Source organism: Ranitomeya variabilis, chromosome 4 (assembly GCF_051348905.1).
Source record: "Ranitomeya variabilis isolate aRanVar5 chromosome 4, aRanVar5.hap1, whole genome shotgun sequence".
NCBI classification, from domain to species: Eukaryota; Metazoa; Chordata; class Amphibia; order Anura; family Dendrobatidae; genus Ranitomeya; species Ranitomeya variabilis.
In genome coordinates, this window is record NC_135235.1 from 407,109,506 (window position 1) to 407,397,863 (window position 288,358).

Consider the following 288,358-nt stretch of genomic DNA (forward strand, 5'->3'; position numbering starts at 1 on the left):
TAAAAAAATCAAACCTACACATATTTGGTATCGCTGCGTTCTAAACGGCGTAGCGAGAAAAACTAAAAATGCTAGAATTACATTTTTTTGGTCGCTGCGACATTGCATTAAAATGCAATAATGGGCGATTAAAAGAATGTATCTGCACCAAAATGGCATCATTAAAAACTTCAGCTCAGCACGCAAAAAATAAGCCCTCACCAGACCAGAGATCACGAAAATGGAGCTACTACGAGTATCGGAAAATGATGGAATTTTTTTAAAAAGTTTGGAATTTTTTTTCACCACTTAGATAAAAAAAGAACCTAGACATGTTTGGTGTCTATGAACTCGTAATGACATGGAGAATCATAATGGCAGGTCAATGTTAGCATTTAGTGAACCTAGCAAAAAAGCCAAACAAAAAAACCAACAACTGTGGGATTGCACTTTTTTTGCAATTTCATCGCGTTTGGAATTTTTTTTTCCCGTTTTCCAGTACACAAAATGTTGAAACCAATGATGCCGTTCAAAAGTACAACTTGTCCCGCAAAAAAAACAAGCCCTCACATGGCCATATTGACAGGAAATAAAAAAAAAGTTATGGCTCTGGGAAGAAGGGGAGCAAAAAACGAAGATGCAAAACCTAAAATACCTCCAGACATGAAGGGGTTAAAGTGGAATTGCTAAGGAAAAAAAATAATCTCTGGAGTGATGCAAAGCATTCTTTTTACCATATCAATGCAAAAAAAAACAACCTGTCACTAATATAATTATCAACACTCTTGGCCTCTTTATACATTCTTCTGGAGTTTCAGTCTCTTGACTTCTGGTAGGCGACCTTTATCTCACATCCATCATTACCCCATAACCATCCACCCATCTCTACCCCACAGCTACTGGATATAATGTACCGTAGTTTTTATCTCATTCTCACATGGTTTCGGAATCTCCCTGTCAAACATCATCCACAATTGAAATTGCACTCCAGCTACAAGAGAACTGCATTTCTGAAGAACAGTATGAGAGTGATTTGGTGGCCAAGTAGGTCTCCTGATCTGACCCCAACTGAAACACTGAAAAGTTGAGCATCACTCTCCATCCAGCATCCAGGCCCTAAAAGAGGTAATTCTAGAAGCATGTTGAAAGATAGATTTTGCAATAGGTCGCCAATTTGTTAATTATATGCCTGGAAGACTTTGTGCTGTCCTTCAAAAACAACTACATCAAGTATTTCGTATGACCTCCATGTTTTTCATGTGAGGTGTATTCATTTTTGCACCAACTAATTTGAGTGAAACTGAAGATTTTGTAATGAAAGTTACCGTATATTAACCTTATTATCTTATACAACATTTTTTTTAACCCATAAAACTCAGCCTAGTCAAAATTTTGGACCCTTTTCTTGAATCCCGTGAGATACTGATCAGAATGAGTACAGGGTGTACTCATTTATGCTGAGCAAAGACTTATTTTCCCACACCCTATTGAGTTTTTAACAATACGTCTCTTCTCTAAGGAGACTTGTCTGTGTTCTGGTATCGAACCAATAAATGTAGCCCACAGGCCTGAAAATCTAGTTTGATTCTCCCTGAAGGAAGAAACCGGATTCTGGAACCTGATGGCCAACCTACAATAAGGGCACAACATCTTGAAAGATCTTTGTGACAAACAAATGTGCAAACAAAGAAATCCTAATTCAACATTGACGACAAACTACAAAGCTATGCCGCCTAAAGAGAGGCTAGTAGAGTTTCATTCCTTCCTTCTGGGGAGAGATATGTTGGATATTTTCCCAAGGAAACATACCCCCAAAGACTGCCAGCCAGATCTGCAAGAGTACAATAAAAGGATTCGAGAAAGATAAGCAAGAAACAGAAGAAGCAATGGAATGAAACTGAAAGGAAGAAGTTACACATTAGATATTAGAAAAAACTTTTTGACAGTGAAGGTGATCAATGAGTGGAACAGTCTACCACGAGAGGTGGAGAGTTCTCCTTTAGTGGAAGTCTTCAAACAGACACTGGACAGAGATTTGTCTGAGGTTGTTTAGTGAATCCAGCATTGAGCAGGGGGTTGGACACAATGACCCAGGAGGTCCCTTCCAACTCCAACATTCTAGGTTCTATGAAAGTATGGACTTGGAAGTCTAAAGAATAATAAGGCCGGGTTTCCCTTATCCATGAAACATAGATGGTGTGGGCTTCAGAAGACTTTGCCTGACTGCTGTTGGTTAAGACGGGAGACCCAGTGTCTTCCGATCCTAGGACAATCTCTATTTCGTGGGTGTGTGAAACCAGCCTAAGGGTTCACTCAGCCATCATTTTTTTCTTGTCTGAGCTTCATTAGTGTTTTTTGCAACAGATTTTCAGCAGACTTTGGTTACTAGTCAGTTTTTACCATCAGAGTTTGGCCATCAGTTTTTCTCAGCCGCCAATGAATATCAGACCACACTTGGATGGCACCCAAGCGCTGTCCGATATTATTTCACGGATTAATAGATTTACATTGCAGATTAAGAACGGACCCTTGGAGCCATATTGGACTTGTCTATGCCATTTTGCACAGACCACTTGGTCCATTAAGAACCCCAGACATGTGAACGGCCTCATTCACTACTATAGGTACGAGTGCCATCGGTAAAAAACACAGCTAGTATTCGTAAGCAAAAAACAGACATCTGAGCCAAAAAAAATTTGAAAAAAAAGGATTGTTGGGAGGGGAGTAAAATGAGCAAATGTTCTGGAAAGCACATAAATAAATGGAGCAAAGGTGAAATACATCATAAAACATATATTAAGTAATCGGCTGTCACATCCATGATACATGTCTCAACAATTTGGTCTTTGTTTTATTTATTTTTAAATGAAATCATAAAAATGAAGGCACCCTCCCTCATTTCTCCCTTGTGTGGAGGTGGAGGGGTATTTATTGCCTGCTCCCCAGCTGTAAAATAATATCATATATTCATCTGTATTTATAAACTTGTGCAGATCACGTTCCTTCTCAGATACAGGAAAATAAAAAAAATATATAAAATATTTAAAAAAAAGAAATGCACCCCAACTTCCACGCCTAAGAAAGAGAAGGACCTTTGACCTGAAAGCAAAAATCACCAGGTGTAACCGTAAGCATCATCTCAGAGAACACATGACGGCAGCCGGCACTCTCTGGTGTCAGCAGAAGAGTCAACATGGATACGGAGTAAGGAATAACTGTTTTATCATTAAAAGACAGGTGGAGCTCAGTAAAAACGCATCGGTGACACACTGCCCATCTTCTGTCCCCAGAAAACTCAGAATAAAGTGAATTGGAAATTTTTTGTTTTAAAGTTTAAAAAGAAACAAGATCCCACAAGCGACTCCACGGAAATGAGGGGGGCACACACAGCGGGGTCCATTGGCCATTTTTGATTCTCACACTGATAACGTGGTCACTTTGACCGTCTGTGTGTCTGGAAGTTCTCATACGGATATCTCATACGTAGTCCCCCCCACGCCCGACACAGTCTTTACACCCCCTGGGCGAGAAGGGCTCACTGGAGGCGAGACAGTAGCTTGGCCGTTGCTTCGAGAGTGCACCGACTTCCCAGGAGACTCATCCCTACAAGAAAGACAAGACATGCAGGTTAGAGAAAGGGAGATTCCTAATGAAAGACTGCTAATGCTGAAAATAGTCAAAAAGCGCTGTCTGAGACATGGGCAACAAGCGAAGCAAAAGTGTCATGTATAAAGCAATATCTCCATACGAAGCCTAGATAATAAGCCCATACAGTATCCAAATCATACTACCATATAGTTCGGATATAATACCACCAACTAAAACTACCATTCACTGTCCAATTAATACCTCCATACAGTGCCCGAATAATACTCCCATCCACTGTCCACATTAGACTACCACATGATGTAATATCTGTGTGGAGACAGGACTGTGGCCATGTACTAACAGCAGAACAGCTCTCGTCTGGCGCATCACAAGGTTTCTCAGGTTGCTCCTAGGATTCCATTCTTGGTGGGCACTTAAAAACAACGTCCCTCCAAAACTGGCCCTTATACGCTGGCTCAACGCGCCACGTCTCTGCATTTAGAAGTAGCGACACTGAGAAATTCAGGGAGAAACTATTATAGACCAGAAGACGTTACACCACATTCCCAAGATGAGTATTTGGTGAGATTTTCTGCAGAATTTATGAACCCATTATGTAAATTAGGTTACTTCTTTTATTTCATTGCGTTTTTAGTGATTCGTTTATTTTGGCTTTTTTGGAACTGTAATATGCTGCGTTTGTTGTGCGGTGAAAATACGCAGAGTGAAAAATGCACCAAAAACTCATGGTGAGAACATAATCTACAACTGTCCAGACTCAAGAGGACATGAACATGGAAGGTATGAGCAGAACACTTACTTTAACGTCAACAACGGCAGAGCTGCGGCATCGGTATCTACGGGACGATGGTGAGTGATTCGTGGCTTGCCGTACCGAGGGGCAATTGGAGGAGGACAAGCTGGTCGAAGGCGTTCTCGAGCCGAGAGATATGGTGAAGAGTATCCAGCAGTTTCAGGCTCGGTCTCATCAGATGGGCTCAATAGGCTCTGGTAGGATAGGCTGCCATTCTGTGTCTGATTTAGACTCTTGTATGAGGTGGATGTTGTTCCTTCTGAAGGAAGAGATGGAAGTGGTGCAGAAGTCCCTGTGGCAGAGCGCAGACTGGAGGACCGGGCTGGCGGTGCATGGCATGAGTCTGCTTCTAGACTGGGTTCTGAGCGAGAACTTGGAGGACGAGACAGATCTGAGTTTGGCATATTGGAGTCCTGAAGGCTGTCTACACGGGGAAGCTGAAACAGGCAAAGACAAATATCAGGATACTAACTCCATGATGACCAGTGTGTGCCTGCCCTAAACATTCAGGCTTTCGTGGACTAGGTTATACCGCACATTGTGTAAAAGATGCGTGGCTTGTTTTCCAAGCTTAACATCAGTAACGGTCTTGATGCTAGGTAGGGGGTGGGGACATACCTACAAGAAGTCAGACTTGTTTTGTCAGGTCATAATTCAGAGTGATTTTCCCATCATGTTTGGAATGCCCACAAAAGCGAACGAATAAAGCCATTCACAATGGTACGGGCAAGGGGCACTTTCCCAAGATAAATGCAGGTCCCAGACATTAGTCTCAGAGCAAAGCAATCAGACCTTTACGCCATGGCCTGAAAGTCTCTACACTTTCTGGGCGAGAAGGGCTCAACGAGCGACTTCACTGGAGATTCATCCCTACAGAGAAATATCTAAGATGGGAATCTACAGGATTAGAAGAACATGGCTGCTGCAGCAGTATCAAACCTGTCCATGGGTTGTGCCAAGAACTGCAGCTCAGCTCCCTTAAAACCAGAGCTCATTCAGACATCGCTTTTTCTCGTTCAAGTCCTGCCCGTGAATTTCAAGGATAGAACTTGCACCTATTACAGTCTATGGAGCCATTCACATGTCAGTGTATTATTGCAACCTAGGTGGTCTGCACAAAATCACGGAGACATGTCCGATTTTGATCCAAGTCTCAGATCAAACTTGCCAATGCATGAAAAAAAAAAAAAAAAATCAGACAGTACTTGGATGGCGTCAGTGTGTTGTCTGTTTTTAAAGAACGGTTTGATATCAGAAGCTTCAGAAACCTTTATCTGTTTTTTTTTCATCCACAAAAAACTGACGATAAAAATGGTCATAGACCAAACTCTGATGACACTGTAAAAACTGGGCTGAGATTCATCAGTGTTTTTGATCAAACGATAAAAGTCACTGACGTGTGAATGAGCCCTAAATGTGACTTTGATGCATTACCACATATATCCTGTGGACAGGAGTGGTGCTGTTTCTGGAAGAGTAGCAGTCATATTTTGCAGATCCTTTCCTATGCCTTTAACATGAAATAACACTCATCTATGTGTATGACCATGGCCTGATAGCCAGACGTTTGGCAACAGTCTTAAAGGACTACGGAGTTTTACAAAAGTGCAAGTTCAGGAATCTTGGAGAAGGCAATTGTCTAGGTTGTCCGTCGTGCTATTAAAGGACGTTAGAATCAGAAGCCTTCAGCCTGAAATGGCTGATAACAGGGCATAGAATATATTACACTCAACTCTACAGCAAATAATAAACTGAAAGAAAGGACTCGAGGACTAGCTTCTCTAACCAGGAAGATGTAGATGACTTAGAACATATCCAAATGGTATCTCACCTTTGAAATGGGTGCTGGTCCACCACTTCCACTGCTGAAGCCCGGCCGAAATCTATACATTGTAGGAGTAGGTGGGCTCTCTGTGTTCAAAAGGAAACAGTCTGGTTAAAAGTTATACAAGTTGCCAAAATGAACACCACACACATACAACCCAAATAACACCCTGCACACTGCCATGGGAGAAGTTACGCAATACACAATTCCTATAGGAATTTAAAGAGCATCCAAACTTTTATTTTTTAATACATTATCCTCCAGGCATAGCAAAGTTGTGAATTTTTGTAATATAATTCATCACCTTATATTTCTTTTACACTTCATTACCTTCTTTTGCATCTTTGTCCCCCAAATACTATTCTACATTCCTATATCAATGCCCAATTTATGCTCCTTTAGAGGCTGCTTTCAACCGCTGCTGGCAAGATCCCTACAGTGCCTTCAAACAATATGTGAATACAACTTTCCTTGTCTGAGACTTTCTGGATCTGACCCTGTATTCAAGACAGGAGGATTCCCATACAAAAAAAATTGTCTGAGTACAGTGTACGGATTCTTTTTGAAGCAGGGGGAGAGAAGGAAACAAAACAAGGTAATAAAGTATATTACAAAAATTCGTAACTATAAAAACAAAAAAAGTGTTGTTAATCTTTATAGAGACCTTTTGGTAGGTCAAAATGGCAATTTTTGCTTATATTTTACTGTCCACTGTAAATCATTATTCTTTTTTAAATCAGCCATACGGCTCCAGAGATTTAGGCCATTTTATCCAGTGTTGATGTACATGGTCTTTACCAAGGGGGCGGTGCTCATAGGTAATTATGCAGAGCAGCCTAGAGACACACCCTGTGACTCCTGTGAGATATACCCCCTTCTACAGACCATACAAATTTGCACTAAATAAAAAAACAAAACTTATCTCTGGAACCATATAGCAGATTAAAAAAAAAAAACCAAAAAAAAAAAACGACATACTCCGGGGGAATAAAATTATTGCAAAAATTATTGGCCAATTTTCGCCTGGTTACAGGTAATCTTTAAGAAGCATTTCATATCTAATCACTGCACTTCAGTACTGTTTGGTGCAGAGCCCAGGAAATAATGGAACGCTTCAATGGATCCCGGTGATTCCGAGACTGTTTTCTCGAGACATATTCTACTTCATGTTAGTGGTAACATTCCTTTGATATGACTTGCGCTTATTTTCATTTTAATTTGTAGGTCTTTAAATCAGAGCGACTTGTCGCACAAAATGGTTAATAAATAACATTTACCACATGTCTACTTTACATCAGCACAATTTTTGAAACATAACTTCCTAACTAAAAAATTGACCATTCGGAAAGGAAGGAGCGCCATTTCACTTTTTGAATGTAAAATTTGCTGGCATAATTAGTGGACGCCATATCATGTTTGGAGAGCCCCTGATGTGCCTAAACAGTGGAAACCCCCAACAAGTAACCCCATTTTGGAAACTAGACCCCTTTGGGAAACTTCTCTAGATGTGTATTGAGCACCTGGAACCCACAGGTGCTTTACAGAAGCTTATAATGTAGAGCCGTGGAAGGAAAAAAAAAAAAAAAAAAAAAGATCAAATTTTTCCCCCCACAAAAAAAAATCTCTCTTAGCTCTACATTTTTTATTTTCACAAGGGTAACAGGAGAGAATGGACTAAAAAAATTTGTTTTGCAATTTCTCCCGAGTTCACCGATACCCCATATGTGGTCGAAATCTCAAGAAGGGAAGTAGCACCATATTACAGTGCAGATTTTGCTGCACTTGTTTGAGGGTGCCATGTCACATTGGCAGGGCCCCTGAGGTGTCCACACAGGAGAACCCCCCATAAGTGACCCCATTTTACAAACTAAACCTCTCAATGAAGTCATCTAGGGGTGCAGGGATTATATTGACACCACAGGTGTGTCACAGACTTTTAACCATTGGGCAGTGATGAAAAAATTATTTACATGTTTACCACCAAGATTGTGCGTTAGGCTTCTTTCACACTAGCGTCGGGCTCGGTCCGTCGCAGTGCGTCGGGCAGAGGTTACCGACGCTAGCGTTGTCTCCGCCGCACAACGGGGGCAGCGGATGCATTTTTCCAGCGCATCTGTTGCCCCATTGTGAGGTGCGGGGAAGTGCGGGGAGGTGGGGGCGGAGTTCCGGCCGCGCATGCGCGGTCGGAAAAAGCGGACCGTCGGGAGCAAAAACGTTACATGTAACGTTTTTTGGTCCTGACGGCCCGCCACAACACGGCGCAACCGTTGCGCGACGGTTGCGACGTGTGGCAATGCGTCGCTAATGTAAGTCAATGCAAAAAAAAACGCATCCTGCAAGCACTTTTGCAGGATGTGTTTTTTCGGCAAAACGACGCATTGCGACGTATTGCAGTAAACGCCAGTGTGAAAGTAGCCTTAGCCAAGTTTTACATTTTCACACTGGGAAATAGGTAAAAATGGCACCAAAATTTGTCCCACAATTTCTACTGAACATGGCAATACCCCATATGTGGCTGTACAGTACTACTTAGCCATACGGAGAGGCTTGGGAGGAACGGAGCACTATTTGCGTCCTGCAGCACAGATTTTCCCAGAACAGTTTGTGGACTTCATATACAGAGGCCCTAAGTGCAAGAAGAGCAGAATCCCCCCTCAAGTGACTCCGTTTTGGAAATTATACCCCTTTGGCAATTTATCTACAGGTGTAGTGATGATTTTGATTCCATAGGTGTTTTCCAGAAACAAGCAGCAATGGATGGTGCCGAGTGAAAATTGCAAACTGCCGTTGTAGTAACCAGTACGTTGTAGTAACCAGTACATTGCAGTCACCAGTACATTATGCCCAGCCTGTGCTTCTCGAGACACCCATCTGTAAATTAGGCGGGCTCTCATCACTACAGAAATGTCAAACATGTGGACGCTAAATGTGGTTTAGGCATATTGTGGGGCTCAGAAGGGAGGGGGCATTTGGATTTGGGAGCACATAATTTGCTGAATTACTTTTGGCGGGTGAGGAGCCATTTTGCTTGTCCAGAGCCTTTGTACTACCAGTAACGTGGAAGCCTCCTACATTTCCATTAACAGATGACAGACCTGAGTGAGGGCTTGCTTTTTTGTGGATTGAGTTGAAGCTTTTATTGGGAACATTTTACATAACGTTTTGGATCACATTTATGTGGCGCTCTACGCTGACCACTTACTTTGGGGTTTCCATCTAAATCTCTAAGTGACATGACAGATTAAACCCCCTATGGATCCATTCACTATAATGAGGCAGCAAATTTACTCTGGACTCCGTCTGGCCTCTTATCAGGAGTGTTCTTTTCAAAAGTGCACAAAACTGTGGCAGACGGCACTTTTATGCAATCCTAAAAAGACGGACACCCCCGGATCACAGGTCAGACGGCATCCATAGTGCCTCCATCCGCCTCATTATAGAGAATCTTCTGCCAGAGGCATTGTCCGAATCACATATTTCAGAGATTTATACAGAAATCACGTTGTAAGCACTCGGCGCAGAGCGCAGGATAAATATGCACAGAGCCTTACTGCGATCTTTGGGAGGCAGAATGAACAAAACAGCAGCAGGTGAAGAATTGGTTTTATGTTATACGCCGTTCCTGGTGCGGTATAAGTCATTAGTCAACTTTATTCTTCTGGTTGGCGCGATTACAGAGATACCAGATTTGTAGCGGGTTTTTATGTTTGGCAGCTGTCACACTAAAAGACGCTTTTATTGCAAAATAATAGTTTTCGCATCCCCATATTTTGAGAGCTATATTTCATACTAGCTGTACTACCCGGCTTCGCCCGGGTTAATGACTGCTGTTAGCAAAATAGAATGTGTTAACAAAAATTTATTCTGCACACAAAAACCACAAAACAAATAGATAGAAATGTAATTATTAAAAGGCAAAAACTAAGCAAATAGAAGCATTTCACAACATATATTAGCTTTGTTATACTGAGAATGTCTTTGTTGCCTATATTAACCAATCAGAGCTCAGGTTAATTAACTGTAGCAAAATAGAAGCTGAGCTGTGATTGGTTGCTATTGGCAGCCTGATAAATCCCCAGCCAACAGGAAGCCCTCCCCCCTGGCAGTATATATTAGCTCACACATACACATAATAGACAGGTCATGTGACTGACAGCTGCCGTATTTCCTATATTGCTCTTGTAGTTTGCTTATTAATCAGATTTTTATTTTTGAAGGACAATACCAGACTTGTGTGTGTTTTAGGGCGAGTTTTATGTGTCAAGTTGTGTGTGTTGAGTTGCGTGTGGCGACATGCATGTAGCGACTTTTGTGAGATGAGTTTTGTGTGGCGACATGCGTGTAGCAACATTTTGTGTGTTGAGTTGCATGTGACAGGTTAGTGTAGCAAGTTGTGTGCAGCAAGATTTGTGCATGGCGAGTTTTGCGCGTGGCGAGTTTTATGTGTGGTGCATTTTGAGTATGTGCAAGTTTTGTGTGAGGCAACTTTTGCATGTGGTGCAACTTTTGTACATGTGGCAATTTTTCTGTGTGTGCAAGTTTTGCATGAGGTGAGTTTTCCATGAGGTGAGTTTTGCACGTGTGGCGAGTTTTGCGTGAGCCTAGTTTTGCATATGGCGAGTTTTGCATGTAGCGAGTTTTGAGTGGTGACTTTTGTGTTTCGACTTTTATGTGGCGAGGTTGGTGTGTGTGTGTGGTGAAATGTGTGCTGAGGGTGGTATATGTGTTCAAGCACGTGGTAGTGTGTGGCGCATTTTGTGTTTGTGTTCATATCCCCGTGTGTGGTGAGTATCCCATGTCGGGGCCCCACCTTAGCAACTGTACGGTATATACTCTTTGTCGCCATCGCTCTCATTCTTTAAGTCCTCATTGTTCACATCTGGCAGCTGTCAATTTTCCTCCAACACTTTTCCCTTCACTTTTTCCCCATTATGTAGATAGGAGCAAAATTGTTTGGTGAATTGGAACGCGCGGGGTTAAAATTTCACCTCACAACATAGCCTATGACGCTCTCGGGGTCCAGACGTGTGACTGTGCAAAATTTTGTGGCTGTAGCTGCGACGGTACAGATGCCAATCCCGGACATACACACATACATACATACACACATTCAGCTTTATATATTAGATATACCTGTATGTAATCTCCTGTATATAGTATATACCTGTGTGTCATCTCACCTATATATAGTATATATCTGTGTGTCATCTCCTGTATATAGTATATACCTGTATGTCATCTCCTCCTATACATAGCATATACCTGTGTCATCTCCTCCTGTATATACTATATACCTGTAGGTAATCTGCTCCTGTATATAGTATATACCTGTGTGTCATCTCCTCCTGTATATAGTATATACCTGTATGTCATCTCCTCCTGTATGTAGTATGTACCTGTATGTCATCTCCTCCTCTATATAGTATATACCTGTGTGTCATCTCTCCTGTATATAGTATATATCTGTGTGTCATCTCCTCCTGTATATAGTATATACCTGTGTGTCATCTCCCCTGTAAATAGTATATACCTGTGTGTCATCTCCTGTATATAGTATATAGCTGTATGTCATCTCCTCCTGTATTAGCCCTCGTTCACACGTTATTTGGTCAGTATTTTTACCTCAGTATTTGTAAGCTAAAATGGCAGCCTGATAAATCCCCAGCCAACAGTAAGCCCACCCCCTGGCAGTATATATTAGCTCACACATACACATAATAGACTGGTCATGTGACTGACAGCTGCCGGATTCCTATATGGTACATTTGTTGCTCTTGTAGTTTGTCTGCTTATTAATCAGATTTTTATTTTTGAAGGATACCAGACTTGTGTGTGTTTTAGGGCGAGTTTCGTGTGTCAAGTTGTGTGTGTTGAGTTGCGTGTGGCGACATGCATGTAGGGACTTTTGTGAGATGAGTTTTGTGTGGCGACATGCGTGTAGCAACTTTTTGTGTGTCGAGTTGCATGTGACAGGTTAGTGTAGCAAGTTGTGTGCAGCAAGTTTTGCGCATGGCGAGTTTTGCGCGTGGCGAGTTTTATGTGTGGTGCCTTTTGAGTATGTGCAAGTTTTGTGTGAGGCAACTTTTGCATGTGTTGCAACTTTTGTGCATGTGGCAATTTTTCTGCGTGTGGCAATTTTTCTGCGTGTGCAAGTTTTGCGTGTGGCGAGTTTTGCACGTGTGGCGAGTTTTTCATGTGGAGAGTTTTGCGCGTGGCGAGTTTTGAGCGGCGACTTTTGTGTTTCTACTTTTATGTGGCGAGGTTGGTGTATGTGTGGTGAAATGTGCACTGAGAGTGGTATATGTGTTCGAGCACGTGGTAGTGTGTGGCGCATTTTGTGTGTGTGTTCATATCCCCGTGGTGGTGTGGTGATTATCCCATGTTGGGGCCCCACCTTAGCAACTGTACAGTATATACTCTTTGGTGCCATCGCTGTCATTCTTTAAGTCCCCCTTGTTCACATCTGGCAGCTGTTAATTTGCCTCCAACACTTTTCCTTTCATTTTTTCCCCATTATGTAGATAGGGGCAAAATTGTTTGGTGAATTGGAAAGCGCGGGGTTAAAATTTCACCTCACAATATAGCTTTGACGCTCTCAGGGTCCAGACGTGTGACTGTGCAAAATTTTGTGCCTGTAGCTGCGACGCCTCCAACACTTTTCCTTTCACTTTTTCCCCATTATGTAGATAGGGGCAAAATTGTTTGGTGAATTGGAAAGCGCGGGGTTAAAATTTCACCTCACAACATAGCCTATGACGCTCTCGGGGTCCAGACGTGTGACTGTGCAAAATTTTGTGGCTGTAGCTGCTACGGTTCAGATGCCAATCCCGGACATACATACATACATACATACATACACACACACACACATTCAGCTTTATATATTAGATTTTGGCCCGCAGAATCATGTGACGGCTTGTTTTTTGCGGGACGAGCTGACATTTCTATTGGTACCATTTTTGGGCATTTTTTGATCATTTTCTTTTCTGATTTTTGAGAGGCAGAATAAACAAAAACCAGCAATTTAGGAATCGTGTTTTTTTATGTCATTCCGTGTGTGGTAAAATTGGTAAAGCGGTTTTATTCTTCGGGTCAGTACGATTACAGCAATACCCCATTTATGTAGTTATTTTATGTTTTGGCGCTTTTACACAATAAAAACTATTTTATAGAAAAAAATAATTATTTTTCCATCGTTTTATTTTGAGAGCTATAACATTTTTATTTTTCTGTTGAAAAGCTGCCTTACAGCTGTTTTTTGTGGGACAAGATGACGTTTTCAGCGGTACCATTATTATTTACATTTGTCTTTTTGATTGTGTTTTATTGCACTTTTTGTTCAGCGGTATGATAAAGCATTGTTTTTTGCCTCGTTTTTGATTTATTTTTTTACAGTATTCACTGTAGGGGTTAAGAAGTGGGACAGTTTTATAGAATGGGTTGTTATGAATGCAGCGATACCAAATATGTGTTTTTTCTGTTTATTTTTTTACATAAATTAATGTATTTATTGGAAAAATATATTTTTTTTTAATCTTTAGTTGGGGATTTTTAAAAAACATTGTTACGCTTTTTATTTTACATTGTAATAGGATGGGACATCACTGTACAGTAGCAGATCGCTGATCTGATACTCTGCAATGCTTCAGCACTCCAGAGCACCGTCTGACAGGGAGGGAAGGAGGCATGTCAGAGAGCAGGCGCTCACAAGCCACCTTACCTGCAGGACCCTGTGGACATCTTGGGGCCAGGGATCTCCATGGAGACCATCAGAACAATGCGATCGCATTGCGTTGCTCTGATGGAAGCACTCAGGGAGCCCCCTCCCTGCATGCAAACTCCTCGATGTCACTATTGACAGCGGCATCAGAGGGGTTAAACGCCTGCGATTGGTGCTAGCACTGGGAATTGCTGAAGAGTGTCAGCTCTCACACAGAGCGGACACCGGCACCCGACTGCGGCGGCACTCAGCGCGAGGCCGCGCCATACATATACTGCTGTTTGTGGGAACGCAGCTCCAGCAGAGCAGTATATGTACGGTGAATGTCGGGAAGGGGCTAATGGTAAGACTAATACTTGGGATTTATCCTAACTGTGGCATCACTACGTACTCAAACCACAGGGAGCACTAATAAGACGGTGGCGTGCTCAGTGTGACCATACTAAGTAACACACCTTCTCTGTCTCCCAGGCTTAACTGGCCTCGCAGTCCTGTGTAGCGACTCAAGTCAGGTTTTGGTGGTGGTGGAGGTTCAGCATCGGCTGACTGAGATTCTGTCAACTCCAGACTGCTCCGGGACTGTGAAATGGTAAAAAAGCGGAATAATGTTAGAAACCGTCTTATTAAAAGGAGTGTCTCATTGTAGACGCAGGTTACATAATACCACAATACTGGCTGTGCACTGAAGACCACCGTCACCGCCTCAATCACTCTGGTTATGCCGGTGACGAGACAACCTTTATAAAAAGAACCAACTACTTAGTAATTACGTGTCAGAACAATTACGTAGTCAGCACTGTCACGTTATGTCACAATATCAAACTGAACAATCTCAAATCTTTCTATGGAGTTAAAAACCAAAAACTTTCAGCTTCAGATCTCCAGGTATTGACAAGGTTAATGGAGGACGCAGATCCCATACTTGGTAATGGATGTCGTGTTTCTCCAAAAAGAAGAGAAGGTCTTATATTATTTTTTTACTCTGAAAGATGCGCCAGGGCTTATTTTCTGGGGATGCCTTATTTTTCTCTTTTCCATAAACATTCCACATTTATTCTTGAACAAAAAAAATAAAAAATCTAAATTTATTCAAATATAATCATGTCATCATATTCTGGAACATCGTAACTTTCCAAACCTTGAATTCCATCATTAATTTCTTGAGATCCTACGTTATTTCCTTTTCTCATGTACAACAATCTACATTAAACGGTATTCATGAACAAAAATCCACATTTACCCAAACACAGTCATGTAGTCATCTTCTGGAACATCAGCACATCTCTCCAAACCTTGAATTCCATCACGAATTTCTTGAGATCCCACGTTATTTCCTTTTCTCATGTACAACAATCTACATTAAACGGTATTTATGAACAAAAATCCACATTTATCCAAACATAGTCATGTAGTCATCTTCTGGAACTTCAGCACATCTCTCCAAACCTTGAATTCCATCATGAATTTCTTAAGAACAAAAATCCAGTCATGTCATCATCTTCTGGAACATCATCATAACTTTTTGGGATTTGGGTAGCATTGTGAATTTCTTGCAACTCTGTTGCCTTTAGAATCATTGGCCCCAATTTCTCATGTCTAGCAATTGTCCATGTAGCCTTCATGTGATTCTCTCCAGTGAATTCTTCACCCAAGTTACAACCTCTTGCAGTCTAGGCTTCACAAAGTTGGCAAGCTAATTTTTCTCCATTCCATTTTCAATGTAGTGATTAATTTTCTTACGAAGAGTTGGGAGATGGGTAGTCATTCCTGCGGGAATCATTATTTCATCTATTTTCTACTGATGAAGGAAATTCTTCATGTCTTTAGGGCAGTATGCAGTGGCTGAATCCCAGACTAGCAGGCCTCTTTGGCCACCTCGCGAAACACGTGCCACGATTTCCTTATAACTGCTTATGTGAATCAGGCTTTTTCGGTTTCGAGAATATAAATACCTGAAGCACGTTCAATCTTCTCCTCCTTGCCCTTACTATTGATTAGTATTATCCAGATGAATTGCCAAAATACAGGTAACATGAACTTTCATAATCAGTGGAGGGAACGTAGACAGAGGAGGCACTTCGCTGATCAATTGTCGTCTGTGATCCTTGACCCATAAATTCTGCAGTTTCATCCATAGAAAACATGTTGGAAAGTTGGTATTGAGAAAAGTAGATGCCATCAAGAAAGGACTTGAAAGAAAGTGCACGTTTAATAACTTAAAACATCTTCCAGCTTAAATAGTGTTCTAGATCTTCTTGGAGACCGTTCACCTTTTTGAAGGAAGCCGTCCACCCCCTGATGTGATACTTTGAAATCTTCTGGGGATATTTCTAATTGTGGTGCCATTGTAAGGGCAAGTTCTTGAATATGAGTCCTGCGCACAACCAAAGCCTTTGCGCTCGTTTCAGCAACCCATTCACAGATGGTCTTCTAGCTCAGGAAATAATGGATGCCGACCTGATCCACACTTGCCCTTCTTACCCATTCCCTTGCACACTTGTTGCCTGAAGTGATCGTCCTCTGCTCGCCATTTTCGGACATCTAAAATCTCTTTGTAGAAAGCGGTTTTGCCCAGGGAGTCCTCCACGATTCATTTGTTATACTCGACAGAATAGCTCTTTCCTTTTTCAATTAATGAAGTCCGTGGGTCAAAATGTACCGTACCGATACGGTATATTCCTTGTTCCTCCGTTTATTGATACATACTGTAGTGTGCCGCAGTGGATGTTGGATGTCTATATGCCAAGAAAAGCAAAATCAGTATAAAAAAAAAAAAAAAAGTGTCCAGGCAGTTACTGTGCCGGAATACATGTAAAAAAAAAAAGTTGTACAGATCTGTGGTATTCACAAATGAGGTATAGCCATGAATAAATTAGAAAGTTCTCCTCGCTTTTAACCCTTTGTGATATTTGATCCAAGTAACAGAGCTATAGTTTTATCATTTATTCATGGCTACACATATGTGAATAGGTCTTTTTCAATGGTACAGTATTTATAGCCACATTTATAGTAAAACGTTTTTCCAAGGTGCCATCACTGATACTACGATACACTACCCATACTGGAATTACATAGCGCTTTTAAACCTTCTATAAAAAGACTTCTTGTCTCCCTAAAGCTCCTCTCTGCTGGATGAACTTTTGTTATGCTCAATGTAAAAGAGTAAATATGGTAGAACACATCAGGACCCTTCATCAAGAAAAGCGGACACCCCCAAAAGAATCACACACTCACCAGACCCCACACAATTACAGACGTCAAGTGCCGATAGTGGATGGGCATCACTGTCCGGTTCCACAGAGTTTGGCTCCCCCACCCGTGACCGGAAGCAGCCGCGATACTTGGGACTCAGGAGCGGAGTGATACCGGTACCCGATCTGTGTATCCAGAACGGTGGGGACCTCAGTGACGCACATCTCCGTGTGACAGAGCCCATCCACCATCGGCACTTGCCAACTCTAATGGTTTGGGGTCCAGTGAGTGTAATTCTATTGGGGGTGTCTGCTTTCCTTGATGACGGGTTCTGCTGTATTCTTACTTTTATTGAATTGTAACTGGGGCTTATTTTTGGACTTATATTTAAAGCATACTCCAAAAATCCTGAAAAAAATCGTGCTAGGGCTTACTTTTGGGGTAGGCCATATTTTTGGGGAAACAGGGTAGTAGACCCATAAAGCAGATCTCTAAAATGGTGGTGGCTTGATAACATTAAAAAGTAGCTCCATATAATGCAATAGGTGTGGCTTCCCCATCTCCTTACATGCATAGTTGCTCTGGGGTTGCCATGGTAACTAACAGACTTTGCAAGAATATTCATCATGTGACCTCATCTCTCCTAAATGTAAAGGTCACATGGCAGGATGTTCATCCAGAGCTAGCGGGATACTGTTACCATGACAACTCCACAGCCGGCAGATATAAGCAATGCTGCCCACGTTAGGTTACAAACGGATTCCTTGGAGACATCATACCTGGTAGTGTTGAAGAGGGCTCTGTATACCATTATCCAGTATTTTAAGGCCAATCTGACTCTCGGACACTTCGGGTCGTAGAAATGGCGGTGATACAGACGGAACTGACTGATTATCACTGCGCTTTATATATCTGAGAAATAGACAACATATCGGCATATTACACAAAGGCATACATTCGTTGGGTGCATAGTGAGGGTCTCCTACAACAGACATATTGCCTATATTTTCCCTAATGTTGGATCACTGGAAATCTCCTGGGAAATCCAATGGTGGAGATGGAAAACAAAACATTTAACACAAAAACTTGATTTAAACAATGGGGCATTTTCTAAACAAAGCTTCTCTGTTACCTAAACATGAGGGGCCAGTTTTGCTCAGGCTTTTGTGCCTCCCCCCACCTCCGTTTTTTTTTTCCCCCTTTTGTAAATGCGCCATACGATTCCAAAAACATGGGCCTTTGTATCAAGTGTTAATTTTTTTTTTAATTTTTTTTTTTACAAGGGGCATAGCTCACAATATTCTCACAGGCGGGGCAAGTAACAGTAATTTGGATTGGCAGCGGCTGTTTTTTATTATTAATTCTGCTATTTATCTAGCATTTGTTTCACTCTTTGTGCCCCCATAAGGTCATAAAACACATTTGGGGAGGGGCATTTCAACATTTACCTTTTTTTTTTTTTCTTTTAGCCGATTTTCCCTGTAACTGTGACCGACATATTAGCCCTGTTACAGGAGAAATTCAGCCTGCTGGCTACATAGCAGACTGGACGTCCTGAGGCCTGGCAGCGCTTGCTCCCTCCCTATGCCCCACAATCACTGATTTGCTGGGTCTGGAGGAGGAAGCACTGTGAGTGATTCCTATATTGTATACACAACACTTCTTTTGTGCTGATGGCCCAGACATTTATAGTCTATTGGCATTTTAATTAGTATTAAGAGTCTCCTGGAGTGTTCCCTTCAGTTTGAAATGTAGTGTCCCATGTCTAAAGTGACAGAAACCAGGAGTAAACACCTACCTGGGTGGTGAAGAGCTACAAAGTACATGGCTCACATTTCGACAACATCCATTACTAAAAGGATTGACTCCTCCTCTGAACTTTCCAGTGACCTTTAGGAAATGGGAAAAAAAAATAAAAAAATCAAGGATCCCATGCCGTATAACACATACATTAAAACTATAGTATAATTATACATTAGTACATTATAAAAGGGTTCTGACCTGCTCGTTTGTCGTACGACCTCGGGAAACCAGAACAATATGAAATCCTGTGAGACCAGCCACGGGAAAGAAAAATAGGCCAGCGACGCACATGACCGAAATACTGAGACCGAGTTAAGAGAAAAGGGCTATCAACATTGTTGGAATAATAAACCAGGTACAGTAGGGATTGGAGGAATAAATCAGGTATAGTAGGGAGTAAAGGAAATAAGCTACAGTAGGGGTTGAAAATACCAGATATGACAGGGACTGGAAAAATAAACCCGGTACAGCAGGGACTGAAGGGATTCACAAGGTGAAGCAGGGACTGACGGGATTCACAAGGTGCAGCAGGGAATGAAGGGATTCACAAGGTGCAGCAGGGACTGAAGGGATTCACAAGGTGCAGCAGGGACTGAAGGGATTCACAAGGTACAGCAGGGACTGAAGGGATTCACAAGGTGAAGCAGGGACTGACGGGATTCACAAGGTGCAGCAGGGACTGAAGGGATTCACAAGGTGCAGCAGGGACTGAAGGGATTCACAAGGTGCAGCAGGGACTGAAGGGATTCACAAGGTGAAGCAGGGACTGAAGGGATTCACAAGGTGCAGCAGGGACTGACGGGATTCACAAGGTGCAGCAGGGACTGACGGGATACACAAGGTGCAGCAGGGACTGACGGGATTCACAAGGTGCAGCAGGGACTGACGGGATTCACAAGGTGCAGCAGGGACTGAAGGGATTCACAAGGTGCAGCAGGGACTGAAGGGATTCACAACGTACAGCAGGGACTGAAGGGATTCACAAGGTGAAGCAGGGACTGACGGGATTCACAAGGTGCAGCAGGGACTGAAGGGATTCACAAGGTGCAGCAGGGACTGAAGGGATTCACAAGGTGCAGCAGGGACTGAAGGGATTCACAAGGTGCAGCAGGGACTGAAGGGATTCACAAGGTGAAGCAGGGACTGAAGGGATTCACAAGGTGCAGCAGGGACTGACGGGATTCACAAGGTGCAGCAGGGACTGACGGGATACACAAGGTGCAGCAGGGACTGACGGGATTCACAAGGTGCAGCAGGGACTGACGGGATTCACAAGGTGCAGCAGGGACTGAAGGGATTCACAAGGTGCAGCAGGGACTGAAGGGATTCACAACGTACAGCAGGGACTGAAGGGATTCACAAGGTGAAGCAGGGACTGACGGGATTCACAAGGTGCAGCAGGGACTGACGGGATTCACAAGGTGAAGCAGGGACTGAAGGGATTCACAAGGTGAAGCAGGGACTGACGGGATTCACAAGGTACAGCAGGGACTGACGGGATTCACAAGGTGAAGCAGGGACTGAAGGGATACACAAGGTACAGCAGGGACTGACAAGGTACAGCAGGGACTGAAGGGATTCACAAGGTGCAGCAGTGACTGAAGGGATTCACAAGGTGCAGCAGGGACTGAAGGGATTCACAAGGTGCAGCAGGGACTGAAGGGATTCACAAGGTGCAGCAGGGACTGAAGGGATTCACAAGGTGCAGCAGGGACTGAAGGGATTCACAAGGTGCAGCAGGTACTGAAGGGATTCACAAGGTGCAGCAGGGACTGAAGGGGTACAGCAGGGACTGAAGGGATTCACAAGGTGAAGCAGGGACTGACGGGATTCACAAGGTGCAGCAGGGACTGACGGGATTCACAAGGTGCAGCAGGGACTGACGGGATACACAAGGTGCAGCAGGGACTGAAGGGATTCACAAGGTACAGCAGGGACTGAAGGGATTCACAAGGTGCAGCAGGGACTGAAGAGATACACAAGGTGCAGCAGGGACTGAAGGGATTGACAAGGTGCAGTAGGGACTGAAGGGATACACATGGTGCAGCAGGGACTGAAGGGATACACAAGGTGCAGCAGGGACTGAAGGGATACACAAGGTGCAGCAGGGACTGACGGGATTCACAAGGTGAAGCAGGGACTGACGGGATTCACAAGGTGAAGCAGGGACTGAAGGGATACACAAGGTGCAGCAGGGACTGACGGGATTCACAAGGTGCAGCAGGGACTGAAGGGATACACAAGGTGCAGCAGGGACTGAAGGGAAACAAGGTGCAGCAGGGACTGAAGGGATACACAAGGTGCAGCAGGGACTGAAGAAATATCAGGAGAGTTTCAATCAGGATGAGATTTAGAATAGGGATTATAGGACTAAATCAGTTATAGTAGGGACTGGAGGAATAAACCATGTAGAGAAGGGATTGAAGGGAAATACAAGATATTACAGTATACTGTAGATTAGAGGACCAGTATATTATACAAGTACAGTAGGGACTGAAGGAATAAACTTGGTACAGTAGGGATTGTAGGATTAAATCAGGTATAGTGGGGATTTGAGAAATTATGTAATTCTATACTTGCTGTACATTATATGAGAAAAATCTACAAGGTACAACAGGGAGTGGAGAAATCTACAAGGTACAACAGGGAGTGGAGAAATCTACAAGGTACAACGGAGAGTGGAGAAATACACAAGGTACAAAGGGGAGTGGAAAAATCTACAAGGTACAACGGGGAGTGGAGAAATATACAAGATACAATGGGGAGTGGAGAAATCTACAAGGTACAACAGGGAGTGGAGAAATACACAAGGTACAACGGAGAGTGGAGAAATACACTAGGTACATCGGAGAGTGGAGAAATACACTAGGTACAACAGGGAGTGGAGAAATACACTAGGTACATCGGAGAGTGGAGAAATACACTAGGTACAACGGGGAGTGGAGAAATACACTAGGTACAACGGGGAGTGGAGAAATACACAAGGTACAACAGGGAGTGGAGAAATACACTAGGTACATCGGAGAGTGGAGAAATACACTAGGTACATCGGAGAGTGGAGAAATACACTAGGTACAACAGGGAGTGGAGAAATACACTAGGTACAACAGGGAGTGGAGAAATACACTAGGTACATCGGAGAGTGGAGAAATACACTAGGTACAACGGGGAGTGGAGAAATACACAAGGTACAACAGGAAGTGGAGAAATATACAAGGTACCGCGGGGAGTGCAGAAATACACAAGGTACCGCGGGGAGTAGAGAAATAAATGACAGGCCAGGAGTCACAAGGGCACAGAAGAGCACCACAGGGTCATGTGTAGCAATACATCTACACAGACACTTATATGGACACCACTTTGGTAGGGTCTTATCTTCCAAGTGAAAACGTAACAGCTAAAAGGATACGTAACAGCTGCTGGGATGTCTCGGAGCTGGTTTGGATGTCCTAATGTATAGAAAAGGCCACAGATGAAGACGCTCATTATGTGCAATGTCAGAGACACCAGGAAAAGGAAGAAGTAACGGTAGTTCCGACGTCCAATACAGTTGTTTACCCACGGACAATGATGATCGAACTCCTGCAAGGAGAAAAAATACACATCAGCGGTAGTCTACCATCCAAATCATGGCAGGAGCAAAAGTGGTTTTATCAGGGCATATAGAGGTCATACAGGGAAGTCCCCCACTCAGGAACCAGAGAAACACTGACAAGAAGTGGTTCTCAATCTGGCGTTTTCTAGGGGTCTGCAGCCCCTCATACACAGACTAATATCAGCTGAACCCATTGATATTGATGGGTTTGACTGACAATATAGTATGTATGGTGGCCCTGGACAATTGTCGGGGCAGATAAAGGGGGTTCTTTGGCCTTAGGGTACAAGCTTGCAGTCACTATATTTGAATTCACTGGTGCCGGGAGCTGCAGACACGTGGTCGCAAGATTTGATTTGTATACATGTGGTCACATGCCAACTAGACGTGCGTGGCCTAGATCAAAGCAAATGTTTTGAGCGAGACCCAACACATCTAGTCGGAATGTGGCCCAAAGTATGCAAATTGCATACTTGCCATGACATGACCTCCTGCTCTTGGCGCTAGCACAGGAGATTATTTATAGCGCGTGCATGGCGCACTTCGCACAAGTCAGCAGTCACGTAGAGTGACTGCAGACTTGTATCACAAGGTGGCTGGACAACTATTTTTAAAGATTTAGATTGTCCAATTTCAGACTGTTGATCCTTTTGTTCTCCTGAAGGGAAGCCACCGTCAGACATGTGTCGTCAGGTATTGACTCTCTCATGGAGAACACAGGTGTGTTCAGCTGAAGGAGTGCCCCTGTGTATTGGAGAGACTGCCAAGATGGCTGTAGAAGGAACGACCAGCCGAAGCCTCGTTAGTAGGACAGCCAGCTCGTGTAAAATGGGCTTAAGAATCCTACCCAGCTCATCACAGTGGCGACTCTCACATTATAAGGTTGTAGGATAAGGGATACATGTACCACGTGAATATAACATACGCATTGTTAGAAGCCAGCATTGCCATGTCTTTACAACCTGTGATTGGCAGGATGAATATCATCAGGACCCTTTGCTGCAAAGAAAAACCTGAGTATCTAGGAAAGGTCTCCGGACATTTGCATATCACAGAAACCCTGTGTCTCCTGAGGAATGAAGTGTCTCTAAGGGTACCGTCACACAGTGCCATTTTCATCGCTACGACGGCACGATTCGTGACGTTGCAGCGTCGTATAAGTATCGCTCCAGCGTCATATACTGCGGTCACACGTTGCAATACACGGCGCTGGAGCGATAATTTCATGACGTATTTGCGATGTAGAAGCCGTTGGTTACTGTGCGCACATCGTATACAACCTGTGTCACACAATGCAATCATGCCGCCACAGCGGGACACTAGACGACGAAAGAAAGTTTCAAACGATCTGCTACGACGTACGATTCTCAGCGGGGATCCGGATCGCAGTAGCGTGTCAGACACAGCGATATCGTAAATGCATCGCTGGAACGTCACGAATCGTGCCGTTGTAGCGATCAAAATTGCACTGTGTGACGGTACCCTAATAAGAACAAAGCTGGTCTCCAGGGTCAACTGGCTGGGATTGCTGGACAATGCCATGGCCTTGGGCATGCATAATCAGAAAGGGGAGCTGTGATATGACCCTTTAATCTCTATCCATTTTGGAAGGTGTGGACATCAGCAGCCATGTGATCCTTTCTGGAGAACTCCTGGAAGACCGTGCCCTGATTGGATGGTACTATAGGATGGAAGTGTTAAAGGGATGGGAATAATATGGGCTATATAAAAAGGTAACAGTAAGAGCTAATTAGGCACTTCCCATCTTCCATTACCCTGTCCTGTAACATATTTTTCCTTGTACCCTTGCCCTTTAAAGTCCATGATTATCTTGAACAAGTGTTCCTAGGAGAGCTTGTTTCACCATAATTGTGCTCTCTAAACAGGCTGCAAAATGCTTGTCCATAAGGTGAAATGACCTTGAGTGCAGCACAAAAGGTCACTGCTAATGGCAGCTGATTACCCTGTGTGAACAGGACCTGTGCTGTAGAGAACAATGGCAGCCTATTTGTTTGGCTTATCTATTACTGGCCATTCAGTGGGCATCTGAAGTGGCTTCTGAAGTGGGGGTTGGCCTGTGTCCACAGAGTATTAAATGGTGGCTGATCAGCAGTCATTTAGTAAAGGTACCTTCACACGAAGCGACGCTGCAGCGATAGCGACAACGATGCCGATCGCTGCAGCGTCGCTGTTTGATCGCTGGAGAGCTGTCACACAGACCGCTCTCCAGCGACCAACGATGCCGAGGCCCCCGGGTAACCAGGGTAAACATCGGGTTGCTAAGCGCAGGGCCGCGCTTAGTAACCCGATGTTTACCCAGGTTACCAGCGTAAAAGTAAAAAAAACAAACAGTACATGCTCACCTGCGCGTCCCCCAGCCTCCGCTTCCTGACACTGACGGAGCTCCGGCCCTAACAGCACAGCGGTGACGTCACCGCTGTGCTTTCACTTTCACTTTAGGGCCGGCGCTCAGTAAGGGTCAGGAAGCAGACGCTGGGGGACGCGCAGGTGAGCATGTACTGTTTGTTTTTTTTAACTTTTACGCTGGTAACCAGGGTAAACATCGGGTTACTAAGCGCGGCCCTGCGCTTGGTAACCCGATGTTTACCCTGGTTACCAGTGTAAAACATCGCTGGTATCGTTGCTTTTGCTTTCAAACACAACGATACACAGCGATCGGACGACCAAATAAAGTTCTGGACTTTATTCAGCGACCAGCGACATCACAGCAGGATCCTGATCGCTGCTGCGTGTCAAACTAAATGATATCGCTAGCCAGGACGCTGCAACGTCACGGATCGCTAGCGATGTCATTTCGTGTGAAGGTACCTTTAGTTGTTAGTGTAATCAGGCCCTTAGTTAAGGTCCTCTATGTTTGTACTTGTAAATGCCTTGTTCTTTGAAGGGTACCTGGACATTTAGATAGTAAAGGCCCCGTCTCACATAGCGAGATCGCTAGCGAGATCGCTGCTGAGTCACAAGTTTTGTGACGCAACAGCGACCTCAGTAGCGATCTCGCTATGTGTGACACGTACCAGCGATCAGGCCCCTGCTGCGAGATCGCTGGTCGTGTCGGAATGGCCTGGACCTTTTTTTGGTCGTTGAGGCCCCGCTGACATCGCTGAATCGGTGTGTGTGACACCGATCCAGCGATGTCTTCACTGGTAACCAGGGTAAACATCGGGTTACTAAGCGCAGGGCCGCGCTTAGTAACCCGATGTTTACCCTGGTTACCAAAAAAAACAAACAGTACATACTCGCCTTTCGGTGTCCAGGTCCCTTGCCGTCTGCTTCCTGCTCTGAGTGCCGCCGTACAGTGAGAAGTGAGAGCACAGCAGTGACGTCACCGCTGCGCTCTGCTCTCACTGTACGGCCGGATCTCAGTCAGAGCAGGAAGCAGACGGCAAGGGACCTGGACACCGAAAGGCGAGTATGTACTGTTTTTTTTTTTTTTGGTAACCAGGGTAAACATCGGGTTACTAAGCGCGGCCCTGCGCTTAGTAACCCGATGTTTACCCTGGTTACCCGGGTGCTGCAGGGGACTTCGGCATCGTTGAAGACAGTTTCAACGATGCCGAAGTCGTTCCCCTGATCGTTGGTCGCTGGAGAGAGCGGTCTGTGTGACAGCTCCCCAGCGACCACACAGCGACTTACCAACGATCACGGCCAGGTCGTATCGCTGGTCGTGATCGTTGGTAAATCGCTTAGTGAGACGGGGCCTTAAAGAAACCCTTTGTCTCCTGAGGAGGCTGGGAATGCTGGACAATGCAATGGCCTAGTGTGATAGTGACCAGTCCAGGGGAGCCGTGATAGGACCCTCTAAATGACCCTGGTATCTCTAGTCCAATTTGGAAGGTATGGACATCGTCAACCATGACTGTGTATGTTCCTGGAAAATAGTGACCTGATTGGATAACACTATTGTATGAAGGTGTTAAGCAGATGGGAACAACATGGGCTATGTTGGAGTGATATTAGTGGAAGAGCTGGTGAGGCACTGCCCATCTTCCACCATACTCTCCTACTACATTTTTCCCTTTCCTTGTCCCTTAAAGTGTGTTTATGCTGCAAAATTATCATCAACAAGCGCTCCTAGGATCAATAATCGCGTATTGTTAACAGACTGCCGATCACCCAATAGGGGTGAGAAACACTTGCTCGTTCGGGGAAACGATTTTTAAGCAGGCTTAAAATTCATCTTTCTTGACAGCACATCATCCTATGTATACAGGACTCGTGCTGCCGAGAACAACAGCAGCCTGTGTGTCCTGAGCGATCTATTATGGATCATACAGTGCACACATGAAGGGAACCTGTGTATACAGGCTACTCAATGATCACCAATCAGCAGTCATCAAATGGTGCACATCGACTCATGGAAACAGACCCTTAGTTATGTTCCCCCGTGTACGTACTTGTAAATAACCTGCTTACCAAATCATTAAAAGGAGACAACTTATTTTTAAGGAATGAACAAGTCACAGTGCCTGTACTTACCCCTTCTTAAAAGTGCCAATCAAAGTGCCTACATGTAACCTCAGCGAAAATCACAGTGCCTGTAAGTAACCTCAGTGCCAGACACATTGCCTATATGTAACCTCACTGCCAGCCACATTGCCTATATGTAACCTCACTGCCAGCCACATTGTCTATATGTTACCTCAGTGCCAGTCACAGTGCCTATATGTAACCTCAGTGCCAGCCACATTGCCTATATGTAACCTCACTGCCAGACACATTGCCTATATGTAACCTCACTGCCAGCCACATTGTCTATATGTTACCTCAGTGCCAGTCACAGTGCCTATATGTAACCTCAGTGCCAGCCACATTGTCTACATGTAACCTCAGTGCCAGCCACATTGCCTATATGTAACCTCACTGCCAGACACATTGCCTATATGTAACCTCACTGCCAGCCACATTGTCTATATGTTACCTCAGTGCCAGTCACAGTGCCTATATGTAACCTCAGTGCCAGCCACATTGCCTATATGTAACCTCACTGCCAGCCACATTGCCTATATGTAACCTCACTGCCAGCCACATTGCCTATATGTAACCTCACTGCCAGCCACATTGTCTATATGTAACCTCAGTGCCAGCCACATTGTCTATATGTTACCTCAGTGCCAGTCACAGTGCCTATATGTAACCTCAGTGCCAGCCACATTGCCTATATGTAACCTCACTGCCAGACACATTGCCTATATGTAACCTCACTGCCAGCCACATTGTCTATATGTTACCTCAGTGCCAGTCACAGTGCCTATATGTAACCTCAGTGCCAGCCACATTGTCTACATGTAACCTCAGTGCCAGCCACATTGCCTATATGTAACCTCACTGCCAGCCACATTGTCTACATGTAACCTCAGTGCCAGTCACAGTGCCTATATGTAACCTCAGTGCCAGCCACATTGCCTATATGTAACCTCACTGCCAGCCACATTGCCTATATGTAACCTCACTGCCAGACACATTGCCTATATGTAACCTCACTGCCAGCCACATTGTCTATATGTTACCTCAGTGCCAGTCACAGTGCCTATATGTAACCTCAGTGCCAGCCACATTGCCTATATGTAACCTCACTGCCAGCCACATTGCCTATATGTAACCTCACTGCCAGCCACATTGCCTATATGTAACCTCACTGCCAGCCACATTGTCTATATGTAACCTCAGTGCCAGCCACATTGCCTATATGTAACCTCACTGCCAGCCACATTGTCTACATGTAACCTCAGTGCCAGCCACATTGCCTATATGTAACCTCACTGCCAGCCACATTGTCTACATGTAACCTCAGTGACAATCACAGTGCCTGTAAGTAAGCTCAGTGCCAATCACAGTGCCTATATGTAACCTCAGTGCCAATCACAGCACCTATATGTAATCTCAGTGCCACAGTGCCTACATGTAACCTCAATGCCAATCACAGCACCTATATGTAACCTCAGTGCCAATCACAGTGCCTACATGTAACCTCAGTGCCAATCACAGCACCTATATGTAACCTCAGTGCCAATCACAGTGCCTATATGTAACCTCAGTGCCAGTCACAGTGCCTATATGTAACCTCAGTGCCAATCACAGTGCCTACATGTAACCTGTGCCAATCACAGCACCTATATGTAACCTCAGTGCCAGTCACAGTGCCTATATGTAACCTCAGTGCCAGTCACAGTGCCTACATGTAACCTGTGCCAATCACAGCACCTATATGTAACCTCAGTGCCAATCAGTGCCTATATGTAATCTCAGTGCCAGTCACAGTGCCTATATGTAACCTCAGTGCCAATCACAGTGCCTACATGTAACCTGTGCCAATCACAGCACCTATATGTAACCTCAGTGCCAGTCAGTGTGCCTATATGTAACCTCAGTGCCAATCACAGTGCCTACATGTAACCTCAGTGCCAATCACAGTACCAGTAAGATTCCTCCTTACTAGTGCTGGTCACAGTGCCTTGTCATCGCCTTCATCCAAGTGCCAGTGACAATCACATTACCTCCTTTTATCCTTTAACAGTTTTCAGTCCTTTCCTACCAGAAAATTATTGAACAGCAACCACTTACAGCAGAGTTCCCCAACTCCAGTCTTCACAGGCTCTCTTATGGATCAAGATTTCCTCAGTATTGCAGAATATTCCACTTCTTTGCCTTAAACTCCTGGGTTGCCTCTGCAGTTTGTTTGGGTTATTGTCCATCTTTACTATGAAGCACCGTCCAATCAACACACATCTGGTACAATCGGAGCAGAAAGTATCGCCCTGTACACTTCATAATTCCTCCGGCTGCTTCTGTCTTCAGTCACATCATCAATAATCACTAGTGACCCAGTGCTGTTGGAGGCCATACATGCCCATCCATCACACTGCCTCAACCCTGGTGTACAGATGTGGTGTTCTTTGGATCATGAGCTGTTCCAAGCCTTTTCCATATTTAATTCTTCCCATCATTGTGGTATGGGTTGATCTTAGTTTCCTCTGTCCAAAGAATGCTTTTCCAGAACTGGGCTGGCTTCTTTAAGGTACCTTCACACTAAGCGACTTTACAACGATAACGATAGCGATCCGTGACGTTGCAGCGTCCTGGATAGCGATATCGTTGTGTTTGACACGCAGCAGCGATCAGGATCCCGCTGTGAGATCGCTGGTCGTTGCTGAAAGTCCAGAACTTTATTTCGTCGCTGGATCTCCCGCTGACATCGCTGAATCGGTGTGTGTGACACCGATCCAGCGATGTCTTCACTGGTAACCAGGGTAAACATCGGGTTACTAAGCGCAGGTCTGCGCTTAGTAACCCGATGTTTACCCTGGTTACCATTGTAAAAGTAAAAAAAAAAAAAAAAAACATACTTACATTCCGGTGCCCGGTGTCCGCTTCCCTGCACTCCTCCTGCATCCTGTGTAAGTGCCGGCCGTAAAGCAGAGCGGTGACGTCACCGCTCTGCTCTGTGGGAGATGCCGGAGATGTTCGGCGCTGACACAGGATGCAGGAGGAGTGCAGGGAAGCGGACGCCGGGCACCGGAATGTGAGTATGTGTTTTTTTTTTACTTTTACAATGGTAACCAGGGTAAACATCGGGTTACTAAGCGCGGCCCTGCGCTTAGTAACCCGATGTTTACCCTGGTTACCAGGGGACTTCGGCATCGTTGGTCGCTGGAGAGCTGTCTGTGTGACAGCTCTCCAGCGACCACACAACGACGAAACAGAGACGCTGCAGCGATCGGCATCGTTGTCTGTATCGCTGCAGCGTCGCTTAGTGTGAAGGTACCTTAAGAGGTTTTTTTTGGGCAAAGTCTAATCAGGCATTTCAATTGTAAAGCTGATTAATGGTTTGCAGCTTGTGGTGAACCTTCTGTATTTGAACTCATGAATTATTCTCATTATGGTAGACTCAGATACTGAAACACCTGCTTCCTAGAGAGTATTCTTCAATTAGGTGGATGTTGTGAAGGGGATTTTCTTCACCGTGGAAAGGATTCTGCAATAATCCACCACTGTTGTCTCCCATGGACGTCCAGGACTTTCTGAGTTCCAACTAACAATAGCGCTTTTTTTTGCAGAACGTACCAAACTGTTGATTTGGCTACTCCTAACATTTCTGATATCACTGATGGATTTGTTCTTTTTTTTTCTAACCTAATGATGGTCGGTTTCTCTTCCACTGAGAGATCCTTTGACCGCATGTTGTGGGTGCACAGTAACAGCTTCCAAATACAAATACTACACCTGGAATCAGCTCCAGACCTTTTACCCGCCTGATTGATGATGGATGTCTATTAAAGCGCTGTTGAGATATCTGCCCAATTACTTTTGGTCCCTATAAAAAGAGCCAGCTACATAATAAAAAGCTGTAATACTTAAACCCTAACTCCAATTAGGATGTGAATACACTGAAATGAAAAACAGCTAAAATGCCTAAACTTGTGTCCCTGTCCAAATATTTCTGTCTGCCCACAGCTGCCCCTAGAGGGAGTTACCGGAAGACACATTTATACAAATATTCATTGGAAGTTGAAACAGCTCATAGCCCAGTGAAACTGAGAAAACTACACATTATGGACATTAACGTATTTTACAGAGTAACTCCAGAGATGTTCAGACACAACTCACCTCAACACAGTTGTCACAAACACTGCAGTGGGAACATCGCGGTGGCCTGTAAAACCGGCACGTCGAGCACCACTTCATGCGAACCTGTACTCCTCTTACTTCCACTGTCTTATACAAGGGAGCTCGGAAATCATCGTCCTTATCTTCATCCTCTTCCGCTAGAGAAAAGTGAGCAAATTAATCCAAGGTTTAAACAATAGCATCCAAGCTGCCTTCAGCCACCACTAGTGGGAGCTCGCTGCATACAGTCTTATTATTAAGCTCAACTTATGAACAGCATGCATTGAGCTCTTACATCGTCCCCTAGTGGTAGCTGTAGCCTGGCACAATTTTGTCATTTAACCCCTTCCCGACCTGTGACAGCGTATGAGTCATGAAAGTCGGTGCCTATCCGACCTGTGACGCATATGCTGTGTCACAGAATGATAGTGTTCCTGCGGGTTGGGTGACAGGGGTCAATGAAAGGTCACCCGACCCGCAGGTACAGGGGGACTTGTACTTGACCCCATGGGGGGTGACTTTGCCCCCCCGTGGCTACGATCCCTCTGATTGGCTGCTGAAAGTGAAACAATCAGAGCAACTGTAATATTTCACCAATGAAACTTGGTGAAATATTACAATCCAGCCATGGCCGATGCTGCAATATTATCGGCCACGGCTGGAGGACGCGATCTGCCCCTGCCACCGACTGTCAACCACAGTCTTTCCTCCCCTCCGTCCTGTCCTCCGCTGCCCTCCTCTACCCTCTGTCCTGCCCTCCGCTCCCCCTGCGGTCCGATCCCACCCCCCGCACCCTCTGGCCTCCTGAGTCCCGGTGTCCGTCAGTCTTCCTCCATGGGCACCACCATCTTCCAAAATGGCGGGCACATGCGCAGTGCGCCCGCCGAATCTGCCGGCCAATTCATTCATTCATTCATTCATTCATTCCAGGTACATTTTGATCACTGTGATAGACCCTATCACAGTGATCAAAATTAAAAAAAAAAAATACTAAATACTATTATCACCCCCATAGGTAGGGAAAATAATGAAATAAAGAAAATATATCTATTTTTATTTTTCCACTAGGGTTAGGGTTGGAATTAGGGTTAGGGTTGGGATTAGGGGTGTGTTGAGGTTAGGGTTGTGGTTAGGGGTGTGTTGGGGTTAGTGTTGGAGTTAGAATTGAGGGGTATCCACTATTTAGGCACATCAGGGGTCTCCAAACGCGACATGGCGACACCATTGATTCCAGCCAATCTTGCATTCAAAAAGCCAAATGTGCTCCCTCCCTTCCAAGCCCTGACGTGCGCCCAAACAGTGGTTTACCCAAACATATGGAGCATAAGCGTACTCAGGAAAAATTGCACAACAACTTTGGGGGTCTAATTTCTCCTGTTACCCTTGGGAAAATAAAAAATTGGGGGCTAAGAAAATTATTTTTGTGGAAAAAAATATATTTTTTATTTTCACAGCTCTGCGTTATAAACTTCAGTGAAGCACTTGGGGGTTTAAAGCGCTCACCACACATCTAGATAAGTTCATTGGGGGGTCTAGCTTCCAAAATGGGGTCACTTGTGGGGGGTTTCTACTGTTTAGGCACATCAGGGGCTCTGCAAACGCAACATGACACCTGCAGACCATTCCATCAAAGTCTGCATTTCAAAACGTCACTACTTCCCTTCTGAGCCCCGAAGTGTGCCCAAACAGTGGTTCCCCCCCCCCCCACATATGCGGTATCTGCGTACTCAGGACAAACTGGACAACAACTTTTGGGGTCCACTTTCTCCTGTTACTCTTGTGAAAATAAAAAACTGAAGGCTAAAAAAATCATTTTTTGAGGAAAAAAAATGATTTTTTTATTTTCACGGCTCTGCGTTATAAACTTCTGTGAAGCACTTGGGGGTTCAAAGCGCTCACCACACATCTAGATAAGTTCCTTGGGGGGTGTAGTTTCCAAAATGGGGTCCCTTGTGGGGGGTTTCTACTGTTTAGGCACACAGGTGCTCTCCATACGCGACATGGTGTCCGCTAATGATTGGAGCTAATTTTCAATTCAAAAAGTCAAATGGCGCTCCTTCCCTTCCGAGCCCTGTCGTGCGCCCAAACAGTGGTTTACCCCCACTTATGAGGTATCGGTGTACTCAGGAGAAATTGGCCAACAAATTTCAGGATCCATTTTATCCTGTTGCCCATGTGAAAATGAAAAAAAATTGAGGCTAAAAGAAAATTTTTGTGAAAAAAAAAATGTACTTTTTCATTTTTATGGATCAATTTGTGAAGCACCTGGGGGTTCAAAGTGCTCACTATGCATCTAGATAAGTTCCTTGGGGGGTCTTGTTTCCAAAATTGAGTCAAGTGTGGGGTAGCTCCAAAGTTTAGGCACGCAGGGGATCTCCAAACGCAACATGGTGTCCGCTAATGATTGGATCTAATTTTCCATTCAAAAAGTCAAATGGCACTCCTTCCCTTCCAAGCCCTGCCGTGCGTCCAAACAGTGGTTCCCCCCCCCCCCCCCACATATGAGGTATCTGCGTACTCAGGACAAACTGGACAACAACTTTTGGGTTCCAGTTTCTCCTTTTACCCTTGGGAAAATAAAAAAATTGTTGCTAAAAGATCATTTTTTGTGACTAAAAAGTTAAATGTTCATTTTTTCCTTCCATGTTGCCTCTGCTGCTGTGAAACACCTGAAGGGTTAAACTTCTTGAATGTGGTTTTGATCAGCTTGAGGGGTGCAGTTTTTAGAATGGTGTCACTTTTGGGTATTTTCAGCCATATAGACCCCTCAAAGGGACTTCAAATGTGAGGTGGTCCCTAAAAAATGTTTTTTAGTAAATTTTGTTGTAAAAATGAAAAATTGCTGGTCAACTTTTAACCCTTATAACTTCCTAACAAAAAAAAAATTTTGTTTCCAAAATTGTGCTGATGTAAAGTAGACATGTGGGAAATGTTATTTATAAACTATTTTGTGTCACATAACTCTCTGGTTTAACAGAATAAAAATTCAAAATTTGAAAATAGCAAAATTTTCTAAATTTTCGCCAAATTTCTGGTTTTTTTTTCACAAATAAACGCAAACATTATCAACCTAAATTTACCACTAACATGAAGTCCAATATGTCACGAAAAAATAATCTCAGAATCGCTAAGATCCGTTGAAGCATTCGAGAGTCATTACCTCATAAAGGGACACTGGTCAGAATTGCAAAAAATGGCCAGGTCATTAAGGTCAAAATAGGCTGGGTCATGAAGGGGTTAAAGACTATGGACACCTTTTTGGAGGCATGTTTTTACTGAAATAAAATGTTAGAAAAAAATTTATCTGATTGGGTTTTGTGAAAACATGGAACTTGTGTTTTGTATTATGCATGTTTTGCATGTTAGTCCTGCTCAATGTGAAATTCATCAAAGAAGCAGTCTGAAAACGTCATCTATAAACCCTCTGTTTGCTTTCCTGAAATGGTTTTCGGTTAAAAGAAACAAGTATTTTAGAGAAAAAAAAAAACTTAGGGGAAACCTGTCACCTTGGAAACCAGTATTTTACCTGCAGATATAGGGTTAAATAAGGCTGAAATGGTGTGCAGCTGCTGGGAGAAAATTGACATATATCTTCCCAGGAGCAATCGATTTTCTGCCATGGTGGGCATGACAGGCAGCAGTGACGTGCCCGATAGTCTATACTGTGAGTGTCAGCCGTAAGAGCCCCAGTGCTTTGATTGACAGCTCGATGTGCATAGAGGAGCTGCAGAATCAGCTGCTAATTGAAGTGCCAGAGCGTGCTTACAGCTGCCACTCACTACAGTGCACGGTGCTGGGAGCCTCTATGGCAAAGCGCCGGCGACTCCCGGGAACAAATAGGTTCATCTCAGCAGCTGCATTTAGGCTACCAAGGCTAGGAGGCCAGGCTACCAAGGCTAGGAGGCCAGGCTACCAAGGCTAGGAGGCCAGGCTACCAAGGCTAGGAGGCCAGGCTACCAAGGCTAGGAGGCCAGGCTACCAAGGCTAGGAGGCCAGGCTACCAAGGCTAGGAGGCCAGGCTACTAAGGCTAGGAGGCCAGGCTACTAAGGCTAGGAGGCCAGGCTACTAAGGCTAGGAGGCCAGGCTACTAAGGCTAGGAGGCCAGGCTACTAAGGCAAGGCGGCCAGGATACCAAGGCAAGGCGGCCAGGCTACTAAGGCAAGGTGGCCAGGCAGCATTGTGATCCTGTTCACCTGCAGATTAACCCTATATCTGCAGGTAAATAGGAGGAGTCAGGTTACCTTTAAATCAAGGTTTATGCAGAGGATTTTAACACAAATAAATCCCTTCTTGATATCAGGTCTCCATGTTCTGAGCAGGCTCAAGAGGTGAGCAGCACCACACAAGACAGGTGCTGGCAGTGTGAAACAGCCGGCATCTGCCTGTAACATTAACCTCTGGCTGGCCTTCAAAAAAGAACATCACTTTCTTTATAAACTACAAGAACGTATTACCACAGTAAATGAAAAAAGGTTCAGGTTACCTAAGGGGACTAGAAATAAGTAAAAAAAAAAAAAAAAAAAAAATAAAAAATTACTACAACTATAAAAAAAAGTGTAAAAATATGAAACGCCCCTCCCCAGTTAGAAATGAATAAAAAAGAAAATCATGTTTGGCATCACTGCGACCTTAAAAGTCCAGTGGAAAATTAATTAACCTGTACATTTTGTGCCATAAAGACAAATTAGAAGAGCCAGAATTGTGAGCATGTAGTTCTTACCTCGAGGGAATATTCCAGGGTCCATAAAAGTGGCCATGCTGAAATTGGCCAAAACAAATAAGAACATAATGGCATTATACGCAGGAAGAGCAGGGGACACCTCCACGTTGAGCCACGGGCACCTAAGAAGACAAGTTAGAGAAGTCAGCAAACCAGGAGGATGAATATTACGGGACAGCTCAACACCAACCATGAAGGCTAGTTTCTCATTTTTACATCTTATACCTCATAAGAACAGAACACCAAAAATGATGGTCTGTGAGGAAGGCCTTCAGCCAACGTAGCCTTCTACAAAAATATACTCTCCTGCCACCAGTCACGATCCAGATTTTTGAAAAGAGTCAGCTTGGAATAAAACCAATTCTAACAATGCTCCTTGAAGGGGGTTTCCATTTTCAAGCTTCTTCAGATCATAGGCTTGAGCTAGCTACAAGTAATAAAATTAGCGTTCCTCACCTTCCACCGCTGTTTCCACCGATTGTCAACAGGCTGCAGTGCGGTGATGTCATGACTACACCCCTTTTATATGTGAGCCAATCACTGGGCTCAATGACTCATGTTATCTCTGCATTACCGCTGAGTCCAGTGTTTGGCTGCAGCGGTAAACATGAACTGTAGTCATGATGTCACCTATGATGCAAGTAAACACCCACGGATTTTATGAGTATTTTAGCTAATGTACGCCTAAGGGTCAGGGACATTTGGCAACAGAGAAGCTCTGAAAATATCAATTTATGGGTGCAACGCCATCTGTTAACCCCTTGAGATGGCGAGGGCTGTATAGACATGGGTACTTTAAGTTGATTGACCCAGTGACACATTGACTTAGGTTTTACAATGTTGTAATAAAGGGATCCGACATGTATTTTACACCCTGTGAGTCATTTACCATGCCCACGACTTGCTTTGGTGAAGCTAAACAGAGATGCAAGCTAGTAACAAGCTCATAAATCTGTGGGAACGACGTACAGTAGGAGAACCAGAGAAGGTTCAAAGGCAACTGGAGAGCGAAAAAGAATAAGAGAGACACCATGGAAAATACACAAAGTCAATATACAATCCACTAAGGGATCATTCATGTGTGGGGAAAAGCTAGTTCATTACCAAGACAGGAAAGGGTTATTTTCAGTTACAGCAGTGAAACTATGATGCGCATAGCATACAGTGCAGGCAGATATGAGCCGAGTCTATCCAACATATTTTGGGGTCTTTTCCAACCCGCTGTGTCTTTTGATAAAGGTAGCTATATTCCGCCTGTCTAAAGAGTGGACAGGCTCCTCGTGGTGTGGTGTCAGAATTGTGTTGTGTGGGCTCTAAGCCAATCACGTCTCCCCTGATGGTCCTCTAAGCCAGAGGTCCCCAACCGCTGGTCCGTGGACCAGGACCGGGCCGTTGGGGTTTTTCAGCCGGTCCGCGGCGCCGCTGACAGCTACCGTATATACTCGAGTATAAGCCGAGATTTTCAGCCCAAATTTTTGGGCTGAAAGTGCCCCCTCGGCTTATACTCGAGTCACAGTCGGCGGTGGGGTCGGCGGGTGAGGGGGAGAGGGCGCTGAGGCATACTTACCTAGTCCCGGCGTTCCTGTCGCTCCCCCTGCCCGTCCCACGGTCTCCGGGTGCAGCAGCTCTTCCCCTGTACAGCGGTCACGTGGGACCGCTCATTAGAGAAATGAATAGGCTGCTCCACCTCCCATAGGGGCGGAGCCGCATAATTCATTTCTCTAATCAGGGGTAACGGTGACCGCTGATAGAGAAAGAGGCTGCGGCACCGAAGACCAGCTGTCCGGGGGAAGGAGCGGGACGCCGGGAGCAGGTAAGTATTACATAGTCACCTGTCCTCGTTCCACACGCCGGGCGCTGTCTCCATCTTCCCGGCGTCTCTCCTCACTGACTGTGCAGGTCAGAGGGCGCGATGACGCATATAGTGTGCGCGCCTCCCTCTGCCAGTCAGTGCAGAGAGACGCCGGGACGGGACGCTGAGGAGCTGCAAGCAAGAGAGGTGAGTATGTCATTTATTATTTTTATTGCAGCAGCAGCAGCACAGCTATGGGGCAATAATGGACGGTGCAGAGCACTATATGGCACAGCTATGGGGCAATAATGGTGCAGAGCACTATATGGCACAGCTATGGGGCAATAATGGTGCAGAGCACTATATGGCACAGCTATGGGGCAATAATGGACGGTGCAGAGCACTATATGGCACAGCTATGGGGCAATAATGGTGCAAAGCACTATATGGCACAGCTATGGGGCAATAATAAACGGTGCAGAGCACTGTATGGCACAGCTATGGGGCAATAATGGTGCAGAGCACTGTATGGCACAGCTATGGGGCAATAATGGTGCAGAGCACTATATGGCACAGCTATGGGGCAATAATGGTGCAGAGCACTGTATGGCACAGCTATGGGGCAATAATGGTGCAGAGCACTGTATGGCACAGCTATGGGGCAATAATGGTGCAGAGCACTGTATGGCACAGCTATGGGGCAATAATGGTGCAGAGCACTATATGGCACAGTTATGGGGCAATAATGGTGCAGAGCACTGTATGGCACAGCTATGGGGCAATAATGGTGCAGAGCACTGTATGGCACAGCTATGGGGCAATAATGGTGCAGAGCACTATAAGGCACAGCTATGGGGCAATAATGGTGCAGAGCACTGTATGGCACAGCTATGGGACAATAATGGTGCAGAGCACTATATGGCACAGCTATGGGGCAATAATGGTGCAGAGCACTGTATGGCACAGCTATGGGGCAATAATGGTGCAGAGCACTGTATGGCACAGCTATGGGGCAATAATGGTGCAGAGCACTGTATGGCACAGCTATGGGGCAATAATGGTGCAGAGCACTGTATGGCACAGCTATGGGGCAATAATGGTGCAGAGCACTATATGGCACAGCTATGGGGCAATAATGGTGCAGAACACTGTATGGCACAGCTATGGGGCAATAATGGTGCAGAGCACTATATGGCACAGCTATGGGGCAATAATGGTGCAGAGCACTGTATGGCACAGCTATGGGGCAATAATGGTGCAGAGCACTGTATGGCACAGCTATGGGGCAATAATGGTGCAGAGCACTGTATGGCACAGCTATGGGGCAATAATGGTGCAGAGCACTATATGGCACAGCTATGGGGCAATAATGGTGCAGAGCACTGTATGGCACAGCTATGGGGCAATAATGGTGCAGAGCACTATATGGCACAGCTATGGGGCAATTATGAACGGTGCAGAGCACTGTATGGCACAGCTATGGGGCAATAATGGTGCAGAGCACCAGGGAAACAAGCATGGTGCTCCCACTCATTCTGAACCTATGGTAAGTTGAATCACATTCTCATTATAAATGTCATAATTATATGATAAGTATGCACTAAGCTCCATCCCTCCATAACCCCACCCCCATATGACCAAAGCCCGGCCCCTGCCCCACCCCCACCGGGCCATGGAAAACTGGTCTTGCTTAAAGCCGGTCCCTGGTGCAAAAAAGGTTGGGGACCTCTGCTCTAAGCCAATCACGTCTCCTCTGATGCGCCTCCTCCCTCTACCCTATGATACTTTTTTATTACATAACTTGTGCATTTTTTGGCATATTTAGTAATCAGTACTTCTACATATTTAGCTTCATTTTACTTTTTTTCACATATCTCGGCATTCCTAAATTTTATACTTAGTGATACCGTTTATTTAAAATATTTAGTACTAGAACCTATATTTTTGTTCTAATTTGAGCAGTTATTAGTATATTACATTTTAAAATTTTTTTAGTGCATTATAAGTGTCGTATTATTTGAGTTTTAAATATTTACATCGTCATACTTTGTACTATATAAAAAAATTTAAACATATTTCTTACCATTTCTTTTTACATATTTAGAGAAAAAAACAAAAACCCCTGACAAAGCATTAGTGAAACGCGAGTCAGGTGTGTTAAATTGGAGATTTGTGGGCACTCCAATGTGAATTGTTTATTACGTGTACTTAACTCACTCTTACTACTCCATCACTCCTTTTGCGTTGTACACGAGGCTCACTTTGCCAACTGTGCGATTTATCCTCTTCATGGGGGATCTTCTCTTCGTTCAACCATCATGTCTATTTTGTAGCATACTTTTAAGTTTTTAACTTTATATTTAATAAAAGCTAAATATTATTCACTCATGTGACTACCTTAGTCTTGAACGCTGTGTAAGGTTGTTGTTTCGTTTGGATATTTAGTACATTACATGCATAGTACTATTTTTGTGTTTATTAGAATACTAGATTTTTATATATTTAGTATTATATTAATATTTTTGGAAACACTTAATGCCATTTAACTGATTTTCATATTTGTTATTATATTCTATTTATTTAGTACTATTTTACTACGAGACTTTTCTTGATATATTACTATTTTGCACATATTTATTACCATACACCAATCTCTTTACATTAGGAACTATTCTTTTTTTTCTTGACAGTGTTAGCATCTATCAGACGGATAAATCGTGCTTGGCCCTTTTTTTCGGTCATCACGTGATTAAATGATTAAAAGGGAGGTCACAGCGTTGCTTTTTTATTTTGAAGTAGTCAGGCGCTGATGGATATATCATGAGGTTCAGACTGGTGTAATCTCTTTAGATGGTTTGCATATACTAAGTAATCCCCAAATCTGGGACAGAATTAAAGGGACAGATGGGGTGCCAGACAGACAAATAAACGGGAGATAAATGAAGAGACACAGAAAGAAGCAGGTAGGAAACAAAGGGTCAATAAATAGATGTAGAAAATAAATCTAATAGTAAATGTGTCCCGTGCACAGACTGTCAGATGGGGCCAGGTGATAGAGGGTGCACCAACAGTGTCCGGACACTGGTACTGCACTCAGGTCTTAGCCTAAACGATAAGATTACTGAAGGCAATCATGCATTCTGCATACACAGTTTTTTTATTGTCTTGCAGGACTTACGTGAAAGCGAAGAAAAGCGTTGTGGATCCCACTAGAAACACGGTTGCTGCTGACACAGGGATGTACTTGCTGGGTTTGAATGACTTGACAGTTCCTGCAGGCATCGTGAAGATGGGAGGATGGGACTAGGGGGTACAGCATATCCCCACACAGCACTAGTAGGCAATGTGAGAAATATATACAAAAAGCTATGGAAAGGGGGCAGTATACAAAGGCTACTAAATATGTCCCAACATGATCAAACAAATCAGCGACTAATAATTCGGGGGTCGTTAATAGTGAAAGCCTCCCCTCCTCTAAATCTCCAGAGTGAGGGGAGCATACAATGTCTTGCAGCCCTTTGCCCCCTCCCCTTATTAGTCCGTCTCCCTCTTTGCAGTAATCCCTTGGTAATCCATGTGGCTGATGACACTGGGGGCGGGGGTTCGGTCCGTATTGGTGCTGCACTCCTGGATTAATTCACAACCTGCCAAGAGAGAACAGAGATATAGTAAACCAGGCTACACACAGACATAAACTGTGAAAAACAGCAGGCAACCCACAAACAGCCATGGAGAAGAGAGAGCAGTGATCTAGTAAGCCATGCTACAGAGGCAGAAACAGCACGCAACACACAAACCAGCCAGAGAGAAGAAAGAACAGTGATATAGTAAACCAGGCTACACACAGACAGAAATAACACACAACACACAAACCAGCAGGAGAGAAGAGGGAACAGTGATATATTAAGCCATGCTACACACAGGCAGAAACAGCACCAACACACAAACCAGCCGGAGAGAAGAGGAAACCGTGAAATAGTAAGCCATGCAACATACAGGCAGAAACAGCACGCAACACACAAACCAGCCGGAAAGAAGAGAGTACAGTGATATAGTAAGCCATGCTACACACAGGCAGAAACAGCAAACAACATACAAACCAGCCGGAGAGAAGAGGGAACAGTGATATAGTAAACCATGCTACACACAGGTAGAAACAGCACGCAACACACAAACAAGCCGGAGAGAAGAGGAAACAGTGATATAGTAAACCATGCTACACACAGGCAGAAACAGCACGCAACACACAAACCAGCCATGGAGAAGATGGAACAGTGATATAGTAAACCATGCTACATACAGGCAGAAACAGCAAACAACACACAAACCAGCCGGAGAGAAGAGGGAACAGTGATATAGTAAGCCATGCTACACACAGGCAGAAACAGCACGCAACACACAAACCAGCCAGAGAGAAGAGGAAACAGTGATATAGTAAGCCAGGCTACACACAGGCAGAAACAGTACACAACACACAAACCAGCCGGAGAGAAGAGGAAACAGTGATATAGTAAGCCATGCTACACACAGGCAGAAACAGCACGCAACACACAAACCAGCCGGGGATAGAAAGCTACAAGTGTGGAAATTGCACTGTATCATCTGATTTATGACTTTTAGCCTGAAGTAGGTGTTTTTTTTTTCATTAGTACTCGCAGTGCAAGTTTGAGTAAAACAAGTAAAGCAAGTACCTTCATGGTCTGATGGAAGAAAGCCAAAAACTCCAACTCAGAGCTTTTCACAGTGTGATGTCCAGGCTTGTTTGACAGCTAGCTGGATCTTCCTGCTGGCACTTAGCCCAGCACTTATTATACTACCTATAGCAGTGCCAATGTAAATGTGTAATCTATATAATCTATGCAAGTATCCTTACCCATATCAGTCATTCACATACAGCAAAGGGAAAGTGCAAGAAGAGGCCTGGCACTGTGCAAGCTGTGTGTGCAGATACAGTGCCTAAAAGTAGTATTCAACCCCCTGCAGATTATGGCCACGTTCACACGCTGCGGGTTCCTCTGCGGGTTAATCCCGCAGCGGAATTGAAAATCTGCAGGGCAAAACCGCTGCGGTTATCCCTGCAGATTTATCGCGGTTTGTTCCGCGGTTTCCGCTGCGGGATTACTGCTGTACTATTGATGCTGCATATGCAGCAATATGCAGCATCAATAGTAATGTAAAAAATAATAAAAATTGGCTATACTCACCCTCTGACGTCGCGATCTCCCCGGCGCTGCAAGCGGCTGTGCCGACAAGGACCTTCGTGACGTCACGGTCATGTGACCGCGGCGTCATCACGGTCATGTGACCGCGACGTCACCACAGGTCCTGTTCGGCACAGCAACTGAGACCGGACGGCGCGGGCAGCGCTGAGAGGTGAGTATAGCATTATTTTTTATTTTAATTCTTTTTTTTACACCCAAATATGGTTCCCAGGGCCTGGAGGAGAGTCTCCTCTCCTCCACCCCGGGTACCATCGGCACATTATCCGCTTAACTTCCCGCAACGTGGGCACAGCCCCATGCGGGAAGTTAGCAGTTCAATGCATTCCTATGGGTGCAGAATCGCTGCGATTCTGCACCAAGTAGTGACATGGTCCTTCTTTTTTTCTGCAGAAAATCCGCGCGGATTTTCCACAGAAAAAAAGGATCGTCGGCACAGCGGGTTTTGTTTTCCATTAGGTTACATTGTACTGTAACCTACATGGAAAAAGGATGCGGACCCGCAGCTGCAAAACAGCTGCGGGTCCGCAGCAAAACCCGCAGCGTGTGAACATAGCCTTAATAGGTTTAATAAGATGCAAATAAGTTAGAGCCTTCAAACTTCAAACAAGAGCAGGATTTATTAACAGATGCATAAATCTTACAAACCAAAAAGTTTTGTTGCTCAGTTAAATTTTTATAAATTTTAAACATAAAAGTGTGGGTCAATTATTATTCAACCCCTAGGTTTAATATTTTGTGGAATAACCTTTGTTTGCAATTACAGCTAATAATCGTCTTTTATAAGACCTGATCAGGCCGGCACAGGTCTCTGGAGTTATCTTGGCCCACTCCTCCATGCAGATCTTCTCCAAGTTATCTAGGTTCTTTGGGTGTCTCATGTGGACTTTAATCTTGAGCTCCTTCCACAAGTTTTCAATTGGGTTAAGGTCAGGAGACTGACTAGGCCACTGCAACACCTTGATTTTTTGCCTCTTGAACCAGGCCTTGGTTTTCTTGGCTGTGTGCTTTGGGTCGTTGTCTTGTTGGAAGATGAAATGACGACCCATCTTAAGATCCTTGATGGAGGAGCGGAGGTTCTTGGCCAAAATCTCCAGGTAGGCCGTGCTATCCATCTTCCCATGGATGCGGACCAGATGGCCAGGCCCCTTGGCTGAGAAACAGCCCCACAGCATGATGCTGCCACCACCATGCTTGACTGTAGGGATGGTATTCTTGGGGTCGTATGCAGTGCCATCCAGTCTCCAAACGTCACGTGTGTGGTTGGCACCAAAGATCTCGATCTTGGTCTCATCAGACCAGAGAACCTTGAACCAGTCAGTCTCAGAGTCCTCCAAGTGATCATGAGCAAACTGTAGACGAGCCTTGACATGACGCTTTGAAAGTAAAGGTACCTTACGGGCTCGTCTGGAACGGAGACCATTGCGGTGGAGTACGTTACTTATGGTGTTGACTGAAACCAATGTCCCCACTGCCATGAGATCTTCCCGGAGCTCCTTCCTTGTTGTCCTTGGGTTAGCCTTGACTCTTCGGACAAGCCTGGCCTCGGCACGGGAGGAAACTTTCAAAGGCTGTCCAGGCCATGGAAGGCTAACAGTAGTTCCATGAGCCTTCCACTTCCGGATGATGCTCCCAACAAACAGTGGAGACAGGTAGGCCCAACTCCTTGGAAAGGGTTTTGTACCCCTTGCCAGCCTTGTGACCCTCCACGATCTTGTATCTGATGGCCTTGGAATGCTCCTTTGTCTTTCCCATGTTGACCATGTATGAGTGCTGTTCACAAGTTTGGGGAGGGTCTTAAATAGTCAGAAAAGGCTGGAAAAAGAGATAATTAATCCAAACATGTGAAGCTCATTGTTCTTTGTGCCTGAACTACTTCTTAATACTTTAGGGGTACCAAACAGAATTCTGGTGGGTTGAGGGGTTGAATAATAAATGACCCTCTGAAAAGACTTTTCACAATTTAAAAAAAAAAAAATAAACAAAGAAATAACATTCTTTTTTGCTGCAGTGCATTTCACACTTCCAGGCTGATCTACAGTCCAAATGTCGCAATGCCAAGTTAATTCCAAATGTGTAAACCTGCTAAATCTGCAGGGGGTTGAATACTACTTGTAGGCACTGTAGGTGTCCTGCAATTGCTCTATAAAGGGGCTAAACCCCCTTAAAATTCATTTTACATGGTTCCAATTCCCCCTCCTTCACTGGAGAATATGTGGATGTTTTTGTGCCAGTAGCTTCTACATTCTTTTTAGGTTTTAGCCTAGGACCCTCCAGTTACAGATCCCACAGAGAAACCTATACCACTTATAAATTTAAGTCCAAAGCAATCTTAGAGAAGGCATATGAAAGATAATGAGCAGCATAAATGGTTCTGGGCGATTCTACAGCTCCAGATGGAAAAATCGTCACCAGATCGCAGAACAGGTTAATGGCTAAATCCTCCACCAAGGACCTATACCCTCCTAGGTGCTGCGCCCCACCTTCCCCACTTTTATAGCAGCTGCAATAGAGACGGGAAACACAAGTCCATGGATTAAATGCGAGCTGGAGTTCCTGAAGTGCTGAATCGCTAGTCATCCATCCATGCATGTGGTTTCTCCAAAGTCCACCCAAAATGACATTTTACTGATAACTGCATTCTCAAAATGGATCACTCCTCCATGACAAGCGTTTTTAGTACTCAGGCTGTTATAACCTGCCACAAATGGCTGTTGTAACAGACGGCAGTAATCAGTAATGGTGGCACTACGCGCAGAATTTGGAGAAACCACTCGTTATATTAGTTCTGCTCAGCTATTTCAATTGTTCTTGTTTCATTGGCTTATTGCAAAAGCAATAGAAAGTGTGTAAATGTTACTAATGAACCTAATTTGCAGTTGGAGTTCAGTAATATTTATTGCAATTGTATATAGAGGATGTGTCTATTCTCCACAAGATGCTGGAATTTTGGCTCATTCTTCTGACATAACTGGTGTAGCCGAGCCAGATTTTCAGCCTCCACGCTAACACTCGCTTGCAGTTCTGCCCATACGGGATTGAGGTGAGGGCTTTGTGATGACCACTCCATTACCATCACTTTGTTATATGTACATTATCTCTTCAGAAAGAAAGAGGACTAGAGTTCTAGCGCCACCTATTGGAAGCAGCCATCCTAAAAGTCAGTACTGACCCTTTAACGACCCTTGCCATGTGACTTAGGATAAAAGCCAAACCAGAATCTCAATTTGCTGACACGTGTTTCAGGGTGTTACCCCTCCTCAGTGCAACGCATGAGATCAGATTTGTCTGTATGAGAGGCCTCTGACTGGTGTGTTATGTTAGCCACAACTTTGAAAGTCTACCTGGTCTAAACTTTCATTTGTAAGACCTATTTGCACCCAAGCTTTAACTCCTTGACTGATGTCTTGAGATATTGCTTACATATCCATCTATCTATCTATATATCTAACTGTATATCTATATAATTGCCTAAGGGGTACTTCCGTCTGTCTGTCGCGGAAATCCCGGGCTGCTGATTTGTCCCGGCCGGCTGGCCACGACCAATCAACGACAGGCACAGTCCTGCCGCAAATTGGCCTCCTCCATACTCCCCCCTCCAGTCAGCGGCCACATAGGGTTTTAGCAAGGCGTTAATGCTGCTATTAACCCTGTGTGACCAACTTTTGACTATTGATGCTGCCTATGCAGCATCAATAGTAAAAACATATAATGCTAAACATAATTAAAAAAAAAATAAAATAAAAAACATTCTCACCTTCCGGCACCTTTCCCGCTCCTCGCGACGCTCCAGTCCCAAGAATGCATTTCAGCAATGACTGGAGATGACGTAGCGGTCTTGCGAGACCGCTACATCATCACGTGGTATTGCCGCAATGCACTCGTGGGACCGAAGTATCGCGAGGAGCATCGCTAAACGCCTGGCATGGATCTGGGGGCCACCTGAAGGTGAGTATATAACTATTTTTTATTTTAATTATTATTAATTTTTTTATTTTTTTTTAACAGGGATATGGTGCCCACATTGCTATATACTGCGTGGCCTGTGCTATATACTACTATACATATTCTAGAATACCCGATGCGTTAGAATCGGGCCACCATCTAGTCTTAACATAATGGTCCTTCCACATAATACCATCTACTTTATGAAGTGCCCCCACGTTTTGCTGTCACCCTGTGTCCCACGGTTTGGATGAGCTTTAGTTTACAAGCTTTCCTTTTCTGTTTAAAAAAAAGGAGTTATAAATACAGATAGAAAGGACAAAAAAAAAAATCAATCAATAATAGAAAAAGAAAAAAAAATATCGCACTTAAGTTGCTGGAGAAAGAAAAAGCAAGATGAATAGTTGCATTTTTGTTTCCGACCAGAAGCCTTCTCTCCCCACATGCAATTAAAAACCGTAACCTGTTTTTTGTTTTGTTTTTTTACGCAGTTTTCGAGCCGCGGCTTCTTCCGTGTTGAGCCGTCTTACTGCCGACATGGATATTCTTGAACCTTTTGTCCCAGTTAGAATGGAGTGACAATGTGCATGCTCGGCCACTGGTCCGCTCCCTTACTATGGGGCTGCTGAGTGCTTTGCTCAGCCTTTTCCCGCAGCCCCAAAGAGAAGGAATGGAGTGGCGGTCACACCATATTGTAACTGGGGTGACATTTCCCCGATCTGACGATCAGTGCGTGTCCCAAGTGAAAATTTTAATTTTACTCCAGGTTGTGGTGATCTGACTCCTGAAACCCCCGGCAAAACAGTGGTTTAATGGGGTCTTAAAGGGAGTCTGTACCAGGTTTTTGCTACCCCATCTGAGCACAGAATAATGTAGGGGCAGAGACCCTTATTCCAATGATATGTAACTTACTGGTTTGCATGTATTAGTTTTGATAAAATCACAGTTTTATATGCCTCAGATCTGCCAGTTCTCTGATTGATGAGCTCTGTATAACCCCGCCCACACCACTGGTTGGCAGCTGTGTACATTGTGCATAGGTAGAAAGCTGCCAATCAGTGGGTGGGACGTGGTTTGACTACCTGGCAGAAGGCCAAGTAGTCCTCTAGTGAATCTCCTGCTGATAAAATACTGATTTTATATAAACTACAGCAAGCAGCCCTATAAATGACACATCGCTGGATGCGGGGCCTCTTTCTCTAAATTATGCTGTTTCCAGATTAGGTAGCATAATCCTGGTAACAGATTTCCTTTAAGGGTGGGTCCCCAGAAAAAATAGCAAAAGCAAACCCAGCAGATCCACCAGAGTAAATGGGAGAGCTTATTAATGACTCTTTGCTGTTTCACCAAAAACATCTACAGTATATGCCCTGCTGGATCCTGTGTGAACCCAGCCTAGAGCAGTACAATGATGGGACTGACTGTATCATCCTGCCCCGAGAAGGTTGACAAAACAGAATGAGTGATACTGGAGTGTAATGAGTAATGATGCAACACATGTAAAGTTACATCCCTCAATGTAACAACCATGTTTTATATTTTTATAGAATCAAAGTTCGAAATCCAAGGCTGAAATTGGAACCCATGACCAGGGCTATGGGGTGGGTAAGCCAAACGTTATACTCCTCAGTTTCCCCGACCCCACAGCACTGCCTCACTACTGAGCATGTACATACCCAGACTCCACAGCACTGCCTCACTACTGAGCATGTACATACCCCGACCCCACAGCACCACCTCACTACTGAGCATGTACATACCCCGACCCCACAGCACTGCCTCACTACTGAGCATGTACATACCCCGACTCCACAGCATTGCCTCACTACAGAGCATGTACATACCCCGACCCCACAGCACTGCCTCACTACTGAGCATGTACATACCCCGACTCCACAGCACTGCCTCACTACTGAGCATGTACATACCCCGACTCCACAGCACTGCCTCACTACTGAGCATGTACATACCCCGACTCCACAGCACTGCCTCACTACTGAGCATGTACATACCCCGACTCCACAGCACTGCCTCACTACTGAGCATGTACATACCCCGACTCCACAGCACTGCCTCACTACTGAGCATGTACATACCCCGACTCCACAGCATTGCCTCACTACAGAGCATGTACATACCCCGACCCCACAGCACTGCCTCACTACTGAGCATGTACATACCCCGACTCCACAGCACTGCCTCACTACTGAGCATGTACATACCCCGACTCCACAGCACTGCCTCACTACTGAGCATGTACATAAAGTGCAGCACAGATTCATCTCAACTAAAAAACGAGATTCTTAGATCAGGAACAGAACAAACATTTATAGGATATTTCATAACTTTCCCAAATTTGTATGAAACCATTTACAGCACATCCTGCACTGGACTACTGAACCCAATGTATTATACATTTCCGGAGTCAGTCCCTTTTATACAGACTGATCCATCAAAAAGGACACCGACCGACTGACCCAACAGCGCCTGCAGAACCCCATGTCGATTAGCCTTACTAAATTGAGTAGTGCTAATCCGTGGCTTTTTGGAGCAGAATGCAGACAAATACTGGACATGCTGTGGATTGTAAAACACACAGCTAGCACATTACTCCCAACAGTGTTCCAGCTACATAAAATACACTGTCTCTTGCATGGACTGCACAATATCGGTCCTGGAATCCATTCACTTCTTAGCAAAGTTTTGAAGAAAAAAAAATGTATAAAAATGAATGAATGTGGCTAAAATTCTTCACCAAGCAAAGCTTGAGATGTACAACACCTCCTAGTAATTAGAGGGCTTGTCTGAGACTACACATAGCTTCCTATGTGTATATTAGGAGAGAGCGGTCACGCACAGGGAGCAGAGTATTGAGAAGCCGTTAGGACTAGTCTCCCGTGCGGCTTAATCCATACGTGCCTTTTAAAAGTATTTTTTCCTTGAAACACAGCAGCTTTCCATAGTGAAACATACCTGGCTGAAATGACAAAACCAATGACTGATACATGCTGCGTGTGGATCGGGCACCATGAATCAACCACCAGGTTCATAAGAAGCATGTTTGCACTTCACAGTGCTTTTATTCAGGCACTTTCCATGTGTCACTTTCTTTCCTACAGTCAGATTTCTCATCTTCACCGTGCTGGATAGTCCATGGGTTGTTTCTCTAACGATTCGTAGGTTCACTTTGTAGCTGCTAGTCCACTCTGGCTAATAGGCTACAGTCCAGACCAGGGCGCCTGATCTGCTGGTTGTGCTGCCGGCACAGGAGAACGCCGAGGCTCGGCTTATTCAGGCTGCACTAAAGGTTCCCGGTACTCTGTATGCAGCAGCTTCAGCCATGGGACTTTTATGGCAATATGTGGCTCTACTAACCACGTCACCCCAGTATTTCATTAGGCATAGCGTGGCTCCCAGTAATACACTGGAGTGCCAGCTGCCAGACAAGGAGTGTTTCCCTGCAATCCTACCTTACAATATATACTCAGATTTAGCTTCTTAAAAAGACTCAGTCAGCAGGTTTCTGCTATGTGATCTAAGAACAGCATGATGTAGAGGCAGATACCCTGATGCCAACGATGTATCACTTACTGGGACTTGGTGTTGTTGATTCAATTACATCAGTGTTTTATCAGCAGGAGACTATCACTATAGGACTAGGTGTCTCGTGCCATGTAGTCCTCCTGCTCAATGTAACCCCGCCCCCCCACCACCGATTGGCAGCTTTCTACCAATGCACAATATACACAGAAAGCTGCCAATCAGTGGTGTGGGCGGGGTTATACAGGGATCAGCATTCTGAGCACTGCAGCAAATAATATATTGATTTTTATCAAAACTGCAGCAGCCAGCCCAGAAAGTGACACATAATGATCTCTCTGTCCCTACATCATGCTACTTAACATCATGCGGCTCTCAGATTATATTGCAAAAACCTGGTGACAGATTTCCTTTAATACCCTGGAAAACAGGAGAGGGAATCCAGAGCTAACAATGTAATCACTTCCATGCAAGGTGACATCTGTAGGTAATCAGTGCATATGGGTGCAAGCCTTGGAGTGCACCCAGATTATCGCACGTCACAGCCATGACACCTGGGAATGGCAACACAATACTCCTCTCTATAAGCCAGCGTGGAGAGCCACTATAAAGAGCAGACTACGAGTATACTGTAATGCCACATTTCTCCAGCAGTGGCCGCTGCTACCTGCAGCTTTCCAGAGTTTCAGCTGTTGGAAAGGATTTAGAAAAAAGGTGGTCCTGAGGGTACTCCCCCAAACCCATTGTGGCTGTCTCCCATGGTTGGGATAAGACTTCTCAAATAAAATTCATTTTCAAAAGAGAACGCATCTCCACACTGCTATCCCCCAAAGCCCCTGTGGTTCCAGTATGTTTGTACGTGGTTGTCCAAGGTTCCAGTGATCCCAGGTCAAGCTTGGGTGGTAGCACCCTCTTCAGGGCACGCGGTGGACAAGCACACACTGCACTAGAGGCCCTGTGATAGGACCAGAGGAGCGTGCACACAACTATCACCCATTGGCCATCAATCGTATATATGGTGCAGCGAGCCCTGGGGTAGCACAATTTGCAGCCCTAATGAACCAGTATGACATGGTTTGTTGCAGGAGCTATCGCCTCCAGTCTTCTGGGTGTCCCCGGACCGGATCTTCTCCTCCCCAAGTGTCTGCTAATCGCTCAGCTCCGCTCTCCTCTTTGATCTCCCGGGAGCTTACTAAACTGCTGCTGGGAAAACCGGAGGAGACTCAACGTGCTGGTGGGAAATCTACCGTCAAGAGCAATAGTATAGGACACCCCAGAAGTTGCAAGAGTACAACCCCGGTGTGCAACTTTGGGAAATATTGTACACAAGATTCTCAGAGAGAATAAAAGGGAAGAGTCGAGAAGGTATCAGCAGATTTTTAGGCAGTGACTACTACCTCCAGGCCAAATGACAGCTTAGGTCATCATTGACCGTTTGGGGTCTGATCGCCAATAACCCCACTGATCAGACACCATTTTTGTTCATACAGGCAAAACAATGAGTCCCCTTCTCCCTTCTGATCTGTGGGGTTCCCAGAGGTCTCAAACCCACCAATCATTTATGGTCTATCCTATGGGTGTTGGTATTGGCTCAGCCAACACTCTGCCAACCCTGGCGGCATAATATTGTTTCACGGTCATGTGGCCCTTGGAAAGCAGGAGGTGGGCAGTTTCAGCTGCCCCCTTAGGATAAGCTATAAAAGGTAAGGTCTTGGAGAACCACTCTATCCAGTTACGTAGAAGATTCATGATGTAAATAATGTCCTAATAAATACATACAGGACATGAGACACCGACATGCCGGCAGACCGACATTAAAGCCAATTACTGCTAAAAGAGATTTCCTACTAACAAGATCATATGTCTGAAGAACGGCTCCAGAGATAAAAATACTGTTCTCATGTGCCACCCTGGCATCTCCAAGTGGGAGTCACATCGGCATCTCCCATCATAAACTACACCCCATAATACAGCACATGCACAGCGCAGGCCTCATTCCTAAATGACCAATTCAATGGAGATGGTAGAAAGACCCACAGCAACCAGAGCCTGGAGGTAACACATACTCACTGCTCTAAGGCTAGGTTCCCATTGCGTTTTAGTGTGAGCGCTAACGGACAGCGTTGCACGGCGAAATTAACGCCGTGCAACGCGTCCGTTAGCGCTCCCATTGCCGGCAATGTTTAAGCGCATTGCTAGCGCGTGTCATTTTCGGCACGTGCTAGCGATGTGCCGTTCTTTTGTAGCGTGCCTCGGACGCTGCTTGCAGCGTCCGCGGCGCGCCCGAGGTCCGTTCCCCGCTCTCACAGATCAGGGATCTGCGCTAGCGGGGACGTTTAACGCGACCCCTTAAAAGACATTGCGTTAGCGCAATCCGCTAGCGCTTAGCGCTAAACGGATTGCCCTAACGCAATGGGAACCTAGCCTAAGGCTGCCGCTGGTCTGTCCATAATTCAGTATACAAAGCTGCCACCGGTCAGTCCGCAGGCCAGAGTAGGAAGGTGCCACCGGTCAGCAAACAGTCCAGAGTAGAAAAGCCGCCGCCACTCAGCCAACAGTCCAGAGTAGAAAAGCCGCCGCCACTCAGCCCACAGGCCAGAGTAGGAAGCCGCCGCCACTCAGCCCACAGGCCAGAGTAGGAAGCCGCCGCCACTCAGCCCACAGGCCAGAGTAGGAAGCCGCCGCCACTCAGCCCACAGGCCAGAGTAGGAAGCCGCCGCCACTCAGCCCACAGGCCAGAGTAGGAAGCCGCCGCCACTCAGCCCACAGGCCAGAGTAGGAAGCCGCCGCCACTCAGCCCACAGGCCAGAGTAGGAAGCCGCCGCCACTCAGCCCACAGGCCAGAGTAGGAAGCCGCCGCCACTCAGCCCACAGGCCAGAGTAGGAAGCCGCCGCCACTCAGCCCACAGGCCAGAGTAGGAAGCCGCCGCCACTCAGCCCACAGGCCAGAGTAGGAAGCCGCCGCCACTCAGCCCACAGGCCAGAGTAGGAAGCCGCCGCCACTCAGCCCACAGGCCAGAGTAGGAAGCCGCCGCCACTCAGCCCACAGGCCAGAGTAGGAAGCCGCCGCCACTCAGCCCACAGGCCAGAGTAGGAAGCCGCCGCCACTCAGCCCACAGGCCAGAGTAGGAAGCCGCCGCCACTCAGCCCACAGGCCAGAGTAGGAAGCCGCCGCCACTCAGCCCACAGGCCAGAGTAGGAAGCCGCCGCCACTCAGCCCACAGGCCAGAGTAGGAAGCTGCCGCCACTCAGCCCACAGGCCAGAGTAGGAAGCTGCCGCCACTCAGCCCACAGGCCAGAGTAGGAAGCTGCCGCCACTCAGCCCACAGGCCAGAGTAGGAAGCTGCCGCCACTCAGCCCACAGGCCAGAGTAGGAAGCTGCCACCGTCAGCCCACAGGCCAGAGTAGGAAGCTGCCACCGTCAGCCCACAGGCCAGCGTAGGAAGCTGTCACCAGTCAGTCCACAAGCCAGTGTGTAAAAACCGCAGCCGATCAGTAAACAGTCCAGAGTAGAAAGGCCGCCGCCACTCAGACCACAGGTCAGTGTAAAGGCTGCCGCCACTCAGACCACAGGTCAGTGTAAAGGCTGCCGCTACTCAGACCACAGGTCAGTGTAAAGGCTGCCGCCAGTTAGTCCACAGGCCAGAGTACAAAGGCTGCCGCTGCCCAGTCCACAGGTCAGTTTAAAGGCTGCCGCTGGTCAGTCCACAGGTCAGTCTAAAAAGGCTTCCGCCAGACAGACCACAGTCTAGTGTAAGCGCTGACACTATTCAGTCCGCAGTGTAGTGTTGGCACAGTCACGGGTCAGTTACACCCATATTAGCACAGTTTCAATACCACCCTCAATAGTATCAGAGAGGTCAGCAGTGTGAGAGGACGTGTCATGTATCCTCAGAAGACTGATTGCATGACTATTTTCTATTGACCAAAGGGGGACCCCATCACATACATGCAAGGGACCGAATGAATGGCAGCAAGTAGAGATCTTGAGACCTGACGTACAGGTGGTGTTCTTTAGACCATCCCTGCCCATATCCTAACAGGGGGTATATATACAGAGTTGGAAAATTCCCCTGCGTTGCTCATTTCTACTTTTTTAGGCAAACAGTTATGCAGCCTGAGCCGGCCCTGTGATAGCTCCCATTATAAGGATTATAAACTACTAATGAAGGACAAGCATAGCCTTCAGCACAACAATGACACATACATGAGTCACAGCCTAGCATTAGATAGCTTCAGTGGTAGCCTCCACTGGTGTTAAAATAGGAGAAAGATTTTAACCCAGCAGCCGCCAATAATCCAGAGACTCTGATAATCCATTGGTGCATTCAGATGGGTAGATAATCGGTGAATGAGCCTTCCTTGAGACATTCTTCCTCCCATTATCAGCCCCTGTAAACAGACCAGCGATAACCCAAAGAACTAAGAAAACAATAGTCCATTGGGTGATAAGATTGTTGTCGTCAGCAGGTCACCTCCGAGGTTACAGGAGATACACTGCCGACAACTTGATATTGCAGGACAGAACAATCCTATTATCAATTGATCTGCCCCCGTCGGTGCTAATTCTGTGTAATCTAGCCCTCACTAAGGTGCATAGGCAGCCGAAATTATAGAATGTTGAAGAAGAATTGGAAGGGACCTCCAGGGTCATCTGGTCCAACCCCCTGCTCAATGCAGGAGTCACTAAACCTTCTCAGACAGATGTCTGTCCTGCCTCTGTTTGAAGACTTCCATTGAAGGAGAACTCACCACCTCTCCTGTCAGCCTGTTCCACTCATTGATCACCCTCACTGTCAAAAAGTGTTTTTTTTTTTTCTAATATCTAATCTGCATCTTGTCCCTTTCCGTTTTATTCCATTGCTTCTTGCATTTCCATGTGAAAATGAGAATAAGGATGATCCCTCTACACTGTGACATCCCTTCAGATATTTGTACACCGCTATTAAGTCTCCTCTTGGCTTTCTTTTTTGCAAGCTAAACATTCCCAGATCCTCCAACCGTTCCGCATAGGACATGGTTTGCAGACCAGACACCATTCTGGTCACTCTTCTCTGAATTTGCACCGCTTTTTCAATGTCTTTCTTAAAACGTGGTGCCCAGAACTGGACACAGTATTCCAGATGAGGCCTGACCAAGGAGGAGTAGAGGGCAATAATGACTTCATCACCTATAAATCCACCAATGCTACATTATGTTTAATCTCAGAAAACCAGACCCAGGAGACCGAGCAGAAGGAACCGGAGTGGAGATACCGCCGATTACCAACCACTTTTTCACCCCCCCTCCCATGATAACTAGTGACCGTGATATGATTCTTGGTGGGGTTCCAGGGGTCGGACCACCATGCTCGATGACTTATCACCCATTAGGCCTTATTCACATGTCAGTGTTTTTCATACGCGTTTTGTTCGTTTTCCCACTGGCCAAACATGTTCACATCATATTCCACACGTCCGGAGACATGTCCTCTTCTGGGCTGTTTTATAGACATACGGTAACTCGTCCAAATGAAGGAAATGGTTTAAAAAAATTAAAAAAAATGGACGTTCTTGTTCATGGCCCAGTTGCAAGGAGATTTTTGGGCCCATGAAAATCCACTTTGAAGGAGCAGCCGGGAGTGACATGTTGGATTACCAGGCCTTTTATATTTGCAGAACAATTACTGCTCCGGTGACAACCAGTGACTGGCTGTGACACTCATGCGGGTACACTACGTCATCAACAGCAGTCTGTAAACCAAGACCACATGGCACGCGACCAACCCAATAAATTATGTGGGCACCGCCGTGACCCGCTGCTCGTGACCAACACACTCCTCCTAAATGGGCAAGATTGAGACACCTCTGATCCTGGCCAACTCCTCCTGGGGGAGGCTTGGGAACACCTAATACCTGGTGGCCATGGACGACCCCTCCGCTCTTCCCCTACATTGTTACTTTTCCTAAGGCCTCTGTCTCTGCTGTCTGGGAGAGGTAGTAAGCGAACACTGTACAGTAGACAGCCTTAAAGGGGTTGCCTGGTCACAAGATATTTAGAATAGGTGACTAATATGAAATATGTGGGGGTCCGACTCCAAGAACCCCACCCACAACTAGATTTAATCATCAAGCTGCACTGCACAGCTCCACGCACTGCGCAGCTGCCAGGTCCTGCAGAACAGCGGCTATTCTCCTGAATCACCACACATGGGGCAGCTCCGTTCAAGGGTTACATGTTGTAGCAGCTGTATATCAGAATATTGCAGAACATTACATGATACAGTAAGTATAGGGGTTGTACCCAGCTGGCACCATGCCCTGTGAGACCAGGGAACACCAATAAGTATTGACCACAAACCTGACAATCCGGTCCGACAACCCAATCACAAATAAATAGATCTGTGAGCAATGCGACCACATAGGTTTTGATGTGTAGAGCAAGCAGCACGTGTATGGGGGAGGTGCAGCGGGAAGATAGGGAGCACTGACACGTTCTCTCCATGTAAGGAGCCTCATGGAGGGGGATATTGGGGAGGGAGGGGGACCATGGTGATGCATGGGGTGGGGAGCTGGGGGAAGAGAAATGGAAAATGGGTACAGGTCAATACCAGGAGGAGAGCATTGGCAACCTACCCCAATACCTCATCCAGGCCATACACTGGTACTGCCAGGGAAATAAACCAGGCTCAGGTAGTGGGTCATCAGGGCATAGTGGTACCACCAGGGTAATGGGTCTAATATCCATGTAGCTAAGCGCATGTCACTGGTCATCAGAGGGGGCGGCTTATCTGTAGCCATCAGGTGCAGGGTCATCGGGGCACGGGCGCTGGGTGATAGGGGCACGAACGATCGGGGCACGGGCGCTCGTGCCACGGGTGCAGGGCGTTCGTGCCACGGGAGCTGGGCGATCGGGGCACGGGCGCTGGGCGATCGGGGCACGGGCGCTGGGCGATCGGGGCACGGGTGCAGGGCGATCGGGGCACGGGCGCTGGGCGCTCGTGCCACGGGTGCAGGGCGTTCGTGCCACGGGAGCTGGGCGATCGGGGCACGGGCGCTGGGCGATCGGGGCACGGGCGCAGGGCGATCGGGGCACGGGCGCAGGGCGATCGGGGCACGGGCGCTGGGCGATCGGGGCACGGGTGCAGAGCGTTCGGGGCACGGGCGCCGGGCGATCGGGGCACGGGCGCCGGGCAATCGGGGCACGGGCGATCGGGGCACGGGGGCAGGGCGATCGGGGCACGGGCGCTGGACGATCGGGGCACGGGCGCTGGACGATCGGGGCACGGGCGCTGGACGATCGGGGCACGGGCGCTGGACGATCGGGGCACGGGCGCTGGACGATCGGGGCACGGGCGCTGGACGATCGGGGCACGGGCGCTGGACGATCGGGGCACGGGCGCTGGACGATCGGGGCACGGGCGCTGGACGATCGGGGCACGGGCGCTGGGCGATCGGGGCACGGGCGCTGGGCGATCGGGGCACGGGCGCTGGGCGATCGGGGCACGGGCGCTGGGCGATCGGGGCACGGGCGCTGGGCGATCGGGGCACGGGCGCTGGGCGATCGGGGCACGGGCGCTGGGCGATCGGGGCACGGGCGCTGGGCGATCGGGGCACGGGCGCTGGGCGATCGGGGCACGGGCGCTGGGCGATCGGGGCACGGGCGCTGGGCGATGTATAGGTAAGATGGGCAGGACACACAGACAGGAAATCACACACGTCCACTCCAGCCTCCACAGACCGCACGCAGCCCATCGCGACACCAGGCGACACAGTCACAGTACAGGTAACACAATCACACAGGGAGCAGCCGAGCTCGTGATATTTGCACCAAATCCGGGTCGAAATGACAACCGGGAGCTGAACGCCCGGAACACCATTTTGTTATTCTCACCTGGCAATTAAAGGGTGGAGATGTTGTTTCCAGGCCCCACCCACATATAATCCGGGAGTCTATCGCGACGTGTTGCGGTTAGTCCTCTCCGCTGTAGCCTCCGGTCGTTCGCGTTCCCCTGGACTTCACTCAACTAGCTCTCGGGCCTAGTCACCTCCTATTGGACGTTACCGAGAGTGACGTCAATAGCAGCGGCGTTCCTCCTCGCTTCTGATTTGCGTCTAGCGTCATCCCCGCCCCCTTCGGTGGTTTTCGAGCTCTGCTTGGTTCCTTACGAGAAGCGAGGCTGTGATTGGTGGACGCGGGGAATGGCATTTACGAGAGGGGAAAGGTTAGCTGGCTCTATAGCGAGCACTTACAGGCTCTGACAAAATGGCCGCTGCCAGTCACAGCATAGGAGACAGTATATAGGAGAGGCACTGCACTTCCTGAGGTGACCGCAAGCTGAACACTGCTAGGGGTTTGTCTTCACTACTGGTCTATCTGTGAACACTATCTCCACATTAATGAGGTGTTCCCATCTTCTAGTCAGGTCATATGCCCAGGATACTCCATCAGTGTGTAGTAGGTGCAGGTCCCACCAGGAGGACCCCCTGTATCTGCTGCTGTCAGTGAGGAGGGGGTCAGCGCTCCCATACCAATGAATGCCCACCTTTTCCCTGATAATGGGCTAGGGGTCCCATTGCGGGGGTCTGCACCGGTCGTGCACCGATGGCGTGTCCTGTGCCTACAGCATAAAGGTACGAGATGGTTAGTAGCCTTATACGAGAATCAGGAGCTTTCTGGCAAAACATCATTTTATTATTTAGAAAAAAGGTATCGTACAGCGACACAAATAACAATATCCAATATACTCTGCACCCTGGTGACACTTGATCAATGGATCCTACCCTAGACAGACAAGGATGCTGAGCAAGCATATGGTAAGGGGAGTCTGGGCTGTTTGGAAGGCTATGCAACAATAATAATTACCAAAATCACCCAATTATTAAACCATTGTAACCAAAGTGCTCGTGCATAGCTACATGATAAATATAAATAATGCACCTATTCCCATAGTAGTAGCAAAAGTGTCACCAGGGAGAAAGCAGGAACCACCACGCGTTTCGCATGCACAGTGTTGCTTCCTCAGGGGGGATACAGAGTAGGACCCTCCACAGGCTTTTTGACCACTAGGACATGTGATCACATGGCATCGCTGAATAATTAACAGCCGGGTATGTTGGCGCATGCGCACAGCCCGCCGCAATCAAGGGAGGCCGCGCATGGCTGGGGAAAGCTAGGCAGATAGCCTGGATCCTGGGCATGCACAGATGCCCGGGAGCTGTGCCGGGGTACGCCCAAATAAAATTAGGCATGTATATTCATTGAAAAGGTTTGGCTTTAGAACCCACACACACACACACAAAGTTATGCAGGTGGATTTATTTTCCTATATGCAAATTCAAGAGGTGCTAATTTGCATATGATACCTGTTCATTACAGGAAACCGTGGATAACCATGTGTTGATTTCATGCCTGCAGGATTTTAAAGAGACACTGCCGAGTAAATATACCCCTGCTGGCACTTCATTTGCCTACAGGAAATAGTGGCCTCCCACGTGTTGATCTGATGCACACAGTATTCTGAGGGGTATTGTTGAGCAAATACACCCCTGCTGGTTGTGTATTGTCTGCTACTGATTGTTTTTCCTGGGGAATGCTACTAAACCTCAAGCATGATTTTGTGGCCCTTTCATATGCAGATTAGCACCTCTTGAATTTGCATATAGGAAAATATATCCACCTGCATTGGAATTCTAGCTTTGTGCGTGCTCTAAAACCCAACATTTTCAATATACACATGCCTAATTTTATTCTTGTATGATGGCACTATAAGGCTACTAACCTATTCTGTGCACACTATCACTGTAGTGGCGTCTATACCTATTACTCTAGTATCTCTATCAGAGGGAGCACTTCGATAATCCCAATCCCTTCTCCTAAGCGCAGGTTCACAATTTCATATTTTTTTTCAATCTACGAGACAAGTGGATTGGTCAGATTATCTGCCGCTGGGTTAAGAGACCAGTCAGGAGCGCCATTGTGGCCATTCATACTCACTTCCACATGATAGCTATAAAACCCAGGCCCCAGATCGAGTCAAGCAGCGTTAGATCACAAAGCAACTTCCATTGTGGCACATTCGTGACGAAATATCTTACTACTAATATCTTATGGGCCTTCAGATCGTTTGATTACCTGGAGGGTTCTTGAACATCTACGGTTTGGTTATGGACATAAAAACAAAGCTTTCTCCTAAAACTCATGGTTGTGTTGTTCTAAGAGGTAAAAGCTACACCCAAAAAACAAGGACAGAAAGAGACGTGCAAAGCTGTGAAGTGGGGTTGGAGAAAAATGCCTCCTTGGTAACTAGGAGCAGCTATTTCTCAGAAATCACCGGTCCCACCATCAACAATGAAGGGATGACTCTGGGATACGATCGTGGGAACAAGCCCTGATATGAATAATTTGACTGCACTGACATTAGTAAGGGCGATTTCACATTGCGTTTCGTGTCCCTGTTGGGGCAAACGTCCAAAATCCTCCTCAAAACGGGGTCCGGACACATGCGCCAACAGGGCCATAGATTGTAATGGTGACGACAGAGCGACTGTGCGCTCTGCTGTGCATCATTTTCAGAATTGTACGCCTCCTGTAGGTGGACACTCACATGTAGTAGACTGGGTATGAGTGTCCGCCTCCTGTAGGCCGTCACCATTAAGTCTATGGCCCTGTGTGCACATGTGTCCGAACCCCGTTTTGAGGAGGAATTCAGATGTTTGCCCCAATGGGGACACAGTACACAATGTGAAAGCACCCTTACAGATGATAGGGAAGTCAAATTATTCATATCAGGTCTTGTACACACAATCATATTTTAAGCCCAAGTACTATCCATGAAAACAATGGAGTGGGTCGTGGCCTATATACAGTATATTCAGAAACCAATGGGTTTCTGTGTTTCCCAAATGACTCCAACAAGAAAAGCATGTAAAATGTACATTAAGTACAAAAGATCTAGTTGTCATTTCTTTTTTTGGGGACACAACACTGTTGGACATCTTTAAAGAGCCACACAGTCTTGGGAGCAGAAATTTATCACGTGTTTGCATAGCAAGTCGCCTGTGGATCCTGGACCCCCATTCTGAATGATGAGGTAGCCACTGGTTGTGAAGGAAGTGACGGCAATGCAATTTATTTCTAAGCTTAGCTGTTTCCATGTTTAAAAAAAAAAAAAAAATAGACTAAAGATGAATACGCGCCTCTCAGTGAGATGGCCCCTAGAGAAAGAACTAAGAGGGATAGAGTTCAGGAGACTCCGTTTCTAGTAATAGGTGCAGTGGAAGAAAGTGGATTTAAAGCCATAGACCCATTGGGGACCTTAAACAAAGAGTAATTTTTCAGAAAGTAACCTAGGTGCACACACATAGGCTTTCTGATACCAAGCCACTAAAGAGAGCAATCAAGCAGATTAGAGAGTGCAAGGCTAGTCCTTATGAATTGGAACACTCAACTTTGCCAGTTCCAAAAAATTGCCAGATGGTGGTAATGGTAAGAGGAAAAAAAAAAAACACTTTTCAGGAGAGAAACCTATGAGATATTTCGTGTAGTTATTCAAAGTCTGGTTCATAAAATTCAGGACAAAGCTGAGACCCCTAGAAATAACTTTATGTTGGGAATATCGGTAGGGTGCAATCAGTGCACAATGAAAAGAAGCCTTTAGAGGTTCTCTAGTAGATGGGAAATGCTATAAATGACAAAAGAGCAGAAAACTCTGTTGAGGAATGCTGTGGAGTCAGAGTTGGTAAAAAATGGACCGACTAACTTCTAAAATGTATAAATTGCTTTCATAAATTGAGAAAATTATTAAATGTCCTATAAATGTCTGATGTGTTCCTGACCTAAGGATCGCGGCGGCTTTTAGTTGAGATAAAGTGCAGCACAGATTCATGCACATTCAAAACTGGTCCTTAACATACAATCCTCTGCCTCCAAACACAGACAGCCCCCTCATGCCCTCTCCTGCTCCCACCTGCTAACACCTTCTCTGCTCCTTCTCACTGCTGGTGATATCTCTCCAAATCCTGGTCCTCCTCACCACATTCCCACAGTCATTTCTACCTCCCATCCACACTCTATCACAAACTTCCGTAACCTCTCTAACCTTATACCCATTCACCCAGCCCCCGCTTCCCCAGTCCCACTAACAGGAGCTCTGTAGAACGCTCACTCTGTCTGCAACAAGCTTTCCAACATCTATGATCTTTTTGTTACTACCAAACTTTCCTTCCTCGCCATCACCGAAACCTGGCTCACCCCTTCTGACACAGCCTCCCCTGCTGCACTCTCTTACGGTGGCTTCCACCTTTCTCACACACCCAGCCACAGCAGCAAACATGGCGGAGGAGTTGGTTTTCTCCTGTCAGATAACTGCTCCTTCACCCCAATCCCACTGCCACCCTCTGTTACCCTCCCTTTCTTTGAGGTGCCCTCTGTGCGCATCTACTCCCCCTCCAACCTCCAACGGGCTGTCATTTACCGCCGTCCAGGGCCAGCCACCACCTTCTTTGACCACTTCACCACCTGGCTACTTCATTTCCTTTCTGCAGACATCCCCACTATCATCATGGGCGACTTCAACATCCCCATTGACACTTCCCTCTCAGCTGCCACTAAACTTCTATCTCTCACTTCCTCCTTCGGCCTCACTCAATGGTCTTCTACAGCCACCCACAAAGATGGTCACACACTGGACCTCATCTTCACCCGCCTCTGCTCCCTATCTAACCTCTCTAACTCACCTCTTCCTCTCTCTGACCACAACCTTCTCACATTCTCTTCCCTCTCCACTCCATGTCTACAATCCCCACCCCACAAACTTTCAAACCCTCGCAGAAATCTTAAACATCTTGACCTACATTCATTCTCTGAATCCCTCCTCTCTCTCACAGATATAAATTCCTTACACAATGCGGATGACGCTGCCGCTCTATATAACACCACAATAGCTGTAGCTTTGGAATCTGCTGCCCCACTTACACATACCAAAGCTCGCAAAATCAACAGACAGCCCTGGCACAGCAGCCTGACCAAAGAACTGAGGCGAGCTTCCAGGGCTGCTGAGCGCAGATGGAAAAGATCCCACTCCAACGAGCACTTCATCGCATTCAAACAGTCCCTCACTACTTTCAAGACCACACTCACCACAGCTAAAGAAACCTACTTCTCATCTCTCATATCTTCCCTGTCTCACAACCCTAAACAGTTATTCAACACCTTCAATTCTCTCCTCCGTCCCCCAGCACCTCCTCCCTCCCCACTTATCTCAGCTGAAGACTTTGCCTCATTTTTCAAGCAGAAGATTGATAGCATCAGAGACAGTTTTGGTCAACAACCCCCAGAGCCCTTCCTCCCGACTTCCCAGCCCTCCACCTCCAAAACCAACTTCTCCACCATTACAGAAGATCAACTCTCCACTCTACTCTCAAGATCGCATCTCACCACCTGTGCACTTGACCCGCTCCCATCCCACTTCATCCCAAACCTCACCACAGTCTTCATCCCAACCCTAACCCATCTTTTCAACCTATCACTAACAACTGGTGTTTTCCCCTCAACCTTTAAACATGCCTCCATCACACCTATCCTCAAAAAGCCTTCTCTTGACCCATCCTCTGTATCTAGCTATCGCCCTATATCACTTCTCCCCTATGCCTCCAAACTACTGGAACAACACGTCTACCTTGAACTGTCCTCCCATCTCTCTTCTTGCTCCCTCTTTGACCGCTTACAATCTGGCTTCCAGTCACACCATTCCACTGAAACTGCCCTAAGTAAGGTCACCAATGACCTCTTAACCGCCAAGAGCAAGCGACACTACTCGGTCCTCCTCCTCCTCGACCTGTCGGCTGCCTTTGACAGCACAGTAGACCATTCCCTATTATTACAGACCCTCTCATCCCTTGGCATCACAGACTTGGCCCTATCCTGGATCTCATCATACCTAACAGACCGGACATTCAGCGTCTCCCACTCACACACCACCTCCTCACCTCGCCCTCTATCTGTCGGAGTCCCACAAGGCTCAGTTATAGGGCCCCTGCTCTTCTCCATTTACACCTTTGGCCTGGGACAGCTCATAGAATCTCATGGCTTTCAGTATCACCTCTATGCTGATGACACACAGATCTACATCTCTGGACCAGATATCACCTCCCTACTAACCAGAATCCCTCAATGTCTGTCTACTGTTTCATCCTTCTTCTCCGCTCGATTTCTAAAACTTAACATGGACAAAACAGAATTCATTATCTTTCCCCCATCTCACGCGACCCCCCCAAAGAACCTATCCATTACAGTAAATGGCTGCCCACTCTCCCCAGTCCCACAAGCTCGCTGCCTCGGGGTAATCCTTGACGCTGATCTTTCCTTCAAACCACATATCCAAGCCCTTTCCACTTCCTGCCGACTTTAACTCAAAAATATTTCACGAATCCGTACATTCCTCAACCAAGAATCTGCAAAAACCCTAGTCCATGCCCTCATCATCTCTCGCATTGACTACTGCAGCCTCCTGCCCTGTGGCCTCCCCTCTAACACTCTCGCACCCCTCCAATCTATTCTAAACTCTGCTGCCCGACTAATCCACCTGTCCCCCCGCTATTCCCCGGCCTCTCCCCTCTGCCAATCCCTTCCCTGGCTCCCCATTGCTCAGAGACTCCAGTACAAAACCCTAACCATGACGTATAAAGCCATCCACACCCTGTCTCCTCCATACATCTGTGACCTCATCTCCCGATACTTACCTACACGCAACCTCCGATCTTCACAAGATCTCCTTCTCTACTCCCCTCTTATCTCCTCTTCCCACAATCGTATACAAGATTTCTCTCGCGTATCACCCCTACTCTGGAACCCTCTACCACAACACATCAGACTCTCGCCTACCATCGAAACCTTCAAAAAGAGCCTGAAGACCCACCTCTTCCAACAAGCCTACAACCTGCAGTAACCACCGATCGACCAAACCGCTGCATGACCAGCTCTATCCTCACCTACTGTATTCTCACCCATCCCTTGTAGATTGTGAGCCTTCGCTGGTAGGGTCCTTTCTCCTCCTGTACCAGTTATGACTTGTATTGTTTAAGATTATTGTACTTGTTTTTATTATTATGTATACCCCTCCTTACATGTAAAGCACCATGGAATAAATGGCGCTATAATAATAAATAATAATAATAATGTACATGCTCAGTAGTGAGGCAGTGCTGTGGAGTCGGGGTATGTACATGCTCAGTAGCGAGGCAGTACTGTGGAGTCTGGGTATGTACATGCTCAGTAGCGAGGCAGTGCTGCGGAGTCGGGGTATGTACATGCTCAGTAGTGAGGCAGTTGTGTGGAGTCGGGGTATGTACATGCTCAGTAGTGAGGCAGTGCTGTGGAGTCAGGGTATGTACATGCTCAGTAGTGAGGCAGTGCTGTGGAGTTGGGGTATGTACATGCTCAGTAGTGAGGCAGTTCTGTGGAGTCGGGGTATGTACATGCTCAGTAGTGAGGCAGTGCTGTGGAGTCGGAGTCAGAAGTCAGGGAAACTGAGGAAGTAGAGTCGGAGTCGGTGGTTTGGTTTACAGATTCCACAGGCCTGGCTGAAGCAAGACCTTGTTCTTCTGACACATGTAACTGTCTTTTCTTCTGAGAACGTTCGTTTGTTGAAGAGCATTCCCAAGAACTGCATATATTGACTATGGCAGAAAAATTAGTTCTTGATGATCCATCCAAACTTACACAGTGTGTTCACTTAATGATCTCCCAAGGAAGGCTAACAGGTGACTAGCAGAGAGTTGCCCCGATTGCTGCAGTTACTTGGTAAATAGTCTGGGCACAAATGTAAGTGAAAAGAGAAGGGCAACATACGTTTGTGACTAAATAGCCAAGTGCACAATATGCTGTGAAGCCTGGACAAAAAGGGATGTGAAGGTCTGTAGTACAGATGTTGCCCAAGAAGAAGAAATACCCATGATCTGTAGACACAAGAACCTATCCCTGAGAATTTGATAAGAAACCTGCAATGTGATTTATGGTAATTCAGCAGAAAAAATGCCTTAATAACCGGTTTCTTTTTCGGGGCAATCATGTGTGAGGGGAAGGGAGATCGGCTTCTGAATCATGGCGCGATCTCCTTAATACATCCTTGCGACTACGCAACATATTAGCTACCGTTACGATAGTAACTCCCTTTAGCGCTGACTATCAGGCTATTCTATTTTCAGTAAGAACTTACCCATTCTATTACAAGATGACAAACTGCAAACAAAGAGAAGATGATACTAGGTCAAAATAAAGTATCAAACTGTTACAACTTTATTGTTAAAATCATCAGACAACAGGTGAAAAGGAGATGACATACAGAGCAATATCTAAAAAAACTATTGTAAATAACAGCAGGAGGCGTGTGCCCAGGAAATCCAATACAAAATACCTTAGATCCCTAGTATCCCTAGAATATTTCAATATAAAATCTTACTTTGAATATATATAATAGTTTCTAATGAATGTCCCAATCATACAAATAATTGTAGAGACCAAGTAATCCTCAAATTTATTCCTGCAAATTGCGGGTGACCGACATCGCCTAAATATTGGTGCTAACAAAGTTCCTGCACCCATCAGATTCCGGACCACGCCATCATAGCGATCATGGCTAAATGATTAAAAAAAAAAAGTGCAATACAAGATCGCTATTTACCCACCGCAATGCAGACCGGATCTCCTGGGACATGCCTCCGCCCCAACGCACGTTTCGGAAAACAACCTTCGTCAGGGGGCATTGAAAACACAATAACAGGTGAATTAAGAAGGTTTGACTCCGGAAATGTGTCATATCTCCACCCTGGAAACTGTAGCGCGTTGTCATGCCCACCGCTACGCCGGTGAGCATCAGAGTACAACGGCAGGAGGAGTGAGACCACGGGGGGGCCCCACGTGATCTCAAACCGCCCAACCAAGATGGAAGCATGCAGGCTCAGAAGGGCAGGAGAACGCACACAGCTCCGTGTGGAATCTAACATAAACACATAGACTGTACTATTCTACAAAACGTGACCAACATTTTACCAGCATTATACAGAATATTAAACTGACGTTTAATACATCCTAATAGATATGTATACCAGATAACTTGCTATATAGGATCACAGATAATGTGTACGGTATCCACCCTAGGACCATAGTGGAGCAGACATGTGAGGCCAGTAATGTACTACAATCACTTTAGTTTCAATAGTAAATATTGGATATGAAAATCATATACATATAGGATTATATATTACAAAGATAATTAATATGCCACCGGAATGCGCCACATGGATACCCAAGGTAAGGGCCCATACCCACAATATGACAGCATAGATATTAATATATCATGGTATATCAACGCAAAATACATAAGAATACAACTTTACGTCATATCAATGCTACAAACAGATAATTTAAATAATTACCAGTCTATGGCAATATGCGTAAGTTATTACATGGCAGTAACCGTCATGCTGTCTTGGTACCAGGTGATAGAATTCTTCAATATCAGAGAGTCCATTTCAGGTCCCAACAGTTCCAAATTAGAAGTTCTTGATAGAAGAGAGAATACAAATCAAGTTGCATGAAGATGACCTCAACCGTATACCACTCAACCGGAGTCAATCGAAATATGAACCAGACTAAGACAATAAAAAATATATACAATTAAAAAACTATACAACATCCCAGATAAAGCCCCGATGCTCAGCAAAAAAACAGTGATCACAGAAACAGGGGCGTAACTTATACTATCGTTAAGTCTTTTTCAGGGAAGGGAGATCGGCTTCTGAATCATGGCGCAATCTCCTTAATACATCCTTGCGACTACGCAACATATCAGCTACCGTTACGATAGTAACTTCCTTTAGCGCTATCAGGCTACTCTTTTTTCAATAAGAACTTACCCATTCTATTACCAGATGACAAACTGACCAACAAATTAATGCACGGCCTAAGACATTCTGCACGCTGGGCCAGATCAATTGGAGACAGGCTCTCCCCCAGCCTATGTTGCGAACCGGTTCACGCTCATAATACTTGGCTGTCTGTCACCCGGTAATTTTAAATGACACTTATCCAAATATAATGTATGCGGATATATGTCCAAAACTTCAACCATAGTATCTTACAGCTCTCTGACACAATACCAAATAAATACGTTCATAAACTGTAACACAACCCATATTGTTTTTAGCTGAATGTAAACCGTGCTAAACAATATGTAGGCTGCAGTACCCGTAAATTAGTGAGGAGAGCGGAGCACGTATATGATGCCGCCTAGAATCCCCTTAAAACCAAACGCTCAATGTCAGGCAGGGCCAGACTGGCCATCTGGCAATTTTGGCAAATGCCAGAAGGGCCTGTCTGGTCATGGGCTGCCTTGTCTGCTATGTTATTAACAGAATTGGTGTTCTCAAAATACCCATACTGTTAAGAGTTGTGATGGAGCACAAAGTCGCCAACTCCATCACTTATCCCAGCAGGCCAAGAGAATGATTAGAAATATTGGTCATGTAGTAAATCTCCATCCAGGGTAATATTAGTAATATATTTCATCTGGTGCTTGGGGACGGGGACAACATGGGCCTGTGTGATTTCAAATGCCAGGGCTGAATTTCAGTCCCAGTCCGTACCTGATGTCAGGCATCTCCAGGCATTTACTAGACGTAAATCAGGGCAGTACTGCTTCTCTCAGGGCTACTAGTATTGAGAGGGTTAATCGGACCCGTAGAGGGGGCAACTGGGAAAAAAACGCTCTTAAAAAGTGTGAGGCGCATTGGATCTTGAAACTGGACACAAGATACCCTAGGGGACTTAGCTATAAAACGGACTTACTATACTTACATTAGCCCCTTATACATAGTATGTGTTTGATATATTTGGATATATTCTGTGTTTTCTAATTATTGTGTATACTGTAGATTGCTTTTTTGGTATGCAATCACACTGCAGTGAGTTTTTTTGCCTTGTGCCAAGTGATTAGGTCTCTTTTGTGCGAACTGTATCTACTTACAGTATATGTGATAACTTTGGAGATATTCCGTGAATATTATTTATCACGCAATTGTTATCGTAGAATGTTCAATGTTCTTCTGACATGTATCCACATCATAGTTTCCTTTAATGAGCTCTGTAATTATGTCTCTCCTGTGCAATCTGTTTCTTCATTTTCATTAATTGTAATTATTCATGGTCTGTGTTTAATGATGCCTGACATCTCATTTGTCAGTTCCCCTCTTTCCTATAAATCTTTCTAACCTGGACACCCACATTGTCAGAACTAAGGGCTTGAGAGCCTGAAATGCGTAGACCTGTGTCCCCTCTTCCCCCCTTTTTAGTTTAGTTTTGATGTTTTTTGATCTTAGATATTATTCACGGTTTAATATCTTTACCTTTTGCGGATGCTGGAATTTCTTTCCTCATCCCTTTTTCAGGGCCATCAAGGTTAGAGATGCACCTAGAAGCCTTCAGTAGTGATGAATCTGTAGCCCTAGCTTAAAGTTATCCAAAATCTTCCAATAGTATTTTTTTTTTAAAGTGAAAACAAACCCAGGAGAACGACGACTGAGACCAGATGAGTAAGGGTTGGTATTAATTAGGCAACAAGGCATTCCAACTCCTTAGACATGAAGTATTCAATGTCTTCTGCAAATGCCATATCAGACACTAGGGCAAAAATCAATGTAGCATCTCGGGCAGAGCTGAAGCCCAGTTGGCCGTGTCAGAGATAGCTCTGGGTGACAATAGTTTGTATTAGCTAGAGATACTTACCATTCTAACCTCATATGGCACATCTTTATTCTTAAGACTCGGGAGGTCCTTTTTGTGATTTTTCAGCGAGCCTGGCTGCAAAAGAATGTTAACCACCAACAATTTAGGTTCCTGACTTCTGCCACGTCTATTGGTTGCTCTAGGTTCTGGCTCATCTATTTTCACAGGTCTAGATCTTTTCAGAATTTTTTGTTGGCTTTTTTAATTTATCTGTCTTAAAGGGCTATATTTTCTCTTTGACAGCCGCTGTACAACGTTTTCTTCTATGGTAAGATACATGCATCTCCCACTTCACAGGTGCCACACACCTAAAACTAAGACACACACATATTGGCTGTAGTGTTCTGATTATACCAGCTATCTTGCTGTAGGATATGTATAATTTAAAGGAAGGGCTAATACTTCTTTCTGTTGGGTCACTTCTGGGTTAGGCTAAAAAAAAAACTATTAAAAATTACAGCAGCATTTTCCACCAGGTTTAAAAGCACAAATATTTAACTTTAATTATATTTTCAATTTTAACGTATTTAACATTCAATCCCTTTATAAAACTTTTATTTACATATTTGTATTTTGTTACCTAATGAAAAATCCCTCTTTCGTTAAAAACATTGGCAGACACAGGGCCGTAGGTGTATGCCTGCCACTAGACAGCTTGACAGCTGAAAAAAAACGTTGGCACCATCTGGTTGGATATACCTTCTCAGACACTAGGCAGCTAAGTTTAACTATATGACCTGAACCTGGGGATGAGAAAAAAAATAATAATTAGCCACAGGCAACAGAAATGACTTCCAGGAACTGGAAATAGTGGGAGGTGTGCCCCCAAGATTTTCATAGAGAAAGAGATTTTATAGCAATGACAAAGATACAACTTTCTCATTAATAGCATTGCAGCACACAGAGCAATGGGACTTTCCTTAGGGGTAGCAATGGGTGGGGGGAAAAGAAACAGCGGAACATATGGACTGCATAGCAGCCTACAATACATTTCATCCCAAGCTGTGGCATAGGCGGAAGTCAGAGTGGATCTTGCACAATTTGATAAACGTGTGAACAGAGGCCCAGGTGACAGCCTTGCAGACCTGACAAAACTGGGGACTGATCCCCGACTGCTCGGAGGACACCACCCGCCCCTGTGGAATGAACAGTTTATTCAAAAGGATTAAAGTTTGTCATTGGGAGTTGTAGTGTTCCACAGTAGCCAACCTGGTCCATGTAGAAATAATCATCGTGTAGGCCGCTAAGCCCTTGCGTGTCCCATCAGGGATCACAAGAAGAGACATTGTAACGCTGAAATGCTTTCGTAACTGAAAGATGGGCTCTACTGGCAGATTGCAGCCTACAAGCCTTGAGAAAGGGCTTTACAACGGAGTCAGACACTTGGATCTTAGAAGCTTTGCTTCTACAATGCCATTAAATGTAGCTGAATTAAAAGTGGAGTGTAATAAAAGACCCTGTGAAAGAAGATCAAGAAAAGAAGGGAAGATCCATAGAGCATTAGTGACCAGCTATATAAAGGTCAGAATACCATGCCCAGCGAGGCCAGTCTAGAGCCATCAGGATCACTGTAATGCACTTTGCCTTAAGCCAGTGGAGAACATGGAAAAGCAGTTGAAAAATAAAAAAGGGAAAAGATAGAGCAAAGAGAACTCTGTACAAGTAGTTACCAGAGCATATATAGCACAAAGGCTCTCATGGCTTTGGACCTCAGAAGACCTTTCAGAGTAAAGTAAACTCTAACGAATCCAGAGTTTCTCAGTTACCAAAGTCTACAGACCAGTTTTCCAGGTCAGGGAATGTGAACTATGGGGTGAGCTGAAAACTAGAGTTATTCCCAAAAAGAATTCTGGCAGTGTCCCTCATGGATGAAGGGCTCTTAGTGCTCCCGATGGTATAAGTAGGTCACCGCATTCGAATTGCAGGTCCAGAAAGATGACCCTCAGTTCCAGTAATTTGATCTGGATGTGTGAGTGGCATGATGCTTGAACACCACTTCTCAGCCATAGAGACTGGTGTCAGTCATCACCACTTGTCATTGAAAGGAAAGAAATGATCTTCCAAAAAGCAGAAAAGGTGTGTCAGCCAAAGAAGTTCTCTGTGAACTCAAATGGGGAGACAGAGACTAGGATCTAAGGATTCCACTGACTTGTTCCAGAGATACAGAACAGACTGTTGAAGCAGAAGCAGGCGAGTGTGAAATTGTGCGAAGGGTACGGCTTTGAAAAACAGAACATCCTGCCCAGAACTAATACAAAAAAAAAGCGGATTCCATTCCACCGGGGAGTGTCATCAGGTTAGCAAGCATTTTGGTGAAAACTCTGGCAGCTGTAAGCAGTTCGAATGGGAGTGTGACAAACTGGAAGTGAAGAGAACCAACAGCGAAATAAAGAAAGTGCTTGGCAATGGGTAGGTTAAGATACATGATGCGCATGTCTATTGAAGTAAGGAATGATCCAGAGAACTGATCACAGATTGCATGGATTCCATGTAAAGTTTTTTTACCCATACAAATCTGTGCAGTCTTTTCAAACCCAGGATATGTCTGACCAAGCCATCCCTTTTGTGAACAGGTTGAAGTAGTATTCCAGGAAATGTTGCATGTATGGAACAGGAACAATAACTCATTGTAGCTGAAGGTCATGGATGGCTCAGAAAAATGCAAGCATGCATTGGTGAACCATCGGAGGGTATGAAGGAAAGGACCTGTTTTGGAGGCAGATAGGCAGATTCGACCTTGTAGCCCGGAGACACCAGTTCTGACCCAGGCACTGTGCATGTGAGCCATCCAGATCTCCCTGATGGATAAGTTAAGTCACAAAAACAGCACGGAAGCCCCAGGAGATGGAATGCCAGCATGGGAGGAGAGTATAGGCTTTATTATTTTATGGGGGCCAAGCGAGGGGTATGAAAAGAAGTTGTCCAAGTAGTGGTCAACTTTGTTAACTTGAGAGTGTTCCTCATGCCCGAATACGGTCCTGATTAGGCAAAGACTATTTCAAATTCTGCTCTGACTCAGGGGGTTTCCTGGGAAATTGAACTGGGTAGGGGGAGAAGCGATGACATCTGCTGTGGGTCTGTGCCAGGAATGATCAGGAGGCGCCAAAAGAGGATCTGTGAGAAGACGTTCTATGTTTCCTGGGACAGTGTCTGTGGAAAGCATTGGGAGTGTCCGCAAGCTGTGTCAGCTGCAGGATGCATTTGGGCAAGCAAACACTGACAGGCAACCTGGGCAAACACTCCAATGAATCGACCATAGCTTGGGAGAGAATGACCAGGTTATCTAAGGCATGGGTCATGGATTGGGCCCATTCAGGGTAGCTCTGTTCCTGAAGAGGATTCGAAGGGTCTTAGCCAGGCAGTGAGAAGGGATGTTAAGGTATTGGGTGCAGAGGGAGGCCAACCACCTGCATGGCAAACGTTTGTCGCAGCACAAACTAAATAAGAATCCAAGGTGACATGGGGTTGCCTTTGGGGTGACTGTGGGTAAGTGGGTAGTCCTTCTGGGAAGAAGACATGAAAATAAACCCAGAAAGGGGCCTACTGATACCAAGAGGTACAGGCACTGTACCACCACATATCTGTATTCGCCAAATGGTGCTGGCGACGAATTGCAGTTGGGCCTGAATTCTTACTGAAGCGTGTGCAAAGACAAGAAAAAGAGAGGCAGAAATAGGGTGTCTGCAGAACTGTGTACACCGTCTGGAGCACAGGAAAAAAATAGCTTGAAAACCATATGAGGGAATTATACTCAACCATCCGACGTCTTCTGATGCCCATACGGTCATCCTTTTGGTGGTCTCGCACAGATCATAGGGACATGACTCTACTATAAAAACTTTATTCCAGCTCACCCAGTTGCTCTATGCTCATCCATCTGGGACTCAGACATCGGCCTCGCCCTGGCCTCACATCAAGGAAAACAGAAAAAATTGGAGTCCGGCTCAACAGGACTGGATTTTCATTTTATTTTTATTTTTCAAAAGAAAATATAGTGCATACAAAAAGTAGAATTTACATGGTTGACTGCCTAGTGCAGTTGAAACGCGTCGACTGGGTCATGTCGACCATGTAAATTTTTCTTTTGTATGCATTATATTTTCTTTTGAAAATGAAAAGGAAAATCCAGTCCTGTTGAGCCAGGGAGATCTGGATGGCTCACATGCACAGTGCCTGGGTCAGAGAACTGGTGTCTCCAGGCTACAAGGTTCCAATTTTTTCTAACACTCTACTATGTCTGAAGTGATGGAGGATGTGTGACTTTCGCAGGGAGGTACAATACTGTTGGAGTGCACAGTGTGTCCTCCCTGGGATGGTGAACACAAGGTGGAGGACATCCGCAACACCTGTGAAAATAAGAAAAGTTAAAAATGTAAAGAAAACCATGCAGAAGACCTGATACAGGTCATGTCTGGTACCTACAGACACGAAGATAACACAGTTGCCTGGTGTCCAAGGAGAGGGTATAGCCCGGAGAGAACGCTTTTCTTCTTCATAGTGTCAAGTCTCCGAATGGCAAGGTGCATACCCATGATCCTGTATGATAGCCTCTCGGTATTGGGAAAGCCTGTAGGCAGATTTTTCCCTGATAATTTTCATAATAAAAGATTAGTCCAGTGGGGAGAAAGAAGCAAATTCATCTTAATCCCTTCAGGCCGCAGCCAATTACAGTTTTTGCGTTTCCGTTTTTTCCTCCTCTTCTTCCCAGAGCCATAAATCTTATTTTTCTGTCCACAGACATATGAGGGCTTGTTTTTGCGGGACGAGTTGTACTTTTGAATGATGTCATTTATTTTACCCCATAGTGTACTCAAAAACAGGAAATAAATTCCAAGTGCGGTAAAATTGTGGAAAAAAAAAACAAAGAAAAAACACCACAATTCTGACATTTTTGGAGAGTTGTTTTCACGGTGTACATTGTGGTAAAAATGACTTTGAGATATGATTCTCCACATTAATACGTTTACAGCGATAACAAACATGTCCATTTTTTTTTATTTTAGGGGTAAAAAAAAAAGTTTGCAACAAAAATTTTTGGGTGTTCTGTCCCCTTTTTCTGAGATCAGTAATATTTTTATTTTTTGGCTGATGGAGCTGTTGTGGCTTATTGTTTAAGGGGGGAGACAACGTTTTTAATAGTACTATTTTGGGATAAATTTGACTTTTCCTCTTGTTACAGCATTTTTTGGGGAACTGTGGCGATAAAAAAAAAATAAAATTGGCGTTCTTGATTTTTTTCTGTTTACGGTGTTTACCGATTGCGTTAATGGTCTTTATATTTTGATAGATCAGACTTTTCTGAACACAGAGATATCACATATGCGTATTGTTTTAATATCGTTATTTTCAGTGGGGAAAAAGGAGGGTGAATTGAACTTTTATTTTTTTATTTTTTTTTTTGTCATTTGTTAAACACTTTTTTTCTTCCTGATCTTGTTATCCCCTTAGAGGACTTGAAGCAATCGTACAATCACTTGTGCTATATGCGACAATGCCACACACTATAATATATATATATATATATATTTTTTTTTTCTTTAGTTTTGAAAGTTTGCCCACTGACAAAGATATGAACAGTCATTAATTTTAAGGGCAGGTTAATTTTAACATTGAGAGATAGGATATCAAAAATAAAATCCAGAATATCACATTGTATAAATTATATGAATTTATTTGCATTTTGCAGTGAGAAACAAGTATTTGATCCCACTGACAAACAAGACTTAATACTTGGTGGCAAAACCCTTGTTGGCAAGCACAGCAGTCAGACGTTGTTTGTAGTTGATGATGAGGTTTGCGCACGTCAGGAGGAATTTTGGTCCACTCCTTTTGCAGATCATCTCTAAATCATTAAGATTTTAAGGCTGTCTCTTGGCAACTCGGAGCTTTAACTCCCTCCATAAGTTTTCTATGGGATTAAGGTCTGGAGACTGGCTAGGCCACTCCATGGCCTTAGTGTGCTTCTTTTTGGGACACTCCTTTGTTGCCTTGGCTGTATGTTTTGGGTCATTGTCTTGCTGGAAGACCCATCCACGACCCATTTTTAATGTTCTGGCGGAGGGAACGAGGTTGTCACTCAGGATTTTACAGTACATGGCTCCATCCATTCTCTCATTGATGCGGTGAAGTAGTCCTGTGCCCTTCGCAGAGAAACATCCCCAAAACAATGTTTCCACCTCCATGCTTGACAGTGGGGACAGTGATATTTTGGTCATAGGCAGCATTTCTCTTCCTCCAAACGCAGTGAGTTGAGTTAATGCCAAAGATTTCAATTTTTATCTCATCTGACCACAGCACCTTCTCCAAATCACTCACAGAATTGTAGCAACAGTTGTCTCCTTCTCACCCAGCTGTTGTGAAATTGCTTTTTGCTCCCTCTAGTGGTTACTAGTTTTTTGACTCTGGTTTTTCTGTCATTCCTTTTATCCGCACCTGGGTCGTTAGTTAGGGGTGTTGCTATATAAGCTCCCTGGACCTTCAGTTCAATGCCTGGCAACGTAGTTATCAGAGCTAGTCTGCTGTGCTCTTGTCTACTGATCCTGGTTCCAGTTATATCAGCTAAGTCTGCCTTTTGCTTTTTGCTATTTGTTTTGGTTTTGTATTTTTGTCCAGCTTGTTCCAAATCTACATCCTGACCTTTGCTGGAAACTCTAGGGGGCTGGTGTTCTCCCCCCGGACCGTTAGACGGTTCGGGGGTTCTTGAATTTCCAGTGTGGATTTTGATAGGGTTTTTGTTGACCATATAAGTTACCTTTCTTTATTCTGCTATCAGTAAGCGGGCCTCTCTGTGCTAAACCTGGTTCATTTCTGTGTTTGTCATTTCCTCTTACCTCACCGTCATTATTTGTGGGGGGCTTCTATCCAGCTTTGGGGTCCCCTTCTCTGGAGGCAAGAAAGGTCTTTGTTTTCCTCTACTAGGGGTAGCTAGATTCTCCGGCTGGCGCGTGTCATCTAGAATCAACGTAGGAATGATCCCCGGCTACTTCTAGTGTTGGCGTTAGGAGTAGATATATGGTCAACCCAGTTACCACTGCCCTATGAGCTGGATTTTTGTATTCTGCAGACTTCCACGTTCCTCTGAGACCCTCGCCATTGGGGTCATAACAGTTTGCCAGGCCAGTATTAAATGTTTAATGCATTGCAGAAGAGGGATTATAAGAAAGAAGATTCTGAGTTTGTTTTTTTTTTTTTTTCTTTTTCCCCTTTACCTCAGAGTGGCTATGCTTGCTGCAGACATGAATGTCCAGACCTTGATTACAAGTGTGGACCAGCTGGCTACTCGTGTGCAGGGCATACAAGACTATGTTATCAGAAATCCTATGTCAGAACCTAAAATACCGATTCCTGAACTGTTTTCCGGAGACAGGTTTAAGTTTAGGAATTTCGTGAATAATTGTAAATTGTTTTTGTCCCTGAGACCCTGTTCATCTGGAGATTCTGCTCAGCAAGTAAAAATTGTTATTTCGTTCTTACGGGGCGACCCTCAGGATTGGGCTTTTTCGCTGGCACCAGGAGATCCGGCATTGGCTGATCTTGATGCGTTTTTTCTGGCGCTCGGTTTACTTTATGAGGAACCCAATCTTGAGATTCAGGCAGAAAAGGCCTTGCTGGCTATGTCTCAGGGGCAGGACGAGGCTGAAGTGTATTGCCAAAAATTTCGGAAATGGTCCGTGCTGACACATTGGAACGAGTGTGCACTGGCCGCTAATTTTAGAAATGGCCTTTCTGAAGCCATTAAGAATGTTATGGTGGGTTTTCCCATTCCCACAGGTCTGAATGATACTATGGCACTGGCTATTCAAATTGACCGGCGGTTGCGGGAGCGCAAAACCGCAAATTCCCTCATGGTGTTGTCTGAACAGACACCTGATTTAATGCAATGTGATAGAATCCTGACTAGAAATGAGCGGAAAATTCATAGACGCCGGAATGGCTTGTGCTACTACTGTGGTGATTCTACACATGTTATCTCAGCATGCTCTAAACGTATAGCTAAGGTTGTTAGTCCTGTCACCGTTGGTAATTTGCAACCTAAATTTATTCTGTCTGTAACTTTGATTTGCTCACTGTCATCTTATCCTGTCATGGCGTTTGTAGATTCAGGTGCTGCCCTGAGTCTCATGGATCTCTCATTTGCTAAACGCTGTGGTTTTACTCTTGAACCATTAGAAAATCCTATTCCTCTTAGGGGTATTGATGCTACACCATTGGCAGCAAATAAACCGCAGTATTGGACACAGGTTACCATGTGCATGACTCCTGAACACCGCGAGGTGATACGTTTCCTGGTTTTACATAAAATGCATGATTTGGTTGTTTTAGGGCTGCCATGGTTACAGACCCATAATCCAGTCCTGGACTGGAAGGCTATGTCAGTCTCAAGTTGGGGCTGTCGTGGTATTCATGGGGATTCCCTGCCTGTGTCTATTGCTTCTTCTACGCCTTCGGAAGTTCCGGAGTATTTGTCTGATTATCAGGATGTCTTCAGTGAGTCTGAGTCCAGTGCACTGCCTCCTCATAGGGACTGTGACTGTGCTATAGATTTGATCCCAGGCAGTAAATTTCCTAAGGGAAGACTGTTTAATCTGTCGGTACCTGAACATACCGCTATGCGTTCATATATCAAGGAGTCTCTGGAGAAAGGACATATTCGTCCGTCTTCTTCCCCTCTTGGTGCGGGATTCTTTTTTGTGGCAAAAAAGGACGGATCTTTGAGACCTTGTATTGATTATCGGCTTTTAAATAAGATCACTGTCAAATTTCAGTATCCTTTACCGCTGTTGTCTGACTTGTTTGCCCGGATTAAGGGTGCCAAGTGGTTCACCAAGATAGACCTTCGTGGTGCGTACAACCTTGTGCGCATTAAGCAAGGTGATGAATGGAAAACCGCATTCAATACGCCCGAAGGTCATTTTGAGTACTTGGTGATGCCTTTTGGGCTCTCCAATGCGCCTTCAGTTTTTCAGTCCTTTATGCATGACATTTTCCGGAAGTATCTGGATAAATTTTTGATTGTTTATCTGGATGATATTTTGGTTTTTTCTGATAATTGGGATTCGCATGTGGAGCAGGTCAGGTTGGTCTTTAAAATTTTGCGTGAAAATTCTTTGTTTGTCAAGGGCTCAAAGTGTCTCTTTGGTGTACAGAAGGTTCCCTTTTTGGGGTTCATTTTTTCCCCTTCTGCTGTGGAGATGGACCCAGTCAAGGTCCGAGCTATTCTTGATTGGACTCAGCCCTCGTCAGTTAAGAGTCTTCAGAAGTTCTTGGGCTTCGCTAACTTCTACCGTCGTTTTATCGCTAATTTTTCTAGCATTGTGAAACCTTTGACGGATATGACCAAGAAGGGCTCCGATGTAGCTAACTGGGCTCCTGCTGCCGTGGAGGCTTTCCAGGAGTTGAAACGCCGGTTTACTTCGGCGCCTGTTTTATGCCAGCCTGACGTCTCACTTCCCTTTCAGGTTGAGGTGGATGCTTCGGAGATTGGGGCAGGGGCCGTTTTGTCGCAGAGAGGCCCTGGTTGCTCTGTTATGAAACCTTGTGCCTTTTTCTCTAGGAAGTTTTCGCCTGCCGAGCGAAATTATGATGTGGGCAATCGGGAGTTGTTGGCCATGAAATGGGCATTTGAGGAGTGGCGTCATTGGCTTGAGGGTGCTAAGCATCGTGTGGTGGTCTTGACTGATCACAAAAATCTGATGTATCTCGAGTCTGCTAAACGCCTTAATCCGAGACAGGCCCGCTGGTCATTGTTTTTCTCCCGCTTTGATTTTGTTGTCTCGTATTTACCAGGTTCAAAGAATGTGAAGGCCGATGCTCTTTCTAGGAGCTTTGTGCCTGATGCTCCTGGAGTCGCTGATCCTGTTGGTATTCTTAAAGATGGAGTTATCTTGTCAGCTATTTCTCCGGATCTGCGACGTGTGTTGCAGAGATTTCAGGCTGATAGGCCTGAGTCTTGTCCACCTGACAGACTGTTTGTCCCGGATAAGTGGACCAGCAGAGTCATTTCCGAGGTTCATTCCTCGGTGTTGGCAGGTCACCCGGGAATTTTTGGCACCAGAGATCTGGTGGCCAGGTCCTTTTGGTGGCCTTCCTTGTCAAGGGATGTGCGGTCTTTTGTGCAGTCCTGTGGGACTTGTGCTCGAGCTAAGCCTTGCTGTTCTCGTGCCAGCGGTTTGCTCTTGCCCTTGCCTGTCCCGAAGAGACCTTGGACACATATCTCCATGGATTTCATTTCTGATCTTCCGCTATCTCAGGGCATGTCCGTTATCTGGGTGATATGTGATCGCTTCTCCAAGATGGTCCATTTGGTTCCTTTGCCTAAACTGCCTTCCTCTTCCGATCTGGTTCCTGTGTTTTTCCAGAACGTGGTTCGTTTGCACGGCATCCCTGAGAATATTGTGTCAGACAGAGGATCCCAGTTCGTTTCCAGGTTCTGGCGATCCTTTTGTAGTAGGATGGGCATTGATTTGTCGTTTTCGTCTGCTTTCCATCCTCAGACTAATGGACAGACGGAGCGAACCAATCAGACTTTGGAGGCTTATTTGAGGTGTTTTGTCTCTGCTGATCAGGACGATTGGGTGACATTCTTGCCGTTGGCTGAGTTTGCCCTTAATAATCGGGCTAGTTCCGCCACCTTGGTTTCGCCTTTTTTCTGCAACTCTGGTTTCCATCCTCGCTTTTCTTCGGGTCATGTGGAGCCTTCTGACTGTCCTGGGGTGGATTCTGTGGTGGATAGGTTGCAGCAGATCTGGAATCATGTGGTGGACAACTTGAAGTTGTCACAGGAGAAGGCTCAGCGCTTTGCCAACCGCCGCCGCGGTGTGGGTCCCCGACTACGCGTTGGGGATTTGGTATGGCTTTCTTCCCGCTTTGTTCCTATGAAGGTCTCCTCTCCCAAATTTAAACCTCGTTTTATTGGGCCTTACAAGATATTGGAAATCCTTAATCCTGTATCTTTTCGTCTGGATCTTCCTGTGTCGTTTGCTATTCACAATGTATTTCATAGGTCCTTGTTGCGGCGGTACAATGTGCCTGTAGTTCCTTCTGCTGAGCCTCCTGCTCCGGTGTTGGTTGAGGGCGAGTTGGAGTACGTGGTGGAGAAGATCTTGGATTCTCGCCTCTCCAGGCGGAGGCTTCAGTACCTGGTCAAGTGGAAGGGCTATGGTCAGGAGGATAATTCCTGGGTGGTCGCCTCTGATGTTCATGCGGCCGATTTAGTTCGTGCCTTTCATGCCGCTCATCCTGATCGCCCTGGTGGTCGTGGTGAGGGTTCGGTGACCCCTCACTAAGGGGGGGGTACTGTTGTGAAATTGCTTTTTGCTCCCTCTAGTGGTTACTAGTTTTTTGACTCTGGTTTTTCTGTCATTCCTTTTATCCGCACCTGGGTCGTTAGTTAGGGGTGTTGCTATATAAGCTCCCTGGACCTTCAGTTCAATGCCTGGCAACGTAGTTATCAGAGCTAGTCTGCTGTGCTCTTGTCTACTGATCCTGGTTCCAGTTATATCAGCTAAGTCTGCCTTTTGCTTTTTGCTATTTGTTTTGGTTTTGTATTTTTGTCCAGCTTGTTCCAAATCTACATCCTGACCTTTGCTGGAAACTCTAGGGGGCTGGTGTTCTCCCCCCGGACCGTTAGACGGTTCGGGGGTTCTTGAATTTCCAGTGTGGATTTTGATAGGGTTTTTGTTGACCATATAAGTTACCTTTCTTTATTCTGCTATCAGTAAGCGGGCCTCTCTGTGCTAAACCTGGTTCATTTCTGTGTTTGTCATTTCCTCTTACCTCACCGTCATTATTTGTGGGGGGCTTCTATCCAGCTTTGGGGTCCCCTTCTCTGGAGGCAAGAAAGGTCTTTGTTTTCCTCTACTAGGGGTAGCTAGATTCTCCGGCTGGCGCGTGTCATCTAGAATCAACGTAGGAATGATCCCCGGCTACTTCTAGTGTTGGCGTTAGGAGTAGATATATGGTCAACCCAGTTACCACTGCCCTATGAGCTGGATTTTTGTATTCTGCAGACTTCCACGTTCCTCTGAGACCCTCGCCATTGGGGTCATAACACCCAGCGTCTTACTCATGGTTTTGTAGCATATTCCAGCTTTGTGCAGGTCTATGATCTTGTCCCTGACATCCTTATAAAGCTCTTTGGTCTTGCCAATATTGTAGAAGTTAGAGTCTGACTGATTGAGTCTGTGGACAGGAGTCTTTTATAAAGGTGACTATGTAAGACAGCAGTCTATAATGCAGGTAATGAGTTGATTAGGAGTTGTAGGAGCCAGAACTCTTAATGGCAGGTAGAAGTTCAAATACTTATTTCTCACTGCAAAATGCAAATAAATTTATATAGTTTATACAATGTGATTTTCTGGATTTTATTTTTAATATTCCCCCTTTCAATGTTAAAATTAACCTACCCTTAAAATTATAGACTGTTCATGTCTTTGTCAGTGGGCAAACTTACAAAATCAGCAAGGAATCAAATAATTATTTCCCCCAGTGTGTATGTGTATACACTATATATATATATATATATATATATATATATATATATATATATATATATATATATATATATACACACACACACACACACACACACAGGTACACGTATAAAATACACACACAGTGGGTACAGAAAGTATTCAGACCCCTTGAAATTTGTAACTCTTTGTTTCATTGCAGCCATTAGGTAAATTCAAAAAAGTTCATTTTTTTTCTCATTAATGTACAATCTGCACCCCATCTTGACTGAAAAAAAAATGTAGTAATTTTTGCAAATTTATTAAAAAAGAAAAACTGAAGTATCACATGGTCATAAGTATTCAGGCCCTTTGCTCAGAATTGAGTAGAAGCACCCTTTTGAGCTAGTACAGCCATGAGTCTTCTTGGGAATGATGCAACAAGTTTTTCACACCTGGATTTGAGGATCATCTGCCATTTTTCCTTGAAGATGCTCTCCAGTTCCATCAGGTTGGATGGTGAACGTTGGTGGACAGTCATTTTCAGGTGTCTCCAGAGATGCTCAATTCGGTTTAGGTTAGGGCTCTGGCTGGGCCAGTCAAGAATAGTAGCAGAGTTGATCTGAAGCCACTCCTTTGTAATTTTAGCTGTGTGCTTAGAGTCATTGTGTTGTTGGAAGGTGAACCTTTGGCCAAGTCTGAGGTCCAGAGCACTCTGGAAGAGGTTTTCATCCAGGATATCTCTGCACTTGGCCGCATTCATGTTTCCTTCAATGACAACCAGTCATCCTGTCCCTGTAGCTGAAAAACACCCCCATAGCATGATGCTGCCACCACGTTTCACTGTTGGGATTGTATTGAGCAGGTGATGAGCAGTGCCTGGTTTTCTCCACTTTCTCCACACAAACCACTTAGAATTATTACCATAAAAGGTCTATCTTCGTCTCATCAGACCAGAGAATCTTATTTCTCAGTCTGGGAGTCCTTCATGTGTTGTTTGTTTTTGTTTAAGCAAACTCTATGCTGGCTTTCATGTCATGCACTGAGGAGAGGCTTCCGTCGGGCCACTGTGCCATAAAGGCCAGACTCGTGGAGGGCTGCAGAGATAGTTGACTTTGTGGAACTTTTTCCCATCTCCCTACTGCATCTCTGGAGCTCAGCTAGAGTGATCTTGGGGTTCTTCTTTACCTCACTCACCAAGGCTCTTCTCCCACAACTGCTCAGTTTGGCTGGATGGCCAGGTCTAGGAAGACTTCTGGTGGTCCCAAACGTCTTCCATTTAGGCTATGTGCACACGTCCGTAATTGCCGTGGAAATTTCCGCTGCAATTCTGGAACTCCCTGCCGCAGGAAAAACGCATGCGGAATTGGCTTGCGTTTTCCTGCTAAACACTAGCGTTTTGCAAGCGTAATTAGCTTGCAGAATACTAGCATTTTCCAAGCGATCTGTAGCATCGCTTGGAAAACTGATTGACAAGTTGGTCACACTTGTCAAACAGTGTTTGACAAGTGTGACCAACTTTTTACTATTGATGCTGCCTATGCAGCATCAATAGTAAAAAAATCTAATGTTAAAAATAATAAAAACATAAAAAATCGTGAAATTCTCACTTTCCGGCGTCCCCAGCAGCCTTTCCCCCTCCTCGCGATGCTCTGGTCCCAGTAATGCTTTGCGGCAATGACTCCAGATGACGTATGGTCTTGCGAGACAGCAGGTCATTCTCGCAATGCATCATTGGGAACGGGAGCATCGCGAGGAGCGGGAACGCTGCGAGGGACGCCGGAAGGTGAGAATATCACGATTTATTATTTTAATTCTTTTTTTTAACATTTATATGGTTCCCAGGGCCTGGAGGAGAGTCTCCTCTCCACCACCCTGGGTACTAACCGCATATGATGCGCTTACTTCCCGAATGGTGGGCATAGCACATGCGGAAAGTAAGCGGATCAATGCATTCCTATGTGTGCGGAATCCCCACGATTCCGCACAAAGAATGAACATGCTGCGTTTTTTTCCGGAATGCGATTCCACCGCGGAACAAAACACAACGTGTGCACCAAAAATGCGGATTGCTTTCTAATAAATAGGATGCTTAATGTATGCGTTTGTTTCGCGGTATAATCCCGTTTTTATAGCGAAAAAAACACAAAAAATCCTGAACGTGTGCACATAGCCTTAAGGATTATGGAGGCCACTGTGCTCTTAGGAACCTTGAGTACTGCAGAAATTCTGTTGTAACCTTGGCCAGATCTGTGCCTTGACACAATTCTGTCTCTGAGCTCCTTGGCCAGTTCCTTTGACCTCATGATTCTCATTTGGTTTGACATGCACTTTGAACTGTGAGGTCTTATACAGACAGGTGCCTTTCCAAATCAAGTCAGTTTAATTAAACACAGCTGGGCTCCAAAGAAGGAGTAGAACCATCAAGGAAAATCACAAGCAAATTGAGAGCATGGGACTTAAATATGAGTGTCTGAGCAAAGGGTCTGCATACTTATGACCATGTGATATTTTTGTTTTTTTATTAAATTTTAAAAAAAATTCTACATTTCTGGGGTTTTTTTTCAGTCAAAATGGGGTGCAGAATGTACATTAATGTGAAAAAATGAACTTTTTCAAATTTACCAAATGGCTGCAATAAAACAGTAAAAAATTACACGTACATATATATACAGTGGGAAAAAAAAAGTATTTAGTCAGCCACCAATTGTGCAAGTTCTCCCATTGAAGGGTATGTGCACACGTATTTTGTATTTCTGCGGATTTTTCCGCAGCGGATTTGAGAAATCCGCAGGTAAAAGGCACTGCGTTTTACCTGTGGATTTACCGTTGTTTTTATGCAGATTCCTATTGTGGAGCACGTGTAAACAACAGCGGAATCCGCACAAAGAATTGACATGCTGCGGAATGTAACCCGCAGCGTTTCCGTGCGTTTTTTTCTGCAGCATGGGCACTGCGGATTGCGGTTTCCATAGGTTTACATTGTACTGTAAACGCATGGAAAGTTGCTGCAGATCCGCAGCAAAATCCGCAACGTGTGCACATAGCGTAAAAAAATGAGAGGCCTGTAATTGATATCATAGGTAGACCACAACTATGTGGCTATGTGCACATGTTGCGGATTTTGCAGCGGATCCGCAACGGATCTGCAGCTGTGGGTTTGCAGCAACTTTCCATGCGTCTACAGTACAATGTAAACCTATGGAAACCTCAATCCGCAGTGCCCATGCTGCAGAAAAAACACACGGAAACGCTGCGGGTTACATTCCGTAGCACGTCAATTCTTTGTGCGGATTTCACTGCAGTTTACACCTGCTCCACAATAGGAATCCGCAGGTGAAATCTGCACAAAATCCACATAAAAACCGAGAAAAATCCGTGGTAAATACGCAGGTAAAACGCAGTGCCTTTTACCTGCGGATTTCTCAAATCCACTGCGGAAAAATCCGCAGAGCTCCAAAATAATTTTTTCCATGTACACAGATCAGTCATCCTGGTCCCTTTGCAGAGAAACAGCCCCAAAGAATGATGTTGCCACCCCCATGCTTCACAGTAGGTATGGTGTTCTTTGGATGCAGCTCAGCATTCTGTCTCCTCTAAACACGACAAGTTTTGTTTCTACTGAACAGTTTTACTTAGGATTCATCAGACCATATGACATTCTCCCAATACTCTTCTGGATAATCCAAATGCTCTCTAGCAAACTTCAGACGGGCCTGGACATGTACTGGCTTAAGCAGGGGGACACATCTGGCACTGCAGGATCTGAGTCCCTGGCGGCGTAGTGTGTAACTGATGGTAGCCTGTGTTATGGTGGTCCCAGCTCTATTCAGGTCATTTCACCAAGACCCCCCGTGTGGTTGTGGGATTTTTGCTCACCGTTCTTGTGATCATTTTGACCCCATGGGGTGAGATCTTGCGTGAAACCCCAAATCAAGGGAGATTATCAGTGGTCTTGTCTGTCTTTCATTTTCTTATTATTGCTCCCACAGTTGATTTCATCATACCAAGTTGCTTGCCTATTGCAGATTTAGTTTTCCCAGCCTCGTGCAGGGCTACAATTTTGTTTCTGGTGTCCTTTAACAGCTCTTTGGTGTTCACCATAGTGGAGTTTGGAGTATGACTGTTTGAGGTTGTGGACACTTGTCTCCTAGGGTATGTAGGTATTTCAAAGACATACTGATCGTGATTGTCATCGCTGTCCCCAATGGGGCTCACAATCTACAATGTGTGCAAACTGTAAAGTGCTGCGGAATGTTAGCGCTATATAAAAATACAGATTATTATTTCTTATGTGCACACGTTGCAGATTTCCTGCGGATCCGCAGCAGTTTTTCCCGCGCAGAAACACTGCAGATCCGCAAGTGATTTACAGTACAATGTAAATCAATGGGAAAAAATGCTGTGCTAATGGTGCGGAAAATTACGCACTGAAAATGCAGCAGATTAAAAAAAAAGGACATTGTCAATTCTTTTTGCGGCGCTGCAGCGTTTTGCACCCATTGACTGCCATTGATTCAATCAAATCTGCAGCAAAACGGCAGGATTTGCGGTTTTGCTGCGGAGTTGCGTGCAAGAAACGCTGCAGATCAGGAGAGGGAGGAGTGTGTGGGCAGAGACTATGTGTGGGCGGGTGTTTGTGCGGTGGTCTGCGGGGCTGTGTCTGTGGGCAGGGGCCTGCGGAGCTGTGCGGGGATCTCCAGGGCTGTGTGTGGTGGTGTGCCGGGATGTATGTAGGCAGGCATCCTCCGATGGGACTACAGTCCCATCCGGCTATGCCTGCTAGTGAGATCTAGCCGGATGATGGAACAGTATAGCCCCATCATCTGGCTACTGTGTTCAAGTGTAGTAAAAAAAAAAAAAAACACACATATACAGTACATACTCACCAATAACCTGGTCCCTGAAGCCATCGATCACCTGTAAAAAATATTAAAATAATAAACCAAAAGTATACTCCCTGATCCGCAGTAAGCCATGTAATAACGAGTATCCCACAACGATCTCCCGTGGAGAGCTGTCACATCAGCAGATGCGACCGCTCTCCAGGGGCTCCGGGATACAATGATGGAAGGTATCCTTCTGCACTGTATCCCTCCGCCGCTGTCAGTACAGTATACTTCATACTGTCACTTGCGGCACAAGTGCGTGGAAAAATTCTCACGCAGCAGTGCCGTAAAGCGAGTGCAATGAACTCACTGAACCCTCAGTGATAACACTGCAGGAGTCATTGTCCCGTCAGTGTATCACTGAAGGCCTATAGAGCGGTCACATTTCCTGATGTCACTGTTCTATAGGGGAGATCGTCGTGGGACACTTGTTAATTGGACTGTGTTGGACATGGGAGAATACGGTTGGTTTATTATTTTTTGCAGGTGATCGATGGCTTCAGGGAATTAGGCGTGGTTGTAAGTATTGTGAAATTAAGAATATTAAAATACTTTTTTCTAGCCTTTTTTTTATTTTAACTCTTTCACTATTATAGGTTTAGTAATGGATAGGTATCTTATTGACACCTCTCCATTGCTAACCGGGCTTGATGTCACCTTACAATACAAAGGTGATATTAACCTCTTATTACCCCATATGCCACCGCTACAGGGCAGTGGGAAGAGAGAGGCTAAGCGCCGGAATTGGCGCATCTTACAGATGTGCCATTTCTGGGGCGGCTGGGTGCTGGTATTTGTAGCCGGGGGAGCCAATATCCATGGCCCCTCTTTAGGCTATGAATATCAGCCCACAGCTGTCTGCGTAGCCTTTTTGGCTATAAATTATAGGGGAACCCCATGTCATTTTTTTTGGGGGGTCCCCCATTTTAATAGCCAGTAAAGGCTACGCAGACAGCTGTGCACTGATATTCATAGCCTGGGAAGATCCATGAATATTACCAGCTTCCCAGGCTATAAACACTGCCCCCCAGTCGCCGGCTTTCCCACTCTGGACTTGAAAATTGTGCGGGAGCCCAAGCAATTAATTTTCTTAATTAAACCGATATTGTGTTTAAGGCCAGGGTCACACTTGCGAGAAACTCGCACGAATCTCGCACCTCAATACCCAGCACTGCCACCGGCACTCGGGACTGGAGCGTGCGGCTGCATTTATTTCTATGCAGCTGAACGCTCCGGTCCAAATGCTGGCGACAGTGCCAGGTATTGAGGTGCAAGACTCGTGCGAGTTTCTCGTAAAGTGTGATCCCGGCCTTACACAGACATTTTTTCTATCGACAGATATAGATTGATCGACAGATCTATAGACAGATACATATATCTATAGATAGATGTCTATCTATAGATGTAGATATATGTATCTGTATATCTCATTCCTTCTATCTATCTGTGTGTGTAATGGAGTGTGGGTTGGACAAATGTTAAAGAGGAGGTTGGACCAGAAATGACATCACAATTCTTCTCTACAACCCACACAAGTGGCTCAGGTAGTGCAGCTCATCCAGGATGGCACATCAATGCGAGCTGTGGCAAGGTTTGCTGTATCCGTCAGCGTAGTGTCCAGAGGCTGGGGGTGCTGCCAGGAGACAGGCCAGTACACTAGGAGACGTGGAGGGGGCCATAGGAGGGCAACAACGCCCTGCTAAATGAACTCCAGCAGGCCACAAATGTGCATGTGTTTGCACAAACGGTTAGAAAACGACTCCATGAGTGTGGTCTAAGTGCCCGACGTCCACCGATGGGGGTTGTGCTCACAGCCCAACACCGTGCAGGATGCTTAGTATTTGCCACAGAACACCAGGATTGGCAAATTAGCCACTGGCGCCCTGTTCTCTTCACAGATGAAAGCAGGTTCACACTGAGCACTTGTGACAGACGTGGCAGAGTCTGCAGACGCCGTGGAGAGCGATCTGGTGCCTGCAACATCCTTCAGCATGACAGGTTTGGCAGTGAGTCAGTAATGGTGTGGGGTGGCATTTCTTTGGAGGCTCTCCATGTGCTCACCAGAGGTAGCCTGACTGCCATTAGGTACCAAGATGAGATCCTCAGACCCCTTGTGAGACCATATGCTGGTGCAGTTGGCCCTGGGTTCCTCCTAATGCAGGATAATGCCAGGCCTCATGCGGCTGGAGCTTGTCAGCAGTTTCTGCAAGATGAAGGCATTGAAGCTATGGACTGGCCCACCCGTTCCCCAGACCTGAATCCGATTGAACACATCTGGGACATCATGTCTCGCACCATCCACCAATCTCACGTTGCACTACAGACTGTCCAGGAGTTGGCGGATGCTTTAGTCCAGGTCTGGGAGGAGATCCCTCAGGAGACCATCCGCCGCCTCATCAGAAGCATGCCCAGGCATTGGCGCACACACACTACTGGGCGTCATTTCCTTGTCTTGAGGCATTTCCACTGAAGTTAGATCAGCCTGTAACTTCATTTTCTACTTTGATTTTAATTTCAACTCCAGACCTTCTGTGGGATATTAATTGTGATGTACGTTAATAATTTTTAGGTTTTATTGCTCTCAACACATTCCACTATGTAATGAATAATGATGTGGGATTTTAGTGTTCCCTTTATTTTTTTGAGGTGTGTGTGTGTGTAAATATACTGTATATATACATTTTTATGAGTGATGAGCGAGTATACGAGTATTTGTAAGTGCTCAGAGATTTAGTTTTTATTGACGCAGCTGCATGATTTACAGCTACTATCCATGCTGAGTACATGTGGGGGGTTGCCTGATTGCTAGGGAATCCCTAAAAACTCATTTGTTCAGATTGGCCTACCGCCTCAACGCATTAACCTAATTATCCCTGTGTGGCCTATTAATAAAAAAACAACAACATAATCACGTTCCTCCATCATGTTCTCATACACTTTATGCAGTTAATAGCCTCTGTGTCTGTACTGTTACATACTTAGGTAGTTAACTGGTTCATGCAGCTTTACATGAACACCCGAGCCTTACACTATGGCTGGTCCAAATAACTAAAGCAATTGTTACCATCCACCTCTCGTGTCTCCCCTTTTCCTCATAGATTGTAAGCTTGCGAGCAGGGCCCTCATTCCTACTGGTATCTGTTTTGAACTGTGATTTCTGTTATGCTGTAATGTCTATTGTCTGTATAAGTCCCCTCTATAAGTTGTAAAGCGCTGCGGAATATGTTGGCGCTATATAAATAAAATTATTATTATTATTATTATTACATGTAATCAAGCTGGCTAACAGATGTAAATCATTCAGCTGCGGTGATGACAACTAAATCTCCAAGCACTAAAAAATACTCGGAGGACACCCGAAAAATATACACACACACACACACACACACACACACACACACACATATATACATAGAGATATCTATAGATAGAACAGACCAAAAGTTTGGACACACCTTCTCATTTAAAGATTTTTCTGTATTTTCATGACTATGAAAATTGTACATTCACACTGAAGGCATCAAAACTATGAATTAACACGTGATATATACTTAAAAAAGTGTGAAACAACTGAAAATATGTCTTATATTCTAGGTTCTTCAAAGTAGCCACCTTTTGCTTTGATGACTGCTTTGCACACTCTTGGCATTCTCTTGATGAGCTTCAAGAGGTAGTCACCGGGAATGGTTTTCACTTCACAGGTGTGCCCTGTCAGGTTTAATAAGTGGGATTTCTTGCCTTATAAATGGGGTTGGGACCATCAGTTTTGTTGTGCAGAAGTCTGGTGGATACACAGCTGATAGTCCTATTGAATAGACTGTTAGAATTTGTATTATGGCAAGAAAAAAGCAGCTAAGTAAAGAAAAACGAGTGGCCATCATTACTTTAGGAAATGAAGGTCAGTCAGTCCAAAAAATTGGGAAAACTTTGAAAGTGTCCCCAAGTGCAGTGGCAAAAACCATCAAGCACTACAAAGAAACTGGCTCACATAAGGACCGCCCCAGGAAAGGAAGACCAAGAGTCACCTCTGCTTCTGAGGATAAGTTTATCCGAGTCACCAGCCTCAAAAATCGCAGGTTAACAGCAGCTCAGATTAGAGTCCAGGTCAATGCCACACAGAGTTCTAGCAGCAGACACATCTCTACAACAACTGTTAAGAGGAGACTTTGTGCAACAGGCCTTCATGGTAAAATAGCTGCTAGGAAACCACTGCTAAGGACAGGCAACAAGCAGAAGAGACTTTTTTGGGCTAAAGAACACAAGGAATGGACACAAGGAATGGACATTAGACCAGTGGAAATCTGTGCTTTGTGAGTCCAAATTTGAGATCTTTGGTTCCAACCACCGTGTCTTTGTGCGACGCAGAAAAGGTGAACGGATGGACTCTACATGCCTGGTTCCCACCACTGTTGGGGATTTATTCAAAATTGGCATACTGAACCAGCATGGCTACCACAGCATCTTTCAGCGGCATGCGTTTAGTTGGACCATTATTTATTTTTCAACAGGATAATGACCCCAAACACACCTCCAGGCTGTGTAAGGGCTATTTGGCCAAGAAGTAGATTGATGGGGTGCTACGCCAGATGACCTGGCCTCCACAGTCACCAGACCTGAACCCAATCGAGATGGTTTGCGGTGAACTGGACCGCAGAGTGAAGGCAAAAGGGCCAACAAGTGCTAAGCATCTCTGGGAACTCCTTCAAGATTGTTGGAAGACCATTCACGGTGACTACCTCTTGAAGCTCATCAAGAGAATGCCAAGAGTGTGCAAAGCAGTCATCAAAGCAAAAGGTGGCTACTTTGAAGAACCTAGAATATAAGACATATTTTCAGTTGTTTCACATGTAATACAAAGCCATCAACTGCTGGATATGGGGTGTGCTTGCTGTGCGAGCACGCTCCATACACCTGCTTCCGACGTGCGACGCATATATACGGCGGATGTCTTGAAGGTGTTAATAAGATATAAGAATGTTTCTAATTTTCACGTGTGCTATTAATTTATTAAAATAAAACTAAAATGCCGGTTACCCTTTAATAAAAGCGACACAATTAAGCCATGCATTCTAACACATAATAACAAAACAGGCAGACAATTTTCCCCAACATTGATCTTTTATTATGAGCCGGTGATCATACAAATGGCTGTGCTGCTCTGGGCACCTGTGGGTTCCGGGAGCTGTCACCAGCATTGGTAGCGCACACACTTGGCTGAATGATTGATCTGCACTACTAACGTAAACAGAAGAGGAATTAACAAGCAGTGATATGGTGTATGTAGACGAAAAAACAGGGTGAAGATTGCTTCTCCATGACAGGCCAGCCCCGGGAAATGTGAACTGTGTCCTATTCATACGGAGGTGTGAAATGGGAGGCATCTATGGTGCATTCATTCTCACAGCTCAACCCAGTCCTCATCTGTACTGCACAGTACAGATCCGGTGTAACACGATAAGCCCCTCCCTGGATAAAAAAATAAATAACTTGCATTTCCACACGCAACATGGCTGCCACCATCTAACTAATTGTTCCGTTTCCTGAGAGGAATACAAAAAGATTTTACATTAGCCCATTTTCAACCAAAATGTTGCCACCAAAGACTGTAGTAAGCTGATGAACCGCTGAGTACCACAGGGAGCATATATATCTAATGTCATGGTCAAGTACGCCACAGACACCCCATCTTGTTCATTCTGTGTCTGCACCAAACATACGGGGGGGGGGGGGGGGGGGGTGGATTAAGGATTTTTTTTTGTTTAAAAGGGAGATCCTGCCCCTTCACAGAGGAAAGCATTGGTAATGTTGAAAGTGTTTGCTCACGTGCACATTAGATGTTACCAGGCAGGACCTTACTGACTGCAGTGACAGAATGCAGTTTCAATGTGGATGGCCTCAGTGTATGCACCTCACCTAATGCTCCCCCAAAAAAAGGGGCTCTACAATCACCCCTAGAAAAAAAATCTCAGTTTTCCTGACTTTGCAAGAGTGGATGCACCAACACCTCAACAGCACAGACAAGAACACAAAATTAAAAGGTGGGTAAAAGCAGTGCCTCCCTTTGGTTTACTGCCAAAAAGAGGCAGAAACATCTTTAAGTGTGAATAAAAGTCAAAGTTTAAAAAAAAAAATGTCACTTTAAATTATTACAATACGGAAAAGATCTGTAAAATTCTAGAAGATAAAAGACAAAAAAAAAAAAAAACGGACATGAGCAGCACCAGCAAAGAAACAGAAAAACAAAAAACAAATAAAAAGTAAAAATTTCAAGACATTCAGGACCAAAATGACCTTTTCTGAAAAAGTCGGAGCGCTAAGCCCCACTAACCCTATCCCTTCCTCACGCTATGGAAATAAAAATACAATACATTTTATGGCAGCTTTTCAAACCCTCCAGCACTTAAGTGTTCAAATTACAGCACGAAAAAAAAAAAAAAATCAAATAAAAAAGTAAAAATGAAACTACACTTTTTTTTGTTAACCATCATAGGCCTGGCAGGGAGTGCATTGTATTTTGTGGCTCCTCTCCAGGTCAACTCGTAGACCTTGCCCACCCCCTCCTCCCAAGACCGCAGTGCAACCGAGGGCTGTCCGGTAGCTAAAAGGGTTAATAATATTTACTCTACAATAATAGACATCGCATCTTGTTGCCATCATTGTGTGCTACCCTAGAGGTCCCTCTACACCTCCTCCTTTCCCTGCCATCATTCCCATAGGGTACCCCGCTGAATCATCGACAGCAGCCCAGGGCCCCTGCTGAGGTTTCAAGGCTGCTGTCCGTGTCCGAGGGCAGCGTTGGGTCTGTGGACATGGAGGAAGCATCAGCCGATGAGGAGGAGGTTTGAGGCTGGGAGCCTTCAGTCACTGCTGCACCTGTGCTATGAGAAAACAGACAAGGGAGTTAGCTGCAGTAAATGTCCTCTAACTACACGATATTCCAAAAACATCCTACGGACCACTACTAGGTACAAAGGCAGCACTACACAAACTATGGAAAGAAAGCAAGATGTTCCCTGTGATAGAAAGAGGGACTACCCATTTATTCCCTTTCTGGTAGAGCAGCTCATTCTTATTCAAGCGGATCAGTCATGGCTGCAATACGACACAAAGACCATGGGCAACTGTGGCACTCTTTCGGAGCAAAAGAACAGGCAGTCCTTTTAAAGCCAAACAGCCCGAACTGCAAGCCACACATTGATCATCATGTATTCTTCAGCACCATAGCCAAGGCATAGTAGAACTTGAGCACAATTAAAGGTCATCAGCCAATGGAACTAATGGACCGCAGAAAGGTGGCCTAATAACTGTGTATATCGAAGGCCAAACCAGGGATCTTCTAAAAAGAAGGCAAATTCTGGTCGAGAGGAAAGGTTTCTGCATAGATGAGGGTTCTTCTGTAAAGGCCCCGTCACACATAGCGAGATCGCTAGCGAGATCGCTGCTGAGTCACAAGTTTTGTGACGCAACAGCGACCTCAGTAGCGATCTCGCTATGTGTGACACGTACCAGCGACCAGGCCCCTGCTGCGAGATCGCTGGTCGTGTCGGAATGGCCTGGACCTTTTTTTGGTCGTTGAGGTCCCGCTGACATCGCTGAATCGGTGTGTGTGACACGGATTCAGCAATGTCTTCACTGGTAACCAGGGTAAACATCGGGTTACTAAGCGCAGGGCCGCGCTTAGTAACCCGATGTTTACCCTGGTTACCAGCGTAAAAGTAAAAAAAAAAACACTACATACTCACATTCCGGTGTCTGTCCCCCGGCGTTCTGCTTCTCTGCACTTTGAGCGCCGGCCAGCCGGAAAACACAGCACAGCGGTGATGTCACCGCTCTGCTTTCCGGCCGCTGTGCTTACACAGTGCGCAGAAGCAGAACGCCGGGGGACAGACACCGGAATGTGAGTATGTAGTGTTTGTTTTTTTTTTTACTTTTACGCTGGTAACCAGGGTAAACATCGGGTTACTAAGCGCGGCCCTGCGCTTAGTAACCCGATGTTTACCCTGGTTACCCGGGGACCTCGGCATCGTTGGTCGCTGGAGAGCCGTCTGTGTGACAGCTCCCCAGCGACCACACAACGACGAAACAGCGACGCTGCAGTGATCAGCATCGTTGTCTGTATCGCTGCAGCGTCGCTGTGTGTGACGGGGCCTTAAGAGCAGGAACCCATTGAAGATGGAAAGATGCCGTTATGCCTTCCTTCCATGGAATATTACAATTTTGAGTACTAATAGGTAGTTCATCCAGAGATTCAGTCTGATGGCCATCTTTGGAGCCAGGAAGAAATTATTCTTCTAAAAATCACGAAAAATGGGTAGTTTTTACCTTTCACTAAAACATTGTATCAGATTCGTCTTTATGTCTATTTTCAACCCTACATCATTACATGATGATCCTTATTTATGGCAAGACATACAACCTAACTTTTCGTAAATCAATACGTATATGATGAAAATATGTTATTCACCATTACTTCTGCTACTCTAAACGATATTGTAAATTCCCATCTCTAATTTTCAATAAATTGCCAATTTTGTGCAAATGAAACCAACCTAAAGGGGCTGGTTGCCCCCGGATGACACCATTCCTTGCTCGGTCCTCCCAATCCAGAACTTCCTTGTATATTAACTCTGTAAAGCAAGATATACAAAACGGTGATTAGATGAGTGACGATGCATCAATGTACCAGGAGCGTCCAGCTAGGAGGGCTTCTCAATGAAAATCATCATCTCAGAGCAAAGAACTAGCCTGAGGTCATCAATACCATCTACACGGTGCCAAAAAGGTTGAGGGATTATGGACTAGTGTTAAAACTCCTAAGGGTAGAATAGAAGTATACGTGTGGCAAGTCACATGAAAACAGGGAATGTGTCATAACTTTGGTATACGAATAAATCACATCTTACAGGTCTTTTCAATTAAATTACAGAAGCAAAGATATATTCTACAAAGTTGAAATTTGATGCAACTTTTTGTGAAAAGCAAAGTTACATTTAACGGAGTACATAAAGCTTTTAAAGGGAATCTGTAACAAGGTTTATGCCATCTAACATGATAGTGGCATACGGTAAAGACAGAGACCCCGATTCCAGCGATGTGTCACTTAATGGGCTTCTTGATGCAGTTTTGATAAGTCACTGTTTTATTGGCAGGAGATTATTATTAGAGGACCAGTAAGCCTGCTGCCCATTAGTCCTCCTCCATATTCATGAGCTCTGTATACCCCAACTCCCACCACTGATTGACAGCTTTGTATAAACTTTACATGGGCAGAAAGCTGGCAATCAGTGATGTTGGTGGCATTATACAGAATTCAGCATTTAGAGAACCGATAAATCTGCAGCAGATGATAAAGGGGATTTTTGGTACTAATCCTAAAATTTCTCTCTCATAGTCCTCATTGGGGACACAGGGGACTCATGGTTTCCTGTACCCCCCAATGAAGGGTCCAAGAAAGCAATTTCATAAAAACTTCAGGACAGTTCTTGAACCAGCTCAGCCCTGCTTATGTAGCTCCAGTCTAGAGGTGATGCGCTCTATAGAATAGCACATTTTTCTTGTATTTTTAATAGAACTATAATAAAGATTATTTTTAATTAAATACATACTTGATTTGAATTCTAACCATTAGAACTATGTGCAGAAAGCAGCCCAGTAAGTGATACATTGATGGATGATGGAGTAACAGTTTATGTCCCTACATTATGCCGCTTTCAGATAGAATCGTAAAATCCTGGTCAGCTTTTGGAAAAATATTGATGACACAATTGCCTTTGGTTTTAAAGTCTTCATAGCATAGATGACACATTATAGTTTAGTAGAAATCCAGACACAGATTGCCCCACTAAATCACCGTTTGACCATTTTAATTAACACCATAAACTTGGAAAATAGGGGGCAAGGTGTATGCTTGACCACTGCTCTATTCACATTCCCCCTGGCTGCAGTCTTGTGGATGGGGAAAATGAGGTCTCCAGTTGTAGAGATTAATGTGGGAGTCTTTGAATGCCATATTATTGAAGATCTGACTGCTATCAACTATCCAATAGTTTCAGGTTGGAATACCCCTTTTATAGTTGGGGCTGAAACAACTCTGTGAACTCAGTGATGCCCTTCAATCAGGGGGGGAAAAAAGCTCCTAGAAAGAGCATACATGCATTATAGTATCTATTACTTTAATAGAAAGAAGCTCATATTCACGACCAGCCTATTTATGAGGCATCTCGCACTTCTGTACAATGAAGGCAACAGTCTGCAAAACCCCAATTAAACCTTTAACATATTCTGTGTTCATAAAAGAAAGGGAGACCTAGAATTTGTTTGCCACAATGGTTACCTTTCCATTCCTCTATTGTGTGTTCTCTCTCATCCAGCTGTTTATCTGGTATCTTTGGTGGAGGCTATTTAAGAAAATTGAAAATCAATATGGATCAAAATAGAGACAAGCACTCGTGCCACACATAAGACACTAAATGCACAACAGTGGGGAATTCAGCTATAAAAAAAACACATTAAAAGACACTTGAGTGTCACGGCTTTCACAGTAGTATATACCAGAACTGGTGCTATAAAATGTAGTAGTCCTCCTGCAGAAGACATTAAAATGATCTATAACGATCTGGTGCTAATAGATAGATGTTCTATATACTAATTTATAGAGATCCACTATCTATGTACACCTTCAAAGTACGGTTCTTAGGCCTCTTTCACACTTCAGTATTTTGGCGGCAGTTTGAAACCGCCATTTTCCTCAAATAGCGGATCCGCCATTTTTTTTTGGCGGATCCGCTATTTTCCCATAGACATGCATTAGTGACGGATTGTGGCGGATGGTCGTCCGTTCCATCCCCCATGCGACGGATCCATCGAAATTTGGCGGACGTTGTCTAGACATTGACGGACATTATAACGGTTTTTGTCTGCGCCGAAATGGCAGTTCGCGACGCATCCGTCGCGTCCACCATTCCATAGAATGGCCGCCTATTGGCGACGGATCCGTCGCGACCGTCATTTCGGCGGATCCGTCGCCCCAATCCGCTTTTTCAATTGCGCATGCTCCAAAAAGTAGATACTTTTCCCAGACAACCCCCAAGTAACTGATCCGTCAAAAAAACGGATGCGTTAGAACCGTTTTCTCAACAATTGTGACGGATCCGTCACTATGTCGGAGCAGACTGACGCCAAACAACTGAAGTGTGAAAGAAGCCTTAGCAGCTATTTAAGAGGTCTTCTGTAAAAAGCTCCTATTGCATTGAGGCTACAGCTCCAATGCAGCTTTTTGGGTTTCCATGATAAAGGACTACCAACTCTGTAGTCTGATCCTGCAGACATATTCCCTTCCATCTCCCCCAGCAGAGGTGTGATGGAAGTATACATGCAGGACCAGACTACACAGTTTACTTGTTTGTAGTCTGCTACCATGGAGATGCATAAAAGATGTAGAAGAATAGAATTTTGAGTTGCAATGGTGGATGTAGTGATTGCTCTTGTATAGACATTTGTAAGATATGCCACCAATATCTAAAAAGGCAGAGGAGTCAAACCTTAGTGACTCCACCAATGGCTAGACTGAAATGGCAGTAGTAATTGATTTTTTTTAGGGGCTGGCAAATACTTTGACAAAGCAATCCCAACAAAACACATCTTACACCATTCTCCTACTATGGCTTACGTAACACTTTAAGGCAAGATTACACATCATCTTCTGGCCCTCAACATATCAGCACTATATACATGCTTGCCTTAGCGATAGCGTGCAGGAGAGGTTCCCTGACAGCACGCTACATCCTTGCTGTATACAGCAGGCCTCAAAATAGTCCGATTCCTATTCAATCGGCATTCGCTAAATTCTGAGATCAGACAAAGTAATGAAACCACTTACAGCTTCCGCCTCTAGAGAGTCGTACCAAACATTGATGTAAGGGTGGAGCAGAGCCTCATCCACGGAGATTCTCTTGGAAGCATCAATTACTAGCATTTTGGACAGCAGGTCTCTGGCTTGGCTGGCTGTAAGGGGACACAAAGGGTATACTATAAAGGTTTGTCAAGGTGAAATAGCCAGCTCACCACAGATACTTGGAGGCTCGGGACCTTGCCACTGTTCCTTGTAAATCTACAGACAGAATGTATATTCAAATATATTCCAAAATGTTTAAACCCAGGTATAAATCTATACTACAAACACCTTTCTGGTATCCAGGGCCCTTACCACCACGAGTAAAGGCATCTGATGCCAGAAACGCGTTGAAGATATGGACTTTTTATGAATTTTCTGCACCTGTTTTAAACACTTTTGGACTAAAGCTTTGTAGTAATTTTAATATACATAGGTTCCCCCGGAACATGCCTACTTTGGAATTCCTCAGCACCTAGCTTAGAGCTAGGGTACGTGTGCTGCATTTTTAACATCAGTCTTGGTGCCGTTTTCTACTGGAAGTAAGTGTTTAGGTTTGTTTTTCGAGCCATTACTATCCAGATCATGGTGCTGTATTAAAGAGGGCATCATATGGGACTGTGGGGACTATCAGTCTCCTTGGCAGCGGAGCACCATGTGGTCATAGCAGTGACTTCTTTTCATGCGCAAATGTCCCGGCTACCAATCAGGCCATAAATACTATACAATACTAGCGGCTGTTACTGGCACAATTTACGTGCCGACTCTGAATATCATTTATTTTTTACTTCCAGAAAGAAATAAGGCAGCCATTCAATGTTAAAGGGAACTTGTCAAAAAATCCTGGCTGCACCACTGGTGGCCCAGAGATAAATATATCTCGCTGTGATCGTGCAGCCTGGCTCCTAGTTTGGGCAGCATGAATCAGTAAATCCTGTAAAAACCTAAAAACGACCCCCGCTTTCCTAGACCACTTTAGTATGGGGTAGTGAAGTTAAAGGAATGGTTTCAGATTACCAAAACAACACTTTGGTATTTTTGTCAGAACCACAACTCTGGTCTATGGCTGGGTCTGGTATTAAGTAAAAGGGGCTGAGCTGCAATGGCTTTATAAAAAGTGTGACACTGTTTAACCCAACTTACACTTTTTGGCTAATTGGTGCCAGGCTGGAACAATGCTGAATATGAAATGAAGACGAGACTAAATTTTTTGGGGGTTTCAATGTTCCCATTCGATTGATATGCATGTTTTATAGAAAATGGATACTCACCTTTTAACTTGTTGTGCTCAGAGTCTGCTGGAAACAGGACATCAGGGAAAAGCTTCTCAAAGCTGTAACCTGCGTACTTGGGTCGGTTTTCCACATAGGTCCTAACTGTAGGCTGCAGCTTCTTCATGAATTCTGGGCAGGGGGTTCCAAGCTGCTCGATAACTTTGTTCCACTGATCAATATCTGGGATTGGAGCTCAAGAAAACTTGGAAATAATTGGAAAAGACCTGAGCAGAACATTTCCATGCAGGGCAGCTAAAACACAACAGCAGCACAGAACATGTATGAGCATCAATTGGGCTTTAAAACCAGGCCTACACCCTGTATATAACCAACAATGCATCATAGGAGGACAAAAAGGCAGAGACTACTAAATGTCCACACTGAGGGTGTGTGTCATTCTATAATACAGGCCATGAGCAGTGGAAATACAATGAGCAATGACAAGAGAGGGACAGCATTTCCCCACTGCAGCATAACCATAGAGTAGTGGTAACCGGCTACACGTATATGCTCTAGAACTAAACTCATCCAAGTAGCAACGGAAAAGGGTCACAGGCATATTGCTATTGATGGACACTGGTTTCCCGTCATGACTACACTATGACATTTTCAGATCTCATGAACTGAAGAGCTTATGGTTGTTGTGCAGAGTCTCTTATTGGTCTGATGGAGAGACGCTGCACTGCACCAGATGGGGCAGATGACAATGCAACCAGCCAAAGCCAAATAGGCATCATGCACATGCCCTATTTAAAACAAGACACATGCAAAATATCTGCTGGGTGATGGCCACTTTGGCAATGGTCTCCTGCCCACATGTGCAACAGCGTCTCTACATGTCCAATGTGCTATAGAGAGGTGTGCTGCCTACCTTCATAGGGCTAGGTGTTAAAGGACAGAAGTGTTAGTGAGATTAGAAAGAATGATATAAAGTGCATAATCTTTTCATCTTAAAGTGAATCAGCTTTCATAAAATGTTAGAGTTGGAAGTGACCTCCAGGGTCCTCGTGTCCAACCCCCTGCTCAATGCAGGATTCACTAAACCATCTCAGACCGATGTCTGTCCAGCCTCTGAAGACTTCCATTGAAGGAGAACTCACCACCTCTCCTGACAGCCTGTTCCACTCATTGATCACCCTCACTGTCAAAAAGTTATTTCTGATATCTAATCTGTGTCTCATCCCATTGCTTCTAGTCTTTCCTTGTGCAAATTAGAATAAAGATGATCCTTCTACAATGTGACAGCCCGTAAGATATTTGTAGACAGCTATTAAGTCTACTCTTAGCCTTCTTTTTTGCAAGCTAAACATTCCCAGATCCTTTAATCATTCCTCGTAGGACATACTTTGCAGTCCACTTACCATCCTGGTAGCTCTTCTCTGAACTTGCTCCAGTTTTAATGTCTTTATTTAACATGTGGTGCCCAGAACTAGACACAGTTAAGATAAGGATTGACCAAGGAGGAGTAGAGGGAGATCATTACTGCACGTAATCTAGACTATGCTTCTCTTAATACATCCCAGAACTGTGTTTGCCTTTTATGCTGCTGCATCACACTGTTGACTCACGTGCAGTCTGTGATCTATTCGTATACCCAAGTCTTTTTCACACATGCTGTTGCTTAGTTCTATTCCTCCCATTCTATAGAATGTTCGTTTTTCTTGCCCAGAAATAGAATATTGCATTTCTTCCTGTTAAATACCATTCTAATAATCACTGCCCATTGTGCAAGCTTATCTAGATCATTCTTCATAAAAAGGAAAAAAAGGAGCATTCATCCAAAAATAGTTTGGAAACATTTTTGGCAATTTTTTTCCAATCTGTATTAAAGGGGTATTCTGAAGTTGGGTGTTGAGCAGCTCACAGCTATGAGGTCTCCTCTCCCTTCCTGGCTCCCTTTAAAAGGAAACTCTGGTGAGCAGCAGAGCTGTAGTATTGGTAGAACTATGCAGCTCAGAGCCAGCTCTGGTGTAACACATACAGCTATCAGTGGTTAGTTCCAAGCCTACACTATCACTATATTTGCTCAGAGATAACAGGGCATTTAAACAAGCACACAACTTGTGAGCTCCAAAAGTGTCTGGGATATTGAGAGTTGACCCCTTTCCTGGAATGTAGCTACTGAGCACTCTCAGCCATGGTCTGGCCAGGCACTGGTGGCAAGGCTTCATGGAAACCAGTTATACACTAAGGGAGCTGTCACACAGACAGCTCTCTCCAGCGACCAACGATCAGGGGAACGACTTCGGCATCGTTGAAACTGTCTTCAACTATGCCGAAGTCCCCCTGCAGCACCCGGGTAACCATCGGGTTACTAAGTGCAGGGCCACGCTTAGGGTACTGTCTCACAGTGGCACTTTGGTCGCTACGACGGCACGATCCGTGACGCTCCAGCGTCGCTCCATTATCGCTCCAGCGTCGTAGACTGCGGTCACACTTTGCAATGCACGGCGCTGGAGCGATAATTTCATGACGTATTTGCGATGTAGAAGTCGTACGGGACAGTCGTACGGGCACGTCACACAGGAGGTGCTCTCACAATTCAGAGCACATTTTGCATAATCTATCCGTGACGTTGTTCATGAGGGGCGTGTTGTGCTGCTAGCTAACTACCTACACCTGTAATGTGCTGATTGTGCTCCAGCGGTAAACAGGACGTAACATCCTCGTTGAAGGGCACTATCTGCTACGCTGTAGCGTTGTACATACCTCTTGCGGTTAAAGTCTGTAGTTTAAAGTCCAGGGAATTTAGGAGTTCTGGTTCAAGAACGTGCTCCAGAGAGAAAAGAATATAGCGCTCGAGAGCCGCGGTTTTATATCCTCCACCCATTACATCGTATACAATATCGTGCACACCTTTGTTACACGATGCGATCATGCCGCCACAGCGGGACACTTGACGACGAAAGAAAGTTTCAAACGATCTGCTACGACGTACGATTGTCAGCGGGGTGATCGCAGTAGCGTGTCAGACACAGCGAGATCGTAAGTACATCGCTGGAGCGTCACGGATCGTGCCGTTGTAGCGACCAAAGTGCCACTGTGAGACGGTACCCTTAGTAACCCGATATTTATATTTACCCTGGATACCACTGTAAAAGTAAAAAAAAAAAAAAAAAAAAAACCACTACGTACTCACATTCTGATGTCTGTCACGTCCCCCGCCGGCGTCCATAGGGTTAAAACTGCTTTCGGCAAGAGCGCTGCTAATGCACGCGCTGCTGCCGAGAGCTTCCCTGCACTGAATGTGTCCGCGCCGGCAGTAACAGCGGTGACGTCACCGCTGTGCTCTGCTTTACGGCCGGCACTGACACAGTCAGTGCAGGGAAGCTCTCGGCCGCAGCGTGTGCATTAGCAGCGCTCCTGCCGAAAGCAGTTTTAACTCTGTGGACGCCAGGGGACGTGACAGACATCAGAATGTGAGTGAGTATGTACTGTTTTTTTTTTAAACTTTTACAATGGTAACCAGGGTAAATATCGGGTTACTAAGCGCGGCCCTGCTCTTAGTAACCCGATATTTACCCTGGTTACAAGTGAACACATCGCTGGATCGGCATCACACACGCCGATCCAGCGATGACAGCGGGTGATCAGCGACCAAAAAATGGTCCTGATCATTCCCCAATGACCAACGATCTCCCAGCAGGGGCCTGATCGTTGGTCGCTGTCACACATAACGAGATCGTTAGCGGGATCGTTGCTACCTCACCAAAAGCGTGACGTTGAAAAGATATCGTTAACGATATCGTTATGTGTGACTCAGCCTTAAGAGATAAAAGCACTGGTAGTAAGAGAATGAAAGGAGATAAAAAATGCAAGTCAACTGCAAACTTGCTTATTTTCTTGCTGTATAACTAATTAAAGCCATTTAACTTAAGAATACCCTTTAAAAAAATAAATAAAAACTAGTGCAATTTTCACTTTGGCCACAGAGACTTTTTTTTTTTCCTTTTTTATAGACTAACTTCTTGTTTCAAGAAACATCACATGTACATTTGGTCTGAGTCTGACCTTAGTGGCTATCTTTTGCATTGCGGCATCTAATGAGCCTGTGCAAAGGTCTCTGTGAAGGGAGCGGGGGCAGGGTCAGATGTGAGATCACCTATTGTGATTGGTGGATCCTGTGTTATGACTTCTTTAGAGAGGTGTTACCTGTCATATTAGAGTTGAGCGAATTTTTCAAAATTCAGTCTCGATTAGGATAGGAGGCGAATATTGTTTTTGCAATATTCACTGAAAGTCACTGGAGTCAATGGGAGTAGAAGTGAACGAATATGTTCGGAACCGATCAAACAAATTCGGCACGAATAGAGTACCAATATGGCAAATTCAGATTCGGCGACCAATTCCGAACATATTCGCTCAACTCTAATTATAATTCTACCACTGATTGTATGGAGCCTTGCTGAAAACTCTTCCTGAAAAGACAGGAAGTAGAAGTTAAAAAAGCCCCAAGTGGCCACTGTGAAAATTGCAAGATTACCAATTTGGTTTACTTTTTTGTTTATAAAGATTGTGATATTACACAAAAAATGCCAGAAATAAAATAAAAATACATTTAACACAAAAACCTAATTTAATCTATAGGACATCTTCCGATGATGGCTTCCTTTTAAACCATTTTTATGTCCTACATTCTGTGTAGATTTCTTCCTATGTTGTTAGCAGTCCGTGCTCAGTTCCTCTGATCCAGAGCTCCGAAATACCTATATAAAACACATCATCTAATACAATTCTGGCTGCCAACAGTCACCACTAAATGGAGCAGACAATACTGCAACCTATGTTATAGGAACAAGCTTGTCATTGCCCATAGGTGTGAGTGCAGACCGCAAGAACGTTATCACTGTCTACACAAGAGAGGTCCAGCTAGCACCAACACATTCACATTACCCCAGCTCCAGGAGAAATCTAATATCTAATCTAATAAAAGCTTCTTACTTCAGTAGGAGTGGTCGAAAGAGCCCGTATATTTCAGAGGAGTTGGCAATGGTCTTGGACATCCATATACCTAATAGAATATAAGGACAGGAGTTGCCTAATTGGAACACCCTGTAAAACATTGCCAAACAGAAACCGCTTTCTGATTTAGGGAATTGAAAAAGCACTATATAGTTGAATACATTCGCAAAAAAAAGAGCACTCTGTGCACAACTAGTACATTGCAGGGCCCAAATACATGTGTTCTGAATCCCTTGCTCATTGGCTTTTCCACGCAGCAAAAAGTTTGTACACTCCTGATCTAAACAAAATGAAAAACAGAAACAAATTATCGCTTTGTGACAGAAGCTGTGCAATTATCATCAGTAACTGTGATAGGTGATTCTGGCATACCCTTCCTCCTGTGGAAAAGTTTTGTGGTACACCCATCACACATTAATCATACAGGAGATACTGGGGGTCTAGGTTGGTGAGCCCCCTTGAGAGAACATAAAAAGGCATGAAGTTCTCACTGTCACTGAGATCACAAACTAAGAAAAGGATTGCCTTTTTATTGGATATATATATATATATAAAAAAAAGAGGTTCTTGAAATGTGAACCCTCCAGAATTTACAATGATTTTGCATAAATTTGACCTAAAAGTACAAAAGCAAATAAGAGATAAATGAAGGCAAAAATATAAGACAGTCATTTTTAAATGCAGGAAAATGATTCAACATCATTGCAAGTCTGAGTGGCAAAAGTACGTGAACCTTTATGATTAGTACAAAATTTCATAGTGAAGTAAATCTGGTATTTTCAATCAATGCGAAGACTATCAGGTGCGAGCGGGCAACCTACTGCATTTAAAGAACATCGATCAAAATCTGTCCTTTACAACACGTTTGTGAAAGTGTATCATGGCATGAACAAAGGAGATTTCTGAGGACCTCAGAAGAAAAAAGTTTTTGATGCGCATCAAACTGAAAAACTTTAGAAAATCATCTTTAAAGAGTTTGGACCCCACTAACTCAGTAACAGTGTACAAATCAAAGAAATTCATGTTCATTATTACCCTCCGCATGAGTGGTTGACCAACAAAAATCACTACAAGAGAAAGGCATATAATAGTTACTTCGAGGTTACCTCGCGGACTAATGTCCTCTGTCACATTGGCCAATGTGGCTCTCCCACTCAAAAAAAAACAAAAAACACTCATCACTGCCCATTTGTAGGTTGCTAAAAGTCACATAAGTAAGCTGTTAGAATAATGTTTTGTGGATGGATAACCCCAAAATGGAGCTTTTAGGTTTAAAGGGAACCGGTCAGCACCAAAATCCAAGATGAGCTAAGCCCACCGGCATCAGGGCTTATCTACGGCATTCTGTAATACTGTAAATAAGCCCCCGATGTATCCTGAAAGATAAGAAAAAGAGGTTAGATTATACTCACCCGGGCGGGCGGTCCAGCGCCCCCCATCTTCATCAGATGACGTCCTCTTCTGGTCTTCACGCTGCGGCTCCGGCGCAGGGGTACTTTTGTCAGCCCTGTTGAGGGCAGAGCAAAGTACTGCAGTGCGCAGGCGGCGGGAAAGGTCAGAGAGGCCCTGCAGTACTTTGCTCTGCCCTCAACAGGACAGACAGTACGCCGGAGCCGCAGCGTGAAGACAAGAAGAGGACGTCATCTGATGAAGATAGGAGGACCCGGACCAGACGCCCATCGGACCCGCAGCGGGACCGCCCCTGGGTGAGTACAGGTCCTTCTCAAAAAATTAGCATATAGTGTTAAATTTCATTATTTACCATAATGTAATGATTACAATTAAACTTTCATATATTATAGATTCATTATCCACCAACTAAAATTTGTCAGGTCTTTTATTGTTTTAATACTGATGATTTTGGCATACAACTCCTGATAACCCAAAAAACCTGTCTCAATAAATTAGCATATTTCACCCGTCCAATCAAATAAAAGTGTTTTTTAATAACAAACAAAAAAACCATCAAATAATAATGTTCAGTTATGCACTCAATACTTGGTCGGGAATCCTTTGGCAGAAATGACTGCTTCAATGCGGCGTGGCATGGAGGCAATCAGCCTGTGACACTGCTGAGATGTTATGGAGGCCCAGGATGCTTCAATAGCGGCCTTAAGCTCATCCAGAGTGTTGGGTCTTGCGTCTCTCAACTTTCTCTTCACAATATCCCACAGATTCTCTATGGGGTTCAGGTCAGGAGAGTTGGCAGGCCAATTGAGCACAGTAATACCATGGTCAGTAAACCATTTACCAGTGGTTTTGGCACTGTAAGCAGGTGCCAGGTCGTGCTGAAAAATGAAATCTTCATCTCCATAAAGCATTTCAGCCGATGGAAGCATGAAGTGCTCCAAAATCTCCTGATAGCTAGCTGCATTGACCCTGCCCTTGATGAAACACAGTGGACCAACACCAGCAGCTGACATGGCACCCCACACCATCACTGACTGTGGGTACTTGACACTGGACTTCAGGCATTTTGGCATTTCCTTCTCCCCAGTCTTCCTCCAGACTCTGGCACCTTGATTTCCGAATGACATGCAAAATTTGCTTTCATCAGAAAAAAGTACTTGGGACCACTTAGCAACAGTCCAGTGCTGCTTCTCTGTAGCCCAGGTCAGGCGCTTCTGCCGCTGTTTATGGTTCAAAAGTGGCTTTACCTGGGGAATGCGGCACCTGTAGCCCATTTCCTGCACACGCCTGTGCACGGTGGCTCTGGATGTTTCCACACCAGACTCAGTCCACTGCTTCCTCAGGTTCCCCAAGGTCTGGAATCGGTCCTTCACCACAATCTTCCTCAGGGTCCGGTCACCTCTTCTCGTTGTACAGCGTTTTCTGCCACATTGTTTCCTTCCAACAGACTTACCATTGAGGTGCCTTGATACAGCACTCTGGGAACAGCCTATTTGTTGAGAAATTTCTTTCTGGGTCTTACCCTCTTGCTTGAGGGTGTCAATGATGGCCTTCTTGACATCTGTCAGGTCGCTAGTCTTACCCATGATGGGGGTTTTGAGTAATGAACCAGGCAGGGAGTTTTTAAAAGCCTCAGGTATCTTTTGCATGTGTTTAGAGTTAATTAGTTGATTCAGAAGATTAGGGTAATAGGTCATTTAGAGAACCTTTTCTTGATATGCTAATTTATTGAGACAGGTTTTTTGGGTTATCAGGAGTTGTATGCCAAAATCATCAGTATTAAAACAATAAAAGACCTGACAAATTTCAGTTGGTGGATAATGAATCTATAATATATGAAAGTTTAATTGTAATCATTACATTATGGTAAATAATGAAATTTAACACTATATGCTAATTTTTTGAGAAGGACCTGTATAATCTAACCTCTTTTTCTCATCTTTCAGGATACATTGGGGGCTTATCTACAGCATTACAGAATGCTGTAGATAAGCCCCTGATGATGGTGGGGCTACCTCACCCTCGATTTTGGGGGTGACAGGTTCCCTTTAAATGAAAAGTTTTATAGAAAAGAAGGAAAAACACTACATTACAGCACAAAGCCTCATACCACCTGTGAAACATGATGGTGGTAATATCAGGTTTTACAACATCTGTGACAGGGATAGAGCAATGAATTCTGAATTATATCAGAAAATTTTAAAAGGAAAATGTCAGTACATCTGTCTATGAGCTGAATCTCAAGAGATTGTGGAGCATGCAGAAATACAACGACCCAAAGCAACAAGTTGTTCCACAACAGAATGGTTAAAAAAAGAATAAAAGTTAAAGATTTGGAACGGCCAAGTCAAAGTCCTGACCTTCATCAGATAGAAATGTTGTTATGGAAGGACCCAAAGCAAGCATTTCATGGGAGAAACCCCACCAACAAGAGTTCAAGCTGTTTTATAGGAAGGTATTGGCTAAAATTCCTGCAAGCCAATGTGCAGGATTGATCAGCAATTACTAGAAACATTTAGATAAAGGAATCACACCTGATACCAAAAGCAAAGGTTCACATAATTTTACCATTCACAGACGTGATATTGGATCATTTTCCTTCATAAAAAAAATCTCTCGTAATTTTAGGTCAAATTAATACAGAAATAGGGACAATTCTGAATGACATGTATTGGGGAACTAGTGACAGGAAGAATTAAAAATTAAAAAAAAAGGAACCCTGAAATGTAACCTTAATGTTGGCTGTACCCATTGCCTTTCTAAAGCAAAAAGTGGCTGCAATGCCGTTATAGGTGTTCGCTCTCAAAAGAGGGCAGGAGTTTGAGTAATCAATATTTTCCCATGTTATCCATCACCACCCTCCCTGTCCTACGCATATGGCATCTATGTTACTGTGGTACTGGGAGTAATGGTGATCTCCTGACAAGTGTCTGGTGTAGAGAAGGAAGGTCTCACCTTTGACATTCCTAAACCGGTGGCAGTATTATTTTAGTTGGGAAGGTTTACGCGAACACACAACACGCCCCATTCTAGATTAGTTCAGATTAAGGAGTTAATAACAGGCTACTTATCCATCAAGTCTCGTATAGGGTCCGCATTAGATGAAGTGTGTTACCAAATTGAAAACAAAAGAACAGAAATAGCAGTGAAGCTAAGGACTAAGACATCACACTAGTTTTCGGTTTACGATCTATTAAAATCACCCCAACACTACAAGGAGATTATGAGTCTCCACCTATACAGAAACATTCTGAAATGCCCCCAGCTGGAACATGGAAATGTCCTACAGGTTTGGGGAGTGAATGGTGAGTTGTCAGAGCCAATGGGAAGGATACGGTCTGAGCCGGGGAACAACACACCACCTTTGATCATCTCTCCCAAGATGCAACCCACTGACCAAATGTCAACTGAAAACAGAATGCAAGGCAATTAATAGAGAATGGCCTTCAATGGAGGGCTAGTATAGAAAGACAGGGGAGCGTGACCAGAGAAAATGCAAAGTTCACATTGAAAACCCATGTTATTTGACTGCAGATATCAACAGTGCGAGGTTCGGATTAACTAGCAAGCTATCAGATTTTCTATAAAAAAAAAAAAAAAAAAAAAAGTACAAAACAGGCATTATGTGGCTTCCTAATATCCTTAAAGAAAAGGCTGATGACTGCATTTCATCCTGCATGCAAGGTTATCCTGAAGACCATAGGAGGGTCCAGACCACCATAAATAGAATGTCTATTGTCCATGTGCTGCAGACAATAGCCAATGTGTATGCTTATTGATTCCAATCCGCACAACCTCTCAATGATAATAAGCCACATACAAGTCAAAAGAACTTAATTGTTTAGAAGGCACAGTAGATTCAAAAGGCATGGCCACTAACAGGACCCATAAACAATGAAGGAGATGTGATGGTGGTGATCCATGGGGAAGCTGGCCATACACAACAATTATTCTATAGGCCATTGGCAGATCCAGCTAAATGTGGGGGTAAGTTGTGGAAATCAGAGGTTTCTGATGGTCTGATTAACAGCAAATGCTACAAAATTACACTGAATCTGCCAGAGGACTCCAGATTAATATCTCATGTATATGGAGAAACACTTAATAAGCGGTCAGCTCAGTATAGCCAAGCATGCACATGTTCTGAAAGGGGAAAGAAGAGAAAGCCCCCGCACACCTCTGGTGACTGCTCATCTCCCTAGAGAACAAAATTAATTATTTTTATTATTCTATAAAATTCAAAGGGTCCAATCCCCCCAGCTGAACATGAGCCAAACACCCAATACACATGGAATCAGGTCCCATCATCATAACTGGCAGGTTCAGCCAACTAATAAGCATGACCACTTTTAAGCTAAGCTATACTTAAGATTATGGAGCTTCCGTGATAAATATAATCTCCACAATTCTTAGCATTAAACGACCCTCCAGGAATAAAAATCATGTAGTCTATAACCCAATGTTTTATCCACACGTTTAAAACAAGTAATAGTAGTGGAAGTCATTTGTGGCGTTAGATCCTACATTTCCTTGCGTCGCGATCTGCAGTGGTTGTGCTGTTCCATAGCACAAAGCTACGAGAATCTGACCGGTAAGAACACAAAAAAAAAAACCCAAAAAACACAGGAGCGCATCGCCCCTGGGTAAAGAATGCATGGGAAGACTATCGATAGCAAGACATCTTCCGGCTGCATGCACTGCACACACAGACAAAAAAAAAAAAAAAAAATTATATATTATATATATATATATATATATATATATATATATATATATATATATATATATATATATATATATATATATATATATATATATATATATATATATATATATATATATATATATATATATATATATATATATATATATATATATATATATATATATAAATCCAAGTCACTGATTGGTCTCGCCAGCTGCCTGTCATGGCTGCTGCGACCAATCAGCGACGGCCACAGTCTGATTAGTCCCTCCCTACTCCCCTGCAGTCAGTGCCCGGCGCCCGCTCCATACTCCCCGCAGTCAGTGCCCGCTCCATACTCCCCTCCAGTCACTGCTTACACAGGGTTAATGCTAGCGGTAACGGACCGCGTTATGCCACGGGTAACTCACTCGGTTACTGCCGCTATTAACCCTGTGTGACCAAGTTTTTATTATTAATGCTACCTATGCAGCATCAATAGTAAAAAGATCTAATGTTAAAAATAATAATAAAAAAATTATATACTTACCTTCCGCCGCCTTTCCCGCTCCTCGCGACGCTCCGGTGACCGCTCCATGCAAGCGGCAAGTTCCGGTAGCAAGGATAGTATGCAAGAAGGACCTGCCATGATGTCACGGTCATGTGACCGCGACGTCATCACAGGTCCTGCGCTCATACCAACCCTGGGACCGGAAGCTGCCGCGTGCACCACACACAGGGCCAAGACTTCGTCGCTGTGCAATATACTACGTGGACATGCATATTCTAGAATACCCGCGATGCGTTAGAATCGGGCCACCATCGTGTGTGTGTGTATATATATATATATATATGTGTGTGTGTGTGTGTGTGTGTGTGTGTGTGTGTGTGTGTGTGTGTGTGTGTGTGTGTGTGTGTGTGTGTGTGTGTGTGTGTGTGTGTGTGTGTGTGTGTGTGTGTGTGTGTGTGTATATATATATATATATATATATATATATATATATTATATAATTTTTCCCTTCTTAAGAAAAAAAAAAAAAAAAAAGTGCGCCCAAAAAGGTTTTCAGATTTAAGAAAACCCATGTTCCCCAGCCGCAGCTTGGACTGCATTAGTTACCATTCGCAGGTCTCCACCACTACCTCTGATGTCTGTTATGGTCTACGCCGACAGCACTGCAGACAAAACTAGGATCGACGGCTGCACGAGCTGCTGGGCTCTGATTGGCCGCAGTGCGGTCAATGTGATGTCAGCGCTGCATACAATAACAGACACCGAGACTCCACATTGGAACATGGCAGGGCGAGTAAAGCGGAGATTTTTTTTTTTTTTTTTTTTTTTTTTTTTTTTTTTTATATAAAATACAGTTGTCACCTTTGCAGAATGTATATGGGAGGTAAGAAACGGCCCCTCATGTACCTCTATCTATTCATATAGCCATGTTTATTATGCCAACTTGAGAAAGGCTCCTGTCATACCAGTGTATGTGACGTTCCGTTAGATTACGACACACCCCGTATTCCTGCACTGTATGTAGGAATGGAGCCTATGTCGTATTATGTAGCCATTGCTCCACCACCACAGCTGAGATATGCAGTCATATAACCAGGGAAGCTCCATGCAGTCTCAGGGCAGTGCCACATCTTATAAAGAGGAAAGAAAACATTACACTTGTGGATTTCCCAAAAAACGTTCATTCTGTTATCGAAAAAAAAAAGCTTAAATCTTGGAAACACGATCCCTGTTCACTGCTCTCACTCTCTTGCCGATATGGCTGGGCGATTAAAAAAAAAAAAAAACTGTATGAAAAATGGACAATTAAAAGTTTCTAACTTTTTTCACCACAGGTAAACTGCTTCAGGGAGCACAGGGATCATTATCGAAGTCAATGTAGCTCAGCTAAACATTGGCGAACCCTCCAACCCTCTGCCACATCCCCAATAAAACAGTGATGGCCCAACCTAAGGGCACAGATAGATGGTTGGATAATTTAGACCGAGATTGGAATGAAGTGCCTGGACTGTCCGGTGGCTTTCCTCACCCAAGCTTCATGTATTCAGGTGTCACGCTTGGGTCAGAAAAGCCGCTGGCCAGTCCAGGCATTGCTACTGATCTCAATGATCTCTTCTGGGATAGACCATGCCATCATTTTTCCACTGGACCGGTAATACATTTTCAACTAGGGGGGGCCAACTAAAGCTAGGAGTCATGAATACAGCTCAGGTTTTCAGGGAAAGTAGGGAAGGTACACATTAAAAAACTAATAGTTTTGGTTTTTCTACAAAAATGAGAGCTGGTATCTGATTGGCTGCCATATGCAATATCTCCTCAGTTTAATAATGGCAGGCAGTAAAAATAAAGAGATCATGGAAAACAGATGTATCTGTGGACAGTCAGGGCAGCAAATCTTACCTAAGGTTTACAAGACGTAAGAAAACAGAAGTGGCACTCACCCGAGATGCTGTACAAAAAATGTCCTTTATTCAGAGCTTATACTCGCAGACATAAAATGGAGAGGCGGCTGGTGAGGAGAGGAGTGCAAGAGGAGGCAAGAGGACGACGGCCGTTTCGCGCCTGCGCGCTTCCACGGGTCCAGGACCTGGACCCGTGGAAGCGCGCAGGCGCGAAACGGCCGTCGTCCTCTTGCACTCCTCTCCTCACCAGCCGCCTCTCCATTTTATGTCTGCGAGTATAAGCTCTGAATAAAGGACATTTTTTGTACAGCATCTCGGGTGAGTGCCACTTCTGTTTTCTTACGTCTTGGATGCCTTATTGCTTTTTATGTTGTGCACCACCCCAACGCTATTACCTTTTGCTTGCCGTAGAGGTTCTAAATTGAATCATATGTATCCATATTCCAACAATTTGGAAATCTGAGACTTTGGCATAAGTTAAATTTTTGCTTTGTGTATGAAGAAGACGCCTGGTGCCATTCCACTCCTATTTTTGCACATTACCTAAGGTTTATATTGCTAGAAAACAACGAGAAAAAAACCGATTACACCCAAAAACACTGTAATGGAGAGGAAACCCAAGATTCCTTCAGACACAATGGCATAGCTCCAAGAGCAGTTTACATGTGGTGAATGAAGTCCATGGCTACTATATGATAAAAGAAGCAGAAAAGTGTGTGGATCTATCACATATAAGGGTCGGGATACACAAAGTCCAAGAATTTAGGAGAAAAATAAAGCGTGTTCGCAATACAGACCCCAGCATAGCAATGGATATACATATAGAAAAGCTTGTAATGTGGGTAAGAAGGGATCACACTGCTACTACTACAGAGGTAAAAGGGGCACAAACTGCACCGGTCACATTTTACAGCTAGAAAAAAAAAAAAAGACACATTTCCTCTCCTGGGATTAACGTGAAAAAGAAAGGCAATGGCTACGTATACAGACACACAGCAACGTGTGCGCATGTATACAGAGAGCACACAGGCATGCATTACTAGGGGACAACGGTGTACAATCCAGTCTCATCAGGAAAGAAGAGGGCCCTGTTCACACAGCACAGATCTGTCTGGGGCAATCAGGGGAATAATGAACATGCTGTGGAGTTCAAAACTAGGAAGAGAATCCTTATTTTGGGCACGTTATCTCTTATTAAGGTGCATTGCTGAAGTTGGGAACACAACCTTTAGTGAACAATGGGCACATGCAGCACTAACTGCAGATTCGACACCAGAAATCTGCAAATAAAAAGTACAATACTATGAAAATGGAATTCCATCAACTGTGGGGAAAAAAAAAATCCACGTAGATTTGAGGCCATGCATAAAACACATGCCAATGTCAGCGTTATTTTCAGGCCACTCCATAGCGGATGAACAAGGCCTTACACATATATATCTCCTGACCCCACCATAAACATGAACGCTTGACCTATGGCAGCAGATTATCTTCTGTGGGAGTAAGGGTTTGGGCATGATGGAATCTAGCACTGATCCATTATGCCTGTTGTGCTGAGGAGTAGAGAAGTGAGAAACCCCATATATCTAAGATAATAGTCATGACCCTCGGAAATAAGGGGATTTAAAAAAAAACAAAAACACAAACAGTCATGTCTGATAACGCTATTAACCTGCAGATGCAGGGATATCAGCAGGTTACTAGTGTTATGCACCAGGGACAAAATTAACTTTATTCCTCCTGAAAGCCGACAGCTTTCAGTCATGCCAGCACAGCTACAGTCACCACTCTGTACAAAGTGAGTGGCAGCTGTAACCACGTACGGGCGATGACTGACAGCCAACTCTGCACTGATGAACTGCAGAGCTGACAGTCAGTGTTGGAGTGTATTACAGCTACCGCTTACTATGCATTGAGCAGTGACTGAAGAGACGCCGGCATGCATGCATGACTGAAAGCTGTCGGCTCCTGGGAGAAATAAAGCTCATGTTTTTCCCTGATGCCGCACTTTCAGGACTGAGTCTGGGCACCTTCAGAATGCTATTAACATGCAAATAAAACGCTGTATCTGAAGGTCAACAGCATTATCTGACCTGGCAGGTTCCCTTTATACCTACATATACACTTTTTGTGTAGCACCATTTAGAAAGAACACCTTGTAGTTCCTCTCAGTTAATCGGCTAATGAAAACCAGGGCTATGGAGTCAGAGTCGTGGAGTCGTAGCCCATTTTGGGGGAGTCGGAGTCATGGAAATTGAGGAGTCTAAGTCGGAGGTTTGGCTTACCGACTCCACAGCCCTGATGAAAACTGACGCTTCTTCCGATTCCCCACATAACAGACATTTCTGCTTCTGAGTAAAGAAAATGTTTTCCTATAAGTGCTGTTAAAAGAAAACTGTACTTTACTTATTCTTCCTGAGTCCAGCACAGAGTCTCCACCGCTGCTCCTGGTGTCTGACTAACTACAGCGCTGCAGGCAATCAGTGAGCTCCGCAGCTCTGAGCCGACTGCTGTTGCCAATATCTTAGCGCTGGATGTGCGAATGGTGAGGAAACCACAGTTTGTTTTTTATATTAATGGAGCTTATGGGAAAAACTTTTCTGAAAAGGGACAACCCCTTTCAGATCACCATTAGGGTGCGACTGTTGCCATCTGAGACATACTAGTTCTTAGGGTCAGCCTATGTATGAGGGTATGCTCAATCCTTCGCTCCACAGTGAGATAATCTGCTACCGTGAAGAAGACTGGGCCATTACATGTGCAGAGTCTAGCAATCTGCATGTTTATGGGGGAAATCAGTGACTTCATTCTGCAGATATTAAGCAGCTCTGGTAATTTCCGCAACAGGATGATCTTGTTCTATAACGAGAACATATTAGACAATAGCAGTAAATAGTTCCCTAATAGTCAGTGCAAAGAGTAGTCTGAATGTGGACGTACACGAGTCCCAGGAGAGAAAACTGCATGAAAACATTAGTACACACCAGTGGATAAAGTAACTGTGCTCGGTGTCAACCATTGTTTAAGTGTGCAAGGATACAGTCCCTTCCAGGGAAGAGAATCTTGTGGCATATCATTTCTCCCATTATGCACCCCACGGACCACAAGTCCACTATCATTGGTGACAGCGCAAGAGGGGGAAAAACAGATGGTGGAAGAAAAAAAAAAAAAAAAGCAGAAGCAAGAGAGAAAGAGGTGTCAGTGAAAACAAGTGAACAGCCAAGTGCAGGCAGAACCTGAAAAAGGTGAGAAGTCAGCATGAAAAAGACAGGAGCACAGTGCAATGCAGAGTGGGTTAGCACGTCATTAACCTTTCAGATGCCGGTCAATGTGTGTGGACATCACCGGGGTTAATGGAGAGATCAGTGCTGTGCTTCAGGTGGGCCATCTTGCTGGAGGACTCATCAAATGCATAGCAGCCATGTTTGCCATTCAAGGCTTACGGTTAATAATTCACCTGCTGCCACTTCATGGAAAGTCAAGACAGAACATTTGCCATTAGAAAGCAAGCAAGCTGAAACGGTGCCAGTAAGAAGAAGGTAGCCATGGTGCGGGCTCCTTCTGGTTGGCAGAACTGGACTAGAGGACTAGGGGCTGCCAATTGTCAGAGATGCCTCCACTGATGAAACAACCTGCTCACAAGCGTGAACTCTGTCATGACGGAATATGCGTGAACGAGGGGAGGGAGGCGGCGCACTAACCATTTTCTTTGTAGCCCATTCCCAGGATCACTTCTGGAGCTCTGTAGTAACGGGTCACAACATAAGGGGTCATCATGAAGCTTGTGCCTGCTGTCCTGGCGAGACCAAAGTCAAGGATCTTTAGGGTGCAGTCCGATTTCACTACAATGTTACTTGGTTTTAAATCCTGGAAAAGAATAAAAAAAGAAAAATCTGTAAATACTCATTAAGGCCATGTTCACATGCAGCTCTCTTCATTTAAAACGCCCCCTTTCTGCAGTGTGTTTTTGGGTGTGGATCACATGTGTGCTTTGCCTACAGTACATGTATAATAAAGTGATTTTTATTCACCAAAAATGCTGGAAAAAAAACATTTTTTGCAGCGTTTTTTTCACTTTCTCATTGCTTTTTATGAGTAAAAGATGATGCAAAATGCTGAAAGAATTGACATGAGCATATTTAAAAAAAGCTGCAGTCCTCAAATTCAGCCAGCAATGTGTACACATAGCCGTACACTGCAGAACCGGACACTAAACAGGGTTTGTCACCCAATCAAAAGTGACCAGTGTTTGCTTTTATTTTATTCCTGTTGCCACCCTGAATATTCAGGGTGGTTTTTTCCACATCTGCCATACTGTTCCAGAGATAAGGACATTTTCATTAAGGGTGCTTTTATCAGGACATACGTCTGGATCACCTGCAAAAAGGGATCTGGACGTATGTGCCGACAGCGCCATAGACTTTAAATGAACGTCTGCTCCCAAGTGCATCATTTTCAGGAGTGTACGCCTACATGAGACAGGCATTCAGATGTAGTAGACTGAGTCAGAGTGTCTGCCTCCTGTAGGCGCACGCTCCCGAAATTGATGCACGGCAGAGCGCATGGTCACTCTGCTGGCACCATTACAGTCTATAGCCACGTCAGCACGCATGTCCAAACCCAGTTTGGACGCATTCCCCGACGGGGCCACCGAACGCAATGTGAAAGTGCCCTATGTGCTAATTTGTATGGTCTTCATCGAGGGTTGTGGCTCACGGGATTCACTGGGGATGTGCATTTAGGCGCTCTGCATAATTACCAAGTATGTCACATTCCTGTAAAAGACCATAAAAATTAGCACTAGATGAAAAATAAAAAAAAGGCCATGTTTCTGGAAACATATGGAAGATTTAAAAGAAAAAAAAAACCCTGCATACTCAGGTGCAGCAGGAATAAAAAAAGAATAAACGCTGGATATTATTGATCTGGCGACTGGTCCTTTTTAAAAGGGATTGTGCAACTTTTAGATTGAAGACCCACTCTATTCATCACATGTAGCTACACAGCTAGATGCAATGGTTCCCACTACTGGGAATTGTGAGATAGGGAAGGATAGACACCATTCAGGCCCAACTCACCCGGTGGATGATGCCGGCAGAATGTAAGTGCTTAATACCACATAGCATCTGGTAGAGAAGATAGGACATGCGCTCATGATCCAACTCCATCTGTATAACTTGGCATAAATTGGCATCCATAAGTTCCATCACAATATATCTAAGGAAGAATATTCCATGAATGTTGAGAAAACCTTGTAATAGAGCTAAAAGACATCGTCAGACACCAATCATCATAAAGCTTTAGCATTAAAAAGGACATCAACCCATAACCAACTATCCGTGACATAAAAGTCAGACAACTTACAAGTCTTGAAATTCCTCCAAAGACTTTTGTGGTGTGAAGACATTTAATAGTCCAATTATCTGGTGGGAAAAGAAAAAAAAAAAAATGAAACTATATGAAATCTAGGACATAAATGATCATATAAGACACATCCAAACAACCAAAACTAAGGAAAGGATTTCTAATCAATTTGTACTATGATCCAAGGTAGTAATGGGAATAATACCAGCAGCGCTGGTGATCTGGGTAGTGATAGGTAAAGGTTTCATTCCTCGTCAGCCTCGGGTGAAGCCTCCTTCCATGGCGGTTGGTTTAGGGCAGAAAATAGGATTCATTTTTCATTTCATGGCAATCTAGAGTAATCCCCCATGTACACCAACATGTCATGAATTTAGGAAATTTTACATGACAGACAATTATTTAGGCGGTTATTAGACTTAGACCAAGTGCCCTTTACTTTAAAGGGGTTGTCCAGGCTTGGCATTCAAGTCTGTAGTCACAATATAGCATCAAGATCACAGCACACTGTCATGTGCTGACTAAATGTGCGCAACCTTGCTCAATAAATGGGGTTTGAGCAAGGGCATACAAAAAAATAAAATAAATCATGGGCCCTATAGCAAAAATTTAAATTGGGCCCTCCTTCCCCTCATTCTGATGGCCCACATAGTATAATTTCCCACACAGTATCATTGCCCCCATAAAAAATGATGGCCCCTCAGTACGATGCTTTCACAGCCCCTCCCATTCAGTAAGATGGCCCCCAAAGCCACCCCCTATAGTAAGTATGGTGGCCCCCAGAGCCACCCCCTATAGTAAGTATGGTGGCCCCCAGAGCCACCCCCTATAGTAAGTATGGTGGCCCCCAGAGCCAATCCCCCCCCCCCCAGTCAGTATGATGGTCCTTATTGCCAACTCCCAAACCTCCTCACCACTCAGTATGATGGCAGTCAATGCCAACTCTCCTTCACTCAGCGTGATGGCTCCCAATGCCAGGGCACCAGAGCTATTGGCATTTGGAAAAATAAAATTAACACTACTCCCCTCACCCGGTTCCCTCTGCATGCTGCTCCAGTCTGTTTCTAGCTGGCCAGAAGTATGCAAATCACATACCTGCGGTCCCATGACCGCTCACGTCTGGGGCCAGAGAATCCTGACAGTGCACACTATGCAAGCTGTGAAGATTAACAAGTCTGTAGTGACAGACAGCAGACTTGAACCACAAGACTGGACAACTCCTTTAAGTTCCTCAAATTAGTATCTGATGAGGCTTTATGCTGACATTAACCCCTAACCTAGACTTACATTCTTGTGATTGACGCATTTCATGAGGACAAGCTCTCGGTAGGCCCTCTTAGCATGCGTTTGGTTCTGGAAGGGCCGGCTCAGCTTTTTGATGGCAACATGACGCTCAAGAACAGTATCATAAGCAGCACTATAGAAAAAAAAGCATAAAACAAGTCAATTACTCATAACAATAGAGGTGGCTGAGGACTTTATAAAGTGAAGGAAATAAGTTATACACTGATCAAAATACTAACTCCTGTAAAATACCGGGAAGATTACACTTGGAACACTGGTACATTAGCCCCAAGTACAATGGAAATGTGCACCACTCCCCCCTGACTACACAGCTCCTGCTCCCTACCTATGCAGGATCACTATTTTTTCATGAATTTTTTGGGGGTCTTTTTGGCACTGGGGGCTGCAATTTTTATTTGCTCGTGTGCAATGTGTCACAGAATGACACTTGCACATAGCAAAAATGGCAGACACAGGACATAGAAGAGTACCATGCATCAGCTGTGATATTTGCCCGTCTCCTGTCATGCACAGTTCTCAACAACAGGTAGAACCAGGCACCATTTTAATTTAGCCCAGTGCTAGGATTATCCACAGGATACGACATAAATGTACTACAGTAGGAATATGCTTGTAAATCGATAGCTACATCCTCCTCTCATTAATGATCTAGCATAGAAGAGTTCTCAAGATAAAAGGGAGGGTTAAGTGTTAACAGCTTTAATACATAAGCTTTATTGCACAGATAGCACTGACTCATTGATTTCTATAGATATGTTGTGGTACTTTACCGAAAATCATTGACCAGGGAGAGAGAAAGGGCGACTTGTAAAATCACCTATTGTAAATGGTGGCCTCTCTATTATCTATATATAAAGTGTTGGACACCATTTAATCCTACTGTGATTAGAAGGACTGCCAGGAAAAAGAAAAAACGTCTTCCACTTTTTGGACATCTTCTTGTCATACTCCTTGCTCAGCCCCCATAAATAGTAAAGCTTATACTCCCCTCCCGTTCTCGCGGTGTCTGCACTCCGCCTGTTGTGCTGTTGTTGTGACACGCAACGCTGACGCCTAAACAGTGCTGGCGTCACTGTCCCGACTTGTCGAGTTCAGCAGGAAAAGGAAGTCAGAGAGCAGCTATGGCGCAGATTTCCTCCTGATGTTCGATTTGTCCAAAGGCAGGACAGTGACACCAGAGCCAATTGGGCGCCGGCGTTACAAGAACTGCACAAGAGCCCCGGGACTGCGAGTACTGACACCGCGGGAACGGCGCCGACACCGGAAGGGAGTGCTTTACTATTTCATCGGCGCAGAACATTTTGATCAAGAATGGGTTGTTCTAGTAGTGGAAAACCCCTGTATGCTAGGTCGACCACTTCATGTACAGTATGTAGAGGATTTAGCACAGATTGTAGGGATTTAGTTGTCAGGGGAAAAGAAAACAATTTATTTAGTATGCAAATGAGGGCTTTGGTATACTGTTGGCATAGCTAAGGGCTCAGAGCACCATTCAGTTTGCATACTGAGCCCCTCGTCATAGCTTGATGGCAAGCGCTCACCTGAACTCAACCAACGGTTCTGCACCTCCACATGGACACTGCAGGAATCCAGCCATGCTCAGTGTCAGGGCTCAAGACAACCAAACCGTTTATGGGGACGCAGAGGCCAACAAACAGTGCAGGGAGCAAAGGTCACAGAAAGACAAAAATTCATAAGAGACCCACAGGTTCAAACCCGAGCTCTGGTAAGGAACAGAATTTGTGGGTGAACATCTCTTTCCACATATTGACACCGATCGAACTTAATGGGTTACAAAAGGGTTTAACTTTCTGTCCTACTCCAAATTTAAACTTGTTTCAGCCGGAACAAGAGCTACACAGATTTTATCGCCCCATGAGACTTAAAACTCATTCTGGCCTATCTACTGCTCCATTCAACACACACACTGCATCAAGGGTCACTATGATAAAACCTGATCTCATAGAAACTCAGGCAACCTAGTGGTTTGATGCCCCCCAAAACTTATCATACAACAGAAATGGCCATTGCCCTTCTGAACAGGGATGTTAACAAGATATTGGATCAATACTGCCAAGGTTAGTTTCCCATACAATAGATCTGCAGTTAAATCATAGTAAAACCAGCTGCTAAAGGGGGTGCAAATGTGGTGATGGCATTGAAAGACCATATAGAAGAGATAACCATCAATTACCTAACACTACCACTACTACATGTTAAACTTACAATGGACCCATGCCACTTATTACACAGAAAGTAAGTGTTGTGTAAAAATATCTGGATTTCATTATCATAATTAACAAGACATCAGAGTTCCTTACCAACCTTCATCCAGTAACAGATGTTTTATATGCTTCAGAAAATTCAGAAATCCCTACATAAACACATTTCAATGTCAACATCCTTCACACATCAAAAGTACACAATAAAAAGCTATTGAAGCAACACGTAGCATCTTATCCAGATCTACATATTCACTTGTTGCTATACTATTCTGTCTTGATATACTACATTTTATCTTACATGAAAGTTATTTTTTTTATTTGGGGCTAAATTCTTCGACCAGATTTGTAGTACCGCCATGGGCTCCAAAGTACCACCACCATATACAAATGAGTACATGGCATGCTTTAAAGAAGGCCATGTATGCACCAACCCATTATTTTCCCCAACATTCAAAAGGTTGGTGCAGATTTAAATAAATTTATAGATGACATTTTATGTATTTGGAATAGCCTACTGGATTGCCTTACTCATCTAAATGGGTTATGACCAGAACTTAAAATTCACACTGAACCATGATCAGAAACAAAACTGTAAGACAAAAAGAGGACATGAACTAACTACAGATCATCTTTATAAAAAGCTCAGTATCAATAACGCAATACAAGGGGTAACATTTCTTCTTGTGAAGAGTGATATGCCAAGCCTAGTATGTCAATGTGATTAGATTTTTAACCCCTTCCCGACATGACGTATATATACACATCATGTCTCCCCATTTAACACGGGCTCCAGCGCGGAGACCGTATCTTTTCCAGCACATGACAGCTGATTTCATCATTTGGTCATTGTTCTGAACCAGGAGTGAAACCTGCCATATCTGGCCCAATGACCTGAATAGGTATATTTCGGCCCTTATCAATAGATGATTACTATATTACTGTTATTGTTTTTTCATTTTTTCTGCCCCTTAAGATGGAGATTAGGTCTAGTTACCCCATCCCCAAAAGTATAAATACATTAATAGAGATTAAAAGTAGGATGTCCAACAAAGAGATGGATCTGGCCATTATAGAGGATCTTCTCTGGGCTAAATGATGGGACAAAAATATATGCTGGGTGTTATATATTTGGGACATGTCGAGATTAATAAGAATACTTCGGTATTGACTCCTGGCGCATGCACAAAGAGGACCGAACCTGTGTTCCATGGAGGCAGGAAACGGATGTGGATGCGATGCAGTTTGCGTTCCACATACACAGGAAATAGAGACCGGGATTACCGGGAAGTAGTACATCGCGATTCCTAAAATGGAGGGGATGTGATGAGAAAACTAGCATGGTGGACACCGACTCCTGTTTTGTGGTGGGCGGGCATCACTCCCACGCTGATCTTTACATCTATGGTAAGATAAGTCCCTATTTGATGTAGGGCTATAGCAGTATGTTCTCCTGAGGAACCAAACAATGGGGAAACGCGTCGAGATAATACATGCTGGATCTATTTACATATGGTAAACGTTGCATGGGGCATGTGAATCCTAAAAAACTTGGGTGTCTTTCTTTTGGGGGATATGAGCAATAGAAATCTGGTCACAAGTGAGAATTGGCCACTACTGGAATATAATCCCATTTAGGGTGCGTACATGTGAAGCATTGTTTATGTACCAGGTTGGCTCACAGTGGGAATATGTGCAGTACAGATGCAGGAAAATGCCTGATGTTATCTATTATCTTAAGTTAAAGCAATTTTGATTTGTTGATACCAAAAAACCCTCCCGTTGATATCTGGGATTATGTGCAATATCTCTTTTCTAAATTTGTCTGTTTTTCCTGGCTCTGATATATTTCACGTACCATATGGTATATCAGGAGTAGGGTATCACGTTGACCTGATTACATATGGTAATTTACTGAAAACCTTTGCACCCCATTTATCTTGATAGGGGCATTTAGGAAGAGGGAGGAACAGCCGCCGATGAGTGGGGGATTGAGGGTACCAACCTCCGCTGGCAGGTAGGGAGACAATAGTAATACAATAGGGATTGCTCTCTCCTGTTTCCTTCACTCATATTATTTAATACAGACTTTGTATTGGGGTGAAATTTTTGTGGTGTTATTATGCAGATTTCATTAGAGTGTTAAAAGTTAAGTTACATAAGTGGTATTAATAATTTGGTGCTATTCGGTGAATTTTTCTTTGGTACTTATTAGTTGATTACTGTGATTTAGTAAACATGGTAAAAAAAAAAAAAAATGTGGAATTGCACTTTTATTTTTGCAATCTCACCACATTTGGAATTTTTCTCCCATTTTCCAGCACACGCTGCAGTAAAATCAATGGTGTTATTCAAAAGTACAACTCGTCCCTATTGATGGAAAAAAAAAAAAAAAAAAAAAAAAAGCTATGGCTCTGGGAAGAAGGAGTGAAAAATTAAAATGCTAAAAATGGAAATTAAAATGCAAATTGGGTCTTCAGAAAGGCAACATGACTTAAAAGCCAAACCAGAATCTCAAATGGCAGATATGGTGTTTCAGGGTACTGCCCCTCATCAGTGCATAGTGTGAGATCTGGTTTGGCTAGATGGGAGGATTCTGACTGGAATTACATCAAAAGAATTCACTTTCATTTTTTAAATTCCTACTTTGCAAACATCCCAAGGGATTTAATAGGGAATATGACTTATTTATTTGAATATTAGAACTGGCATGATGTGGCTCTGTATGGATGGGGATCAATGCTCAGTATAAATGATGGTGTCTGTTAAAACCACTTACATTCTATTTTATTTTCATCCAGTCAGTAGCAATTAAGTAGTAGCCCCATTTCTCCACTGAACTGTATATCAATAATTTTGAGTACATACATTTCATACTGGGATTCCCCTGTTACCATACAGCCTGGATAACAAGTCTGATATGGTGTTATTGATCTCTTGTTGCTCTAGATCACATGTCAAACTTTAGCCCACAGGGTAAATATATTTGGCCCGCTCCCTTCACCATCATGCTCCCTCTGCATCTGATGTCGCGGCACAGCAGGCAAGATGAAGTAGTTACAATGCACCCACTGTGCTGAGCGGTGTAGAGGATCAGAAGATGCACTGCAAAGAGCGGAGCAGCAGAGGAAGGAGGAGAGGTGAGGATTTATTTTACATGGGGGCCATTATACTGTCTGGAGCACTATGTGGGGGCCATTATACTGTCAGCAGGGCTATGTGGGGGATTAAAGTTATGGAATCATACTGTGTTGGGTCAGAATACAGTGCCAGAGGAGTTGTGGAGGGGGGGTACAGGAGAGTCATCATACTTTGCATGTGGAGGATTGCTCGTGGGACAACCCCTTTAAGTTTGCTTACATATCAAAAGGTTCATTGCTATGAAAAAAGTCTACAATTGAGAGTTTTTCCTTAATAAATATCAAGGTTGGCCCACGACTTTGTCCAAGCTTTTAATTTTGGCCCTCTGTATTTGAGTTTGTCCTCCCTGCGGTAGATCATTACCCTATCCTAATTCTATGCTCTGCTATATGCTCCCATTTAGAGGATTATATTTTAGTGATCATACATGATTTACAATTATGGTATTTATGCATTATATCTTTCCTTTTCCAGTTTATTTTTACTTCTATACATATACGTTTTAGCGACAGTGAGATCAAGGCTCGGGAGGAGCTAAAATGTCACAAATTATTTATGGTCTTGCCAATAAAATCCTCTTCATCAGGGCGTATGCAGACATGACACTTGGGTCAGGAGAGCCACTGCCAGTTTATGCACCGTGGTCCGAGATCAGACTAAGGATCTACCGATAATTAAAACAGCGATATCCGCTGATAATATTGTTGGCACTTCTTAAACTTTGACAAACACTACAAATTCAAACCATGGGTGTAAAGGATCCAATGGAGAAGAGATCCATAATTCAATTTATTTTTTATTAAATCTCAAATATTAAAAAATTAACAATAAAAAATATAAAGATAAGCAGAGATGACAAATGGGGGACGCTGATGGATGGCAAAAAATAAGACTAGGATAGAGATAATTGCTAAATATTTAACTAGTACTATGACGTCATATAATCCTATATCCTTGTGGTACAACAGATTGCGGGTATAAGCCACAAGCCGGTATATCATAAATAATAAGTAGTATATAATGTGTTGCATAGTATTAGAAAAAGTATGCGGCACTCACCATTGCGTGTGTTGTAAAAGTCCTTTACTCCATTTGAAGGTTACAGGACGTAACAGTGACATGCAGGATACAGAGGCATGTGGGGATAGAGAAGGGAGAGATGGCCGTTTCGCGTATCAACGCTTCAACAGGTCCTGCACATCACTGTTATATCCAACACATTATATACTTTTTATTTATTATATACCGGCTTGTGTAATTGTCGGTGGATATTAGTCTGATTTCGGACCACAGTGCACAAACTGGCAGTGGCTCTCCTGATCCAAGCATAAGGGCTTGTTCACACTATCCTTTTTTTGCTGCGGATTTTTCAGCTGCGGATTTGGAAAAACCGCAGTGCAAAACCGCGGTGGTTTTCCCTGCGGTTTCTACTGCGGATTCCACTGCGGGTTTCCAACTGCACTTTCCTATTGGTGCAGGTGGAAAACCGCTGCGGAATCCGCAGAAAGAATTGACATGCTACTTCTTTTTTTCCGCAGAAAATCCGCGCTGATTTTCAAGCGGAAAAACGCAAAGTGGGCACAGCGGTTTTTGTTTTCCATAGGGTTACATTGTACTGTACCCTGCATGGAAAACGGCTGCGGATCCGCAGCTGCAAATCCGCTGCGGAAGCGCAGCAAAAAACGCAAAGTGTGAACATAGCCTAACAGCTTCATGCATTTCTATGAGACAGTCACGCTTGACTCGAGAGAGGCCCAGTCCATCCATGCACATGTTCTTTATCTAGCAGTCAGTGAAAAGCAGACAGCACCCAGATGGCATAGGAGTACTGTTCAATTTATTTTTTTTCACAGACCCGTAGACTTGCATTGACAATTTTGATCAACAACAGACAAGTTTCCATGATTTTGCTGCACGGAGCACAAGGATAGCACTTAGATGGAAACACTGCCGTGTGAATGAGCCCTCAGAGCACAATCTAATCTCTGGTTCACGTCTGCAGTCCAATACGAGTCCGAGCAGCAGCTGAAGGCACAAGCCAGTTATGAGAGTCTGGCACGGCTGGGCTCTTGCAATGTCCATGTTAAGACATTGAGTTCAGGTGAGTGCTGGCAACCAATATATGACAGTGATCGGTATGGAAACTGATGTGGCTTAAGGGTGCACCGAAGCCCATGACCAAGCCAAAGGTGCACTGAAGCCCCTTATTTGCATAGAAGAAATTTTTTTTTTTATGGCAGCTAAACTACTAAAATCTATACTATATGTATTTAAGGGGCTAAATCCTCTATATACTTATATAAGGGGTTTAACTAAAGTTTGAGGGCGATAGACGCCATTTAACATTTTCAATGCTATGTATGGTATGGGAAAACACAAAGGTAGAGTAGGGACAGATCATCAAATATCGTAGCTGAAGAAGGGTCATCAACAATATATCAGTTTTCAACTTGCTCAAAGTCGTGGCTGTACCACAAGTCTGTTCAAAACTTTTTACCATAAAACAAGAAGTCATTTTCTGATCACCTAGTCCCTAAAAAGTTAAAAAGTACATAACAGTGATTAGGTTCCTTACCACACTATTCCTTGTGCTCCAGACCCAATAGGCTTCAGATTTTGGTAGCGCTTCAGAACTGTGAATGTGGAGTCTCCTATTTCAAAGACTGAGAAGTTGCTGTCACGCTTGCCTCGGCTCATGGTTGCACAAGCTTCTACCTCTGTGGCTTCATCCACACAGTGTTATTATTGGTTAAAATCTATCAGGAAAAAAAAAACAAAATATGGTGATAAGCATTACATGGCATTACCTAGGAGTTGTATTTCATTCTGCCTAACACCTAACCCACCATTAATGTAAGATTTTTATCCACAGGCTATATATACACATCATCCATGATGCTTGTAAGAAAAATGCCTGCTGGACTACTGCCATTTACTAATTCCCTCCCTGCGTACGTGTATAGGGTGAGACCTGCCAGTCATTGGTAGTGGGCAGGGACTGAGCCGCACGGGACACTAGTCTGACAGGTGGGTCCCTGGCGACTCCCCCCCCCCCCCCCACACACACCTGGTGCCTGCTTTTAACATATGTTCTGAAATCATACAGCCATGTCTGACACATGGTGCTCGTGGATCTGGCAGAATTTATCCGCTGTCAGGTTCCCTTTAAGAAACCTTAGTAAGGGTTGACTATAGACAGGTCAGTGATTAGCAAAATGAGACTGGTCAAGAGATGGCATTTGTTTTTTTACCAATAGACTTAAAGAAGTCATCCCATCAAAGTTTTCATCCTCTTAATATACTGCCACCATATTATATAGCACATGCACTTACAATTGCTCATTTTGCCTTTCTACACAGCCAACTCTTCAGCTTTCCATTAGGTCTTTGACATCAAGGAGAGAGGGAGAATTTTTTTCCCCATTCCAGGTTCAGGTAACCTTTATTTTCAATGGGGTTCTGGCTCTGGTTGAAGTTTAGGTACCGCTCTGGTACATGAAGCGAGCTTTCAAATAAACTATTGCATTATATTAAGAGGGTAAACCCTTTGATGGGAGTGCTTCTTTAAGATGGTATGTTTAACAGAAGTAAAGAACGCAAGGTTAAATATTTTAGGTGGATAGTGATGACCGGTCAACGGGACTGAATTCAGTGTGAGGGAGTAGGATCACTAGTGGAGGTTGTAGGGCAAGAGGCGCCAGTGAACTTCTGTTGGGGGAATAGGGACTATTTCCCGTTTATATAAATTTGCTCTTTGGCACTGAAGATCTGGCACATTCAAGCTGTGAGAGGGGAACGTTATGGACAAGGAAGAATTGAAAAGTGTCAAATGTTTTGGATTGATGGATAGTGAAAAGATGAGGGTGAAGTAGGCTTTAGTGGCAAGCACTGTTACTCCAGTTTGCACCGAGTGTCGTGGGTGCTAGAGCGAGATGTTCGAGTCCCCGCGGCCGTATATTTTGCGGCTGTTAGAAAGCCACAAAACACGTGGGGCTTGCCTGACAATCATGGGCAATCCCTGTATGTTTTGTGGCTATCTAACCGCCGCAAAATATACGGCCGCGGGGACTCGAACATCTCACTCCAGCACCCGCGGCTAACTCGAATAACGAGCATTTGCGCTCATCACTAGTGGGCTTGTTTGATGGACAGTTATAGGCTTTAGATGTCCATAAACCAAGGTACGTGTACAGATCTTGATGTAAGGAATGGCGGCGTTTATCCCGACTAACAAGTGCCTCCTACAAGCCTATGATGAATACACTGAGGCAGAGAATAACTATGCGGACAAGAAGCCAGCGGAGTGAGAGCGTACTGCACATGATCCATCAAGAGCACTGGAACTACAGCAGGATGGTTTAAAGGGCAACTGAAGAGTACATAAAGCCTGGAGGGGCATCCTTTAAGGGGGTGATATGTGCAAAGCAGGGTGGATTTAGAAATCCGCTTTATTGTAACAAATTAATAAAGGTGTGCATTATTATAATACCACATTTCGATTTTGGGAAGAACACTTTATGATGCTCCTCCAAGTGCGGCAGTACCCTTCATGTGGTCATACACTATTTTGGGCACCCAGCAGGGCTGGAAAGGGGAGAAGTACTATTTGTCTGATAGTTCGCGATCACAATTTGCAGACATATCAGATGCCAGAATAGCAGAAATCCTAAAAGTGACCCTATTTGGCAAATTACATTTTTATTTTAACCCCACCGGTGTTTTCCAAAAATAACCCCACAGTTGATCATGCAGAGAGAAAGTTGCAAATAATCCATTTTAATTCCCAATAAACTGTCCCTATCTTGCCCTTTGGGGACACTCGCCCCATAAAATGGATGTCCAGAACGTATCATTGCTTAATATCCATTATAGAGTATCATCTGCAGCCCATGCTACAAAGCTCATTGACTTCATTGCTGTTGATGTACAGTAATGTCAGCACTGCAGACAAACACAAAAAAGATTGTGGCAGAAGCAGAGAGCCAATGCTAGTCTGAGGCAGGGTAAGTAATAATCAATTAGGGTTTGTTTGTTTCCTGCAGATTAGAGCAAAAAAAAATAAATAAAAATAATACGGAAATCTGACAACCCCTTTAAAGAGGACTGGATGTGACCCCTAGTAGAAGCCATAAAAGATAGAACCAAATAAAAGGTGAAACTGTATAGTGGATTTAACACAATAGTGTGTGGAATAAGAGCACTATGGCCGCCGCTGACCCTACGACAGGTCCGCTTTATATACGGACACTTTTATAGCCAGGGTCATTACGGAAGCAGCAATACTATATAGGTTTTTACACAGTGTTTTTGGTGTCAAACACTTTTCCATCAATTTCTTTTGCTTTTATAAATATTACTGGCTGAAAGTTTGATGGTGGTTCTTTTATCCAGACAACGCGTTTGATCACTATACTGGGGTCTGACAGTTCTGCAGCGAGAGTTGGTGGTTTTTCTCCATCCGCGCAGCCTATATTCAAAGTGCTTTTATGTGATGACCTTTATCTGGAGGCTCGCCACGGGGCAGCAGCAGGGGGAACTTCTAACGTGGGCATCACACAATCCTCTAGGTAAGAATTACCTGTTTACTTTTTTTCCCCTCCTCCCAAAACAGGGTCACCCTATTGTGTGCACTTTCTTTTTTTCAATAAAACCCAGTTCATGATTTTCTATTATTACACCAATGCACTTTGAGTTTTGTTTCATCCAATTCACTTCAATATCAAATCTTTTGTTTGCTGTTAATATTAGATTTGTTTTCACCGATTTGGAAAACACCCGGTGTCATGTCCTTTAAAGGGAACCTGTCACCCCCAAAATCGAAGGTGAGCTAAAGGCTGAGTCACACATAACGATATCGTTAACGATATCGTTGCAACGTCACGCTTTTGGCGACGTAGCAACGATCCCGCTAACGATCTCGTTATGTGTGACAGCGACCAACGATCAGGCCCCTGCTGGGAGATCGTTGATCGATGGGAATGATCAGGACCTTTTTTTGGTCGCTGATCACCCACTGGATCGGCGTGTGTGACGCCGATCCAGCGATGTGTTCACTTGTAACCAGGGTAAATATCGGGTTACTAAGCGCAGGGCCGCGCTTAGTAACCCGATATTTACCCTGGTTACCATTGTAAAGTTGTTTACCCTGGTTACCATTGTAAGTTGTTTATTGTAACGGTACCTTTAGCCCACCGGCATCAGGGGCTTATCTACAGCATTCTGTATTGCTGTAGATAAGACCCCGATGTATCCTGAAAGATGAGAAAAAGAGGTTAGATTATACTCACCCAGGGGCCGTCCTGCTGCGGTCTGGTCCGAGGCCTCCCATCTTCTTATGATCACGTCCTCTCTTCTTGTCTTCACGCTGCGGCTCTGGTGCAGTTTGTCAGCCCTGTTGAGGGCAGAGTAAAGTACTGCAGTGCACCGGGCCTCTCTGACCTTTCCCGGCGCACTGAGTTCTTTGCGCTGCCCTCAACAGGGCTGACAAACTGCGCCGGAGCCGCAGCGTGAAGACCAGAAGAGGACGTCATCCTATGAAGATAGGGGGTGCTGGACCAGGACTGCGACGCCCATCGGACCAGTACTGGACCGGGACCGCCCCTGGGTGAGTATAATCTAACCTCTTTTTCTCCTCTTTCAGGATACATCGGGGGCTTATCTACAGCATTCCAGAATGCTGTAGATAAGCCCCTGATGCTGGTGGGCTTAGCTCATCTTCGATTTTGGGGGTGACAGGTTCCCTTTAACCCTCTCAAAACTAGGAACGGTCCAATATATGCAAGATATATATAGATATATATATATTCCAAACTGCTTTGAGACAAGTCTAACTCTTCCAAAAAACAATCCTGAAGAAGTTTTCATTGGCCAAAAAAATCATCCCTCTGCGCCTGCGTGCGCCTAGCAGGATCACTGCGACCGATCCCATCCCTGGTGTCCAGCAGTAATCGCCTCTACAGGATCGGCAGCCGCTAACTGCCCCCATAGAAGGACCCGGAGGCGGAAGCCATAAACCTACTGCATGTCTTAAACTCTGTATATAAGATCTGCGCTCGCAGTGACACGCGCGGGGTAAAGGCTCAGCCACCTCTGACACCCGGCCACCTCTGACACCCGGCCACCTCTGACACCCGGCCACCTCTGACACCCGGCCACCTCTGACACCCGGCCACCTCTGACACCCGGCCACCTCCTGCAGCGGGTGTAAACAATGGCGGCCTCCACATGGGCTCTGCTCACACTGCGCGGTAGGGGACAGATGGCTGGTGGGGACATTCTCCAGGTGACAACAAGGTCGTGACATACAGGAGGCGATGACGGCCATGATGGGACCATTCCTTGGGGGGCTTCTGTGAACGGATTAACCCCAGGGGGTCTGCCCTGCACCTTCTCTGACTCCCCAGCCCCTGGAGGTGCCCACTGCCAGCCTCCCCCACAACGGCAGCGCTCCGTGGGCTCCACTCTGACATCTGTCACGTCCCGTCCATCCAGCAGCGCAGCCCATTGTGCCGGATCCTCAGTGACATGTCCTCCCTCCGCTCACCTGCCTGTGGCGCCCCTCAGGGCGGCTCCTCCACGGTCGGTCTGTCCTCACAGCGGCCTCACTGTCGTCTTCGTGCTCCGGGCCCTGTCACTCGTGCTGGCCCGTCATCTCCGCTCGGTCTCTCCGGTTCATAGCGTTCCCGGTGTCTCGGTCTTGGAGGAGAATTCGTGACGTAACCGGAAGTCTGCGCACACGCCCAGTGCGCCTGCTGCGTCCTCGTTACGTCACTGGTCACGTGCAGCGCTTTGTGTCGCCCCGGCAACCGAGGCCTACATGTTCGTTTTGAAGCCTTTGTTTCCTTTCCTGTGTGTCAGAGGGGTCTCAGCCTGAGCTGCTGCTGCTTCTCTAGTAGGGCAGCCTGGAAATCACAAGAACTGCACTGTGCTCAGTCAGATTAAAGGGGTGGTCTACACTTGAACATGCCTGTTTATCTGTGGCCTCAGGTGCTGGGTACAGTATAGAAAAAAAGGCATATGGCTACCTACCAGACTGGTGAAGCTGCTCCGCTCTCAGCCATGTGTCCCCCGCCGGTCTCCTGATATAAACAGCATACATGACCAGTGCAACCAATCAGCAGCAGCCTTCACGTCACATGACATTGTATATGGAGACCGGCGGCGGGGGGCACAGGTTGGAGATCAGTGCTGGTCTGGGCGGTAAGTATGGGGTTCTATAATGTTCAGCACCCAGGGGTTATTGGTACGGTATAGACCGGCGGGGGGCACAGGTTGGAGATCAGTGCTGGTCTGGGCGGTAAGTATGGGGTTCTATAATGTTCAGCACCCAGGGGTTATTGATATGGTGTAGACCGGCGGGGGGCACAGGTTGGAGATCAGTGCTGGTCTGGGCGGTAAGTATGGGGTTCTATAATGTTCTGCACCCAGGGGTCATTGGTACGGTGTAGACCGGCGGGGGGCACAGGTTGGAGATCAGTGCTGGTCTGGGCGGTAAGTATGGGGTTCTATAATGTTCAGCACCCAGGGGTTATTGATATGGTGTAGACCGGCGGGGGGCACAGGTTGGAGATCAGTGCTGGTCTGGGCGGTAAGTATGGGGTTCTATAATGTTCTGCACCCAGGGGTCATTGGTACGGTGTAGACCGGCGGGGGGCACAGGTTGGAGATCAGTGCTGGTCTGGGCGGTAAGTATAGGGTTCTATAATGTTCAGCACCCAGGGGTCATTGGTACGGTGTAGACCGGCGGGGGGCACAGGTTGGAGATCAGTGCTGGTCTGGGCGGTAAGTATGGGGTTCTATAATGTTCAGCACCCAGGGGTCATTGGTACGGTGTAGACCGGCGGGGGGCACAGGTTGGAGATCAGTGCTGGTCTGGTCAGTAAGTATAGGGTTCTATAATGTTCAGCACCCAGGGGTCATTGGTACGGTGTAGACCGGCGGGGGGCACAGGTTGGAGATCAGTGCTGGTCTGGGCGGTAAGTATGGGGTTCTATAATGTTCAGCACCCAGGGGTCATTGGTACGGTGTAGACCGGCGGGGGGCACAGGTTGGAGATCAGTGCTGGTCTGGGCGGTAAGTATAGGGTTCTATAATGTTCAGCACCCAGGGGTCATTGGTACGGTGTAGACCGGCGGGGGGCACAGGATGGAGATCAGTGCTGGTCTGGGCGGTAAGTATGGGGTTCTATAATGTTCAGCACCCAGGGGTCATTGGTACGGTGTAGACCGGCGGGGGGCACAGGTTGGAGATCAGTGCTGGTCTGGTCAGTAAGTATGGGGTTCTATAATGTACAGCACCCAGGGGTCATTGGTACGGTGTAGACCGGCGGGGGGCACAGGTTGGAGATCAGTGCTGGTCTGGGCGGTAAGTATGGGGTTCTATAATGTTCTGCACCCAGGGGTCATTGGTACGGTGTAGACCGGCAGGGGGCACAGGTTGGAGATCAGTGCTGGTCTGGTCAGTAAGTATGGGGTTCTATAATGTACAGCACCCAGGGGTCATTGGTACGGTATAGACCGGCGGGGGGCACAGGTTGGAGATCAGTGCTGGTTTGGGCGGTAAGTATAGGGTTCTATAATGTTCAGCACCCAGGGGTTATTGATATGGTGTAGACCGGCGGGGGGCACAGGTTGGAGATCAGTGCTGGTCTGGGCGGTAAGTATGGGGTTCTATAATGTTCAGCACCCAGGGGTTATTGGTATGGTGTAGACCGGCGGGGGGCACAGGTTGGAGATCAGTGCTGGTCTGGGCGGTAAGTATGGAGTTCTATAATGTACAGCACCCAGGGGTCATTGGTACGGTATAGACCGGCGGGGGGCACAGGTTGGAGATCAGTGCTGGTTTGGGCGGTAAGTATGGGGTTCTATAATGTTCAGCACCCAGGGGTCATTGGTACGGTATAGACCGGCGGGGGGCACAGGTTGGAGATCAGTGCTGGTCTGGGTGGTAAGTATAGGGTTCTATAATGTTCAGCACCCAGGGGGTCATTGTTCATTTGTTTTTTTCCACGTACAAGCATGTAGCGAAAGAAAAAGCACCAAAACCGCACAGTTCAGCGGCGTCTTTACAGGCACGGGGGTGGCGCAGTTTTCATATAATCACATCTTCTTTGCTTGGACAGGTAAACGCAGCAGAATTCCTGTGCAGAAAATAAGCAAGATTTGCGACCTAAATATCCACGCAAACTGGATGTTAATTTTATAAAACAGCAAATTGAAAATTACATTATTGAAAGTGTTATTCATTATATTTTTTTAGTAATTTTAGAGGAAGAAAAATCTTTTATTCTCCCTTTAGAATACAAATACAAAGAAATACACTGATTTGTATGGCTGGGGTCACAGCCTGCAATACAGCTCAAGATGAAAAATTCAACCTATATTATTGTGGTCTGTGGGCGGCTCATGGCTAGAGCTGCTGTCTGCAAACATGGAGTCGTGAGTTTGAGACTCAGAGAGACTTGAGAAAGAGGGAATAATTTAATTTATGTAGCAGAGATGTGGCCCCGCTCCCTGAGGAGGAGCTGCAATAAAAACAGCAGAGAAGTATTAGAAGTATAGAAAAAGCTCTTACATTATGCTGCTCTCAGATGGGGTAGCAAAAACCTGGAGACAGATTTCCTTTAAAGAATATCTGGCGGGACCAGTTTTGGGTCATATGGGCGGGGTTTTCGGGTGTTTGATTCACCCTTTCCTTACCCTCTGGCTGCATGCTGGCCGCAATATTGGATTGAAGTTCATTCTCTGTCCTCCGGAGTACAAACCAGCACCGCTGTGCTGTGCTTTATGGCCGGCACTGACACAGTCAGTACGGGAAGCAGACGGCGAGGGACGTGACAGGCACCGGAATGTGAGTATGTAGTGTTTTTTTTTTTTTACATTTACAATGGTAACCAGGGTAAACATCGGGTTACTAAGCGCGGCCCTGCGCTTAGTAACCCGATGTTTACCCTGGTTACCCGGGGCCTTCGGCATCGTTGGTCGCTGGAGAGTGGTCTGTGTGACAGCTCCCCAGCGACCACACAATGACTTACCAACGATCATGGCCAGGTCGTATCGCTGGTCGTGATCGTTGGTTAATCGTTTAGTGTAACGTTACCCTTAGTAACTGATGCAGGTCTAGCTAAAATCTGTACCTTCACTGCTCCCCACGCCCATGCTGAGAAGCTATTCCCTGTCTGAGCTTGGGAGGGGGAGCAGAGAGGCTCACACAGGAGTGCAAATTTTGCTAGACCTGCAGTTCAAATCAGCTACTAAATATCATGTATTAGGCAGACAAGCCCTAAAGTTTAGCATGCTGTTAAGGATAGAAGGACGCAAAATAATGTCATGGAATATATCATAAATTTTGTAACCCTTTCAAAGGCTGGTCAATAAGAAAGTAAAAGAAAAGTTGTAGCTACTCTTTAAATGCTGTGGTTACTGAAAGCAAGATCTTTGGAATGAAATTCCTGGGATTGGAGCTTCTGATCCCAACCTTTCACAGTAGGTCAGTTGTCATTGGACACTAGTCATTATAACATGTCCTAGGCTATCTCCTTTGTGTGGTACATATGACCCTTTCACTGCACACAAAAGTGGATATAGATGGCATACCAAACTCCTAACCGAGTACAAGCTCTAGACCAGGGGTCTCAAACACGCGGCTGCTTCATGCGGCCCGCAGGCACATAGACCCCTTGATGATCGCTGCCCGGTCCGGTAGTGCAGCGTATTGCCACGCAGAGACCGGCTCTCTGCACAGCAATACTAGTGTCAGCCGCCGGCCTATCAGAGGCAAGCAGCTGACATCTACGCATGGCAGTGACATCATACGCCACTGCGCCGGGACGCAGATGTCAGCTGCTTGCCTCTGATAGACACGCGTTTTTTCCTGTGCTTTTGAAACGCATGCTGAGAAGTGTGTGACAGCTGCCAATCATCAAAATCAACTAGAAAACCCACTTAATAGAATTACATAGGGTTAGGGTTAGGATCCCTAGGGTTAGGGGTAGCTTTTTATTAGAAGAATGTCCTGGTCACCAGGTCACTGATAAGCCACCCCCCACCATCAAGGTGATAAAGGGATCCTAACCCTAGGGATCCAAACCCTAACCCTAATCCTAGGGATCCAAACCCTAACCATAACCCTAGGGATCCTAACCCTAAGGGTTAGGATCCTAACCCTAAGGGTTAGGGTTAGGATCCCTAGGGTTAGGGTTAGGAATAGGATTCCAAGGGTTACTAGGGATCCTAACCCTAACCCTAACCGTTACCCTAGGGATCCTAACCCTAACCCTAAGGGTTAGGATCCTAACCCTAAGGGTTAGGGTTAGGATCCCAAGGGTTAGGGTTAGGATCCCTAGGGTTACTAGGGATCCTAACCTTAGGCTTAGGATCCCTAGTAACCCAAGGGTTAGGGTTAGGGTTTTCTTGGGTTTTTTTGTGTTTTCCTGTGCTTTTCTATAGAAACGCATGCGTTTAAAAACGCATGCAAACGCATGTGCTTAAAAACGCATGCATTTACATAGACAGCAAAACTTTTTTTGCCGCGAATAAACGCATGCGTTTTTTGCGGCAAAAAAACGCCGCTAGAAATTACCACAGGTTGCATTTCTGCAACTACACGCACGCGTCAAAAAACGCATGCGTTGCCAAAAACGCATGCGTTTTTAATGTTAAGTATAGAAAAAAACGCATGCGTTTTTTAGCGCTAAAACGCTGCAGATCAAAACGCAAGTGTGAAACCAGCCTAAGTTGTTATTTCTTTAATATTAAATGGGACTTGTTACCAGAAAAAGCGCTAATAACCAGCAGATGTGGGCTTAATCTGCAGGTTTATAGCATTATTAACCTGCCTGGTGGCTGCACTTAGCATTGCACTGTCGGGATAAAATGAACTTTATTCCCCCAGCAGCATTCCGGTTTCAGTTCCGTGGGGTGGCGCCGGCGCTGGTTCAGTAACTGCTCTGAGTATATAGAGCGTATATAGAGCGGCGGCTATAATCGCACCCCCTGCACTGACTGACAGTAGCTCAGCATTGGGGCCTTCTGTCAGTAAGGGGCATTGTTACAGCCGCCTGTCTTGCCGTCGCAGCTCCCATTATTGAAACCAGAACGATGCCAGGGGGAATAAAGTTTATTTTCGGCTAAGTGCGGGCACCAGGCAGGTTAATGATACTATTAACCTGAAGATTAACCCCATATCTGCATGTTAATAGCATTTTTTTCTGGTGACAGATTCTCTTTAAACCTGTGATTAGTGTGCTCTTACTTCTGTGTAGCATTTTTTTTTTTTATCAGACTTACTGGTGGATGAGATTTTTTTAGAATACTGATTACTGACATTGTATTATATAGTCACTAGTGATGAGCGAGTGTACTCGTTACTCGAGTTTCTCCGAGCATGCTCAAGTGGTCTTCCGTGTATTTCGCCATGCTCGGAGATTTAGTTTATGTTGACGCAGCTGCATGATTTGCAGATCTATATTTCTAATGGGACAGTGTCTTACACCTTCTTTGCATCTTTAATCCAATTTGGTTGACTCTACTATATTAAACTGTTTGTGGGGTGTAGTCCCAGTGATTTATTCAGTGTATCCGTATATATTATGTGGGGTGTAGTCCCAGTGATTTAGTCACCGTATCTGTATATATTATGTGGGGTGTAGTCCCAGTGATTTAGTCAGCGTATCCGTGTATATTATGTGGGGTGTAGTCCCAGTGTTGTATTCAGCGTATCCGTATATATTATGTGGGGTGTAGTCCCAGTGATTTATTCAGCGTATCCGTATATATTATGTGGGGTGTAGTCCCAGTGATTTATTCAGCGTATCCGTACATATTATGTGGGGTGTAGTCCCAGTGATGTATTCAGCGTATCCGTATATTATGTGGGGTGTAGTCCCAGTGATGTATTCAGCGTATCTGTATATTATGTGGGGTGTAGTCCCAGTGATGTTTTCAGCGTATCCGTATATTATGTGGGGTGTAGTCCCAGTGTTTTATTCAGCGTATCCGTATATATTATGTGGGGTGTAATACCAGTGATCTAGTCAGCGTATCCGTACATATTATGTGGGGTGTAGTCCCAGTGATGTATTCAGCGTATCCGTATATTATGTGGGGTGTAGTCCCAGTGATGTTTTCAGCGTATCTGTATATTATGTGGGGTGTAGTCCCAGTGATGTTTTCAGCGTATCCGTATATTATGTGGGGTGTAGTCCCAGTGATTTATTCAGCGTATCCGTATATATTATGTGGGGTGTAGTCCCAGTGATTTAGTCAGCGTATCCGTATATATTATGTGGGGTGTAGTCCCAGTGTTTTTTTACCCTTCGCCACGACAGCACCCCACATGAGAGAGAGGGATCCGCCCCATAGGAACAGGAAACCTACAGAATAAAAGGAGGCGGTCCCCTCTCCTCCTCAGTTTAGGTTTCCTGTTCCTACAGGGACCCGGCTTACCTACAGATGAAGAGGATCCCTGGGCCATGCACCCGCCTGCGCCGGTGTCTGAGGGAACGGCAGGGGCTGCGGTTCCAGAAGCAGCGGCGGGGGAGCCCCTGCTTGCAGCCTCCCCCCTCGTCTGGCCAAGCATCCACGGTCCGGGTCCGGTCACCGTGGGTCCGCCCGGCACCGTGAGGACGCGCGCGCTGCAGCGGCCGGCTTAATACTTCTGGCCGCCGCATGGTTAGTGAGAGCAGCGCGTCTAACCCGGAAGTCGCTGGAGCACTTCTGGGTTGGTCCGGGGAGGCAGGAGAATAGGCGGCAGATTCAAAAATGCAGCGCTAGCGTCGGGCCGGTGTGTGTAAGATGGCTTCACCGGCCGACGAAGCGCACCTGCCCGCAGTGCAACAGCGTTCTCCCAGCAAGGAGAGAAGCGCTAGGAGCAGCACAAAGAGTGGTGGTCGACCTCCAGAGAAGGGTTCTACCACCAAACGAAATCCGCCTCCAGAACCGGTACCTGTCAGCTTCACTGGGTGAGTTTTTGAAAGAGTCTCTTCCTATATGCTGATATATGTTCCTCCTGTATCCTTCCTCTAGACTAAGAAAAGGACACACAAGTCCAAGCACAAAGAATGTGCTTTATGTACGCAGCCCCTCCCGGATGATTACGCTAAAAAACTGTGTTCGGAGTGTATCATGCAAACCTTACGGCAGGAAAATATAATGACTCCATCAGATGTCAGAGCCATAATCCGGGAAGAAATGCAGGGTTTGGCGCAGACAAGTAGCGCCAGTACCCGTCAGCTTAGCAGGTCCCGATCTCCAGTTAGTTCGGAGTCAGAGAATGTACGTATATCCTCAGGCGAAGCGGGATCTCAGCCGAGCTCATCCGAAACTGAAGGGGGGCTTTGTCTTCCCAACAGCAGTGTGGACAACTTAATAAAATCTGTCAGGAGCACGATGGGGTGCTCAGATGAAAAGGAAAAGAAATCGGCTCAGGACATAATGTTCGCGGGGCTAGGACAGAAGAAACGTAGATCCTTCCCCGTCATATAAACCATTAAGGAAATCATTAAAAAGGAGTGGGATAAGCAAAACAGAGGTTTCCTACCATCATCCTCTAAAAGACGCTATCCCTTTAGCGACGAGGAGCTGAATTCCTGGTCGAAAGTGCCGAAGGTTGATGCCGCTGTAGCCTCCACAACCAAGCAGTCGGTCCTACCAGTGGAGGATTCAGGGGTCCTGACAGACCCACCCGCTGGACCGTAAAGCAGAAGCTTTACTAAAAAGGTCGTGGGAAGCCAACACGGGGGCGTTCAGGCCCGCCATATCTAGTACCTGCACTGCAAGGTCGCTACTAGTGTGGATGGAGCAACTGGAGGAACAGATTAGAGGTAGAACTTCGAGAGAGTCAATCCTGCCGAAATTCCCTCTAATTAAAGAAACAGTAGCATTCCTGGCTGATGCCTCCGTGGATTCGCTACGTCTTGCAGCCAGGTCAGCCGGCCTAGTGAACACAGCCCGGCGAGCACTCTGGGTAAAAAACTGGAAAGGGGACGCACAGGCCAAAGCAAAACTTTGTGCGATCCCCTGCCAGGGTGAATTCCTTTTTGGAAAGACGCTGGATGAACTCCTGAATAAAGCAGGAGAAAGGAAGAAAGGCTTCCCTAACCAGTATCTTCCATCTTACAGGAGAGCCTTCAGAAGACGCCCCTTTACCAGGAACAAGCCGTTCGAACAAAGGGAGCGATGGGAGTCGAAGGACCCGAGGCAAAAAGGTGCCTTTTTTAGCGGGTCCCATAATCCGAAGCGCAAATACCGCTAACCAGGAAGTGGGCGGCAGATTAAAATTCTTCCTTCCCAAATGGGAACAAATAACATCCAGCCAGTGGATTCTGGACATTGTGCAATACGGCCTAAAATTGGAATTTGACCGAATCCCTTGGGATTCCTTTATAGTAACATCACCAAAAGGTCAAGACCAACAAAGGGCTCTGGAATCAGAGATCCTATCCCTTCTATCTAAAAAAAGTCCTGATAGAAGTTCCCCAGGATCAAGACGGGAAGGGGTTCTATTCCCCTTTATTCTTGATCAATAAGCCAGATGGTTCATTTAGAACCATCATAAATCTCAAAAGATTAAATTCCTTCCTGCGTAATCATACCTTCAAAATGGAATCCATTAGTTCTACCATAAAACTCTTATTTCCTAGGTGTGTCATGGCCGGAATAGACTTAAAGGGAACCTATCACCCCGTTTTTTAAAGATTAGATAAAAATAGTGTGAAATAGGGGCAGAGCTGGGCTTTACATTAGTGCCTTTTTGTTGCCTTTATTCCCCCGTTTGGCTGCCGAAATACCTTTGTGAAGTGTCCGTTTTGTCCTGTCACTCAAGTTGGTCAGGTCGGATGGGCGTGGTTAAATAGCGGTTCCTCCCCCCTGCTTCTCGGCGTGTCTTTCGTAAACGCGATCTGTGAATGGCACAGATCGCGCTTTTTCTTAGCAGTTGCGCAGTGAATAGCATATTTTATATCATTGCGCATGCGCGGGTCGTAACTTTAGCCTTGGTGCCCCGGAAGTGATCATATGGGCATAGTGTTTATCTGGATGCCGGTAAAAAACGATAGATAGAACGATAGGCAGGCAAGCGATTTTGGCACCAAACTTACGCTCGCAGTTCGGGCTGAGAAAAAATTACCGGCATCCAGATAAACACTATGCCCATATGATCACTTCCGGGGCACCAAGGCTAAAGTTACGACCCGCGCATGCGCAATGATATAAAATATGCTATTCACTGCGCAACTGCTAAGAAAAAGCGCGATCTGTGCCATTCACAGATCGCGTTTACGAAAGACACGCCGAGAAGCAGGGGGGAGGAACCGCTATTTAACCACGCCCATCCGACCTGACCAACTTGAGTGACAGGACAAAACGGACACTTCACAAAGGTATTTCGGCAGCCTAACGGGGGAATAAAGGCAACAAAAAGGCACTAATGTAAAGCCCAGCTCTGCCCCTATTTCACACTATTTTTATCTAATCTTTAAAAAACGGGGTGATAGGTTCCCTTTAAAAGATGCCTATTATCATCTTCCCATACATGCCGAACATCAGCAGTACCTAAGGGTAGCAGTCACCCTGGAGGGACAGGTTCGTCACTTTCAGTATGTAGCAATGCCATTTGGGCTTTCTATGGCTCCCCGCGTCTTCACTAAGGTGATACTAGAAGTGATGGCTCATCTACGCCAACGAGATACCTTGATAATACCCTACCTAGATGACTTTCTAGTAGTAGGAAACTCTATACTTCAGTGTAAAACGTGTTTATCTAATACGATCTCGTCCCTACAGGAGTTAGGTTGGATCGTCAACTTCGAAAAATCCCGGCTGAATCCAGAAACCGTTCAGACATTTCTAGGAATCCAGCTAGACTCCGTAAGTCAGAAATGCTTCCTTCCTCAGTCAAAAAGACTGACTATACAATCAAGGGTATCAGACGCAATACGCAACCCCTACATGACACTAAGAAAAGCCATGTCCTTACTGGGGTCATTATCATCATGTATCCCTGCTGTACCATGGGCACAATTTCATACTCGTCAATTGCAGTATGAAGTATTGTCGGCTCAGGGAAAAGACGGATATCTAGAAAGTAGAATAACTCTTTCCAAAGATGTCTTAGAATCACTATCCTGGTGGCTAGACATGGACCACCTCTCAGGGGGTGTGCCATGGATGATAGACCCGTCTAAAATAATTACCACCGACGCCAGCCCCATTGGGTGGGGAGCACATATGGAAGACAGTCTGATCCAAAATACTTGGGACCAGGCAGAATTGACGTGTTCCTCCAACTGGAAGGAGTTAAAAGCAGTAGAATATGCCTTAAAACATTTTCTTCCGCAGATTCATGGAGCAAATGTAAGAATTTACTCTAACAATTCCACCACAGTGGCATATGTGAACCGTCAGGGTGGTACAAGGTCAGGAAGTCTAATGACCATAGCTGCAGACATCTTTCAGCTGGCAGAGACTCATCTAACATCCCTAACAGCCCTGCACATCAGAGGTGTAGAGAACATCAGGGCAGACTACCTCAGCCGAAACGAGTTACGTCAAGGGGAATGGACCTTAAACAGATCTATATTCAGAATGATAACAGAATCATGGGGGATACCACAAATCGACCTATTTGCCACAAGAGACAACCGGCAAGTAAAAAGGTTCGCTTCCCTGAACACCATGGATCACCCAGATATGTTGGACTCTCTCCACCATCCTTGGAGGTTCAGACTGGCATACGCCTTTCCTCCGATGTCTCTGATTCCTCTAGTGATCAGAAAGATCAGGAGGGAACAAGCAAGAGTAATCCTCATTGCACCATTCTGGCCAAAAAGACCATGGTTCTCTTGTCTCCAGACCATGTGCCTATGCGACCCATGGATTCTTCCATCAGACAAGGAGCTGCTGTCTCAAGGCCCCTTTTTCCACCCGCAAGTGAAAGGTCTTCACTTGACGGCGTGGAATTTGAGAGGCAACTATTAAGTTCAAGAGGGTTCTCAGCAGAACTAGTAAACACCCTCTTATTGAGCAGAAAAAGATCTACCACCCTAATATATAGTAGGGTATGGAATAAATTTTTAGACTTTTACACGGTACCGTTCACTAAGCAAGTTCCAGTCACACCTATTCTAGAGTTCTTGCAAAAAGGCCGAGAGTTAGGGTTATCTGTAAACACCTTAAGAGTTCAGGTCTCGGCATTAGGAGCCCTATATGGATGCAATATAGCAGCTAATAGGTGGATCTCCAGATTCATAAAATCTTGTGAACGTAGTAAACCGGTCCATATTCCCCGTCTACCTCCGTGGGATTTAAATCTAGTATTAGAGGCCTTAACCAGCTCCCCATTTGAGCCACTAGATTCAATACCTTTAAAAGTCCTGACATATAAAGTAGCCCTCTTGGTAGCCCTAACCTCAGCTAGACGGGTTAGCGACATCCAGGCCCTATCAGTAGACCCACCTTACTGATATTTCATGATCGGATAGTCCTAAAACCAGACCCCTCATACCTCCCTAAGGTAGCGTCCACCTACCACAGGTCACAAGAGATATTTCTCCCTTCCTTTTTTGATTCGCCTGTAACTCCAGAACAACATAAGTTCCACACCTTAGATGTCAGAAGAGCCATCCTGACTTATATAGAAAGGTCTCAGACTTGGAGGGAGAGTAGGGCTCTGTTTATCTCCTTTCAGGGCCACAAGAAAGGACATGGGGTCACGAGAGCTACCATATCTCGGTGGATCAGAGATGCTATCTGCTTGGCCTATACGTCAAAAGGCGAGATTCCTCCAGTGGGTATAAAAGCGCACTCAACACGAGCCATGGCGTCCTCCTGGGCGGAACAAGCAGATGTACCGATCCATTTAATATGTAAGGCCGCAACTTGGTCTACACCTTCTACCTTTTACAACCATTATAGACTCGATCTATCTACATCTTCTGATCTGACCTTTGGTAGAGCTGTTCTTAATACAGTAATCCCACCCAAATAATGACTCTCTGAAAATCTCTCATGTTGTGTGCTGTCGTGGCGAAGGGTAAAAAGCCAGATTACTTACCGGTAATGCTCTTTTAATGAGTCCACGACAGCACCCATTTACTACCCTCCCTAAGTTATGCACAGCTCTTCCTTTTAAGTTCACAAATAATGGTTGTATAGAGTTTAAGATATTTATGTTGCTGAATAAGAATTGATACTAAAGCTTTTGCGGTTCCCTTTTTGTACTCTGTAAACTAAACTGAGGAGGAGAGGGGACCGCCTCCTTTTATTCTGTAGGTTTCCTGTTCCTATGGGGCGGATCCCTCTCTCTCATGTGGGGTGCTGTCGTGGACTCATTAAAAGAGCATTACCGGTAAGTAATCCGGCTTATTCAGCGTATCCGTATATATTATGTGGGGTGTAGTCCCAGTGATTTATTCAGCGTATCAGTATATATTATGTGGGGTGTAGTCCCAGTGATCTAGTCAGCGTATCCGTATATTATGTGGGGTGTAGTCCCAGTGTTTTATTCAGCGTATCCAAATATATTATGTGGGGTGTAGTCCCAGTGATCTAGTCAGCGTATCCGTACATATTATGTGGGGTGTAGTCCCAGTGATGTATTCAGCGTATCCGTATATATTATGTGGGGTGTAGTCCCAGTGATGTATTCAGCGTATCCGTATATATTATGTGGGGTGTAATACCAGTGATCTAGTCAGCGTATCCGTATATATTATGTGGGGTGTAGTCCCAGTGATGTATTCAGCGTATCCGTATATATTATGTGGGGTGTAGTCCCAGTGATTTAGTCAGCGTATCCGTATATATTATGTGGGGTGTAGTCCCAGTGATTTAGTCAGCGTATCCGTATATTATGTGGGGTGTAGTCCCAGTGATTTATTTTGTATATTCTTATGTTATACAGATATATATGACTACAGGTGAGTATGTAGTCATGAAGCAGCTCAAGGACAGTACAAGAATATGGAGCAAGTATGTATTATCCTGCATGCAACATGACAATCGCAGGTAATAACTTGCCACAGTGGTATAGTCATTGATCATCAAGATCACTTCCCACTTCTATGGGAGCAGTGGTGTAATGCATGACCCCACTCTGTCCACTTCTATGGGAGCAGTGGTGTAATGCATGACCCCACTCTGTCCACTTTTATGGGAGCAGTGGTGTAATGCATGACCCCACTCTGTCCACTTCTATGGGAGAAGTGGTGTAATATGTGACCCCTCACCATCCACTACATTACTACTCCCATAGAAGTGGACCAAAAAACAAGAAAAAAAACGACCATATAGTCCTCAATAATATATTTAAGTATCACAATTTATTTATAAATCAGGTAAATCACAATAGAAAGAGACAGTGCAAATAAATTATTTACTACTATGGGGCGTACAATCCAGGAATATTAACATATTAGTACATGTAAAATGTGAAAAAATACTTTTATGATATCATGATAGAAAGTGCATAATTTGCATAATAATCATAAGAAATAAAAATATATGTATAATCATAGAAAAACCTCATGTGTAGAGTGCTAGTGCTAAAAACACCACAAGGTGTCAGTGTAAATCATAATAAGGTAAGAGGACCGAGGGATATCTACCGCAAGGAAGTATATCTAAATATATCTAAAATTAAGACCCCTGTGCAGAGGCGTAGCTAGGGGTTCAGCTCAGGGGGGCGCGAAACATGTGAGTGGGCCCCTAACAGGCAGACATATCATTAGTGCAAACTATGTGGCAGCACATGGGCCCAAGAGTTAAGGGGGCCCATTTCTACCTCTAAGGTGCAATTTTCTGTCTGTGTCCACCTGTGGCCCTTAACCAGGTAACCATGATTGTAACTACGGTGGGTATAGGGGAAGCTCAGGAGATGACCACACTGTTATTGAAAATAAATCTCTATACAATAGCCAGCACTGATATTACCGCCATACGGTAATACCATATAGTGGTAGATACCAGTCCTGCATGACATAGAGAGATCACAGTGCAGTTATAGATGATGACTTACAGAGGACGCTCTTTCCGGTGGAGCCATTCACTTTTCCCATCTTTTCCACCTGACCCAGACTGACAAACTGTGTATACTATTACTTCAACATTTTTCAGTCACCGCTCTGTGTATAGAGAGTGGCGGCTGTAACTGATATCCCGGGACAGACTGACAGCCGGTACAGCACTATCTGCTACCCAGTAGTTAGGCTTCAATGCTTTGTAAGTGCCTACTTAATATTTAGGAGTCCCCCTATGTACAGTAATAATGGCCCCAGCATCGCTGATGAGAGCAGGAGGTCATGTGACGATTTTCTTCTATTGAGAGAAGTCAAACTTGTCTAGTCAACACATGCAAATAGCAAACGTGGTCGCATGACCGCCTGATCACACCAGTGGTCTTGGGGTCTCATGACGGCAGGTGCACCCCATCATGATTTGGCAGTCTGTAGTGTGACTGCAGACAATTATCCCAAGCCTTTAATAATAGGGAACCTGTCACCCTCCCCCCAGGACCTATTAAAGGGAACCTGTCACCCCCAAAATCGATGGTGAGGTAAGCTCACCGGCATCAGGGGCTTATCTACAGCGTTCTGTAATGCTGTAGATAAGCCGCCGATGTTACCTGAAAGAGGAGAAAAAGACGTTAGATTATACTCACCCAGGGGCGGTCCCGCTGCGGTCCGGTCGGATGGGTGTCTCCGGTCCGCTCCGGCGCCTCCCATCTTCGTTCCATGACGTCCTCTTCGAGTCTTTACGCCGCGGCTCCGGCGCAGGCGTACTTTGTCTGCCCTGTTGAGGGCAGAGCAAAGTACTGCAGTGCGCAGGGCTGGGCCTCTCTGACCTTTCCGGCGCCTGCGCACTGCAGTACTTTGCTCTGCTGTAGATGCTGTAGATAAGCCCCTGATGCCGGTGAGCTTACCTCACCAGCGATTTTGGGGGTGACAGGTTCCCTTTAAGGTAAAAGAGCCACCTTCTTCAGCACTAAGGCTGCATTCTGTGAAGGTGGCTCTTATGTTTTTTTATCCCTAATAACGCTGGAATATTCAGTTTTATAAATTGTGCGTCATACCTGTATTGAGTCCGGGGGGTACGTTTTCTCCCCCTGACTCAGCCGCCTCGCAGCCGTTCATCATCCCACCGAGCACTGCCTCCTCTCTGTCTTGTGCCTTTCACCGGCGCTCTGCAATTATTTCTCGGCATGCGCCGTGCACGCTACCCTGGAACTTATATCAAGTGATGTAAGTAGATCGCGCCTGCGCACAGCGCCAGATTCCCAGCCCCGCAGTGTGAATAAATCATAACACACTGCGGGGCGGGATCTCGGTCCTCCGCTACACGCAGGCGCGATATCAGTACATCAGCTGATGTGAGTTCCAGGGCAGCGCACACGGCGCATGCCCCGAAAAATGAGAGCCCAGGCATCGGCGCCCGGTGGGATGATGGACAGCTGGGAGGCGGTTGTGTCCGGGGACAAAAGACGTACCCCCAGACTCAATACAGGTATGGCACACAATTTATAAAAGTGAATATTTCAGCGTTATTAGGGATCAAAAACATAAGAGCCACCTTCACAGAATGCAGCCTTAATGCTGCTGAAGGTGGCTGGCTCTATTACCTTAATAGGCCCTGGGGGGGGTGACAGGTTCCCTTTAATAATTTAATTATAAGCAATGTATTCTTATAACATAGAATGCAGCCCGTGGTTACTGTATTGTTATACTTGTTAGGGGGCAGACAGACGGACGTATTTCTCATGTGAGGATCGCATCGCAATCCTCGGACTGACCGTCGGCTCTCCTGACCTGAGGCTGACAGTTGCATAGTAATTTATCACGCTGTCACGCTTATGTCAGGAGGTGTCAGGGCCAGTCCGAGGATTGCAATGCGATCGTCGCATGAGTTATACAGTGTCTGTCTGCGCCCTTATGTTAATATTTATCCTTGTTATAGTAATATTAACCTTCTTTGCTATGCTTGTTTTACTAATACTTATAAAAGACCCAGCTCGCAATAATAAAAAGCCCCCGACCCCATCTCCAGCCCCCAAGACAGCAACTATTAGGGTATGTTTCCAAGGGGTGTATTGCTTGGGTTTTTGCTGGGGATTGGATGCTGTGTACATCCGCAGCGTCGAAACCGCAGCTTCCAGATGTTACAGCATAGTGGAGGGGATTTTATGAAATCCCATCTCCACTATGCGTACATAGACGCATGTGGCAGACCTGCGTATCCGGACATGTGGCGCGTCTTTCTAGACAGCAGCGTGTCTATTTATGTTGTGGAGATGCTCTGTCTCCACAAGATAAATAAAAGTCTATGAATAGGATGCAGTGATTCCACCTGTGTTCAATGAATATATGCGGAATCACCGCGTGTACAACAGGGGGCGGCACTTTGGGCGGAGCGGGGTATCTGCTGCGTCCAAAGCGCTGCCAATACACCTCGAGGACACATACCCTCACATATGATGGAGTGAATATCTCATAACATTAAACAGTATAATAATAATAATCAGCACCCAGTGCCCCCTCACCCACGTCAGCCCTCACAATACCCTCAAACTCTCCCATTCACCCCCAGTGCCCTGTCCCCTTCCCACAATACCACCATCCTCTCATTCACCCCCACAGTGCCCTGTCCCTCTGCACACCCACAATAACCCCCATCTTTTCACATTTACCCCACAGTGCCCTGTCCTCCTCTCCCACTTCAGCCCCTACAATACCTCAATCCTCTCACATTCACCCCCACAGTGACCATGATATGCCTAACTCGAATTACTCCAATAAATTCCATCCCCACTTACTGATGAAGTTTTCATACAGTGAGGAGAACCAGGAAGTGTCCAGATAGATGCAAGGAGGGCACTAGGACCCAGCGTGCCTCAGCCAAACCAAGCGTGCACACACTGCACAGCCAGAAGGGAACTGCAGCTGCTGCTGCTAGCCAGGAAGAGACTCCTTTGGTGAGACCACATTGCACTCTGCACAGAGGGAGGCTCTGTAGCCGGCATTGTGCTGCTTTCTCCCTGACACCTCAGACTCGGCAGTGGATCTCCCGGCGGTCCCCTTCAGGTGACTGGGCCCGGGGCAATGGCCCCCTCTTCCCCCCCAGTAGCTACGCTACTGCCCCTGTGGGACAGTACTTACAACAAAATGGTGCAGTCTCGGTTACCTGGATGGCGCCCTCCCCAACGCGCATTTCGGCACGCTGCACGAAGATATATATATATATACACTCACCGGCCACTTTATTAGGTACACCATGCTAGTAACGGGTTGGACCCCCTTTTGCCTTCAGAACTGCCTCAATTCTTCGTGGCATAGATTCAACAAGGTGCTGGAAGCATTCCTCAGAGATTTTGGTCCATATTGACATGATGGCATCACACAGTTGCCGCAGATTTGTCGGCTGCACATCCCAAAGATGCTCCATACAAGGCAGGATGGATCCATGCTTTCATGTTGTTTACGCCAAATTCTGACCCTACCATCCGAATGTCGCAGCAGAAATCGAGACTCATCAGACCAAGCAACGTTTTTCCAATCTTCTACTGTCCAATTTCGATGAGCTTGTACAAATTGTAGCCTCAGTTTCCTGTTCTTAGCTGAAAGGAGTGGTACCCGGTGTGGTCTTCTGCTGCTGTAGCCCATCTGCCTCAAAGTTCGACGCACTGTGCGTTCAGAGATGCTCTTAGGCCTACCTTGGTTGTAACGGGTGGTGATTTGAGTCACTGTTGCCTTTCTATCAGCTCGAACCAGTCTGCCCATTCTCCTCTGACCTCTGGCATCAACAAGGCATTTCCGCCCACAGAACTGCTGCTCACTGGATTTTTTTTCTTTTTCGGACCATTCTCTGTAAACCCTAGAGATGGTTGTGCGTGAAAATCCCAGTAGATCAGCAGTTTCTGAAATACTCAGACCAGCCCTTCTGGCACCAACAACCATGCCACGTTCAAAGGCACTCAAATCACCTTTCTTCCCCATACTGCTGCTCGGTTTGAACTGCAGGAGATTGTCTTGACCATGTCTACATGCCTAAATGCACTGAGTTGCCGCCATGTGATTGGCTGATTAGAAATTAAGTGTTAACAAGAAGTTGGACAGGTGTACCTAATAAAGTGGCCAGTGAGTGTATATATATATATATATATATATATATATATATATATATATATATATATACCTATACTATGTGTAGACATTTATTCTATCTATTCTATTCTAACCTGTCAGTGTGATTTTACTGTACACTGCGCTGAATTGCCGGCTTTTCTCTAGAACACCGCTGTGTATTCCTCGCAAGTCACACGCATGGTCAGCGTGTAATCCGTATTTTTCTCGCCCCATAGACTTTCATTGGCGGATTTTTTGCGCAATAAGCTGACAAACGCAGCATGCTGCGATTTTCTATGACCGTAAAATACGGCTGCGAAATATACGTCAGATAGGAGCTGCCCCATAGAGAATCATTGGTCCGTGTACAATGCGTAGTTTTAGCGCCTCTCATACGTCCGTAAAACTCTCTAGTGTGACCCCGGCCTAAGACTGAAATCTGAATTCCTGGGTAGATGTGAATACCTCTCCTCCAAGTCTGATTTTATGGGTAGGTAGGACCCTGTTGCAATTAAAATCCACCACATGCTGGAGGGCGTAGTGCTCCGTCAGACAGCTAATATACAATGACAAAAAGACTGATTGGCACTTCCAAGATAATGTGAACAGGTGCCAACTAGGAGCAGCTACCTCAATGTACAATAAGCAAAAAAAAGTTGCACTCTGTAGTGCTAAAGCATGTCAATATGAAATATGTTTCATATACGGTATTCCATATTGACATGCTTTAGCACTACAGAGTGCATTTTTTTTGTTTATTGTCTATGGAGGTAGCTGCTCCTAGTTTACACCTGTTCGCATTGGCTTGAAAGTGCCAGTCAGTCTTTTGTCATCATATTTAATATATTTTCATTATTCATTCTTGGGTGTGTGTTATCTACACATTAGGGACACACATTTGTGTGATGTTTACCATCTGATCATATACAACTTATTCTTTACTGAAGTGTAGACCTTGGTATGTAGTTGTGGTATGTATTCCTCGTTCAATTTGGGGGTTATTTCATGACCCCGTATTTACCGCCTGCAATATTTATGGTTCCATGAAAAATGCCCAGACATGAATTCCCACAGAAAAGTTGCCCACACAGAAAATTGCCCATATGGACAAAATAACAAAATTAACCAATTAACGATGGCCGATACGCCTTTTAACGGCGGCAGTTAAGGGTACTTATTCCTCACTGCCGCTTTTTAATGGTGTTGAGATATAAGTTATAGCGCCCCCCCAGAGTTAGAATTTCTCTGGTGTCTCGGCTACCGGGAGTAGCCGAGACCCCAGAGAACATGATTCGGCTCGGTTTTTACCAACCCCAGTGTTGCGATTGCCGTTATTAACGGAATAACGGCTATTGCAAAAAAAGTCTGATTTCTCATTTAATTACTCTCTCTCCTCTGATGTGATCGCAAATCAGAGGACAGAGAAATGGGTCCCCCGATCCCCACCCGGTACCTCCAGTGTCCCTGCATTTCCCTGTAAAGTCCCCCGGACTGCAGCATCTTCTGGGAAGAAAATGGCGGGTGCATGCACAGTGCGCCCGCCAAGATCTGCCTGCCTGCACCCGGCAACAATAGGTAGTTTCTCCTATTGGTTAATTTTGATCACTGTGATAGACCCTATCACAGTGATGAAAATAAAAAAAAGTAACTCAATCCCCCCTTTATCACCCCCTTAGTTAGGTAAAAATAATAAAATAAAAAAATGTAGTTATTTCCATTAGGGTTAGGGTTGGGCTAAAAGTTAGGGTTAGGGTTGGGCTAAAGTTAGGGTTGGCCTAAAGTTAGCATTGTGGTTATGGTTGGGATTATGGTTATGGTTGGGATCAGGGTTAGGGGTGTGTTAGGGTTAGGGTTGGGATTAGGATAAGAGGTGTGTTGGGGTTAGGGTTGTGGTTTAGGCTATCGTTAGGGTTGGGATTAGGGGTGTGTTGGGGTTAGGATAGGATTTAGAATTGGGAGGGGGGTTCCACTGTTTAGGTATATCAGGGAGTCTCCAAATGCAATATGGCGCCACAATTGATTCCAGCCAATTTTGCATTCAAAAAGTCAAACCGTGCTCTCTCCCTTCTGAGCCATGCCATGCACCCAAACAGTGGCTTACCCCCATGGAATGCCCACCAGGGCCCTGGGCTACTCGGTACTGGATCTGATACTTAAAGGGATGTGTCACGGTGGCTGCGATCCGGTCCGTGACCCTGGGCGCCCATGTTAAGGGAAAAGTCTTTAAAGGAGTTATGAATAAAGTTTGCATTCGTGACGCCACCTGTGGTTCTCAGTCAGTGATGACTGACGCTGCTTAAAGGGGTCCACTGGGGTGATGTTATGGCAGCTAAGATGGTATATCTTCCCACAGGTGAAATTGGGTCCCCAGGGCTCCCGATGTGTAGATGAAGATGGTGGGTGGTGCGGTATGAAGCAGAGGACACAGGTTTGCAGTCTCTTTACCTGGTTTACTAAAGACTTCAAGCAACCGCAGTCCAGGGCAACAGATCATGGGTACAGTCAGGGTCTGGCCGGCTTGGAAGCGAGTTCAGAGTCCCCTTTACCAGGTGGAGTTATAAGCCTTCCTACTAGCGCTGTGGTGTAGTCCCTTGCTGCCTGTGGCTTCTGTCAAGGTCCTCATTGTTCTCTCTTTCCTCCTTAAAGGGTAGGACACTAAGCCGTATGACAGGTGGCTCGAGCCTTTTTACAGGGAGGGTCTCTATCACGACCCGGGCTCTATGCGTCATGCGTCACTGTGTCTTCAGGCATTAGGGCAGACAGGTGACGTGTAGTCCAGCTGTCCTGCCGGTTTCTGCTGTGCCACTTGGAGTTCGACACAACCCCGGTCTTCCGGCTACTGGTGTCTGCGCTCTGCCAGGGGATAGCTCAGTCGCAGTTATTCTCCCCTGGTTTCACTCTCCTGTGCTCCGCTGTCCAGCACGCTCACTACAAGCTGTTCTTCCTTCAGTGTTATCTCTGTCCAGGAGCTGCAGCACCCTCTTGGCTGCATGGCCCCTCTTCTTTCCTCTCTGCCTCAGACTGCTGTCTGGCACTCACTCCTTCCTCTCACTGACTCACTACTTTCCCTCCAGACCAGAATATATATATAGGGGAGCCACGGACTCTGGGGTGTTACACCCACATATGGGGTATTGGCGTACTCAGGAGAAATTGCACAACAAATTTTATGTATTTAAGTTATTTGTATGATAAAAAGTAATGTTGTATTTTATCCCTATGGCTGGTGTTGTATGTTCGGTTCTTTTACAGGGTATGTCTAAGGCCGTCCCTGGGAATGCGGGAGGTCTGTACACTAGGGGGAACCATACAAAGATGGTTAATAGAATTGGGATTACCCACAGTTTGAGAGGGGTTAGATGAAGCGCAAGTTCTGGGTGGAGTGGAGAGCAAGGCTAAACATAGCAGAGTTAGCAGGTTTTAGTGCAGTGAAGGTGCAGCAGAGAAGAATCAGTTCAGTCAGTGCAAGTTTCCGAGAATAATAAAGGAATATGTCCAGCCACATCTGGAAGCCGGGACAGTCTTGGGCCTACAGTCTGGAAAAAGTATAGAGAGTCATACCTCTGTCTCCCTGATTAGGAAGATGTCAACAGGGTCGCAGACTGGAGTAAAGATGGTTGGTCTCAGGACAGGATAGGGACAAGAACTGATAGAGCACAAAACCAAGGGAACATCACTAAAAAGAGACTTTGTCTTAATTTTTATGCTGCAGTCATATGTAAATTAATTGCATAGTAACATCGGACCTGTTAACCAGGACCCAAGGTCTTCTGTTTTGTTTGTAGTCGGATCCGGTCCAATGGATGGAGAGGTAACAAGGACTCCCGAAACAAAAGTGAGTAAAGAACGTACTCCACCACACCACCCACTCCAACCAGACATCTGTTTAGAAGAGGGGTTTCAGGGCAACCAGAACTCAGTTTGTATGTTCTCCCCGTGTTTGCGTGGGTTTCCTCTGGGTTCTCCGGTCTCTTCCCACATTCCAAAGACATACTGATAGGGAATTTAGATTGTGAGCCCCATTGGGGACAGCGATGATAATCTATGTAAAGCGCTGTGCAATATGTTATATAGTAACATAGCTAGCAAGGCCAAAAAAAGACATTTGTCCATCCAGTTCAGCCTATAATCCATCAGAATAAATCCCCAGATCTACGTCCTTCTAAAGAACCTAATAACTGTAAGATACAATATGTAACGAACAGAAGTGGAGGCACAGGTGACGTTCACATTCGTTTTTTTTTTTATAAATCTGTGGAACCTCGGGACCACGGTCCGGGGGTCTCCAAAGGGGGCGTAACTACGTGAGCACCAGACAGCCATGGCAAGTCCCCTCAAGCGGGGTCAGAACGGAATGCCTGGAAGACACAGGTGCTACCTCCAGTTAGACCCCGGACACGTGGTCCCAGTGGGACAAGCAGGGTTAGCAGATGTTGTGATGCTGACCGGTGGGTTCTGGGTGTACGGGTACGAGCTAACACCGGAGGTACAGGCTTTGTCCAGAGGTACGGATGGCTGAATGGCGGGACGTGACGGAACTGCCGTAGACAGAACGGACATCATCCAGGATTGCCGGGTGGCTGGCGTAGACAGAACGGACATCGTCCAGGATAGCTCAGGGGTGGCAGGCGGATGACAGTCTGCGGAGACAAACAGTGTAAGAAGAGGACTGGCAAAACACTTCAGAAGCTAAAGCACACACTAGGTGAAACCGGAAGCTAGCAAAAGAGGATACTTGTTACTTTGGCACCCTCCCTATGGCAGAGGGGCTAGAAATAGTAATCACTAACATTCCATTGGTCAGAAGTACTTTTTGAAAAATGCGCGCTGTCTCTTTAAGAGACTGGGAGCGCACGCGCGACCTAAGCACTCTACCCGGGAACCTGCTGGCTGGGCGCCAGGAAACAGGGGAAAGAGAGGAAGCAGACGCTGAAGCAGGATGGCGTGGAGCCGGCAGAGCGGGAGTCCCGATAGGGACCCCGCAAAGGTACAGGACCAGAACCGGGTGTAACACAATATTGTTACACTCCAGGAAGACATCCAGGCCACTCTTTGAACCCTTCGACCAAGTTCACCATCACCACCTCCTCAAGCAAGGAATTCCAGATTCTCACTGCCCTAACAGTAAAGAATCCTCTTCTATGTTGGTGGAAAAACCTTCTGTCCTCCAGACGCAAAGAATGTCCCCTTGTGACCATCACCTTCCTTGGTATAAACAGATCCTGGGAGACATATTTGTATTGTCCCCTTATATACTTATACATGGTTATTAGATCGCCCCTCAGTCGTCTTTTTTCTAGACTAAATAATCCTAATTTTGCTAATCTCTCTGGGTATTGTAGTTCCCCCATCCCCTTTATTAATTTTGTTGCCCTTGTGATGCAGTGACCCATGTTACAGCCAAGGGGCGCTGTATGTGCTCCTCAGGATAAGCATGGAGGCGTATCTGTAATGGTGATGGTGAAACCGTGTCCGGCATGATTGTAAATGGCCGGTACGTGTCGCAGAGTGAGTCTGCACTGTAATCCTGAAGTAAGGTTGTTCTGGGACCTGTAGTCCCACAAGTACTTGTGTTTGTTTACTTAAAAGGGAGGCTTGCAGGGTTAGCCGGAGAGCTGGGCGGAACTGGCTAACCACACACACACCTCCCACCTATGGGAGTGGTTACAACTACATATTGTGGCCAGGGTTTGGGTCACATGGTTCTGAGTGGATCGACCCGAATGGTTCTTGGCTGTAAGGTCCTGTGAGAGGAAAGGCCTGGGTGTTGGGAGGTCCAGAGTGTGGACCGCATCCCTGAAGAGCACTTGGTGAGGCTGTGATCCTGAGTGGCCTCTGTGTTGGGAGATCCTGTGTGTGGACCGGATCCTTAAAGAGCACGAGGTGAGGCCATGGATCTGCAGAGCCGGTGACGGCTACTGTGTTGGGGAAGCTATCATCCTTAGGTGGGTCTGGAACTGACTGATGTGTGCCTGCCAGGCAAGTTGGCGATCCCCGTAAGGACAGGACCTGTGTGATGACAGCCGGTGAAAACCTGCAACACTGTCAAGCAGGTAACCCAGACTGTGTGTTTGACTCCAGAGTGAGCCTGAATACTGGACTCTACCAAGTATGGTCACAGTCCTGATGGAGTAGAACCATGTTTTGAACATTCGTACTTTATTTTGCTGGATCTGAAGGCTGTTACTTTGTGTATGCCGATGGGGTTTATGGAGTTAATAAACCAAATAAGACTGTTTTGTGAGAAACCGTGCCTGAGTGCTTTAAATCCGAGTGTTCCCCAACCCACTCAGGTAGCGCTGTCTCACACCCTCCTTTGTACTCGCTCTAGTTCCATTGTATCCTTTCTGAGCACCGGTGCCCAAAACCATACACCGTACTCCATGTGCGGTCTAACCAGGAATTTGTACAGAGGCAGTAATAATAATAATAATAATCATTTTATTTATATAGTGCCAACACATTCTGCAGCTCTTTAGTTTTCCACACATTATCATTGCTGTCCCTGATGGGGCTCACAATCTAGATTCCCTATCAGTATGTCTTTGGAGTGTGGGAGGAAACCGAAGTACCATGAGGAAACCCACGCAACCATGGAGAGAACATACAAACTCCTTGCAGATGTTGTCCTTAGTGGGATTTGAACCCAGGACTCCAGCGCTGCAATGCTAACCACTGAGCCACCCAATTTCTAGAGCATTAATATTTCCCAGAGGGCCATTTTACCATCTAGTGGGCACAAAGAGGACAAGTTGTAGACTAAGTGGGACCCCAATGCTAATATATTGCACCATCACACAGAAACATTTCGGTTGTATTTACATGCGCTGAGTTCAGGCCGCGATTATATTGAAGTCGGTTGGTGTTTGTTTCCCGGTCTCTCTACACCAGATGACAAAGAATGATGGGAACAGAACAAACACTATTAGATCAATCTGTCCCCATACAGTATCATGTTGTCAGCAGCATATCTGCAGTTTACACCGGCGATGAGCTGCTGAGAACAAGGATTTCTGTTCCCACATAAACAATCCAATCAATCGATGAATAGGCATTTTGCTTGTTTATAGAAAAAAAGGAGTAAACCGGAGCAAACAAATATTATAAATATAGTTTATTAGTTATACAAAAGTTGGTGCATAAATATATAATAACAATACAGAAAGGATGGTAAGAGTAGAGTGAGTCCCCACCGGTACACGACACCACCTCAATAAAGATATAACATAGTCAATAGTACTAGGAAGGCAGCCACCCGTGTGCATGAGGTTAACCCTGGGAGACACAAATTATCCCCCACAATGTAAATACCGGCAACCAAACAGGCGCTTACCAAGAAGATGCAGAGGTAAGCAACAGGACCCCCGACGCGCGTTTCGCTGGTGCGGGTGCTTTAGCTTTCTCAAGGGGAATGTCCCAGACCAATACAGGACCTCTCAAATAGTGCCGGATCTATATCACGTGAGTAATCACATGTAGAGCTTGTACCAATAATAGCCATGATAACGGCGCATGCGCGGCCATGGCGCCCCGCCCTACGTCCGGAGCGGCGTCAAGCGTCGCTCAGACGCAGTGGGGAGAAGAAGTCCCACCCCGCCTGCGCGAGGCAGAAAGACGCCGTCCGGACTGGGAACCAAGGCAACCAGAAGCCACGCATGCGCACCCAGGCTAGTATACTACCGGCATAAATCAAACATAAGTACCTGACTGCAAGCCGTGATGTGCAGGGAGCCTGTCAGCGGCAAACCCTGGTACATATACGTGTATATAAGCAAGTGCATACGCTTATCGCATGAGCGCCACAAATTAACCGGGTAATTACCATGAGCAGGATACTACGATGTAACAATCGGCTTAATAAGCAGAAAAGCACCAAGAAAAAAAGGGGGTAGAAAAAAGGCTGCACTATGTCACATATGTCTAAGGAACCCATAAACGGAAAAAACATACCATGTATATATACACACATTTGCCAAGTAAACAAACATATCTATTACCAACAATATGCAAATTAGGCAAATAATTGCCGTAAATGGAGTACACTGCATATATAACATTCGGCTAACAGAGTAGCCTGTAGGATATTTCAAAGCTGCAGCCAAAATGGTCCATATGAGAAGTCCAAGAAGGGTCGGGGTACATCAGATGCACAGTATACAAACTAAAAATAATATAAAAAAGAAAATAATGAATAAAAACACAATAAAAATGAACAGAAAATCCCACCAAGGGACCCACTCAGTTAGGGGCCAGGAGGATGCACGGGTACAGAAATCACATAATGATATAATAGATCAAAATAAATGGAGAGCAAGGGTTGGAAGTTAAAGATTAAAAGAGTCCACATTTTATCCTAAAAAGGAGGAGAAACTAAGGGATTCATTGAGTCCACTTGGGGTCAGAGTGTTGAGGCGCACAATCCAAGCAGCCTCTCGCTGTGCCAATGCTTTTTTATAATTACCACCTCTGACCCCAAGATGGACACAATCGATGCCCCTGACCCTGGAGAGTCCCTGCGTCACAATTATGGAATTTTTTCTGGATCTGCAGAAACTTAGTGAAATAGAGAAAGAAATCGAAGGGGTACAACAAGTGTTGCAAAGGGACATGTCTGGAGAGGCTATTAAAAAACTTAATGATGAGGTGGATGTGGATTTACAAAAATGGGTCAATGATATACAAAATTCAAAAGCAAGAAAATTCAAACGTGATGTTCATGACAAACAGACCGGTAATGTGTATAGATGGCGTAGTTCTAATGATCGTGCACGCCCTCGCTTTAGGAATTATTCTACTTCTCGATCCAGATCCACTGCCTCCAATATTCCATCAGATGACAATATGTCTTGTTCTGAGCCCTCCAGAAATCAATCTGGGCCCAAGCTACAATCCAATAAAATCGTGACACGATAGGCCTCTAAAACCAAGAATCCACCGGGCAAACAACAAGGGGCTGGCAGCAGCAACCTTCAGGTACTAAATTTGTCCACACGTACCTTCTCTAAAGATCAAATTGAGGTACTTGGTAGAGGCCTGAGTTTTTCTCCGACTAACCCCTTTGATTTCTTTGTAGCTTTGAAGGATCTTCATTTGTTTTCTCGGAAGCTAGTCCTAAAAAAACTGCACTCTAAGAACTACTCACCTCAGGGGTCTGTGACTCGGATGGAGATGGAGGCCTTACAGGCATTGGAGGAACTCTTGGAGGAGCAGACCATCGCACCCCAAGGTAGGTTCCCACCTGCCATCATGCCCAGATCGACGAGGTTCCCCCCCTTGGCGCTATGTCCAGCGGTAGAGATATTCACACGTTTAGTCACCGAGGATCTAAAACAGCTTTCCTCGAGACGGAGGTTTGATAACCTTACGTTTAAACAAAGAGTGGCTATTAATGAGTTAAAATCCTATAAAGACGTGGTATTTAAGCCCGCGGACAAGGGGGGGAACATCGTCGTCTGGCCATGTGACAAATATGAGAGGGAGGTATTCCGTCAACTAAGGGACTCCTCCACTTATACTAAACTATCATATAATCCAATGGCCTCCTTCTCCTCCAAGTTGCAGATTATCCTTGGGAGGGCGCTGGAGGATGGGATTATAGACAAGAAAGTGTTGGAAGGACTCACGGTTAGATCACCAAGGACACCGACTTTTTATCTTTTACCTAAAAATCCACAAGGATCCCGTCAACCCACCGGGGCGTCCGATTGTGTCAGGCATTGACGGTTTGTGTGACCCAGTGTGTAAATTTATAGATTTTTTTCTAAAACCACTAGTGGAGGTCCTGCCGTCGTATATTAGAGACACAACGGACGTCCTATCACGTGTTGACGTGGTCCTTGTCGATCCCGGTGTCCTTTTGGTGACCGCCGACGTCCAAACACTTTATACATGCATTGACCATGAGCACGGTTTGTCGGCGGTCCGCCTTTTCCTCGGGGCCTCCGACCTGGGCGGCCCTATGTGCGACTTAGTCCTCAGCTTGCTGCGCTTTGCCCTCACCCACAATTTTTTCGTCTTCAAAGACAATTACTATCTACAGAGGCGCGGCACAGCCATGGGCGCGGCCTGCGCGCCCTCGTACGCCAATCTCTTCCTGGGAGCATGGGAGAGATTGATTTTTGGCGACGGGGGCGCGCGGTCCGTGGACCATGTGCTGTGCTGGATGCGCTATATAGACGATGTTCTCTTTTTGTGGGGGGGGACGGCGCAGCAGCTGGGGGAATTTATGAGCCGGCTAAATGACAATGAGTTGAATATAAAGCTTACATATCATTTTCACCATCAACGTATCGACTTCCTGGACGTCACTCTTGAGGTTGACAACGCCCATCTGATTCAGACAGACGTTTACAGGAAGTCGACATCTGTCAATGCTTTGCTACATGCTGGCTCATCTCACAACTATAGCACAATCAGGGCCGTCCCGGTCGGACAGTTCCTGAGGATGAGGCGGATCTGCTCCACTGACAACAAATTCCTCGCACAGGCGGAGGATCTTAGGGGACGCTTTGAGTCCCGTGGATACAGCCGTAGGACTATTAGGCAGGGGTTTGAAAGGGCTAGGAGGACACCACGGAGGGATCTATTATATCCAAAGATCAACAGACAAAGAACGCAAACAGATGGTGACAAGGTCCGGTTTATAACCACATATAACCACGAGTGGCTACACATGCGGGAGATATTGAAAAAACACTGGCCGGTCTTACTAACAGAACCCGCACTCACCTCAGTTTTGGGCGATTTTCCATCAATGACCGCCAGGAGATCTCCCAATTTGGGTAACCTATTGGTGAGGAGCCATTATGTCCCTCCTGTGGCTAATCCATTCAGCTCTAGGGGCCCCGTATTAGGCTCATTTAAGTGTGGCCACTGCGTAGCTTGCACTAACATAATACGGATTTCGACTTTTAAATCCTCTGACGGTTCCAAGATATATGACATTAGACAACACATTACATGTGGTACGTCTAATGTCATATATTACGCTACATGTGGATGCTCTCTGATCTACGTAGGACTTACGTCCAGAGAGCTTCGGATCCGTGTCCGGGAACACGTCAGATATTTTCCTATCGCCACGACAGCACCCCTACGAGAGAGGGGATCTGCCCACCTTCCGGACAGGAACCTACAGGATTTAAAGGGGCGGTCCCCCTCACCACTCCAGTTTGGGTTCCTGTCCGGACGGCGGGAGCCTGCAGAATTAAACTTCCTACCCGGGTCCGCCATGCCTCTGTGTGGTGTCAGTAGCGAACGACAGAATCGGGGGCCCGGAAGCAGCGTCGGGGGTGTCCTGCTTGCAGACCCCCCCTCGTCTGACCACAAGGAGCACGTTCCAGGGGTCGGGCAGTGCCGTCCTGGTCCACAGTGCAGGCGCGGTGTTCAGCGCTCACACCGGCGCAGGTGAACCCGGAAGTAGTTCTCACACTTCCGGGGTAAGCTGGAGGAGGAGCGCTGCAGCGTTTCAAAAGAGCGGCGGCTATACAGGAAAACGTGCAGCAATGTCTTCAGTAGGAGACACCGAGCACCCTCAAGGAGAGGGACCGGAGCAGCGCAGCAAGAGCGGTAGCCGTTCTAGAAGCAGCAGCAGCGTGGTACGGGGGCAGCAGCGTGTGAGCGCCCCAGCGTCACAAGTGGATCGTTCTCCTCCAAAACCGGTATTCACAGATTCAGCCTCATGGTGAGTGTTATCAATGCTCCTGGTGCTGATATGGTCTGTTATTTTGTGCTTTGTTTTAGGGGAAAAAATCATCTAAATCTAAGCACAAGCAATGTGCGTTATGCACGACCCCAATGCCTGACACCTATACTAAAAGGCTTTGTCAGGTGTGCATCTGTCAGACCTTAGAAGAGGAGGCTCCCCTTCGTTCGTCAGACCTTAGAGAGGTCATCAGGGAAGAAATAAACTATTCCCTTAGAGCCAGCCGCCATGGGAGGTTAAGCAGGGACATATCTCCAGGATCTAGTCCGTCCCTGCAAGAAGGTGAATGTTCCCGCTCCTTGTCACCATCCTCCTCAGAGGAAGAAGGAAGGCCATGTTTTTCGGTTGATAACATGGATATATTGGTTAGAGGAGTCCGAGCAACCATGGGGGTTACTGACAGCAGGGAACCGAAATCTGCACAAGACTTAATGTTTGCGGGCTTGTGCCAGAGGAGTCGTAAGTCATTCCCGGTCGTGGATACAGTGAAGACCCTTATAAAACGGGAATGGGATAAACAAGATAAAGGTTTCCTTCCGTCGTCAGCAAAAAGAAGGTATCCCTTTGACGATGATGATCTGTCGGTATGGATGAAGGTCCCAAAAGTGGATGCAGCGGTGGCCTCTTCATCTAAAGCCGGAGCCTTACCTCTTGAGGATGTTGGCCTTCTGAAAGATCCGTCTGATAGGAAAGCGGACATGTTTTTGAAGAAGGTGTGGGAGTCGTCTGCTGGTGCTTTCAAACCAGCAATCTCCAGTACTTGTACGGCTAGATCTGTCATGGTTTGGATAACCCAGCTGGAGGAACAGCTGAAATCCAAAATGCCCAGAGACAAAATACTAAACTCCCTATCGCAAATACGGGAGGGGGTGGCGTATATAGCGGACGCATCTGTGGATTCGCTGAAGTTAGCAGCCAGATCAGCAGGTCTTTCAAACGCCGCTCGACGAGCCCTATGGCTTAAGACCTGGAAGGGAGATGCCCAGGCGAGAGCAAAACTGTGTACGATTCCATGTAGGGGTGAGTACCTGTTTGGCCCGGTATTGGATGACATTCTAGCTAAGGCTGAAGATAGGAAAAAAGGCTTTCCTAAAGTGTTTAATCCTACCTTTAGGAATACCTTCAGGAGGCGCTTCCAATACCGAAGACCTTATCAGAACCGAGACTGGGAATCAACAGACCCGAAGAAAAAAGGTTCGGACTCTAATGCCCCATCATCTTCATCAAGAAGAAGAAGAAATTACCGTTAATAGTGACCTCCCAGTAGGGGGCAGGCTAAAACACTACTATGCTCAGTGGGCCAAAATATCATCGAGTAACTGGGTTTTGGGCATAATTAAATCGGGGTTAAAATTAGAGTTTCGGGAAAAACCTTCAAATTTTTATATATTAACTACCCCTGATTCCTTAGACCAACAAAAGGCCCTTGAAAAGGAAGTTCAGATGCTAAGACAGAAGAAAGTTATACTAGAGGTTCCAAAACAACAACAGGGGAAGGGGTTCTATTCCCCTTTATTTTTAATTCCCAAACCGGATGGTTCCTTTCGAACCATCATAAATTTACGGAAATTGAACAAGCATCTACAATATCATGCTTTTAAAATGGAATCTATTAAAACAGCAACTAAACTTCTCTTTCCCAGATGTTATATGACAGTCCTGGATTTAAAGGATGCGTATTATCATCTGCCCATTCATCAGGAGCATCAACAATTCCTCAGAATGGCGGTGCGTTTAAACGACCAGGTCAGACATTTTCAGTTTGCTGCAATGCCATTTGGTCTATCTATGGCACCGAGAGTGTTCACGAAGGTCATTTCGGAAGTAATGGCCTATGTCAGAGAACACGATACGTTAGTTGTACCCTACTTGGATGACTTCCTAGTAGTGGGGAATTCGTTTTCTCAGTGTAAAAATCGCCTAAATCATGTAATATCTTCCTTACAGGACTTAGGTTGGCTAGTCAACCTGGAAAAATCAAAGTTGGTTCCATCATCGACTCAGACTTTCCTAGGTATTCTGCTAAATTCGGAAGAGCAACTATGTTTCCTTCCGGAAGAGAAAAAGCAGAAGATTGTGCACAAAGTCAGTACTGTAACAAAAAGGCCAGATCTGACTTTGAGAGACGCTATGTCCCTTCTGGGATCCTTGACATCGTGCATACCGGCCGTCCAGTGGGCTCAGTTCCACACTCGAGTGTTGCAAGCCCAGGTCTTGGTTGCAGAAAAGTGTCTTCAAGGACAATTAGGCAAAAGACTCAGGCTATCCACTGCCACTCTAGACAGTCTGAGATGGTGGCTAAACATGGAACATTTAGGAAAAGGAGTAAGCTGGAATATAATACCAGACAACACGGTCACAACCGATGCCAGCCCGATAGGATGGGGAGCTCACATAGGAGATATTTGGGCTCAGGGGCAATGGTCTCTCTTAGAGGCTCAAGAGTCCTCGAATTGGAAAGAGCTTACGGCAGTCAAAAAGGCCCTACTCAGGCTGCTACCATCTCTGCTGGATTCACATGTAAGAGTCCAGTCAGACAACACAACAGTAGTGGCGTATCTCAACCGTCAAGGGGGTACAAGATCAAAAGCCCTAATGAACACCGCCTCAGACATTCTCAACATAGCCGAAGCTCATTTTTGTTCTCTATCGGCTGTTCACATTCGAGGAGAGCTCAACACAGAAGCAGATTACCTCAGCCGTCACTCTCTAAGTCAAGGAGAATGGGTTCTAAATCGGCGGGTGTTCAAACAGATAGTAGATCTTTGGGGGTTGCCCGTCATAGACCTATTCGCAACGAGAGAGAACAGACAGACCAGGAAATTTGCTTCGCTTCAGTTGGCAGACAAACCCTGTGTGATAGACTCCCTTCAGATGCACTGGGATTTCCCTCTAGGGTATGCATTTCCCCCAATGTGTCTGATCCCTATAGTCCTCAGAAAGATCAGGGAGGAGAGGGCGAGAGTGATCTTGATTGCCCCCTTCTGGCCCAGGAGGGCATGGTTCTCGTTACTCAGAACAATGTCTGTGACCGATCCCTGGGTATTGCCAGTCACTCCGGAGCTTCTTTCTCAGGGTCCATTCCATTACCCCAATGTGGAATCCCTACATCTGACGGCGTGGAATTTGAGAGGGAGTTATTGAGGAGAAGATGGTTTTCAGAGGCTCTCATTTCTACTCTGTTAAACAGCCGGAAAGAAGTTACTACTAAGATCTATGCTAAGACTTGGAAAAAATTCCTTGCCTTCTACCAACATCCCTTTTCAGGCAAGGTTCCAATTCTGGCTATTCTGGAATTCTTACAGAAAGGCCGAGAATTGGGCTTGGCAGTAAATACCCTTAGAGTCCAAATTTCAGCTCTGGGGGCATTATATAGCAGTGATGTGGCAGGGAACAGATGGGTATCCAGATTTATTAAGGCCACTGAACGTTCTAATCCAGTGTATGTGCCCAGTCTGCCACCATGGGATTTAAGTTTAGTTTTGGATGCCTTAACTGAACCCCCCTTTGAGCCTATTGATTCAGTCTCCATTAAATATTTAACTTTAAAAACCGCCCTCCTAGTTGCCCTAACTTCTGCTAGGAGAGTGAGTGATTTGCAGGCTTTATCGGTAGATCCCCCTTATTTAATGGTCTTTCAAGATAGGATCATGTTAAAACCAGATCCAGCATATCTACCAAAAGTAGCTTCCAAGTTTCATAGAAGTCAAGAGATAGTTTTACCATCATTTTGTGACAATCCAGTTTCAGCTGAAGAACAGAAATGCCATATGCTAGACGTTAGAAGAACGCTGTTAGAATACCTCCACAAAACAGAGCCAGGGAGGCAGAGTAGGGCTCTGTTTGTTTCCTTTCAGAACCCGAGAAAGAGGGCGAGTGTAACGAAAGCGTCTATCGCCAGATGGATAAGAGATGCCATATATCTTGCTTATATTGCCAAAGGCCAATCACCACCAGATGGCATCAGAGCCCACTCTACTCGAGCCATGGCCTCATCCTGGGCGGAGAGAGCAGACGTCTCCATAGACGTAATATGTAAGGCGGCAACGTGGTCATCTCCTTCCACCTTTTATAGACATTACCGTCTTGACCTGTCAGAGGCCAATTTAACTTTTGGCCGTTCAGTACTTAGTACTGTAGTCCCTCCCAGGTGATTGATCTTTGAAAATCTCTCGTAGGGGTGCTGTCGTGGCGATAGGAAAACCGGTTTTTACGTACCGGTAATAGGATTTTACGGAGCCACGACAGCACCCGCACATTCCCCCCCGTAGTTAATCACTGGTTTCCTGCACTCTACAGGTCCTTCTCAAAAAATTAGCATATAGTGTTAAATTTCATTATTTACCATAATGTAATGATTACAATTAAACTTTCATATATTATAGATTCATTATCCACCAACTGAAATTTGTCAGGTCTTTTATTGTTTTAATACTGATGATTTTGGCCTACAACTCCTGATAACCCAAAAAACCTGTCTCAATAAATTAGCATATTTCACCCGTCCAATCAAATAAAAGTGTTTTTTAATAACAAACAAAAAAACCATCAAATAATAATGTTCAGTTATGCACTCAATACTTGGTCGGGAATCCTTTGGCAGAAATGACTGCTTCAATGCGGCGTGGCATGGAGGCAATCAGCCTGTGACACTGCTGAGATGTTATGGAGGCCCAGGATGCTTCAATAGCGGCCTTAAGCTCATCCAGAGTGTTGGGTCTTGCGTCTCTCAACTTTCTCTTCACAATATCCCACAGATTCTCTATGGGGTTCAGGTCAGGAGAGTTGGCAGGCCAATTGAGCACAGTAATACCATGGTCAGTAAACCATTTACCAGTGGTTTTGGCACTGTGAGCAGGTGCCAGGTCGTGCTGAAAAATGAAATCTTCATCTCCATAAAGCATTTCAGCCGATGGAAGTATGAAGTGCTCCAAAATCTCCTGATAGCTAGCCGCATTGACCCTGCCCTTGATGAAACACAGTGGACCAACACCAGCAGCTGACATGGCACCCCACACCATCACTGACTGTGGGTACTTGACACTGGACTTCAGGCATTTTGGCATTTCCTTCTCCCCAGTCTTCCTCCAGACTCTGGCACCTTGATTTCCGAATGACATGCAAAATTTGCTTTCATCAGAAAAAAGTACTTGGGACCACTTAGCAACAGTCCAGTGCTGCTTCTCTGTAGCCCAGGTCAGGCGCTTCTGCCGCTGTTTATGGTTCAAAAGTGGCTTTACCTGGGGAATGCGGCACCTGTAGCCCATTTCCTGCACACGCCTGTGCACGGTGGCTCTGGATGTTTCCACACCAGACTCAGTCCACTGCTTCCTCAGGTTCCTCAAGGTCTGGAATCGGTCCTTCTCCACAATCTTCCTCAGGGTCCGGTCACCTCTTCTCGTTGTACAGCGTTTTCCGCCACATTGTTTCCTTCCAACAGACTTACCATTGAGGTGCCTTGATACAGCACTCTGGGAACAGCCTATTTGTTGAGAAATTTCTTTCTGGGTCTTACCCTCTTGCTTGAGGGTGTCAATGATGGCCTTCTTGACATCTGTCAGGTCGCTAGTCTTACCCATGATGGGGGTTTTGAGTAATGAACCAGGCAGGGAGTTTTTAAAAGCCTCAGGTATCTTTTGCATGTGTTTAGAGTTAATTAGTTGATTCAGAAGATTAGGGTAATAGGTCGTTTAGAGGACCTTTTCTTGATATGCTAATTTATTGAGACAGGTTTTTTGGGTTATCAGGAGTTGTAGGCCAAAATCATCAGTATTAAAACAATAAAAGACCTGACAAATTTCAGTTGGTGGATAATGAATCTATAATATATGAAAGTTTAATTGTAATCATTACATTATGGTAAATAATGAAATTTAACACTATATGCTAATTTTTTGAGAAGGACCTGTATTTGAAGGTGTGCGGTTAGTTATCACTCTTTTAGAGGTGATGGTATTTAGTAATGTTTAAGTATATACACTCACCGGCCACTTTATTAGGTACACCATGCTAGTAACGGGTTGGACCCCCTTTTGCCTTCAGAACTGCCTCAATTCTTCGTGGCATAGATTCAACAAGGTGCTGGAAGCATTCCTCAGAGATTTTGGTCCATATTGACATGATGGCATCACACAGTTGCCGCAGATTTGTCGGCTGCACATCCCAAAGATGCTCCATACAAGGCAGGATGGATCCATGCTTTCATGTTGTTTACGCCAAATTCTGACCCTACCATCCGAATGTCGCAGCAGAAATCGAGACTCATCAGACCAAGCAACGTTTTTCCAATCTTCTACTGTCCAATTTCGATGAGCTTGTACAAATTGTAGCCTCAGTTTCCTGTTCTTAGCTGAAAGGAGTGGTACCCGGTGTGGTCTTCTGCTGCTGTAGCCCATCTGCCTCAAAGTTCAACGCACTGTGCGTTCAGAGATGCTCTTAGGCCTACCTTGGTTGTAACGGGTGGCGATTTGAGTCACTGTTGCCTTTCTATCAGCTCGAACCAGTCTGCCCATTCTCCTCTGACCTCTGGCATCAACAAGGCATTTCCGCCCACAGAACTGCCGCTCACTGGATTTTTTTTTCTTTTTCGGACCATTCTCTGTAAACCCTAGAGATGGTTGTGCGTGAAAATCTCAGTAGATCAGCAGTTTCTGAAATACTCAGACCAGCCCTTCTGGCACCAACAACCATGCCACGTTCAAAGGCACTCAAATCACCTTTCTTCCCCATACTGATGCTCGGTTTGAACTGCAGGAGATTGTCTTGACCATGTCTACATGCCTAAATGCACTGAGTTGCCGCCATGTGATTGGCTGATTAGAAATTAAGTGTTAACAAGAATAGAAGTTGGACAGGTGTACCTAATAAAGTGGCCGGTGAGTGTATGTTTATGTACTAACTCAATGGGCGGTGTCCCTTATACTCTGAAACACAAACTGGAGTGGTGAGGGGGACCGCCCCTTTAAATCCTGTAGGTTCCTGTCCGGAAGGTGGGCGGATCCCCTCTCTCGTAGGGGTGCTGTCGTGGCTCCGTAAAATCCTATTACCGGTACGTAAAAACCGGTATCCATGCCGTACGCACAGCCACTGATGAATCTGACCTGAAGACACTCCCCCGTCATTTTAAAAAATTCCATAATTGTGACGCAGGGACTCTCCAGGTCAGGGGCATCGATTGTGTCCATCTTGGGGTCAGAGGTGGTAATTATAAAAAAGCATTGGCACAGCGAGAGGCTGCTTGGATTGTGCGCCTCAACACTCTGACCCCAAGTGGACTCAATGAATCCCTTAGTTTCTCCTCCTTTTTAGGATAAACTGTGGACTCTTTTAATCTTTTAATCTTTAACTTCCAACCCTTGCTCTCCATTTATTTTGATCTATTATATCATTATGTGATTTCTGTACCCGTGCATCCTCCTGGCCCCTAATTGAGTGGGTCCCTTGGTGGGATTTTCTGTTTATTTTTATTGTGTTTTTATTCATTATTTTCTTTTTTATATTATTTTTAGTTTGTATACTGTGCATCTGATGTACCCCGACCCTTCTTGGACTTCTCATATGGACCATTTTGGCTGCAGCTTTGAAATATCCTACAGGCTACTCTGTTAGCCGAATGTTATATATGCAGTGTACTCCATTTACGGCAATTATTTGCCTAATTTGCATATTGTTGGTAATAGATATGTTTGTTTACTTGGCAAATGTGTGTATATATACATGGTATGTTTTTTTCCGTTTATGGGTTCCTTAGACATATGTGACATAGTACAGCCTTTTTTCTACCCCCTTTTTTTCTTGGTGCTTTTCTGCTTATTAAGCCGATTGTTACATCGTAGTATCCTGCTCATGGTAATTACCCGGTTAATTTGTGGCGCTCATGCGATAAGCGTATGCACTTGCTTATATACACGTATATGTACCAGGGTTTGCCGCTGACAGGCTCCCTGCACATCACGGCTTGCAGTCAGGTACTTATGTTTGATTTATGCCGGTAGTATACTAGCCTGGGTGCGCATGCGTGGCTTCTGGTTGCCTTGGTTCCCAGTCCGGACGGCGTCTTTCTGCCTCGCGCAGGCGGGGTGGGACTTCTTCTCCCCACTGCGTCTGAGCGACGCTTGACGCCGCTCCGGACGTGGGGCGGGGCGCCATGGCCACGCATGCGCCGTTATCATGGCTATTATTGGTACAAGCTCTACATGTGATTACTCACGTGATATAGATCCGGCACTATTTGAGAGGTCCTGTATTGGTCTGGGACATTCCCCTTGAGAAAGCTAAAGCACCCGCGCCAGCGAAACGCGCGTCGGGGGTCCTGTTGGACTGAATCCTGCCCGGTATACACCACCTCTGCATCTTCTTGGTAAGCGCCTGTTTGGTTGCCGGTATTTACATTGTGGGGGATAATTTGTGTCTCCCAGGGTTAACCTCATGCACACGGGTGGCTGCCTTCCTAGTACTATTGACTATGTTATATCTTTATTGAGGTGGTGTCGTGTACCGGTGGGGACTCACTCTACTCTTACCATCCTTTCTGTATTGTTATTATATATTTATGCACCAACTTTTGTATAACTAATAAACTATATTTATAATATTTGTTTGCTCCGGTTTACTCCTTTTTTTCTATGATTCTTATGGAGTTTTTCTGTCCTTGGGACTTTGGGTTTTTCTGGCATGATTCCGTGCTTTAATTTCCCAGATAATATGTTGCCTAGTTCTATTCTAATTTTGCTTGTTTAGTATAATGCACCTCATAGTCCTTCATAAAGTACAGTAGTGTGTTCAAAAACATGACTCACAAACTCTTCATACTAGTTTTCATTTCCATGCATTGGGAACATTGCACACTGTTTTCTAATTCAAAACATGAAGAGAAATGTATATAGTTTTTCACTACTTAAAGGGGTTGTCCACTACTTTCAATTATCCCCCCAATGTATCCCCCCGGGGCCCCTGATGAATTGTGTAAATACCTTGTGTTGCCTTTTTACCCTGTGAGCGGCGCTATGCTGGTGGCTGAGTCCGGGTCACGTGACCCCCAGGCTGCAGCCACCGCTAATTTCCGCCGACGTCCCGTCAATTTCCAGACTCTGGAAATTGACGTGATGTCAGTAACAGGCGTGTCCCAGCCGCACAGTCAGCAGTCACTCAAGAGTGACTGGGCTGTGGGCGGGACTGTGCTGTGCTGGGGGCGGGCCGGGCTGTGCACTGCAGGTGTCTGGTGCTGGGATCTGCTTCTTGAGATGTTCTGCGGCGGCTGATCCCGTGGCTGTGGCCGGTGCCGCGGCGGCGGCCGGTGCCCTGGCGGCGGCTGGTGTGTCGGTGGCCGCTGGTGCGTCGACGGCCGGCCCCGCCGCGGCGGCCAGTGCCGTGGCGGCGGCTGCGGCCGGTGCTGAAGGTGGCTGTGCGGTGGTGGTGGCGGCGGCGTTGTCTCTGTGTGCAGGCATGTCCGATGGGACTACAAGTCCCATCGGGCTCTGCCTGCTACAGTGACAGTGAGTGACACATTAGCCAATGATGGGACACTAGTAGTCCCATCATCCGGCTAATGTGTTGAATGTAAAAAAAAAAAAACAACACATATACAGTACATACATACATAGAACACATACAGGACATGCGCCATGCGACGACATGCGCCATGCGACGACATGCGCCATGCGACGACATGCGCCATGCGACGACATGCTGCATGCAACGACATGCGCCATGCGACGACATGCTGCATGCAACGACATGCGCCATGCGACGACATGCGGCATGCGACGACATGCACATACAGTACATACATACATACAGTACATACATACATACAGATATACAGTACATACATATAGACATACAGTACATAAAACATAGAGTACATACTCACCATCACTTGTCACTTTGATCCCCGAAGCCATTGTCATCTGTAAAAAATATTAAAATAATAAACAAACACTAAACTCCCTGATCCGCAGAAATCCAATTAAAACGAGTGTCCCACGACGATCTCCCGTGGAGAGCAGGAGCATCAGCTGACGCAACCACTCACCAGGGGCACCAGGAACACAATGAGGGGAGGAAGGTATCCTTCCACAATGTATTCCCCACAATGTATTCCTACGCCCCTGTGAGAAATGGCATGCTGTATGAGAAAGTTCCCACGCAGCTTTTTGCCATAAAGTGAGACCAGTGAACTTTAGTAACCTCAGTGATACACTGCAGGAGCCATTGCCTCCTGTCAGTGTGTCACTGAGGGTCCTATAGAGCGGTGACATCAACCCTAACCGTAAACGTGACAGAAATACGTGGCACTTTAATACGTGACACTGAAATACGTGGCACTTAAATCCGTGGCACTTAAATCCGTGGCACTTACATACGTGGCACTTAAATCCGTGGCACTGAAATCCGTGGACTTAAATATGTGGCACTGAAATACGTGGCACTGAAATACGTGGCACTTAAATCCGTGGCACTGAAATACGTGGCACGTGGCACTGAAATACGTGGCACTTAAATCCGTGGCACTGAAATACGTGTCACGTGGTACTTAAATACGTGGCACTTACATACGTGGCTCTTACATACATGGCACTTACATACGTGGCACTTACATACGTGGCACTTAAATATGTGGCATGTGGCACTTACATACGTGGCACTTATATACGTGGCACGTGGCACTTACATATGTGGCACTTATATACGTGGCACTGAAATACGTGGCACTGAAATATCGTGGCACTATGTCAGAAAATGTTCATTAAACGGTTAGGGGTGAGGTTAGGGGTAGGGTTAGGGTTTGGATCCCTTTATCACCCTGATGGTGGTGGGTGGTGTTTCAGTGTTTTTTTCTTTTTTTTCTATAAAAACGTATGCGTTTTTAACGCAAACAAACGCATGTGCTTAAAAACGCATGCGTTTACATAGACAGCAATGCATTTTTTTGCCGCAAATAAACGCATGCGTTTTTTTGCGGCAAAAAAATGCCGCTAAAAATTACTACAGGTTGCATTTCTGCAAATGAACGCGCGCGTACAAAAACGCATGCGTTGCCGCAAACGCGTCAAAACGCATGCGAAAAACCGCATGCGTATTTAATGTTAAGTATAGGAAACGCGTCAAAACGCATGCGAAAAACCGCATGCGTATTTAATGTTAAGTATAGGAAAAAAACGCATGCGTTTTTTAGCGCTAAAACGCAGCGTCCAAAAACGCAAGTGTGAAACCAGCCTCAGTGCCGGAATTGGCGCATCTTACAGATGCGCCATTTCTGGGGTGGCTGCGGACTGGTATTTGTAGCAGGGAGGGGGGGGGTACCAATATCCATGGCCCCTCTCTAGGCTATGAATATCAGCCCGCAGCTGTCTGCATAGCCTTTCTGGCTATAAAATATAGGGGGACCCCACGTCATTTTTTTTGGGGGGGGGGGGGTCCCCCTATTTTAATAGCCAGTAAAGGCTACGCAGACAGCTGCGGGCTGATATTCATAGCAGGCTACAAATATTGGCCCCCGGCCGTCGGCTTTCCCCCTCTTGCGCAGAAAATTGCGCGGGAGCCCACGCCGTTTTTTTCAGTTTTTTATTAAATTAAACGCTCATTAAGGCCTGTTTCACACTTGCGTCGGCACGGGTCCATCGCTATGCGTTGGGCCGACGTACCGACGCACGTTGTGAAATTTGTGCACGTCGTGGGCAGCGGGTGCAGTTTTTCAACGCATCCGCTGCCCATTCTGAAGTCCGGGGAGGAGAGGGCGGAGTTTTGGCCGTGCATGCGCGGTAGAAAATGGCAGACGCGACGGACGTGCCAACGGTCCGCCAAAACACGACGCATCCGTTGCACGATGGGCGCGACGTGTGGCCATCCGTCACGATCCTTCACTAATACACGTCTATGGGTAAAAAACGCATCCTGCAAGCACATTTGCAGGATCCGTTTTTTTCCCAAAAAGACGGATTGCGGAAAACGCAAGTGTGAAAGTAGCCTTATAGAAACATCGGCCTTTCTATTATATATCTATGGATATATCTATCTATAGATATATTTATCTATAGATATATCTATAGATACATAGATGTATCTATCCATATATTTGGGTGCTTTCACACATCAGGTTTTTGCCGTGAGGCACAATCTGGCGAGTTTTGAAAAAAACGGATCCATTTTTTTCCGTCGGATCCATTTTTTTCTCATAGAGTTTCATCCGTTTTTTGCCGGATCCGTCAAAAAAGCTGTTTCCGCCGGATGGAAAACACATACAGAGGAACGTTTTTTCTGTCCGGCGAAAAAACGCACAGCGACGGATCCGGCAAAAAAAGTATGAAACTGAGCTGTGAAATGATGAATCCGGCTTTGGAATCCGTTTTTTCATGCATGTTTCCATTCAAATCATGCACATTTTCCGTTTATTTACTTATTTCCAAAAACGGCATTAAAACCGCGCATAAACCGCACCAAAAAAAGCATCAAAACTGCACCAAAAACTGCATCAAAACCTGGTGCAGTTTTGCAGTTTTGGTGCAGTTTTGATACAGTTTTTGGTGCAGTTTTGATGCAGTTCTTGGTGTGGTTTTGGTGCGGCTTTTTCCGCAGCATGTGCACAACAAGTCTGCGGCTCCCATAGACTTACATTGGTTGTGCACTACACTGTGGATTTGATGCAATTCAGTGCAGCAAAAACGCTGCGGATCTGCAATCAGATCCGCAACGGGTGCACACAGCCTTAGCATTTAGTGAACCTAGCCAAAAAGCCAAGCAAAAAACAAGTGTGGGATTGCACTTTTTTGCCATTTCATTGCACTTTGAATTTTTTTCACATTTTCTGCTACACGACATGGTAAAACCAATGGTGTCGTTCAAAAGTAGAACTTGTCACGCAAAAGATCACATGGCCATATTGACGGAAAAATTATGGCTCTGGAAAGAAGGGGAGCGATAAACGAAAACAAAAAAGCTCCAGGGGGTGAAGGGGTTTAGAAGCATGGATATGGACATACCTATGGAAATAGACATAGATATATAGATATATCTCTATCTATCTATCTATCTATATCCATCTATCTGTGTGTAATGGAGTGTGGGTTGGACAAATGTAAAAGAGGAGGTTGGACAGAAATGACATCACAAATCTTTCTGAAGCTAGAGGGGGAGAGGAGGGAGGGGTTGGGGTGTGTTTTGGAGTGGGTGTGGTAGGTTCCTTAGTAGCAGTGCAATGCATCATGGAACTTGTAGTATTAGAGCACAATAACTCAGGAGAAAGGAAGTTGTCGATTAACCCCATGAGAGCTGAATCCAGCACTAAAGATGTGCTGCTACAGCATGATAAAAGGTAATATTGCTAAAATAAACACAGTAGATGTTTTCAGTGGCCCATAATAGCAAGATTTATGAAAAAAAAAAAAAAAAAGGTTATAGTAGTGGACAACTACTTTAATAAACGAGTCGTGGCTGGAGAAGCCGTCATGCAAGTCTGGGCCAGATGGAAAACTCAGGAAAAGTGAATGAATCCATCAGAAAGTCATCTGTAAGTTACTATCTATAACTGTGCTGTAATACCTTACGTTCTGCAGGACTGATATAGTTGTAAGCAGGGGCATACTCAGATGCCCCTCCCCCAAGCTAAACCCCTAGTTCCGCCTCTGGCTCTATCCCATGCTGCTACGTAGCGGGGTACCTTTGCAGAGGAGCACAGGGGCACACTAGCCATCCAGATCCCGAGCTGTGATTACAAGCTGTCCAGTATAGCTATAAACTTGTGCTTTTAATTTGGGAAACAGACTGCAGTAGTGTCGGTAACCTAGGCACAACAAGCAGTAAACAATAGGATTAAATATTGTTCTGGAGAGAGGGATTGTTTAATAATAAGAAAATATCAAAGTCAATGTTTATACAGGCATTTTACAATTTTAACAATTTATCATGACACAGCCAGGGGGCTGCCCATTTGGCAAGTACAGATCTGTCCTCTTATATAATAGTGATCAGCTGGATTAATGAGCAGAGCACACTGTTCATTGTATTCTTTCATTGTTCCACTTTTCTATTTTTCCTAAAGAGTTCAGATCTAATTCTGTAGAATATTATTATACCTCCCTAGAACGGAACATTCATCTGAAAGATCTGCTTTAACCCTTTCACGACATGTCCCGTACTATTACTGCACATGCTGTGAATCCCCCTTTGATGTGGGCTCCGGAGCTGAGCCCACATCAAAGTCGCGACATGTCAGCTGTTTTGTACAGCTGACATGTGCGCGCAATAGCGGCGGGTGAAATCGCTATTCACCCGCCGCTATTAACCTGTTAAATGCCGCTGTCAAACGCTGACAGCGGCATTTAACTACCGCTTCCGGCCGTGCGGCCGGAAATGAGCGCATCGCCGACCCCTGTCACATGATCGGGGGTCGGCGATGTGTCAGGACAGTAACCATAGAGGTCCTTGAGACCTCTAAGGTTACTGATGCCGGCCTGCTGTGAGCGCCCCCCTGTGGTCGGCGCTCACAGCACACCTGCAATTCAGCTACATAGCAGCGATCTGATGATCACTGCTATGTAGCTGAGCCAATCGAGTGGTGCCAGCTTCTAGCCTCCCATGGAGGCTATTGAAGCATGGCACAAGTAAAAAAAAAATGTTTTTAAAAATATGAAAAAAAATATAAAAAATATAAAAGTTTAAAACACCCCCCTTTCGCCCCATCCTAAATACAACAATAAAACCAAATACGTGTAGGTTTGATTTTTTATGACCGCGTTCAGAATCGCCTGATCTATCAATAAAAAAAAGCATTAACCTGATTGCTAAACAGCATAGCGAAAAAAAATAACGGGCGATCAAAAGAACGTATCTGCACAAAAGTGATATTATTAAAAACGTCAGCTCGGCACGCAAAAAATAAGCCCTCACCCGACCCCAGATCACAAAAAATGGAGACGCTACGAGTATCGGAAAATGGCGCTTTTTATTTTTAATTTTTTTAAGCAAAGTTTTGAATTTTTTTTCACCACTTGGAAAAAAAAAACCTAGACATATTAGGTGTCTATGAACTCGTAATGACCTAGAGAATCACAATGACAGGTTAGTTTTAGCATTTAGTGAAGCAAAAAAGCCAAACAAAAAACAAGTGTGGGATTGCACTTTTTTTGCAATTTCACCGCACTTGGAATTTTTTTCCCGTTTTCTAGTAAAAGACATGGTAAAACCAATGATGTCGTTCAAAAGTACAACTCGTCCCGCAAAAAAATAAGCCCTCACATGACCATATTGGCGGAAAAATAAAAAAGTTATGGCTCTGGGAAGGAGGGAAGTGAAAAACGAAAACGCAAAAACAAAAAAGGGCCGCGACTTGAAGGGGTTAAGGCACGGCCAGGGTAAGAAATTCCCATCCCCTAGAGCTGCCAACCCACAGTGTATATACATACATAATCTACACACGCATGCATACATTATGTACAGACACAGTTAAGTCCATATATATTTGGACAGAGACAACATTTTTCTAATTTTGGTTATAGACATTACCACAATGAATTTTAAACAAAATAGTTCAATAATTGGACAATTGCCTCCAAGGCTATTTCATGAACAGGTGTGGGCAATCCCTTCGTTATGTCATTCTCAGTTAAGCAGATAAAAGGCCTGGAGTTGATTTGAGGTGTGGTGCTTGCATTTGGAAGGTTTTGCTGTGAAGTAAACATGCGGTCAAAGGAGCTCTCCATGCAGGTGAAGCAAGCCATCCTTAAGCTGCGAAAACAGAAAAAACCCATCCAAGAAATTGCTACAATATTGGGAGTGGCAAAATGTACAGTTTGGTACATCCTGAGAAAGAAAGAAAGCACTGGTGAACTCATCAATGCAAAAAGACCTGGGCGCCCACAGAAGACAACGGTGGTGGATGATCGCAGAATAATCTCCATGGTGAAGAGAAACCCCTTCACAACAGCCAACCAAGTGAACAACTCTCCAGGAGGTCGGCGTATCAATATCCAAATCTACCATAAAGAGAAAACTGCATGAAAGTAAATACAGAGGGTTCACTGCACGGTGCAAGCCACTCATAAGTGTCAAGAATAAAAAGGCTAGACTGGACTTTGCTAAAAAACATCTAAAAAAGCCAGCACAGTTCTGGAAGAACATTCTTTGGACAGATGAAACCAAGATCAACCTCTACCAGAATGATGGAAAGAGAAAAGTATGGCGAAGGCGTGGTACAGCTCATGATCCAAAGCATACCACATCATCTGTAAAACACGGTGGAGGCAGTGTGATGGCTTGGGCATGCATGGCTGCCAGTGGCACTGGGTCACTAGTGTTTATTGATGATGTGACACAGGACAGAAGCAGCCGAATGAATTCTGAGGTATTCAGAGACATACTGTGCTCAGATCCAGCCAAATGCAGCCAAACCGATTGGTCGTCGTTTCATACTACAGATGGACAATGACCCAAAACATAAAGCCAAAGCAACCCAGGAGTTAATTAAAGCAAAGACGTAGAATATTCTTGAACGGCCAAGTCAGTCACCTGATCTCAACCCAATTGAGCATGCATTTCACTTGTTAAAGACTAAACTTCAGGCAGAAAGGCCCACAAACAAACACCAACTGAAAACCACTGCAGTGAAGACCTGACAGAGCATCAAAAAGGAGGAAACACAGCATCTGGTGATGTCCATGAGTTCAAGACTTCAGGCAGGCATTGCCAACAAAGGGTTTTCAACCAAGTACTAAAAATTGAACATTTTACTTAAAATTATTGAATCTGTCCAATTACTTTTGGTCCCTTTAAAAACAGGGTGGCACATGTTAAGGAGCTGCAACTCCTAAACCCTTCATCCAATTTTAATGTGGATACACTCAAATGAAAGCTGAAAGTCTGAACTTCAACTGCATCTGAATTGTTTTGTTTAAAATTCATTGTGGTAATGTCTATTACCCAAAATTAGAAAAATGTTGTCTCTGTCCAAATATATATGGACCTAACTGTACATGTACATAACATACTTGCACCTACATATATACACACAAACATACGTACATACACCTACATATATATGTACATTACATACACACACGTACATACATATACATTACATACACATACATAATGTACACACACATACATATACACATTACATACACGCACCTACATACAGTACACAGCAAAAGTTTGGACACACCTTCTCATTTAAAGATTTTTCTGTATTTTCATGACTATGAAAATTGTAAATTCACACTGAAGGCATCAAAACTATGAATTAACACATGTGGAATTATATACTTAAAAAAAGTGTGAAACAACTGAAAATATGTCTTATATTCTAGGCCAGTGATGGCGAACCTATGACACGCGTAGTCATTTTCAGTGACACGCGGCCGCCGGCCACGGCTCCATAGAAATTGCATCCTTAAATTGCATGGCAAGCCGTTCCGATTTTTTATCGGATCGGATGCCATGCAGGAGGCCTGTAGGCCGAAACAACAGAGCTCCGGCGCAGAGCGTCTAGGCCTGGGACTTCCGGTAGACCTGGCGCAGCTCCCGGAAGTCCCAGGCCTAGACGCTCTGCGCCGGAGCTCTGTTGTTTGGGCGGCAGGAGCAGGAGGTCGGCGGCGGGACAGGAAGGCTGGCTGCACAGCGGAGGGGGCAGCCTGCTGCAGAGCACGGCCGGCGGAGACCACGGAGCGGAGCCGCGGAGAGCTGCTCATCGCGCTTCACTCTCCGTCACCGCAGCCAGCAATGCATGGCCTCCCAGTGGCAGGAGGAAGCAGGCGGACTCTGGCCACGGCTCATGCTCCCAACCCCCTCCCGGGGGGGAAACACACACACACTTGAGCCATTACTGAAGGAGCTACGTGTGCTCCGAGGAAGCCAGGCCAGTTCAGAGGAAAGGAAGTGAACAAAAATCCTCAGAGGAGCTCATCACACGCTATGTATGGAGGGCGCCTGCCATTGTCGCACACTGCCCCTGGTGCCGCCACTAGAATGACTGGGGGTATTGTAGAGTACACCAAGGGCCGGAGGGAGAAAAGCAAAGGACTTTCACTAATGTCCTGGACAGTCACAGGACACTTCTAATTATAAGCTAGTGATTAGCATCTGCCCTGCACCCCAGCATCAGTGTACAGGAGGGACCCATCATCTGCCCTGCACCCCAGCATTAGTGTACAGGAGGGACCCATCATCTGCCCTGCACCCCAGCATTAGTGTACAGGAGGGACCCATCATCTGCCCTGCACCCCAGCATCAGTGTACAGGAGGGACCCATCATCTGCCCTGCACCCCAGCATTAGTGTACAGGAGGGACCCATCATCTGCCCTGCACCCCAGCATCAGTGTACAGGAGGGACCCATCATCTGCCCTGCACCCCAGCATCAGTGTACAGGAGGGACCCATCATCTGCCCTGCACCCCAGCATTAGTGTACAGGTGGGACCCAACATCTGCCCTGCACCCCAGCATCAGTGTACAGGTGGGACCCATCATCTGCCCTGCACCCCAGCATCAGTGTACAGGTGGGACCCAACATCTGCCCTGCACCCCAGCATCAGTGTACAGGAGGGACCCATCATCTGCCCTGCACCCCAGCATTAGTGTACAGGGGAGACCCATCATCTGCCCTGCACCCCAGCATCAGTGTACAGGAGGGACCCATCAGCTGCCCTGCACCCCAGCATTAGTGTACAGGGGAGACCCATCATCTTAGTTCACGGCACCCCACACAAGTTAAATAATAGCAAGACCAACAAAAGAAACCAACTGACAGATGAACAAAGAAGTCACTAAGCAAGTAAGTTAATTATAATTATACATATTTGTTATTTAAACTATACATGTCGCAAAATTATGGTTTTTTTATCAAGGTGACACACCACCCAAGTTATGTTCGTTTTTTTGGCGAATTTTGACACACCAAGCTCAAAAGGTTGCCCATCACTGTTCTAGGCTCTTCAAAGTAGCCACCTTTTGCTTTGATGACTGCTTTGCACACTCTTGGCATTCTCTTGATGAGCTTCAAGAGGTAGTCACCGGGAATGTACAATTTTCATAGTCATGAAAATACAGAAAAATCTTTAACCCCTTAACGACCGCCGATACGCCTTTTAACGGCGGCAGTTAAGGGTACTTAAACCACAGCGCCGTTAATGGCGCTGTGGAAAAAGTGAATAGCGCCCCCCAGAGTCGTATTTTCTCTGGGGTCTTGGTTACCGGGGGTAGCCGAGACCCCAGAGAACATGATTCGGGGGCTTTTTTACCGACTCCCGGGTTGCGATCGCCGGTAATTAACCGTTTACCGGCGGTCGCAAAAATAACCCAAAAAACGCGATTTCCCATTTAATTTCTCTGTCCTCCGATTTGATTGCACATCAGAGGACAGAGTAATGGGGTCCCCGATCGCCCCCCGATACTCACCAGTCTCCCCCGGTGCTCTTCATGGCTCCCGATGGGCGCCGCCATCTTGTTCCGGCCAAAAAATGGCGGGCGCCCGCCGTCCGGCACCCGGAAGATCTTTGGGGTCTCGGCTGCCGGGGGTAGCTGAGACCCCAAAGAACATGATCGGGGTCGGTTTTTACCGACCCCTGTTTTGCGATCGCCGATAACTGTTTACCAGCGACCGCAAAAAAAAAAAGCGATGTGTAATTCTGTCCTTTGATGTGATCGCACATCAGAGGACAGAGAAATAGGGGGATTCGGGGACCCTGTTATACTTACCGGTGTCCCTGGGTCCTCCTGCCCGCTGGCTTCATCCGGTAAGAAAATGGTGGGCGCATGCGCAGTGCGCCCGCCATGATCTGCCGGCCGGCAGCTAGAGGAATTGGGGCTAAAATTAGGGTTAGGGTTGGGGCTAAATTTAGGGTTAGGGCTAAATTTAGGGTTGGGGCTACATTTAGGGTTGGGGCTAAATTTAGGGTTGGGGCTAAATTCAGGGTTCGGGTTGGGGCTAAATTCAGGGTTGGGGCTAAATTTAGGGTTAGGATTGGGGCTAAAGTTAGAGCTAGGGTTAGAGTTGGGGCTAAATTTAGGGTTAGGATTGGGGCTAAAGTTAGAGCTAGGGTTAGGGTTGGGGCTAAATTTAGGGTTAGGGTTGGCTCTAAAGTTAGGGCTAAGGTTGGGGATAAAATTAGGGCTAGGGTTGGGGCTAAAGTTAGGGCTAGGGTTGCGGCTAAAGTTAGGGTTAGTTGGGATTAGGGTTGGCATTAGGGTTACGTTTGGGATTAGGGTTAGGTTTGGGATTAAGGTTAGGGTTGGGATTAGGGTAAGGGGTGTATTGGGATTAGGGTTAGGTTTGAGGTTAGAGTTGAGATTAGGATTAGGGGTGTGTTGGATTTAGGGTTCTGATTAGGGTTATGGTTAGGGTTGGGATTAGGGTTAGGGGTGTGTTGGGGTTAGGGTTGGAGTCAGAATTGGAGGGTTTCCACTGTTTAGGTACATCAGGGGGTCTCCAAACGCCACAGCCAATTTTGCGCTCAAAAAGTCAAATGGTGCTCCCTCCCTTCTGAGCTCTGCTGTGTGCCCAAACAGTGGTTTACCCCTGCATATGGGGCATCAGCGTACTTGGGATAAATTGGACAACAACTTTTGGGGTCCAATTTCTCTTGTTACCCTTGTGAAAATAAAAACTTGGGGGCTAAAAAATCTTTTTTGTGGAAAAAAAAATATATTTTTTATTTTCACGACTTTGCATTATAAACTTCTGTGAAACACTTGGGCATTCAAAGTTCTCACCACACATCTAGATAAGTTCCTTGGGGGGTCTAGTTTCCAAAATGGGGTCACTTGTGGGGGGTTTCTACTGTTTAGGTACATCAGGGGCTCTGCAAACGCAACATAACGCCCGCAGACCATTCTATCAAAGTCTGCATTCCAAAACGGCGATCCTTCCCTTCCAAGCTCTGCCATGCACCCAAACAGTGGTTTACCCCCACATATGGGGTATCAGCCTACTCAGCATAAATTGCACAATAAATTTTGGGGTCCAATTTCTCCTGTTACCCTTTTGAAAGTAAAAATTTGGGGGTGAAAAGATAATTTTTGTGGAAAAAATATGATTTTTTTTATTTTCATGGCTCTACATTATAAACTTCTGTGAAGCAGTTGGGGGTTCATAGTGCTCACCACACATCTAGATAAGCTCTTTCGGGGGTCTAGTTTCCAAAATGGTGTCACTTGTGGGGGGTTTCTACTGTTTAGGTACATCAGGAGCTCTGCAAATGCAACATGACGCCCGCAGACCATCCCATCAAAGTCTGCATTCCAAGCGGCGCTCCTTCCCTTCCGAGCCTCGATGGGTGCCAAACAGTGCCCCCCCCCCACATATGGGGTATCAGCGTACTCAGGACAAACTGGTCAACAGATTTTGGGGTCCAATGTCTCCTGTTACGCTTGAGAAAATAAAAAATTGCAGGCTAAAAAATCATTTTTGAGGAAAAAAAAAGGATTTTTTATTTTCACGGCTCTACTTTATAAATTTCTGTGAAGCACTTGGGGGTTTAAAGTGCCCACCACACATCTAGATATACATACGGGGTATCGACGTACTCAGGAGAAATTGCACAACAACTATTCTGGTCTAATTTCTCCTGTTACCCTTGTCAAAATAAAAATTTGGGGGCAAAAAGATCATTTTTGTAGAAAAAAATCAATTTTATTTTCACGGCTCTACTTTATAAACTTCTGTGAAGCACTTGGGTGCTCAAAGTGCTCACCACACATCTAGATAAGTTCCTTAAGGGGTCTAGTTTCCAAAATGGTGTCACTTGTGGAGCGTTTCCACTGTTTAGGCACATCAGGGGCTCTCCAAACGCAACATGGCGTCCCATCTCAATTCCAGCCAATTCTACATTGAAAAAGTAAAACGGCGCTCCTTCTCTTCCATGCTCTGCGGTGCGCCCAAACAGTGGTTTACCTCCACATATGGGGTATCGGCGTATTCAGGAGAAATTGCACAACAAAATTTATTGTTACATTTCTGGTGTTACACTTGTGAAAATAAAAAAAAATGCTTCTGAAGTAAAATGTTTGCAAAAAAAAAGTTAAATGTTCATTTTTTCCTTCCACATTGTTTCAGTTCCTGTGAAGCACGTAAAGGGTTAATAAACTTCTTGAATGTGGTTTTGAGCACCTTGAGGGGTGCAGTTTTTAGAATGGTGTCACACTTGGTCATTTTCTATCACATAGACCCCTCAAAATGACTTCAAATGTGATGTGGTCCCTAAAAAAAAAATGGTGTTGTAAAAATGAGAAATTGCTGGTCAACTTTTAACCCTTATAACTGCCTAAGAAAAAAAAAATTTGTTTCCAAAATTGTGCTGATGTAAAGTGGACATGTGGGAAATGTTATTTATTAACTATTTTTTGTGACATATCTCTCTGATTTAAGGGCATAAAAATACAAAGTTTGAAAATTGCTAAATTTAAAAAATTTGCCATATTTCAATTTTTTTCATAAATAATCGCAAGTAATATCGAAGAAATGTTACCACTAACATGAAGTACAATATGTCACGAAAAAACAATCTCAGAATCAGCGGGATCTGTTAAAGCGTTCCAGAGTTATAACCTCATAAAGGGACAGTGGTCAGAATTGTAAAAATTGGCCCGGTCATTAAGTACCAAATTGGCTCTGTCACTAAGGGGTTAAATGAGAAGGCGTGTCCAAACACCTGTTTGTACTGTCTGTCTGTCTGTCTGTCTGTCTGTCTGTACTGTCCATACATTACACACACACACATAAATTACACACATACAAAACCTACATAAATATACATACAAATGCACATGCGTATGTTACATACACACTACATTACAAACATACACCTACACACAAGCATGCATATTCATTATATACTTACACGCACCTATATCTATTTACACTCATGTACACACACATACACACACCTACATACATGTGTACATTGCATACACACACGCACCTATATACAGTACATTCACACATACATATACACACAAACATACGTACACAGACGCACGCACCTATATACATATGTACAGTACATTAGTACATACACGCACATAAATTACACATCCATAAATATACATATAAATCACATGCACATACGTACATTACATACACACTACACTACATAATGCACGCTACACTTGTGCTTCCTTCTCTAGTAGTACAAGTACAGCCAAATCCAGCCAGTTCCTCCTGCGCATGCGCGCTGCTGAGGGGCTACGTGTGCTGTAAACAACGCAGTGTAATCCCGCGATGCGTCTCCATACAGCACACATGGCGGATGGCACGTGTTTATCGGCGGAAGTGCATGTTTCGTAGTTCCGGTTTCCGCAGCTCAGAAGTGGAGGACCATGGACGGCACAGAGTAAGTCGCCAGGCGGTAGAATCCGAAGGCATCAGCGCCAGTGTTAATATGTTGCGGCTACCGAACGAGGGGAGGTTGCTGTGAACATGGCGGCTGCGGGCATGCCGCCATTATGTGGAGGATTTGGGGCAGAAGTGGGCATCAGCCTATAGGAGACCACAGCTCAATTTCTGTACTGCAGGATACCAATGAGACGCAAGTTCTGATTGGCTGCTGCGGAACGTAAGGCTGTTCAGCATTCTTAGTGAGCTGTATATGGGACCACCATGGTCAGGCTGGTTGTGTGTGGACTGTACGGGCTCCTGACCCATTACCTCATCTCGTGACCCCAACTAAAAGTGTCATGTGCTGCTATATTCTTGTGTGAGTAACCCATAACCTTAAGAGGGGTGTCCAGTGAAAACACATTAGCACCCTTCTCTTCTCTGCAGGATGTGATAAGTTCCTGATGGGTTGGGGTCCGCCTGCTGTGCGCCCCTCCACCACTCCTCAGGATGAGAGAGTTCCATTCATTCTGTATGGGGCAGTGATTGAGCATACGCACTACTGCTGCATCCGCACTGTCCCCCACCATCTGCGTGTGTGGCTATGTGACGGCGTGTGTTCACCGCACAACCCCGTTAAAGCACAAAGTATTGCGCCTTTCCCCTACCTGTCACTGCATTGTGTGACCCGCCGAGTAGCTCATCTGTTCTAGGCTATGTCCTAGGAGGGCATATGGGCAGAGTCTGGGGGAGACCTGCTAGGCACCTGGGGGGCATGTCCTGTCTGATATATGTTGAAGGGGCTTAATGTTATACAGGACGTGACTGCTGCTTCCAGTGGGCTCAGTGGTTTTGTGCCATCTGCATTTGCTTCACTGAGCCCAGTGATTGGCTGCATGTATCACATCCTGCATGATGTCGCCACCCTCTCTACACTAATAAAGCCTGCGGGGCAGTGGTGGGACAATGGTGCTGGAGCTGTAGAGGTTAAAGTGAACCTGTCACCAGGATTGTGCTCAGTAACATACAGAGTGTCAGGTAGGGGCCTTTATACTGATTACAATGATACCATGGTTGATGAAATCTGGCTTGTGGTTGTTTCTTAATCTTTTTAGTTTTGTGTTAATGATATGCTCGTGCCCTAAGGCGGGACTGGTGTATGTGGTGCCCTGATTAGGTATCCATAATGCAGATTGCTGACAGGTCTCTGATCCCTCACTGACCTGCCCACTAGTTTACACAATGTATATATGTACATACTGCATAAAATAAACACTTTGGCAGGCAGGTGCCAGCCGTGGTGCCTGTGCTGCATCATAATCTCATGGTTACTGTGCACTTAATCCCTTTTGCAGATTACTTGAGCGAGGTAAAAAAAAAATCATTTTGAAAATGGCACCTGCACAGTAGCAGCTGTCTGTTTGTATATAGATTCGATAACTGCTGTTGAACAGGCGCCGGCGGCACCATCTTGCTGGAGAAGAAAAAAATGCCGCAGCAGGCTGCCCCGTCCAGACTGGTGCGCCGCGGCAGGCTGCCCAAACAGGAGGCAGATCTGTGCTGCTGATATGAAAGTGCAGTAAAGGACTTCTACCTCTCTTGAAGAATTGTGTGTACAGGTTTTCTGTCTATGGTTGTAAACTAAAAAAGAATACATTAATCCTGTTCACTGACAGCCAGCGGAGATCTCTACAATGGGGAAGAACTGGAAACAAGCAGACATTTTTGCATCTTGATGAATGCTGTTGTCCATTTCTCACCTATCTCCTTGATGGGTGATAACTGACTGGTAAAAGCCCAACTGCTGGGGTCAAGACGCCCAACGTCTGCTCCATTCATTCTCTATAGGTCTGCACGAAGAAGCTTTGGCAGCCCCATAAGTTATGACCGACGCACAGGCACCACATGTTGCTCCATTCTTTCAGGGCTAATATTCCCCGTTTCGCAGATTGGGTACCAGCAGAGTGACCCCCACCCTATGGATAGGTGATGGCTTGTTTTCACCGGTTTACTCCATTAGAGAGGCTTATAAATCGTTATTGCTAGAATTTGTCAGTGCTTTGTAGTCATTGGGGGTTCAAGCTCTTAACACCCCAAGAGCTCTCATAGTTGGGGTCTCCATAAATGTCTTTGAAGACGCCATGTACCTAGGAAACTTTCTACCCAATTTCATACTAATATCTTACGCACAAGCCACATTCTCTTGTTAAACTCCTCTTTTTTTTTTCCTTAGACCACGGAAACTTCCGCGGGTCCCAGAGAATCTACTGAAGAAAAGAAAGAAATATCAGGGGCTTAAAGCAGCAGAGGCCAAGAGAGCGCTAGAGGAGAAGAGAAAGGTGATGGACCTGGCAGAACTGTGCACGTGAAGGGGATAAACAGGGCTTGGTAACTAGGAACTTCATATCGTGAGTCGTGATGAGCGAGTGTACTCGTTGCTCGGGTGGTCGCCCGAGTATTTGACTGCTCGGAGATTTAGTTTTCATCGCCTCAGCAGCATGATTTACAGCTATTAGCCAGCATAAGTACATGTGGGGATTACCTGGCAACCTCCACATGTACTCAGCCTGGCTAATAGCTGTAAATCATTCAGCTGCCATGATGAAAACTAAATCTCCGAGCAGTCAAATACTCGGGAAACCACCCGAGCAACGAGTACACTCGCTCATCACTAATCGTGAGAGATCTGACCTTCTAAGTTACCTCCACCGTCCTCTGACCTGTCACTTCTTGGCTCTTTTCCATGTGAAAGTTGTGTGTTTTGTAATAATCCTGCAGAGGGATAGCGCTCAGCATTTCTAGTTTCTCATTTTCCCCTTATTGGGTTGCGGTGCAATACCAGACACTGCTTGTGGTTCAGAGGGGAGCTGTTTTTGGAACTTTTCTTTTCAGCTCTTTGTTCCTTTTAGATAAGCTCTCCCATCATAGTTTTTAACGTCTTAATATATTGCAGTCATCAAATTATATAGCACTGAGTACTTACAATTGCTCATTTTGCCTTTCTACTCAGCTACTTATTGGGAGCAGGTACGTTAAAGATGAAATGATCTCTAAAAGTTAAAGATGACACATTTCCTTTGTATTTTAGGTTAAAAAATATATATATATTGTATTTTAGGTTAAAAAAAAAAATATATATATATTTTCATCTTTTACATTTTACAAATTACGAAAATGGACCTATGCAAAATTTTGGGCACCCTGCATGGTTAGTACATAGTAGCACCCATTTTTGCAAGTGTCACAGCTTGCACACTCTTTTTGTAACCATCCAAGAGTCTTTCACTTCTTGTTTGATTGATTTTCATCCATTCTTCATTGCAAAATGTTTCCAGTTCTGTGAGATCCCTGGGTCGTCTTGCATCCCCTGTTATTTTGAGGTCTAGCAACAGATTTTCAATGATATTCAGATCAGAGGACTGTGAGGGCCATTGTAAAACCTTCAGCTTGCGCCTTTTGGTGTAGTCTGTTGTGTTGTGGATTTTGACATGTTTAGGATCATTATCTATTTGTAGAAGCCATCCTCTTTTCAGCTTAAGCTTTTTTACAGATGGTGTTATGTTTGCATCAAGAATTTGTTGACATTTCATTGAATCCATTCTTCTCTCCACCCGTGAAATGTTCCCTGTGCCATTGGCTGCAACACAACCCCAAAGCGTGATTGATCCACCCCCATTGCTTAACGTTTGGCGAGATGTTCTTTTACTGAAATTCTGTTCCCTTTTTTCTCCACACATACTTTTCCTCATTGTGTCCAAAGAGTTCTATTTTAACCTCATAGAGTTCTTGTTTCCAAAATTCAACAGGCTTGTTTAGATGTTCTTTTGCAGACTTGTGACGCTGAACTTTGTCTAGGAGGCAGGAGAGTTGTTTTTTTTTTTTTCTGGTAACTGTTCCGTGAAGGCCATATTTGTGTAGTTGTCTCTGAACAGTAGAACAATGTACAACAACTCCAGAGTCTGCTAAATCTTTCTGAAGGTCTTTTGCAGTCAAGCGGGGGTTTTGATGTGCCTTTCTAGCAATCTTACAAGCAGCTCTCACTTAAATTTTGCTTGGTCTTCCATACCTTATCTTGATCTCCACTGTTCATGTTAACAGCCATTTTTTAATTACATTTCGAACTAAGGAAAGGGCAACTTTGAAAACGCTTTGCTATCTTCTTATAGCCATCTCCTGCTTTGTGGGCCTCTGCTATTTTCATTTTCAGAGTGATAGCCAGCTGCTTAGAAGAATCCATGGCTGCTGTTTTTTGGCACAATGTTAGAGGAGGCTGGGTTTTTATAAAGCTGGGAAATTTGCATCACTTGGCCTTTCCTAACGATGATAGTGAACAAGCCATAACCCTAACAGGCTAAGTAAGGTCTGAAACCTTGGTCAGTTATCTGAGCACACAAATCTGCAAGGGTGCCCCAACTTTTACATTGGCCCGTTTTTACTTTTTATAATTTTTAAAATGTGAAAGATGAAAATAAATATTTTTTTGTTTGGCTATATATAATGGAAACATCGTCTTTATCTTTAGCCCTTTCAGAGATCATTTCATCTTCAGCTTGCTGAACTGTTCACAATAACAGTAATTTTGATCCTAACTTTTACATGGCACTTTTCTCATTTCTCTGCTCTATGTAGAAACAGGAAGTCTCTTGCCCCTGCATGACTCATTCCTCTCTTCTGACCCAACTTCTCCTCTCCCTGCCAGGGACTTTTGCAGTGACTCATGACTCATACAGGTTAAATTGACCTGTTTCTACATAGAACTTAGAAGGATTCAGCTAGTCAGTTTTTAATCACGCAATGCCAGACCTAATGGAAAACAGAGGAATTAGCTGGGTGAAGGCAACATGAGCAATTGTAAGTACACGTGCTATATAATATAAGAGGATAAAAACTTTGATGGGAGAAGGAGCGCTTCTTTAAATTTAGTACAGATTCTTTGTGGGGTTTGGGATCTCTAAATTTACTTTTGTCTGTTTTCCTTCTCTTTACAGGTTCCACTGGGAAAACAGATAAAGTTTAAACGTCTTGAAAGTTTTGTGCGAGACTCCAGAAGAAAGCTGAGAGATGACACCAGGTTACGCAGGATGAAGATCTATAGGAAGAAAGTCCCCAACATATCCAATGAGAAGCTTGCCTTTGTAGTGCGAATTACGGAGTACGTTGTGATCCTCTTTGCACAGTGATGTGCGCCCTAGCAATATGCTAGTTACTACTTCCACCACTGTTGTCCCAGTATTCCCTGATTAACTCTTCTCACCCTGCAAAGTAGAAATGGTGTGGGGGGCCTCTGATCTGTGACTAAAAGGGGTGTCTGGAACCCCTTTAGTGTGAAGACAATGATGACCTACTTTAGGATAGTTATGTAAAGGGAATTGGTTACCAGGTTATTGCGCCCCTTCTGAGAACAGTATGATGTAGGGGCAGATACCCTGATTCCACTTACTTTACTGGTTGCTGCAGTTATGATTCAAATTTGTTTTTCTCTGCTGCAGGTCTAGCAATTCTCTGAATGCTGAGCTCTGTATAACCTCAGCCCACATCTTGGGCAGCTTTCTGTGTACTTGGCAAGTTTAGGCCTATGCACATCAGTGGTAAGTGCGGGGTTATACAGAGCTCATGAATATGGAGCACTACATGGCAGCAGGTTTACTAGTCCTCCAGTGATCACTGCTTTATCAGCAGGGGACTTTATCAAAATTACAGTAAACAGCCCTGGAAGTGACACAGCCCTGGAATCTGAGTCTTGGCTCCTACATTATGCTGTTCTCATGTTTTGCATGGCAAAAACTAGTGACAGAGTGCCTTTAAATGCCAAGGAGAGGAAGAAGGGGTGAAACCTTGTGAACTATTGTTGGAGTGGTCGTTAAAGGGGTGTTCCCATCTCCAAGGTCCTATCCCAATATGTAGCAGATGTAATATTAGCAAATGCCTCCAATTAGAAATGTAGCATAGTTCTGATTAATTGTCACCACATGTGCAGGGCATTGCAGTAACTTAGATATCCATGATTATGACCACTAACACTAACCGCCACTATATTCTTGGTTGTATCCATAGATACCTAAGCTACTGCAATGCCCTGCACATGGGTAAGCAACATAGTGAGCGAATCTTGGCGATGGGAATACCCCTTTAAGTTAGAGGAGATATTTAACAGCTCTCCTTATGAGTTCTGCATATGGTAGAGTACAATTGCAGGCGTGCTGCCATCTCGTCCTTCATCGATAGTTCATATGAAATTAAGTGTATGTACCTTTAGGGCAGGTCATCTGTATTATATGTGTGAGGTCCCAGCACCTGGCATTCCCACCACTAAGCTCTTACTTGTGACTGTAATATGGTATGTGACCAAATGACTGTAGCAATAAGAACTCATGTGGCTGATGGGAAGTTCTCTTTTTTTTCTTCATACTTTTACTGTGCTTCTGCATCTTGTAGTGGTCTGTATATAGTTTTCTGCCTTTCACTCTTGTCTGATCTGTTACATCTGCTTCTTATAAAGCTTTCTGTTCTCTCGTCTCAGCATTCAGGGTGTGAACCACCAAGTGCTCAATATCCTGAAAACCTTCAGACTGGGGAAGATTTTCGCTGGTGTGTTTGTGAAGCTGACAGAAGAATCTGTGAAGATGATACAAATGATTGAGCCATATGTGGCATGGGGGTAAGAAGCGTTATTAGGCATGGGGGAAGAAGCGTTGGGTATGCTCTATAGTGGCTCACTGGGCCACAAACTAGAGTGAAGAACTTGCTTGTATTTTTAATTTGCTCCATCACTTCTGTAAATTCTGGAAATACTCTTCTGGGAAATTCCATGGGAGGCCATAGAACATCTAAGAAAAGCTGTTCTGATAAATGGGTAGGCTTGTCTATGGGACTGTAAAGCGGCTAGCCATTTCCAGCTGTCCCATGATCAGTGAATTGAGCAGAGGTGAAGCATTTTCACCTTTGCTACATTCTGGAGGGATCTGCAAAGCCAGATTCCAGGGATTTAGAGCTCCTTTCTCAGGATCGATTGAATGCTTCCAACATTCGGTAAGCTATCCGATATTCCAAGGATAGAGGATAACTTGATTTTTGGAAATAACCATTTAATACAAAATGATACTATTACTTTTTCTGAATGCCTGATTATAGGAATTGTTTGATGTCCCTACATATATTTTAGGCTTATATTACCTGACCTCATTTTACGTTGCAGTATCCCAAACTTGAAGTCTGTACGCGAACTTATCTTAAAGCGTGGACAAACAAAAGTGCAAGGCAAAAAGAAGCCCCTGACGGACAACAATATGATAGAAGAGGAGTTAGGTAAGTGTCTTTTGTTAAAAAAAAAAAAAAGTTGCGGACACATTCAGTGAGGTTTTTCCTTTTAGTATTTATAAGCCGAAATCGGGAGTGGAATTTTGCTAGTGTACTACACTGATATACCACCAAATAGGCGAGGGATTAACCTTATTGGCTCTAGAATGAAGGAGGCAAAGGGTGCTTGTTGTGTAGCCCTTCGCCAATGTCTCCTGCGGGCTCCTTTTTTTTTTTTTTTTATATATGTGTGTATGTATATATATATATATATATATGTGTGTGTATGTATATATATATGTATATATATATATTATAGCCATGTAGTCAGGTTTTGGCTATAATGAGTGACCATGCAGCATTCAAAGAGGTTAATTGGGACTTGTAACTGCTTGATTTTAGCTTTTCAGAGGTGATACCCATCTGTCTAGATACAAATCGTTACCCCACATTTGTGAAGGCTTCTGTATGGCTACGTTCACATTTGCGGCCAGCGCCGCAGCGTCGGGCGCCGCAGCGGCGCCGCATGCGTCATGCGCCCCTATATTTAACATGGGGGCGCATGGACATGCGGCGCACTTGCGTCGGGGCGCAGAGGACGCAGCAAGTTGCATTTTTGCTGCGTCCAAATTCAATGAAAAAAACGACGCATGCGGCGCAAAACGCAGCGTTGTGCATGCGTTTTGCTGCGTTTTTGTTTGCGTTGTGCGCTGCGGCGCCGACGCTGCGGCGCACAACGCAAATGTGAACGTAGCCTATCTAATCCCTGTCTGAGTAAAGGAGGTAGTTTCATGCCTTTTGCCACATTTTTCAATCGGTATGACTTAAATTGCACCTCTATTTATTTATCTTTTTTTATTGGCCACTTTTTTTTAATTTTGCAATTGCTAAATGTCAGTTGCTGCTAAATTTCCCCTCCCTTTGGAGTAATTTAGGTCAAAATAACGTATGTGAGTCTGGGCCAATTAATACCCTTATTCATTGACTATTTTCTCTCCCCTTCTGTCATAGGAAAATTTGGAATTATCTGCTTAGAAGATGTGATTCATGAGTTGTATTCAGCAGGAAGCAACTTTACAGCAGTAAACAAGTTCTTATGCCCCTTTGAGTTGTCTATATCCCGTCATGCAGGCATTAACAGGAAAGGCTATCTCACTGAAGTTGGCGATCCCGGAAACCGAGGCGCTGGTATTAACCAACTTATACGAAAGCTCAACTGAAGGTGAGGAGATGGCTGCTAATTTATGGTGAATGTCCTCTTTCCCCGATCATTTCTACTATGGCTAAGGCTCTGTTTCTCTGTCGCCCATGACGGTGGGCGGATCCCCTCTCTCTGTGGTGCCAAGGACAGGAAACCTACAGATAAAAAGGCGGTACCACTCTCCCGCATCAGTTGGTTTCCTGTCCTTGATGGGAGACCTACAGACTTACCAGAAGAAGATCATCGTGGGATTCCGGGGCCAATCAGTCCGACTCAGGCAGCTGGGGTCCCTCTGCCTCGGCTGGTGTGGTGACCCGAAGCGCCACCGCTGGGGCTAGTGGGCCTCTAGGGTGTGCGGGGGAGGTGACATGGAGTTCGCGGTCACCTCCCTAGGTAAGATGCAGCAGTGGCAACATCCAGGGGGGTCCCTCTGTGGTTGCGGGAGAGGTAGCGCGGCTCTCCCCCCTTCAAGCGTCAGTCTGCACACTGCATGGCCAGGAGGCGTGCAGGGACCGCGCATTCAGGCTGCGAGCAAACCGGGCGCTCCGGAGAGACAGCGTTTCATGTGCGCCATGGGCAGCGCCATCTTGGGCCGCGTGCGCGGGAGCTCCTGCGGCGCCGAATGGCGTGGGCGCCGGCGTTCTGCGAGCGCTTCTGCGCAGTCGCCGGATGGGCGCTTCTGCGCAGGCGCCGGATGGGCGCTTCTGCGCAGCCGCCGGCGGGATTCGCTTCTGCGCAGGCGCCGGCGGGGGAGCGCTTCTCGCAGGCGCCGGATGGGCGCTTCTGCGCAGGCGCTGGGAACGAGGCCGCAGCTATTGCGCAAGCGCGCCACAGGAGCGCGGCGGTATAAAATGGACCTGGCTCCAGTCATCAGGAGGCGAAAGACCGCAGCACAAGCAGCGGCACAAGCCTCAACACCAGCGCAGAGCGCAACACTAGTGCAGAGCACGGCACCGGCGCAGAGCGCAGCATCAGCGGCCAGAGCATAGCAGAGCGGCGGTCAGCCGCATCATCAGTCGATTGACAGCAGCCTACGTGAGGCCATACCTGCAATCAGAATGAGTGACATGGCATCACCCTTACCTGAGTCACCACCACCACCATCAGCATCGCCGCAGCAGCAGCAAAAACGGCGACAGCAAAAAGGACACCACCGGTAAAGAACGCCAAAGGTCCCAACATAGCAAGGAGTCCAGTACGGCGTTGGGGAAAAAGACGGACATGGAGCATCCTCAACCGGTATTTATGGGTCCTGGAGGTGGTAAGTGATCTTCGTGAAAGTTAGAGACAGTAAGGGTATTATTTGTCTCTTTTCCTCTAGGGAAAGAAGAGCTTAGGGAAAACCAAGCATAGGATTTGTGCCCTGTGTAAAGAAGATCTTCCAAATACCTGGGAGAAAAGACTCTGTAGTATATGTATACAGCAAACAGTATCCGAGGGGCTTCCCGGGTTTGCAGCTGACCTCAAAACCCTGATTAAGAATCAGGTAGAAGACACCTTTAAGTCTCTGAAAAGGGGAAAAAAATGGAGGAAGACTAAACACAGGTCTCCGTCCCCGGTGTCTAATACAGACAAGGATAGTGCGGACTCAGATTCATCTGACTCCTCCACCTCCTCCTCCTCTTCTTCGTCATCGTCTTCTTCCTCTGGGGGTCACAGCTGTTTCCCCTTAGAAGACACCGATGGCCTCATTAAAGCAGTGAGGAGCACTATGGGGTTAGTAGACTCTCACCCCAAAAGGTCGGTTCAGGACATCATGTTCGGAGGTCTTGAGCAAAAGAAAAAGAGGGCTTTTCCACTCAATGAAACTATTTCCGCACTAATCAAAAAGGAGTGGAAGAAACCCTTGAGAAAGGCGTTATTGACGCCAAAAAGGAAGTACCCCTTTGAAGACGAATCTTGCTCCTTCTGGGAAAAAGCCCCCAAGCTAGACGTAGCCATTGCTAAAGCGTCTAAAAAATTTGCCCTCCCTTTTGAGGACATGGGGGTCTTGAAAGACCCTATGGACAAAAAAGCGGATGCTTTTCTCAAAAGTGCCTGGGAAGCATCTGGAGGAGGTCTAAAGCCAGCAGTCGCAGCCGCATGCACGTCCCGTTCATTAATGATTTGGTTAGACCAACTGGAGGGCCAGCTAAAGGGGAAGGCGTCCCGTGACTCCATACTGAACACCTTGCCGGTACTAAGAGGGGCGGCCGCGTTTTTAGCAGATGCTTCTGCTGATTCTATTAGATTGGCTGCCAGGTCAGCGGTCTTCTCTAACGCGGCAAGGCGCGCCCTCTGGCTTAAGTGCTGGCCAGGGGACTTACAGACGAAGTCTAAATTATGTACTATTCCTTGTGAAGGGGAGTTTCTGTTTGGTCCCACCCTGGATGACATCCTGGAGAAGGCAGGAGATAAAAAGAAATCTTTTCCTGCCCTGGGTTTCCCCGCTTACAAACGGCCCTTTCGGAGCAAGAGGTTTTTCCGTAAAAAGCAATTGAGAAACCAGGGAAAATGGGAGGATAAGAAAAACAGAAATAAAGGGTACCTGTTTAATAAAAACCCCGGCGACAACAAGAAACCCTCTCAATGAAGGTTGGCCCCGGGTGGGGGGGAGATTGTCACTCTTTCTCCCGGCCTGGGAAAAGATTACATGCGGCCAATGGATCCTGGGCATAATAAAATCAGGTCTAAAGCTAACATTTCTGAGAACTCCTCGTCCCTTCTTTTCAATAACCTCTCCAAGGTCTTCAGCGGAAGAACAATGGGCATTAGAGAACGAGGTCCTAGGACTAGTGGACAAGGGGGTTCTTCTAGAAGTCCCTCCACAAGAAAGAGAACAAGGTTATTATTCCCCTCTATTCCTGAGAAAAAAAACAGATGGGTCTTACACGACTATCATAAACCTGAAGAGCCTAAACAAATACCTAGAGATTCAACCATTCAAGATGGAGACGATAAAATCCTCTATAAAAATGCTTTTTCCTCGGTGTTTTATGGTAGTCCTGGACCTGAAGGATGCCTATTATCACGTCCCCATCCACATAGAACACCAGAGGTTTCTCAGGATAGCAGTTCATATCAGGGGGACATTACGCCACTTTCAATTCTCAGCCCTACCGTTCGGACTGGCAATAGCCCCGAGAATATTCACAAAAATAATTTCGGAGGTAATGGCTCATCTCAGAGAGCAAGACACCTTGATTGTACCATACCTGGACGATTTTTTGATTATAGGCTCCTCCCCCCAACACTGCAGCAATCAGCTGGATACAGTGACAAGGTCCCTACAGGATCTGGGTTGGCTGATAAACTTAAAAAAGTCCAGACTGGTACCTTCCCAGGTCCAAGAATATCTGGGTCTAATACTGGACTCTATAAAGGAAGAATGCCGTCTTCCAGAGGAAAAAATACAGAGGATGATAAGACGAGTGGCCAAAATACAAGCTCTCCCTTCTATAACACTACGCCAGGCTATGTCCCTCTTAGGATCCATGACTTCGTGCATACCGGCGGTCCAATGGGCGCAGCTCCATTCGAGACACCTTCAATGGCAGATTTTATCAGAAGAGATCTCTCTGGGAGGGCATTTAGAAAGTCGGTTGAGATTATCTCCAAAAACAACTCAGTCACTAACCTGGTGGGCATCACTAAGGAATCTTTCCCAGGGAGTCCCATGGGTAATCCCAATCTCAAAGATACTGACGACAGATGCAAGCCCCAGTGGCTGGGGGGCTCATTTAGGCTACCTAGTAGCTCAAAACACCTGGCCAACATCCCTGCGGGAGGAATCCTCCAATATGAAAGAGCTCCTTGCGGTCAGGTTCTCCCTCCAGGAATTCTTGGGGGCCCTTCACTCCCACCATGTCAGAGTCATGTTGGACAACAGGGTGGTAGTAGCATACCTGAATCACCAGGGGGGGACTCGCTCCAAAAAACTGATGGAGGTAACCAACGAAATTTTTCAGATAGCCGAGAGCAACCTTTTATCCCTGACAAGTCTACACATAAGGGGGGTGGACAACTTCAAAGCGGACTTTCTAAGCCGCTCCAGTTTAAAGCAAGGGGAATGGGAGCTAAATCAGACGGTATTTACCCAGATTACAAAAAAATGGGGGGTTCCCAACATAGATCTCTTTGCCAACAACACAAACAAAAAAGTAACCTCCTTTTGCTCCATAAATCCTCAAGGGAACCCGGTAGCCCTGGATGCGTTTCTGATTCCATGGCGGCATCATCTAGCTTACGCATTTCCCCCATTTGCCCTGATTCCGGCAGTGCTGAGGAAGATTCGGGAGGACGGGGCTCATGTAATCTTGATAGCCCCGTTCTGGCCGAAGAGACCTTGGTTCTCTTGGATGAGGAGAATGTCGATATCCGACCCGTGGGTACTCCCAGACCTCCCAGGCTTGCTCTCCCAAGGGCCGATCAACCATCCACAAGTTATGAACTTGCACTTGACGGCCTGGCATTTGAGAGGAAGCTACTAGAGGATAGAGGGTTTTCACCAGCATTAGTATCCACTCTCTTACAAAGTAGGAAACCGGTCACGACAAAACAATACGGGAAGATATGGAAGAAATTCCTATCATCATCAGGTTCCAAAGTAGGAGAAAAGGTTCCCCTTAAAACTGTATTAGAATTTTTACAAAAGGGGTTGGAGATCGGTTTAGCCACGAGTACCCTGAAAGTCCATGTGGCATTGTTGGGAGCTCTGTTTAATTACGATCTGGCAGGGAATCGGTGGGTTTCAAGGTTTATCAGGGCAGCAAGCAGATCAAGGCCAATTCCAATTAAAACCTCCCCTCAATGGGATTTAAATTTGGTCCTTAGAGCCCTGACTAAACCTCCCTTCGAACCCTTGGAGGAGGTCCCGTTAAAAATCCTATCCCTCAAAACTTCCCTGCTGGTTGCCCTCACATCCGCTCGTAGGATTAGCGACATACAAGCTTTATCTGCTAACCCTCCATACACTCAGGTTTTAGAGGATAGAGTTATTCTCAAGATAGATCCTGCATACCTCCCGAAAGTGGCTTCCCGGTTCCATAGAACTCGAGATCTCTCTTCCCTCCTTCTGTCCTAACCCTAAAAATAAAGAGGAGGAAGCATTACATACGCTAGATGTAAGGAGATGTCTCATACAATATTTAGAAGCCACTAGAGAGAGTAGGGAGGATGCCTCTCTTTTTGTATGCTTTCAGGGTCCCCGAAAGGGGAAAAAAGCCTCCAAATCCACTTTGGCAAGATGGGTCACGGACGCTATCAGCTTGTCATATTCGTCAAGTGGAGTGTCTGTTCCAGGGGAAGTCAAGGCTCACTCAACGAGGGCAGTGGCGGCTTCTTGGGCGGAGAAGGCCGGAACCTCTATCGATCAGATATGTAGAGCCGCTACTTGGTCATCACCTTCCACATTCTATAGACACTATAGATTGGACCTTATTTCCTCTTCGGACCTTACTTTCGGTAAAAGGGTTCTGGAAGCGGTGGTCCCTCCCTGAATGTACAATCTATGAAATCTCTCCGTGGTGCCGTCATGGGCGACAGAGAAAAATATAGTTCTTACCGATAACGGTATTTCTCTGAGCCCATGACGGCACCCGTACATTCCCTCCCTTCACTTATGGGTGTGCACGTTAATATAGTGCCATAGTTTATTTTTTGATAGTTTTGATAGGCCACGTGGTATCTCAATTAAGTTAATATAAAGTAATGTTGAAACTAATAAGCTGTTCCATAGTCTCCCATCGGTCTCTAGTAAACAACTGATGCGGGAGAGTGGTACCGCCTTTTTATCTGTAGGTTTACTGTCCTTGGTGGGCGGATCCCCTCTCTCCGTGGTGCCGTCATGGGCTCAGAGAAATACCGTTATCGGTAAGAACTATATTTTTTTTCAGATATGTAGCTCCAAATAAATGGTTAAACAGAAGTGATCAGCTAGCTCTGGCCCACTGGTGTTAGAGGCTGGTACTGGCTGTATAACTCAGCCAACAACCAACCATACATGGAGCCAGCTCAGTTCTTGAGCTTGTTCCATAAACCCACATCCAACGTTTGGAAGGGGTGTAGTGGTTGGGGTGGATGAGGAGGGAAAACTGTAAACCATGGAATGGAGAACTTGTATAAGATGCCCCATGTGTTCTGTGTCCATTAGCTAATGGTGTAATGTATGTTTTTATTTCAGGCTGACCAGATATTCAGGAGCTCACACTTGGGAATCGTCAGTGCCCTTTAAAGTGACTTTCAATGATGTATTAATACAGACGTGTTCTGCTCGTCACATGCTTGTTGCCTATAATGAAAACTGTACAGAGACTTTTCAGCAAGGAGCAGCGAGATCCCTGAGACGTTTGTATATCTGATGAGCCTTCCCACCATCTCCAGACGGGACCTGGCAGAAAGGAATTGTACATTGACTGTAAAGTTTACCTTTCGATTCTTAACAACTTCCAAGCTACTTGTGCCTATGAAAATGGTTGACTTGTGTGGCCGATGGGCTGGAGTACTTTCATCGTGTATATAACAGTGTGATGGAATGAGTCATATGCTATCAAGCATATTTTTTTTTTGTATATCTCTAAATTAAAGTTTATATGTACAACTCTATTTGGACTGGTTCGTATGCGTTTGGAGTGGAGACATTATTCAGATTCCGAAGGTCAATCTTTTCCAATAATAATAATTTGTTGCAAATGGGTCTCTGTGCTAATTATCTTTAAAGGGAACCGGTCACCCCCAAAATCGACGAAGAGCTAAGCCCACTGGCATCAGGGCTTTATCTACAGCATTCTGGAATGCTGTAGATAAGCCCCCGATGTAACCTGAAACATGAGAAAAAGCGGTAGATTATACTCACCCAGGGGCGGTCCCGCTGCGGTCCGGGTCTGATGGGCGTCACGGTCCAGTCCGGGGCCTCCCATCTTCTTACGATGACGTCCTCTTCTTGTCTTCACGCTGCGGCTCCGGCGCAGGCGTACTTTGTCTGCCCTGTTGAGGGCAGAGCACAGTACTGCAGTGCGCAGGCGCCGGGAAAGGCCAGAGAGGCCCAGCGCCTGCGCACTGCAGTACTTTGCTCTGCCCTCAACAGGGCAGACTAAGTACGCCGGAGCCGTAGCGTGAAGACAAGAAGAGGACGTCATCCTATGAAGATGGGAGGCCCCGGACCGCGACGCCCATCGGATCGGACCACCCCCCCCAGGTGAGTATAATCTAACCTCTTTTTCATTTCTCATCTTTCAGGATACATTGGGGGCTTATCTACAGCATTCCAGAATGCTGTAGATAAACCCTTGATGCTGGTGGGCTTAGCTCATCGTCGATTTGGGGGGTGACAGGTTCCCTTTAAGTCCAGTGAAGGTGAGTAGGTGTGGATATACTTCCTTAGATTTGACACGACTAATAATAATGTAAGTTCCCTAATTGTAAAGTGCTGCAGAATTGGTTGGTGTAAAAGCAAGTAAAACAACTGAGCAAAACAAAGAAACAATACATATACAAAACCACAATGGTCATACCCTGACCCTATCTTTTGGCTGAACTGTGTAATGAATAAGAAAAAAATTGATACACTACTAACAAAATTGTTTAATAAAAAAAATAAATCTTGTTCCCATTCCCACCAGAGTGGAGCAACTCCTTAATCCACACAAGTAAGAAAATTGACTGCACACTATGTGGTGTTATAATCTTCAGTTTGATATTTTTGAAGACCCGTTGGATAAGTCATACAAGTAACATAAGCAAATCAGTGTGCGAAGGCTATGGTGGAGGACAGGGTCAGCGGTGACATCAGCTGATCCATCATTCCCAATAGGTGAATATAGAGGTTATAGTATATTCACATTTTGCTTTTTACTCTGTCGCCTCATTGGGGGACACAGGACCATGGGTGTTATGCTGCTGTCCACTAGGAGGCGACACTATGCATAATCTGAAAAAGATTAACTGTGGCTCCTCCTCTGCAGTATACACCCCTGGACGGCATCAGCCTTCTCCAGTTTTTGCTTAGTGTCGCATAGGAGGCACACCTAAAAGATTTTTACTCCATTTTTTCCGACGGGATTACAGATGAAGAAAAGAGGGTCTCCTGTGAGACTCCCGGCATGGCTCCTTCCTCGGCCCCCTATTATGGGGTGCCCAGTTGAAGTAGAGATGGCTATTCCTCATGTTGCTCCTTCCCCAGTCCCTCGGGTGCTGGTTCGAAGTCGAGACCCCCCCTCCTTCCCCAATTCCCTTTGGTTTCTGGGTTGAGGTCGAGGCGAGGATAAAGGCCCCTGAAGGTGACAACAGCACCCTCCCTAATCCCCCTCTGGGGGTATTAGGTTGAGACGCCTCAGGTAGGGCCTGTACAGGCAGCATTCTACAGCTCCCAGCAATGGGCCAGCACACTGCGCCTGCATCCAGGGACCCCAGCCCAGCTGCGGGCTCTTGTTGGGGCCGGGGGGAGTGCAGGCAGGCATGGCACATACAGACACAGGGCTCCCTGCGCCCCTGTCTCTGCGGTAGCACCAGCTCTATACTGCCTCAGGGAGACCCCAACCGGGCTCCCCCTTCCGCTTATAGCCCCACTGCCATCCTGCCTTTAAATCCGGAGGGGTCCGGTTCAGATCCGACCCCCTCCCGGACTTTCGCGCCGGCCTGCAGCCCTTCTGGGCCTCAGGCATCTAATTTAGGCCCCGGCTTTGGCCTAGCTGAAGCCGCCGCTTCCTCTCCGCCCCCCGGATGACAAATATGACACTCTACAGTGTCATAGAGGGGGCGGATCGAGACAGAAAGGGCGCGTTTTTACACAGCTTTGCCGCCTTTTTACAGCTCTCCGCCCCCTTCTCTTCCTTCCTCTCTTTCTCAGCAGCCATTTTCTGCTGCAGATTAACCCTGCATCTCCCGGTCTGCAGGACCAGGCAGCCAGTCTCTGGGGGGCACAGGACTGTGGATCTTCGGCGCCGGACCTAGGGGCACACTGGTGGGGTAAGATCACAGCTGGGTTTTTTACTCAGCTGTGAATCCATATTACCTATAATGCTCCCCTATAGGTTTCTCTACCCCTGTAAGGTCCTCTACCGGCAGCCCTTCTGCACTCCGTGCACTATGCCGGGCTCAAGGTCCAAGAGAACCAGGCAGAACTGCTATTAAGCATTCTGCACAGCCTGCGGGACCACTCTCCCCAATAGCAGCACGTACCCGCATTGTCAGAACTGTATACAAACTAATGTGTCAGAGCCCCAAGAAGCCCCTGCCAATGCCTCGGTGTCTAATGCCACGCCGGAATGGGCTACTCAGATATCGCAATCTATGACGCAGTCTATAGATAACCTAACCTCCACATTGCTTCAGGCTGTGCAGGGTCATGCCCCGGCTATGACCGTTACCCAGCAAAGTGAGAGCTTGACTCAGGAACAAGATGACCCTGGCGCATCCGCGTCTAGGTCAGGACGCAAGCGGACCCATAGATCAAGTCCATCTGCGTCATCCCATAGCACACGGTCATCCCCCTCTAGGGAGAGACACCATAGCTCCAGGTCATCTAGACTGACCCATTCCAGGGACAGACAATGCAGATCTCCGCAATCCCCGACCAGAGAAGGCCTCCTCCCCGGCCCACTCAGCAGGGGACGCCTCAGTGATACACAGGATTCGGAAGGCATCTTCGACTCTGACTCGGAGAAACGGAGGGGTCCCTGATCCCAATCCCTCCTAGCAATACAGCGCTAGTTGAGGACATAATTTCTTCCATCCATAAAGTGCTGGACATTTCTGATCCGCCACCAGAGGCCCCAGAACATAAGATTTCCTTTGAAGGACCTCTGAAGCCGCCTAAGGTTTTCTCTAACCACCCAGAGTTTAAGGCGATCCTTAAAAAGCAGCTCTCACAGCCTGAGAAAAAATTCGCTAATCGCAAATGTCTGGAGGCAAGGTACCCCTTCCCACAGAAGGACACCAAGGAATGGACAGATCCACCTGAAGTGGACCCCCCAGTCTCTAGGCTAGCAGCACAGACCCTCCTTTCACTGCCAGATAGCTCCAACCCTCAGGGACGCAGCCGACCGGCAGGTAGAACGCATGGCTCTTTCAATTTTCGAGGCAGCAGGGGCATCCCTGGCTCCTGCGTTCGCCTCAGTTTGGGCTGCCAAGGCCATTCTGGCCTGGGCAAAGAATTTACAAGCTCTCCAAGCATCCGCTCCTGAGCTGTCAGACCAAGCGGTTCAAATAGCAGTTGTAGCAGACTACATGCTCCATGCAGCTCTGGATTCAGCAAGGGGAGTAGCGGGGATAGCATCAAATGCCATCATGATTCGGCGTATCCTCTGGCTGCGGGAATGGAAAGCAGACGCAGCCTCAAAGAAGTCCCTCACGCACCTCCCTTACCTCAGTGGGAGACTTTTCGGTGAACAGTTGGACACTATGATATCCAACGCTACCGGGGGTAAGAGTACTTCTCTTCCCCAACTGAAACCTAAACGCACTTACAAGAAGCGTAACCAAACTCTATTCCGATCCTTTCCGAATTCCTCCGGCTGGTCCGTCTCGCGTCCAGCACAAAATCGTAACCGTTCCCCACGCAGGGACAACTCACGATCGACGCAAAGGTCGGACAAGACCTGGCAGTCAAAAGCAGGCCAGCCTAAGCCCAGAGGAGGAAAATCTCAGACTTTCTCCTCATCATGACTCACGGACTCCGGAAGACACCACACCAGTAGGCGGCCGACTTTTGCTCTTTCATCAAGTCTGGCTGCCTATTACAGAACACAGGTGGGTCAGGGAACTAGTGTCTTCTGGATACAAAATAGACTTCACCTCCAACCCACCGGACCGATTCTTCCTCTCTGTCCCCCCAAAACCGCCAGCCAAGGCTCGTGCCTACCACCAAGCGGTCTCCTCGCTTTTTCAAGCAGGAGTCATAGTACCGGTACCCACGACCGACCGCTTCCGAGGGTTCTACTCCAATCTGTTCGTAGTTCCCAAGAAAGGAGGCCGCATACGGCCCATACTAGACCTAAAACAGCTCAGCAAATATGTACGGGTCCGTCATTTCCGCATGGAGTCCCTTCGGTCCATCATTGCGTTTATGGAGAAGGGAGAATATCTCGCCTCCATAGACATACAAGACGCATACCTGCATATACCCATTGCACCTGCCCATCAGAGGTTTCTCAGGTTCGCAATAGGCCAGGACCACTACCAATTCGTGGCTCTCCCTTTCGGACTCGCCACGGCTCCCAGAGTGTTCACCAAAGTCATGGCAGCCACCATGGACATCCTGCACTCCAGAGGCATAGTAGTTGTTCCATACCTGGACGATCTACTCAAGGCTCCCACCTTCAAGGACTGGCTCTCCGACTAGCAGTTCGCACCCTCCTCCGCAAACCCCCTCGATCTCTCCGGTTTGCCATGAGAGTCCTCGGCTAGATGGCAGCAGCAATAGAAGCGGTCCCATTTGCCCAGTTTCGCCTCAGACCTCTCCAACTAGCCATTCTCAAGTCCTGGGACAGGAATCCCTTTTCTCTCGACAGGGAGTTCCAGCTAACGTCGTCAACCAGGAGGTCCCTGCACTGGTGGCTCAAGCCAACCTCGCTAGCAAAGGGGAAATCCTTTCTCTCAGGTCAATGGAAGGTTCTGACCACCGACGCGAGCCTGAAGGGTTGGGGTGTGGTGCACCTACACCACAGGGCAAGTGGTCCCCAGTGGAAGCGACCATGCCCATCAACATCCTGGAAATTCTTGCCATCCTTCTGGCATTGAGGGCCTTCCATCACTTTCTGGCAGCCTCTCACATCAGAATACAGTCGGACAATGCCACGGCTGTGGCATATGTGAATCACCAAGGGGGGACCCGCAGTACCCAGGCGATGCGAGAAGTGTCACACATCCTCCACTGGGCGGAGGACACAGTCGGTTCTTTCGGCGGTCCACATTCCGGGTGTGGACAACTGGGAAGCAGACTTCCTCAGCCGACAAGAAATAGACTCGGGAGAGTGGTCTCTCCATCCCAAAATTTTTCACCAGATCTGTCTCCGCTGGGGGACCCCGGATGTGGACCTAATGGCATCCCACTTCAATGCCAAGGTCTCCAACTTCATGGCCAGAACACACGATCCGCGGTCGCTCGGAGCAGACGCTCTGGTTCAGGACTGGACCCAGTTCCAGCTTCTGTATATTTTTCCACCTCTCCCTCTGATATCCAGAGTGGTGAGGAAGATCAAACAAGAGGGAGTTCCAACCATCCTAATTGCACCGGACTGGCCCAGACTCACATGGTACGCCGACATCGTACAACTCACAGCAGACGCCCCCTGGCGTCTCCCCGAACGCCACGATCTTTTATCACAAGGCCCATTCTACCACCAGAACTCAGGGGCTCTCAATTTGACGGCGTGGCCCTTGAGACCTGGGTTCTAACCCAGGCAGGGCTCTCGGCGGATGTCATTGGAACCATGATCAGGGCACGGAAGCCAGCCTCTGCCAAGATTTATTACCGTACCTGGAAAGCTTTCTTTACCTGGTGCGAATCTCGTGGCCAGATCCCACTCCCTTATTCCCTACCCAAAGTACTTGGTTTTCTCCAATCGGGTCTGGAAGCCAGGCTGTCATTGGGCTCGCTTAAGAGCCAGGTGTCAGCCCTCTCAGTGCTTTTTCAAAGGCGCATTGCTACCAAGCCGCAAGTAAGGACTTTCCTTCAGGGGGTTTCCCGATTGGTTCCCCTCTACAGACGACCACTAGAAACGTGGGACCTCAACCTGGTCCTGACAGCCTTGCAGGAACCACCCTTCGAACCCCTTAAGGAGGTCCCGCTCCGCCTTCTTTCCCAGAAGGTGGTTTTCCTGGTGGCAATCACCTCGCTACGCAGGGTGTCTGAACTGACAGCACTCTCCTGCAGACGGCCCTTCCTGGCTTTTCACCAGGACAAGGTAGTTCTTCATACGGTCCCATCCTTCCTTCCGAAGGTTGTGTCCAACTTCCACCTCAATGAGGAAATTTCACTACCGTCCTTTTGTCCGGTTCCGGTTCAGAGTGGAGAAGGCTCTGCATACGCTTGACCTTGTCAGGGCATTGCGTATATACGTTTCTAGGACTGCGTCCTTCCGGAGGTCTGATTCTCTTTTCCTCCTTCCGGAAGGCGGCCACAAGAGTCTGGCAGCTTCCAAAGCTACCCTTGCCAGGTGGATCAAATCCACCATACAAGAGGCCTACCGCCTTAAGAATTCTCCTCTTCCAGCCGGTATTACGGCACACTCTACACGGGCGGTAGGGGCCTCCTGGGCCATTCAGCACAACAAGTGTGTAAGGCGGCCACTTGGACTAGCTTACACACGTTTACTAAACACTACAGGGTTCATACCAAGTCCTCAGCGGACGCGAGCCTGGGTAGATGTGTCCTGCAGGCGGCGGTGCCCTAAGTATAGGGGCCTGTCTGCACAATATTTGTCCATTGCTTCCCACCCAGGGACTGCTTTAGGACGTCCCATGGTCCTGTGTCCCCCAATGAGGCGACAGAGTAAAGGAGATTTTTGTGTACTCACCGTAAAATCTTTCTCTTAGCCTCTAATTGGGGGACACAGCTCCCACCCTGTTGCCCTTTCCGGGCCGTTGTAACTGTTGAGTTCTCGTATTGTTTTCTTGAGCTCGTACATAGTTGCCTTCTTACAGGTATAATTGTTATTCATGTTACATAGTTGCCTTCTTACAGGCATAATTATGTTATTCATGTTACGTTCCTCCTACTGCTTTTGCACAAACTGGAGAAGGCTGATGCCGTCCAGGGGTGTATACTGCAGAGGAGGAGCCACAGTTAATCTTTTTCAGATTATGCATAGAGTCGCCTCCTAGTGGACAGCAGCATAACACCCATGGTCCTGTGTCCCCCAATTAGAGGCTAAGAGAGAGAGATTTTACGGTGAGTACACAAAAATCTTTTTTTTTTGGGTGCATTTTTTTTTTTTCCGGAGGGAGAAAACGCGTTTTACATTACGAGCATAGTTAAATGTTTTTGTGCCTTGCTTTTTTTTTTTTTTTATTTGAGGTTTGATAATTCTGTGTTTTGTTGCCTATTTGAATGAGTCAGGGGAAAAACGCAAGTAAGAAATCAAAAAACACATATTTTCCTGCCAACAGTCTGGTTTGTGTTGCCGGAAAATGTGCTGCAAAAACGCCACATGTGAACGTGTACTTAGGCAAAAATCAGAGTGTTGGCAGGAAAACGGCTACATACAGTACAGACCAAAAGTTTGAACACACCTTCTCATTTAAAGATTTTTCTGTATTTTCATGACTATGAAAATTGTACATTCATACTGAAGGCATCAAAACTATGAAAAGTATGGAACAACTGAAATTATGTCTTATATTCTAGGTTCTTCAAAGTAACCACCTTTTGCTTTGATGACTGCTTTGTACACTCTTGGCATTCTCTTGATGAGCTTCAAGAGGTAGTCACCGGGAATGGTTTTCACTTCACAGGTGTGCCCTGTCAGGTTTAATAAGTGGGATTTCTTGCCTTATAAATGGGGTTGGGACCATCAGTTGTGTTGTGCAGAAGTCTGGTGGATACACAGCTGATAGTCCTACTGAATAGACTGTTAGAATGTGTATTATGGCAAGAAAAAAGCAGCTAAGTAAAGAAAAACGAGTGGCTATGGTTAATATGTTGATTCAATCCCTTTTTTTTAATTTTCCAAAGGACTAAAAAGAGAAAGTGCCCCTCTCGGCTTATACTCGAGTCATGGAAGGCAGGGGGGTCGGCGGGTGAGGGGGAGTGACGACGGTCACATAATCACTTGCTCCTGGCGCTCCTGACGCGGTCCCTGCATGTCCCATGGTCTCCATCGCTGGCTGGCTATGTAATTTCTTTTTCTTCGGACTCCCATGACGGCACTACGAGAGAGGGGATCCACCCATTAGGAACAGGAAACTGTTGTGAATTCCGTTCTTGGGCTCCCTCCGGTGGTTGTAAATGGCACTTTTGTGAATTCTGCCCTTGGGCTCCCTCCAGTGGTTTTGAGTGGAACTGCTGCTCCTTGGGTTTAGCATTAGCAGCTGTTTCCACTGATCGTCTCTCCTGGCTCTGCTATTTAGCCTGGCTCTAGTCTTCAGCCAGTGCCAGCTGTCAATGTTTCTTGGTTGGATTCAGATCTCTCCTTGGATTTCTCTGATAGCCTGCTTCAGCAAAGATAAGTCATTGCTTGTTCTTTTGGTTGTCCACTTGCTGTGGACTTAATCGTTCAGCTCATGTTATGTTTTTTCTTGTCCAGCTTGTTAGTATGATATATTCAGCTTAGCTGGAAGCTCTGGGGAAAGCAGATTTGCCCCTCCACACCGTGAGTCGGTGTGGAGATTATTTTTGTAAACTCTGTGTGGATTTTTAGCTTTTAATACTGACCGCACAGTATCCTTTTCTATCCTGTCTATTTAGTTAGAATTGGCCTCCTTTGCTAAATCCTGTTTTCATTCTGTGTATGTCATTTCCCTCTCCACTCACAGTCAATATTTGTGGGGGGCTATCTTTCCTTTGGGGACATTCTCTGAGGCAAGATAGCTTTCTGTTTCCATCTTTAGGGGTAGTTAGTTCTCAGGCTGTGACGAGGTGTCTAGGGAGAGACAGGAACATCCCACGGCTACTTCTAGTGTTGGTGTTAGGATTAGGAACTGCGGTCAGTACAGATACCACCTCCTCAGAGCTTGTCCCATGTTGCTCCTTAACCACCAGGTCATAACAGTACAGCTGGCCTACAATGTGTTGAATGCATCTCAAAAGAGGGGGAAAAAAAGTTCTGAGCCATTTTTTTTTTTTTCTTTGCAGTCTGTTTTGTCTTTTTTTTCCCCTTACCTCTGGGTGGCTCAGTGGTTAGGTGCTAGCATTAGATATTCAGGGATTGACGTCTCGTGTGGATCAACTTGCTGCTAGAGTACAGGGTATTTCGGATTATATCATTCAGACTCCTGTTTTAGAGCCTAGAATTCCTACTCCTGATTTGTTTATTGGGGATAGATCCAAATTTTTGAACTTTAAAAATAACTGCAGATTGTTTTTTGCTTTGAGACCCCGTTCCTCTGGTGACCCCATTCAGCAGGTGAAGATTGTAATTTCTCTGCTGCATGGAGACCCTCAGGACTGGGCATTCTCCCTTGAATCAGGGGATCCTGCATTACTCAATGTAGACGCATTTTTTCAAGCGCTCGGATTGCTGTATGACGAACCTAATTCTGTGGATCAGGCAGAAAAAACCTTGCTGGCTCTGTGTCAGGGTCAGGTAGCGGCAGAAGTATACTGCCAGAAATTTAGAAAGTGGTCTGTGCTCACAAAATGGAATGAGTATGCCCTGGCAGCAATTTTCAGAAAGGGTCTTTCTGAAGCCCTTAAGGATGTTATGGTGGGGTTCCCCACGCCTGCTGGTTTGAACGAATCAATGTCTCTGGCCATTCAGATTGATCGGCGCCTGCGCGAGCGCAAGGTGATGCACCATATGGCAGTGTCCTCTGAGCAGAGTCCTGAGCCTATGCAATGTGATAGAATTTTGACTAGAGCAGAACGGCAGGAATTCAGACGTCAGAATAGGCTTTGTTTTTACTGTGGTGATTCTGCTCATGCTATTTCTGAGTGCCCCAAGCGTACTAAGAGGGTCGCTAGGTCTGTTACCATTAGTACTGTACAGCCTAAATTTCTCTTGTCTGTTACCCTGATTTGCTCATTATCGTCCTTTTCTGTTATGGCATTTGTGGATTCAGGCGCTGCCCTGAACTTAATGGACTTGGAGTTCGCCAGACGCTGTGATTTTTCCTTGCAGCCTTTGCTAAGCCATATTCCCTTAAGGGGGATTGATGCTACACCATTGGCCAAGAATAAACCTCAGTACTGGACACAGTTGACCATGTACATGGCTCCAGCACATCAAGAAGATTGTCGTTTTCTGGTGTTGCATAATTTGCATGATGTTGTTGTGCTGGGTTTTCCATGGTTACAGGTGCATAATCCGGTGCTGGATTGGAAATCTGTCTGTGACTAGTTGGGGTTGTCAAGGGATACATAGTTATGTTCCTTTAATGTCAATTTCCTCTTCCCCCTCTTCTGAAGTTCCTGAGGTTTTGTCGGATTTCCAGGATGTATTTGATGAGCCCAAGTCCAGCTCCCTTCCTCCTCATAGGGACTGCGATTGTGCTATTAACTTGATTCCTGGCTGTAAGTTCCCTAAGGGCCGACTTTTCAAACTGTCTGTGCCAGAGCATGCAGCCATGAGGAGTTATGTAAAGGAGTCTTTGGAGAAGGGGCATATTCGCCCGTCTTCGTCACCGTTGGGAGCTGGATTCTTCTTTGTTGCCAAAAAGGATGGCTCCTTGAGACCCTGTATAGATTATCGCCTTCTCAATAAGATCACGGTCAAATTCCAATACCCTTTACCTTTGCTTTCTGATTTGTTTGCTCAGATTAAGGGGGCTAGTTGGTTTACTAAGATTGACCTTCGAGGGGCGTATAATCTTGTTCGTATTAAACAGGGTGACGAATGGAAAACAGCATTTAATACGCCCGAAGGCCATTTTGAATACCTTGTGATGCCATTCGGGCTCTCTAATGCTCCATCTGTGTTTCAGTCCTTTATGCATGATATCTTCCGGAATTATCTTGATAAATTCATGATTGTATATTTGGATGATATTTTGTTTTTTTCCGATGATTGGGAGTCTCATGTGAAACAGGTCAGGATGGTATTTCAGATCCTTCATGCTAATGCTTTGTTTGTGAAGGGGTCTAAGTGCCTTTTTGGAGTTCAGAAGGTCTCTTTTTTGGGTTTCATTTTTCAATGAATGTTATTCAATGGGTGACATCTCATCTGTGATTTTTTTTCTCTGCTGAAATCGGACTGAGGAAAAACAAATTGCAGCATGCTGCGTATTGCTGCGATTCTCGGACGAGACTTGCCAATGTAAGTCAATGGGTGAAGAAAAAAAATCGCACAGCACTCGGACCATGCGAGTGCTGTCCTTTGAAAAGCCGGCAATTCAGTGCGGTGTACAGTCAAATCACACTGACATGTTAGAATAGAATAGATAAAATAAATGTCTACACATAGTGTGTGTGTGTGTGTGTGTGTGTGTATATATATATATATATATATATATATATATATATATATATATATCAGTGAGACACACACATATATTTATATATTTATATTTAATACAGAGCTAGATAGCAGAAAAGCCGGTAATTCAATTGCCGGCTTTTGCTATCTCCTTATCAAACCCGACATGATATGAGACATGGTTTACATACAGTAAACCATCTCATATCCCTTCTTTCATTACGTATTCCTCATTACTAATGTAAGAAGTGTATGTGTGTAAAATTTGGGGGCTCTAGGTGTTAAAATAAAGGGTTAATTCACGGAAAAAATTGGCGTGGGCTCCCGCGCAATTTTCTCCACCAGAGTGGGAAAGCCAGTGACTGAGGGCAGATATTAATAGCCTAGAGAGGGACCATGGATATTGGCCCCCCCCCTGGCTAAAAACATCTGCCACCAGCCACCCCAGAAAAGGCACATCTGTAAGATGCGCCTATTCTGGCACTTAGCCTCTCTCTTTCCACTCCCAAGTAGCGGTGAGATATGGGGTAATAAAGGGTTAATGTCAACTTGCTATTGTAAGGTGACATTAAGCCAGGTTAATAATGGAGAGGCGTCAATAAGACACCTATCCATTATTAATCCTATAATAATAAAGGGTTAATAATACACACACATTAGGAAAAAAGTATTTTAATGAAATAAAAACACATGGTGTTGTAATAGTTTATTATACGTTCAATCCAAATGATGACCCTAAAAAAGCCAGGCTGGAGTTTGCCAAAACTTACCTGAAAAAGCCTAAAACGTTTTGGAAGGTTGTTCTCTGGTCAGATGAGACAAAAGTAGAGCTTTTTGGGCAAAGGCATCAACATAGATGTAATAATTATAGGGGATAACTCAGGAGACTCTTTGCATGGAGCAAGACAACTACAGGACACAGTTTTATAAGTGGTAAAGTCTATATTATCACACGGTGATTCAAACAGGTGCAGAGAGAAACTCAAGTCCACAACACTTGGAGTAAATATTAAATGCAGCTTAGCAGTCTATAGGAAACTTCAGAGGAAAATGCAATCACGCAGGAAGTCTATGAAGCACAATTATTGACCTTCGAGGGGCGTATAATCTTGTTCGTATTAAACAGGGTGACGAATGGAAAACAGCATTTAATACGCCCGAAGGCCATTTTGAATACCTTGTGATGCCATTCGGGCTCTCTAATGCTCCATCTGTGTTTCAGTCCTTTATGCATGATATCTTCCGGAATTATCTTGATAAATTCATGATTGTATATTTGGATGATATTTTGTTTTTTTCCGATGATTGGGAGTCTCATGTGAAACAGGTCAGGATGGTATTTCAGATCCTTCGTGCTAATGCTTTGTTTGTGAAGGGGTCTAAGTGCCTTTTTGGAGTTCAGAAGGTCTCTTTTTTTGGGTTTCATTTTTTCTCCCTCGGCTATAGAAATGGATCCTGTTAAGGACCAGGCCATTCATGATTGGATTCAACCCACATCTGTGAAGAGCCTTCAGAAATTTTTGGGCTTTGCTAATTTTTATCGCCGTTTCATTGCTAACTTTTCCAGTGTGGTTAAGCCCCTGACCGATTTGACGAAGAAAGGCGCTGATGTGATGAATTGGTCCTCTGCGGCTGTTGAGGCCTTTCAGGAGCTTAAACGTCGTTTTACTTCTGCCCCTGTATTGCGTCAGCCCAGACACGAAGGAGTCCAGGTCGGTGCAAGATATTATGTTTGCTGGTCTAGCCCAGAAAAAACGGCAAGCTTTTCCAGTGATTTCAGCTATTAAAGACCTTGTCAAAAAAGAGTGGGACAAGCCGGGTAAAGGATATCTTCCATCCTCTTCTAAAAGACGTTACCCTTTTAGTGATGAGTTGGCAGTATGGTCTAAGGTCTGAAAAGTGGATGCGGCGGTGGCATCCATCTCAAAGCAATCATCTCTCTCTGTGGAGGATGCAGGGGTTTTGTTAGACCTACTAGACCGTAAGACTGAAGCTCTACTTTTGGGAGACGAATACAGGGGCTTTCAAACCTGCCATATCAGGTACAGTACAGACCAAAAGTTTGAACACACCTTCTCATTTAAAGATTTTTCTGTATTTTCATGACTATGAAAATTGTAAATTCACACTGAAAGCATCAAAACTATGAATTAACACAGCTGGAATTATATACTTAACAAAAAAGTGTGAAACAGCTGAAAATGTCTTATAGTCTAGGTTCTTCAAAGTAGCCACCATTTGCTTTGATGACTGCTTTGCACACTCCTGGCATTCTCTTGATGAGCTTCAAGAGGTAGTCACCGGGAATGATTTTCACTTCACAAGTGTGCCCTGTCAGGTTTAATAAGTGGGATTTCTTGCCTTATAAGTGGGGATGGGACCATCAGTTGTATTGTGCAGAACTCTGGTGGATACACAGCTGATAGTCCTACTGAATAGACTGTTAGCTGCTTTTTTCTTGCCATAATACAAATTCTAAGTAAAGAAAAAACGAGTGGCCATCATTACTTTAAGATATGAATGTCAGTTAGTCCGAAACATTTTGAAAACTTTGAAAGTGTCCCAAAGTGCAGTTGCAAAAACCATCAAGCGCTACAAAGATACTGGCTCACATGAGGACCGCCCCAGGAAAGGCAGACCAAGAGTCACCTCTGCTTCTGAGGATAAGTTTATCCGAGTCACCAGCCTCAGAAATCGCAGGTTAACAGCAGCTCAGATTAGAGACCAGGTCAATGCCACACAGAATTCTAGCAGCAGACACATCTCTACAACAACTGTTAGGGCTCATTTCCACTTGAGAGAAAAACGGACTAGTGCAATCCGATAAAAAATCGGATTGCACTCGGACCAATGTTATTCAATGGGTGACATCTCATCTGTGATTTTTTTTCTCTGCTGAAATCGGACTGAGAAAAAATAAATTGCAGCATGCTGCGTATTGCTGCGATTCTCGGACGAGACTTGCCAATGTAAGTCAATGGGTGCAAGAAAAAAAATCGCACAGCACTCGGACCATGCGAGTGCTGTCCTTTGAAAAGCCGGCAATTCAGTGCGGTGTACAGTAAAATCACACTGACATGTTAGAATAGATAAAATAAATGTCTATACATAGTGTGTGTGTGTGTATATATATATATATATATATATATACATACACAGTATATATATATATGTCAGTGAGACACACACATATATTTATATATTTATATTTAATACAGAACTAGATAGCAGAAAAGCCGGTAATTCAATTGCCGGCTTTTGCTATCTCCTTATCAAACCCGACATGATATGAGACATGGTTTACATACAGTAAACCATCTCATATCCCTTCTTTTATTACATATTCCTCATTACTAATGTAAGAAGTGTATGTGTGTAAAATTTGGGGGCTCTAGGTGTTAAAATAAAGGGTTAATTCACGGAAAAAATTGGCGTGGGCTCCCGCGCAATTTTCTCCACCAGAGTGGGAAAGCCAGTGACTGAGGGCAGATATTAATAGCCTAGAGAGGGACCATGGATATTGGCCCCCCTGGCTAAAAACATCTGCCACCAGCCACCCCAGAAAAGGCACATCTGTAAGATGCGCCTATTCTGGCACTTAGCCTCTCTTTCCACTCCCAAGTAGCGGTGAGATATCTATATATATATAATTGTCTAAGGGTTTTTCTGTCTGTCTGTCTGTCTGTCTGTCTGTCTTTCTGTCTGTCTGTCCTGGAAATCCCGTGTCTCTGATTGGTCGAGGCCGCCATTGTCCATATACTACGGGGACATGCATATTCTAGAATACCCGATGCGTTAGAATCGGGCCACAATCTAGTGGGGGTAATAAAGGGTTAATGTCAACTTGCTATTGTAAGGTGACATTAAGCCAGGTTAATAATGGAGAGGCGTCAATAAGACACCTATCCATTATTAGTCCTATAATAATAAAGGGTTAATAATACACACACACATTAGGAAAAAAGTATTTTAATGAAATAAAAACACATGGTGTTGTAATAGTTTATTATACGTTCAATCCAAATGATGACCCTAAAAAAGCCAGGCTGGAGTTTGCCAAAACTTACCTGAAAAAGCCTAAAACGTTTTGGAAGGTTGTTCTCTGGTCAGATGAGACAAAAGTAGAGCTTTTTGGGCAAAGGCATCAACATAGATGTAATAATTATAGGGGATAACTCAGGAGACTCTTTGCATGGAGCAAGACAACTACAGGACACAGTTTTATAAGTGGTAAAGTCTATATTATCACACGGTGATTCAAACAGGTGCAGAGAGAAACTCAAGTCCACAACACTTGGAGTAAATATTAAATGCAGCTTAGCAGTCTATAGGAAACTTCAGAGGAAAATGCAATCACGCAGAAAGTCTATGAAGCACAATTATTCTTGAGGATACTTGACACGAATAAGTCCTTGCTTAGTCCAAAACATAGATAGATATGCTTATAAGGCAGTTCAAATAATATCTTAGCTCAACCAGGGAGGCCTGGGTAATAGTCTCAGGTTCTTGCAGAGCAGCAAAGCTTACATGTCCAGCAAATGCAGATGTAAGTAAACACGAGCAGCAGATGAAGGAGGATTACTGGAACTGGTGTATGCAGCAGGAACTCAGAGCAGAGTAGCAGGATAACCCCACATTTTCACAGGAGCAGGTATATAGCTAGAGAGTCACCAGAGGTCAGGAGCTGGATGCAAAGCAGAGTACTGTTGTGAATTCTGCTCTTGGGCTCCCTCCGGTGGTTATAAGTGGTAGCACTGCTGTCTCTGAATCGCAGCATTTATCAGGTGTGTTCACTTTTTGCAATTCTGACTGGGCTATTTAGTCTTGCTTCACCCTTTAGTCAGTGCCAGTTGTCCATTGTTCCTGGAGGATTCACATCCCTGCCTGTCTCTCCTGCTTTGCTGTTCATTTCAACAAAGATAAATTCTGGCCTTGATTTTTGCTGTCCACATGCTGTGGCCTTATTGTTCAGTTCTTTTCCATGTTTTTGTCTTGTCCAGCTTGGTCTGTATAAGGATTTGTTTAGCCAAGCTGGTATGTCTGGAGATGCAGATATACCCTCCACATCTTTATTTAGCTGTGGAGATTTTGTATTTTCTGTGGTGGATATTTTCTAGTGTTTTAATACTGCTGTATGTAAAAGCTCATGGTAAAATCGAATTGCACACGGATTGCATACGGATGTAATACGGATGTCATACGGATGTTGCGATAAAAAATCACATGACAATCGCATGATTTACCGCCATTTTTTCGGTCCGTAAATGGGACCGTTTTTTTTCTCAAGTGGAAATGAGCCCTTAGGAGATTTTGTGCAGCAGGCCTTCATGGTAAAATAGCTGCTAGGAAACCACTGCTAAGGACAGGCAACAAGCAGAAGAGACTTGTTTGGGCTAAAGAACACAAGGAATGGACATTAAATCAGTGGAAATCTGTGCTTTGGTCTGATGAGTCCAAATTTGAGATCTTTGGTTCCAACCACCGTGTCTTTGTGTGACATTGAAAAGGTGAACGGATGGACTCTACATGCCTGTCTCCCTTTGCTGGTGACACTGTTGGGGTTTTATTCAAAATTGAAGGCATACTGAACCAGCATGGCTACCACAGCATCTTGCAGCGGCATGCTATTCCATCCAGGGTGGATAAAAATCAATGTTTTTTAAAAAAAATCAAAAAAATCGGATTTTTTTTATTTAAATCGGATTTTTTTGATTTAAATCGGATTTTTTTCAATAAACTGCTTTTTGAGGAAAATATTTTACCATCCAAAGGTTCTTCCATCATGAGATAAAGCTGAGTTGTTTAACTCAGTAGAATAAAGGCTGTATATGTGTAACATTCACAATGCCATGCTCTTCCAGAGGTTTCTGTAGGATTAGTGGGCAGTTTCTCTCCTATATTATCACAGACGCTCGCTTTACTTACGCAGTTCTCAAAACTGAATTTGACTCCGCAGAGGTCCCAGCCTCTTCTTCATGGCAAAAATGTTACAACATGAACAGAGTTGAGAAAAAGACCTTAATCCTATTGTTCTACAAACCTATGAATACAGAATCAACCCCTTCAGTGCCAAGTCCAAGAAGTTAGACAATATGTTTCTGATTGTTTGGAGTGGAATAGATCTGCACAACACAAGAAGAATGTGAATCTAAGTGTTTTGAGGAGGAAGGGCAAGCAGACAAAAAAATGAAAGTGAAACTTTGAGCACAATACTGCAGCATAGCCACAGACAGACAAGTCTGGATCTGTTTGTGTGTACGATCTGAGGTTTATTACATTCTTTCCTTATAATGGCAGCAGGCCGTAAAAGAGACCCAGTTTGGGAATATTTTAATGAAGCTCCTTCGCCTATCGGTAAGGCAGGCATGCGTGCAAAATGCAAACGATGCAACAAAGAGATGCAAGGCCTGGTGGCGTGAATGAGGCAACATCATGAGAAGTGCGGTGATGAAGATGACCAAAGAAACACTTCACTATCAACATCTTCATTTCCCTTCTGGTTGCAGTTTTCATAATGTGATTTCAAACGGCAAACAAGTCCTTGGATATCCTTTTGACAGTATTTGCACTTTGCTCTTGCACCTTTCTTTCCAAGATCTGCTGCTGGCATCTCAACAAAATGAACCCAAATAGGGTCTCTCTTACGACCTGCCATGGCTCACACAGATCACTTATGAAGTTTGATTGTTACTACAGCCAAGTACTGCTGACTATCCAACAAGTTTGGGCATGTCAACTGAATGGAAAAAGAAACTAAGCCAAAAGTGAAACCAAGCTAGAAGTGTGGAATTAAAGGGGCAGTATGAACAAAATGTGGAGGCTATTAATAGTTTATACAATTAAGACATGCTGCTTTTAAACACCTACCTATTGCCATATAGTAAAACAAAAAAGATTTTTACTTACTTTGGGGTCCCCCCCTCACCCTGGCGTTAGATCGTTGCCCCTAGTTTCGTCCGTGTAACTATGGGCGCACATGCGCACTGCTCTCACTTCTCATTTTAATCGTGATTTATATTAAAAAAAACCTTTTGATTTAAATCAGTGATTTAAATCATGATTAAAATTATGATTTAAATCGATCCGATTTAAATAGAAAAAAATCTTTTGATTTAAATCGTGATTTAAATCATGATTTAAATCGGCGTGATTTAAATCAATCCACCCTGATTCCATCCGGTTTGCGTTTAGTTGGACCATCATTTATTTTTCAACAGGACAATGACCCCAAACACACCTCCAGGCTGTGTAAGGGCTATTTGACCAAGAAGGAGAGTAATGGGTGCTACGCCAGATGACCTGGCCTCCACAGTCACCAGACCTGAACGCAATCGAGATGGTTTGGGGTGAGCTGGACCGCAGAGTGAAGGCAAAAGGGCCAACAAGTGCTAAGCATCTCTGGGAACTCCTTCAAGATTGTTGGAAGACCATTTCCGGTGACTACCTCTTGAAGCTCATCAAGAGAATGCCAAGAGTGTGCAAAGCAGTCATCAATGCAAAAGGTGGCTACTTTGAAGAACCTAGAATATAAGACATATTTTCAGTTGTTTCACACTTTTTTTTAAGTGTATAATTCCACATGTGTTAATTCATAGTTTTGATGCCATCAGTGTGAATGTACAATTTTTATAGTGATGAAAATACAGAAAAATATTTAACTGAGAAGGTGTGTCCAAACTTTTGGTCTGTACTGTACATGCACAGCAAGATCATTTTTAGTATGGATTGATCAGCTGGAGCAGCAGGTCAAAGGCAAAGTGGTGAGAGAAAAGATCCTACAAGCAGTTCTGTTGATTAGAAGTGCTGCAGCATTCTTAGCTGATGCATCAGCAGAATTCTCAGCGTCTGGCGGCTAGATCAGCTGGCCTAGTGAACACAGCTCGTCGAGCCCTCTGGCTGAAGGGATGGAAAGGGGATGCACAGTCCAAATCTAGACTATGTACAATCCCGTGCCAGGGTGAGTTCCTATTTGGAAAGGTTCTTGATGACCTACTCACCAAAGCAGGAGAGAGAAGGAAGGATTTTCCTAAACAATTTCTTCCTTCCTATAGGAGAGCATTTAGAAGACGGCCATTTAACAGAAGGAGGCCGTATGAATCACAAAGAGACCGCTGGGATACGAAGGAAAGAAAGCAGAAAGGTGCCTTATTTAGTGGCTCCGAAACAGCTAAACGCAGTAGATACCGTCAGTAATGAAATCCCAGTAGGTGGAAGGCTATTTTTTTTTTTTTTTTTACCATAAATTGGAACATATAACTTCAAGTCAGTGGATCCTTCACCTAATAAAATCAGGGTTTTTTCGACTTCCTGTCATGTCGGACGCTGTTCAGACCAGGTCGTTCGACAGACAGCGGTAATTCCGCTTTTGACCACTATGCGCTCATTGGCGTCGGCTAGATTTTATCTAGCTGGTCCAGGGTTAAATTACCTGGTGCTCGGATTGGAAGCTGGGCCATGCCCACTGCCTTTAAATAGTTCTCCTGAACATTGGGCGTCACCGATTATAGCTTCTGTCTTGTGCATGTTATCTCGGTCTGGAGTGGTGAGCTATTAGTTGGAGTATCGTTGCTGGTGGTGTATTTCCCTTTGTCTTATTTGCTCCTTCCTATATTTGTATTTGTTTTGCCCTTTGCATTTATAGTGTATTCCTGAGTGACTGCAGCGTGGTGCTTATTTTTCTGTTATCCTTGTCTGTGCTTACTGTGGGTATTGGAGTGTGGACTCTTCACTGGGTGGTGGGTTGTGGTTTCAGCCTAAGGTTGAAACAGGAGACAGGGCGAGGGTGGAGGCTCAGACATGCACACCATCAGTGTAAACTCTGAGAGAGGGTCAGTCAGGGTTTCCCTAGTCTCAGGGAAATCGCAGGGGCCCGGGTTATTGGCTCTTTCCTGCCTAGGTCTCCCATGACATTATAATCGGACAACATTATTTCCATGGATCCCATGATTTCCTTAACCCGCCAGTTGGAGGCGCTGTCCCTACAGGTCACTGAGTTAAGAGGGGCAGTGCAGCAACAGGGACTAGCAGTGTCTAATGTGCAAGCCGGAGTTACAGGTAAAGTTGCTGAGCCTAAGTTTCCTTTGCCTGAAAAATTTGCTGGGGAACGCAGTAAATTTTTTTCTTTTCGTGAAGCTTGCAAACTGTATTTCCGTATGCGCCCGATCTCCTCTGGTAATGAGGCTCAGCGTGTGGGCCTGGTGTTGTCATTATTAAGCCGGGATCCCCAAGCATGGGCGTTTTCTTTGCCATCTGATTCTGCTGCATTTGACTCTGGAGAGTTTTTTTTCCTCTCTTGGAAACATATACGATGAGCCTGACAGAATGGCTCTAGCAGAATCTAAGATACGCACTATTCGCCTGGGGGAGCGTGTTGCAGAGGATTACTGTTCTGAATTTCGCCGCTGGGCGGTCGACACACAGTGGAATGATTCTGCCCTGCGGAGTCACTTTATTTCTGGAGTTTCTAATAGGGTAAAAAAAGCCCTCCTGATGTACGAGACTCCTGCTTCACTAGATTCTGCTATGAGTCTTCTTGTTGTTCGCATTGATCGCCGTTTGCGTCAGGGGGATCATAAGACGCCACCTGTGGGTGAAGGTTTAGGTTCATGTGAGGTTGCTACAGGTGAGCCCACGGAACCTATGCAAATCGCAGGGGTATCACATGTTAAGAATCGAGCCCCTGTACTCAGGAAGCAGGGAGCCTGTTTTTTCTGCGGTAAAACTGGTCATTTTATTAATATCTGTCCTCTGCTGTCAAAGAAAGACGCAACGGCGGAAAAACATTTAAGCTCAGAGGGTGTGGAGGAGTCCAATCTGAGCTTATGTATATCCTCCATGATGGTTTCTCAGTGCATGCTCCCTGCCAAAGTTGTTGTCGCTGGCAGAGAGCTACCAATCACTGTTTTTGTGGATAGTGGTTCTGCCACAAATCTCATTGATGAGGAGTTTGCGCGCACTGCTGGTTTTAGGATCGAAAAACTGCCTCATCCTATCCGCGTGGTCACCATCAATTCTGCTCCTCTCCCACAGGGGGAGATTACTGAGTTTGTGGCTGAGGTTAAACTCCACATTGGGGTTCTTCATTTCGAGCAGGTTACATGTAAGGTGCTCAAGAGTCTTCCGGCACAATTGGTTCTGGGTTTCCCATGGTTGTCTACACACAACCCGGTTATTGACTGGAAAACTCAGGACATAATTCAGTGGAGTGATTTCTGTCAGGAGAATTGCCTGGCCACATGTGTTTCTGATGTGACTCCAAGTGTTCCTGAGTCACTTTTGGATTTTGTGGATGTGTTCTCTGAGAAGGGTTGTTCAGAGTTGCCACCACATCGCTCCTATGACTGTTCTATCAGGTTTAAACCAGGGGCCAAGTTGCCTAAAGCAAGGATGTTTAACATCTCCGGTCCGGAGAGACAAGCGCTAAAGGATTACATTGCTGAAAGTTTGAGCAAAGGGCACATCAGGCCTTCGTCCTCACCAGTGGCAGCAGGGTTCTTCTTCGTTAAGAAGAAAGATGGTGGACTACGGCCATGTCTGGATTTCAGGGAGTTGAACCAGATTACTGTTCGTGATCCATACCCCATGCCATTGATACCGGATTTGTTCAACCAGGTGGCAGGTGCTAAGTGGTTTACCAAGCTTGACCTCAGGGGGGCGTACAACCTCATAAGAGTCCGTCAAGGTGATGAGTGGAAGACTTCTTTTAATACCCCTGAGGGTCATTTTGAAAATTTGGTGATGCCATTTGGGTTGACAAACGCACCTGTAGTGTTTCAACATTTCATAAATGATGTGTTCTCGCATGTTTTGGGGAAATTCGTTATTGTGTACCTAGATGACATCCTCATATAATTTTGTGACCGTGATACTCATTTAGATCATGTCAGGCAGGTGTTACAGCTCCTCAGAAAAAGAATAAGCTGTATGCAAAATTGGAGAAATGTGTATTTTCGGTACAGGAGTTGCCTTTCTTGGGCTATATTGTGTCTGCTTCTGGTTTTAAAATGGACGCCGCCAGGGTGCAAGCGGTGTTGCATTGGGAACGGCCTGATAACCTGAAAGCACTTCAGCGGTTCCTTGGGTTTTCTAACTACTATAGGAAGTTTATCAAGGATTTTTCTGTCATTGCTAAACCGCTAACTGACATGACTAAAAAGGGTACCAATTTCTCCGTTTGGCCTTAGGCTGCTGTGTGCGCATTTGAATCTCTTAAAAACAGGTTTATTTCGGCTCCCATTCTGGTGCAACCAGATGTATCGAAACCTTTTGTTGTAGAAGTTGATGCGTCTGAGGTTGGTGTGGGGGTGGTGTTGTCACAAGGCTCCTCCTTGAGCGGTTTGCGTCTGTGCGCCTATTTTTCCAAGAAACTGTCGCCCGTCGAACTTAAGTACGATATCGGCAACAGAGAGTTGTTGGCAATCAAATTGGCCTTTGAGGAATGGCAACACTTCATGGAGGGGTCGGTTCATCAGGTTACTGTTATTACCGACCATAAGAATTTGCTTTATTTGGAGTCTGCCAAGCGTCTGTCTCCCAGGCAGGCTCGCTGGGCATTGTTTTTCACGCGGTTCAACTTTGTGGTCACTTACAGACCTGGTTCTAAAAACACTAAGGCGGATGCTTTGTCCAGGTGTTTCCCGGAGGGAGAGCCTCGGGAAGATCCGGTACCCATCCTCCAAAAGGGTGTTGTGGTTTCAGCTCTCACTACCGAGGTTGAGGCTGAGATTGCCGAGGCCTAGGAGGAGGTACCATCTGAGCTTCCCGTCAACAAAACGTTTGTACCGCTTCATCTCCTCTTAAAGGTTTTGGCGGAGCATCCTGATGCTGTCCTGGCTGGCCATCCAGGGGTTAGGGGTACCTTGGAGTTGGTGTCACGTCGGTTTTGGTGGCCCAAGATCCAACAGGACGTGGTCTCATACGTGTCAGCTTGCACCACGTGCGCTAGGACTAAGAAGCCCCGCTCCCGTCCTGTTGGCACACTACTTCCTCTCGAGGTACCTAGTAAGCCATGGAATGAAATCTCCATGGATTTTATCACTGACTTGCCCTCCTCAGCTGGGAACACGGTCATCTTGGTGATTGTTGATCGGTTCTCAAAAATGTCGCACTTTGTGTCTTTGCCTTCGTTGCCTAACGCTAAGACTCTGGCTCAGGTATTTGTGCAGGAAGTGGTCAGACTTCATGGGGTTCCGTCTGACATCGTTTCTGATAGGGGTCTCAGTTTGTGGCCAAATTTTGGAAAGCATTTTGTTCACGGCTGGGGATCAAGTTGTCTCATTCTTCGGCGTTTCATCCTCAGTCAAATGGTCAGACCGAGCGTATGAATCAAAATTTGGAACAGTACTTACGCTGCTTTGTTTCAGTTAACCAGGAGGAGTGGTCGACGTTCCTTCCTTTGGCTGAGTTTGCCATCAATAATCACCGCCAGGAGTCTTCTGGGGAGTCTCCGTTTTTTTGTGTTTACGGGCTACATCCTCAATTTTGTACTTTGAGTCAGAGGGGCTCTTCCGGCGTTCCGGAGGAAGACCAGTTAGGAGCACAATTGTCATCAGTCTGGAGGAGAGTTAAACAGCGCTTGTTGAGTGTGGGTGCTAGGTACAAACGTGTGGCTGACAGTAGGCGTGTGCCAGGTCCGGACCTGAGTGTGGATGACTGGGTGTGGTTATCCACAAAAAACATAAGACTCAAGATACCATCCCTTAAATTGGGTCCACGGTTTATTGGTCCATTTAGGGTCACCGTCGTCATTAACCCGGTAGCATACCGGTTGGCGCTTCCTACGGTGTATAAGATACACGTGTTCCACAGGTCTCTCTTAAAGAAGGTGGTGGGTTCCGTGGACGCGGCGCCTATGCCACCTCCAGTCTTGGTGGATGGTAATTTGGAATTTGAAGTCTCCAAGGTGGTTGACTCTCGTGTAGTGCGCTGCACTTTACAGTACTTGTAGTAATAATGGTGTTGCGGCATACATTTTACACACATGGGACACACATATTATCTATACCCAAGTAAACACCTACATTGGTGCTCCATGTGTGTATGCTAGGACTAAATAAAGGGACAACTGAAAAACCAGAGATCCTAATACTCCACAGAGAACACAGTCAACAAATCCCATAAAACATATATCTTTATTAAATAGATTAAAATAATCAACAGTACATAGAAAAGGTACAAAGGAAACAATGGGGCTAGTAGGAAAAACTTATGTCCATGCACAAAACACATAGGGTTATGGAATCACATCACCGCAACAATACATACTCTAATACTGGTGTAAACCACATAAGGTGGATACAAACTCGTCTGGAAGCACACCAATGCAGGATCGTCACCCTGAAACCAATACTGATAGTATAGTGCAAGTGCACACAAGTAAATAATAAGCACTAAATAGCAACCATTCAGTACACAAATATTATCATGGAGGTATTACCTGATGTGCGTTAGCGGTGAAGGACCCCAAGCCCACCCCGACGCGCATTTCGGAGCACCGCAATGCTCCTTCCTCAGGGGGTGTGTGACGGACAGGTGCCAGCAGCATCTTTATATGCCGCCATACCGGAAATACCCATAACCGCAAGGCGCACCACCTACTTGTCCTGCCATCCAAGAGCGCCGCTGCCATCCGGAACCGGAAACACGCGGGCCCCACGTGATCCGGCATCACATAACAACGGATGCCGAAAATGACAGGACATAGGTGGGCACAGTGCAGTAATACATAGCGGACGCCATTATAAAAAAAGTGCAAAAGGAAGGGCACAATAAATACACATATTTAAGAACAGACAAAAACAGGAGACGGATAACCATAACAGTAACATTGTAAATAAGATGAATGTAGTGCCGCCGCATCGATAATGCATCACTGAGTGCAAACGAAGCACACAAGGAAACATCAGGAAGCCGCAAAACACCACATACTAGGGGATAAACCTATCTAATACATAAATCCATAAATGAAACAAGGACACAAAAAAATCAAACAACAATACCACATCATAGACAAACAGACTATACAACATATCCCAAATACATCCATATATAAATATATATATTTATAGCACAGACATATGTATATAACGGATATAATATCCCCACATAGTAGAAGCCACAGTGGTACTGAAATGCCATCATTATCCCAACACAAAAATAAACAATAATACATAAAAAAGCCCAACACAACGACAAAAACAAAAAGCAAATAGCAATACAAAGCGAAGGAACGAACAGACAATAAAAAATACAAAATACAAAAAAGTAAATAAGAGATAACAAATAAAAAATAAGAAATAAGAAACAACATTCAATAATGCTGATAGATGTGTCATGCGACGTTCCAGATACCCTTGAAATTCGAAGGTCAGCAGAATATGACGTGCACCCATCTAAAAGATATATAATAATAAAATGTGAATAGAAACAAAGTGCATGGCAACAGTAGATCCCACTATCATTCCAGGAACGAATAATCACAAGAATGGAATGAATGAGATATACTCATTAAGTCCATTCGGATGGATTGTCCCCAATGTCCAAATCCACTTACACTCTTATTGCGCTAGACGTTTAGAAAGATTACCTCCCCTGATATTGATTTGTAGCAGGTCAATGCCCCGTATTCGCAATAATTTCTCATCACATTGATGGAAATCATAGAAGTGACGCGGCAGGGTTTTTAGGGTGGATGTGTCCGTGCAGGTAGCTGCCGCGCTAATTCCCAGTACGTGCTCCCGAATACGGACTTTAAGTTGCCGTGTGGTCAGACCAACATAGATCAGACCACACGGACAGGTAGCATAATAGATCACGTATCGGGAAACACAGGAAATACGTTGTCTGATGTTATATTCTTTCGTGCCATCTGAGTTGGAAAAGGAGGTACACCTTTCAACATTCGGACACGCGACACACCTACCACACGGAGCACATCCACCCCCCGGCCGCATCGCATCTAAGAACGTAGGCATGGCCTGGCCCACATAGTGGCTACGTGTCAATTGGTCACGGAGGTTTCTCGCTCGTCTGAACGCAATCGAGGGATTATCCGGCAGAAATTTAACAATAATTGGGTCAGCTTTCAGGATAGGCCAAGCATTCTTGATAGCTGTACGTAGTTTGTCATGTTGGGGATTAAACGACGTGATAAATCTCGCCACGTTGTTACTATTAGATTTTCTAGATACATGACCATAAAGTAAATTTGGCACGATGGTACGCCTTCTTAATACTCCGACCGCTATATCCCCTAGACAAAAAACGCTGTTTCAGCTCCACCGCCCTAACCTCAAAGTCAACATCGTCAGAGCAAATCCGGCGAAGGCGCAAGAATTGCCCCACCGGAATCGCCTGGACCATATGGCGCGGATGGCAGGACGAGGCGTGAAGTAAGGTGTTGGTTGCTGTACGTTTTCGGAAGATATCTGTCTGGATGAAACCAGATCCATCTTTGTAGATGGTAACATCGAGGAAGTCAATCCTCTCAACATCCCACACCGGGGTTAAACGTATGTTAAGATCGTTGCTGTTCAGGGAGGATATAAACTGCGCAAGGTCGACGGCGGTGCCCTGCCAGACAAAGAAGATATTGTCGATATAGCGCGTCCAAAATAGGATGCGCTCTATCGACCCGTTTGTCTGACAGGAAGAGATCCCTCTCCCACAGCCCCAGGAACAGGTTAGCGTAGGATGGCGCAAAGGCCGCACCCATCACTGTGCCCTGGAGCTGTAGGTAGAAGGATCCCTTGAACACAAAAAAGTTGTGTGTGAGGGTGAACTCAAGAAGCTCCAGGATGAGGTCCCTAATAGGTGTAGAAAGTGTGGATGTGCCGAGGAAAAATCGAACTGCACGTAATCCATCACTGTGCCGGATATTAGTATAAAGGGACTCAACATCAACTGAAGCCAGGAGAGTATCACCCTCTAAACACAAGCCGTCCACCCTGCGCAGTAAATCCCCAGTGTCCTTAAAGGGCACCTGTCACCCCGTTTTTTCCGTATGAGATAAAAATACTGTTAAATAGGGCCTGAGCTGTGCATTACAACAGTGTATTTTGTGGACCCCGATTCCCCACCTATGCTGCCAAAATACGTTACCAAAGTAGCCGTTTTCGCCTGTCAATCAGGCTGGTCTGGTCAAAAGGGCGTGGTGTCTTCCCCCAGATCTTGCTTAGTTTTCCGTTGGTGGTGTAGTGGTGTGCGAATGTCCAAGGTCCCGAATCCACTGCACAGGGGAGTGAAAAGAGCGCGATGTGTGCTATTTCATTGGTGATCGGTGGGGGCGGCCATCTTCTTTTGCCGCGCGTGCGCAGAAGCGGCGCTCTGCTGGCCGCGGCTTCAGGAAAATGGCCGCGGGATGCCGCGCGTGCGCAGATGGAGATCGCGGCGGCCATTTTCCTGAAGCCGAGATGCGAATTCTGCTTCAGGAAAATGGCCGCCGCGATCTCCATCTGCGCACATCGCGCTGTTTTAACTCCCCTGGCAGCATAGGTGGGGAATCGGGGTCCACAAAATACACTGTTGTAATGCACAGCTCAGGCCCTATTTAACAGTATTTTTATCTCATACGGAAAAAACGGGGTGACAGGTGCCCTTTAAGAAAGGAGGGAAGATTTTGTACAAGAGGTTGGAGATAATAATCGATCCACTTGTTGACCTGCTCCAAAAAATTCCCCCTCCCAGACACGATTGGACGGCCGGGTGGCGACTTAGCATCTTTATGAATCTTGGGTAAGAGGTACAATGTAGGGATCGTAGGTTCCCTGACAATTAGCGCCGAAGCCAGATCCCTGGTGACAATGTCGTTGTCTAATGCTTTTTTAATGATGGTTTCTAATTTTGCACTAAAGGCCAAGAGAGGGTTGTATGTAAGCTTTTTATAACATACACTGTCATTTAATTGACGAAAAGTAATGGCCGGAGCAAGGCCTGGGCGGAGGCCAGCATGACAATGGGTTGGAGGTGGGTATTTAGGGTAATTGGGAGGAGGGGTTAGGGATGGGGGGTATTATAGGGTTAGTAGAGGGTGGGGCCTGTTAGTTCCCGCTCTCCGAAGCCCCTGAGCACACCACTTACTATGTCGGCGTTAGATCGGGCCTTGGAGAGCCTCAGGGCGGCGGCTGCTTCGCACCCTGATGGCTGGCTGGAGGCGCAAGTAGCTGGAATTCTCGGCGGGAGCTCAGTGGCTGCAGCGGTTCCCCCTTTGGAGCGGCGTGCCCGGCGATGCAGGCCCCCGGAAAGACTGTCCCCAGATATGGCTCCCAGGGCCCCTCGCAGGCGCAGGAGCCCCTCCAGGGACCCTCCAGGCCGGGCGCCGGTGAGTAACAGTGCCAGCAGGCCCCGGCCTGGGAGGAATCCTACCGCCGGGCGGGCCCCATCGGCGGCTGCTGGGCCTCTGCCTCGTGGCAGAAGGGGGGCGGAGCCAGCGCGCGCCGGGCTACGAGAGAGGCACTGCAGTACGGGAGGCCGCAGCGGCGATGCTCCTGTCGCACGGCCTGCCCCTTCAAATCTGAGCAGCGTTGGAGTCACCGGGTGGGCGGACGGCACAATACAGCCCAGCGATGTGCCGGTCCAGTCACCGCCGGCAGGGGGGTATCCTGCGCAGCTTGATCACAGCGGGGGCGCATCTGCGGCTCCTGGGGTGGCGTTTGCAGCACAAGGGGACTCGGCTGGAAGGTCGGGACTGGTTAGCACTCCAGTCCGAAGCGGAGGGACAACCCCTTCCTCAGCGGTGGCACCGGGCTATACGTTCGAGAGGCAACGATCGCGGCAGGTTTCGCCGAGGCCGGAGTTCGGGCTGCAGGGACGTCAGGAGACCGGCATTCCGGCTGGAGGGGTCACAGCCTCCTCGCTGCCCGGTGAGTATTTGTCTGTGTCTAGTCCATGTCTGCAAAACGTTTCCGTACCTTTTACTGGTGGTACGCGGGGTAGTGTAGTCGGTGCGGATGTTGTTATTGGGTCGGGTTTTGCAGAAGGCGCAGGTGTGCGGGAAGTTTTGGATAACGTTCAGGCGTTGTTGGCTAGGTTGGGTAGGGGTTTGTTGGAGCAGCGGCAGCTGGCTGCTTGGGTACCCCCTTGTGGGCCCCTGGTTGGTGTGGCGGCAACGCAAGTGCCGGTGTCCGTGTCGGTACAGACTGAGAAGAAGGAGTGCAGGGTGCATTTGGATGATAGGGCTCACGGGGAGGTTTATGTATGTTTTGAGGGTCCTTTGGGGGCTCATCTTAAAAAGGAGGTGAAAGAAAAAATTGGAAAGGATGAATACGTTGAGATATTTTCATTGCTTCCGCTAGAGAAATTTCATTTGGATAAGGGCAGAAAAGAGGAAAGTAAAAAAGAGGATGAGGAAAAGCAGAGGTGGCGGCTTATACCGCAAACGTTTTCCAATTGGCTGCAGGCGTTTGCGATTTTAGCCAGCGTAATTGCCGAGAAGGCTCTGGAAAACAGCGCTGGGTTGTTCTGCTACATGGATTCCATTGGCGAGGCTTATCGGGTTTATGGGGGGCAGGCGTGGCTCAGGTATGATGAGCAATTTTGGCAGCGGAGAGCTATTCGGCCTGCAATAAGGTGGGATTAGAAGGATATCGGCTTGTGGCTGAGGGTCATGGCGCAGTATAAATTCGGGCATTCCTTTCATGGGGGATCCGGATCCTCAGGTCAGGCTAATCAGGCCGGTGGGTCAGGTTACGGGGCCCAGTCGGGTAATTCTGGAGAGCGAAAACCGGGATTATGTTGGCAGTTTAATGAAGGGCATTGCAAGTTTGGGGCCAACTGCAAATTTAAACATCTCTGCTCCCATTGCAGTGGCTCCTCTCATGGGGCCGCCAAATGTTTTAAAAAAGGCAAGCCCAAGTCCGGGGCTGGTAATACCCAAGGGAGTGACTCCGGTGAGTTTGGAAAAGATGGCCCCTTATCTAAGTAGATACCCTGATAAGGTGAAGGCCGAGTTAATATTTTCAGGTTTTAAGAATGGTTTTGTGATACCGGCGCCCAGTTTTGTAGAGCCACAAGGAGTTAAAAACTTACGTTCTGCTCTGATGCACAGTGCGGTGGTCACTGAGAAATTAGGCAAGGAAGTGTCGTTGGGTCGTATGGCGGGCCCGTTTAGGGTACCACCGTTGTCAGATTTAGTGGTGTCGCCGCTGGGTGTCATGCCTAAGAAAGAGCCCGGGAAATTTGGTCTGATTCATCATTTGTCCTATCCACGTGGTTTGTCCGTTAACGATGGTATAGCACTGGAGCTTTGCTCTGTGGTATATGTATCTTTTGATGAGGCAGTGGCTTGGGTGCGCAGGTCTGGAAAAGGGGCGCTGCTGGCCAAGACGGACATTGAATCAGCGTTTCGTTTGTTGCCGGTTCACCCATCCAGTATTAGGTTGTTAGGTTATTTTTGGAATGGGGGATTTTTCGTGGACAGGTGTTTACCGATGGGTTGTTCTTTGTCCTGCGCTTTGTTTGAATCCTTTAGTTCATTTTTGGAGTGGGTGGTCCGCGATGTGTCCGGTTGTGATTCCATTATTCACTACCTGGACGATTTTTTGTGCGTCGGCCCTGCAGGGTCCGATCGTTGTCGCAGGTTGTTGAACGCGGTTCAGTGGGTGGCTAATCTTTTCGGTGTTCCGTTAGCTCCCGAAAAAACAGAGGGCCCGGACACGTGTCTCTGTTTTTTGGGCATTGTGATTGACACGGTGCGGTGGGAGTTTCGCTTGCCGATGGAGAAGGTAACAGGTCTTCGGGCCGAAGTGGCCAGGGCTTGTCGTTTAAAAAAGTTGTCTTTGCGCGAGGTGCAGTCTTTGTTGGGGAAGCTTCATTTTGCATGTCGCGTCTTGCCCATGGGGAGAGTTTTTTCCAGAAGATTGGCTAGTGCTACGGCTGGAGTACGGGCCCCTCATCATTTCATCAGATTGTCTGCTGAGGTGAGGGAGGATTTGGTGATCTGGAATACGTTTTTGGCGGATTATAATGGACGCTCATTGATCATGGATGAGGTGATGGATAGTGACACGCTGGAGTTGTTTACGGACGCCGCAGGTGGGATCGATTTTGGAGCGTATTTTAGGGGGCAATGGTGCGCGGAACAATGGCCTGAGGCCTGGGTTGCTGCGGGTTTGGTCAGGAATATTGCGTTGTTGGAGATTTTTCCCATCCTGGTGGCGGTCCATTTATGGGAAAAGAATTTCCGTGATAAGCGTGTGCGCTTTAATTGTGATAACATGGGTGTCGTCTGCGCTATCAACGGGCTTGCGGCGTCATCGCCCCCGGTGGTGCGTGTTCTGAGGCAGTTGGTATTGACATGCTTAAGGTTGAATGCGCATGTGACAGCATCCCATGTGCCGGGTTCTTGTAATTCCATTGCTGATTCTCTTTCTCGTTCACAGTTCGACCGTTTCCGGTTGTTGGCCCCGGAGGCAGAAGTTGTCGGCTTGAGATGCCCTGTGGAGCTCTGGCAGGTGGTGTTCGAGACGCTGAAGGTTTGATTAGGTCGTCGTTAGCTCCTAGGACGTGGGATGCCTATCAGGCGGTGTGGTTGTCTTGGGAGGGTTTCTTGGCGGCAGGGTGTTATGGGGCGAGCGCGCAGGATCAGGTGGGAGCGTTGTTATCCTGTGTAAGGGATTCACTCGCTCATGTGCAATGGCTGACACGCAGGAGACACGTTCCTTTAAAAGTTGACAGGTTTATTTGCTCCATAAACCAGCAAGGTAGCAAAAAAAGATAACAGTCTGTACATCAGGCCAACATAACATAAAAGTCCATAGAAGATCTCTGCTCTTCTCAGGACTGTGGGCACACAGGCTGTGCAATGTCCAGCACTCAGGCTCTATCTGAAGCCACTGTGGAGGCTCTCTCCTCCACACACACAGACTCCTGTCTGTAGTGTCCCACCTGGACACAGGGATCTCTGTCCACACTGACAGAATCCCTAACACTCACTCCATGTGCCAAACACACCTCCATTATGTAGCCTGAAACCACACCCAGGAACCCATCACATGATTAGACATGTGGTTCTGACATCACCACAGGTCCTGAAGAAAACACAGACAGGCATGGTTATGCCCCTTACCCAGGGGTGAGGTATATGGGTAGCCAGACCCTCCCATCTCTCATAGCTACCCGTAACCCGGACCCAAATATACTAAGCAACTCCTTATTGCTTTATGTGCAAACAGAAAACACTCCGGGTTACATCACAGCGACAAGCCTTCTCTGTGATACATACCTCCCGTCGATTATACACCCTTTAACCATGCTACATACCTCCCCCCTCTGCCTAAAGCCGTGGGGCTTGGCACTTGTCCTTAACCGACTAGAGACCTCTCTCAGTCGTCCCTGACAGTCAAACCGTCTGCTACAGGATCTCCTGCTGAGGTCACTTAACCCTGAGCTAACTGAGGCACCACTGCTTCTAGCTGTTTCATCAGGCCACCTTCTCCCATGGTCTTTATTGCCTGAAGAGCAGTTTTTCCCTGTATCTCTATATCCTCTGTTAGCTTGGGGATTTCGAATCTTTAGAGAACCTCTCCGTCTCTCTATATTGCAAGTTGAAGGTGGTGGCAATCTGTTTGCCAATTCCCACAGCTCTATATTGACCTGTTCCCTCTCACATCTTAGCTGCTCAACTTCTAATAGGTAACTCATGCGATACCCCAGGAGCATCCGGATATTTTCAAGACTCTCCATGGATCCGACAACAAGGAACGGAATCATCTTCTCTTCACCCACGACCTGGGCCTCGTCATCACCCAGAACTCTCAGTCTCTTCACACCGGACCTATTCACCATCTCCTGCATCACTCGGCCAAGCCTCCCGATGACTTTTCCCACCAAATTTCTGGGTACCAGAATGATGTCTTCCTCCAAGCCAAGCCGATTTTGAGCTTCTCTCGCTAGCTCCAGACGTCGAGCGGCTTTCTCATTCTTCAACGTGATCATTTGTTTTGTGTGGAGGCATTGTAGATGCATCTCTCTCAGGACAGCCACCCGCTTCACTGTGACTTCTCTAGACGAAAGTATGACCAGTTGATGAGTCTCAGGCGCCCAGTGCACACTACACGCCTCTACTGCCTTTCTAAATGCCTCATGCACACCTACAGGCTTCTTGCACCTCTTCAGGTACATCAATCACGGTCTTGAAGAGCAGGGTCTCACTCTCTTCAAAGACAGATGGCTCCCTTTTTGCCTCTGACCTTTCCACCAAGACGTCTGTCACGACCGGGTGACACTCTTGTTCCACTTTTAGCATGAACTCTTCCTCAGTCTTTTCTTCCGCTTGAGCCTTCGCCAAGATGGGCATTGGCAACTCCTCTGCCAGGCAGCAACGTTCCTCCTCTCTCTGGAGAAGCTCCTGCTGATGCTTTTCTTGAGCCATTCTGAGCACATCCATATCTTTCAATATGGCCCTATTCATGGCCTGACACGCTGATAGGTGTCCTCTGAGTTCAACGACCTCCTTCTCTAGGTCACCCACTTTGTGCTCAATGGCTTGCCTCAGGACCCTTTCTCGTTCGACTGTTTCTTTAAGCAGCTCTATGTTATGGTCCTGCTCTCTTTTGGCCAGCACATGTTGCACCACCAATTCTCTAATTAGATTTTCAGACGGGCTCTCTTGCCCACTCAGACTCTGCTTCTTCAGAGTGCCACCTGTTTCTGCATCCACCTCTATGGTCTCTCCTGGGCTCTCTGTCTGTTTACTCTTCAGTACCTCTGGACTCTTGGTATCTTCAGAGCTCTCCATCTCTTCAGCATCAGGAGGTACTTCATTATACTGAGCCACTTCACTCTTTCCAGGGATTGCAGATGTGGGTCTACTACAGGTCTGTTCTAATTCCAGCCCTACCTCTGTGTTGGGATTTGTCAGAGGTAAAGTGACCTCCTTATCAAATACAGTAACCTGATCTGTAACTGACCCTGTCTCTTCCTCATCATCTCTCTTCTCAGAGGGCGTAACCTGTCCCGCCTTTTTGCGTCCCCCGCGACGAGATGAAGATTTGTGACTTTTACTCTGCTCCTCCTTACTGTACTCTTTTCCCTTTGCGCTTGAGTCACAGTCTGAACAGGAGTCACCCCCTCTCACTCTGTCATCCTGGAACAACAAGTCCCCACTTAAACAGGTGTCCGACCCACACTTTCTTCCAGTCACCCATAACTCTGGACTATTGACATTAGGTGGCGCTACTTTCTCTTTACACATCACACCACTCGGAATCACTACAGCCTCCTGTTGTGGTGAGGCTCCCTTAGGGTCACTCAGACTCTGTTCTGAGCCATCAGACACTCCCCTTTCCTCCCACAAGTCCCAAAACCTTTCAAAGTCCTGGCCAATTACAACAGGGAATGGCAAGTCTGAGACTACAGGTACATCATGGCTGGCAATAACAGTGGGCGTCTCAATGATTACCCTGGACATCGGATAATCCCTAGCGACCCCATGAACGCAGTGGGCTTCCATCTTCCTTCCGAGAATCAGATAGACAGGGAGTGTGGTGCTCACCAGCGTCACCAGGCTCCCTGAGTCCAGAAGTCCAGTCACGCACACTCCATTGACTTCTACAGAACAACTCTGTGACATCTTGCCAGATGAAAAGTCAGTACAACATTCTGAACATGCGCTGTTCTTACATTGAACCCGGCAACAGTCCATCAGCGCACTCACCGCCGCCCCTTTTTGGGCCACCACCCCTAACTGGGTTGCCGCCCCCTTTTTGGACTCCACCCCCTTATGGGTTACCGCCCCCTTGTGGACTATTTTCTCCTTTAGGGCCATCACCCCTTTTAGGGACTCCACCCCCTTTTGGGCAACTACCCCCTTTTGAGACGCAGCCCCTTTTTGGCCAACCATACTTATTTGGGGTCACCGCTCCGTTTTGGGACTCCACCCCACTTTTAGGGACACCACCCCACTCTGGGGTACACCCTGTGGACTTTCCACAGTACTCTCAGGCCCCAGTTCGCCCAGCACACAAATGTGACTCTGGCCATTTAAGAGTCCGCACACATTAAACCAGCAATGTCTTCTTTTTTTTTTTCTCTCTTTGCTGCAACTGCAGCTCCGGCTGCTGCAGAACCTCTTGCTGCAACTGCACTCCACGTAACCACTGCAGACTTCGTGGACCCGCCGATCCACAGCAACCTTCGTAACCCCGCCGAGTTACAGCTAGACGCCTTCAGTCTTCGTGGCCCCGCCGAGCCACAGCAAACACCTGCACATGTGCTTTATAGAAAAAAAAAAACACAGTCTTTCACTGACCCTGGTCAGTACAGCACACAGACTCCTGTCTGTTACACAGCCGGCTTTAAAGCCCAAACACAGTTATGTTTTTTCCACTGACCCCAGGCAGTATCACACGGTATCCAGACCGTCACCTGTTGGTGGCGGCCACACCAGAGGTATCCCAAAACAGCAGTTCTCACTGACCCCGGTCAGTTGTTACGGTTTTTCCAAGACCGTCCAATCTTCTGGCTCAGACCAGCCAGCGCTGCAAGACGTGCTCCTTGGATCTATGCCCGCATCCAAAACACCAATTGTAAGGGATTCACTCGCTCATGTGCAATGGCTGACACGCAGGAGACACGTTCCTTTAAAAGTTGACAGGTTTATTTGCTCCATAAACCAGCAAGGTAGCAAAAAAAGATAACAGTCTGTACATCAGGCCAACATAACATAAAAGTCCATAGAAGATCTCTGCTCTTCTCAGGCCTGTGGGCACACAGGCTGTGCAATGTCCAGCACTCAGGCTCTATCTGAAGCCTTAAACACACTGTGGAGGCTCTCTCCTCCACACACACAGACTCCTGTCTGTAGTGTCCCACCTGGACACAGGGATCTCTGTCCACACTGACAGAATCCCTAACACTCACTCCATGTGCCAAACACACCTCCATTATGTAGCCTGAAACCACACCCAGGAACCCATCACATAATTAGACATGTGGTTCTGACATCACCACAGGTCCTGAAGAAAACACAGGCATGGTTATGCCCCTTACCCAGGGGTGAGGTATATGGGTAGCCAGACCCTCCCATCTCTCATAGCTACCCGTAACCCGGACCCAAATATACTAAGCAACTCCTTATTGCTTTATGTGCAAACAGAAAACACTCCGGGTTACATCACAGCGACAAGCCTTCTCTGTGATACATACCTCCCGTCGATTAGACACCCTTTAACCATGCTACACCTGGTTAAGAGTTTGGGCATCGGAAGGTTGGTCTGCGGCTAAGGTGTCCCGGACTTTGGCGGCATTAGCCTTTGGTTTTAAGTTAAGAGGGCAGAGAGATTTGTCTAAGGTCTTTTTGGTTACACAGGTGGTTAAAGGTTTTCGTAGGCGTCGGGGTCAAGGGGATACCAGGCGCCCTGTTTCTTTCGCCTTGTTGGAGCGATTAGGTGAGATTCTGCCTTCAGTATGTTCATCGGAACTTGAGTGCTGTCTCTTCAGGTTGGCTTTTTCGTTTGCCTTTTTCGGGGCGCTTAGATTGGGGGAGCTGGTCGCTCCCAGTAAGCATGTGGTGGGGGGGCGTTCTAGCTAAGGATGTGTTGTTGTCTCCCGATCGGGTGGAATTTTGGTTGCGGAAGTCAAGGACTGATCAGGAGGGTCGGGGTCAGAGAGTAGTATTGGGGAAGGTTGCTTGTTCAGCCATGTGTCCGGTGAGTTGTTTAGCTAGCTTTAGTAGTCTGAGGCCCAATAGTGAGGGTGCTTTATTGTGTCATGCCGATGGTACGTTTTTGTCCAGATACCAATTTACAGTGGTTTTCAGGAAGGGGGTGCGATTACTGGGGTTGGACAGTTCGTGTTTTGCGCCTCACTCTTTTCGGATTGGGGCGGCAACTGAGGCCGCATTGGGCGGTTTGGGGGTGAGGACATTCGCCGAATCGGGCGGTGGCAGTCCAATAGGTATCGCAGTTATGTTAGGCCTCACCGGGTTACCGCAGAACGTTAATGCCTCGTGAGCTGGGGGTATTTGCTTGTCTGGTTGGTTTTTTCTAAGTGTTGTCTTTTTTGTTGTTTCAGGGTCTTCGCCGGTTTTGGTGTGGATCTTCGGTCACTCGTTCGTTTATTGGGGAGCTTTGCGTGCCGACGTGCGGAGCCAGGGTAGACAACTGGGTTTTGAGCGAACGGTGGCTGTGGTTCGGTGGCTTGGTTTCCGGGGTATGCTCTGGAGCAGAGTTTTGAAAGAGGTGCACAACAGCGTGAGTTTGGATAGGGCACCGGATATTTTGGTGTTGCACACCGGGGCGAATGATTTGGGGGTACGACCTTTCCGGGAATTGGTTAGGGACATCAAACAGGATTTGCTGTGGTTGTGGGTGCTGTATCCTGGCCTAACAGTTGTTTGGTCGGATATTGTGCCACGTACTCGTTGGCGGAACATGCGGTCTTGTTTTAAAATTAACAAGGCTAGGGTGAAGGTGAACAGAGCGGTGTCATCATTTGTGTCCTGGAATGGGGGTGTGGCTGTGAGGCACTTTGAGTTAGAAAAGGGTGAAGGTGGTTTTTGGTTGGCGGACGGCGTGCACTTGAATTCTGTGGGAAGTGATCTGTGGGCTCTAGGCCTACAAGAAGGTATTGAAAGGGCCATGGCTTTTCGGTCTGGGGGGGTCTCGGGCCTTTGAGGGGTTCATCGACCCTTGTTGTGGCGGCTGGGGGGAGTCCTTGGAGTTGGTGGAAATTGGTTCTGGGGATCCATTGGCATATGGGTCCCCTGTTTTCAGAGTTTAACAGGTTTGGATCTGGCGAATTGTGGTAGGGACTTTCGGCTGGGGTGGTCGAATCACAGTGAAGTTTTCGTGAACAGTTAAACCTTTGGGTTTATCGGTGCTCCCGAGCCAGGGTTGTAACGGCTGGGAGTAATTATGTGTTTACTGTTATGTTCACAGTTATGTTTTGGGTATTCGCCAGATTCTTTGTAGCTTCAAGGACTCCTCCTAGTACAAGAGTAATATTTATATTGTGTGTAATTGTTATTTATTTTATGTGTTAAATAAAAGGCTGCTGTGGCCAAGTTATTCCAAAAGTATTTCTTGTCATGTGTTTTCTGTGTGAATGGGAGAGTGGAGGGTGTAACGGGGGAAGGAGGAGGTGACCATGGTGGGTTATGGGGTAAAAGGTGTTCACCCGGTATACCCAGGGTCTCGACAATGCCAGTGTCATGCCTCCCTCTCGTACATGACTTTAGGCCATACAACGACATTGCCACATGCACATGCGACATGCGCCATCCTACGCTAACCTGTTCCAGGGGCTGTGGGAGAGGGATCTCTTCCTGTCAGACAAACAGGGGTCGATAGAGCGCGTCCTATTTTGGACACGCTATATCGACGAAATCTTCTTTGTCTGGCAGGGCACCGCCGTCGACCTTGCGCAGTTTATATCCTCCCTGAACAGCAACGATCTTAACATACGTCTAACCCCGGTGTGGGATGTTGAGAGGATTGACTTCCTCGATGTTACCATCTACAAAGATGGATCTGGTTTCATCCAGACAGATATCTTCCGAAAACGTACAGCAACCAACACCTTACTTCACGCCTCGTCCTGCCATCCGTGCCATATGGTCCAGGCGATTCCGGTGGGGCAATTCTTGCGCCTTCGCCGGATTTGCTTTGACGATGTTGACTTTGAGGTTAGGGCGGTGGAGCTGAAACAGCGTTTTTTGTCTAGGGGATATAGCGGTCGGAGTATTAAGAAGGCGTACCATCGTGCCAAATACTCCGACCGTAATAATTTACTTTATGGTCATGTATCTAGAAAATCTAATAGTAACAACGTGGCGAGATTTATCACGTCGTTTAATCCCCAACATGACAAACTACGTACAGCTATCAAGAATGCTTGGCCTATCCTGAAAGCTGACCCAATTATTGTTAAATTTCTGCCGGATAATCCCTCGATTGCGTTCAGACGAGCGAGAAACCTCCGTGACCAATTGACACGTAGCCACTATGTGGGCCAGGCCATGCCTACGTTCTTAGATGCGATGCGGCCGGGGGGTGGATGTGCTCCATGTGGTAGGTGTGTCGCGTGTCCTAATGTTGAAAGGTGTACCTCCTTTTCCAACTCAGATGGCACGAAAGAATATAACATCAGACAACGTATTTCCTGTGTTTCCCGATACGTGATCTATTATGCTACCTGTCCGTGTGGTCTGATCTATGTTGGTCTGACCACACGGCAACTTAAAGTCCGTATAAAAGGAGCACGTACTGGGAATTAGCGCGGCAGCTACCTGCACGGACACATCCACCCTAAAAACCCTGCTGCGTCACTTCTATGATTTCCATCAATGTGATGAGAAATTATTGCGAATACGGGGCATTGACCTGCTACAAATCAATATCAGGGGAGGTAATCTTTCTAAACGTCTAGCGCAATAAGAGTGTAAGTGGATTTGGACATTGGGGACAATCCATCCGAATGGACTTAATGAGTATATCTCATTCATTCCATTCTTGTGATTATTCGTTCCTGGAATGATAGTGGGATCTACTGTTGCCATGCACTTTGTTTCTATTCACATTTTATTATTATATATCTTTTAGATGGGTGCACGTCATATTCTGCTGACCTTCGAATTTCAAGGGTATCTGGAACGTCGCATGACACATCTATCAGCATTATTGAATGTTGTTTCTTATTTCTTATTTTTTATTTGTTATCTCTTATTTACTTTTTTGTGTTTTGTATTTTTTATTGTCTGTTCGTTCCTTCGCTTTGTATTGCTATTTGCTTTTTGTTTTTGTCGTTGTGCTGGGCTTTTTTATGTATTATTGTTTATTTTTGTGTTGGGATAATGATGGCATTTCAGTACCACTGTGGCTTCTACTATGTGGGGATATTATATCCGTTATATACATATGTCTGTGCTATAAATATATATATTTATATATGGATGTATTTGGGATATGTTGTATAGTCTGTTTGTCTATGGTGTTTTATTGTTGTTTGATTTTTTTGTGTCCTTGTTTCATTTATGGATATATATATTAGATAGGTTTATCCCCTAGTATGTGGTGTTTTGCGGCTTCCTGATGTTTCCTTGTGTGCTTCGTTTGCACTCAGTGATGCATTATCGATGCGGCGGCACTACATTCATCTTATTTACAATTTTACTGTTATGGTTATCTGTCTCCTGTTTTTGTCTGTTCTTAAATATGTGCATTTATTGTGCCCTTCCTTTTGCCCTTTTTTATAATGGCGTCCGCTATGTATTACTGCACTGTGCCCACCTATGTCCTGTCATTTTCGGCGTCCGTTGTTATGTGATGCCGGATCACGTGGGGCCCGCGTGTTTCCGGTTCCGGATGGCAGCGGCGCTCTTGGATGGCAGGACAAGTAGGTGGTGCGCCTTGCGGTTATGGGTATTTCCGGTATGGCGGCATATAAAGATGCTGCTGGCACCTGTCCGTCACACACTCCCTGAGGAAGGAGCATTGCGGTGCTCCGAAACGCGCGTCGGGGTGGGCTTGGGGTCCTTCACCGCTAACGCACATCAGGTAATACCTCCATGATAATATTTGTGTACTGAATGGTTGCTATTTAGTGCTTATTATTTACTTGTGTGCACTTGCACTATACTATCAGTATTGGTTTCAGGGTGACGATCCTGCATTGGTGTGCTTCCAGACGAGTTTGTATCCACCTTATGTGGTTTACACCAGTATTAGAGTATGTATTGTTGCAGTGATGTGATCCCATAACCCTATGTGTTTTGTGCATGGACATAAGTTTTTCCTACTAGCCCCATTGTTTCCTTTGTACCTTTTCTATGTACTGTTGATTATTTTAATCTATTTAATAAAGATATATGTTTTATGGGATTTGTTGACTGTGTTCTCTGTGGAGTATTAAGATTTACAGTACTTGGTACACTGGCGTGGTTATGGGCCTGAGGAGAGGTCCTGGGTACCAGCCTCGGACGTTCATGCGGATCGGCTGGTCAGGTTTTTTCACCGCCGCCATCCGGACAAGCCAGGTCCTATAAGCTGTGAGGGCCCTGGGGTCCCTCGTAGAAGGCGGGGTACTGTCATGTCGGACGCTGTTCAGACCAGGTCGTTCAACAGACAGCGGTAATTCCGCTTTTGACCACTATGCGCTCATTGGCATGGGCTAGATTTTATCTAGCTGGTCCAGGGTTAAATTACCTGGTGCTCAGATTGGAAGCTGGGCCATGCCCACTGCCTTTAAATAGTTCTCCTGAACATTGGGCGTCGCCGATTATAGCTTCTGTCTGTGCATGTTCTCTCGGTCTGGAGTGGTGAGCTAGTAGTTGGAGTATCGTTGCTGGTGGTGTATTTCCCTTTGTCTTATTTGCTCCTTCCTATATTTGTATTTGTTTTGCCCTTTGCAATTATAGTGTATTCCTGAGTGACTGCAGTGTGGTGCTTATTTTTCCATTATCCTTGTCTGTGCTTACTGTGGGTATTGGAGTGTGGACTCTTCACTGGGTGGTGGGTTGTGGTTTCAGCCTAGGGTTGAAACAGGAGACAGGGCGAGGGTGGAGGCTCAGACATGCACACCATCAGTGTAAACTCTGAGAGAGGGTCAGTCAGGGTTTCCCTAGTCTGAGGGAAATCGCAGGGGCCCGGGTTATTAGCTCTTTCCTGCCTAGGTCTCCCGTGACACTTCCACAAGATACTGTTACCGCTATGCTTACCTCCGCTGGTCCCGGGGCTGTCTCTGCCGACGCTGCGTTCGCTGCTCCTTCTTCCTCCGCAGTCGTCGCTCCTGCCTCCGCTTCTTCCTGGTCTGGTTCCCGGCGCGTGTCTCTTCAGGCGTGTCGGCGTGCCTCCCCTCTGCAGCCTGTCATGCGCCCTGTCTCCTCCCGTCCTCTCCTTAGAGATCGGGCGCACGCACACTCCTCCTCCTTATCCTGGGCTGCGACCTGACCCAGCAGTGTTTGTTGGCCAATGGGGGGCTGGCATCTTGTATTTCAGGCCACCCTCTCCTTGTGGAGGCTCCTGACTGTTGAGTTTTACTCTGAGTTCCTGCTCTGGTTTTGCTCGTCTTTCCAGGCCCCCTCTTGCTGTCTTTGGTTTCACCTCTGATCGCAGTCTCTATACCGCTTCCCTAGCTCCTCGTTCTATACATTCCCTTTTCCTCTGCTAATCTTCTGGTTTCTCTGTTCACCTCTGCCCCGGTCTCCTCTCCCATACATCCTCCGCTCCGCCTCCCCTCTCCAGTTCTCCTGTCCCATCCTCATTCCTTCCCTTCCTGAGCCGATCCCTGGTCCTGGCATCCTTGGTACTTGAGGCCTCCGAGTTTGCTTCCTAACTGTCCCTGTATAGGGGTTGTCTATACTGGATCGCTCACTTGGAGGAGGTTCGGTATCACGGTCCAGTGGGTCCACTCTTGTCCACCACTGTCTCTGGCATAACAATGGATCCGGAGAAACTCTCTGCGATACTCCAGTGGCCTCGTCCGGTGGGAGTAAAGACTATCTAACGTTTTCTCGGTTTTGCCAACTACTATCGACAGTTTGTTCCGCACTTCTTGTCTGTAACTAAGCCAATTTCGAATCTTACGAGGAGAGGTCTGGGCTCCGCAACTTGATCCCCGGAGGCTGAAGATGCTTTTCTTAGTCTAAAACATGCTTTTGCAGCTGCTCCTATTTTACATCGACCCGAAGCAAACAAACCTTTTGTTCTGGAGGTGGACGCATCCTCCATTGGTGCTGGAGCGGTGCTGTCACAGAAGTCTTCTACTAGTCGTTTGGTCACCTGTGGGTTCTTTTCTAAAGCTATTTCATCTGTGGAGTGCAACTATTCCATCGGGGATCGGAAACTGCTGGCCATTATAATGGCTTTGGAGGAGTGGCGATATTTGTTGGAAGGAGCAGTCCATCCTTTTACTATCTTCACTGACCACAAGAATCTCTCCTACCTTCAGTCTGCCCAGAGTCTTAATCCCAGACAAGTCAGGTGGTCTTTGTTCTTTACCCGTTTCGATTTCGAGTTGCACTTTCGTCCAGGGTCGAAGAATATCAAGGCTGACGCGTTATCTCGCTCTCTCCAGCCTTCTGACTTTGAGGAGGAACCCTCCCACATTTTGGATCCATCCAAAATTGTCACTGTGGCTCCCATAAGACTGATCACCAAACCTCCAGGCAAAACCTTTGTCCCAGAGGCTGATAGAAAAACGATCTTGCGTTGGGGACAATCTTCCACAATTTTTGGGCATGTCGGTGTTAAGAAGACTCTAGAACTCATCTTCCGATTCTATTGGTGGCCTTCTCTCCGTCCAGATGTAACTGACTTCACAGCTTCGTGTTCTTCTTGTGCAAAAGTCAAGGTTCCCAGGCGTCTACCATCAGGGCTTCTGCTTCCATTGCCTGTTCCATCGTCCCTGTGGCAACATATCACTCTGGATTTTGTTACTGACCTGCCTCGCTCTTCCAGATATACTACCATTTTGGTGGTGGTAGACCGGTTCTCAAAGATGGCATACTTCGTTCCTCTACCTGGACTGCCCTCCGCTCCCGAATTAGCTAAAGTCTTCGTCCAGCATATATTCCGACTTCATGGATTCCCTCAACATATTGTTTCTGATCGTGGAGTTCAATTTACGTCTCGATTCTGGAAGGCTTTGTGTGGTCTCTTAGAGGTGAAATTGGACTTCTCCTCCGCATATCACCCGCAAACCAACGGTCAAGTGGAGCGTATAAATCAAGTGTTGTCTTCCTACCTACGTCATTTCTCTAACTCACATCAAGATGACTGGTCCAGTCTTCTTCCGTGGGCAGAGTTCACCTATAATAATCATCCTAATGAGTCTTCTGCCAAGTCTCCATTCTTTGTAGTTTTTGGCATGCATCCCAATATTCCCTTGCCGATTTCTGCATCCTCTAGGGTTCCTGCAGCTGATTCCGAGGTATTGGAATTTTCCCGAGTCTGGCTTGAGATTGAAGAGGTGCTCAAGAGAGCGGGAGAACGTATGAAGAAACAAGCCAACAAGAGACGTCTGGATGCTCCAACCTATCAGCCGGGTGAGAAGGTTTGGCACTCGTCAAAATATATCAGACTAAAGATACCTTCCTACAAGTTGGGTCCTCGTTACATCGGTCCATTCGAAGTACTCCGACGTATTAATAACGTAGCCTACAAGCTGAGGTTGCCTGCTTCACTCCGCATTCCCAACTTCTTTCACATCTTGCTCCTTAAACCAGTTATTCTAAATCATTTTCACCCCGTTTCCAGATCTTCTCCTCCACCAGTTTGTGCTGTTCATGTTTTTGAGGTAAAGGATATTTTAGCCTCAAAGAATGTTAGGGGTAAAACCTTTTTGATTGATTGGAAGGAATTTGGTCCTGAGGAGAGGTCTTGGGAACCCCGGGAGAACATTAATGCACCTCTTGTTCTTAAGAAATTTTTGTCTAGGACGAGGGGAGAGGGGTGTAAGAGAGGGGGTACTGTTACCGCTATACTTACCTCTGCCGGTCCCGGGGCTGTCTCTGCCGACGTCGCTCTCGCTGCTCCTTCTTCCTCCGCAGTCGTCGCTCCTGCCTCTGCTTCTTCCTGGTCTGGTTCCCGGCACGTGTCTCTTCAGGCGCGTCGGCGCGCCTTCCCTCTGCAGCCTGTCACGTGCCCTGTCTCCTCCCGTCCTCTCCTTAGAGATCGGGCGCGCACACACTCCTTATCCTGGGCTGCGACCTGACCCGGCAGTGTTTGTGAGTTCCTGCTCTGGTTTTGCTTGTCTTTCCAGGCCCGTCTTGCTGTCTTTGGTTTCACCTCTGATCGCAGTCTCTAAACCGCTTCCCTAGCTCCTCATTCTATACATTCTCATTTCCTCTGCTAATCTTCTGGTTTCTCTGTTCACCTCTGCCCTGGTCTCCTCTCCCATACATCCTCCGCTCCGCCTCCCCTGTCCAGTTCTCCTGACCCGTCTTCATTCCTTCCCTTCCTGAGCCAATCCCTGGTCCTGGCATCCGTGGTACTTGAGGCCTCCGAGTTTGCTTCCTAACTGTCCCTGTATAGGGGTTGTCTATACTGGATCACTCACTTGGAGGAGGTTCGGTATCACGGTCCAGTGGGTCCACTCTTGTCCACCACCGTCTCTGGCATAACAGTCGGCCTCAGGCGTAACTGATACTTTCATAGTAACATCACTTAGAGCACCGGAACAGCAAGAGGCGCTCCAGTTAGAAATCTTCAATCTTTTGGCTAAAAATGTTCTCATAGAAGTACCAAGGAATCAGGAAGGAAGGGGATTTTATTCCCCTTTAATCCTGATTCCCAAACCTGATGGTTCATTCGGTACTATAATAAATCTTAAAAAATTGAATACTTTTTTGTATGAACGCACCTTTAAGATGGAATCAATCAGGTCTACTATCAAACTTTTATTTCCTAGATGTTTTATGACTGGATTAGACTTGAAGGATGCGTACTACCATCCTCCTATTCATGCAGAACACCAACAATACCTCAGAGTGGCAGTCAACCTAGGAGGCCGGATCTGTCACTTCCAATTTACAGCAATGCCATTCGGCCTTTCAATGGCTCCTCGTGTTTTCACGAAAGTTATGCTCGAGGTGATGGCTTATCTACGACAACAGGATACACTGATTGTACCCTATCTGGATGATTTTTTAATGATAGGAAAATCTGCCTCACAATGTAAAGAGCGCTTGGCTAATACCATTTCATCTTTACAGGCTTTAGGATGAATTGTGAACTTTGAGAAATCCAGACTTCTTCCAGAAACCCTCCAGTCCTTCTTAGGACTACACTTGGACTCTGTAAGTCAAAACCAGAATCCAAGAAGTTGACCATAATCTCGAAAGTTAGTATGGCGAAGTCTAAAGGTACCTTCACACTAAGCGACTCCTGCATCCTGCACTCCTCCTGCATCCTGTGTAAGTGCCGGCCGTAAAGCAGAGCGGTGACGTCACCGCTCTGCTCTGTGGGAGATGCCGGAGATGTTCGGCGCTGACACAGGATGCAGGAGGAGTGCAGGGAAGCGGACGCCGGGCACCGGAATGTGAGTATGTGTTTTTTTTTTTTACTTTTACAATGGTAACCAGTGTAAACATCGGGTTACTAAGTGCGGCCCTGCGCTTAGTAACCCGATGTTTACCCTGGTTACCAGGGGACTTCGGCATCGTTGGTCGCTGGAGAGCCGTCTGTGTGACAGCTCTCCAGCGACCACACAGCGACTAAACAGCGACGCTGCAGCGATCGGCATCGTTGTCTGTATCGCTGCAGCGTCGCTTAGTGTGAAGGTACCTTAATCCTCATATGTCACTAAGAGACTCCATGTCTCTCTTAAGGTACCTTCACACTAAACGATATCGCTAGCGATCCGTGATGTTGCAGCGTCCTGGATAGCGATATCGTTTAGTTTGACACGCAGCAGCGATCAGGATCCTGCTGTGATATCGCTGGTCGTTGAACAAAGTTCAGAACTTTATTTGGTCGTCAGACCGGCGTGTATCGTCGTGTTTGACACCAAAAGCAACGATACCAGCGATGTTTTACACTGGTAACCAGGGTAAACATCGGGTTACTAAGCGCAGGGCCGCGCTTAGTAACCCGATGTTTACCCTGGTTACCAGTGTAAAATGTAAAAAAAACAAACAGTACATACTCACCTTCGCATCCCCCGGCGTCCGCTTCCCACACTGACTGAGCGCCGTAAAGTGAAAGTGAAAGTACAGCACAGCGGTGACGTCACCGCTCTGCTGTTAGGGCCGGCGCTCAGTCAGTGCAGGAAGCGGACGCCGGGGGACGCAAATGTAAGTATGTACTGTTTTTTTTTTTTTACATTTTACGCTGGTAACCAGGGTAAACATCGGGTTACTAAGCGCGGCCCTGCGCTTAGCAACCCGATGTTTACCCTGGTTACCCGGGGGCCTCGGCATCGTTGGTCGCTGGAGAGCGGTCTGTGTGACAGCTCTCCAGCGATCAAACAGCGACGCTGCAGCGATCGGCATCGTTGTCGCTATCGCTGCAGCGTCGCTTAATGTGAAGGTACCTTTAGGCTCACTCACCTCCTGCATCCCTGCAATGGGCCCAATATCACACTAGGTCCTTACAACATGAGATCTTATTTGCACAATTCCATTGTCAGGGATGTTTGAATACAAAGATTACCCTTTCTACAGAGGTGCTTAATTCTCTATCTTGGTGGTTAAATAAAAACCATCTGTCCAGGGGGGTCCCATGGATGATAAAACCCTCTAAAATAATTACCACTGACGCTAGCCCAGAAGGGTGGGGGGCCCATTTAGATCAGGATCTAGTTCAGGGCCACTGGAACACTGTTGAAATGCAGCAGTCCTCCAATTGGAAGGAACTGAAGGCAGTTAATCATGCTTTGAATTGTTTCCTTCCCCAGCTCTGAGGATCTCACGTAAGAATCCTATCGGACAATATGACAGTCATCGCGTATTTAAATCATCAAGGCGGAACACGATCGGAAAGTCTAATGTCTTCAACGACAAATATTTTCGATTTAGCAGAAGTCAACCTCTTATCCCTCACGGCTCTTCACATCAGAGGAGTAGAAAACTCAAAAGCCGACTTCCTCAGTCGTCACACGCTACACCAAGGAGAATGGACTCTCAATGCTCAGATTTTCAGGAAGATAGTCGAGGTATGGGGACTTCCACAAATAGATTTATTTGCGACCAGAAAAAACAGACAGGTGCAAATATTTGCCTCCCTAAACACAGCGGATCAACCAGACATGGTAGACTCGCTCCAGTTTCCCTGGAAATTCGACCTAGCTTATGCCTTCCCGCCAATGATGCTAATTCCGTTGGTGATCAGAAAGATGAGAGAAGAAGGAGCAAGGGTGATTCTAATATCACCCTTCAGGCCAAAAAGACCTTGGTTCTCATGCCTTCGAGCGATGTCAGTTTGCGATCCCTGGATACTGCCAACGATTCCAGACTTACTATCTCAAGGTCCATTTCATCACCAGCAAGTGAAAGGACTTCACTTGACGGCGTGGAACTTGAGAGGCAAATATTAACATCAAGAGGCTTTTCCCAAGACCTGATTAATACACTACTGCTAAGTAGGAAAAATTCTACAACCATAATATATAGCAGAGTATGGAGAAAGTTTTTGAACTACTATGCAAAACCCTTCTCTGACACAGTTCCAATTAAGACCATCCTAGAGTTTTTACAGAAGGCTCATGGACTAGGTCTTTCAGTTAATATGTTAAGAGTTCAGGTGTCTGCTTTAGGAGCCCTTTATGGTGCCAATATAGCAGGTGATAGATGGATAGCAAGATTCATTAAAGCAAGTGAAAGGAGTACCCCAGTACATATCCCGCGTTTACCACCGTGGGACTTCAATCTGGTCCTTGACGCCTTAACTGGACCCCCTTTTGAGCCATTACAGTCTATTCCTCTAAAAAACATCTCATATAAGGTAGCCTTATTGATAGCCTTAACATCTGCCAGAAGAGTTGGAGACATCTAGGCACTCTCTGTAGACCCTCCTTTCCTATTGACATACCAGGATAGGGTAGTTCTCAAACCAGATCCATCATATCTCCCTAATGTAGCAACAAATTATCATAGATCTCAAGAGATTTTCCTTCCTTCCTTTTATGACAATCCGTCAAGTCCGGAGGAGGAGATGCTTCATATGTTGGATGTGAGAAGAGCATTCTTGAGTTACATAGAGAACCCAGTCCTGGAGACAGAGTAGGGCTCTGTTTATATATTTTCAGGGCCACAGGAAAGGTCACAGGGTCCCAAAGGCTGCCTTGTCCCGATGGGTTAGAGATGCCATCTGTCTGGCCTACTCGGCAAAAGGCAAGACTCCTCCGGAAGGAGTGAAGGCACATTCGGCTCGGGCTGTAGCATCCTCTTGGGTGGAGAAAGCAGACATCTCCATTGAGCTCATATGTAAGGCCGCAACTTGGTCGGCACCCTCGACTTTTTATAATCATTATAGGCTTGACCTATCTTCTTCATCTGACTTGGCTTTTGGTAGAGCTGTCTTCAGCACGGCGATCCCACCAAGGTGAAGGTTCTCTGTAAATCTCTCAAAGTGGGTGCTGTCGTGGCGAAGGGTAAAAAGCCGGATTACTTACCGGTAATGCTCTTTTAATGAGTCCACGACAGCACCCTCTCACTTCCCACCCTAGTTAGCTATATATATAGTTATTTATGTATACAATAATATTTCCTCATGGGTGTACATATATAAGACAAAATGTGTAACAAATTATGGACAAATATTAAATTAACACCGGCGGTTCCTCTCGTACTCTGAAAAACAACTTTATCTCTGTAGGTTTCCTTTTCTTATGGGCTGGTCCCTCTCTCAAAGTGGGTGCTGTCGTGGACTCATTACAAGAGCATTACCGGTAAGTAATCTGGCTTTTTCACCAGATCTGAAAAAAGATTGGGCTGAATCTCCGGCGGTAGATCCCCCAGTATCCCGCTTAGCATCCAAAACTTTCCTGTCTGTGCCAGATGGCTGATCCACCAAAACTCCCACGGACCGTCAGAAGGTTTGGCTCGCTCTGTCTTTGAAGCCTCAGGTTCGGCTCGCTATCCATCCTTTGCCGCAGCATGGGTAGCTAAGGCAATGGTTTTCTGGTCAGAGACCTTAGCTACTTCACTTCGGAGCAGTAACCTTCCTCCAGAGGCAGCACACCTTGCCAACCAAATTTCCCGGGCAGGCGACTATTTGGTACATGCATCATTGGATGCGGCCGGTTGTGCTGTGCAGTCAGCAGCCAATGCCATCACTATCAGAAGGACATTATGACTCAAAGAGTGGAAGGCGGACTCAGCATCAAAAAAGTCTCTCACCTCTCTTCCTTATCAAAGCGGTCGCCTATTTGGAGAAAAGCTGGATCAGCTTATTTCCGATGCTACGGGAGGAAAGAGTAAATTACTTAGGCGTCCCTTTCAAAGACAGCAACAAATCCATTTCCGTTCCTTTCGCTCCACTCCAGGCTGGGCCACTACCACTACTTCGTCCGGTTCAGGACGTTCTCCACGAAGGGATGGAGGAGCTCAGGTCTCGTACAGACCTAACCAGCATTGGAAGTCCCGACCCAACCAGTCTGAGACCTACATGTCCTAGGTCCCAGAGATTTTCCTCACGCTGACTACCAGCGCTATCCGGTCGACACCGACAGGGCAGGAGGCCGCCTACTTCTCTTTCGTCAGGTCTGGCTCTCCGTCATCTCCGACGAGTGGGTCAGTGATCTGGTGTCGTCTGGATACAAGATCGACTTTGCTACGCGCCCCCCTTCACGTTTCTTTCCCTCTCATCCTCCCTCTTTAGAGGCAAGGGCAAACGCTTTCTCCCGGGCCATAGACGCATTGCATCACGATGGTGTCATTGTCCCTGTCCCAGAAAGCGAAAGGTTTCAGGGTTTCTATTCGAACCTTTTCGTCATCCCAAAGAAGGACGGAAAGGTAAGACCATACTAGACCTAAACTTCTAAACAAGTTTGTCAAGGTCCGTCATTTCCGCATGGAATCTCTGCGCTCAGTTATCACTTCCCTGGAAGAGGGAGAATTCTTGGCCTCAATCGACATCTGTGGCACTTACTTACATATTCCGATTTTTTCCCCTCACCAGAGATTGCTGCACTTCGCCATTCGCGACCAGCAGGGCCGGCGTCAGCACCCGGCGCACCCAGGCAAGTGCCGGGGCCCTGACAAGACAGGGGGGCCCACTCACGCAGTCATACATCCATCTGGCCGCTTTAACCCTTTCTACCCTTTCAATTTGCCCTGCCTGGCACAAGCATCTTCTCAGTCAGTGCAGGGCCAGGCACATAGGGGTTAAGGACACAGCCAGCGTGACATTATGGGCGGAGAGTTCTCCTGCTCTGCTCTCCTGGCTGTGTGCACTATGCAGTGCTGAACTAATCAGGCACAGGCAGATTCCGGACTGGAGGAGCTGCTACCGGCACCTGAGTGAGTGCCATGCTATATCGCTGTATATTCTGACAGTCTGGGTGACCTGGGGCGGCCATGGGCTGGGTGGCTGCAGCTGATATATATATATATATATATATATATATATACACTACAGCAGCCGCCCAGCCCAGGCCCCCAGCACAGCCTGTATAGATACAGTGTATATAATATATATACAGGACAGGTGCTGGGGGCCTGGGCTGGGCGGCTGTTGAAGTATATACACCGCACAGTACCTCTCCCCTGTATATATACACTGCACAGTACCTCTCCCCTGTATATATACACCGCACAGTACCTCTCCCCTGTATATATACACCGCACAGTACCTCTCCCCTGTATATATACACCGCACAGTACCTCTCCCATGTATATATACACTGCACAGTACCTCTCCCCTGTATATATACACCGCACAGTACCTCTCCCCTGTATATATACACTGCACAGTACCTCTTCCCTGTATATATACACCGCACAGTACCTCTCCCCTGTATATATACACCGCACAGTACCTCTCCCCTGTATATATACACTGCACAGTACCTCTCCCCTGTATATATACACCGCACAGTACCTCTCCCCTGTATATATACACTGTACAGTACCTCTCCCCTGTATATATACACCGCACAGTACCTCTCCCCTGTATATATACACTGCACAGTACCTCTCCCCTGTATATATACACCGCACAGTACCTCTCCCCTGTATATATACACTGCACAGTACCTCTCCCCTGTATATATACACCGCACAGTACCTCTCCCCTGTATATATACACTGCACAGTACCTCTCCCCTGTATATATACACCGCACAGTACCTCTCCCCTGTATATATACACTGCACAGTACCACTCCCCTCTATATATACTCCGCACAGTACCTCTCCCCTGTATATATACACCGCACAGTACCACTCCTCCTGTCCTGTATATATACACTGCAGAATTTACAATAGCTATCACTCATGTAAGAAGTGAAATCTGGCATTGTACTCTACCTATATTTCTCTGCTGTATCTGGGCATCATGAATCGTGGTATGTGTTAAAGGGGGGGGGGCCACTGAGACTCTTTCGCCCGGGGCCCTCAAAAACCTGGAGCCGGCCCTGGCGACCAGCATTTTCAATTCACGGCCCTGCCCTTTGGCCTCGCTACGGCCCCCAGTGTTCACAAACGTCATGGCGGCTGTCGTGTCCATCCTGCACTCTTGGGGTGTGATCGTTCTGCCCTATCTGGACGACCTGTTGATCAAGGGTCCATCTTTGCACGACTGCGCAGAGTCCGTTTGCATTACTTGCGATACCCTTTCTCTCCTGGGCTAGCTGATAAACTTAAAGGAAACCTGTCACCCCTCCTGGTGTTTTTAACTAAAAGAGCCATCTTGTGCAGCACTAATGCTGCATTCTGTGAAGGTGGCTCTTTTTTTCGGGGGTCCCTTCCAACGCTGCAATATCACTTTTTATAATTTGCCCGCCATACCTTTAGTCTGTCTGAGGGGCACGTCTTTTCCCCCGGACACAAACGCCTCCCAGCCATCACTTGGCCCCTCCGTGCGCCGGGCGCCGCCTCCTCAGCCTTCATTAACGTCCCTGGCGCCTGCACTGTAAGTTCTTTTTTCGGGCATGAGCAGTTTGCACTGCCCTTCGACTCACATCACATGATGGGAACTTTTAGCGCAGGTGGCGGGGACGTTGATGAAGGCAGAGGAGGTGGCGCACGGAGGGGCTGAGTGAGGGCTGGGATGCGTTTGTGTCCAGGGGGAAAAGACGTGCCCCCGGACAGACTAAAGGTATGGCGGGCAAATTATAAAAAGCGATATTGCAGCGTTGGAAGGGACCCCCAAAAAAAGAGCCACCTTCACAGAATGCGGCATTAGTACTGCACAAGGTGGCTCTTTTAGTTAAAAACGCCAGGGGGGTGACAGGTTCCCTTTAAGCAAATCCTCTCTTGTCCCAGCCCAACAGATTTCCTTTCTAGGAATGTCCCTGGACTCATCTCGAGGGTTGGTAATTCTCCCTCCAGACAAGGTCTTAGCCCTTCAACAAGGAGCCCGAGCGCTACAGCAGTCTTCCCCTTACTCCATCCGGTTTGCAATGAGGGTACTAGGAAGGATGGTGGCCACAATGGAAGCGGTCCCTTTGCCTAACTGCACCTTCGTCCCCTACAACATGCCATTCTGGCGGTTTGGGACAGAAACCCGTTCTCTCTCGACCGCAGGTGCCACTTGTCCCTGCAGGTCAGACAGGCTCTCAGGTGGTGAACGTTGAACTCTTCCCTCAACCGTGGGAAGTCTTTCCTACCCGTTCAATGGCTGTTGGTGACTACCGGTGCCAGTCTTTCGGGCTGGGGAGCAGTCATCCGCCATCACACTGCTCAAGGCCGCTGGTCAGTTCAGGAATCGAAGCTACCAATCAATGTTCTGGAGATCCATGCTATTCTGCTGGCCCTCCAACAGTGCCATCATCTTCTAGCGGGTCACCCCATCCATATTCAATAAGACAATGCCACGGCTGTGGCATACATCAATCATCAAGGGGGTACCCGCAGCAGGGCAGCCATATCCGAGGTAACTCACATCCTTCGATGGGCAGAGAACAACCACTCGGTGATCTCAGCGGTGCACATTCCAGGAGTGGAAAACTGGACGGTGGACTTCCTCAGCCATCAGAGTCTCACCTCAGGGGAGTGGGAGCTTCATCCGGAAGTCTTCAATCAGATCTGTCTTCGCTGGGGAACCCCAGATGTGGATCTCATGGCGTCCAGACTGAATGCCAAGGTTCCCCAGTTTATAGCGAGGTCTCGAGATCCAAGAGCAATCGGAGTGGATGCTCTGGTTCTTTTGTGGCACCAATTCTGCCTTCCGTACATTTTTCCCCCTCTACCGCTAGTCCCCAGAGTAATCAGGAAGATCAAGGCAGAAGGAGTCCAAGTGATACTGGTCCCTTCTGATTGGCCATGCCGTGCTTGGTTCGCAGAGTTGGTACGCCTCGTCGCCGACATACCCTGGAGGCTGCCGGATCGGCCATATCTGCTGTCCCAGGGCCCGATCTACCACCAGAACTCAGGGGCCTTGTGTTTAATGGCATGGCCATTCAATTCTGGGTCTTGACCCAGGCTGGGTTTTCTCAACAGGTCATTTCCACTATGATTAGTGCCCATAAACCCACATCGGTGCGTATCTATCACCGTACCTGGAAGACATTTTTTGCTTGGTGCAAGGATCGCGGTCTTTCCCCTCTTGTCTTCTCAGTTCCCACCATTTTAGAGTTCCTACAAGCCGGTCTGGACTCTGGCCTGGCACTCAGTTCTCTCAAGGGCCAAATCTCTGCTATATCGGTCTTATTTCAGAGATGTATCGCATCAAAACTTCAGGTTAAGATCTTTCTTCAAGGGGTGTCACACGTTGCTCCTCTCTATCGCATGCCTTTAGAGCCTTGGGACTTCAACTTGGTGCTAAGTGCCCTTCAGGAACCTCCCTTTGAACCGCTTCAGGACATTTCGTTGTTTTTTCTGTCCTGGAAGGTTGCCTTCCTTGTGGCGATCACATCGATCCGAAGAGTTTCGGAACTAACCGCCTTATCCTGCCCGGCGCCTTTCCTTAATTTCCATCTGGACAAGGTTGTCCTCAGGCCATCGCCCTCCTTTTTGCCAAAGGTCGTTTCGTCCTTCCATCTTAATGAAGACATTGTTTTCCCTTCCTTTTGTCCGGCCCCTATTCCCAGGGTTGAAAGAGCTCTCCACACTCTTGACCTGGTGAGAGCTCTGCGAAGGTACGTCTCAAGGACGGCATCCTTCAGAAGAACAGATGCTCTGTTCGTTCTCCCAGAAGGTCACAAGAAGGGTCTTGCTGCTTCTAAGGCCACGATAGCCAGGTGGAATCGTTCCACCATCCAGGAGTCCTATCGCGTCAGAAGTCAGCCCATCCCAGTGGGGATCAGAGCACACTCCACTCGGGCGGTGGGGGCTTCTTGGGCCATTCGGCATCAGGCGATGTCAGAGCAGGTCTGTAAAGCTGCGACTTGGTCCAGTTTACTTACCTTCGCAAAGCACTATAATATTCACTCTCAGGCTTCAGTAGATGCGAGTCTGGGCAGAAGAATTCTGCAGGCAGCGGTGGCACACATTTAGGCAGTTGTTGCATGAAGCCTAATACTTTGTGTTGTTTTCCCACCAAGGGACTGCTTTGGGACATCCCATGGTCTGTGTCCCCCAATGAGGCGAAGGAGAAACAGGGATTTTTGTGTACTCACTGTTAAATCCTTGTCTCCCAGCCACTCATTGGGGGACACAGCACCCTCGCTGTTAGCCTAATGGCTTATATGGCTTTTGCCTGTTTTTTTAAGTTGACATGTTGTAGGTCTTTTATTAAATAAAAAATATTTCACGTGACACTAACTATGATACATTACAAATAACAGAACAACAGAACGAAACATAAGAGCAAAGCTCCAATCAGACGACAACAAACGACAAAAATCACAAAGAAACCAGAAATGGAACCAAAATGGAGAAAGTTCATGACCTACAAATCAGGGACAAGAAAGAAAAATTCCAATAAAATAAAGAAAGCAAAACTAAAAGACAACAAACAAAATACTCATAACTTACATGAATACCACCGTAAAATTACAAATAATAAATAGTATAAAATCATGTAAGATCCCCGGCCCAGCTTCATTCATATTACTATATACAACCCCAACTACATTCACACCGTCCTATATACAATATATACACTATAAACATATTACACTAAACCGATTTATACAACACCGCATACCTTCCAGCCACCCCCTTACACCACCACATTCACCCTACAACAAACCTAAATACAATACAGTGTACAAAATTAACATTTTTTTTTCCATTTATTTTATTATATTTGTTTTTTTAAATATATATATAAACACACACCTACACTTAAGGTACCTTCACACTAAGCGACTTTGCAAAGATAACGATAGCGATCCGTGACGTTGCAGTGTCCTGGATAGCGATATCGTTGTGTTTGACACGCAGCAGCGATCTGGATCCTGCTGTGATATCGCTGGTCGTTGCTGAAAGTCCAGAACTTTATTTGGTCGTCAGATCAGCATGTATCGTCGTGTTTGACAGCAAAAGCAACGATGCCAGCAATGTTTTACAATGGTAACCAGGGTAAATATCGGGTTACTAAGCGCAGGGCCGCGCTTAGTAACCCGATATTTACCCTGGTTACCATTGTAAAAGTAAAAAAAAAACACTACATACTCTCCCTCTGATGTCTGTCACGTCCCCCGGCGTCCGCGCTGCTGCTCAGAGCTTCCTGCACTGAATGTGTCAGTGCCGGCCGTAAAGCAAAGCACAGCGGTGACGTCACCGCTGTGCTTTAGGGCCGGCGCTTACACAGTGCAGGGAAGCTGAAGGCGAGGGACGCGACAGACACGGCAATGTAAGTATGTACTGTTTGTTTTTTTTTACATTTACACTGGTAACCAGGGTAAACATCGGGTTACTAAGCGCGGCCCTGCGCTTTGTAACCCGATGTCTACCCTGGTTACCCGGGGACTTCGGCATCGTTGGTCGCTGGAGAGCTGTCTGTGTGACAGCTCTCCAGCGACCACACAGCGACGCTGCAGCGATCGGCATCGTTGTCGATATCGCTGCAGCGTCGCTTAATGTGACGGTACCTTAACTATCCCTCCACCCCTGATCCAGCTCTGGCTACAAAGTTCAGGAATTATCTGAGCTAGGATCAGGCCCCAAAGTTTTTCCCCAGGCGGGGCCTGGGCCAGGCCAGATCAGTCTCTTATCACCACCGTTGAACCCCCCAATCCCCCCACCCAACCTAACGAAGACCCTCTATTATACAAAATATATACAATACACTATATACATAAACCAGCATTACAGAACACAACCTACATACTCACCACCCAAGGCTCAAGTTCGATGCCTGCAAACCTTCTATTCAGGGAACAGAAATACAAAACAAAAATCTAGGGTATAAAGACATCAGCCCACCACCAGGATATAGGAGCGCTAACGGACTAAGGCACCCTGAAGGAGAAACCCCTCCAGAGATGGGCCGCCCTCCGGGCACCCAGTCTTTCGCACTCCAGAGAACGCACCTTCACCAGGGCACCTAGGATGCTGCTACAAACTTCATCTACACGGAGGATTTTACTCTGCGTCGAAACTAAAACTCGTGCATTCCATGTGAAGTACCTGACCACTGCGCTGACTAAGAATAAAGTGGCTCGGTCCCTTCTCCCGAGGTCTCTGAACGCTCCATAGGCCCACTCGGCATAGGAAAGAGTGGCCAGCTAAGGCCATCCAATGGAAGCACCCACCCTGTTGTACACCTCTGTATTAAAGGGACAATGAAGCAGGAAGTGCTCCATGCTTTCCAGCATGGTAGCACAAGCCTCACGGGGACAATTCCTGTCCTCGGAGCTCCTGTACTTCAAATTGTCCCTCACATACAACTTACCTTGGAAGCAGCGTCAAGTCCCAATACTTCTTGGGGATCCTGCTAGAATTTAACAAACTTAACCCATCCTCTAGATCCCGACTTGGGCAGTCCTTGAGGACCAATGGTTTCTGAAAATGTGAAAGCAAGACCCGCATGTCGAGGAGTTTCCTCGGGAGGGACCTCACCTCCCACATTCCCAGACCCCACTGGCGCATCATTTTCAGAACCGGGGTAACATAAGCCGGGAGATGCCCGTGCGGTGTGCAAAGATCCTTCAGTCTTCCCCCATCTCCCATTCCTGGAAAAAAGGCTAAAACCATCCCTTGCAGGAGAATACCCACGGAGGAGCCCTCTCTTTCCAGAGGTTTTCCACATTAACTTTCAAAAAGGTGTTCACTTGGAACATCACGGGGTTCACCATATTCAACCCCCCTAGTCTCCTCGTGCGGTAAGTGACCTCCTGTTTGACTAGGTTTAGTCTATTCCCCCATAACATCTGGAAGAACAGACTGTAGACCCGTGTCCAGAGAGGCTCTGGCAAGACACAGACGCTGCCCAGGTAGATTAGCAAGGGGAGCAGGAAATCTTTGCACAGGTCAACCCTTTCCCTCAGGGTCAAAGACCAACCCTTCCATTGGTCCACTCTTTGGGCGACACCTTTGATTCTGCCTTCCCAGTTTTTCGTGGGGTAATCACCATGGCCAAATTCGATGCCTAGGACTTTGGCATGTTCTTGGGGTTCGGGGAGGGTGTCCAGAAGATCAAACGAGGGATCCCCGCCTCCCAGCCAGAGACTCTCCCACTTGTCCTGGTTGACCTTGGACCCGGATGCCTCCGAGTAGCTCTCCACTTCTGACATCACCACCACCGCCTCCTCTTGCGAAGAAACAAAGACGGTGACGTTGTCCACGAAGGCCACTACCCTCAGGATAGCCTCCGGCGCCACCCCGCCCAAGTTGACATGTTGTACTCTTCTATGTTGTTACCATTTGTTCCTACTGCTTTTGCACCAAACTGGTTCTCTGGGAGCCAGCACAAGGGTTATACTATAGTGGAGGAGCTAACTTTTTTTGTGTTAACTTAGTGTCAGCCTCCTAGTGGCAAGCAGCATACACCCATGGTCTGTGTCCCCCAATGAGTGGCTCAGAGTAAAGGATTTTACAGTGAGTACACAAAAATCCCTGTATTTTATTAACATTATTTTGAGAGCTGTAACTTTTCTGGTAACAGTCATTTGAGGGCTTTTTATGCTGGATTAGTTGAAGTTTTTATTGGTACCTTTTTGTTGTACATAGTAATTTGATCGCTTTCTGATTTTTGAGCAATAGAATGAACGAAAACCAGCAATCCAGGAATTATTATTATTTTTTTTTAAGAGCTGTGGGGGTTTATTGTTATGCCATATATCTTGTGGTAAAAGTGATAATGCAGCTTTATTCTTTCAAGTCAGGGCAAGAACTGTGATGTACATTTTTTTTTCTAATGTCTTGTCGCTTTTACACGAAAACAATTTTATAGAAAAAAAATATATATATATTACAGCGCCATACACGGAAAGCTATCATTTCTTTTTTTTTTTTTTCTCTTCTGGCTGAGGTGATGACGTTTTCAGGGATACAATTTTTATTTACATATGACTTTTTGATCGCGTTTTTATTCCACTTTTTTTCGGTGGTTTGATTTTCATATTTATTTATTTTTCCTTTTCCATTTATGGTATTTTTAACATTTGTTTGATCACATATGCTTTTTAAAGCATTAGACCTATCTGTTTGACTCTGACAGAATGCCTGCTAGACAAGGCTTATAGCATAGTCTAACAGGCAACAGTAGCAGGCAGACCCAGTGCAAGATTGCTATTGATCACGGCATTTAGAGGTTTAAGCAGCTCAGCGATCAGTTAAGCCAAGCTTCATTGCGATTGTGTGGGCACAGCTCATAATCGGAAGTGCATTGTCCTGTGTAATCTGGACTCTTGCTGTCAATTACGATGGCAGCCTATGCGGGCAACATGTCAATGCTTGAGATAAGGTGAACAAAGCACAGTAGGAATGCTGGAGTGGTGCGGAGATAATAATTATATATAAATTTATATAACATTTACTGCAAATAGTTTATTTGTAATACTCTCCAACTTCCTCTGTAAGGGTGCTTTCACATTGCGCTCAAGCACCCGTTCAGTGACCTCTAAACCCCTCGCAAATCTGGATTCGGATGTATGTGCTGACATGGCAATAGACTATAACATAACCTTTAAGATAGCATTCCCCAACTTCAGTCCTCAAAAGCCACCACCAAATCATGCTTTCAGTATTTCCCTTCCATTACATATGTGATTGAATGATCACTTGTACAGGTGATTGAATAACAATAGTAAAGAGATCCTGAAAAACCTGATCTGTTGTGGTATCTTGAGGACTGAGAGGAACAATCAGAGGAAAAGTATAATAGAAACACGTCACCACTTCTGTATTTATCACCCACTCCTGGTTTTGGCTTACAAATACTGAGGTAAAAAAACTGAACAAATACTGATAGTGTGTGAACATAGTCTTCAAGTGATGATCTCCTGCTGATAAAACAGTGATTTAACGAAAGATACAGCAAACAGCTCATTAGTGACATTGCTGAAATCAGGGTCTCTGTCTCAACAGTATGTGATTCTCAGATTAAATAACAAAAACCTGGTGACAGATTCCCTTTATGAGGCGGCAAAAACACCTTTAACTAGAGGTAACCACTAACACATAACATTTAGGCTATGTGCACACATCCAGAATTTCCGCAGAAATTTCCGCGGCAATTCCGCAACTGTGCAGCTGGTAAAACGCATGCAGAATTGGCATGCGATTTCCCGCTAAACACTAGCGTTTTACAAGCGTAATTGGCTTGCAGAATGCTAGCGTTTTCCAAGCGATCTGTAGCATCTCTTGGAAAACTGATTGACTTTTTACTAATGATGCTGCCTATCGACCATCCTTGGAGTGCCTTTTGTAGGGGTATTATATCAACACAGAGCAGGAAGATTTACTGTACTTGCACATCGCAGCCCTTGCATTTCTTTTGCCTCCTATACTTATAGCATCTTTAACGGGAAGCAGTATTACAGGTTTTTTCATAGTACCATCTCCTAGCCCACTGGCACCTTTACATTGCATAATAATGACCATATTACTGGTAATGTTTACTTTTTTGCTTCCTTCAGTGTATCACAGTGGGATCTTTTACTGGCTATCCCCGGTTCTCTGACATCGCTGCTTACTGTGTTTTCTTCCCTCTTTTTTAGAGGTTCATTGCCCTGTCTTTTTAAATTATTTTATTTGTCTTTTATTTCTATATTGAATAAAAATTATCTTTTATCTCATCATTTGTGAGTTGGAGTCGCTTCCTGACTAGCGGCAATGGACCGCATTAGACCATGTTGATTTATTTAGCTTTTATTTCTGAACATACAGGAATTACCTTCCAGGGTCATGCTTTACTTTTTCCAATGAGCTATGAGGCTAATCAAATCATCAAAGATCCATTCTTAGAAAGTGGGGGCAAATCCCAGGATCCCAACTGAGTATACTTCCAAATGGTGCAAAAAAAAAAAATGGCAGCACTCCTATTTGCAATATGAAAAAAATGGGGCTCTTTATTCTCACAAATCTATCAAATGTATTGTTTCCACTCCCACATGGAGCTTCTAAGTTATTTGTAGTGCTTCTGTATTTTATATCTAATCTCTCCATCTACAGGTGCATCTCACAAAATTAGAATATAATCAAAAGGTTAATTTATTTCAGTTCTTCAATGCAAAAAGTGAAACTCATATATTAGATAAAATAAATCACTCTGTTTGTGATGACTCTAAGTGTTTATTTCTGTTAATGTTGATGATTATGGCTTACAGCCAATGAAAATCCAAAAGCCGTCATCTCAGTAAATTAGAATACTTTATAACACAAGCTTAAAGGGCCACTGTCACCCCCTCCAGCCGTTATAAACTAAAAGAGCCACCTTGTGCAGCAGTAATGCTGCAGTCTAACAAGGTGGCTCTTTTAGTTTTTGATCCAGTTATTCCCTCAATAAAGCGTTTTAAAATTTGTACAAAATAACCTGTCCTTAGACCTGGAGGCGGTCCGAAGCCTCCTCTGTGAATCTGCCAACGGCCATCACTCTTTTCTTCTGGGGATGTGGTCGCCGCCCCCTGCGCGCTGTTTCTTCTTAAATCCGGCGCCTGCGCTGTGCGTGCCTGCCTGGGGCAGGCGCAGTCTTCATTGTCCGTCATAGGTCAGATGCAGGGTGCCTGACTGCGCCTGTGCCGGCAGTGCGGCCACCCTGTTGCTGAATCCCCGCCCCGCACTGTGTTATTCATTATGCACAGTGCGGGGCTGGGGTTCCTGGGCATGCGCACTGCGCTGTTCAGACGCTCCCCCAGCTCAGACGCTCCCCCAGCTCCCCCGCCTTCCAGCGTTGTCATTTGCGGCTGCTTCATTCCAAACGCTGGCAAGGAAACCTGTATATTACGGCAATGCTGGAAGGCGGGGGACCGGGGGAGCGTCTGAACAGCGCAGTGCGCATGCCCAGGAACCCCAGCCCCGCACTGTGCATAATGAATAACACAGTGCGGGGCGGGGATTCAGCAACAGGGTGGCCACACTGCCCACACAGGCGCAGTCAGGCACCCTGCATCTGACCTATGACGGACAATGGAGACTGCGCCTGTCCCAGGCAGGCATGCACAGCGCAGGCGCCGGATTTAAGAAGAAACAGCGCAAAGGGGGCGGCGACCACATCCCCAGAAGAGAAGAGTGACGGCCGTTGGGATATTCACCGAGGAAGCTTCGGACCGCCTCCAGGTCTAAGGACAGGTTATTTTGTACAAATTTTAAAACGCTTTATTGAGGGAATAACTGGATCAAAAACTAAAAGAGCCACCTTGTTAGACTGCAGCATTACTGCTGCACAAGGTTTGCTCTTTTAGTTTATAATGGCTGGAGGGGGGTGACAGTGGCCCTTTAAAAAATGATTTTAAAATCAGAAATGTTGATTAACTGAAATTTATATTCAGTAAATGCACTCAATACTTGGCCGGGGCTCCATTGGCATCAATTACTGCATAAATGGTCGTAGCATGGAGGCGATCAGTCTGTGGCACTGCTGAGGTGTTATGGAAGCCCAGGTTGCTTTGATAGCAGCCTTCAGCTCGTCTGCATTGTGGGGTCTGGTGTCTCTCATCTTCCTCTTTACAATACCTCATAGATTCTCTATGGGGTTAAGGTCAGGCGAGTTTGCTGGCCAATCAAGCACAATGGAAACTGTTGTTTTTAAACCAGGTATTGGTACTTTTGGCAGTGTGGACAGGTGCCAAGTCCTGCTGGAGAATAAAATTTCCATCTCCAAAAAGCTTGTCGGTAGAGGGAAGCATGAAGTGCTCTAAAATTTCCTGGCAGATGGCTTGCGCTGACTTTCGTCTTGATAAAACACAGTGGACCTACACCAGCAGATGACATGATTCCCCAAACCATCATTGATTGTAGATACTTCACACTAGATCTCAAGCAGCTTGGATTGTCTGTCTCTCCACTCTTCCTCCAGACTCTGGGACCTTGATTTCCAAGGTCTAGTGTGAAGTACCTACAATCAGTGATGGTTTGGGGAGCCATGTCATCTGCTGGTGTATGTCCACTGTATACCAGGAAATTTTAGAGCACTTCATGCTTCCCTCTGCTGACAATCTTTTTGGAGATGGAAATTCCATTCTCCAGCAGGACTTGGCACCTGTCCACACTGCCAAAAGTACCAATACCTGGCTTAAAAACAACAGTATCACTGTGCTTTATTGGCCAGCAAACTCACCTGACCTTAACCCATGGGGTATTGTAAAGAGGAAGATGAGAGACACCAGACGCAACAATGTAGACGAGCTGAAGGCTGCTATCAAAGCATCGTAGGCTTCCATAACACCTCAGCAGTGCCACAGGCTGATCGCCTCCATGCCACGACGCATTGTTGCAGTAATTGATGCAAAAGGAGCCCCGACCAAGTATTGAGTGCATTTACTGAACATACATTTCAGTAGGCCAACATTTCGGATTTTAAAATAATTTTTTCAAGCTGGTGTTATAAAGTATTCTAATTTACTGAGATAATGACGTTTGAGTTTTGAATGACTGTAAGCCCTAATCATCAACATTAACAGAAATAAATACTTGAAATAGATCACTCAGTTTGTAATGACTCTATATAATATGAGTGTCACTTTTTGTATTGAAGAGCTGAAGTAAATTAGCTTTTTGATGATATTCTAATTTTGTGAGATGAACCTGTATCTATCTATCTATCCATCCATCCATCCATCCATCCATCCATCCATCCATCCATCCATCCATCCATCCATCCATCTTCATACATTTCTAGCTTCTGTGTGGCAGACAATGGTTGTGGTTGAGTGCCAGGTTCCTCTCCAGATGTGTGTGGGCTAACGGCAAAAGACAATAAGCTGAAATAATCATCGCCGCCCTCCATGAGTGCACATACTGCAGATCTCATCTGTAGACTATGTCTCGTTTCTATCCCATCCTGATTGTTGGAATTGGTGGTAAGTAGATTACTAACCCGTCTGTACTAATGTGTTTTCAGCACATTTCATGGGATGATGGGTTACACAAGATAACTAACTAAGTCTTTATATTAAGAGCTAATCATGTGAACTGAATAATAAAGCTGTGTTCCATAATAACAGTATCACTATGCAAAAAGTGATGCCTTATGTTCACGGTGTTGGTTTAGGTGGTACATTTATGTAATTCTATCAAGATTTAATTTATTTTGTATACTCTTATCTCATCATGTTCCAAAAGGAAAAGTGTTCAATGTTCTTTTTAGTATTTGGGATGTTTGCTATGTTCTTGAAGTGCATATAATGAGCATTGTCCTATATCTCTGCTCTTTTTTATTTTAGATATCTGATTTTTCACGTTTTATGACCTTTCATTAAATGAAAATTATTTGCTTGAAATCTTTCAATTGCAGTAGCTCTGTGCTTTCATGCATTACGGACTGTGCATACCTAACAGTAGTTCGACAAAGTTTGGGATGAAATAGGATTAGGAGAATGGCGGTTCTTTTGTAACTCTGACATCAGGGGAGGGAGTCATGTATAAACGCAACCACCTATTTCATCAATGTTACGATGACTGGAACTGCAGCAAATGACTTGTGTTGGTGAGCGACTGTTCAGTTTAAAATCACCTGACAGAAAAATAAACAAAAAAACATAATACAATTTATAGAAATTAGAATAGAGATGTAAAATAGGATCCAGTAAATTACTTCCCAGATGATACAGTAAGGTAAAGGTGTGAAGATTTGGCTCCCTTACTCTTTGGACAGGTGAGAGGTAGCTGGTCGTTGGTTTAGGATTTTCATGGCAGAAAGGGGTAAAATACAACCTGTTAGGGTATGTTTCCACGTTCAGGAAACGCTGCGTGTTTGACGCAGTGTAGAGCAGCAGCGTCAAACACGCAGCGTCCAGATGTTACAGCATAGTGGAGGGGATTTCATGAAATCCCGTCTCCACTATGCAGTAAAAGACGCATGCGGCAGACCCGCGGAAACGGACATGCGGCGCGTCTTTTAAGAAGGCAGCATGTCCTTACATTGCAGAAACAACGCAAGAACAACGCAGTTGACCTGCCAGTGACCTCAGGTGCAGATTTGGTCAGGATTTTACCTGCATAAAATCCTTACCAAATCCTGAGGCAATCCTGAACGTGGATACATACCCGAATAGTTTTTTTTTTTGTAGAACCTCAAATATAAGCATAGGTAAGCTTTCCTTTAACCCAGGCAAAGATCTGCAGTACTGCATTAGCCCTGTTTATTAAAGTGAACCAGTCACCAGGTTTTCCCTCCATAAACTGTATCTACCACCTTTCAGTCATCTTTAGTAGCATTCCTCCAACCTGTTCATAAGGCCCCACTGCCCTCCATATCTAAGAATATGACTTTTATAGTAATCACACATTTTCTGCTCTGTGGTGCTGCATGGTCCAATCATCACTTCGGGACTGTGCTCGTCACCTCCTCTGTTCCCCCAAATCGCTGCCTCGCCAGTCTTCATTGACATAGCGGATGTCTCCTATGTCATCCACAGTCTGTCCAACTCTCAAGCCTGCACAGTAAGGAACAAGAGCTGCGCAGGCACAACAGGCTTTCCAGATTACGCCAGCCATGTCAATCAAGGCAGAAGAGACGTCAATTGTAGGGATAAAGCCAGTCACGGTACACCCATCGGACCAGACAGTGCCGACTAGCATATGGCGCAGGACAAACATGAAAGGCCATTTTTTTTAGGTATGTGAGGCAGCTTGGTTCTTATGAACAGGTTGCAGGAGTGCTACTAAAAATGACTGAGAATTGGTTTATACAATTTAGATAAGGAAAAGCTGGTGACAGGTTAAATTTTTTATGGCTTTACCAAGGCGGAATGGTACCCAACACCCATGAAAGTTGCTCCCCCTTATTTATGCCTGTGTATAGTATACGTGGATTATTGATACTCTATTTAGTTCTGCTGATGACAATGTGTAATTGTGTGCTAATTTTATAAGAGTTTTGTCTCTTTTAGGGTGCTGCTGGTCCTTACCTCTCCCATCTTCTTTAACCTTGATGTGGGGTCTTCAGGATGATGGCCAAAATCAGACCAGTTTTCTCTGTCTGGTGCGAGGAGTATATACTATAGCTGGAACTATGTGGTTCTTAAATGGTAATCAAAGTCAATCTGGAATCTTTCAAACATTGAGACTGAACGTTGCTACAGTGAGGATGTCCAGCAACTGGGAATATCTTATTCAGCATGGAATTACTAGACCACATATTCTTGTACCCCTAAATCATAGTTGGCCTCCTGCATCTGAAAACTTGGAAACTTTTGTCTCCAGTGAACGTCCTCGAGTTATTTACTGGCCTGCTCTACCAAATACACTTCTAAGTTCCTGGGAATTTTCCAGTTCATCAAGTAACAATAAAGCTTTTATTCCTTCATTAGATGGACATCTGGGATCTCTTAATCCATCATCATTTATAACTGAGAACGTCAATCTTCTCTTACCTTCATTACATTTACAGGGTCTAGGTGGGCAAATAAGTCATATTGTATCTCCAGAAACTCTCCATTTCTCAGCCTTGTCATCTCAAGCTGCTGAAACTTCTCTAGACGCTGTGACATGCTTTGTAGTGAAGCCTGAAAATGATGACATGTTGGGATATCAAGAAATCATCTCAGGTAATTAATTTTGTATTCCAAAAAGTTGTCAAGTTTTACTCCTGTTGTGGCTCCCTTATTCTGATGGGATTCTGGCTATCAAGCTTTCATCAGTTAGTAAGTAAGAGCATAACCTATAAGCAATATGCCATCACTTACTATGGGAAACTTCTTGAGATCACACCCCACTCAAATTTACCTAGTTCTCCCTATAGCTCCCTTTAGATGGAGCAGGTACTTTTCAGTCCTATAAGTAGCATATTGGTCCCTTACATGATACATTCTGGTCACGAATGTCATGAGAGGATGAAGCCAAGGAGGGAAGTGAAGGGTGTAGTCTGTGCCTGCTATAGGTGCAAAGTTGGCCTCAGGGAGGGAAGCAACAAAGTCCAAGAAAATGTCTGCATAACACACAATCTACAATGTAGGTTGTCACCACCAGTGCACACAAATGTGTCATTGTAGTTTATGAGACTCTCCTGCGCCCCTATACACCTTTGGTACCTTCTGCAACTGGTAGAATGATACATTCCTAAACTTTCTGATTTATTAATTATAGGTGGAACTGATCACCCTTTCTGCAATGAGGAGAAACTTCCTGTGGAGCTGGGTAGGTAAAGCCATGTTCTCCTGATTAAAAGTGGTCCATGGGATTGTGGGGCAACAGTCTACACCAACACCACTATTGGTTTACGTGCACATGACTGTAGTTTTGAAGCGAGTGCTGTCTGTGGAACAAAAATGACCCTCGGACCAATGTTGTTCAATTATGTTGTTCAGATGAAAAATAACAGCATGAGCTAATCTCCGTTTTTTGAATGAGACTCATGTATTCAAGTATATGTGTGCGCAAAAAATATCAGATCCCATACAGATCAATCGTATAGCAATAGTATTTTTCTGGATACATTGCAATTCTTTAACATGAGAGCTGTACTTGGTCTTGTAAATTTTAATAACTGCTGATGTATAAAAATGGATGCCAATCAGGTTGCATACGGATGATTTTTTTAATACGCTCGTGTGAACTTAGACTTAGGCTACATTCACACATACATGTGACACATCCTAGTACAGTCAGTTTTTTTCTCGGGTGGCTCTCGTACCCATAGAGCTTGATTGATTCATACACATCAGTTTTAAAAACTGATCAGTGGCTCTGGTCCCTGAGACTCAAACATGTCCTATTCTCTGCATGATTTGTGGATCAGACTCAGCTATAGAAGTCTATGGGATCCATGAGACTCGGATCAATCTAGGAAGACAGACTTTGTGCTTTAGTGCTCCATCCGTGTTTCATCTGTTTTTAACTGACACATTGTTAAGAGGGTTTTCCAATGTAAAGTACGGCCACCACCTTGTTAATGCCTCTCTTACAACAGTTAATTAAAATGTAGGCAAGTTTCCAATCCCCAATTTCTAATGTGGCAGAGAAGCAATAGAGATGTCTGGGTGAGATCGATCCATCCATCATCCCCACAGTTTGATAAGATCCAGTCTCTAACCATGTAGTCCATCTTCTGTCTCTATAAACATTGGTAAAAAAATATCTCATTCTGAATTCGAGTATGGTGCTGTAATAGGATGCCATCATTGTAACAAGCAATTTCATTAAATTTTGGCCCTCCCAAATACCCCACTATCAACTATGGAGGGGTATTATTGAAAAGTGGAAGTGATTAACTCTCTATATCTTCTATTTCCCTGTAAAATCCGTGTGATGTGTACAGCATCAGGGTTCTGTCACTCATCAAAGTTGTTCTAATCAATAAGCAGGATTTGGTGGGGCTCCCTCCAAACCTAGAACCTGGTTTAACCATTGGGAGCGCACACACTTTTACAAATGATTGATGATGCTGGAGGCCTGTGGATTTCCCAATGATAATCAAAAATCCTGTTTCATATGACATTTAATATATATTTTCTTACATTTAGGTCATCATATGATGCAGAATGTTCTCCTACTTCTGACGGTGAAGATCATCACCATCAAGCTGATTATCTTTGACTTGCTGATGACAGGAGCAGCCATGGTGGAAACATGTCAGAAATGTCTTAACAGTCCCAAATTTATAGAAGAAAATTATTAATATAGTGGTGATCCTCTTTAAGATATTATTTTTACATGCATGGGGACTGAAATAAACAGTTCTGATACTGGAAAATTTGCCTGACCGTGACCTTCTTGTTCAAAGTTGTGTTGTCACCTCTACAGCCCCTATACTATGGATACGCCAATTACTGTTGGTCCAGTTCCGGAGTCTTTTGACAAAATGCAGATTGGCTGAGGGTTGCCCATTTCCCCTGCAACAGTCTCCACAGGTAAAATGTGGCATCATAGCTGGCCATTCAGATGTATGAAAGCTTCTGCTTGTTAGCGTCTCTCCTCACTGAGTGGAGGAAACTCACCTACGACATCCACATGCCCTACCAGGGGGCAAATAAGTAATGTCCATTTATATTGAGTTTTAGTTCTTTGCTTCCATTCTTAGGTATGCCCTATGAAGTGAAGAGGATAAAACATAAGAGTTTTATAACTTACAAGCATGTTTGAGCACAATTGTTTGAACTGGACAACCCCTTTAAACCCTTGCCTCCTCAGCCAATTTTCATCTTGGCACTTTTGTATTTTCTTTTTCTTCCTCCAAAAGCCATAACTCTTATTTTTCCATAGCAGTTTGAGGGCTTGTTTATTGCAGGATGAGTAGAAGTTTTTAATTACACACTCCATTTTACCATATATTATTCTGAAGAAATCAAAATTCCAAGTGGTCTGGCCAGACCTGGACACCATCTCTTCAATCTTCTTTTGTTCAGGTACGCTATAGTGAAGGTTCCCCGTCAAGGACAGGAAACCAACTGATGCGAGGGATAGGTACCGCCCTTTTATCTGTAGGTTTCCTGTCCTTGAAGGGCGGATTCTCTCTCTCCATCATGTTGTCATGAGGGAAGGAGAAAATGTTATTACCACCATTTTTTGGGGGGTTTTGTTTGTTCATTGTATGCTAAAAAGGACACCAATATTATGTCGTGTGAGATACATTTTCCTTCTGTGTCCTGGAGGTAATTGGGGAACACAAGACAAAAGGAGATTGAGATAAACTAATCTTTCAAAAGGAAACTCAATTTGATGATTAGGATAGTTGGGCGCTTTCTATCAGTTTATCTATTATAAATGTCATTAATAACTAAATGACAAATTTTTAACCTTCCATATTAATATGGCCCTATGAAAAGGTCCATGATGTTATCACGAGCTATCTTTTACTGTGATCTGTTGTACTTGCACTGTTTATCCAAAGATACCCAATACTATTTTCATGGGAGTATACAGATATAAATCCCTATAAAAACTTTTTTTTTTTTTATCACTACTGGATTCGATGAGAGTTGTGATTGATCACCTGTATTACCCCTATACAAGCAGGCTATTGTATGGCAATTTCCCATATTATCATTTGTATTACTGCTATAAAATTGGCTTTGGTATGGTAATGATCCACATTATCCTCAGTGAATAGACCTCTACATACTTAAATGAATGGGCACAAAAGGGGTTCAAAATACTGAGAGATCAATACTTTGTGCCTGCTCTTGTACTGTTAATTCATTGTCAATTTACATCAGGACTGACAAAAATTGCGCTTATACACCTTTACCATGTTAGCCCTGCGCATTCAGAACTGTACATCAATCAGATGCGCCTGTTGGGAAGTATAGTGCGTGCATACATGGAACTGGTATATACCATAGCATCCAGTATTTGAGAGACAGACACATAAGTCAGAAAACACCTTTAGTGAATGAACTTTAGGAAGCATGTGAACGGTAGAATGATGCGGTGCACATGCAATGTTCTATGAGAGGTCATAGGATTCACCTCCTAGCATAGCCATGTACATGATGAAGGGAGATATCATTTAAGAATAGTAAACAGAGGGATCTATAGACCCAGAGCACAAACACAGGCATCTTCTGCTTTGAATGGACATCATGGATTGATGCCACACTTTTCAAGGGCCTCCGGAAGAAGTTATATCGGAGGGGGAAACACATAGAAGCACAGCATTTGATTCAGAAGTACTAGAGACTCATGCTAGATGTATTCAGATTTTTTCTGTCTCTGAAATAACTAACAATTTGGACCTTTGGTCTCTTCTATCTGTAACTATGCATTTTAGCCTTGTATTCATTTTATGGATAACTATATGATCTATTTTACCTGAGGTATTAGTAGAAAGGACCTGGTAATGTGACTCAAAGTCAAGTGCAATTACGATGATTCCCAGCTTGTATAAATTAGTTTTATATTGAAGTGGTAAAAACAAAAAAATATATATTGATTTGTATAGCCATTTCTTGAGGCTATAACATTTTTATTTTTCCATCGCTTGAGCTTGTTTTTGTGTGGTGAAGCAATGGTTGTATTAATGAGTTTCTGGAAGATACATGTTGATCAATTATTATTGCTTTTTTTTTAAAGGGAAGCGTGGAGACTAAAACTGCACTTCTCGCGTTTTGATTTTTCTTTTTCTTGTTACGCCAATAAAAGTGAAGGCCAAATATATGCATTATTTTTTTTAACGGGTCAACAGCCACTCTATGCTGAATGTGCCTACCCTCATCAGATCACAGCCGCTACGCAGCTTGAGGCTGGGCAAGTACCGGCATGGGAGACTGGCTGGAACTCCCTAGTCCCTTGAGGGAGAGGTTGGAAAAGTTTGGGCTTGTTTAGCTTAGAAAAAAAAGATGCCTCAGAGGAGATCTCATTTATATGTATAAATATATGTGTGGCCAGTACAAAACACTAGCGCATGGGGACGTGGTCTGGAGTCCTGGCATGTAGGAAGCAGGATTCCTGAGCTCCTTGAGGACACCAGAGAGAGCAACCTATAACTCAACAAAAAGAAGCTGGTCTCATTTGGACCCTGTTTGGGTGGATTCAGAACTGCCTGTGGAGCAATCCAAGACCACCTGTGACCCTCTACGTGCTGGCACAGCCGAGATATTGGCTTTGAAATCCAGCAGGAGCGGACACTGCAGGCTGCTGAGTGGACAGCACCACAGATCCCTCATTAAATTAGTTCCCTATCCCCAGTTTCTAGCACAGCTATCAGGCGATGGTGGCGACGAAGAGATACCTCACTCACTTCTGACCACAAGTGGGACTGTCACCAGCTCACTCTGACCCTTCCTGAAGGTGGCACACCAGAGCAGCATCTGTTTCTACGATCTTAGCAGAAGGTCTAGTTTGTACCAGAGATTCATATAAGGGCCCTCTTTTTTGGCCCATATACCTTCAATATCCACAAAGTGGGTACATCCCCTGGGTTAGCATTTCTCCTACCTCATTACTGCCCCTGCTGCCATTTGAAGTTTTCTTCATCTCTGAGACTCCATAACACCTTGAACCAACATCAAACACTGCTTCTGAGACTGCTACTGATCTGAACTTTCTATCTGCTATTTCTGGAGGTCAATGCTACGCAGTGATTACTGCTTTTTTTATAACAGCACCTACCTACACGTACTTGGATAAATAACGGATAAAGCCCCCTCCATTGGGGCTCGCCTTCTGTATTGCGGTTGACCCAGGCCCTACCTGGAATGTATTTGTGCCTGTTTGTTGCTGGGCCCTAATCTATTGTTCAGATTTACTAAACAATTTGGATCTAATCCTACCTGGCTTTCTCTGATGTCTAAACCTATTACCGTATATACTCTAGTATAAGTCGACCCGAGTATAAGCCGAGGCACCTAATTTTGCCATGGAAAACTGGGTAAGCTTATTGACTCGATTATAAGCCAAGTGTATGCATTGTCCCCTCATCCCTGTTTGCTATGTGTGGCTCCCCCGGTCTCCTAGTTGTATGCATGGCTCGGCGTCCTCCCTCTTGTATGCATGGCTCGGTGTCATGGTTCCCAATGGCAAGGGAACGTCAGAGAACATAAATAACAGAACAGCTCTTGGGTGATGGAATCTCGAGCTGACCGTGAGCTAAACCTACCACACAACTAACAGTGGCCGGGTGGCGTACCTACGTTTTATCCCTAGACGCCTAGCGCCAGCCGGAGGACTAACTAACCCTAATAGAGGAAAAGACAGACCTGGCTTACCTCTAGGGAAATTCCCCCAAAAAGGAGACAGAAGCCCCCCACATATATTGACGGTGAGTTTAGAGGAAAAGACATACGCAGTATGAAGGTAGGTTCAGCAAAGCGAGGTCCGCTTACTAGATAGCAAGAAGATACAATAGGGAACTTCACGGTCAGCTGAAAACCCTATTAAAATACCATCCCGAAATTACTTTAAGACTCATGTGTCAACTCATGACACCGGAGTGGCAATTTCGGCCCACAACAGCTTCCAGCTACAGAAAAATAACATAACTGTGAACTGGAACAAAAATGCAAAACAAACTTAGGACTAAGAGTCCAACTTAGCTGATAGTAGTCTAGAAGCAGGAACATGCAACAGAAAGGCTCTGGTTACATTGATGGCCGGCACTAGAATAACTGAGCAGCAAGGCTAAATAGGATACACCCATATCCTGATGGAAACAGGTGAACAGAGAAAGTGAAGCACACAAGTCCAGTACCACCAGTGACCACCGGGGGAGCCCAAAAACCAAACTCACAACAGCTCGGCATCCTCCCCCTTCTATGCATGGCTTGGTGTCCTCCCCCTTCTATGCATAGCTCAGTGTCCTCCCCCGTCCTCCCCCTTGTGTATGCATGGCTCCGCGTCTTTCCCCATCCTCCCCCTTGTGTATGCATGGCTCCGCATCCTCCCCTGTCCTCCTGACCCTCCTCACGCAGTCGCTGCCCGTCCCTGTATCTCCGTTGTCCCGGCAGCTCTCCTCTCCTCTGCTCAGTCACGTGGTACCGCTCATTAAGGTAATGAATATGTGCTCCATGCCTATGGGAGTAAAGATGCATACATATTCATTACTTTAATGAGCGGTACCATGTGACCGCTGAGCAGAGGAGAGCTGCCGGGACAACGGAGATGCAGAGACGTGTAGGACCACGCAAGGAGGGTGAGTATGATGTCACAGCCGCCGACTCCTGCCGCTGCTCCCCCTCCCCCGACAGCTTTCTGGCAATGACTCGTGTACAAACAGAGGGGGGCATTTTCAGCACACAAAAATGTGCTGAAAATCTCAGCTTATACACGAGTATATATGGTATATAGATTATGTAAGATTCTTCAGCTAAATCTCAGCTGCAGTATCCCCCTCTCTTTTTACATGCATACTTTGTGACTACATACTCCTCTCCATCTCCCATGGATAAATTTCTGAACCCTGGTAGCTCTAAATCTGTTAAAACCAGAGCTCAGGTTGCCAAATGTCCTCCTAAAACACCGGACTCTAATACCTCATGTCTGAGCAATCTCTGCAAGCCATTGCCACTTCTATTACGATGAAACTCATGCCGGCAATTGACGCCAGACTTCAGTCTTTCCAATCCTCGCTGGAAACAATCACATCCCAGTTGACTGAACACACAGTAAAATCTCAGCGGCAGAGCAGCAGACTTCCGATTTGGAGGATACTTTACAATCCTACGCTGCTCAAGTAAAGGACAGAGACCATGTAATAGAGCAGCTTCAGGAAAAATTTGATGACTTGGAGAATCGGAGTTGTCGAAACAATCTCCGGATCATTGGCGTTCCTGAGTCAGTGAAAGACTTTCATCACTTTACTTCCTCCTGGCTCCCGCGGGCACCCAATTTGCCTGACCTGCCTGGTTCCATGGTAGTGGATCGAGCCCACAGAACTGGACCTGACTGTTCTGATCCAAAAGCCCGCCCACGCCCTGTTATTTTTAAGTTGCTCAACTACCAGGACAAAATGCAACTGCTCCGGGCATTTTGAGCCGCCGCCTCCTCATTGAAGTATGAGGGTCACTCCCTTTTCATGTTACAGGACTTCTCCGCTTTGGTGGCGGCCAAGTGCTGTGCTTTCTCATCAATTTGTAGACTGTTACATGACCGGGGCACACGTTTTGACCTATATCCTGCACACCTCCAGGTGCTGCTTCACTGAAAGCCGGTGTTTTTCGATGATTCTGATAAAGCCTTGTAGGAAATAGAGCATTCCTTTCCGTCATCCTCTCCGGATACTTGACTTTGGTTTGTGGTCATATGTTCTATCTTTGAGTATTGGGATTTGGGTGGTGATGTGGTCTTATTGCACTATTATCACCTAGGTTTTTTTTAGTATTGCACAATATTTGTTCTAATCATGTAAATTTCCTTTCTAAGCAATGCTATTAGTTGGGATAATTTAGCCTGATGTTCAGTATTATGGTTTATATGTTGTTTTTCAGTTCGTTTGAGGATGGGTTCCCCTTCCTTGGGCACACTCTGCATTCAGTCTTTTTGGTAAATTTGGGTATTAAGGTTTGCTCTCTACACCGGGGATACCGTTTTTGATAATAGGGGACTTTAACAACATTCCGGACGCACACTAGGATAGAGGGAGACGACAGCCGTTGAAGTCGTGTGGTAATTGCACACCATTTGGTGTCGTCCTGAGGGAAACTGCTCTGCATGATTTATGGAGGATTTCTCATCCTGGGGTGTATAAGTATTCCTGGTTTTCGTCCTCTTTCGCTTCTTTGTCAAGAATAGATCTAGCCTTGGGCAATTCACAGATGTTAGGCCTTGTAGGGGAAGTAACGTATATGGCTAGAACAATATCTGATCATTCCCCCATGAGTGTGATACTTGAGGGTGTGGGATCCTTGCCTGCTAGGGGGTGCATGTGGAGGCTGAATCCATTCTGGCTACACCTTATTGATTTAGATGGACACATAGGGGGGGGGGGGGTCTCACGCGACCCCCCCAACGAACCTATCCATTACAGTGCATGGCTGCCCACTCTCCCCAGTCCCACAAGCTCGCTGCCTCGGGGTAATCCTTGACGCTGATCTCTCCTTCAAACCACATATCCAAGCCCTTTCCACTTCCTGCCGACTTCAACTCAAAAATATTTCACGAATCCGTACATTCCTCAACCAAGAATCTGCAAAAACCCTAGTCCATGCCCTCATCATCTCTCGCCTTGACTACTGCAACCTCCTGCTCTGTGGCCTCCCCTCTAACACTCTCGCACCCCTCCAATCTATTCTAAACTCTGCTGCCCGACTAATCCACCTGTCCCCCCGCTATTCCCCGGCCTCTCCCCTCTGTCAATCCCTTCACTGGCTCCTCATTGCCCAGAGACTCCAGTACAAAACCCTAACCATGACATACAAAGCCATCCACAACCTGTCTCCTCCATACATCTGTGACCTCGTCTCCCAGTACTTACCTACACGCAACCTCCGATCCTCACAAGATCTCCTTCTCTACTCCCCTCTCATCTCCTCTTCCCACAATCGTATACAACATTTCTCTCGCGTATCACCCCTACTCTGGAACCCTCTACCACAACACATCAGACTCTCGCCTACCATCGAAACCTTCAAAAAAAGCCTGAAAACCCAACTCTTCCGACAAACCTACAACCTGCAATAACCACCGATCAACCAAACCGCTGCATGACCAGCTCTATCCTCACCTACTGTATTCTCACCCATCCCTTGTAGATTGTGAGCCTTCGCGGGCAGGGTCCTCTCTCCTCCTGTACCAGTTATGACTTGTATTGTTTAAGATTATTGTACTTGTTTTTATTATGTATACCCCTCCTCACATGTAAAGCGCCATGGAATAAATGGCGCTATAACAATAAATAATTATAATAATAATAATAATAATAATAATAAATTAAGGAATATTTTAAAATTAATGCTGGGTCGGCTTCGGTATTGACGGTGTGGGAGGCCATGAAGGCCTATTTCAGAGGGCTCTGTATTAAGGGGATATCCCGAATCAAGGCAGAAACAGGCAGGAAGGATCAGATGTTGATAAAAGAGTTGGAGGAGGCTGAGGAGGCATTAATTAACGATCAATCCCCAGAGGCACAGGGAAGGTTAAAGGTGGTGCAGAATAGAGTATGTCAGATGGCAATGAAAACAGCAGAACGTAGAAGAATGTTTCAAACTGCCAAATACTTTGAAGAGGGGGACAGGGCGGGCCATCTCCTTTCCAGAATAGTGACGGCGCAGAGAGATTCCACACATATAGTCACTTTGAAGGGAAGGGATGGGAGGGAGCACACTGGTTGCAAAGCAATTTTGGAGGTGATGACGGAGTATTACTCGGATCTTTATAAATCACGGGTACAGCCAACGATGGAGGAGGTGGATGGTTTCTTGACAGGGGAACAGCTTCCCAGACTCTCAGTGGCCGATCGGGAACTTCTCGAGGAGCCGTTTAATTTGGAGTAGCTTGTCGCCGCATTGGTCTCTATGCCCAATGATAAAGCCCCGGGGGTAGATGGGATCCCGGGGGAGGTGTATAAAAAATATAAAGAGATACTGCTTCCTGCCTTATTGGAGGTGTATGCTGCTGGTCTGGTGGAGGGGGAGCTGCTGAGGTCCATGCGGGAGGCAATAATTATTGTACTGCCAAAACAGGGTAGGGATCCAGTTTCGTATTGCCCAATCTCGTTATTAATGATAGATATCAAAATCTTGGCCAAGATGTTGGCTAACCGTCTTAACAAGGTGATAACAACACTAATACACCGGGACCAGTCCGGATTTATGCCCAATAGTTCTACAGCGTGTAATCTTTGACGACTGTTTCTCAATATGCAGGTAAAGGCGGATAATATGGGTCGGAGGGTTGTGGTGTCTTTAGAAGCCGCTAAGGCGTTTGATAGTGTGGAGTGGCGGTATTTGTGGGCGGTCATGAAGGCTATGGGTTTTGGTGAGAGGTTCATACGTTGGGTGCAGCTGATGTATGCGTCTCCAAGAGCCAGGATATGGGTGAATGGAGTCTTGTCGGGGGATTTCCCTTTATATAGGGGAACACGGCAGGGGTGCCCCTTGTCTCCTCTGCTGTTTGCAATTGCTGTTGAGCCCTTGGCGGCGGCAATACGGAGGGACAGGGACGTAAAGGGGTTTTTTGGTTATGGAAACTATGAAGAAAAAATAGCCCTGTACGCTGACGACGTGTTATTGTTTTTGGAAGATGCACAGGAGTCTCTGGGGGCCGCTATGAACAGTATTTCTAAATTTGGGGCTCTTTCCGGATTATCTATTAATTGGGAGAAGTCTGTGTTGTTGCCCATGGACGCGGCTGCTCCTCTGACTCTTGACCCTGGGGTTCCCTTAAGAGTAGTACATGAGTTTTAGTATCTGGGCATTGTGGTTTCAGACAAAATAGAGGACTATGTGTGGCTCAACCTGACTCCTTTGCTTGGGAAGTTCCAGCAGAAGATTGGGGCCTGGAAGAAGCTATTTCTGTCAGTCGCAGGCAGAGCTAATTTGATCAAAATGATACTTATGCCTCAGCTCCTCTACATATTGCATAGTGCTCCAGTGTGGCTGCCTCAGAGTAAATTTTAGTTTCAATATGTTTATTTGAAATTTTCAACATAACATAATATAACATAGACAATCCTCCATGCAGGGAAATACTGTAAGTAAATTATTGATAAATACAACATTTGTTAATTGGAGGCAACAAGTATTCATCGGGGGAATTAGACATAATGACAATTTAGGTTCAAGACAAAAACAGACTAGGGGTAACAACAACAGGGCATAGTGCTTCAACGCTGTCCTCATATTTATGGGTATAACTTAGTGTGTCATATGGTATAAAGAATCAAAAGCTAGACGCGTTCGGGCTTAAACCAGACATGCAAAACAAGATAACTCGGGTTTTGAACAGACAGATAAGCACGTATAGGTCTCCCGAACATTCCCTTCTCCACAAAAATATTTAAAATTAAACAAATATCAATACAATTATAGTGATTAAGGAGACAATGTGAGGGCCTGGGTCAGAAGAGCGCTGGGGTCGAGTTCAAGCCATGGGTTCCAGTCATCATTCCTGGTTGCCTGGATTCGTTCACATAATAGGATCTCATTCACCCTATCTTTAACCATCGAAATAGACAATGACGGGGTTCCCCATTTGGCTGCTATGTGAATTTTGGTTGCCATACATATAGTAATCACCAATTTCTGTAAACTCTTCGAAAACCCATGATGCTTCTTGCCCAACAGAAAGACTGTGGGGTCCATGGGTATTGTTTTACCAAAGATCTGATCAATTATTAGTTTGACCTCACGCCACAGGCCCTCGACAACTGGACACTTCCACCAAATGTGAAACATATCGCCAGGGACATTGCAGCCTCTAAAACAGTTTTCAGAAATGTGAGGATATATGGCGTGTAGTTTTGTTGGAACATAGTACGCTCTATGTAATACCTTAAATGATGTTTCAGTCAATGATGTCTGATGACTGCCTTTAGATAACATGTCACAGCATCTATGCCATGTCTCTATGGGTAAGGTGAGTCCCAAATCCTCCTCCCATTGTAGCATATATTTTAATTTCCCAGTTGTGCGTGGTACATTAATCAAGGAATATATCAAGGAAATTATCCCGTTCCCCGTTGGGTCATTTATGCACCTTTGTTCAAAACTGGTTGGGTAGAACGGGGTCCCACGGAGTAAGTTCTGTCTGGCAAAATGGAAGACCTGGTTTATGCGTAGAGCTTCTCTGAACGGTGGTTCATGACGTTGAGCGAATTCCTGTTTAGTGGACAATAAATTAAACGGTGAACAAAGGTGTTTCAACATGGTGATCCCATTTAGAATCCACCAAGAAAATAATGCTGGTTCCAACCCTGGTGGAAACATGGGGTTATGGAATAGAGATATGAGGGGGGAAAATTTAGATTGAAGCCCATATTTAAATCTCTCCTTCCTCCATATGATTAGGGAGAGGGCCGAAAAGGGGGCTGTAACCAGGATATTTTGTGGAAGTTTCACTGTAGACCATAAAAGGCCATAAAGAGAGTATGGTCGTAGAAGATATGATTCTAATTGTACCCACCTAGGACTATTGCTATTGGAATTAAGTTTGGCCATTTGGGCTATTTGGGCAGATTTGAAATATAGCAAAAAATTGGGTAGTGACAGACCTCCAAGCTTTCTATGCAAAAACATGATATTTTGTTTAATACGGGGTCTCTTTCCATTCCATATGTACTTAGATATAGTTGACTGAATATCTCAGAGGCTTTTTGATGGTACCGTAATAGGGAGTGATCTAAATAGGTATAGAAATCTCGGTAGGGAAATCATCTTTATAGTGTGTAGTCGGCCTAGCTAAGATATTTTCATACGTGACCACTTCGCTATATCAGCCTGGAAATTTTTGATTAAGGGGGAGTAGTTCCATTTAAAGAGAGATGATTTATGAGTTGTGAGGTTAATTCCAAGGTAAGTTAGAAAGTGCTCTTTCCTTGTAAAACCAAATTGCGAAACTAAGTTATCTTGGTCTTTCCTGGGGGTATTAATAAGTAAAGCCTCTGATTTGTCCACATTAATTTTAAGACCTGATATTTTTTCAAATGTGCGGAGGAGTGAGAATAGATTAGGCAGAGTGGAATAAGGGTTAGTTAATGTCAGCAGGAGATCGTCCGCGAAAAGGCTCACTTTATATTGTTCACCAAGATCTATGGGGCCTAAAATGTTAGGGTTGTCTCTTATAGCTGCAGCTAATGGCTCCATGGCTAATGCAAATAATGCTGGTGACAACGGGCATCCTTGTTGTGTGCCTCGTTGTATATCTATAGGCGACGGTTTGGTTGAAGGGAGTTTGAGGTATGCTGACGGTTTATCATAAATTAGTTGGAGGCATGAGATTAGTTTTTGGGGGAAGTCGAATTTGGTCAACACTGAAAAGAGGTAGGGCCAGAGTACTGTGTCAAAAGCTTTTTCAATATCTAAAGCTAATACCATGAGAGGTTTTTGAGATCGGTTTGCTGAGTGGATAATATTGAGATTTCTACGTATGTTATCAGGTCCTTGTCTCATCGGAATAAACCTACTTGGTCTTGGTGTATAAGCGAGGGGAGGATTTTGTTAAGACTGTCAGTAATGAGTGATGTAAATATTTTTAAGTCAACATTTAATAAGGAAATGGGACGATAATTCTTAACTGATAAGTGATCTCGTTTTGGCTTGGGAATGACTGTCACATGTGCGATATAGAATTCAGGGGGCATTTGGGAGCCAGTGAGAAGGGTGTTGCAGAAATTTTTAATGTGCGGCATAAGGAGGTTTCCAAATTTTTTATAGTAGAGGGCCGAAAGACCGCCGGGTCCTGGTGCTTTCCCCGCTTTTAATTTTTTAATTATTACATTAATTTTTTCAGATAGGATTTCTGACTGGAGCTGCTGTGCCACAGATTCAGCAATTTTAGGAAGGCTAATGTCCTGTAGTAAGGATTTCAAAAGATTCGTGGGGGTAGTTTGAGGAGAGGAATATAGTTTCTGATAATAGTCTTGAAAGACTCTATAGATGGTCTCAGGGTGAGCTAATATACGTCCTGAATTATCCCTAATGGAGGGGATGGTGTTTATAAATTCTTTTGCACGTAATTGGCGTGCTAGCATTCTGGAAGGTTTATTTGCCTGCTTGTAGAAGGTGGCTCGAGTCCAGGCCAGAGCTTTTTCTGTTCTACCAGTGAGTACAGCATTCAACTGTCTTTTAACGTCTAAAATTTGTTTTATTAAATAACGGGATGTAGACAGCTGATTTGCCTGTTCTAGCTTGAATAATTTGGTTTCCAGCCTATTTTGGAGGGCGGATCTATTTTTTTTACGGAAGGAGGCTATTTTGATTAATGAGCCAGTGATTTACTTTTTATGAGCCATCCAAATATTCCCAGGGGTAGAGTCATTAGTCTCATTAGTTTTGAAAAAAAGTTTTAGTTCTTCACTGATTTGGGATGATATTGAGGGATCTATGATCAGGGATTCATTTAGACGCCATTTAAATAGCTTGGATGTAGTGATATCGAATTTAAAGACAGATAGGACAGAATCGTGGTCCGACCATGTCGATGGGACATGGCGTGAATACAAAACCGATGCAAGTGAGTTTGCCGTCGTTATCTGTAGGTCAATGCGTGAGTACGATTTATGGACTGGTGAGAAGAATGTGTAACCTTTCGTGTGCCCATTTACCTCCCGCCATATATCTACCAATCTATTCTCATTCATCAAGTGAAGGATTTTTTTTCTGTCAGTCTTGGTAATGTCTGATCTCCGAACTGAACTAATATCCAGGCTTGGGTTTAGGACCAAGTTAAAATCTCCGCACCAAATTAAGTGATGATATGAGATTAGAGAGTTTTGTTAAGATCATTTTGAAAACCAATAGCTGGGTGGTGGCGGGGAGGTAACTATTTACAATACAGAAATTTTTACCTTGCAAAGTCCCTTGTAAAATTATGAACCTACCCTCCGGGTCCAAGTAGGAATCGGTTAAATGAAAAGGGAAAGAGTTTTTGAGGAATATAGCAACACCCCTAGTTTTACGGTCCCAGGAGGCAAGATAATGGCGGGCATAGCTAGAGTCGAAAAATTTAGGGGAAGAGGTAGTGGAGAAATGGGTTTCCTGTAAACACAAAACATCAGGTTTATGTTTATGGTAGTCTAAGAAGGCTTTTTTCCGTTTGATGGGCGAATTCAGCCCTCTCACATTGTGAGAGATCACTCTACACATTGTTAAACATATAGTTACCACTTACAGACCGGAAGACCCGAGCGCTCCTCCAACCAGACCCGAGGAAACGCCCTTGTTGAAGGTAGCAGATTGGACAGCATTGAGCAAATCTGTGGGAAAACAAGGGGGAGGGTACAATACAGGGGAGGACAAACACATAAAACATTAAAAAAACAAGAATTTGGGTTCTAGACCCAGAACGTATGGTGACCCAGGGTACCATAATAAAAGGTAATCCAGGTATCACCAGAGTTAGGCAACATGTGGTAAATCCGAGGTCCTACCCGTTATAACAAAAGGCCCTGCCAAGGATAGGTATTGAGAAGGGGGAAGGGGGTATAGTGAAAAAGGAGGAGGGAAAAAAAAAAAAAGGGGGGGGGGGGGAGTGGAAGGTAGCATAGTACAGGGATGTATATAAATACGGGCTCATCTTAATATACTCGGAATCAGAAGATTACTGAATAATCTAACAGAGTGGAACAGTCAAACCAAAATAACTTGGCTTAGCCATCAGAAGGCTGCGATATAGCAGCAACACTAGACAAAACCGCTATAGAATATTTAGGACCCAGTCAAGTGATTCGTGTGCGTTGGCTCCTAGTCATAGGGGCTTGCAGCCATTCTCTAGTCGGACGTGGCTTTCGTTGCGGAAGTGACGGTAAGGTATCAGGAAATGGTATTCCGGCTTGTTCGAGGGCCTTTTTGCCTTCATCCAACGTACGACATATATGTAGTTCATTCTCATGTGTAAAAGATAAAGAGAATGGGAAACCCCAGCGGTATTTCACTTGTGCTGTCTGCAAAGCTATAGTGACCGGCTTAAGGGCTCTCCTGCGGAACAGCGTGGCTGGTGCTATATCTGAAAATAGACGCACTGAGTCTGGAAGGCCAGGAAGTGTAGACAGTGGTCTCGCAGCATTGAGAATTAAATCTCTGGATTCCTCATATTGCATTTTGAGGACTACATCCCTGGGGATGTCTGGGGACCGTGGCTTGCCCAGTGATCTATGGATCCTTGTAACATGCATAAAGGATGGGTCTGCAGCCGGCAGAAGCGCTGCAAATAATGTAGAAATTGTCTCTTTCAATGCCACATAGGATTCTGGTAATCCACGTACCCGAATGTTTCCTCTGCGAGACCTGTTTTCCAGGTCCTCACTTCTTAGTTCTAAGTCCATAATGCGATCCGCATGGAGTTTGATGGTCTCTTGGTCTTCTCCTAGCGCCTCTGCAGTGGCGTCCATTTTTTCTTCCAGGCTTGCCGTACGCTGGATAATATCTTGTAGCTGGGTGGAAACTGCATTCATGGCAGTAGTAAGTTCAGTGCGGAATGTCTCCTGGAGGGTTCTAGTTAACGTCGCTGTGGAGATAACGGCGTCTCCTCCATCACTCAAGTTCTCGTCGCCTGCTCCTTCACTTAGCTGTGAGGTCGGGGCGGGAGTGGGATTAGACGCGGTGGCCATTTTACCAGCACCGCTGCCCGCCAGGAGCTCGGAGATCGGGCGGCTCACTGGTTGACCCGCTCCTTCTTTCTTGGGCATTATAAGCCTCGGGGCTCTCTGATATAAGGCGAGTCTGTTCGCTTTGAAATTTTTTCGATTCCGGTGCGCGAAAGGGGTATGTATGGGCGTCGGGTTGCGGAGCTCAGCCGAGCACTTCCAGCTCCATCAGAGTCCGCGCATGCGCCCCCTCAGAGTAAATTTTATAGGATCAATACTCTATTTAGGGATTTAATTTGGAGGGGTGGACGGGCACACATCAAATTGAAACATCTGCAAAGGGCAAAGGATGGGGGTGGTCTGGCGGTCCCCAATCCATGGATTTACTATATAGCATCTCAATGCCAGTACATGGTAGGTTGGGGAGAGCCAGAACAGAGCTCTTCAGCGGGGATAATCATTGAACGCGCGGTAGGGAAGGGCCCATTGTTGGCCAGTCTTGAAGCAGGTAGATTCAGAATTAACCCCCAAAAATTCCCAACAATAGCTATGATGGGGAAAGTATGGCAGAAAATTAAGTAATGGAGGGGAGTAACGGAATTTACGAGATATACGCCAATTTGGTTTGAACCTAGGTTGGCAGACCTTAAGAGATTGAGGGGGTTCAGTCAGTGGAGGTGCATTGGTATTTGGTTTGTGTCTCAGTTGCTTGATGGAGATGTTATTAAAACATTCGAGACACTTAGGACTGAGTTTTCTTTAATCCAGAAGTCATTCTTTCAGTACCTGCAGTTGAGACATGCCCTAAACTGTCAAAATGAGGTGTCGCGCGTGAATCTGCAGTCAGATAGCTTGTTGTATCTTATTGGGCCTCGGAGGAGTACGAGGGGGTTCATTACCTTGATGTAGAGGGGTCTGATGGATACCTTTTTATTGAAGCATCCATTAAGGATTAAGGATAAATGGGTGGCGGATGTGGGCCCCTTGTCGGAGTCCCAGTGGGAGTCCATACTTCAATATATCCCAAGGGCTTCCCTGAGTGAGGATAAAAGGGTGTCACAGTTATACCTGGTGTATAGGGTGTACAGGACCCCGGCATGGATGAGAAAGGCAGGACTGAGAGGTGACTCAAAGTGTCCCAGGTGTGGTGAGGAAAGCGCTGATCTGCTACATATGAGGTGGTCGTGTGCTCGCCTCCAACCCTTTTGGGTGAAGGTGCTTAACTTGATCCAGGAGGTGACAGGAGTAGATGTGGTGCGTAACCAGCTGACTTGCCTTTTGGGCTGTATGAATGATATTGCTACAGATGAATGTGGAAGACTGACTATCGCAAGATTGTTGTATGCTGCGAGAAAGCTTATCGCAATGCACTGGTTGTATGAAAAACCGCCAGGGAAAAAGGAATTTATCAACAAGATAAATTTTATTGTCCTTATGGAAAGAAATATATACAGTAAGAGAGGTCAGAATATAAAATTTGAAAATGTGTGGGGTGGATGGATGGATTACCCAGGTGTGGTGTCTGCTGAGTTACTGCAAAATAGAATGGGTGTTGTGTAGTTGATTCTGGGGGGACTCCTACATGTACAGGCGTGTTTTTATAAAGCTTGTTATCTTTTCTCAAGAGGTGATGCTGTCAGATGGTGGTATTGGATAATGGGCAAGAGATTGGGGGGAGGGTGAGGAGGGTTGGTTAGGTGGTAAGGGTGTTGTTTAGTAAAATGAAAATATATTATCAGGTCATGTATCTAATGTACGGTATTTGTCTGGAAATTGTATCTGACTGTTAATGGCGTGTCATATGCTTTAATAAAAAAATACATGATTTAAAAAAAAAAAAAAAAGAGGTTTGCTCTCTGGGACGGAACTTTGCCCACTTGTCT

At 45.6% G+C, this 288,358-nt stretch overlaps 4 protein-coding genes across 11 annotated transcripts; 2 read left to right on the plus strand and 2 right to left on the minus strand.

The window, feature by feature from the left end:
- Positions 1-2,804: 2,804 nt before the first annotated feature.
- On the minus strand, positions 2,805-58,420 carry ZDHHC5 (zDHHC palmitoyltransferase 5). The gene is made up of 12 exons (XM_077251124.1): positions 58,231-58,420; positions 40,833-41,298; positions 35,863-35,984; positions 31,142-31,299; positions 22,331-22,503; positions 19,120-19,222; positions 18,917-19,008; positions 17,898-18,030; positions 14,382-14,505; positions 6,213-6,292; positions 4,388-4,818; positions 2,805-3,582 (listed from the first exon to the last, which is right to left on the minus strand). Exons 2-12 carry the CDS (start codon positions 40,934-40,936, stop codon positions 3,444-3,446), a joined length of 1,659 nt encoding a protein of 552 aa, XP_077107239.1. The 5' UTR covers positions 40,937-41,298; positions 58,231-58,420; the 3' UTR covers positions 2,805-3,443.
- A 32,495-nt stretch (positions 58,421-90,915) lies between these two features.
- Positions 90,916-134,234, minus strand: LOC143764968 (mitogen-activated protein kinase 8). 5 transcript variants are annotated; one of them, XM_077251127.1, is made up of 13 exons: positions 134,147-134,234; positions 133,662-134,019; positions 128,694-128,874; positions 120,738-120,867; positions 119,454-119,512; positions 119,168-119,306; positions 117,791-117,956; positions 110,329-110,400; positions 100,619-100,801; positions 99,336-99,460; positions 97,791-97,854; positions 96,007-96,084; positions 92,279-94,335 (listed from the first exon to the last, which is right to left on the minus strand). In XM_077251127.1, the coding sequence occupies exons 3-13, from the start codon at positions 128,813-128,815 to the stop codon at positions 94,319-94,321; spliced, it is 1,155 nt and encodes a 384-aa protein (XP_077107242.1). In that variant the 5' UTR covers positions 128,816-128,874; positions 133,662-134,019; positions 134,147-134,234; the 3' UTR covers positions 92,279-94,318. The 5 variants fall into 5 exon arrangements, with proteins under 5 accessions (XP_077107240.1, XP_077107241.1, XP_077107243.1 ...); XM_077251125.1 differs by having other exon boundaries at positions 90,916-94,330; positions 133,662-134,182; XM_077251126.1 differs by lacking the exons at positions 110,329-110,400; positions 134,147-134,234 and adding an exon at positions 117,130-117,201 and having other exon boundaries at positions 90,916-94,330; positions 133,662-134,142.
- Positions 134,235-136,067: 1,833 nt separating this feature from the next.
- Positions 136,068-202,316, plus strand: RPL7L1 (ribosomal protein L7 like 1). Of its 4 annotated transcripts, XM_077251130.1 has the most exons (8): positions 136,068-136,238; positions 147,017-147,120; positions 189,471-189,576; positions 192,226-192,389; positions 193,758-193,895; positions 194,433-194,542; positions 195,545-195,755; positions 201,895-202,316. In XM_077251130.1, exons 1-7 carry the CDS (start codon positions 136,083-136,085, stop codon positions 195,751-195,753), a joined length of 987 nt encoding a protein of 328 aa, XP_077107245.1. In that variant the 5' UTR covers positions 136,068-136,082; the 3' UTR covers positions 195,754-195,755; positions 201,895-202,316. The 4 variants fall into 4 exon arrangements, with proteins under 4 accessions (XP_077107245.1, XP_077107249.1, XP_077107248.1 ...); XM_077251134.1 differs by lacking the exons at positions 136,068-136,238; positions 147,017-147,120 and adding an exon at positions 187,104-187,253; XM_077251133.1 differs by lacking the exons at positions 136,068-136,238; positions 147,017-147,120 and adding an exon at positions 187,256-187,616.
- A 66,276-nt stretch (positions 202,317-268,592) lies between these two features.
- Positions 268,593-271,482, plus strand: LOC143768961 (uncharacterized). The gene is made up of 3 exons (XM_077257569.1): positions 268,593-269,409; positions 269,948-269,998; positions 271,324-271,482. The coding sequence occupies exons 1-3, from the start codon at positions 268,794-268,796 to the stop codon at positions 271,476-271,478; spliced, it is 822 nt and encodes a 273-aa protein (XP_077113684.1). The 5' UTR covers positions 268,593-268,793; the 3' UTR covers positions 271,479-271,482.
- Positions 271,483-288,358: the final 16,876 nt, after the last annotated feature.

Excerpts from the sequence above, each read along its gene's own strand:
- ZDHHC5 (XM_077251124.1), bottom strand. The coding sequence starts at position 40,936 with ATGCCTGCAGGAACTGTCAAGTCATTCAAACCCAGCAAGTACATCCCT. Across the intron at positions 22,504-31,141 it reads TTTGTGACAACTGTGTTGAG|GAGTTCGATCATCATTGTCC; the intron begins GTGAGTTGTGTC and ends TTCTCCTTGCAG. Across the intron at positions 6,293-14,381 it reads AAGCCTGGGAGACAGAGAAG|AGAGCCCACCTACTCCTACA; the intron begins GTGTGTTACTTA and ends TTTTGAACACAG.
- LOC143764968 (XM_077251125.1), bottom strand. The coding sequence starts at position 128,815 with ATGAGCCGAGGCAAGCGTGACAGCAACTTCTCAGTCTTTGAAATAGGA. Across the intron at positions 120,868-128,693 it reads GGAGCACAAGGAATAGTGTG|TGCTGCTTATGATACTGTTC; the intron begins GTAAGGAACCTA and ends TTTTTTCTATAG. Across the intron at positions 110,401-117,790 it reads AATGGGCTACAAAGAAAATG|TTGACATTTGGTCAGTGGGT; the intron begins GTTAGTGCGCCG and ends TTCTGTTTTCAG.
- RPL7L1 (XM_077251130.1), top strand. The coding sequence starts at position 136,083 with ATGTTCAGCACCCAGGGGGTCATTGTTCATTTGTTTTTTTCCACGTAC. Across the intron at positions 193,896-194,432 it reads GAGCCATATGTGGCATGGGG|TATCCCAAACTTGAAGTCTG; the intron begins GTAAGAAGCGTT and ends TTTACGTTGCAG. Across the intron at positions 194,543-195,544 it reads TATGATAGAAGAGGAGTTAG|GAAAATTTGGAATTATCTGC; the intron begins GTAAGTGTCTTT and ends CTTCTGTCATAG.
- LOC143768961 (XM_077257569.1), top strand. The coding sequence starts at position 268,794 with ATGTGGGGTCTTCAGGATGATGGCCAAAATCAGACCAGTTTTCTCTGT. Across the intron at positions 269,410-269,947 it reads ATATCAAGAAATCATCTCAG|GTGGAACTGATCACCCTTTC; the intron begins GTAATTAATTTT and ends TATTAATTATAG. Across the intron at positions 269,999-271,323 it reads GAAACTTCCTGTGGAGCTGG|GTCATCATATGATGCAGAAT; the intron begins GTAGGTAAAGCC and ends TCTTACATTTAG.